A 242,676-nucleotide genomic window follows, 5' to 3' on the forward strand; every position below is an offset into this window, starting at 1 on the left:
AGCCTAGCAGCTGTTCATTGATAAGGATTCTCTGAAGTCTTCTCTTTCCAATAACAATATTTGTGTACCTCTTCGTGGTGTGAGACTGTGTGTGTGTGTGTGTGTGTGTGTGTGTGTGTGTGTGTGTGTGTTTATCTAAATATTTCAATGACACAGGAACCAGCCTTCAAGGAATTTTTTTTAATGTGCTTCCTGAGAAGGATATCTTTTTCTCAGACCTTCTCTCCAGCATCTATTTAAAATCAAAGGCTGCCATGCAGCCTGCAGTGTAACCTTTTTATTTAACCCTGTCTTGTGATGTTATAGGATACAAATGAACAGGAAGTGCTGAGATGGCAACTGTTTGGAAAGCAGCCTGGGGTTGAAGTAGAGACCTCCGTTACTCAGCCTAAAGATGGCCTTGGCCTCTATATGTTAAAAAACAAGACAAACAAACAACAACAAAAAGTCTAGAGATTATTCCAAAAGTAATTTGCCGTGTAAACGAGAAAGAGGTAGATTACAGAGATTTTAGAAAGACTTAAGATCATAGTGACATGTGCCCCCGATATAATTCCCGTGAGAGGGACACTTTGCCCTGTGTGATATTCTTCCCCAAGACCCAAAGCCCCAGTCTGGTCACGGGAAACATCAGACAAATCCAGGCTGAGGGACTTTCTACAAAATACCTGATCATATCAAGACAAACAAGACTGAGACACTGCCACAAATCAGAGAAGTGTAAGGAATCATGATGACTAAGCGTATTGTGGTGTCCTGAACTGGATCCTGGAACAGAAAGGGGGCATGAAGGGAAAAACTGGTGAAATCTGAATAAAGCCTGTAGATTAGTTCATAGTAATATCCCCATGTTAATCACTTAGTTTTGACAAATACACCATCGATACATAAGATATTAACATTAGGGGAAGTTGGGTGAAGGGTTCACAGAAATTCTCTGTACTATATTTGCAACTTTTTGGTGATTATAATTATTCCAAAATAAACCTTTTATTTTAAAAAGAGAGAAAGAAACATATCAACCAATCAAATTGTGGGACTTTATTTGAATCTGGATCAAAGAAACTATTTTTAAAAATGTGTTTATGAGACAACTGGAAATTTAAACCCTGGATATGTGATTATAGGAAAGAATAAATTATTAATTGCTTTTAGGTGTGCTAATGGGATTATGGTTATAGTTTTTTAAAGGAATCTTTATTTTTTAGAGCCACAAACCAAACTATTTATAGATGAAATAATACAATGCTTTGAATTTGCTTCAAAAATAACACAGGAAAGGGAAGTTGGGGGTGGGGGGTCAAAAAACATGAGTAAATAATTACTAAAAATGGGTGATGGGTATATGGGAGTTTATTATTTTAACTTCTTTGGTATGTTTGAAGTTTTTCAAAAATTTTTAAATTAACTTGAAAGATCCAACGGAGAAAGAAGACATACGGATGACCAAGAGGCACATGAAAAGCGGCTCAACATCACTAATTATTAGAGAAATGCAAATCAAAACTACAATGAGGTATCACCTCACACCGGTCAGAATGGGCATCATCAGAAAATCTACAAACAGTAAATGTTGGAGACGGTGTGGAGAAAAGGGAACACTCTTGCACTGTTGGTGGGAATGTAAATTGATACAGCCACTATGAAGAACAGTATGGAGGTTCCTTGCAAAATGAAAAATAGAGTTACCATATGACCCAGCAATCCCACTGCTGGGCATATACCCAGAGAACACTGTAATTCAAAAAGACACATGCACTCCAATGTTCATGGCAGCACTATTTACAATAGCCAGGACATGGAAGCAACCTAAATGTCCATCAACAGATGAATGGATAAAAAAGATGTGGTACATACATACAATGGAATATTACTCAGATGTAAAAACCAATGAAACTGGGACATTTGTGGATACATGGATGGGCCTAGAGACTGTCGTGCAGAGTGAGGTGAATCAGAAAGAGAAAAATAAATATCGTATATAAACATATATATGCGGAATATAGAAAAATGGTACAAATCAACGGGTTTGCAAGGCAGAAATAGAGACACAGATGTAGAGAACAAACATATGGACACCAAGTGAGGAAAGCGCGGAGGGTTGGGGGGGGAATGAATTGGGAGATTGGGATACCAAATTGTACGCTCTAAATATATACAGTTTATTGTATGTTAACTGTATATAAATAAAAGTTCTTAAAAAAAAAAAAAAGACCCAGTGGAGAAAAACCACAATCCCCTACATTTTGGTGACACAGCATTATCTCTGATGCTGTATTTGCCACCTCAGCAACCCCCCGGCTTTTTTCATGCAGCCTCCCATCCTTACCAAACCCAGAGGCCAGCTTTGGGATCAAAGTTCTCTCTGGATCTCCCACTCAACATGCGCCTCTGGAACCCACTCAAAGGTATAAGAATATCATCTGGTACCAAGGAGGACTCTCAGCTGGGAAACCAACCCCGGGAACCTGAAAAGGTTTTCCAGGACTCCAGCAGCCACAGGGGCCACCCGAGCCCAGCAGAGAGAGAAGAGGGTGTTTATCGTGAGTCAAAAGGCAGCCCCATCCTTCAGCCAACTCTAGGAGCAGAGAGGTCCCTCCTCTCTCTCTTAGCGATGGTTTTGACGTTTTAGTTCCTTTCAACCTCCAAACAAATTGGATCTGAACACAGATGAATGGGAAGAGAAGTGACGACAAGTCAGGGCTTAGTTTTAATGCCAAGGTTTTTCTCTTACCCAATGCAGAAGCTTATTAAAGAAACAGCAGGATGCTGACAGGAAACTGTTTGTAAGTAGAAATAACACTTATTATAACAAGTCAGAACAGCAGGCAGATAGGTTGGCTTGTTTGTTAATTATATCTGATTTTATTTTCTAATGAATGCCTTAAGAAAGAGGGGAATCATTCTGACAGCTGTTGGAAACCAAATTTTAAATCCTCTTAGAAAGATGATACGGAGCAGGAGCAATCAGATTCTATGAAGCAAGAGGAGGTCTCCTCTAGCCCCTTTCATCAATCAGATCTGTGAAGCTTCATGATCTATAATCCTGTGAATGAGGATCTAAATTCCTGCTTTAATTGATGCCTGTGTCAATTAACAAAGTCTTTTGCTCACTTATGGGGAAGGTACTGATCGAGACATACACAGAATGTATATGTAATTTGCCCACAGTTATAACAAGTAATCTATAGCCCTTTTCTAGGTATGATATTCCCTATATTTGCCTTAGAGGAAAGTGTTAATTTTAACCAGATTAACTAACTAAACGATTACACAGTCATGAATCAGGAAGAGAGATATAACTTTAAAAATGAGGACTTAAATGAGAAAGCAAAAAAACTATTTGGGGAGCAGGGTTGGGAATGAACTAACTGGCAAGAGTGTTTTCAGATTGCCATGGGGTGAATTAAGCTTCCTGCTTTTTTGTCAGAAATGAGTAATTACTAAGAGGAAGCAGCATAGTTCACATCTTGGCATTTTTATCCAGAATTAAGGTTTCACATTATACATTCCCACTCTGTGTGGCACTTTATAGTCTAACTACAAATACTTGCATATCCAATCAAGGATACCTTGGAGATCAGGTCTATGCAGACAGAGCATAGTCTGAATCATTTAGAACAGAGCAAAAATACATGTGATGGATAAAATACAATAATTAAGGGAAAAAGCAGATATGTCGTCGAGATAATCCAAAGCATCATCTCAGCTGGGATTGCCCTCCCTCCTTTTCCCTTGGCACTTCCCTTCACCCAGACCACCTTCAAAACTCTGCTTTGAATGGTGCCTCCTACAGGAAGCCCTCCCTGGTTCACTGACCTGATCCTTTCATTTTGCTCCTCACTGCCACAAGAAGCATGTCTGTTTTTTGCATTTGGTCCTTAGTAGCTTGTTTTATATCATTATTAAGGTGTTCCTTTGCCTTTGTGTCTTTATTTTATCTACCCCTTATAGAGAAGTTCCTTACAGACCTGACTGTGTCTTCCATTTGCTGGGTATTTCCCTAGGGTGCTCCCTGTCAGCAAGGAGGACTCTCAGGAATGCTGCCTATCAACCTTGCAGAGTCAGCATCAAATTGATGGCTTTGGCTTGGCTTTGAGTCCCATCTAAAAGTTTGGGGGTGGGAGGGAGGAATGTGAAATTATATAATTTTAATTAGATTCTTTTAAAACCTCCCTGAACTTGTTTCATTATCTGTTATGCAGAGATAATGTGAAATTCCCATCCCTCACTCTCCACCCTGGTTTTCTTTAACCTGGCTATTCTTTTTATTGAATCGAGGGTTTCTTCAGGCTCGCTTGAATTTTACTAATAAACTCAAAACCCAGCCTGTGGGCTAGATGCAAGGCTGTGTCAGCATAGATGCCAGCTCAGGGAAGCAGTGCTTCCTTCTCAAAGGGACTGGCTTGGCCACATTCCGAAGTTAATGCAACGTCTGCAGCCTGGGGGAGTTTGGCACAGTAAAGGGGTCTGAAAATTCCTACAGCCACTGACTGTACAGTCCCTCTGGGGAGAAAGAAGGAAATGAAATTCTTTATCACATTCTCAAGTCCATGGAATTCTGGCACAAAACAGACATGGTTAATTCAAGACAGGGCTGAATTAAGATAGAGCCAGAGATTGGGAATTGATTTCCCAGGGATTGACGTAAAATATTTTCTGTTTGAAACACTTACAAAATGGAATTTCTTACCCTCTCTTTATTAATGCCCAGCATATTCAGGAACCTATCCTGAGGCTGTTTTAGCCAAGACGCCTAGGCCTGCACTTCAGAATGAGTGTATGTTGGGATTTGGGAAGGGAGGAGAAACTTGTGAAGAAATGCCTCCCTTCTGCTTCAGAGAGCAATCCAAAATGTCTCTAATCAGCTGTTTTTCCACCAGCATCTCACACAATCCCTCGGCGTTTTCACGAAAACCGGAGGGAGAGGTCATGCTGACAACGAGGAGCAGCTGTGGGCAGTTCGGCTCAGGGGCGGGGTCAGGCAAGAGACCAGGCAGCTAAGGAAAGTGCTGAGAGCACAGCACCAGGGATGCACCCCCAGCTGTCCCACTGGGATGACGCTGGGTAGTGGCAGAAGCCCAAGAATGGGAAATCAAGCGGTGAGAGCAGTTACCAAATGTCCAGTGCCCGGGTGCTAACCACCTCTCCAGCACCCATCAGCTGGAGCCTGGCAGCGTCTCGCTATGCCTTTCTAGATCTAGGCCCCCCACCTGTAAAGTACGCAGGGCCGGCTCCATGGGCGTGCACTGGGTCTCGTGCTCTGCTGTCACCATCTTGAAATTCTTACTAGCAAGGGACCCCATATTTTCATCTTGCTCTGGGTCCCACGAATTATGCAGCTGGTCATGAAACTAAAAGTGGGATATTAAGTGGTTCTGGTTAAATGAATTGATTCATTGATATTATTTTGTTTTAAGCTATCGATAAAATTATCCTGTGAAATCAGGGTGATGAGAAGATGGAAAGTGGAAAGAAATCACACTTTAAACACGCTTTATTGGCAAATGGTGTGGTCTTGATCGAGCGGCTACTCCAATTAACTTATAAAAGTTAGCTGAACTGCTCCTTATAGATTAATTGTCATAACAATAAAATGCTGAGTTACATACTAAACATGAAAATTTTTACTTAAGGTATTTTAATCTCTTGGATCTTTCAATATTAGGAGATGCTCATTCTAAACTATAATTCTCATTGAAAAATACAACATAGAAAATGTATGGTGGTTTTAGTTTCTGGTGATTTTAGTTATGTCAAGAGCATAGTAATACTCATAATAAAAAGCAAATATGTATTAAAGACTATGAGTAGGGATCTTTGTCAGGCTCTGGGATTTGAGACTTAGGGTTAGGATCAATGTTAGGATTAAATTTAGGGGTTAGGATTAGGGTTAGGGGGTTGGAATCAGGATTAAGGCACAGTACCTGACCTGGAGACATATTATACACAGAAACCTAGACAGAATATTCATGTACATAAATAATATATACAAGCTTGCACACACATGCACACACAAAATAGAAATGAAGAAGGAAGTCTGGTGAAGGGCCAATGAGCCGCAGAATATTGCAGGAGTTCAGAGTAGGGTAATCTCAGGAAGGAGAAGCTAGTCTAAGCCATCATGGTTCCCTTGGTGACAACAGGGTAGACTTCATGGTACCCCCTGCAGCTGGTTCCTGTTCAAGTTTGGGAGTCACCATTGAGTCAATTAATGTGCTGTGACACCACTTCCCAGGAGGCTCTGACTAGTCCTATGGAGACCCAGAGGTGAACAAGCTGAGGTTCTGGCCTCCACTCAGCTCCAACCCAAGTGAGTGAGGAACACAGACGTGTGACTGACGCTTCCCCATGACCACCAGCCCCAACCCCTGCAGCTGAGTGACAGGAGGGCTCTCAGAGAAGATGCATCAATAGAATTCTCTCTGAGTTATTGATGGAGACAGTTGAAAAATGAGAAAAATATCAATCAGGGGAATCAAAAGAAGCAATCTTCCATCAGTAGGAGTGCACCAGGGAATGGTGAGGTGCGAATGTGATCTCAGAGCCTCAGGTTTTACTCATTAGCTGGCTGCCCGGCTGTCCCAAGATTTTCCAAACCTATTTGCTCAGAGTTACAGTCACAAAAAATAAGTTACCCAATGTTTCTAAAAGTAAAGAAATATGCAGCATCATTTTGCCTTGCTTTAAATAACTCTGATTTTTAAAATCCAAAGAGAGAAATCACTAAAGAAACCTTGACTTTATAAAATGTCTCACCACAAGATGGCCTTAAAAAGGAAATTTCCGCAGTAGTACATTTTAGGTAGAATTTGACTTCCAAAAAAAGAATTTATATGCAACATGGAAGCAGCCCATCTACTACATAAAGTCAGGTAGCCTTGTAGTTGATCCAAGTCATGAAAAAAATATGAAGCAGTCATTCTTCACCAAGATTATTCAATTGAGAAATCCGGAAGAGCAATCTAAACAACCATCTTCCTGTCAGTGACTATATTATTAGACTGCAGCTTTCCAGTTTCCTGTATGTTGACAGGAAGCTGACCTCCTGAAGTAGAAAGAATAAGACAATATATACCCGTGGGATCATTTCTTCAGCCCCATTAAATATTAGTCAGGGCCAGCTTGTGTACACACAGCCCCTTCCACTGCAGTGAAAAGTCTGAAGGAACAGATTGGCATGCAGGGATTTCCAGGAAAGTTTCAGAATGAAGTATTTAAATGATGATTTATGAGCACTTAGAAATTAAGAAATGATCACTGATTTGTATTTTCTTGAGCAGCCATACTAAATGATTGATGAAAAGACTCATGTGAACCCAAAGGGAGGACTCTAACAGAATATCACAGGGCTCTTTCCTGCTCAACATTTTATCAACATCCAGAATAAACATTTGGAAAGACCTGTTACCAAAATCATGCAGTACACAAAGCTGGAAGGCTAACATACTAGGTAGCAGACTCTAGATTCAAAGAGTTTCATTAGTGTGGAAGAAAGAATCAAAACAAACAAAATATAGTTTACAAGAGATAAACGTAAAATTTTACATTTCGGATTTTATGTAAAGAAAAAAATATCTGGCTTGATGGAAGGTCACGTGACTGAGAACTAGCAGTTTTGGCTGGCCACAGGTTTTATATGGGTGCTTCATGAAATATAGACATTAAAAACAACAACAAAAAGATTCTTGGCAGTTAACATTTATTTTCTCCTTAGTTATCAAGTATTCTTATTTTCTTTATACTCTTCTGAACTTTTCCAAATTTTCTACAATGAGCATATGTTATTTTTATGAACAGAAAAAAATTACTCTCAGTATTTGAAAATATTTGAATGACTGTCTGTGGAAGTTGGAGCAGGCTATTCTGTATAGTTTTAGAGGCTGGAATTAGGAAAAATGGCTAGTATCCAGTTCACGGTGGAGTGAATTCCTATTCCTGGAGGTGTCCACATAAATGTTGGCTAACTACAAAGGTAGCGTAGCATAGCATAGCACAGTGGCTAAAAGCCCTAGCTCTGCCAAATTGCCTGGGTTCAAATCTTGACTGTGCCAGTTATTACTCATACGACTTAGACAAGCATTCCACTGTTTCTCCATCTATGAAGGAGACATGATGGTAACTGTACCCATATGGTTACAAAGGATTCAGTGGGTTCATCCATCAATGTTCTTAAGACAGTAACTGGTCTATGCTCAATACACATTAGCGACTAGTATCTGTCAAAAGTGGTATAGAAAGGATGTCTGTTTCGCTTGAGAAATTAAACTAAATGAAAACCAAGGGTTCCCTTCAATTTCATGATCTTATTGTGCTAGGTGGGAGACTGCCCACCTCAGGTGGTACTCTCTTATTACCTAAGCCTGAAGTTCTGAACAGAATCTTGATAATAACAAAATTATTGCAGGAGAGGAAGTGTCCATAGGAGGACGCTATCCAAGGTCATACAGAATCTCATGAATGTCTTTACCAATAATAGAAAGGAGACCCAGCAGTGGCACTGGGACATGTAAAACAAATTCATGATTGAGTGTCCAATGACTAAACAAAGGATAGGGCACAGGTGAAATAGCCAGAGAAGGGGGAACCAAAGGAATTACAGAAAATAAAAGTCCATTTTCATTCATTCATTCTTTCATTCATTTATTTAACAAGTGCGTTTACCAAGCACCTTCTATGTATGTACTAGGCACTGTGCTGGTTCTAGGCACAGAAAACCAGGCACAATTCCTACCCTAATGGAATCTACAGTCAGTGGGAAATTTATTTGAACCAAGTAGTCATACCAATAAATATAAAATTATAGCCATGATCAGCATATGAAGGAGAAGTACCCAGGGTCATAGGGTAGAGATTTGCCCTGGATATAGAGGTGAGGGAAGATAGCCCTGAGGAAGCCATGACTGAGCTAAGATTTGAAGACGGGGGTAAGTTACAAGATGAAGATGGGGAAGAGCACTCTGGGCAAAAAGCAATCGGGGAGGGGAAGCATAGCAAGTAAAGGAAGTGAAAGAAGGCCAGAGTGGCCGGTGTGCAGGAAGTGTAGTAGGGCATGGTTTGAGATAAAGCTGGATAGGTGCAGGGCATGTTAAGAATATTGTATCCTAAAATAATGGAAAGGCATTCAAGTATTTTAACCATTTTCAGGCAGGGCAGGAGTGGATATGAAGATCAGATGAAGAAATCACTCTGGATACATTGTGAGAGGTGAAGGTCAAAACGGCTGCAGATAGACCAGTAAAGAGGCTTTTAGAGCAAACTAGGTAAGAGATGATGGTAGCTTAGGATAGTGGGAAAGGAAGAAGGGAGAAGAGTATGAATTCAGGAGAGGTTTAAAAGGCAAAATTGAATGTGAAGGGTAAAACAGAGGGAAGGGTCCAGGAGACTCTGAGTTCTGGCCTGCTTAATCCTTCAGTGAGAGAGGGAGCACTGAAGAGATTTGAAGTGGGGGTGGGGTGGGGGATTAAGAGTTTGGTTTTGGCCAAAGTGCCCATCAACAGATGAATGGATAAGGGAGATGTGGCACACATATACAATGGAGTATTACTCAGCCATAAAAAGGCATGAAATTGAACTATATGTAATGAGGTGGATAGACTTAGAGACTGTCATACAAAGGGAAGTAAGCCAGAAAGAGAAAAACAAATACTGTAGGCTAACTCAGATATATGGAATCTAAAAAAATGGTACTGATGAACCCAATGACAGGGCAAGAATAAAGATGCAGATGCAGAGAATGGACTTGAGGACACGGGGCTGGGGGGCAAAGGGGAAGCTGGGAAGAAGTGAGAGAGTAGCATAGACACAGAGATACTACCAAATGTAAAATAGATAGCTAGTGGAAAGTTGCTGTATAACAAAGGGAAATCAACTCGATGATGGGTGATGCCTTAGAGGGCCAGGACAGGGAGGGTGGGAGGGAGTCGCGGGAGGGAGGGGATATGGGGATATGTGTATAAATACAGCTAATTCACTTTGGTGTACCTCAAAAACTGGTACAAGGGTGTAAAGCAATTATATTCCAATAAAGAGCTTAAAAAAAAGAGAAATTAATTAACTAATTAATTAATTTTTAAAAAAAGAGTTTGGTTTTGGGACAAAACTATAATTCAAAAAGATACATACACCCCTATGTTCATAGCTGCTCTATTTACAATAGCCAAGATATGGAAACAATCTAAATGTCCATATACAGATGAATGGATAAAGAAGATATGGTACATATATACACTGGAATATTAGTCATAAAAAATGAAATAATGTCATTTGCAGCAACATGGATGGACCTAGAGATTATCATACTAAGTGAAGTAAGTTAGAAAGACAAATACTATATGATATCGCTTATATGTGGAAGCTAATATATGACACAAGGACTTCCCTGGTGGTCCAGTGGTTAAGACTCCACGCTTCCAGTGCAGGGGGCATGGCTTTGATCCCTAGTTGGGGAAGTTCCACATGCCATGAGATGCAACTGAAAAACAAACAAATAATAATAAAATATGACACAAATGAACCTATCTACGAAACAGAAACAGACTAACAGACACAGAGAACAGATTGGGGAGGGATGGATTGGGAGTCTGGGATTAGCAGATGCAAACTATTATATATAGAATGGATAAACAACAAGGTCCTACTGTATAGCACAGGGAACTATATTCAATATCCTGTGATAAACCAAAATGGAAAAGAACATAAAAAAAGAATGTATATATATGTATAACTGCGTCACTTTGCTGTACAGCCGAAATTAACATATTATAAATCAACTACACTTCAATTTTAAAAATTTAAATTGAAAAAAAAAAAAGAGTTTGGTTTTGGATGTGCTATATTTTAGACGTCTGTGAGACTTCCCAAGTTGAAATGTTAAGTAGGAAGTTGGTTACGTGGGTCTAGAGCTCAGAGGAGAGATCTAGGCTGGGGAAATATTTTCAGCATGAACAAAATATAGAATAAGAGAAGGGTGTCTAGGAGTGAGCCTTGGGTATTTTAATATTTACTGACTTGAGAAGAAAAGATAAGGCTACAAAAGAGATAGTAAATTAGCTGTCAGAGGGGATAGAGGAAACCAAAAAAGTCTTGTGTCATTGAAGCCAAGAAAAGTCAGTGGTTCCAGGAGGAGGGGTGGTGAACAGGCTAGACTACTGCTGGGAGGCCAGGGAAGAGGAAGGACCTCAGAACAAGCTGTTTAGTTGGGTGGATGAGTCAGGAGCCAACCTGACCATGACCTGAGGAGTGAGTGGGAAGTGAGCAAATAGAGTCCGCAAGTATAAATATTCTTTCTAGAAGTCTCTAGAAAGGGGAGAAGAGAATGTGATGGTTTGAGAAGAATGTATGGTTGGGATATGGATGGCTCCACTCATCCCAGTCCGCTCTCAATGGGAGTCTTGAGTATACTTCAAAGTTGACAAGAAGAATACAATTGAGAAGAGACTGAAAATAAAAGCATGATGAGAGAGTGGGCAGCACTGGAGAGGGATAGGGGGCTAAAAAGGATACACAGCCCGGGACATGCCTTTTGGCCAGAGAGATGAGGCAGGTAGAACTGCCTGGTCACGAGGTGGTCACAAACGGCAGGACTCTGTGGACGTTATGATGATGCTGGTGGAGCATGAAACATCTGGGATCAAAGCTCTGTGCTGCTCCCTGGTTTAGGCTTCCAAGCAAAATATCTGTGAGAAATTGGTACAGTACTACCAAGAAATCTTAGCTCAGGTATCCCAGAGACTGGGTCCTTGCCCCAAATAGAAATAGCAGTAGTCCCTGAAGGTGGGAGTTCTTAGGGTTCTCTTCTGAGTTGAAATCCAGACCAATTATTATCTGAGGAAATGATACCAGGTATGTTTCCTCATTCAGATCACAAGATTATGTCTCAGCACCATAATATTTTGCAGATGAAGAAACTGAGCTGCATCCCTAGCTATGGCTCATCTCAACCAGAATGGAAGAATTTAGAGTTTGCACGAGTCCAACTTCCCAGTGTTTTCTAAAGTGTAGAATACCAGCATGGCGTGAAGCCATCACCTGGGACACAATGTCTTCAGACACCCACTCCCAGGCCTTATGAAGTCACAGCTGGGAAGGAAATCCAGTTTGTCTTGAGCATGTGCTAGACGCCATCACCCTGGCAGGCATTATCTCATTTAACCCTCATAACACTCTCTGACTTCTGGATCTGAGCTTCTACCTAAGATAAGAGAAATCTGCTTTGCCGCCTTTCTGAGAGCTCCAGGCTGGTTCTTTACTTCCTGGTGGCCTTCATGCATGGCCCCAGGCTAACCTGGCCTGCCGGGCCCATGACAAAGTAGATTTTTGAGTTGATGGCAATGAATTTCCCTGAGCTTTTCCATATTTCTCCCAGCAAACCCAACTGCCAGGAAAGGTCTGTATTTTTATCTTCTCAACTTTCCTTTCTTTCAAGTTGTGTTCCAGACAAATATTTGTGGTCATTGCCCAATGAAACCAAAGTACACAAATGTCATGTGTTAATTAAAAAGAAAAGAAGAAAAAAAATGGCAGGAGAAAGGATTTTCTGAATACTTACCAGAGACATAATACATTATTTTTTAAAGCCAACAACCCAAGCTTAATTCCAACCCCTACCGTCAAAACCCTTTTCATCTCTCAACTGGCAGAACCAGCGCAAGCCACTGAGCAGGACTTCTAGGAGGAAGCGATATTTCCAAGAAATAGGAGGGAAATCTCCTCTCCATTTCACACTGACATATTTCGTCTGTCCTTGGCCACTAGGGATACTTAGGATCAACACTTTCCTTGTCACTAGTCATCCTACCATAATTGCAACACCTCCTATGAGAATATCTCACTGTTCAGCTTTTATGTTCTGAATTTCTATAAATTTTTCCTGATATCTTATTTTTCCCAGCTTTATAATCAGGTGATATAAGCATAAGTAGAATGCTGATGATTGATCCCAGACTCATAAAAGCAATCCCTAAACAGTCTGTTCCTAAGAAACAGCAGCTCTGATCCCAAAGGATACTCCTTCACAGGGCAAACACGATGTGTGTAATCCCAGAGTACCGTGAGGAGTGCTGAAGTGGGCCAGGGATTCAGAAGCCAGTTCCACCCCCATCTGGGAGGAATTCCTACTTCCTTCCCTCTCCAACCTTTGTCTGCCTGTCCCTGACTCCCCACCCTTTCCCTCTCCCCACACTTCCTCCATGTAAAAGTGAGGGAGGCTTTCCTCCTACAAGTTTGCACCCACCTGTCCCTAATTGAGCTCAGTAATGAATCAGTCAATAACAATGTACTGAATACCAGCTACATGTGAAACTGGATTACTTTTCATTACCCCTGTCTGCATAGCTCATTAAGAATGAAGAACATAACACTTTGAAAACACATACTGTAGAAATGCTGAATAATAATGATAACTATTAATAACACATCAGTCTAAGTGGAAATCGGGTTTTACTCAGGTGGATAAAATTACTTGTGGTGTACAGTGCATCTAGGGAATAAAGTGAGTTGGCACCCAGGCACTTGTGCTATTTGTAACAGTGATATTCTTTGTTCAGTTTGTAAATCACACCTGCCATTCAAAACCTGCTTCTCAAACACGAGACCCTTGAAAGTTTTTCCTTTTTAATATACATGCGGCATTGTCTTTTTCACTAGAATAATTCTGAGTTATGGGCTCTTTTACCAACAAGATCAGGTAGGAAAAAAATGTTGATGTGGATTTATCATGTGTTTGATTCCTTCCCCTCTCCCTCCCTTCCTTCCTTCCGTGAGCATACGTTGCAGGCCTGCTTTGCTTCAGGCACTAGGCCAGGCACTGAGCTACCTCAATGAGCAAGATACAGCCATGCCCACAAATAGCTCACAGTTTAGCAGGCACCTACCCAAATTATAGCATTTAAGTGTTACAGGTGCCATGACAGACACCTGTGAAGTCATTACAATAGGGGCCCAAAAAGCCATTGCAGTGGGTTCTACCTGTGAAAAGTCGTAAAAGACTTTACAGAAGAGATGGAAAATAATCACTTGGCCAAAAATGCATGACATTTCAGATTCACATTCAAGCATCGTGTTTCGATACATTTTATCACTAAGTGACTAATCTCTCTATATACAAAAGAATTTGTTATTTCTGGCAGCAATGAGAGTCAAGCTTAGGAACTGTGGTATTGGCTCGATCAATATGTGAGATATTTTTGAGGTTTGTGGTTTGTATATTCTTCTATAGAACAATCCACAATTGCCGCAAACTTTTCTATTCTCAGCTGGCTGATGTACAAACAAAATAAAGCAACAATTTCAACCCATTCTGCAAAAACCTCCCGGCCCAGTGTCTACTAAAGTGCACATCCTGGAGTAGTGACTTTGCTATTTAAAATATATCTGGTGAAATTTGAATAAGCTCTGTAGTTTAGTTTATAGTTTAGTACCAACGTTAATGTCTAAATTTTGAAATTTGTACCATGGTTGTACAGATGTTAAAATTGGGAAACTTGGGTGAGGGAATGTAAGAGAAAGCTCTGTACCAGTTGTGCAACTTTTCAGTGAATTTAAAATTAGTTCAAAATAAAAAGTAAATAAATACACGTGTGCATGTAAGGATATATTTACATTTTTTATAAGATCAATGCTACACAAAGGGTGTTCCACAAATTTTTTTTTTTTGGTGGGGGCCTCTGAGTCACCCATCCGTGGCATTTTTTTTGTTTTTTTCAAATTGAACATCATTTTAAAATATATATATATATATATTTATTGGTTGTTCCAGGTATTAGTTGCAGCAGGCGGGCCCTTAGTTGCAGCACATGGGGTCCTTAGTTGTGGCATACGAACTCTTAGTTGTGGCATATGGGATGTAGTTCCCTGACCAGGGATCAAACCCAAGCTCCCAGCATTGGGAGCGCAGAGTCTTAACCACTGTGCCACCAGGGAAGTCCCCCATGGGGTCTTTTCTACAAGCAGTTTCTTTTATCTCCATGAAGATTTTATTTGTAAAGTGCAGCTTATTTATAAAGTGCAGCTGTTAATATCCACCTTTTCTCACTTTACTTTTTTTTAAATGAAGTATAGTTCATTTACAATGTTGTGTTAGTTTCAGGCATACAGCAAAGTAATTCAGTTATATATGGAATATATTGAATATGTAGTATATATATAAGAATATATATATTTTCAGATTATTGTTACATTATAGGTCATAGCAAGATACTGAATATCATTCCCTGGCTATACAGTAGGACCTTGTTATTTATCTATTTTATATATAGTAGCGTGTATCTGTTAATCCCAAATTCCTAATTTATCCCTCCCCTCCTCAACATCAAAAAAAGAAAGCAACCCTATCAAAAAGCGGGCAGAAGCCCTAAACAGACATTTCTCCAAAGAAGACATACAGATGGCTAACAGGCACATGAAAAATGCTCAACATCACTAATTATTAGAGAAATGCAAATCAAAACTACAATAAGGTATCACCTCACAGTGGTCAGGATGGCCATCATCAAAAAGTCTATAATAATAAATGCTGGAGAGGGTGTGGACAAAAGGAAGCCTCCTACACTGTTGGTGGGAATATAAATTGGTACAGCCACTATAGAGAACAATATGGAGGGAGAGAGACTCCTGTATCTCATACTCGCTGCAGGATTGTCTCCTCTGGCAACAACAAGAAAGACCTTCTCTTTCTCTGTCTGTCTCTCTCTCCTCCTTTTTATGAAGATCCCCTACGTTCTTTTATCTACTGTTTATTACCACCTTCATATAGTTGATAGAGCCTACCTCTGATATTAAGCTAGTGTCTTGTAATGGAAACTACATTCCCTCTCCAAGGATAAATTCGAGCTTATCAGAACATATTTTTTAAAACCTCTTTCATAATAAACAGCACACAATTGTAGGCAGTGGCACAGGGCCACTGGGGCTCCAGAACAGGTAGGTATCTGATGCCCGGAATGCAGGAGAGCAGTGCCCTTCACTGCTGCTCCCATTTCACACAGCCTGATGCTGAACTCCCTGCTTCTTTCCTGCTGGAGATTTTCTATAAACCACATGTCAACAAATATATGGGATTCTTTATACGTTAATCTGTTTAACATTTCGAAAGTGTTGAAAGAGTTAGGCACATTATGCATTCAACGATAGCTACTTTCTGATCATCCGGGGAGGGGATTAGCAGGATACCTGTTTGAAGCAAGGCATCCCAGGAGCCACCTCACTGTGTTTAAAATCCAACTGGCAACAGTCGTCAGTGGGAAGCCTGATGGATGGTGCTCAGTAACAGTTAAATGCTTAGGAAAAGCACAGGCCCTCGGGCCAGAACAAAGCAATTGAATGATGGTTCTATCTGGGAGTCGAGGTGGGAGTGTTTTCTTACGCAGCTCCTGGGGACAAAAGTGAAGTCAAGACTTCTTTGCAACATGACTAATTCCTCGTTTGAGGGTCTTCTGCTTTTGCTGAGCTGATCTGGTGAGTGGTAAATGAAGCGCTTCTCAAAGAGAGCTGATAGAGAAGGAAACAGAAAAAGTACAACCGAATCCCCAAACCTTACCCGTACTGTAAAACAGGAGGAATTTTCAGAAGCAATGAGAGAGACCAGACCAACCCCAGCTCTCCCTCAGACACGTTTTCTTCCTTCCTGACTCATCGGGTTTCTTTAGGAAAGCCGGGTGAGAAGGGATTAGGAAGCAGGCAAGGGAGCCAGCCTTTTCTGGCAATGTGGGGCTTTGTGATTTCAGATTCTGCAAGTCTTCAAGAACAGACTCGGTGTGCTCATGTTCTAGGCTGGAGGCCAGCAACAGTTCAGCTACGATGAAGCACATCAGATGGTCGGTGCTGTCCGCCAGAGACCTGAGGACTGTCCTGGGGCTGCACCTCTCCGGAAGTTTGAAGCTATGGGGACAGGTTTGCCTTCTTGAAATGTGCAAATGTCACCAGCCGGGAGTGGCAGATGCCAAGAGGCGTCTGAAAACAGATCTCCATCTGGTAATGGGTTAGGCTTCCTGGGACACAGATTAGAATAGTTCGAAATAAAGCGACGGAAGCACCGGCTTGGCTTCTCACATATTGTTATGGTCTCTGGGTCATTTCCTGCCTTTGGAATTGATTTCCTTACCAGGTTCCGCAAAACCCGATGAATACATGAAAGAGATTGGGAATTTTCTTTGCCTCGGGGCCGGCGAAGGGGCAGCTCTGCCTCTGTGAACTTGTACCTCTGAGGCGGTTGCCTATCTGCTCACACTGAGCCCAGTAGGGGGGAAGCGTCAGGAATGGAACAATAAATTAGGGAAGGGAGCCATCTCCAGTTAAGTCAGATGAATCCTCTTGTTCCTAGAAAACAAAAAGAGAAAGAATAGATTGGAAAGGGTGCAAGGGATGCTTTACGGAGGGGCGCTCTTTACTACCAGTTTTTCATTCAGGGAGGGAAAGAGGCTGAAACCAGCTCCATACGGTTGGCCTGACCTCCAGTTAGGTACAGTTAGGTGCCGAGGACAGTGACATCTGCTGCACAACCATGATCTGTTTTATTTTACTAACATTTGTTTCCCACTCTGTGCCTCCAACAATATAAGGAACCAACAACTGTCTCCTGGCAGCATTTTTATGCTCATTTTAGGCACGTTGAAGCTGACGTGAATTCTTATTGCAAAATTTCTCAGCAGCTCCCAGTATGCCCTGAACAGCCACTGCAGTTCTGTGTGCAGGGACACCCCAGAGGTCAAGGTGCGTCCTCTGAGAGGGCTGTTAAGAGCTGGTCAAAACAATGCAGAGGCTGGTGCCACTGCTGTTTCTCTAAGTCTGAAAAAGGTTTGTCTCTCTGGGGAGTGAGCCACGGTCACAAGTTCCTTCTGAAAAGCCAGCTCACGCAGTCCTCGCTGTTAGGAGGAAGCTCGTGGAGTCTGTTCACATGTCCACAGCCCATCTCTCTCTAGACTGAGCGATCAGAGTTCATAGCTTTAGAGGAAGGGCTAATTTTCGTCCCAATCCTCAGTCTAAGCACAGCTACAAAGGCAGCAAGTGCCCTGTCAACACAAATGAAGTAGCAGCTGATGATCAGCCTTTATCCTGGTGGCCCCCTCCCCTATCCCCAGAAACCAGAACCAGAACTCCCTCCCTTCCCCCACTGCCTTGACAGGAGGCCAGGTTATCACTGTGGCTTAGGAGTGAATCAGATTGACAAGAGTCTCACATAGAGAAAAAAATGTATGGATACCCAGGAGGAAGGGGCGGGCAGTGGGAGGAATTAGATTGGGATTGACACATACATACTATGGATATTATGTATAAACTAGATAATTAATGAGAACATACTGTACAGCACAAGGAACTCTACTTAATGCACTGTGGTGACCTAAATGGAAAGGAAATCCAAAAAAGAGGGGATACATGTATATGTATAGCTGATTCATTTTGATATACAGTAGAAACTAACACAACATTGTAAAGCAACTATACACCAATAAAAATTAATTAAAAAAAAACCTGACATCGTCTCATCGGGTGCCCACAGAAATGGTCTGTGACCTTCACAGCGATGTTTCCTACGTTTAGGAAGTTCCAGGGGAAGTAAGTAAGTGGCTAGGAACCAAGTTGGCTCTATAAATAAGCAGGGTCAGAAACACCTGTAAGGTATGGTTTTGGAAGCAACAAGGAGTCTGCCCAAGGGCCCCAATTTTCCTCCACAAAAGCACACTCTGGAGGATTAAGGCATTATGTTTCCATGTAAAAGTATAACCTGGGACTGGTTAACTTTCTAAGCCCTTGCTTTTAAACTTTAGAGAGTCTGACTGGACGGTCTGGCAGGAGGCCAGAGATCTGCTTTTTTTATCAAGCCCACCTGCTGAGGCTGGTCTGTGGCCCATACTTCAGAAAACTGTGCTGAAAGAATTGTGAATCATTATCATATTAACATGGATTAACTGGTAATACATGAGAGCACTGCACCTGGATTCCAGGCCAGGCTTTGGTGCTCTGTGTGGTCGTGGGCAAGATAGTTTAATTCTCTAAGACTGAAGGCCCCAGGACCAGATGGTGACCTCTAAAAATTTAGTTGGAGGCTGGTTTCTAAATTATGGCTCAAAAGCCTGTAAAGTATGAGGACTGATCCAAAGGGTCAAAGAGGGCAGGACTTCTGCAGCATGCCCTGAATACTCACTGCAGTTTCTGCAGTGCAAAAAACCCCAGAGGCCAGGGAGGACCCTCTGACCCCAGCGCTGCAGTACTAGTATCCTACATCTGGGGGTACAAGAACCCAAGGAATAGATACATCTCCTTTCCTTGCCCTCAGCCATTTCCAAATAGGAAAAGGAAAAGGGAAAAGATTAGATTTATTCAGTGCCTTATACTATGCCTTTATACTTTTTAAATTCTCAAGTAGCCCTAGTATCATTAGTTCCGTTTTAAAGATGAGAGAATTGAGGATTAAAGATGTTAGATAACTTTCCTTAACTGCCAAGGTCATATGACTATTGAATGCTTGAACTGAAATTTGAACTTATGTCTACCAAGGTCCAAGTTCCATTTTCTTTTCACAAAACCATTCATAACTAAAAGTTATGCTGTGACCATTCTGAGGGCCTAGGTGTTTTGAGGCCCTCAAAATACCCTCACATCTCCCTGACTGTCATCCATACCTGTCACCCACTCTGTTTCAGAATCTCACCCCATCCTCGATCTTTATTCCATCCCTGGCCTGCAACCAATCCCTCAGTCCTGCTCATTTCTTATCACCACAAATTCTTTACCCCCAGGGGTGGTAAAGAATTCCTCATCTCACCTCTTCTGGGCCCAGGAGGACTTTTCTCATCCATAAGTACTCCAGCCAATGACTTTAAGACCAGTGGGTCCTAGAGAACCCAGGATGTCCCTAGAGGTTTCCATGGATTGATAATCCTCAAAGGCCTGAGAGGCATTAGTGTTCTTACTGATCTGAGACTCCTCCCCTCAACCCTTATCCCCACACTCTCCATCCCCCAGCCCCAGATCTCTTCTCAAATCAGGTCAGAGATGCAGGAAAGCTGAATCAGCTGGTCCCCTTCTAATATTAGGAGGAGATGCCCCCTCAAACCTCAGTTTCCTAGTAATAGTGATTATTCTGGAATGCTGGGCACCCCCTAGTGGGAGTAACAGAGAGAAAAGACAGACTTTTGATGCTGTTCTCAATAATCCATCCACCCCCAGCTTCCTGCCCCTCAGTTGCCTTTGCCTTTCCGCCCATCTCGCTGTTCTTGAAATGATTCATTCTTCCCACGATGACTGGGCCTTTTGCCCCATAAAGCCCTCCCTGTCTTTACAGACAGAATGAACTAAAATTAAGCAGAAGGCAACTCAGGGAGAACAGCAGGAAAAACTTCCTATAGTGAGAGCTCTTAAAACCCTTAAATTCCTTATAAGGCAAACTACGACCTAACTGCACTGGGAAAACAATAGAGAATATCTCGGAAAGGTATTTTTGGAAGTGAGGAGGAGGAGAGAAAGGTTGCTTTCCTGATTTCAAGATATATGTTAATACACACATCTGACCTCTCAGCCTGATTTCAAAACATATTAATGTCCTGTGCTATGTCTTACCTCTTCTAAGGCCAAGGGAATACTCATTTTGGAACAAATAGATGAAACCCTGTCCTAGCAGAGGGGCAGCCCATCTGTGGACTGGGCACTACAGACCATTGTGGGACATTCTGAGCATCTGTCACTATCACTAACTCTTTAAAGACCATGGCCACAATTCCCCATCACAGGGGATGAGCCCTATTACATTATAATCAATAAAACATTTTCTGAGTACCTACAATATACAAAAATCAGGTAGACCTGACCTTATGCATTTTAAAGATCTGCCCACATCTAGTTTAGTCCTTTGTCCAAAGAAGGGCTTTAATAAAAGAGAGAGAGAGCTAAAGTATTCAAGTGCATGCACTCAGAATTCTTCTGGGCATATTCACAGTCCACATTTTAGTTAAATACCTGATCATTTGCTCACTTGGCAGGGGTCAGTCAATCTCATCCTGCAGCCCAATGCATGTCCTGAGGGGATGTTATAATTATATAGCATCTCACCTCCCTATGCTTTTAGTTGTTATGGTCTTACTTGTTCCTGGATTTGAGTCATCAACTCATTAGTGCCCATTCAAGTTAACCTTTCCTAAGTCCCCTGAAACCTTGCTCCTAATGCTAGCAATTCCAGTGCAGAATTGTCTCTGCTCTGGCTCCTGCCTCATCCTGAGCCAAGTCACGTGGACAGTCTAATCTCCCAACTGCTTACAACGTTGCTCTCTTTCATCTTTTCTTTCCGAGCCAGTTGATGATGTTCATCTCTCTAACAACCAAGAACTTTGGAAGAATCTCTCCCCTCAGGCATTCATTTTTGTGTCTTTGCAAACTCAGCAGAGGCCTCACAGGGGGAACTTCCATAGCGGGATTAGAGGACACACTGGACCCCAGTTCACGGGATATCTGGAAACCAGAAAAAGGTCAAGGATGCTCATGCTCTTGGGCCCAACAGCAGGAGTTGGGACTCCTTCCTGCATAACCTGGGCTTGAATTAAAGGCATTTTTTAGTCTGGAGCCCTTTGACCTTCACTCCAATTGGAACACTCAAAGGATGAAGTAAGGTTCTCTGTTGGCAGGAAAGACATGCTGACCTCTGGCTCTGGTGGCTCCACCAACCTGGAAAGACCCCCAAACTGTGGTGAGTTAGCTGAGCCACCTGGAGTGCTTCCATCAGAGTCAACTGTTCTTCATTATGTAAGCTGGCCTTGACTTTGGAAGAAAGGGTGGTGATGTGTTTATGTGCTCAGAAGAGAAAACATTATGGAGAGAGGAGGAGAATTAAAAGGAATAAACCCAACTAGTGGCTGCTTTGCATGACTGGAAAAGAAATTATCCTCAGAGAAGATGCCCCAGCTCTGACAGAGATACAAGAACTTCCACTACGTCTGTCTCTATTTTAGAAGAAATAAAAAATAAATCATAAATCTAAAGATGAAGGTGCATTCATCTGGGGAGAGGACCAAACAAGCTGTTACATTTCAAACAGATGTTAGGGCTGCAAAAAATAAACACTTTTAACCTGCTAGTAGAAGTGTTTCTCCCCTGAAAGTCATCATTAGCGATTAGAATAGACACCACCACCAAAGAGAAGGTTACAAAAAATTCTTTTTCATGCAGGTGAAGAAGCATTAATCTGGGCTGTCTGTAGTGAGCTCTCCCCAAGAAAAAGAGAAAGGTGAGCAACCAGAGCAGTTATGGGAAATTCAGGTATGCGCTTTGTAGGTAAAAGTGAGGAGATGGTGGTTCACCTGGCCCAGAGCTGCACCAAACAGAAATCAATGGTTATGGAGCTTTGGGTGGGGGGGGAGTGCCCAGCTGGGATGGGACCCCTGAATCAGGCCTTGAGAGACCCAACACTGAGTCCCCAAGGCAGTGCTTGTGGGCAGGGGGAGAGGTCTAAGCTGCCTGCCAGTGCCTACAGCAAGTTAGATACACATGCATTATCTACGAATATCCCCAAGGGAACAGAGTTACGTGCCAGCTGGAAACCTCCCAGGGAAGACAGGTATGCAGCTCTTGGATGGCATTCAAGGAAACCAGGTGAGGGCGTGAACTCTGGCCAGAGAAGCAGGGTGTGTGACACCTGAGGGAGCTGGGTGGGAGTCATCAGGACTGTGTTCAGGCAGGGGAGAATGGGGTGTGGTGTGCTCATGAAGGGTGGGCGTGCACATTCCAGAGCCTAGATAATATTTACGGAAGAAGCTTTGGTAAATATAGACTATAAGTCACTCTGGCTGTCCTCAAACGTTTCCTCCAGCTGAGTTTCTGGTCCTTTTAAAGCGACATCATAAGGACGTTCTCAATAAAGTTGATGTGAAGACACTGCCACAGGGACTTCCCCGGCGGTCCAGGGGTTGAGACTCTGCCCTCCCACTGCAGGGGGCGCTGGTGCGACCCCCGGTTGGTGGGGGCTGCGCGGCCAAAACACAGTTAAAAGCAAACAACTGAGAAACAGCCACAGGTTGGACGAGATGATAGCTCTGTTTCGGAATCACAGTAGCTGAAGTTAAAGCAAGAGCTCCAGGTCCTCATCAACTTAACTTTCCTCCCCTCATTTCTGGGAAGGCTGTAAACCATTCTGTTTATCCTTTTGACCCTTCATTTCCCAGGGTGCGCTGGAGGCAGTTATTTCCGTGTTCGGTTATCGTCGTGGCAGCTCACAGTCAGCCGCGCTGGGGTATTTATACTACGGAAATTGGCCAGCACTACAAATCAGAGCTTTAGGTTTGTTTCTGGAGAGCCAGTTGTTAAACGTGTTAAACACCATGCCTGTTACTAAAAGTTCTTCCGTGAGCGGGGGGGGGGGGGGACAGTAAACGGAGGGGGAGGGACATCAGGGGGTGGGGGAGGGATGGTGAAGCCCAGAGTGTGCAGAGGGAAGGGGTAGATTGCCAGGACTGGGTCGGCCTACCTCACACACACCCTGACCGAACACACGCCTGCCAGTCACTATTTAACCTGCTGTGTGTCTACAACACATGGAGACATTGTTTTCTGTTCACTAGGGGGAGCGGGGGTGTTTTACCCTCCCATCGAATATTTTTTGAGGTTTATGGTGCAGGGTATAATAACCTAGGGACAGACTGTTTTCTCTACTATGAATTTTAAAGTGTTTTCACAGAGAGTCAATCCCACTTTTCCTCTCCCCCCCTCCCCCACCCCGTGTGGCTCCCCCACCCCACCCCCTTCCAACAATATGTGCTCTCTCTCCTTCCCCTATATGTGCTTCCTATTGACCTTTGGATACAATGTCTTATCTCTTATGAAAATATCCCTGAGCCAGATAATTATCACTCCCTGTAGAATAGAGGTTTTTTTTTATTGTGCATTCAAATCACCTGGGGAATCTTGTTAAAAAGCAGATTTGCATTCAGTAGGTCCAGCTGGGCCCTGAGATTCCTCATTTCTAACAAGCTCCCAGGTGTAGTGATGCTGCTGGTCAAAAGATCCTTCTCTCAAGTAGCAGAGCTGTAGGCTGGACACGTTAATCAAATTTGGCTCCAACAATTGTCTCTCCTCTTCTACTTTAAGAAGTTCCACCTACACTTCTGGAAGAGGCAGCCCCTCATAGGTGATTGGACCAGGAGTAGGACCATAACCCAGCAACCAAATCTGTACACCAGGTGGGTTAGATTCTCTTTCAAGACTTTGAGCTAGAATGCTGTCCTAGCCTGGGTTCCCCCACAAAGCAGAGCCTGAGACAGAAGTTTGCACACAGCAAATTATTTGGGAATCCCAGAGAACAAGAGTGCAGGATATAGAGAGGAAAAGCAAGAAGGAAGAAAAAGCAGTACTAGGATGTGTTTGTTCTTGAACTGATCCTGGCAAAGGGAAACAGGCACTCAGCCCCGTGGGACCTGCCAATGGGCCTCCTGCTATGCATCTTAGTACTATCTCAAGCATTTGTATGGCCTTTCCTTTATGAAATTACTGATAAGTACTTGATAACCTTTTATTTTCCAGTTTTCAAATAATTACTTGGCTCCCTAGCATGGTTGGTCACCAATAAATTCTATTTTAGTATGATTATGAACTCATGGATTTAAACATATCTAATGCACTTCAATCCACTGCAGTTATTATTCTAACTGGTGCTCAAATTATCCAATCTTTGGTCAATGGACAGTTATTCCTGCTGGTTCCTGAGTTTTTTGGTACAACCCCAGTAATCTTTTATGGCTTCCTTCTTTTCTGGTATGATAAGATATCCAATAGAACTTTCTGTGATGATGGTAATTTTCTGTATCTGCACTCTATGATGCTTTAGCCATTAGCCATATATAGCTATTAACTACTTGAAATATAGTTAATACAACTGAGGAACTGAATTTTAAACTTTTAACTGTTGATTGATTTTATTTTAAATAGCCACGTGTGGCCAATTGCCACCATATTGGCCAACACAATATTATTTTGTAATAAATGAAGAAACTTAGGTACAGAGAAGCAGCAGGATTTGTCTATGATCTAATTCAATCCTTATCATTAGAATAGTGCAGGCAATGACTGCATCTAAATAATCTGGGAGACCTTTAAAATACTGATTTCTGAGCCTCACCCTCAGATATTCTTATTCATTGTGTATGAGGTGGTGGTCAAGAATCTGTTGTTTTAGAAGCTGTTATTTTAATATTACCATGTGATTCTGACGAGCAGCTAGGTTCCAGAACCACTATATTAAATTGCTGGGATGTAGTATTTATGTCACAGCTATGGTTCACTGAAGAGCATTCCAATGAATCAACTGTACATCTTTAACTCCTTGTGATCAGTTTTAGAACTTCTTAGAGGACCATAGCACTGTGCTAGTCCTGTGATCAAGAGCTACAGGTGCTTACAGAGGCTTGTCTCTCTCTGGCTTCAGTACAGGTCTCTGGCCTTAGTCTGTTTTCCCTACTATGACACAAATACCATGGACTGAGTAACTTATAGACAACAGAAATTTATTTCTCACAATTCTGGAGGCTGAAAAGTACAAGATCAAGGCACTCGCTGATTCAGTGTCTAGTGAGAGTCCACTTCTTATACACCATCTTTTTGCTGAGGCCTCTTTTACAAGGGCACTAATCGCATTCGTGAGGGTTCTGCCCTCGTGACCTAACCCTAAACACCTCTCAAAGGCCCCCCATCTTCTAATACTATCACCCTGGGTAAGAGTTCAACGTATGGACTCGGGGGACAGAAACATTCAGATCATAGCATGGCCCACATTCATCCATAATTTTAAAAGGCACAAAGCCAAGCCAAGAGTGGACAGCCTTCACCCTTGGACCAGCCTTCATAACCCATTGTACCTCCTGTCTATGTCGAGAATTGTGAAAGATCTAAGAGTTTACACAATAAGTTAGCTGCCACAGATTCATGGGTACTGGTAGAAGACATGAGACTCCTGGGCTAAAGACAAAGGACTTCGCTATATTTCACGCACCAAGCAACATGAGATTTATGCGCATGTCGTTTCCCCTTGCCCCCAAAGTCCCCGGGGGTGACAGGGTAGCCCAGGTGGATACCACATGCATGGTGGGTTTCCAGCACAGCTGAAGAACCCCAATCTTTTATAATGGGCTGTAAGTGAACTTGCTCAACTTTGCCTTGGAGGGAGACATTGGCTTTATTATAAAGTACAGAAAACAAACCTTCCTTCTGCTCCAGAGGGAAGATACTACCTCCAGCCGCCAAGGCTGTTCAATATATAAATACGCTTGAAAAGACAGTCCTCAACAAAAGGCCGCCAATGCCTTTGCTTGAAGACATGCAGAAACATGAAAGGTCCATGAAGAATGGTCTCCCTGCAGTGTACACTCCAGGGCTCTATTCTTGGTCCATCCTCAGTGCAGTGAAACCCTAGAACCTGAACCAAGACTAAAGTACCTAGATGGAGACCCTTCTACTTTTTCCCAGCTATGATGATTTTGGGCATGGCTCTGTCTCCTAGCAGGAGGTCTGTAATGCATAGAAGAGTAGCCTCTAAAGTCACACTATCTGGGTTCACATCTCTAGCTATACCACCTACTAGCTGTATGTCATTGAGAAATTTATCTACCCTCTACATGCCTCAATCTCCTCATCTATAAAATGGGAATATAATAAACCCCCCTCAAGGTTATTATAACAATTACATGAGATTACCAAGTTATTATAAAGATTAAATGAGATTGTAAAGATGACATGTAAAGTATTTAACACAAGTTTCAGAGCAAGTTCTCTGTAAACATTAGCCATTGCTATTATCACTCTTTTATTATTCATGCATTCTCATGACTTCTCCTACCATAGCAGACCTACTTGCTCATATAGAGCTCCAACACTCATTGGCTTTTTGGGGTTTAGCTAAAATGTCCAATCCTGACCTGTGCCCTCCCGTTGAAACCTGAGAGCCTGTTTGACACCCTATTGGGTTTGCTCTTTTCTAGCAGTGGGCACAGTAGGGCCTAATAATCCATAAACAACCTGCCACCTGTTTATTTTAATAAATTTTTTTTGGAACCCAGTCACATCTGTTCATTTACATACTGTCTACAGCTGCTTTAGAGCAACAACACCAGAGTTGAATAGTAAAGACTAAAACATTTACTATTTGGTCCTTTAAAGAAAAAGTTTGCCAATCCTTGCCCTCTTCTACTCACAGACTGTATACCAACGCCATGCAACAATCTTGGGGTTATTGATCACCAAGGGGACCAGGTAAGGGTGGAGAAGAATCACTGCCAGCTCTTTTCTTTCGAAAAACAACTCCAAAGTACTGTTAGTAGAGAAGGCATCGATTTAACCTTTTAAGAGCAGTGCTTTATATTATCCTTCTCTAAATTGGACTGTTTACATATTCCATCATTTGGCTAATATCCATCCAGCAAGCAAAACATTAATAAGCTTTCTTTGTATAAAATTACTAGCTTATAAACAGAAGATTATTTCTAAAGGAAACTTCCTTTTATTAAAGGATTTTATTAAAGAGTACCCCAAAAATAAATTAGCCTTTCAAATAAGAGTAAATATAGATAGCATGTATCACTTTCATTCTCTCCACAAATATCTTTGACATGTTAATAACCGCCTAATGAAGACAGACACTAGATGAATATTTATGACGGCCATGGTTGATGAACACGATCCATGAACTATGCATTGAGTACTGGATTTCAGAACAAAGTCATAAGATACAGTAGTCAACATAATTGAATATGCACTGAATGACCACTTTCTATTAGGCCCTCAACCCACATAGAACTTTCAACTTCCTTCATGCAATACTTTTTCAGGGCAGAGAGACAGGAATTTATTTGAGAAGCCCAACTCTGACCAAATAACAACATAGATGCTTTTATCATGTTCAGTGGGCAGGCTTCCACAGCCTTCTGAAAGCAGCCCAAAACCCAAAAGTGCAAAAATGGTGAGTGGGGAGGGAGTGTTTGGTAATTAGTGTTTTTTTGTAATGAAAACAATATCATATTTTAGAAATTTTAAAGAAAAATTTCCCTTCTCCCTGTACCCTAGTACATTTGCTTTTTTTGTGTGTACATTTTTGTATACTCCCATTTAGACTTCACCCAAATGCATACACATGTTCACATACGGTTGACTCTAAATGAAAGTTAATCCTGATAAAAACAATTTTTAAAATGTGTACAAAGGTTTATCCACAAGATGTTCATCACAGAGGAATCAATAGCATCATGTATGAGAGCTGCAAGTGGCTCTCAAAACTGGTTACATATTGGCACCACTTGGGAAGTTTTTTTTTTTTAAATACTAACATTCTGGGCCCACCTGCCAAACACCCTGATTTAATTAGCCTGAGGTGGGATCAAGGGTTGGGTATTATTTTAAAGCTCCCCCAGGTAATTCTAAAATGCAGGCTGGCTGAGAGCCATTGATCGAGCCCAGTACCTTAATTTTACAGGTCAAATATTGAGTTCTGGAGGTGTGCTTCAAACCTGCTGCCCTTTCCTCAGCCATAAGCTTCCTGGATCCCTGGAAATCACAGCAAATAAACAGCCTCTATGAAAAGAAAAATACTCAAAGCCTTCCTTGGGTGGGCAGGGGGGATTTACTCCAGAGTTCTGTGAATAAGGATTTAGCCCTTGCAAAGCATAGCATAAAACTTTCTTGCAATATTTAAGATCTACAAATACAGGGTCTGGTATCATCCTTTAATTGGAGGTGTACCTTTGACCTAGTTTGAATATACTGTCCAAATGTTTGGGATTGTGTTCTCTCAGCCATCTACTCCTCAGCTGAATATTCAACAGAATGACCACCAATATTTAGAATTCTCAGGAGAGCGTAGGCTCCAAAACTGAAGATGTGACACGCTCCCTCTCTTCTCTTTTCCATGTGGTTGAAATTTAAAGTGCTTCTGTGTTGTCTCTCCCTTTGGGAATTTCCTCTGGAACTGGAGATTAATCACTACGCAAATATTAAATACTTTGAAAGTTAGAGAAAGGAAGGGAATTTGTTTAATTCTGTTATTGTAGTTTAAATGAGAGATAACAAACAGCTGTTGTGATTTGACCTGCATTCAAATTCTACTGTACAGTTTGTGTGATTCCAAATTATATTTAATTCTTCTTTGAGATTTATATGTACCTTTGCCAAAACTTCTGGATTCCCATAAATCTCCAAATATATTGCCTATTACCCAGCTCGTTTGCACTTCCTCCCAGACCTAAATGCTGTTCTGGGAAAAGACAGATTAAAACATTTCTCTCTTGGAATGTTAGTTTGACTGAGATGTTATTTAGATTTTTAAAATAGCCTAAATGCCTGGGATGATCTGAAAGGAAATGCTGCCAAGTCTAATGTTGCCTAATAAATAGGGCAAGTCATGCTTACCCAGGCACAGTCCAGAGGGAAAAACAAAGTCTTCACTCTTATCCTGAAGGTCAAAACTCCTTGGCTTCACTTGTCATATTTTCTCCCTCTGTGTCCTCACGGGTTTCCAACCCATAGACTGCTAGTTAATAATTCTTTATATTAAACTTCCCCTGTTGAAATCGCTGTGTGGTTTCTCTCTCTTGATCTGACCCATACTGATACCAGGTCCTTCCTAGGCACTTAGTTCCCCAAGAGCAAAGGAAGTGCTGCAGGGCTGGGACTGGTGTGAGGCAAGTAAGGCACGTAAGTTCATGGCCCTGCAGGGTTATTCCAGTGCAGGGGGGGCATCTGAGGGGGGGTGCCTCCTAGAATGCTGGGCCCTAGGTCACCTGTTTGCCTCTCCCTAGTCCAGGCCCTGCTGTGCTCTTTTCTTTCCTTTCCCTTTCTTTTTTCTTCCAGAGTTTAGTCTAACATATTCCAGAGAATTCTAGTTAGTACTTGTTATGGACTGAATGTGTGTCCCCTCTCCCCCCATACACATATTGAAGCCCTAACCTCCAGCATAATGGTTATTTGGAGATGGGGTCTTCAGGAGGTAATTAGGTTTAAATGAGGTCATGAGGGTGGGGCCCTCATTTGGGGATTAATGACCTTATAAGAAGAGGAAGACAGAGAGAGAGCTCTCTCTCCACATGCATTCACCAAGGAAAGGCCATGTGAGCACACAGAGAGGCCAGGAAGTGGGTCCTCACCAGGAACTGAATCTATTAGCACCCTGATCTTAGACTTCTCAGTCTCCAAAACTACGGGAAATAAATAAATGTTGGTTCAGCCACCCAGTAATGGTATTTTGCTATGGCATCCTGAGCTAAGACAGTGCTCAATTAGCATTTAGTGAAAGGCTGAATTACTTTCTCTTTCAGAATCATTTCTCTAATACAGCTTAAGAAAACAGTTGAATCTAGAAGCAGTATAGTGTGATGTTCAAAACTTAAGACTAAAGTCTTGTAGACCCAGCGTAAAACCTACCACAGCCCTGATCCAGTTATTCTCTGTGCCTCAGTTTCTTTAGCTGTAAAGAAGACATAATAATACCTACTTCATGGAATTGTGGAAAGGATTAAATAAAATTATACATGTAAATACTTAGCTCAGTGCCCTCAAATATCAGCTCATAGTGTTGATAGGAAGCTAAAGTTACTCCCTAGCAAATTAATCAAAATTCCCCCTACTCTGAGTCACAAAATGATGAAATTAAAAACCAAAAATTCAGTATGTCAGTAGTTAGTCTTTCAAAGGGGGTCTAAAATCACAAAAGTTGAACATTGCCTCTCTCTGTCCCAAGAGCCAAACAAAAGCCAAAGTAAACAAAGTTTAGGAAGGAATGTAAAAAAAAAGAGCAATGGCATCAATCACTTTTCCCATAAGAGAAGACTGGTTTACACTGAATATTCAATCTGTTTTTTTGTTTCCCTTTCAAAAAGTTGAAACTTTATTCAAATTCAATTTAGTGAGGATATTTAGTGCTTCTTCCATGTTCCAGGAATTATGCTAGTTAGTAAAGATTCAAAAATAAGATATCCTTGCTCTCCAGCAGCTGAAGGTCTTGAGGTACAGAGAAGCATGTAAACAAAGCAAAGGTTATTTTGAGTGATAGTTACTCTGAGCTGAAGTTCACTGGTTCTGCAGGACAGAAAGGGCAGGGACCTGGCAAGGTCAGAAAACCCTTCCCAGAGAAGAAGAAGGTAGTATTTGTATTGCTATTGCCCTGCAGAAGTGGAAGGGGAAAAATGGAAGGCATGACTTCATTTTTCAAGTGACTAGAGCAAGATGATGTTTTGTCTGCAATGTGATCAACAAGGGCTTAATTTCCAAAATATACAAATAGTTCATACAGCTCAACAACAAAAAAACCAAACAACCCAATCAAAAAAATGGGCAGAAGACCTAAATAGATATTTCTCCAAAGAAGACATACAGATGGCCAATAGGAACATGAAAAGATGCTCAACTTTGCTAATTATTAGAGAAATGCCAATCAAAACTACAATGAGGTATCACCTCACACTGGTCAGAATGGCCATCATCAAAAAGTCTACAGGACTTCCCTGGTGGCACAGTGGTTAAGAATCTGCCTCCCAATACAGGGGACACAGGTTCAATCCCTGGGCCAGGAAGATCCCACATGCTGCAGAGCAACTAAGCCCATGTACCACAACTACTGAGCCTGCATGCCACAACTACTGAAGCCCACGTGCCTATAGCCCATGCTCCGCAACAGGAGAAGCCACCACTATGAGAAGCCCATGCACTACAACAAAGAGTAGCCCCAGCTCGCCGCAACTAGAGAAAGCCCGCACATAGCAATGAAGACCCAATGCGGCCAATAAATTACACAAACAAAAAGTCTACAAATAATAAATGCTGGAAAGGGTGTGGAGAAAAGGGAACCCTCCTGCACTGTTGGTGGGAATGTAAATTGGTGCAGCCATTATGGAAAACAATATGGAGTTTCCTTAAAAAACTAAAAAATAGAGTTATCATACAATCCAGCAATCCCACTCCTGGGCATATGTAGAGAAAGCTCTAATTTGAAAAGACACATGCACCTCGATGTTCATAGCAGCACTAGTTACAACAGCCAAGATATGGAAGCAACCTAATTGTTCATCAACAGATGGATAAAGAAGATGTGATACACACACACACACAGGAATACTACTCAGCCTTAAAAAAAGAATGAAATAATGCCATTTGCAGCAACATGGATGGACCTAGAGATTACCACACTAAGTGAAATAAGTCAGGAAGAGAAAAACAAATATCATACAATATCGCTTATATGTGGAATCTTAAAAAAATGATACAAATGAACTTATTTACAAAACTGAAACAGACTCACAGACATAGAAAACAAACTTATGGTTACCAAAGCAGAAAAGGTGTGGGGAAGGGATAAATTAGGAGTTTGGGATTAGCAAATACAAAGTACTATAAATAAGATAGATAAATAATAAGGTCCTCCTATATAGTACAAGAAAATATATTTAATATTCTGTAATAAACCATAATGGAAAAGACACAAAAAAGCATATGTATACATAGATAACAATCATTTTGCTGTACACCAGAAACTAATACAACATTGTAAATCAACTATACTTCAATTTTAAAAAATGGTGTTTTGTCTGAAACTTGTTGTTAGAGTATTTGTTCATTCTGAACTAATGATATTGACAATGATAGCTACTGCTTATTAAGTACTTAGTATATACTAGGCATTTTGTATGACCTAATTCATTTCTATCCTTTCCCGAACACTGGAAGGTCAGAATTATTATCACCATTTTACAGATACAGGAACTGAGGCTCTGTGAGATTAGGTAACTTTCAGCCAGAGTATGAAGCAAAGACCACTACCTTCCCCAGCTCTACTTTTGACCTGCTGCTGTTGTCTTTGTCCAATTTCTAGGAATCTCTGCTTGAATACAAAATCACAGAGGGCCCATAGAGCATTTCTAAGTCTAAGCAAACCTGATCTAATGTCTTCATGAAACACTGGCTATCATACAGACCAGATTCAACCAGCTTTTATTTACAACTGAAAATTATATTTTAACAGAGAAGTAGATGTGCTGCCCAAACCCAATAGACTTATTTTACATATCTAAAACAGGTCTACCAGGTTATTAATTGCAGCCACAAAGAATTACACAAGCAAATGTTCTTGGATTTATACCATCCTTAGCCCAATGAGCAAGGCTCCCAGCAAAGAGCCTAACACACTGTTCTATCTTCTTCCCTTCCTCTGGTACAAGTTGTGGAAGTGAAACAGTGAGCTGGGCAGGCAGATCAGGAGAGAACAGCTGGAAAGCAGGCTATCCAAAGACAAGTGGATAGAGAGTTACAGGCTTATCACCTACAGTCACGGTTCACAGTCCTCTCCAAACCACCTCTTGAGAGACACAACTGCCAGTTATGGTTTCACCCAGGAACTGCCCTTGGCCCAGAGCCTTCCATTCACTTGGCCAGGGACATTGCACACCGAAGAGGTCATTACCAGCCAATAGATATAATCTCCATAGTCCCTTTAATAAAACCCTGTATTGATAAGCTCATTAACAGTAACCAAAGGACAGAATTGGGAACCATAGAACTAAGATAGGAAGAGTAAGGTATGGAAGCGCTTGGAAGAGCCCCCGGGAACGACTCTGAGGTGGAGGTTGGAGGGAAGCAGGACATGTATATTGTGACATGTCTACTTGGATTCTGGCACTCCAAAAAGAGAATTTATGACATTTGAACACACATTTCCTAATCTGGAAAGGAATAATAATGAGATGAAGAGATTACTATGTGCTGAGCACTCTGCCCAGTTGCATAGGAAGCCCTCAATAAAAAAGAGCTGCCACTGCTTTTATCATTAAAAATTTGCTCCTTAAGATTAAGACCAGTTAAGGATGTTATACAAGATATAGTGCATCTGTGTATACAAGAGGCTGCTGAGGTAGGTATTGTGGTAGGCTTAAAATGGCCCTCCATGTCGTAATCCCTGGAAACTGTAAACGTTACATTATTTGAAACAATCAGCTTTGCAGATGAGATTAATTTAAAGATCTTGAGATGGAGGAGTTTATTTTGGATTACCTGTGTGGGCCCTAAATGCAATCACAAGTGCCTTTATAAAAGAGAAGTTTACACACACACACACACACACAGAAAGAGAGAGAGAGAGGCAATGTGAAGATAGAGCAGAGAGAAATTTAAATACGCTGGCCTTGAACTGGCCTTGAATATTGGAGTGATGAAGCCACAAACCAAGATATGCTAGCAGCCACCAGGAGCTGGAAAACGCAGGGAACAGATTCTCTCCTGTATCCTCTGGAGGGAACACGATCCTGCCAACACCTTGAATTTGGCCCAGTGAAATTGAGTTTGGACTTCTGGCCTCCAGAACTGTGAGATAATAAATTTTGATTTTGTTAAGCCACCAGGTCTGTGGTACAGCAGCCATAGAAAACTAACACAGGTATTAACTGGCTTTTCAACCAGCAAAACTTATCAGTAAACTGTTGTCCAGCATGAGCCCTACTAATGGGTATTAATTGGATTATGCAGTTTCAAAGGTATAGACAATAGTGTGCTGATAAACCAGTACGCTGGAAAACAAAACAAAACAAAACAAAAAAACACCCTGATTTTTAGTAGCTGCCAATTCCTGTTCTATAAATACTCCCACCATGGCCCAATTCCAAAGATTTAACATCTGGCTCGAACAATTCTTTAGTATTTAACAATCAACTCTCACACAATCTGGTAGGAGGCAACTTCAGAACCTCCCTGTAGAGGTGCCCTAAACCACAAGCAAAATTGCTCTCCAACTGTACTGAGCATATTTTAATTTCTCCTTGATAATCCTGAAGGGTACTTCATGGTACTGTAGTTTCTGAGAGTCAACATGTGGAACATTAATTACTGCTGCTCTGTGTACGTGCAGAGTCACTAATCAACAGCATGGTGGTGGATAGCTTAAACACTGAAGGGCTGAGAAGGAAAAGGCAGAACAGAATGTCCCGTCGGTTGTCAGTTGTATGGTTTTATTCCTTGGGGAGCTCTGGAAGGAATCCAGCAGAGACTATCCCCTTCCTTAGGTAAATTTATTATGGTATAAATAGTGATAACTGTGACCGAAATCATAATCATTTTCTTCCAATGGAATAAGGCTTTACAATTTTCAAAGTGAATTGGACTTTCACCTTGAGGAAAATAGATAGAGGCTTTACCTCCAGGAACAAATGAAGTGTGTAGAATTCGGTCTCTCTCTTCAGCCCCATTCTACTGACTTCTCAATAGCATTCCAGTTGTACACATCTGGGGCTTGGGAAATTTTCCTAGTTCCTGAGAAGGAAATTAACTAAAACATATGACATCTCTGGCTAGAGTCACAATTTCACACAAAAACTTTCTTGCAATAACTTCACATAACTGCTTCCCCTGGTGGAATCACTGTCTCTAGGGAAAGCTTGGGTCTAAAACAACAACTCTGTTTTTAATGAAAGTGAGAGCTGAATGCTAAAACCAGCAGCCTTTATTTCTCAAGGAGAAGTCTCCATCTTAAAAATCACTTTTTACGGATGACATCACGACAGAGATAAGTTCTTCCAGAATTTTTTCTTTATGTTTTTAGAGCATAAAAATATTTTAAAACTTCTTGACTGAAAAAATAAACAAATGTGGTTACTACTCCTGCAGCTCAAGTGTTTCCTGTAGATAAAATATTCCAGCACATTTGCCATTTAAAAAAATTTTTTTTAAATTTATTTCTATTGGCTGCGTTGGATCTTTGTTGCTGTGCAAGGGCTTTCTCTAGTTGCAGTGAGCAGGGGCTACTCTTCGTTGTGGTGCATGGGCTTCTCATTGCCGTGGCTTCTTTTGTGGAGCACTGGGCTCTAGGCACGCGGGCTTCAGTAGCTGTGGTTCTCGGGCTCTAGAGCACAGGCTCAGTAGTTGTGGCACACAGCCTTAGCTGCTCCTCGGTATGTGAGATCTTCCCAGACCAGAGATAGAACCCATGTCCCCTGCATTGGGAGGCAGATTCTTAACCACTGTGCCACCAGGGAAGTCCCAGCATATTTGCTATCTATTGATAAATGAAATTGGAGGCAGGGGGTGGTCACTGGAGAAAGGGTTGACAGAGATTGGTAGTTATGCAATTTATTCCTCAATTAGGTTATGGGAGTCAATGCTTTCAGATTTCAAAATTGCTATATATGGCATATATGCATGCCATATATGATATATATTATATATGTAAATATGTTAATATTTATTATACATACTATATAAATATATTATATATATTTATGGACATAAAAGCAAGATAGTTAGCCATCCTTGCTATTAAAGGACAATAAAACTATTTCAATATTAAAGGATGAGGTTCCCACTTGTGTTTCAATATGGATGTAGCACATGCCCTTTATGTTCTCATATGTGCCAGGACCAGGATCTGAACCACAGGCCGTCTGATGCTGGTGGTTCATGGTGTACCCTAAAAGATTTTCAGAATGCCTTTGTTGATCATCACAGTGATGAGATGGCATTAAAATGTTTGACAAACTCCTACTCCAGGCAACATGTTCATTCCCTGTAGGAAAAGGAAGGTCAGAGCTAGGAGGGTGAAGGACTAGATTTATGAAGCTTCAGTCCCTTCACTGAAGAGTGATAGGGGGCCAGTTCAAGCTCTCTTGACTGTCCCATATGCTTTGTGGCACAAAAGTAGATAATTTGCTGTGACCTTAAAATAATAAAACTAGTAATTGTTCTTAACTTTGCTACTGGATTGACTAATTGTTTTGCTTGTGAAATTACGGATACCTTGCAGAAAATTTTAAGAAAATCTTCACAGTGTACATAAAGTGAATCCCCAAAGTCACTTCCTTCCCTCTATTGTAACACAAATGTCTGTCTGCAACAATTTTAACTAGCACTTTCCTACAAGTGTGTGTTCAAAACCCCCTAAAAAGATTCTAATAATCAGATACCAAATATAATGAGGTAGGAGGAGAAAGAGAGTATAAAGAAGTGACAATTCACAATAATCCAGTAATGCAACCTCTTAAATTAGAATCTATAATCTCAACTGCCACTCCAAGAATTTCATAGCATGTTCTTGCTCTTGGATAAAATCAGTCACAAAAAATGAGATAGTCAAAAGATAACAGCAAAAAGTGATCAGGAGAAATCATGATTTTGTAATATCCCCAAGCCAAAGGAACAATCCCCAAAGAGTGACAGGAATGTGTGTTTTGGATTAAGATATAGACCAATGTTTGAATCCTGGGTGTCCATTTACAAGCTATGTAATAACCTTAGGCAATTCACCTAATTCCTCTGAACCTAAATTTCCTCACTTCTTAAGTAAGATAAATACACCTACTTTATAAGGTTTTTAAGAAGAGGCAGAGTAGAAGCTCAATAATTTTAATTATCACCCAACAGATAGGAAAGCCTGCTGTGTGGTTTTCTTTGAGGCTGTGAGTGAGTGGATACAGATGTCTCTAGCTGATTTGTGCCAGGGGATATAACTGTTCTGACAGGCAGGAAGAGTTGGAGGTGGGTGAAGGCTCCCCCGCTCCTATACTTCATTTATATACTTTTGTCACCGGCGCAGGAGTCACCTGGCTGTGGTTAAGCCTTCACTGAGATGGTCTGCATCATTCACATTCCCATCTGGATGGAGGAAGCCCCAGAATTTTTGCCCTGCCTCTCAGCAAAGATTCACAGACTGCCCCCCTCCAGGAAGTCATCTGAGGGGTGGGTATCCCACGGTGCTAAGAGGACTTGCGGCTGACACCATAAATTCTTTGCCCATTCTACGCATCTTGTACTGAGAGGCAGAACAGCACAGTGATAAGGAGGACAGGTTTGATGTCAGACCTATTTTTCAAAGCCTACCTCTGCCATGTGCCACCTCTAAACCTCAATCTTCTAAAAAGTAAATGATGATCATAATAGCATTTACCCCATAGGGTCATTAGGAAAATGAATGGCCAACACATATTGAGTGCTGTCCCCATGCAAGTACTATCCTAAGGGCTTTGTTTAATGTAACTCATTTCTCACTTCAACTCTGTGAAGTATTAGCACTCCCATTTCACAGATGTAGAGACTGAAACACAGTTTCCACTGCTTGCCCAAGGAACCAGAGCCATGTTAGTCTGGCTCTGTGTCCGTGTTGTTAACTATTATGCAACCCAGCCTAAGGAGAATAAATGAAATAATGCACATACAGCTCTTAGCAGTGTCTGGCACTTAGAAACAATTCACATGTGGCAGAAGTGTGTTATATTTACCTACTGTGCATCTGATACTTCTTTATGAATTCCTGTTTGGGTTGCTACCTGAACCTCTGTTGAATCTGTTCACAGTACTTGTAGTCTGGCTCATCAATAAAGTCATGATGCAGATTTTGGGGGACCATTCTGGCTGAATTCTCCCAAGTCATTGGAAATATCAGTGAACGGCTGGACAGACTGATTAAAGGGAACTATAGCAATTGCTATTCATCCCCTGGGTAATTTGGCACTTGATCTCACCAAACCATTGAGAAATCGATTTTATGTGTAACAAACTTCAGAACTAGTGAGTCTTGCCAAAAACTATAGCCATCATTTAGGCTAATAAATTTTTCTATGTGATAATTCCCTGTGTGAGTTATAAACTTAGTAACATAATTTGGAAAGAAATTATTTTATGTTCATGGTATGTGGGAGCAGGAGGAGAGTAAGAAGAGAGGAAAAGTTAGAGGTTAATGGTACAATTCTGCAAATATCCCAAGTGGGGGAAAAAAACCCAAAGGGCACAAAAAGGAACTATTAAGGAAGATGCAATTGCATGCTTATTGGATATATTTTTTTATCAACATTTAATCCATGTCTTGTGGCTTTTCTGAAAATCAAGACTATCAAAGGGATCATCATCACTCTGCATTAGCTGTATTTTGTAGAGGAAGAACCAAGGTTCTCAGGCACCACCACCAGATGGGCTGGAATTTTATTATCAGCCTTTATACTTACCGGTTGTGCAAACCTGGGTTCATTACCTAACCCATCTGAGCAGAAATTTCCTGATATCTAAAATTCAAATATTATCACTCATCCAACAAGTTTGCAGTAACGATTACAGCATGTTAAAGTTTTGTCACATAGGAGATGCTCAATAAATGATAGTTAACGTTGCTATTATTATCTTTGATTGGCTTCTCTTTGAATAAATTTCTGTGACCTAAATGAGGAAGCTTATTCAAGGCATACATCCAGATATTTCTTAAAGGGATTTTTTTTCATCCAAATTATGTGCATCAATATTGTTTACTTGAGTGGAATAAATTCTAGAATGGAGAACTGACTTTCTAACGACTAGACAAAATTAGCTGAGTAAATTATCCACTCAGTTCAGGAGGAAAAAAAAAAACACAGGGTTCAAAGGTTTCTTTCCCCCCTCTGCCTATGGGTTCAGTTTATTGCTGCAACCCTCTAATTTGTTTTAGCTGTGGAGACATGGCCATTCCATTGCCAATTTTACCCAGGAACTGGAACTATATTTCGAAGTAGGACAATTGGATTTAGAAAATTACTTTTATACAATAGAACTCATTTATAACTAGTTATTCAAATATCCAGTGACAGCATAATAAAAATTTAGGGCCTTCGTTTAATTAAATGCTCTAGTTTACTGTTCTCTGGATGTAGTTACACATATTTGGGAACTGCTCTCTTTTGTGTATTAAAAATCACATCTAAAACTAAGACAGTAGTTTATTAAGAAGTAACCTGCTGATCTGAAAGTGCTGATGTGATTTCAAAATGTACTTAGGATGAATCCAACTCAATGAGGCTTACATGCACAGATTTGGTGAATAAGAAGCTTATTATAGGATTTTCACAGCTATCTCAAAATGGCAAATGAAGAAAAATTGCAGAGATCAGGACTACATGTTGTAATAAAAAAGGAACCTTCTCACAGACTGAAACAAACTTGGAAAACAAATGAACGGAAGATTAAACAATGAAGTGTGAGTAATATTACTTGTTCCCCTATGATTAAAGCCTGACAGGAACCATGAGTCAAAATGTAAACACATGCTACTTATAGCGGACCTCACTAGTTTATACTTTGGTAAACCACAGCTGCCTCAAACTTACCATTGAAGAGGTGTTTTGGGGAAATGAAACTAGCTACCACCTTTTTTTCATGCGTGATATATTATTCATAATAAGTACTTCTTATGATAGGAGTAAGCATACTTATAATATTCTAATGATTTTTCTAAATTCTGCAAAATATATTTATATATAATCCCCATCACCTGAAACTAATTAATATTATGAGTCAACTGTACTTCAATTTAAATATATATAATTCTCATATTTTTCATATCTAATTCACAAAATATTCAAGAATTTCCCATTATGTGCTTAATTTTAAGGTCTGAATTTTTAGATGTCTTCCTTTTTCTAAACTGGAAGCTTTACTAATGCACTGCTACAAACATATAGAGAGAAGCCCCCTCAAATACCATATACCAAGAAAATGTGTATAAATGAGAGGAATCTAAGTATGGAATCAGCTAATAATAGTAAAGCTAATGTTTATTCAGTACCTACTATTCGCCAAACACTGTGCTACACACTTTAGAAGATTTCATTTAACCAGCAATCCCAACATGATAAAATCCTGGTACTTCAAATTATAAAAATAAAGAGGTTTTTAAATCCTCATGGTTGACAAAGAATTAAATCCCTAAATGAAACTAGAAGTTATTTTTCAGGTGATATTTTGGCAATTTGTAAAATTAAAGTTTTCCTAAAATTAACTACATACATATAGTAATCATACACTGCCAGTGTCTACAGCCAAGTCTAAGTGATTTCTCTGCTTTGTTAGTAACTGTTATCAGATTTTACATGAAACTTCCTTTTTGTAGATCTAATTAAAGACCAAGGGACTTCCCTGGTGGCACAGTGGTTAAGAATCTGCCCGCCAGTGCAGGGGACACGGGTTCAAGCCCCGGTCCAGGAAGATCCCACATGCTGCGGAGCAGCTAAGCCCGTGCACCACAATTACTGAGCCTGTGCTCTAGAGCCTGTGAGCCACAACTATTGAGCCCTCGAGCCACAATTGCTGAAGCCTGAGCGCCTAGAGCCCGTGCTGCACAACAAGAGAAACCACTGCAATGAGAAGCCCGCGCACCACAACAAAGAGTAGCCCCCCCTCCCGACAACTAGTGAAAGCCTGTGGGCAGCAACGAAGACCCAATGAAGTCAATAAATTAAATTTAATTAATTAATTACTTTTTAAAAAAAGACCAAAAGATGAAACCTCCTTTTCTATACTTTAAGCTAATTTTCACTAAAGTATCCTATCATCAGAAACCAATTACTAAGTGTAAAAGATCTTCCATGATTTGGATTTCTCATTCATTCCTCGGACTATATTAACTACCATCCGTGCACCGTGCCCAGGGGATACAATATGACATGAACTCTGCTCTCAAACAACATTCAACCTATTAAGAGAGACATGTAAACAAACCTTAGCAAATACAATGTGCAACATATCACATGCTACAGGTAGACAGAATGGAGGCCCAAAGGAGGAAGTAGCCAATTTTCACAGAAAAAAAAAGTAAAGAAAATTCTAGAAGGCTTCATGGAGGCATTGACACAAAAGGTAGTATCTTAAATGTAGATGAAAATCTGTGGCTCTCAGTGATTGCTGAATTTACTTGCCTGCTCAACCTCCTTTTTTTGGTCAAAAGATGAATTATTAAAAAAAGAAAAAAGCATAGGATTCTACATCTATGTCACCTACTCTCTCATACTATTTTACTTTCTATTCCTGACATTCTGTTTCTTCCAGAATTTACCTTGACTTCATGTTCTCCTTTTAAGTAACTAATCAGTTTTGCTATCAACATGAAAATTCTCTTTAAAATAGTTATGAGACACCCCAGTGATGCCATCCCTAGGTACATGTAACTCTCACAAGGAGACGTGCAAGAATGTTTATTCCTGCATTGTTTGTGAAAGAAAAATAATGGGAACAACTCAAGGACCCATGAACAAGAGAATGGATAAAAGGTGGTCTTTTATACAATGGAATGCCATTTAGCAGTTTAAATGAATAGAAGATGTATATTAATCCCTGTGGAGTGAGAACTTGAGAAGAAAGTATAGCATATATTATCTAATAAAGACAGAAAACACGCAAATCAACACTATTGTTTATGGATGTATATATAAAAATTAAAAAACAAAAATTAAAACTGGAGATTCAGGATAGGTGTTACCTCTAGAGATGGCAGAAGAGGAATGGAACACATTAGTTACAGGGGTTTTAACTATACATGTAAGATTTTATTTTGGAGAGAAGGAAGAGAAAAGAAAGAAGGAAGAAATGGAGGGAGGGAAGAGAGGGGGAGGAAGAAGGAGATCTGGAGCAAATATGGCAAAATTTTATTATATGACTGAGTTGGATGGTTGATACATGACATTTTGTTATATTATCCTCTATACTCTTCTGTATGTTTGAAATAATCTACAATAAAACGAAAGATGTGCTAATCTTTGTGACATCAATCTTCAATGTTATTAACCAAATCTAATTGTCAGACAAAAATTTTAAAGTGAAAAATTAGCAAGCTGCACATACAATTTTCTAGTTCTACTAGTAAAGAAATGTATTTGCTTCTAGGGAAGATACCGTGTACAGTGTAACTTTCCCACTCCCCTTCTAGAGCATCCTTAAGGAAGAGGAAGTCGGTGTCTTGGTATTATAAAGGGATGTGCTGGTGCTTATTAACTACTCTGCTGTGAACCAATTTGTGAAAGAGCTCCTGAAAGACCAATGAAGGACTGACAATTTGCTCAACTTTTATTTACACCTTGTTTTTTCAAGTCCCCTCAGAATTTTTAAGAAGAGATTCACAGTTCAGCAGGCCTCCAAATGAAAGAGCTTAATGTTAATTCATTTGTAGTTTCAGAGGCAAAATTAAAGCCTCAACATGGTAAATCAAGGACCCAAGGTCATATCTATATTGGGTCTCTGACATCAAAATAGGATGAAGATCTGAAGAGTAGCCATTTGTACGGAAAAGAGCCCAGGGCTGGGAGGATGGAGACCTAGCTCCTGGGGCTAACTGCCACCCACTAGTAGGGTAGTTTTAGAGTGTTTGCTTAACCTCTCTCTGAACCTTCATGTCCTTGTCCCATACAGTAAAATATTCAATCTGATCATTCTGAAGTTCTTTGTAGGTCTAAAAGTCTGTAATGTGGTATCCTAAATCATAGCAAGATATGAACACTTAGATCAAACCATGAGTAATAAGAAATTCCCATCAGAGATTTTCACAAGTCTGATAAATGAGGTAGAAATATGTCTCTAGACCTAAGCTTAAGCAAATCTTTTCCCCTCATTCCCCAAAAGAGGAGGTAGAGATGGAGAATATATATGATGTAGAAATTAACATGGGCTCTTTGTAATCTGTGAGAAATCATGGAAAACTAAAGCCAGAAAATGGAAAATGCAAATGCAACCATTCCATAAACCTTTCTGAAGCTATTACATACAAGGGCACTGTTTAGCACTAAAGGATACAGTCCTAGCCCTCAAAAAGCTCAAGATTTTGTAGACAAAGATTTGGATGCTAACTATTTTACTAGAGGCATATAAAACATGTTCCAGGATCAGATAACAGCACTTAATCCTGCCTAGGGAAATCAAGGAAGGCTTCCTGGAGGAAATAAGGTTTAAACTAAATTCTAAAGGATAAATAGAAAACAGCTGAGAGAAGAAGCAAGCAGGAGCCCCATATGTAAATGCAGAGAAGGGGAATTCCCTGGAGGTCCAATGGCTAGGACTCCGAGCTCTCACTGCCAAGTACCCAGGTTTAATCCCTGGTTGGGGAACTAAAATCCCAAAAGCTGCAAGGCACGGCTGAAAAAAAAAGAAAAAAGAAAAAGAAAGAAAATTCAGAGAAGTAAAATAAGAGCATGGGTTATTTCAGTAAAGAGCAAGTAGCATGGTATGGCTGTAATTCAGAGTAGGGGAATATGGCAGTAGATGAGCATGGCAATTTAGGTAAATGTCAGGTCATGAAAGGTATAGAGTGCCAAAAAAAGGACGTTAGGTTTTTTCAACAGTAATGAGGAACCACTAAAAGCCAAGGACAGAGCTCAGATACAAGGTGAATTTTAGCTAAATCTCTCTGAAAGCTCTGTGGGTGATAGATTGGAGATGTGAGAGACTAGAATCAGGGAGACCATGTGTAATACACCAATACACTAATCCAGGTAACAACTGACAAGAGCCTAGGCTAAAACAAGTGTTCTGATTCTCTTGGTCTTTTTTTTTTTTTTTTTTTTTTTTTTGGCACATGGGCTTAGTTGCTCCGTGGCATGTGGGATCTTCCTGGAGCTGGGATCGAACCCGTGACCTCTGCATTGGCAGGCGGATTCTTAACCACTGCGCCACCTAGGAAGCCCCTAGTGTTCTGATTCTCAAAAGCGTTTTTTAGAAAAGGATAGATTCTGGAAACTATAGATCAGTAAACCACACTTTCCTCTCTAGACAACTGCAAAAGTCACCCGACAGGTCATTGGAGAGCTTTAGAAAATGTGTTCAATGGTTGATCACTAGGAATCACTAACAGTTCACCCAAACCAACCTCCTCTCCTTTGTGATGGGGCTGCCACGTTGAGAGACCAGAAAAGGAGGAGATGGACCATGTGCCTTGACTTCTCTGTTTTGGTGGCTTGTTCATCTTGGAGTGTGGGCACTGGCCCCGTCCCGTGCTTTGTTTTTGGCCTTGCCCTTCATCTCAATAACCTAGATGAAATTTTCTTTGTAAGAATTATTAGGACCTCAGTGAGACCCTCACAACTCAGAGATGGGCCTTTAAATCCAAAAAAAGGCCAAACAAAAGGTACTGGGCCTTGCCTAAAAATATTTTCCAATTCCAGAGGCTACGGCAGCCAAATCAGCCGTGTGCCTTGACACTGTGATATGTCAAGAATTCAACATCATACTCCAGATGAGAGTCGACCAACCTGTCAAAACCAATTGATTTTGTTTCATATCAGTTATTCTCAGCTTTAATCCTTATGTCAATTTGTACCCATTCCCAATGGACAGCTATGGATTCCCCAGATCCTGCCAGGCTCTCTCTTCCATACCATCCCCTTTCCCATCCTTAGGCTTTTGCACAGCTGTTTCTTGGCTAGAGTGCCCTTTCCAGTTGCCTAACTTCTCTGATTTTAGATCTCAGCTGAAGGCCTTCCTTGATCACCCTACTAAAGTAGGGTCCCCCTTGGTTTCACCATCTCTCACCCTTGTTTTCCTTTGACATTCATGACAGCCTACATTCATTTATTTGTCGGTTTGGTTTGGTTTGGTCTGGTCTTGTCAGTCTCCCCACAAGAACTAGAATTCCCTGAGGACAGGGACGTGTTCTGTCTTATTCATCACTGTATCGATAGCATGTAGCATGGTGCCTGGAACATGGTAGGTCATCGATTAATATTTATTGAATGAGTGAATGAGTGAATCTCCAGCTTCCTTGATTCAGAGTGGGCTCATCTATAAGACTCCATTAGGCCTCGGCCTCTCCACTCTGCTTTCTGCCCTGACCAGCCACCAACCTTCTCACCCACAGAGTATCCTATTTCGCCCCTCACCCCTGCCGGGCTCAGCCCTTCCAGCCTTGCTCTCTCCCCTCAGGCTACACAATGAACAGTGTTTGTCTTGGAGCTGTTCCTCTTGCTGCTTCAGTGATCAGCTAGAGCCCTTAACCTCAGCTGCTCTTTGCTACCTCTACTTGTCAAAAAACAAAAAAACAAAAACAGCCAAAACCACAGCTGCCTTGGGATCCTACAGCTAATCCTTGAGAACTGGCTCTAATTATCAAATGTACACAAGGCACAAAGTCTGTCAACTTATGGCTAATACAATAGTGAATCAATATCACAGTGATCTTTACTGGCTGGTTAATCATATCTCTGGAACACTGTTTTCAAGCTGGGTTCCATTCTTTAAGGGGGAAAGATTGAAAACTTAATGTCCAGAAGAGGGTAAGTTTGTAAACTATTGGAATAAGAATGGAGCTAAAGAGACAGACTCTGGAGCCAGACTGAGTTTGAATCCTGGCTCTAGTACTTACTATGTGATACTTGGTAAATTAAATAATCTTGTGCCTTGGTTTCCCCAGCTGTGAAGTGGGGCTAATAGTAGTGCCCATCTCATAGAATTATGAAGATTAAATAAGTCAATACATGCAAAGCACTTAAAATAGTGTCAGGCACATAGTAAGTACTATATGAGTGTCAGATATTATTATACGAAGAATGGTTAAGAAACTGGGGTACAGTATTTGCTTCATTATTCCTCAAGACCCTTGCTACTCACAGTGTGTTCTGAGGACCAACAGCATTGGCTTCACCTGGGAGCTTGTTAGAAATGCAGAGTCTCAGGCCATGCCCTTGACCTAAATCAGAGATGGCACAACAGAAGCCAAGACGGGAGCAGGGAGAGACATAGTAGGATATCAAGTCCATACAAGAATAAAATTAGGTTTTTCATTCTTCTGTCTGCCTCTTTTTCCCCCTCCTGCATCTCTATTTCAGTCTTTCTTTCCCCCCTCTCCTATTCTCCTTTTTTTCTTTTCCTGTATAATATACTTTAAAAGGGAAAGACATACTAGTCTGAGAATAACAGCAACAAGCTTGGAGGGTGTGTCCCCTACCAATGCAGCACCATCTGGGCTGCTGCCCCGCATCATCCCAGGCTAAAGGAGTCCCGGACTGAAGCAGCCAACAGGGTTATCTTTCTTCACCCACCAAAGAGCAAGTCAGAGTCAAGAGTGGGTCAAGAGCGGCTGGGGTGGGGGGAGGGGGCCAGGTCTCCTGCCGGGCAGGAGCAGTACGGACTCCTCACTCCTCTTACCTCTCCAGCTCCTGACAGCAAGAACTTCTCCAAAGGCAGAATCCCAGACTTGAGCAGCTAACTGTGCCCTGCCCAGCAGTCTAATGGAATGTCCTCACTCTGGACCCGCCCATCCACCTGGGAGGAGTAGGAGGAAGCAGCCCTGGGAAGAGAAAAGAACCTGGAGGTCCTCACATTGAAGTGGCCAGAGCAAGGGTGTGTTTGAGTCCCCACCAGGAGACTCACCCATGGGAACCCCGCCAACCATAGAGTCAGGTCTGGCTCAAAATGGCCCGTGAGGTCTCCTAATGAAAGCCTACTTTCTTCCTCATGAAGAGCTGTGGCATGCAAGGGAAACACAAAGAACCTGGTAAATGGACTGCAAAGACATGCCAAGGAAATGTGGGAGGAATGGGTTCTTGTTTGGTTCCACTTTGAAAGCAAAATATAGCTTATTTTGAGGTGTCATATTAAAAGAATCTTTGGTTGGAATGAGAATGCTGTGAAAAAGGCAAGACCATTAAAAAGGAAAACAGTTTCATCTCACTGAAGAGATAAAGGAAATATGGTGTAACATACAGTTTTTAAACGTCATTTTCTGTGCATTTGGCTTCCTAGCTAGATTATAAGATACTATATGTCAAGGGCTGTATCTTTTTCTTTCAGTCTCCCCAAATAGAACCTAACACACTGCATTACATGCAGTAGGTGCTCACTCAATGCACTGCATTTCAGGAGATGCTGATTTCACCAGAACGTAAATCGACTTGACAGTAGTCAGATGATTAATAGCATTAATATGAAGAAAGCACATGGCACTAAAAGACCAGAAGCTATCACAATCTTTTTCTTCCTGTGTTCACCAGGTATCGACATAGGAAGGCAGCAGGTGGGAATTGTCAGGGAAAAGTGTAAATGGATAAGAACTGAAAATCCTTGTTGCTCCTCTAATTTACTACATGAGTCCTGCTCTTAGTCACTTAACATTTATTAGGACTTCAATCTCCCTATGTGAAATAAAGGTGGCAGACAGTAGTCATCAAAGCAAATAAGATTGATAGAGATGGGCATCAAAGACATATCTGGGCAGAAATTCACTTCTGTTGAATTTCCTGGTGGAGAGATCCCTGGTCTCACTCTGGCAGTGTCACAGCTTCCCAGGTTGTCCCACATGAGGAATTTATCCTCAATTACCTGCTTCATTTGAAAAGTGAAGAAAATCAAGGTGGTCAGTGAAGCCTGATTGAATGTTTGGAAAAGACTCTCAATCCATCCTGGTTCACAGTCAAATCACCCTTAATTACAACTCCTAAGCAGCATTTTAATATAGATCATCTAACACAGAACTTGGGGGAGTGGGGGAGGAGGGGCCACATACTTGTTTTGGGGGGGGTAGGGGTGGAGCAAGATGTGGAATCAGTTGGTGCCCATTCGTATATGGCATTCAAGCAGCAAAGATCCCTCCCTGCCAGGTGAGGGAATGAGATGGGTAGTAGGGAAAAGAAGAGAATCGGAATTATCCTGATTCACTACACCCTAGAGATACCCAGACAAGATCGCTATATGTCTTAGTCCATTCAACTTGCTATAACAACATACCATAGATTGGGGGGATTATAAACAACAGAAATTTATTTCTCACAGTTCTGGAGGTTGGGAAGTCCAAGACAATGTGCCAGTACATTCAGTGTCTGGTGAGATCCCACTTCCTGTTTCATAGACGGCAGTCTTCTCACTGTGTCCTCACCTGGGGTAAGGGGCAAGAGAGCTCTCTGGGGTCTCTTTTTTTTTTTTTTAATTTTATTTATTTATTTATTATTTTTTGGGGGTACACCAAGTTCAATCATCTGTTTTTATACTGGGGTCTCTTTTATAAGGGCACTAAATCCATCTTCATGACCTAATCACCTCCCAAAGTCCCCCCCCCCAATACCATCACACTGGGGATTAGGTTTCAACATATGAATTTCGGGGGGACACACTAAGTCTATTGCAACATACTTGAAAAAGTAAAAGACGCTTACCTTCTTCCTAGGCTCCTCATTACTAAACCAAAGGTCAAAACCAGTCAGTACAGTACTTATTGTGTTAAGTAAGACTGCATTGTAGCTTAATCTTGGTTCAGAGAGAATGGAACAGGCTGATGTTTTAACGTCAGAATGGTAACAAGAAAATCTGGTGCCAAAGATGAGAGTTAATTACATCAGAAGTGGGATGGGAAGCAAAGAATTAACAGGAACATAAGTAACACATACGCCTCCAAATTTTCAGTTATCTCATGATAAGTATATTTGCTGAAAGCAGTATTTCAGGAGGGCTACACCATATTTCAGGGCTATGTTAAGTAACAGTGAAGAGGAAGAGAAGGGAAATAGAATCTTATCAAGAAGGAAACGAGTCAAACAAAAGCAAAAAAAAAAAAAATTCTCCAGAATACTTTTGAAGTAAATCTATTTAGAAACCTCAGAGTCCCTTAAGCCTTTGGGGAGGAGAACCATTAATCTAGGCCATTCCTGGTTTATCGTTTACAGTTCTGAAACTTGGCCAAGTTCAGTGAAAAACCACAGGACTATATTTTTGTAGTATTACTGGAACATCAACTTGTCATTGAAAAAAACAAGAAATTTCAATGGAACAAGAAAAAGATGATGTAAAATCGAATATTAAAACATTCAGAAATAGATTGATTTCTAAATCAAATGTTTCTAGTTCCAACTGGAGATTATTACCTGTTCTAAGAATATTATTTAGATAATGAAAGTTGAGCCCAAAGATATAACTCACTGTATTGGTAGGGGTTTGTGAAATGGCTTACAGAAATAAAATTAAACAAATATTCTACCTGTAGCAAGAGTAAGTTACACACACTAGATTCTGTTTAACTGGCAATTGTTATTGTTCTAATTTACTGCTTGATTCTTAACTCTGTATTTCAAAAACAATAGCAGCTTCTCTAACAAAATGCTATTCATTCCCTCATGCTATAATTGTAAAAGTTTTTCACTTTTAAATTCCACTAATTTCCATTAATTATCATTAAATTAGTAGATTAAACTTTGTGGAGACCTTCTTTATTGAAATGTTTGTTCATCTAATTCTGCCACTCTCATTAGGGGGTTGTTAACTCAAAATTATTTGTTCTTTTGTGTTTGTATTTCTGTTTGCTTTTTTCTCCCCTCTAAAGTTAATCATTGGGGACTTTATTTTTCCAACTTTAAAATGAGTACCCATCTCAAAGAAGCTTACTATAAAGAAAACTCATTCCAACATATATAATGAAAGTGACCTATTTGCAGAAAAAGACAACAAACTGGTAAAAAAGATTTTTGTTTGTTTTTACATATGAGTTATAAGGTTATTACTAAGAAGTAAAATTCAGTCATATTTCTTCACTAGTCTTACTACTATTGAAATCAAAACATTTACTGCTGGGACTTCCTTGGTGGTCCAGTGGTCAAGACTCTGCACTTCTATTGCAGGGGGCAAGGGTTCGATCCCTGGTGGAGGAAGTAAGATTCCAGATGCCACACAGTGTGGCCAAAAAAATCCAAACAAACAAACAAAAAACACATTTACTGTTTAGTGACACCAAATTCTCTGATAAAGAGACTCCTGTTGAAGTTTTACATTTTTAAAGTAAGAACAGTGTTTCAGGTTTCTTATATAACCATTTAAATGTCACGTGATACTGGGAACCTTATGTATTACATTACACTATCATGAATCATTGTCACTAAGCCAACAAGAAGTAACAAAAAAAGCCGAGAAACAATGTGATTTCTTCAAAGGTAACTGAATGCTAGATATCTTTTAATATAGCACTTTCTTTCTTTAGAATAGATAAGAATTCCAACATACATAGGCCCGTGTGTACTCTATATGTGCAATATATATCATATAATTATACTCAGACATTCATATGTAGATGCACAAATATGAATATGTGCATATGACAAATTTGATTATACATTCTTCTTTTTTCTCTTAGTTACAAACTATCTTAAAAATTCAAATTTTTGAATCATTATAAAAATAACCTTTACATATTATATCTAAAACTAGTATGTGGTTCTTTGAATGTCTAATTCTGCATCGAGTATGATTTTTCTCCCTAAAGTTAAATTTTCTACTAATTTTAACACATCACAAAGTTGATCACATCTATTTCCTGCATAAACCTATAAGAGACGGCTTCTCAGAACAAAAGACAAACAAAGAAACAAAGTAAATTAATTTAAAATTCTACAACCCTTACAATAAGCTCTTAACAATGAAACTTTTTAATCTTGGTAAATTACTATGTCATAATTGATCCTTTTGCACAGTGCTTATCAATGTAGAAATGTGTGACAACTTTAATCATTTTCAGTCCTGCAAGTTATTTGCAATACAATTAGAAACTCATTTGTTTTGCTTTGTTGCTTTTCCAAATCAAGAAAATTCCATTATCCTTATCTCCACCTCCCCTAATTCTAGTAGTATCTAATAGAGCCCTAACACTAGGCATGTGTTAGCTCAAGCTAACACATCCCATATAAAATTCATATAAAGGAGGGGACCTCCAGATCCTCTCTCCCTGTCTTACGTTATTTCAAAAATATGACTCAGGGCTCAGTGGTACACATTTATTAAGGCCACTAGCAATTTTTTTTTTTTAATTTTTAAAGAGATCATAGAACATTCGAGTTGATTATACTTAAACTGCAGAATCATGGCAACAGCCCTCTCTTTTTACCTCAGAGGTTAAACAACTTGCATCATACAGGTCAGTAACTAGAAGGCTTGCATCAGAATTCACGTCTCACTCCCAGGTGAGTAATCCTGAGTGTGTGTACTACAAGACAAACACAAGTAACAGTGTTGGGTTCTTTATTGAAGAGAAAAATGAGAATCAGCACTCTAAAATACCATTCAGCTCCACAGGTTTCCAGGCTATTCCAGTTCTGTTCTAAATGAGTAGGAATTTGTAGATTTTATAAACAGAGCCAAATAAGACAAATGCAGCCACATAGGAGGTATGTGTGCTAAAAAAAAGAATGTGCCTCTTCTTATCTCAGAAACACTTCATATACATTTTCTTAACTTGAGAAGTCAAGCTAAATTTGATTAAGCACATTTCTATGTATCACTTGAGCTTACCACTAGTACAGAAGAGAGTGGAAACCAAAAGAAATGCCACATATTTCATGGTGTGATTCAGTTTCTTTCCAAATGACACTTCCTTTGAAAGGCATAGTTTTGGAATCTGCCTTTTGGAAAATGCTTCTTTTCAATTTTCAAATATAATTGTGATGTAATTGATCTAATCTGCATTTCAAAGCTTCTAGAGCTGAGCTTACCACCAAAACTAAGCATGAGATCTTTTATGGACCAAAATAAAGAACAGTGTATTGAATTATTAGATAAGCTTTGGTTCTTTTCTTCAAATATTTGCATGAATTATTCAGGCCTTATGTGGATGGAGCTTTGAAATATTCAAATTCCTTGCAATATTTCATTATTTAAGGTTCGTACTTATTAAATCCTGTAGGATGTACTTTTCCTGTGAAAGTGCTGATTCAGTTCAATTATTATTTCTTCAATAGAGAATGTATACAGGTGGTGGAGGAGATACAAAATTAAGCAAGACAATCTTCAGAGATTCTACCCACAGGGGGAATACAGAACTATAAAATAGTTGTAAACCACAAGCTGTAGAGTTTACAAAGAGAAAGAGATACCTTCCAGCCAGGGGCTAAAGGAAAAACTTCAGAAAGAATCTGGCATGTCGGCCCTGAAAGACCAACAGGAATTTCACAAGTAGAGGAGCCATGAAATGAGGGGGCTGAGGTCTCCACTTGACTTCATGCTCTCAGTTTAATCTATGAAACCCCTTTTAGGTATGATAACCCACGCAGTCGTCTTCCCAGCCATGATGCTGGCTCCTCCGGTCTAAACCTTTATTTGGTCCCCCACCTGGCAAATACATGCTGACTATCCCAAGAGGCCCCTTTCTGAGGGCTGCTCCTGCATTCCTTCCCCACAGAGACTCCCCCGTTCAGCAATTCTGGCGGCAAGCAGCCCTAAAGAAGCAGTGCGGAGTAGCAATCATAATCTCATCAGAGCCCTTAATACATACCCACTCCTTTCCCTTGAGTCCTGCTTAGTGAAAGATGCAATCCAAATGGCTACAAATGTGGCCATATGACCCCACCCCCACTTCCAATGTGTCTATGATACCCCAAAGGGTAGTCCTTAACTTGGTATAGAAAGCTTTTCTGTCCAGCCTCATTTATCTCCGTTCTCCCTGGCTCATACTGACCCTTTGTAGACCCCAACACACATACACACACACATACACGCGCACACACACACACACACACTCTCACTCTCTCTCTCACTCACTCACAGGCACCATGTTGTATTTTGTTTCTGTTTTGCTTATGCTTCCTCTTCTCTTTGAAACACAAGCCTCTCTTCCCTGGGTTGTCAAAAAAGTTCTTACTCATCCTTTAAGTCTCAGCTCAAATGAATTCTTTCCTGTTTGATAGTGTCTTGCTCTTTCCAACAGAACAATTTAGCCTTTCAGGACTGAACCCGCAGTGTGTGTGATCAATACATCAGTCTTGATGTTGTGTCCATATGATAAAGGATTCTTCCTCCTTATTGGGGGTAAGGTGGCAGGGAAGAAAGTTACGAATACTTACATGTTGTCTTTTCTGGAAGGGAGTGTCCAGAATCATGAAGTTTGACACAAACTCATCAAAATTCTGCCACTTTGAACTATCCTGCTTTGCTAGGAAAACACTGAAATGGTCTAAAAGAGGAATGCTAGGGGATCACAGCAGGCGTGTAAACACCGTAATGGCAAGAAAGGGGATAGTCAAGGCAAGAGGAGCAAGAACTGCAATCAACTGGCTCTGGAGCAAACAGGAGGAAACAAGGATGGGTATGACTTTGACCCTTAGAAACCAGAAGAAAGATGGCATCTGTGATAGAATTTGGAAGGTTCAAAAGGGGAGGAAATTTGACGGAACAGTGGGACATCAGGTGGAACTACCTACCACAGGCTGATGGATGGCTACAGACCTCAGGTGGGAAAAAGTCCTGGGATAACCATTAGGACTCATTTTAGAGATTCCTGGAGATGTGAGCATATGTAGGGGTAAAGGAAAGAGAGAGTGAAACCAGAGGGCAAAGGCCTTGGGGACATCTACAGTTATAAAATGAGAGGAGGGAGTGAAAGCAATTTTTTAAAAAAAGGAAGTCAGAAGAGGTAGTGAAACAGGACAGTAGAGCATTGCATTAGCCAAAGGCAGAGAGGGGTAAAGGAAGAGTGATCAACGTTGCTGGATGCTGCAGAGGAATGAAGAAAAATGAGGACTGAAGGAAAACGCCACTTAACTTGGTGATTGAGTTATCACGGTGGTGACCTCAGAGAGGGCAGTTTCCCAGAGAAAGGTGGGAGGGGAGGAAGCTAGATCCCGAACAGTTGAGAGCAAATGGGAGTGGACTTACAGTGCTCTGAGGAGCTCTCTAATCCAAAATCACAGTGATTACAGATGAAATATAAAATGAGAGAGGTGTCAGGTGTGTTTACACTCCAAAACACCTCTGTTGCCCAGAAATGGAATGGGAATACTATAGTCAGTGCCTAGAGCTGTAAACCTACAGAATTCGGCCAAAAGCAGAGACATTCAGGAGCTGGATTTATACAGGGTATTAGGGGCTAAACATCTACCGTGTGAGGCACCTGAAAGCAAGGGCCGGATACGGGTACCCCCGTGAAAGCAGCTGCCTAGGGCTACAGGCTTGAACAAATCATACCTAGGGAGGGTGGAAGCATAAGATACAGTCTCTAGCCAGAATCTGGCTCTGGAGAAGGGACTGGATCTATAATACCATATAATAAGATCAAGGTCTGGCCTGGCAATCCCAGGAACTAGATGGAGAAACCACAAAACTACTAAACAGGGAAGGTTGAGTTTGGAGGGACACAGGAAGGAAGGGAAGCAGGAAGGAAGGGATGGAGGAAGGAAACTAATGCTAAGAAAGCAAGCCAAAAGTAGAAGCAACAACATGGAGAAGAATTCACACCAGACAAACAATGGAGGGGAATAAGGTTATAAGACCAAAGAAAAGAAATCAGAGATTTAAATATTGAAAATATTGAAAGAGGTTTAAACACAATAGTGGACAGCTCTTGTTTTCCCTCTACCCAGCATCTATTTCCCCTTCTTTTGGTAACAGCATTCCAATTTTCCTTAGAGAACCAGTCTTACTTTCTGTCTATATGCATATTTCAATCCACTGACTGAAATGATTGGTTCAGAGATGAGCATGTGACCAAATCAACGAATCAAAACCATCCTAGAATTTTTGCAGATAGCAACAGGTAAACACTAAAAAGGAAGTTCTGGCTGTTGCTGAGAGAATATAGGATGTAAGCTTGGGGCTTCTGGCAGCCATCCTGTCACCACAGGGAGATCCTGACTAGAAATGGAGCCAAGACAGAGGGAAGTACACTAGAGAGAAAGAGAAAGCAAGACCAAGATCTAATGATATGTTTTGATAACCTGGATCCAGACACATTGGGTTCTTATTAGTTAAGTGAGCCCATAAGTTTCTCTTTTTTGGTTAATTTGAATTAGGTTTCTATTATTCTTACCTAAAAGAGCTCTGACAAAACAGAAATGAAGAGACATAGTGGTTTCTATTTCCAGATAACATGATCGGCTACCTAGAAAATCCAAGAAAATCAGATGAAAAACTACAAGAACCAATGGTGCAAGGTCAATATGCAAAAAAAATGTCAATAAACCAATTATTTTAAAAATAAAAAGTGTGGACTTCCTAGGTGGTGCAGTGGTAAAGAATCCACCTGCCAATGCAGGGGACACGGGTTCGAGCCCTGCCCTGGGAAGATTCCACATGCCATGGAGCAACTAAGCCCATGTGCCACAACTATAAAAAAATAAAAATAAAAAAATAAAAAAAATAAAAAGTGTGACAAGGAGAAAAAAATAGGTTCCATTCACAACAGCAACAAAAACTAAAAAATAGACACCAAAAAAAACTAATATGTGCCAAAGCTACAAGAAAAAGCTATGAAACCTAGACAAAGACCTGAATAGGAGGACTTAATGTTGTCAAGATAACAACTGTCCCCAAATTATCCATAAATTCAATACATTTCCAACAGAACAAAAATTGATCAATAGCTCAATGGAAAAAAAAAGAAAGCCCAGAAATGAGCCCACATTTATAGGAATTTAGTATGTTATAAAGGTAGTATTTCAAAATAATAAGGGAAAGAATAAACTCTTCAATAAGTGATGTTACAATAATTGGCTATTATTAGGAAAAAAGTTAAGAGACTTTTTTTAACCTCACATTATTAAAATAAACTCTAGATAGATTTGGGTGAAAAAACAAAAATATAAACTATTAAAAGAAAATATATAGAAGACCATGTTTCTGATCTTTAGGGTAGGAAAGACCTCCTGAAACAATATACAAAATGCAAAAGCAAAGAAAGGGTTTGAAAAAGATTAAGAAATTTCACTTTATCAAAACTTTAAATCTGTGCAACAAAAGAAACCATAAATGAGATTAAAATTCCACTGATAGACTGGTGAGATCACTGCTACATACATACCAAAGGACTTGCTCTCATAGATCCTCAGAAAAAGACACACAAAATAGAAAATGGACCAAAAACATGAACAGGCAGTTCATGAAAGAGGAAACATGAATGGCAAACATTTGAGAAGAAGCCCATCTCACCATTTTAAGGGCAAATGCAAATAAAAGCATGAAGATAGCATTTCCCACATTTTATTGGCAATAAGCAAGAAAGATTGATATCAAGCATTGACAAGCATATTGGAATCAATGTGCTCTCTTAAACCACTGCTAGGAATATAAACTGGGCAAGCCTATTTGGAGAACAAATTGGGCAATATCCCTTCCAACTTTAGATGCATCAATCTTTTGCCTTCGCAATCTTGCACCTTGGTATCTACTCTAGAGAAATACTTGCATGGGTGCAAGAGGGAAACTGGTAAGAGGCTGTTCACTGAAGTACTATCTGTAGTAGTAAAAACCTAGAGCAACCTAAATGATCACCAAAAGTGGGACGGACAGTTAAATACATAGCCATACGTCCGAGTTATGTAAGGGTATGCAGCAGTCGAAAACAATTAGAGCACACTATCACAGAAGAATCTCCAAGAGACATGGCTAAATTAAAAAAAAAAGCAAGTTGGAGAACAATCCACATTGTATGATACCATTCAGATCAAAGCAAAATTCCCCCTCTCTCTAAATCTGTGTGTGTGTGTGTGTGTACACATATGTATAATATATAATATACAGATAAATAATAGATATTTAAATATTTCCAAAGTGAAATCTGTGTTGGTCCAAAATAGGAACCTGAAATGGAGGTGAGAGGAGGGGTAGAAATAAAAATTCTTTATTTACCTGCAGTGTGTGATTTTTCTTTTTTTAAGATCCCTTATAGCTCTATGAATGGGTCTTCACTCTGTTTAGGAAAAGACCCTCCCCTTTCTAAAGGCCTGCTCAGGCATCTGCACCCCTGCACTGCATTCCAGACTAGCTGCATTCCTGGTGAAGCCATGACTCAGCCCAGCATGCTCCAGGCCAGGCTGGGGTGCAGAGATTCTGGGCTTCAGTCTTGGGTCAACATTCACCCAGACGGACCATGGGCAAATCAGTTTCAGTTCCTTTCTCACCATGAGCTCAGTTTGGAAGCAGGTACCTCACAACGAGGTGAGAACAAGGGTGCAAGCAAATCACCGCTCTATAGGCTGCCTTCTCCCATGCCTCTGGTAACCAGCCAAACCCGCCTTGGCAGTGGGGAGGTGGAGATTTCAGGGGAAATGCTTGTGGACTTTGTGCACTGCTCACAGCAAAAGGGCAAGCGGAGAATACCATGGCTGGAAATCCTGTAGTGCAGTCAAGTGTTCCTTGCCCATCTGGTTGACTACACACGGTTTTTCTTGCACTCTTTTTGGTAATTGTAGGGGAGACAAAATAGCCCTTCATCATGAAGGAAGCCCTTGGAGAGTTGATTTATAGACCACAAAGACAGATCGAACTGGGAAGGGAGACCCAAATTCTGTGAACAATCTCCTTAGGAGAATGCCATAAATAAAAACCCTACTTAATGGTCAGGGGTGTCCTAAAAGGAAAGGAAGTCAGCATGTATAAAACAGCTATGTAAATTACACAGCTTCCAGGGTATGCTAACCACATCACGCTACTTCCTAAACTCTGGATTCCTTTCTCCCTTCTCCTCTTCTACCCCAAAATAATCTAAAACAATTTTATAACAATTACTAAACTAGGGGAAAGGCAAACCACTCTGGGAAGGAAAAAATAGCAGCTGCTCTAGATATCTTTTTCAGAGTTTGGCTAGGATTGTTGAAGTTATTTGTCATTTTCCTTTCTTCTTGGCTGCCTTGACAGCCCTTCAGGATTTCAGCTGGTTCCAAGCAAGGCTCAATAAAGATCATTCCAGAGAAGTTTCATATTCCTAAGATGCCTTACATTTCTCTTTAATTTAGGAAATGAGGTTGAAAAAGATGAAAAACAGCCCAGATTTCACCATTTTCTATGCAAGGTTCTTGCAAAGCAAGCTGTGCCTCCCTTTCCAACAAGAACAGAGAGGCAGTTCTGATTGGGAAGTGGGTGGTGGGGCCTTTGGAACAGCAGTAGGACTATTTGTCTTTTGAAAAGGGCCCAGCAGGGCCAAAGGCTGTTTGAAAACTTTTTGTAAAGGAGGGGAAGAAAAAAGCAAAAAAGCAGACGTTGGTGTGCTCAGCCATTGAAAAAGCCTGTGACTGCACCATGGACTTCATTCACTCACCAAATGTTTATCTTGCCCCTATGCGGTGCCAGGCTCTGTTCTAGATGCTGAGGGTAGAGCAGTGAAGACAACCAGGTGTCTGATCCCTGTAGGGAGCTTCTGTGAGGGTGGTGACGGGGCTGATCTATGAAGAGAGCTCCAGGAGCCCTTGCCCCTGTTTCCTCCCAGCTAGGTTCGTGCTTGTCCCTCCCTCCTTTGGGCTGTGAAGTCGCCTCCTTCTGCTGTGTCCTTGGTATATTATCCCCTTCACCTTTCCCCTTTATAATCACTTGTCCCTTTGTAAACATCAAAGCAGGACCAGGGAGCTGATGAAAATGAGGCCTGTGACTCATAGGAGGATGTTTTTCTCTTTTTCATTTATACAACTCTCTTCTCAGGACAACATTTTCATTATGAGACTAGCTTGACACCTCTTTTTCAGAGATTCCTCATTTCGGCTCTGTCAAAATCTACTCTCAACTTTCCACTGGTGTTACAACTCACCTACCACTCACCGAGGCCCTCAGAGTAGCCTGGCAATCATTTCTTGTTTCCCTATGCAGCCTTTTTGGTTGTCGTTTTTTCATCCTTCATTTAGACGATTCCCCGCAAATCTCCATACTCCTCAGAATTCCCTACCCACATCCCACCCCAACCTCCCTGCTCACCCAGTAAGCCTTGACAGATGACAGTGTCCATACTTCACAGAGAACACAGAACAGAAAAGAACTCCCTCCATTTCCAGTCACCTGCTATAGACTGAATATTTGTGTTCCCCCAAAACTGATACGCTGAAATCTAATCACCAAAGTGATGGTATCTGGAGGTGGGGTCTTTGGGAGGTGATTAGGTCGTGAGGGTGGAGCTGTCATGACCAGTGGCCTTCTAAAAGAGGCCCCAGAGAGCTCTCCTACCCCTCTCCCCATGTAAGGACACGGTGAGAACCAGGAAGTGGACTTTCACCGGACACCGAATGTGCTGGCACCTTGTTCTTGGACTTCCCAACCTCCAGAACTGTAAGAAATAAACTTCTGTTGTGTGGAATCCAACCAGTCTGTGGTAGTCTATTACAGCAGTCTGAAAGGACTAAGACAGCAACTATGACGTTATCTGCACCTGCATACGTTTTTTCCACCCCTGCACAAAGAAAGGGTGTCCTGCCATTGAAGGTGAGCCCCTGCACCAGAGCTTTGGACCATCCCATTTAACCTTCTCAGGGAGAGCACCCCCTCAGTTATCCCTTCTTCACCTCGCCCTCCATTCCTTCCCCTCTGCGGGATCCTTTCCTCCAGCCTAGCACAAAACCTCTAGCCTTTCCTTGTATGAACTAAAAGCAGGTCCAGAAACCTAGTCAAGGATAAATATTATTAATCAAAAGAACCAGGACCATTACTGTTAATTACTGGTAATTGACTGTTGGATCTTTTGAAATTATCCTTTAGGTCTCTCACATTCTACTTTCTGGGATATTTTATCAACTCTGTCTTCTAACTCCTCCAGTGAAATTTTTATTTTGGCAATCATATTTTTCATTTCCAAGACTTCCTCATATTTCTGATTATTCTTTTTTACCACATCCTTGCTCTTGTTTTAGGTAAGTAATATCTTCTCAAATTTCTGAAAACTCTAATTAGAGATTATTGGGTTTTCTAAAAATGAAATTACTTCTGTTCCCTAAATTATTTCTCTGTCAGCCGTGTGGGATCCTCATCATTACCAGGCATATGCTGATGAGTACACATGTTCTATTACTACTCCAGGTCACATTCCTGAAAGTCCAGATGTTTATCTTTAATTGCCTAATGAAAAACTCTACTTTGACATCCTAAAGGCACCTCAAACTGAATTCATATTTTCCTCCAAATGAATGTTTTTTCTTTTACCTCACTACATGGCACTACCATCCACTCAGTTGCCTGAGTAAGAAACCTAGGAGTAATTCTTGACGGGCCCTATGTTTCCTTATCTATTTCTAGTACAGTAATTCCTGGTGATTCTATCTCTTTAATATCACTAAAAGGTGTCCTAACAGTTTTTTACCGTGTTGAACACGCATAGGTGGTGTAACTCCTGGCATCTCTCCATGTGTTTAACCATTCTATCTCACGGAAGGTGGACTGACCCAGGATTTCTCTCAGTGTGTTACTTCTGAGCCACCCTTCGTCCTCTTGGCTGCCAGCCAGAGGGCACGGACATTCTAATCCTGCAGGTATAGCATTCCCCAGAGGTGTCACAGGTTGTGTTCATTGGGAAGCAGATTCTGAGATAGACATTAGTGTGCAGGAGGTTTATTAGGTAGCACTTTTGGAATCAATACTTGGGGAAGGAAAGGGAAGGGAAGAAAAAAAACAGGAAGGGAAAGAAAAGGATAGGATGGGAAGAACAGGAACAGGAAGGAAAGAGAAGGAAGCAAGATTGGGCAAATGGAGAAGTTCAGCTGAGATTCTGTCTCAATAGAGGCCTCAGCTGACCTTGGAGGAGCTCCAAAGTTGGGATGACCTTTAAAAGTTGTCTCAAATTGGTGGAGAGGGGACCAAAGCTTTATATTCCTCACTGATTAGTCATTGGATGCCGGCCACCCCAAGAAGGAAACATAACTTTGGGCTAGAGGGGTTTTTCAGCCAAGGCCCTCAAAGAGGGCTGCTAGCTGAGGGTAGTAGCAGCGCTCCAGGCAGCCGGAAGAATAAGTCCTTTATTTCTGAAGAGGGATCCAGGTCGCACATCTCAACATTCACCTCGAGAGGCCTGCCCTCACCCTAGGGGTTTACTTAGCATCTCATCTGGCTCTCACACTAAGCTAAGACCTCTATGGTAGCGTTTTTTCAGCACTAAATGGCATGTTTTAGAGTCCATCTGCCAATCTTTTGTTTTATTGCTTCATTTTCCCACAGACCTAGGCTGAAATAAGAGATGCTATTTAAACCTAAGACAATTCTCAGTATTCTTCCTGCCACTGGCCAGGATAAGGCCACTCTCATCGCCTTTCTAGACTGCAGCTGTTTGCTATCTGGCCATCCTATCTCGATTATCACCCCTCTCCAGTTTTTTCTCCACACGTTAGCCAAAGGGACATTCCAAAAGCACAAATCTGATCAGTTCACCCCTGCTTTTTCTTTGCCTTCAGAGATAAGGTCTACCCTTCTTAACGAGGCTGAGAAGGCCAACAAGATTTGATCTGAGCTCCCTTTTCTGGTCTGATTCTCTTAACACTCCCTTATCCCTCAGCTCTCTATATGATGTTCCAGCAGGAGAAAAGTACTTGCAGTATCCACCAGCAATCCAATGGTTTCTTGACTCTGTGCTTTTTAAATATTTCCTCAGATTAAAATGGATTGAACTGCTTCCTTGTCCATCTCTCTCACTTGAATGTGAGCATCTTAGGAGCAGAGATATTTCCCTGTTCTTACACTAGGCACTCCATAAATATTAAATGAAAGCACGAATATATCTGGAAAGGATTTATGGCCTGTTGCATGCTTATTTATTAGCAAGTGCCATTGAACATGGAAAAATGTTCAACCTTGCTATTAAAAAGGTGCTCTGAAACAAGGAGGTACGATTTTTCACTTAGAAACTGGCAGAGCTGCTAACAATAATATTTGAGGCTAGCAAGGGTATGGTGAAATGAGCACTCTGATACACTGCGAATATCAGAAAAGCATTTTGGCAATATACAACAAGTCTTAAGATGTGTAAGCCATGTACCCTAATAATTGCACATCTAGAAATCTATCCTATATAACCAAAGAGAGAAGTAAAATTTACGTGCAAAGGTATTCACCATTACATGTTTTTCTGTTATACTTGCACTCTTAAATTGTCCATATGTTTTAAATTGGGTCTGTTGCAATTTAAAAATCAGCAAAATGTTAGTAAAATGCTGATAGGGTGAGAGTTGGGAGCCAGCCTCCAGGGTATTCCAGTGATTCTTGCCTCCTGGTATTCACACGCTGTGTGGTTCCCTCTCACAATGTTCCAAAAGTGTCATCACTTCTGCCATGCAACTTTCATGGTAAGATTATAAAAGCAGCCAAGTTAGCCTTTCTCTCAGATTACACGCTCTTGGGGAAAGCCAGTTGTCATGTCTCTCTCTATGGAGAGACCCACATGGCAAGACATTGAGGCCCCTTGATAAAAGTACATAAGTAAGCTTGGAAGCAGACCCTCCAGCCCAAGTCAAGCCTTCAGGTGACTGCAGCCCTAACTGCCATCTTTTTTTTTTTATAAACTTATTTATTTATTTATTTTATTGGTTGTGTTGGGTCTTTTTTTGTTGTGCACGGGCTTTCCTTTTAGTTGCGGTGAGTGGAGGCTACTCTTCGCTGTGGTGCGCAGGCTCCTCATTGCAGTGGCTTCTCTTGTTGCAGAGTATGGGCTCTAGGCTCGTGGGCTTCAGTAGTTGCAGCACATGGGCTCAACAGTTGTGGCTCACGGGCTCTAAAGCTCAGGCTCTATAGTTGTGGCACACGGGCTTAGTTGTTCTGTGGCATATGGGATCTTCCGGGAGCAGGGATCAAACCTGTATCCCCTGCACTGGCAGGCAGATTCTCAACCACTACGCCACCAAGGAAGCCCCCTAACTGCCATCTTGACTACAACCTCACGAGAGACCCTGAGCCAAAACCACATGTTTCAACTCCACCTGGATTCTTGGTCTAGAGAAACTATGAGATAACAAATGTTTATCGTTTTAAGCTGCTAAATTTTGAATAGGATGATCAATTTTCCTGGTTTCACCAGGACTGAGGGGTTTCCTGGGATATGGGACTTTCAATGCTAAAACAAGGGCAGTCCTGGGCAAACCGGCATAGTTGGTTACACTAGTATTTTTAAATACAGCTTTATTCAGATATAATTCACATACCATAACAGCTGCCTATTAAAAGTTCAATAGTTTTAGCATATTTGGAGTTGTACAACCATCACTTGTAATCCAATTTTAGAACCTTATACAGAAATCATGAAAAAAAAGAAGAAAAAGAAATCTTGTATCTTTAGCTATCATCCCCCAGTCTCCACAACTCCCTCCAGTCCTAGGCAACCACTAATCTACTTTCTGCCTCTAGTCATCCTAGTTTTGAAGATAATTTATTATGCAGCAGTAGATAATTACTACAGGGTTATGGATAATGGGATAAAGGACGCTCGCTTTTTCATTAGTTTCTTACTTTACACTTTACTGCCTATTGCAAAGTTTTTACAATAAGCATATTTTCATTTAATATAAGAGAAGAAGTAGTAGTATTCTGATTTATTGAAAACATGATGTATGATTTCATGAAACTGTTGTTTTGGCTCACCCAGTATCCTTCTACTCCCTCTTCTTCTAGTACCAACACTACCCCTCTTCCTTAGGGAAGTGCCTTTTTCCAATTCCAGATTGTTCTGATTTGGTTGCCAATCAAAGGACATGGTGGATACTTGACTCAGGCCAGAATACTCAGATTTTCTCTCCTAATAATTTGAATCTTGAGTAGAGGCATACAAGGAAAGAAGGTATTTAAAACTAGTCATCAGGAGGCAGAATCCTAGAAAATTTGTTGGGGAACATCTGTTTCTGAAATCTCTGTAACCTTCCTGGTTCCTCTTCTTTCCTCTTGGATATTCAGTAATTCCTTTGATTCTGTAAGTTACTCCTATATGACTCCATAAATCTCTTTTTTATTTGTTAGTTTGTGTTGCTTGCAACAAAAGAACTCTAACTAATCCAAATAATAGAAAAAATATTCATGTTGCACTGCAGAGGGGGTGGGGGTGGGGTGGCGTGGGGGGTGGTTGCCCCCTCAAAAGAAAAAACCCATAAATCTATCGCTCCAACACAAAAGTTTTTTATTTTTTCATATTACCTATTGGTTCATTTTCCCTTAGTTAGAATCGTGGTGTACCTATCATCTTATATTTTTATTTTTCTACCTAACACTGTACCTGCAAAATTTTTTAGTGTTTCAAGTCTATTCATCATTTTAAATGTATGTTATTATCTTGAACTAGTGTATCATAATTTATTGTCTTGGTCCACTGGTTGGATATTTGGGTTAATTTTAGCTAGCAGACACAACGTTTAAAATGAACATTTTCACAGCAAGCTTTGTGCTTCTGTTGAATTATTTCTTTCCTCGGGATAAATTTACAAAATTGGAAAATGGATCTGCTACGGTGTTATCCTTGTTCCTTTCATGTATTTGATGTGTTGCTTTGTAAAGTGAAAGGTGCTTTTGTACTACAAGTAATTTTCTGTTTTGCATGTTCGGATTTCCACTTCTAAATTATTCTTAGATTGGGCACATTCAGATGAATAGAATTTACTTGGTTAAAAAATTACATTATGACCGTTATACAAGTTTTCATGTGATTGTAACTATTTAAACACACCTTTTACTGAATATAACATACATAAATAAAAACAGCACAAATCATAAGGGAGAATCTCAGTGAATTTTCACAAAGTGAACACACTCATATATAACCAGTAGGAAGATCAAAAAGGGCTGCTGGCCCTCTAGAAGCCCCCTTATGCTCCCACCCAATGATAACCTTCCGTCACATAAACACAATCCTGATGTCTTTTACCATAATTTAATCTCTTCTGTTTTGAACTTTAAATAAATGCAGCCTTTTGTGTATGGTTTGCTTCACTCAGCATTATATTTATAAGCTTCATCCATGTGTAGCAGTAGTTCATTCATTCTCATTCTGTGTAGTATTGCATTGTGCAGATACACATCATTTATTTATCTATTCTACTGTTGAATGGATATTTGGGTTGTTTGAAGATTTTGGTTACTACAAATAGGACTAAAATTGTTGGGTCCTAGGTTATGCACATATTCAGCCTTCTTAGAAACTGCCAAATAGTTTCCCAAAGTGATAACAATTTCCATGCTCACCAGCTGTGTAGGAGAGCTCCAGTTGCTTCACATCTTCTGATTTTGTGCCTTATCACATGTTTATTGGGCACTTGGATATTCTCTTTTTTGAAGTACCTGTTCAAATCTTTGACCCATTTTGCGTAGTCCCCACTCACCACAGCTAGAGAAAGCCCATGTGCAGCAATGAAGACCCAATGCAGCCAATAAATAAATTATATATATATAGCTTAAGTTGTACATGTTGGGGAATTTTGCAGTTGTTGAGCACAATATTCCATATATATCAGTCGTGTCAATTTTGTAAGTCATGTTGTTTAAATGTTGTATATCTTTACTAATTCTTGTCTCTTGTTCTATCAGTTTCTGAGAGACATGTTAAAAGCTCCTACTGTGATTGTAGATTTGTCTATTTCTCCTTGAAGTTTTTGGCAATTTTTTTTTTTTGGCTTTATGTATTTTGTAGTATATTGCTAGTTGTGTGCAAAATTAGAATTGTTATATCTTCCAGATGGGTTAATATTTTTATTATTGTGAAATATCACACTATGTCTAATAATGCTTTTTTTCCTTAAAGTCTACTTTATATGTTATTTATAGCTATACGAGCTTTCTTTGGGCTAGTATTTGCATAAAATGTCTTTCTATTCTTTTACTTTTAACTATTCTGTGTTATAATTTTAGATTATTACTCTTGTATCTTTTGTGAAAAGCACATATATTTTTAAAACCTGTATGACAACCTTTGTTCTTTAATAGAATATTGTGCCATTTATACTTATGATAATGATATATTGGAGTTAACAGCTAACATCTTAACTATTTTGGTTTCTATTTATTCCACTTGGTACCTGCTCCTTCCTTATCTTTCTTGCCTTCCTTTGGCTTAATTGTTTTCTTTATTATCATTATGTTTTCTCTTTTACTATTTATATAATATATTGTTTATACATACTTTTACTATTCTCTTAATAGTAACCCTAGAATCTAAAACATGTACCCTTGACTTGTTTCAGCTTAGTAATAAATTAATACTTTTACTATTTCTGAGACAGCATATCCTTTCTGGCATCCTCATGGAGGTCTATAACATCCTGATCTGTTATTTGGAAGTGGACATGGGTCTTCACCATTTACGGAAACTGACTCTTGTCTGGTTCTCTCCTCCTTCTGGGCTCAAGAGATCCAAATGCTCCCAAAGTCAAGCCATTCCCATTCCCTTCTCCTTCCAGAAATTGAGTCTTCTGTCTCCCAAAGACTTTAGAAAATCACCACATTTTAATCTTTCCTCTAGAGAAGAAAAAGGAAAAATACTTCTTATTTTTCTGTGGCAAGCCCAGAGATAAGAAAACAAGATGTGATTTCTTAATTAACTGCCATACCTACTAATATCATTTGGATTTTGTGGCCTTGACTTAGAATGTAACCATTACTAGGGATGTCCCTGGTGGCAAAGTGGTTAAGACTCCAAGCTCCCAATTCCAGGGTCCTGGGTTTGATCCCTGGTCAGGGAATTAGATCCCACATGCATGCTGCAACTAAGGAGACTGTGATCTGCAACTAAGGAGCCTGCTTGCCGCAACTAAGGAGCCCACCTGCTGCAACTAAAACTGGGTGCAACCAAAGAAAGAATGTAACCATAATTAATCACATTATTTCCACAAGAAATTAATTCCAAGTTATAAACACTTATCTTTTAGGATACCCAGTATATTCATTGGATATATTCTCTGTATAACAGCATTTTTCTTGCTTCCCTTTATTTAAGTAAAGGAAAAATTGTAGAGACCAATGATAAGATTCATCATTAATATAGAAACACTGTGGGCACTGCTTTAAGGCTTTGCTTCATCATTAATGCCACAAACGAGGTGAACATGAGGGACTATATCTCTTACCAAACTGCAAGATATTTTTGTATCTTTAGTTTTCTTCACCAGGACACAAATGACATAGAGATACAGGAGGTAATAATTTTAAAGCTATAACCTCCCTGAGGTACATTGTAGAGTTAAGAATACGGTCATAAACACCGATGTAGGTAAGGTTTAATTTAAGGAACTGTATTTTGGGTATTGTAGCACTTAAGCCAAAGAACCATGAGATAGTGGCCTGGTTTAATAAAACATTACAAAGGTCCATTAGCAAAACTCACCAGGGACAAAATGGTGGCAGTTTTGAAATAGACTGTAGCAGCTGCTGCTTTTGCTAAGAGTAACCACACCGATTCTTAACCTTATCTCATTCTGTGATAACTGACTTTTCACTCTGAGGAGAGACAACGTAGTCTAGACCTCTTGCTGTTTCCTGTGCCTGTCGGTTTTCATCCTGGACTAGTACCGACTAACCTTTTACTCTGAGGTGTCAGGTGACGGGGTTGTCTCAAATACCAAGCACTTTTTTACAAGATAGACAAAGGATAAATGAACTCAAAGTAATTTTTTTTTCTCCAAAATCCTTTCCTGATTCCACAGGAATCCATTCCTCTCCTGATTCCACCTTTTGTTTTTCAGTTTCACTGGACCACCGTGCTCAGGTCTAGTCCTATAAACACTGGAATGAAGGCAGAATGAGAACATGGTAGACCTGTGTGTGTTTATGTAGCATATCATGACAGGAAATGCTTTTCCAAATAATTTGTGAGTTTCCCCTAGGATTGTCTGAAAACTGGAAATAACTATAAAACAATTCATAAAATGAATTTTTGGGACTTTCCTGGTGGTGCAGTGGTTAAGAATCCCGCCTGCCAATGCAGGGTACATGGGTTTGAGCCCTGGTTCAGGAAGATCCCAGGTGCTGCAGAGCAACTAAGCCCTTGTGCCACAACTACTGAGCCTACGTGCTGCAACTATTGAAGCCCACACGCCTAGAGCCTGTGCTCCACAACAAGAGAAGCCACCGCAATGAGAAGCCTGTGCACTGCAATGAAAAGTAGCCCCCACTCGCCGCAACTAGAGAAAGCCTGCGCATGACAACGGTGACCCAGCACAGCCAAAAGTAAAAAAAAAGATAAATAAAATTAAATGAATTTTTAAAATCTGCTTTTCCCCATAAGAGATCATCCACACTTATTCAAGAGCTGATTATCCAGAATGTATAATATACAAACCCGTTATCTCTTCTTTTCCCTTCTGCTGCCTGATTTTTGGTCATTTCACAGCTCATTAGTATTCTCTTCCTTGGAAAATAAAAGCAAATGTAGCTCAAACTAGTAGTTTCAACTTTCTATGTAAAGGTTTTGTAGGAAGGGTTATGGTTTATGTATCACTTTTGTTTAATAAGTATCTGATTAGGCTCTACTGGGCACTGGGGAAGAATTAAAGACATTTAAGACATTGTCCCTGCTCTGAAGGCTCTTACAATATAATTGGAGAAACAAGATTTATGTAAAGTCAAATATTAATGCAAGACAATATATATATAAACAACAATATGAAAGAATCTGGTCATAAATACACAGTGTACAAGAGAGCTTTATAGATCTATCATGGTCTTGGAAAAGGAGAGCATAGTTTTAACTGACAAGATGGTCATAGAAATTCTCAATAAGGTAGTGAGACTTGAGCTAGACATCAAAGAATGGATAGAATTTTAGATGGAAAAAAGAAAAAAAGAGAGAGAGAAAATTCTGCACAAAGTTAAAAAACACAAGAAAATCCCAGAATTCCAGGGTTCAAGGCCCACAGATACTTTTAAATGGAATATTCCAAGCATACAGAATATAGAAAATAATATAACAAATTCTTTTGTCTTTCCCACCCAGCTTTGTCGCATATTTACTTTTTGCCACATTTGCTTTAGATCCACATTTCTTTTTTCTTTTTTCTTCTTTTTTTTTTTAAATACACATTTAGTGGCTAAAGGCTTCTACATACTCTATCATTATCCTGCTTTCTCAGCAGAGGTAACAACTACCCTGAATTTGGTAATTTATCATTACCATGAATATTTTAAAATGTGGGCTTCCTAGGTAGTGGAGTGGTTGAGAATCCGCCTGCCAGTACAGGGGACATGGGTTCGATCCCTGCTCCAGGAAGATCCCACATGCCGTGGAGCAAATAAGCCTGTGCGCCATAACTATTGAGCCTGAGCTTTAGAGCCCGTGAGCCACAACTATTGAGCCCATGTGCTGCAACTACTGAAGCCCACGCACCTAGAGCCTGTGCTCTGCAACAAGAGAAGCCACGGCAATGCGGAGCCCGTGCACCACAACGAAGACTAGCCCCCATTCACCGCAACTAAAAAGAAAGCCTGCGCACAGCAAAAAAGACCCAACACAGCCAATAAAATAAATAAATAAATAAATAAATAAATTTAAAAAAAATGTTATTACAAATGGAAATACACAGTATTGTTTGATGTGTTTAAAGTTAATGTAAACGGTAGCATACTTTATGTATCTTCTGCCACTTTGCTTTTTTCACTCAATATTCTATTAGTTGAGATTTATGCATATCCTAATGCCAGTTCTAGTTCATTTATTTTAACTATAATATCGTATTCCACTGTGTGATCATACACCAATTTACTTATCCATTCTCAGGTTGATGAACACTTAGATTTCCAATTATTTTCCTGTTATAGACAATGCTTCAATGAACATTCATTTACATGTCTCTTTATGCATTTGAGTGAGAGTTTCTTGTATACATAGAGAAGTGGAATTGTTAGATTGTAAGATTGTAAGGGCATCTTTAGCTTTGACAATGAAAAACTGCCTTCCAACATGGTTGTACCAATTTATTCTCCTCCCCGCAGTATATGAGATTTCCCATTTCTTCCTTACCTTTGCAACTCTGATGTCTACATCATAGGCATGGAACTGCCAGAGTACCCTGGAGTCAATTCTTGCTGTAAACTAGCACTCTGTGTAGGTGATGCTCTGCTTTGGATCACACCATGAACCAGCGCATCCCCAGCTAAGAGGGAATATCAAGACTCTGGGAGAGAACCGGAGAAGAGCAAAGAAAGGACTGGTTGAGCAGTTGAGATTGGGTGCACATTTTATTCATTTTTGCATCCCCAATATCTAATATAACCTGAAACAACAATCAAAGCTCAGTAGATGTTCAACTGACTGAAACATTATAAACCCTGATCTGTTTCTGATTTTCACTCCTCTAAGCTTCAATTTCCCCATCTGTAAACTAAGGATGATAATAAATGGAGTCATTCCAAAGATAAAATGAGATATAAATATGAAAACATTTATAAATGCTAAAAAGCAATGCAAATTAAGTTATAAAAGATTTGAAAGCTGCTTCTGTGTCGTGACTTCTTACATACAACCAGATAATATTTTAGCATTTCAAAAGTATTGGCAAATTTCTCATTGGCATTCTTCTTGTAACCTTAATTAATCCTTGGATCCCACCAACCTCAGACTCTGCTCAGGATCACATATAAAGATACACGGTAATCTTAAAAAGATATTCCAATCCTTGCTTGCACCTCTCAAAGAGCATCTATGAGGAACCCATCGTTACAGAGCCACACCTGAGTTCCATTCTATTCTCTCTAGTCCTCAAAACACAAACCCCCAAACACTTTCTCTAGGACCCCGTTTGTTGGGCTCTTGGTTATTTTCTCCCTTCTCTCTTTCTTCCAACACCTGAAAGTTTGATTTAGCTCCTTCCTGGCTAAATTATTCCCCTTGTCTTCCTACTTCCCCACTATCACGTCTCCACTATCCTTTCTTTAAATTCTACATCACAAATATATCAAGCAAAGACAGGCTGGAAAACACTGCCTGGGGAAGAATGGATACATATTCATATCTTAATAAATCATCCCACAGCATAAATTCTTGTTATGGAAGTAACATTATTTTTGCTTTAAATATTTAAAAAACGAAGTCCAGAAACATTTTCTGTTCCTTTTAAGTGGTCTTCATTTAAAAAAAAAAAAAGATTGCTCACCATTGCTTTACACGCTCAGACTCTCACTTAGGGACCTCATGATTCTACCGTCTTTATTTGTGTGACTCAAATTTACATGTGATGATCTAATTTTCCCTTACACTTTCTAAACCTGTCACTATCTTTGCAATGGCTTCTCCTTAATGCCCTTTCATCTGCTCAAACTTAATGTGCCTAAAAGTGAGCTCACATTCATTCCAAATTTAGCTTCCCCCCAGGACTTCCATACTTCCATTGTTGGCATTTTAAGAAGCATGCATCTTGGCCAGGTGTGGTATATCAGAGGAAGAGAATGGGGCCGGAGAGACTAATTAAGAGGCTTGCACCTCTCTGCAAAAAACAGACTGCACTCAGATTTGCAGACATGGTGTTTTGGATTCATTTGGAAGGACCAAAGACGGCTCTCTTTAGGTGAGAGGAAAGCCCTAAATATTGGCATCGTTAATACCAACATTTTCAGATATTGATGCCCAGTTAATGGTGTTGATGTTGAGACAGAGAGAGAATGCCTGTGCAGCTCCACACTTATGCTTGAAAAGGACTATTCACAAATTTCATATAAGAGCTTAGCCATTTGTAATTAAAATACAAAGCAGCAGGGAAATTTTCATGAGTTTCCTTCCTTTTGTTCCTTTTACGATGAGAACAATTGTTCCATCAACACATGTTTAAACTATTTCTGATGGTATCAGGTGCTCAGCTGGGAAAGTTTATACTACCAGATGAGTTCTAATTTAAACATAATTTTTTAAGGAAGGTATCCTTAAGTAACCCAGATGATCAGATTCCAGGCTGAAGCTTCGACTCTAATGCTGAGAAGAGGTCTTGATCCAGCTGAGCTTTGCCAGGAGCTCAGACCCAGGAGGATCTATTTCCTGGGGCAGAGATCTGGGTCAGTGTGAGACATGAGTTACAGTCACATCTGCCTTGAGCTATGAGCAGAGCCTAAGGAATAATGAAAAACTCCTGGCACATGTTATTTGAATTACCTGGGCTTTTATTTCTGTTTTTTGGGTTGTTTTTGTTTTTATGTCAGTTTTGATCAAGAAAAACTCCAGTCCAGGTTTAAACCAAATTCATGGATTTTTTTTCTCCAAAGGGATGAACTTTTTAGATCTATGAGCAGATTGCTTTGCTAGAGGTTTTGTCGAGAGCAGGGGTTGGAGTCCTCCTAAGGGAGTAGTAGCAACTAGAATAAAGCTTCTAAAGAAAAGGCCGTCAGGATAGCGCTCTGAGCAGTAATCTACCCTGGAAACACATTGCATGTAACTGCATTTGTTCTGGGTCAACTTGATCAGGCCCAATGGTGGCCTCACTCTGTATTTGGGAACTAGAGGACAGGGCAATATCCTTTAACTGAGGGCATCTAAGGGGAATTTTAGGCTAGATGTTATAGGAAAGGGAAGCTAGGAAACGGTGCTCCAATGTATCAGAGGATAAAAGGTTAATATAATTAGGATTTTTATCGACAGATTATCTCAGCATCTCTCTGTCTCTCACCCAGCCTGTATTCAGCCTGCCCTTCCATACAATCCTTCAATATTTTGTTGTCTATTTTTCACAGAGCCTGCACCCATCGAGGATTAGTTGAGTCTAAAAAGGTATCAATTGGGACTTCCCTGGTGGCGCAGTGGTTAAGACTCCATGCTCCCAATGCAGGGGGCCCAGGTTTGATCCCTGGCCAGGAAATGAGATCTCACATGCATGCTGCAACTAAGAGTTTGCATGCCACAACTAAGGAGACCATGTGCCACAACTAAGACTTACTGCAACCAAATAAATAAAGTAAATAAAAACATATCAATTGCCTACAGTGCAGGCCCAAGAACACCCCCATGAAATCCCGGCTTCTCAAGAAGATAGGAGGTTCCTGTCTATTGAGACAGGGTTCTTGTCTAACTTGTTTGTCTTTGCAAGAGCTCACCTGGTAGCAACATTGGGTAGAGGTACTGTGCCCTGTTTTGTTGGTGTGTTTTAACTGCTTGGTGATGAGATGCTATCTGATCTGATAAACTGTTGGCAGGGACTTTACAGTAGGATCCATGAGATCAGGTTTCTTATCCCTGGTGCTTTATGGCAATGCAGGTTCAAGAACACCTCTGATGATCTGATTCAGAGAGGAGCAAATATGTTTTTTGGAGGTGTTTCTTGATCGGGACCCAGGGGCCAGTTGGAGTTGAGGATTATATAATAATAGGTTATAATCTGATCCCCTGGAGTTGGGCAGTACAGTGGTCCTGAGTTTGTTGCAACTACAAAAAATTGAATCAAAGTTTAGGCTACGATACAGTGTTGAGATAATAGGTAGTTATAGTCTTCCTGTAGTCAATACTGACCAGACTGCATGTGGAATACTGAGCTCGATGCTTAGTGCCACAGTTTAGAAAGATATTAATACATTACATGTGTCCACATGAGGGGGGCCAGATGAAATGTATGAAGATCATGATGTATGAGAAAGGCTGAAGGGGATCTGGGAGAATATAACTAAGAGGAGACACACTAGCAGGGCAGGAACTGTGAACGTTAATAGTTAGGTCAGCACTGACCTCCATGATGACAAATCTAATGATACCCCCTCCTCAGTCTCTCTTTGGCATTTACTGCGGTTGATCATTCTCTTCTTAAAATTCCGTCCTTCTTTGCTTCATTGATACTAATTGTACTAGTTCCACAGATGGTAAAATTGAATTAGAAGTGCAAGAGAGGGCTTCCTAGGTGGCGCAGTAGTTGAGAATCCACCTGCCAGTGCAGGGGACACGGGTTCGATCCCTGCTCCAGGAAGATCCCACATGCCGCAGAGCAACTAAGCCCGTGCGCCACAACAATTAAGCCTGCACTTTAGAGCCCATGAGCCACAACTATTGAGCCCACGTGCTGCAACTACTGAAGCCCATGTGCCTAGAGCCCCTGCTCTGCAACAAGAGAAGCCATGGCAATGAGGAGCCCACACACCGCAACGAAGAGGAGCCCCCACTCACTGCAACTAAAAAGAAAGCCCGCGCACAGCACAAAAAGACCAAACACAGCCAATAAAAAAAAAAAAAAAAAAAAAGAAGTGCAAGAGATTTGGGGACTTCCCTGGCGGTCCAGTGGTTAAGACTCTGAGCTTCCAGTGCAAGGGATACAGGTTGGAGCCCTCATCGGGGAACTAAGATCCCACGTGCTGCACAGTGCAGCCAAAAAAGAAAGAATGAAAAAAAAAGTGCAAGAGACTTATTTGTGGAAATATGTGTGAAGGATAAAGAGGAATGTGAGCAGGAGTAAGAGGGACGAGTCTCAGACTGCAGTGCAGCTCTGAGAAAGGCTCAGTGAGGCCAGTGAGGAGCTCAGAGCAAAGCCTGCTGGTTAGAGGATACTGCATCGAGTGTTCTGCATTCTCCTGTCTCATCTGCAGTCTTGCCACCTGCCTTCAATTCATTCACCACCTGCAGATAATGGGATGTTTCTACAGCACAAATGAAATCATGCCACTCCTGTGCTGATAACCCAGCAATAGCTCCCTGTGTTCTCAATAAAAATCGAAATTATTCATCACAATTTACATGCTCCTTAATGGACTGGTCCCTGTTTTCCACTCTAGCTCCAAACAGAACTACTTTTATTTCTTTGAATGTAACCTTTCTATCCTCGGTATGGAGTACACCTTCTCACCTGGTTAATTCTCTACTCACCTTTTAAATCTCAGCTTAAATGTTCCTTCCTATGTGAAGACTTCCATAACCTACAAAGACTAGTTTCGATATCCTCTTATGTGATCCTGGGAACTACGTAATAAAGGGCAGGTGGAATCTTGGTTGCGCATTTACAGAGGGCGGTGAAACATCACTTGGGAGCTAAATATTGGAAATGTAATAAGAGAGACAATATTTTACATATCAGAGCTTCTCTCAGGGAATATACTCTATAAAATAGAAAGGAATTTTATGATATATAGTTGGTGTGGGTGATAGTTCTCCAAAGGGACATGATAGGCAAACATTTTCAATCTAGTCACTACCCACACCGCCCAGGCCAACCCTAGGCATTTGGAAATGAGGTTGATGTCAGTATGGCTGGGAGCAGTACTGATGGGGGGCAGGGATGTTATAGTGCTTGGGGACAGTCCCACAGAAAGAAGAACTGTCCTACCCAAAATGCAAATGAAACCTCCATTGAGAAACACTGTGCTAGGAGGTATGCAAATCTGGGAGCGGAGCTGAATTGCTTAGGATAACAGAGTGGAAGCTGAGAGCTGACACCAGAGGACTTCCATCTCCACCTGCTCCCCATGCAGGGCTCCACTTCGCAAGTAAATAAATGTTGAGGACATGCTTTTAAAAATATTCATTTACCATCTTAGAAAAAACAAAAAAATAAAAATATTCATTTAAAGAAATTAAAAATATATACAGGTTGAAAAAGAACCAAATTATTAGCCTGATTGGTATCTAATATCTCCTTCTTGCTTTGCTTCCCTGCACCCCAGTATTTACCTCATTGTCAAGCAATTGTCTGAGAACTCGTCTGTAGCCCCAGCTACAGGGACCTATCGTATTGCCAGAGCCTAATATACATTTGGCACCTAACAGATGCTCAATAAATATTTCTGAACTATGGCTCCCGATATTTAAAAATTAGCCCTGAAATTTTTTCTGTTTCAACCCAAATTTTTATTAGTGATAAAAGTAAAATTTATCACTTATTTTACATTTCTATTTGAGCACCTCAAACTTAAGAGATACAAAACAGAATCATCTACTTTGATCCAGTGTTAAAATACTTCCCCAAATAACTCCAGTTCCTCTTATTATGGCAAATGCTATCACCTTTCAGGGATCTTCCCAGTTGTCTAAACCAGAAACCTGCTTGTCATCCATGTCTCTGATTGCTTCCTCACCTTCCCAAACCTGTCAGTTCCATCTTCCAATTATTTCCCAGTTTCCTTTCCTTTTCTCCATTTTAGACATCACTGGCCTTAAATCACTGTCTCTTATGTTATTGCATTTGCTTCCTAAATCATATCTCTAAAATGTACTCAAAATAACAGAAATTAATACTTTGTGGGATTACTGTGGTGCCAGGTACTACTGACTTTTACACATATTTTCTTTTTGACTCTTCACAATAGCCCCAGTTTGAAATAACTTTCCAAGGTGGTTCAGTAAGGAGACAGAGATGAGATTTGAACCCAGGTAACCAGGCTCAGAGCTGTGCTAGGCTAGGCTATATAACCTCCTAGAATTTTTTTCCCATATTTTTTCAGAGACATGTCTAAGTCTGATTCTCCTCCCTTGGCAGATGGCCAAGTTGTACTGAGTCTCTTCTGAGCTAAGGTTGGCTCAGTATTCCTTTCCCAGAGCTGGTGGTGTACTGAAAATGTGAATGGTGGCTATAAGGTCAATAAGTCAAAGAAGTGGATCCAATGGGTTATTAGACAAGAGGTCCTGAGGATGAAATTGAAAGCTGGTAAGGACAAGGAATTTCTAAGCCACAGACACACGAGGGATGGGCTAACAGAAGGGTGGTCTGGATATGGTGGCAACTGCTACTGTCCATCTTAGCTTTTATGTGCTCCCTACTGTGTGATGCTTACATGGCTGGGTGCTTTAAGAGCCTGGGGCTAAGTGACCAGCCTGGAATGTACCACCTCCCCCTTGTTTGTCTGGCAAACTCTGACATATTTTTCAAAATTTACTTTAGCATTATTCTTACATCTTCCTGTCTATATTTATGTCCCTCCTCTGTGCTTCTCACACTGTTTTGTGAGATTGCAAATTCCTTGAGGGCAGGCACACTGGCTTTTCTTCTTTGTACTCTACACCACTAGAATCTAATAATCACTGACTCCAAATGCATAACAGGGATGCAGATTTTGGCTTAGCGTAAGAGAAAATTTTAAAAGTATACTTTAACTACAGACTAGTGGCTAAGAGCTTAGCCTTTGTGTCTTACTACCTCTATTTAAATTTCAGCTGTGTTACCTTGAGCAGCTTAATCTGTGCCTCAAAAAATGGAGATAATAATATTTATGTCACCAAGTTGTTGTGAGAATTAAGTGAGATAATACATGGAAAGTCCTTGGCTCAGTTCCTGGCACACTGTACGCACTTGGTAATGTTAGATATTATTTTTTCTATTAGTTATTATTATTCACTAGCACTATCTCATAATAAACCAGTGAGTTCCCTTTCACTGAAGGTATTCAAGCAGCAGTAAATCCAGGAGAGATGCTGTAGAAGCAGTTTATGACTTCTAAGGATGCTTCTAATCATAGAAGAGAGAAGCTATTTCTCTGATTCAAAGAAAGTGTGATCATTAGTGTTACTTCTAGTGAAGCTGAGGAGTGTTAGAATAGAAGAAAAAAAGACATCAGATTTGGCTGTATGTATCACAAAGAACAAAATATTTTATTCTTTGTTAATTGCAAAAGCCCTTTTATTTATATTGTAACCCATATGGCAAATCAGGCCCTTACATGCAAATCCGTGTCTTTTCAAAAGGACTAGCTTGGCCCTGCCAAAATGGAACAAACAAAACTTTAAAGACTGTTTCAGCCCTACTGAAATGTCTTCTCCCTTTGAAAGAAGTCTATTAGTGATGCAAATGCAAAGTTATCTGCACAGATGATAATCCTTGCAAACAAAACAGTGAAACCATTAGAACGTTCTTGTGCAGCATTCAATCCTGAGAATTTGGCTTTCCAGCATTAAAAAGGCAGAGAAGGATAGCTGAACTGGTTCCTATTTGGAATAGTTTATTAGGTCTGCTTATCTGAACCCAGGGCTAATCATCCTCATGTTTGGCTTAAGGAGGCCAAACAATTCCCTAAAAGTGGACAGGCTGAAGGAAGGCTTGCCTCTGGGCAAGTGCCTTAGGCAAAAAACAGGGTCCTTAGCCAAGGAATAATATTTATGGTCAGGAGTTTAATTCTCAAGACACCAGAGCCTTAAGGTAGATCCATCTGGAAGAAACCCAATGATAAGCATTCACAGGGCAGCAATTTAAGTAAGATGCTCCTGGTACTGATGCTTTAAAATAATTAAAAACTATGCAATTGAAAGTCTACTTGTACAGGTGAAGAGATGGTCATTTTCCAACATTTTAGTCAACAGATAGAGCAAACAACTTCTTTGAGAATTCAGTAAACATGCAATCTTACTGTAAGCAAAGGGACTGAAAAGATAAAAATGTATCAGGCAGTTAACTGTAAGTAGTTCACTTGTCTATTATTTGAATATACTTATTTTATCCTTCACAGGTTTGATAAGACCTAGTTTCTCAGGGAGCCACAAGATCTTAGGCAATATTAATGGTCAGAAGGTGTGGTGCCTAAAGGTATTAGGAAAGCGTTTCTGAGGCAAAACTCCAAAGTGGAATTGCCAAAGTGGCCATCACCTACTTTTTTTTTTAATTAATGAATTAATTTACTTATTGGCTGCATTGGGTTTTCCTCGCTGCACACAGGCTTTCTCTAGTTGCCCCAAGAGTCCAGGTTCCTCATTGCGTGGCTTCTCCTTGAAGAGCACGGGCTCTAGGTGCTTGAGCTTCAGTAGTTGTGGCACATGTGCTCAACAGTTGTGGCTGATGGGCTCTAGAGTGCAGGCTCAATAGCTGTGGTACGCGGTCTTGGCTGCTTTGCGGCATGTGGGATCTTCCTGGAGCAGGGAATCGAACCGCGTCCCCTGCACTGGCAGGCGGATTCTTAACCACCACACCACCCAGGAAGTCCCACCATCACCTACTTCTTGATTAAAGCTTTTGGAAATGCCTAGTGGGCAGTTTATTGAAAATAGAAAATTAACCCTCCATACGCACATGCTTTCTTGGACAGATATTAAGACTTGGAGCCGGTGTCCACATACATGAGATGCAATGCTTGCAATCTGGGTCTGAAGCAGGGTGGGGCTTTGGGCAAACTATAGGGCTTCCGGATCATCACGTGTTGACATTTCAGGTGTGGGAATGGAACTCGTGCATCCACCCTTCACCCTTCACCCCCACCCCACCTCTCCTTTGCAAGGTCACTTGACAGCTTGCTGGTCCCCCTCCTCTGTCCCCGTCTTTGATAACCCAGATGCCTCCGGTGAAGGTCAAGCTCTGCTTTAGTTCTGGACTCTGCCTGCCTCCCACGCCCCTCCACGCCGGAAGGTGGCGGCGGTCCGGCGTGTTTTCCCCTCAGAGCTTCCCACGGCCTAGCCACTTCACAACGCCTCCTTGGCCGCCCTCCTAACCTGTCCTTTTCTGCACCCTGTCAGGTCAACTCCAAGGCCCCGAGTGTCGGGGGTCGGAGCAAGCACAGCTCACTTTTTTTCAGGGGCTTTCCGCAGGACGACCCCCTCCCCGCAATCCCAGAAAGTCTGCGGTACTCGGCTGTGTCCTGAGTGTAGCTGCCTCCATCAAATAAAAGTTTGGGACACTGGCCGTCTGGCAAATGAAAACTATACTACCTGCTTAGGATGGGGACCTGAGGCGGCGACGTCAAACTCTGTCGTCGGGGAAATGAGAGGCGAAGCGAACGGGAGCTCCTTTCTGCCTGTTCCCCCACCCCGCCCCCCGCGGTCCCGGGGGCAGGCGAGCCTCTTCTCGCCCAGCGCGGCGGCGGTCGCGCGCGGGTCGGCCGCCCGGGAAGCCGCGGCCGCTCGGACCGAATAGGGCCGGGCCGCGCGCCCTCGCTGGGCCGGCGCGCGGAGCCGGAGCGCGCACGGGGCGGGCCGCGCGCGGGGCCGGGGAGCGCGCCCTCCGGGATCGCGGCTGCGCAGTCGGGCGGGAGCCGGGAAAAGGGGAGGAGGGTGGAGGAGCCGGAGTAAGGGGAGGGGGAGGAGCGGCGAAGGCGGAAGCCATGTTGGAGTTTCACCCCGAGCGAGGGGCTGCGAGCGTCCTCGGCTCCGTGTGGGTGTGACCCGGGTTCGGCGCCGCGGCGGGCTGCCGGGGGCGGGGACGGTTAGGCCGGTCGTCGTCGTCGTCGTCGTCCGCGGCGGCGGCGGCCGCAGCGTGGAGCCGGGCGATTGTGACCGGCGGGGGAGCAGGGGGCCGGCCGCGGCTGCCGCTCTCCGTGTGGCCCCCTGAGCGCCCCCCCTCCCCTGCCCGGGAGGGAGGCGGGGGGCACCCGGGGCCCGCCATGAACCCCGGCTTCGATCTGTCCCGCCGGAACCCGCAGGAGGACTTTGAGCTGATTCAGCGCATCGGCAGCGGCACCTACGGCGACGTCTACAAGGTGAGGGCGAGGGGCGGCGCGCCGCCGAGGCCGCGGGGAGGGCGGGGGGCGCCGGCGGGCCGGGGCGCCCGAGTCCGCGCTGCCTGCCGGCGGGAGACGCTGGCGCCCGGGAGCGGGGAGGCGGGGGAGGAGGAGCGGCGGGCGCCCGGGGCTCCGCGGCCGTGCGGCGAACAAAGGGCCAGACGTTGAACCCCGAGCCCCCCGAGTCCTTACCTGCGCCTCCGCCGGACGCGCGTTTGCCGGGAAGCCCTGCACGGCGGCGGCAGCTCTGGTGCGCGCGGCGCGGAGAGGGTCTGCGCGTTGGTTGCGTTGGCAGGGTCGGGGCGACGAGCCGGACGGCCGGGGGTTGCCGTGTGTCAGACCTGCGTGCTGCGCACGGACCTTGCATTGTCCGCGGTGGGTTGGCGACTGCTGCCCGTCAGAGCCGGCGGTGGTCATTACGCTGGGCAGCCTGCATCGACAGCCCCTCAACCTTTAGCTTAGCCTCCGCATGCCAGTTTCCTTTAACTTTCCAAGTAATGACTTTCTTTTGTAAAAAGAGATCTGGTTAGTATTTCTTTCTTCGCTTCTTTTTCTTTCTTTCTCTCTTTCTTTCTCTTCCTTCCTTCCTTTCTTTCTTTCTTTCGAAAGAGCAACTCTGTCTCCAACTCGAATTGGACTGTGATGCCTTATTAAACTTGTTTTTGTCAGTGACACATAGGATTAAGCTTTTTTTTTTTTTATTAAAGTGAGTTGTGTACTTAGGAAAGGTACTGGTTTGACAAGGTTAGAATTCAAAGTCCATTAGTAGCACAGCATTCCTCTTGTAGAGGGACCACTTCTAAATGTGGGAGATAAATCATGCTTCCCTGGCCAGCTCAACTCTTGGCCTCAGCAGAGACTGCCAAGAAGAGGAGGGCTCGTGCCAAATGTGGCAGCAGTCTTGATTTGGTTGTGTATCTTCTTACTGGTAACTGAAGTGGAACGCCTCCTGTTTCACATAACACCTGAAGATTCGCAGAGAAACTTAATTTTACTCTGGGAAGTTGAGTCTTAACTTTATTTTGCCCACGTTTAAGCAGTAGGTTTTTTACTTTTACTTCACTTGTAATGCGTATGGTAACTTAGATATTTAATACAGTGCAGGCAGTATTCTGCACTAGTCTTGTTTTGTGGATAGTTTGCTTTCCATCATCAGTTGTCTCACCACCTTTTTCCATAAACAACACAGGTGTCTTGTGCACACCTCCTGTGTATAAGGTATTGTGCATCTATCTAAGCACTTGGGTAGTAGCACTAAAAGAGAAACATGTTCCCAAGTCTTACTTATTTATATTTTTTGGACAAGAACAACATTAAACAACCATTTAAATAACTATTTTATTGCAGTTTTCCTGCGTGCTGCAGAGAAGAGAGGATTAGGATTAGGGTTAGGAGAGCATGTAACAGGAGAACCTCATCTCCTCTGGGGAGTCAGAGGCGATGGGGAGAGGGGATTATGGCAGATAGAAGGCTTGGAGGCCCCAAGGAACAGGGTGAGGATTTGAAAGAAGGCCTGTATGGCCTGAGTAGCCAGAGAGGGAGGAGTGCCCTAGATCATGCAGGCCTCTTAGGTCTCATAAGGAGGTGGGACTTCTCTTCAGGACAATAAGGAGCCATTGCAGGGTTTTAAGTAGGAAGGTGAAATCAGACTTGGATTTTTATAAGTTTTACCCACTGCAGTGTAGAGAGTGGAGATAGGGGGGCAGAGGTAAAGAGCAGTTAGGAGGCTACTATAAGAATAACCGTTAGGTATTGTTTGGAATTTGTAGTGATTGTGAAAGTTGAAGTGGGTGAAGCCGGGTAGCTTAGAGTTGGTTAAGGGAGTCTGGTTATATTGAGATGAATAGTTAATTGAAACTTTGCTAATGTGCCAGACTTAGGTGGCAGTGTGGACAGTAAGTTCTTTTTCAGTTCTTTATAAGAATAATTGGCCATGTATTTACTATATTTAGAAAAAGCAGCTGGTAGTTAAGCCACGTGATTAAAAAGTAAAAAAATTAAGGCCTATAATTTCCAAAGGACATCTAAGTGCAATACAGGTATAAGTTGATTAATCTTGTCATCTGTTTAAAATAATGATAATAGAAGCTAACATTTAAAGAGTGCTTATTACTTGCCAGGCACTGCTTTAAGACTTCTCCATGTATTTAATCCTTATAACAACCCAGTGAAATAGATACTGTTATTAACTGCATTTTGCAGCAGAAGAAACTAAGGCACAGGGAAGTTACAGTAACTTGCCAAAGTTCCTAGGTGGCAAAGCTAAAAGGTGAACCAGTTTGTGCACTTAGTTCAGCATTTGAGTTGCAGCCACACTCTGAGTTAGAGTGGATCTTTAAGTAGTAGTTAGAATACCTAACTCCTGCTGTGCAGCCAGGCCTCACTGTTTTTATAGTCTGCCAAGTGGACATCAGATAATAGATGCTTGATCCCTGCCTGCCAGACTCTTCTAGTACCAGGGGCCCAGAGCAGAGAAACTGTATGTGGTTTTTGGCATCATATCCCCTGCTTGCTGAATAACCCAAAGCTTAAACTATTAGTATTCTTGTCTGTACATAGTCATGTTCATGCTATAAAGATGATAGTTTTCTTTTTTTGTATTTGTTTTGCTCTTTCAGTGTTCTTTATTTATACAAATTGTGTTGATTAGAGAGTAGTGCATTAAAGGATTTTTTTCAAAAGCCAGTATATATAATTTACTCCTTAATTTGTCAGTGTTTAGGTGCTAAAAATGGAATGATCCAGTTAAGTAAATGAATTAGAGACCCAGTTATTTATAGTCATTCTTAGAAGGTTGGTGTTTTAAGCGATTTTTTATTTTGAAAACTATATCCTATGCAATGTAATAATATGCTTGTTATATTTAAGGGGGCATGGTTTAGTTAAAAAGTATTGAGCTAGGATGAGGAAGCTCTGGAATTTATTAGCTCTGTGGCCTTGTAAAATCATTTAACCTCACAGAGCTGTTTTGTTGCAAAGATATTATTACCATCATATGCCCTTCTGTTTATGGTGTTAAATAAATGACTTGTTTCACTCAACAAATAAGTTCTAATTTTTTGAGGCCAAAAATGCAAATGTACATTTCCTCTGCACTGTCTTAAAGTACATGAAAATATAGTTTAAAAAGAAAAATCTTACATACTTTTAAATGTCCTGTAACTTGGGGCTTTATCCGTCAGATGAAGTATCTGTAGCAGGAGTTACCTAGGGACCTGAGAGTTGACTGCTAGAAAGGGCTCTTTGGTTGGGCCTCAGGAGGCCCATGAAAACGGTCTGAAATTGATAGACTTAATGTTATATGTGTGTGTGTTTCTGGAGAGATGGCTTTTGGTAGTCATTACATTCTCAAAGAGGTCCATGATCGCAAAAAAGAAGAGAATGAATGATCTATGGGTTTGTCACTTGAAAGCGATTTCTTGGAGAAGTTAGGTAGTTGTATTGCGTATCACATTACCAACGTGTATCAACATTAATGATTTGCACGTGCATTATGCTGTTTTTTTCTCAGCCTATTTTCCAATTTAATTTGTATTATTCCTACCCTTGGAGTATTCATTTCCAGATTTTTTTTAGATTTATTGCTAGAGAGAAGATACTAAAATGGGAGATAGGATAAGGCAGGGTTATGGACCAGTCTTCATGTGTTTCTAAGGGAGTATCTCATCTGGTCTCATGGCTTTGCCTGGTCCCTGCGAACGATTCCCAGAAGCCTCCAGCTTGTGCCGTCTCCTGAATTCTCCATTTGTCTCCAGCTGACAAATGGAGGCAATGTCAAATGCCCCAATAGTGATAGTTTGCTAAGACTTGAAGCCTTGGAATCATCTTTTACTTCTAGACTGGACTTCATAGGCATTTTCCAAACTGACCAGGAGACTTCCCCGGCAGTCCAGTGGTTAGGACTCTGAGTTTCCACTGCAGGGGGCTCAGGTTCAATCCCTGGTCAGGGAACTAAGAAGATCCTGCGTGCTGTGGGATGCAGCCAGACAAACAAAAAAACTGTGACCAGGATGCTCCAGGGAAAGCAGTACAATGAGCATATCAAAGACAGAGAAGTCATATGATAAAGAAACCTGGTAAACTTTGCTTAATCCAGCAAATTCCAAATTTACTTGATGATGGGATTCTTCTCTGTAATACGATTGTTTGTCCTCAGAACTGGTGTCCTGTAGAACATGCTTTGGAAATGTTGATATTGATTTTATCTGCAGGTGTTTGGAAGCCATTCCCTTTGAAGCAGAGGCTGCAATGTGGCTAAGCTCCAAGGTAGCATTCACATGGTGATCTATGTAAAGAGAGACTCTGAAAGCTGACAGGGGAAAGATTGAAAATTAGACAGTGAAATCAGGAAATTAATTTCTATTTAGTGAATTGTGTGTTGACTTGTTTGTAACTCCACATCTTTCATGGTATTCCAGATTAATATCATCAAACACTAATTCTTTCGTTATAGTCAGGATTTATAAGAACTTTTTTGGAAAACTCAATTCTGAAACCTTGCCTCTTATGAGGGATATGAAGACTGTAAGCATTTAGAAAAGAACAGCTGAGGGAAAATAAAACATGGGTATCTGCAGTTATGCCCATTTTTACTTTCGTGGAGGACAAAGTCTAGAGGGTGTGGTCCTAAGCTTAAGAAAGATTGAGTATTTAAGGTAAAAATTAAGGTAGAGTTTTCCTGCATCAATGGTTATTTGAGGTGGAAAGTGGCAGTGGGACAGATTGTGGGATAATTTTTGTAGATAGAGACAGATTATCTGACTTTGATACTACTCAGATTCCCTAAAGGAGGTACTTATCTCCAAGATTTGCCTTGTATATATATTTGTGAAAGAACATCTGATTATTTTGTATTGAGAATGAATAGTCATTTTCTCATGAAAGTCCATTTAACATTCATCCTACCTTGAATAGCTGTACTGTGAAAGGAAAGGTTCTAGGGACTGTGTGTGGAGTAGCAAAAAATGACAAGACTTGGTACTTTATTTACAGGGACATAAAATGTGAACCTATCGTAGTTTGAGAGCAAAACTGTGTTGATTTCCTCTTTTCTAGCACATTAAATCTCTTACTGGCTGAGAGATTGTCTTGACACTGCCTAATCTGGACAACCGACCTCTCTGTAGCACAGCATAGTGATTTAAGAGTGGGCTCTGGAGTCATACTGCCTAGTTTCACCAAATACCAATCTTAGACAATTACCTAATCTTTCTCTTTGCGCCTCATTTTCCTCAGTTGTAAAATGGAGATGCTTAGAAAAGTACTTGGGATAGTGCCTGTCACATAATACTCAGTAATTGTTAGTTGTTGATAATATTATTTATTATTATGTATTTCTCCTGCTACTGTCTTCCTAACCTACTCCTCATGCTGCTGCCTCAGTGGTTTTGCTCTTGCTGTCTGTGCTTGAAAATCCACCCCTCCTCCCTGTATCTATATGATTTGCCCCTTTGTTTCCCTCAGGCCTTAGCTCAAATGTCACCTTTTAATGTGCCTGTTCCTTATCATCCTATAAAAAATAGCTCCTCCCCACTTCTGTCTTTACCAAGGATGGGTCCAGATCTTGTGGGGCTTGAACTTTATACAGTAATTTGGGTACCCTCATTGAGAAAACAAATAGAATAAAAAGTTTGGTGTGAAAGTGAATATTTATTTAGAATTAGAAAACATGTCTCAACAAAATGCTGTAACCTTAGAGTCAGGTCCCTCTCTTTTGAGATCTCTTCAGGCATTTAATCAAAAAACTGTCGCGTAGTGTCTCCTGATAGCCACCTGGCTTCTCTTCCCCACCACCAGCACTCTACATCGCTCACAGAGGCCCATGCAAGTGAGGAGGCCTGAACTTTTAAGTTTTATTAGCTTTATAAAAAATTCGACTCTGCCCTTTCCTCTCTCTGGTTTTCGTTGTGGCATGTGTGACCTTATATTTATTTGTTTATTGCCTTTCTCTCCCCACTGGAGTATTAAGTCCAGGAAGCTGGTGGTTTTGTTTTGTTCATGGCTGTGTCCCCACAACATAGAATAGTGCCTAACGCATATCAGACTCTCAGTAAACATTTGTGAAATGAGTGAATGAACTGGCCTGAGAGGAACAAACCAGGTGCTGCTATGTAAGTTTAGCGGATGGAGATCATTATTTCTGGTTGGGAGAAATCACAGTAGGTTTTAAAGTGGAGATGGCCTTGGGCTTGACCTAGAGCTCTGGCCGTTGTGGGTACAGAATGAATTAAACATTGCAGATTTTTATTAGGCCTAAATGAAATTAGTAGGCTTAATGTATCTTCTACATAATAAGCAGTGTTCATAACTTACACGCATATGAGAATACTCATTTTATTTTTAAATTTATTTATTTATTGGCTGTGTTGGGTCTTCGTTGCTGCGCATGGGCTTTTTCTGCTTGTAGTGAATGGGGGCTACTCTTCATTGCATAGCCCAGGCTTCTCATTGTGGTGGCTTCTCTTGTTGCAGAGCATGGCCTCTAGGCCTGTGAGCTTCAGTAGTTGTGGCACAAGGGCTCAATAGTTGTGGCTTGAGGGCTCTAGATCACAGGCTCAGTACTTGTGGCACACGGGCTTAGTTGCTCTGCGACATGTGGGATCTTCCTGGACCAGGGATCAAAGTCATGTGCCCTACATTGGCAGGTGGATTCTTAACCATTGCACCACCAAGGAAGTCCCTCAGTCGTTTTAAATTAAAGACATTTAATGACTTAGTGAATATATGTGGCTATTACATGCTGGTTTTTGTTTTTTGAAAATATGATTAAATTGGACTTCTAATCAAGAAGAGGAGTTTGTTCACCAATACCAAAAGGTCTTAGAATTGAGAGATGAGATCATGTTTGTTTTCTACTTTAGCTTTGTTTTTTATAGTATTTTTGGTTCTGGAAGATGCCATGTTTCAGAGTTCCAGCCGCCTTGACCTGAGATTATAGGTTTGGATTCCTGATGTGACAATGTATTGCCTCCCTTAGTCCTTAAAATCTGTTGGAAAAGTTTTAGATTTGACCATAAATTTAGGTATGTCCAAATAAGACATTTATTTGGTTTATTTAAACTCTTCTTAGAAACTTGAGTTGGTATGGAAGTTCTTTCTGTATAAATCATTCACCTTCTGCTCAAAGAATCTTCTCTTCATTGCCTATGAAGTACAAACTTTTTTTTAATTGAAGTATAGTTGCTGTACACTATTATATGTTACAGGTGTGCAGTATAGTGAATCACAATTTTTAAAGGTGATACTCCATTGATAGTTTAAGCCTAACATTCAAGGCATTGTCCTTTTTGCTCTCTGGCCCCTTAGGATGAGAAAGTTTAGATTGGAGGAGGCAGGGAGAGAGGAGGGAATGCAGGCTTGGGGGTTGGGATGGGGATTGCCTTCCAGGTGAGTGTTTAACTATAGGAGTAGAGGTTTAGAGACTAAAAGGGAGGATTAACTAACATGGAAGACTTGTGCTGGGGAGCATGGAGAAGTAAAATTTGCTAGATTAAGGCAGGGCCAATTTATAAACTTCTTGAAAGCCTGGCAAAATCATGTAGATAGGAAGTTTCAGGATGTTGGGAGCACTATAGGCTTTTTGTACACGAAGTAATAATGTTGAAAGTGCCCAGGATTATTCTGGCAGTCGTAATGAGAATGAATCAGAGAGGAAGGACAGAAATACCTGTTAAATAGAATCTGTTTCAGAATCCTTTTGTACTCTTAAAAATTGTTGAGAACACCAAAATTGTTTATGTTAATTATATCTATTGCTATTGACTATATTAACAATTATATCTGAGAAATTTTTTTAAATATTAATGTATTAAAGAGAATAATAAGCCTAGTAGATGTTAACATAAACAACATTTTCATGAAAAAATAACTAAACAAAAAATTTAGTGAAGGGAATGGCATTGTTGTACATTTTGCACATCTCTTTAATATTTGGTTAAATAGAAGACAAAGGATTCTCAGTTCTGTTCCTACATTCAACCTATTGGGATTATTTTGTTTTGGTTGACATATGTGAAGAAAATCTGGTCTCTCACGTGTATTCACTTGGAAAAGGTTATTTTAATAGCCTTTTCAGTTAATTGTGGGTATTTTCCTTTCATACTTCTCCACAACTTGGTAGCTTCTTAAAAGTTAGTTGCAATGTGGAATCCAAGACCTACCATTATGTTAAAATGCTTATTATTGGTCTCTCTTGGACTTAGAATGGATCGTTTTCACACGTGTGATTTTTTTTTTTTTTTAACACCATGCATTGGTCATTTGAAAAGTATGGATTCACAGTATTATCCACATCGTCCCAAAGTTGCCATGTTTCATTACACAGTGTCACAAATCATCACTCATCTCATCAGAAGAGACTTGAGTATTGATGGTAGATACAAGTCTTCCAAGGGTCAAATTTCTCTTGTAAAGTACTAAATGCTTCACATGCCACAAATACTGATAGTTTTTTTTTGTTTAACTGACAGGTGCATTTAGTTCCTTTTTAAGAAAATGTCAGATATCTAAACATGAATAATCACAGTTTATCAGTTGTTCTCTCAAGTGAAAATAGTGTTCTGAGGAAAAAGTGGCTAGTTCAGTTTGCAGCCCAATCCCTGGTGCTGTTCTTTGAGATAACCAGTGTACTTGGTATGCAGAAGTGTTATATGCATTTCATCAAATAGAATATTAAAATGATAAGTATTTAAGGGTCAAGATTTAATAAAATTAATAATGTTTATGTTTCAACAAGGGCATTCTTAAGTGAAACTGGCTTTTTTTCCCGGTGAGTGCATATGTGAAGGCTGCAGTTGACTGCTAGACATTTTGGGCCGCTGCCTTGATTTGTTCGAAGACGCTAGCCTTTTTACCACCATTGCTTTTGTACTGTTAGTACAAATGTCAACACAGTGAAAGGAGGCCAATAACATTGCAGTATTATTATGAAAATAGTTTTGACTTTTCAGACCCTCAGAAGGGAATCCCAGGGACCTCCAGGGATTCACAGAACTGTGCTGTGGAGTAAGCTAAGGGTAAGGTAAGCGGTGATGGGTCAGTCAAGGCAAATAGTAGTGAAGAACAGAAAGGAAGAACAGAGAGATGAGAAGCATCTTGGAGAGAAATTTGACAGGCCTTTGTGGAAAAATACAGGGATGGAAAGAGATGATTCGGAGAGGACTTAATTTTAAGCCTGATTGAAGAGCACGTAGTAGGTGCTTTATAAATACTTCTTTAGATCAGTTAATGGTGGGAGAATGGCATCAGTTACAAAGATAGTAAAGTCGAGAAGGGGGAGCTATGATAGAGTTTGGATTTTCTATTAGAAAATAGATACGTAAATTGTTTTTTTTCCCCATTATTTCCTCGATGTGGTTACTATAAAGAAACAGTAATAATAACAACTTCCCTTCATTTTTCTGTGGAGAATAACAATTCTTTAGCAGTGTCTTTAGGACTGATAGGGCTGATAAGGGCCAGAACCTTTCTCCCAGCTCTTACTGAGGGCTTACCAGATCGTGCAAAATACGTCCTCCTGTTGAAGAAAAATGCTACAGATTTGGAGGGTGATTGATATAGGGGATTAGTGAACGAAACAGTAGAATATGAGCTAGATATTTTTATTCTGGCATAAATTTGAAAAGTGTTTTATATTCTGATTATAACATGTACATTTTTAAAAGAAAAAATAGATAAGAAAAGTATAAGAAGATTAAAATGATGAATAATCTTACTCCCAAGAGATGTATATATACTCTTAGTATTTTGATGTTTCTTTGTAGACAGATACTTTACAAAACTTGTATGCTGTTGCATATTTTCAAAATTAAATTATGTGTTACTTAAGAGTGAAATGCACAGATCTTAAATGTTTCAGTTAGAGAAGTTTTGACATATATACAGCTGTGCAACCCTTGCCTTTATTGAGATAGAACATTCCCTTAACCTCAGAAAGTTCTCTTATGTCCCTTCCCAGTCATGCTGTCCCCCACCCCAAGCCACTGCAATCACTGTTCTGATTTCTGTCACTATGAAAGCTCTTCTAGAACATGATATAAACGAATCACAAATGGATTACTTTGGCTCCTTTGACAAAAATCAGTTGACAGTACATGTGTGGGTACATTCTGCACTCTATCTTGTCCTGTTGAACTCTGTGACTATATTTTCAGCAGTAACCTCAGTCTTGCTTACTGTAGCTTTATAGAAGGAAAGCCTTGAAATCAGGTAGTGAGTCCTATAACTTTATTCTGTTTTTTCAAAAGTGTTTTATCTATTCTAGGTCCTTTATTTATACCATACAAATTTTAGAATCAGCATTTCAATTATATGAAAAAGCCTTCCAAGATTTTAACTTTTTATTTTAAAGTAATTAAAAACTCATAGAAAGTTGCAAAAAAAAGTACAAAGAGGTTACATGGACCCAGCACCCAGCTTTCCCCCAGTGGTGATATTTTTGCCTAACTGTAGTGCATTACGAAAACCAGGAGATTGACTGACAAAATGCAGTTAACTAGACCTTGCATGCACTCATTTTTTCATGTCTGTGTATAATTTTATGACATTTTATCACATATATAACCTACTGTGATTTTATTGGGATTACGTGGGCCCTGTAGCTCAATTTGTGGAAAATTGAGATTTTAACAGTATTGAGTCCTTTAATCTGTGAATACAGTATCTCTGTTTAGCTCTCCTTTAACTTATTAATGTTTTGCCTTTTTTTCTTTTTAATTTATAAATTTCATCCTTCTCCTTTTCTGCTAATATTGTAGTAAAAGGTAACTATTGTGTAATACTTCTTCACAGTGGTACAGTAATTGTAATGTGAGCCACATTTTCAGTTTTTGTTAAAATCTTCACTGTACTAGGGTGTCTGACTTCCTTTGATTTAACCTTGAACACTTTTAGCCCTGAGCATATGGACTCTTGTTAAAATTAGCAAAATGGAAACAGGGGAAATGACTATTTAAAAAGGTATCCACTTCAACTATATTATCTAAAGATTAAAGTCCTTAGAACCTGATTTATTTTTATGTATGAGATGTATCATGAGACGTGTCTGTTTACTGGTTCATGTTTTGCAAAATTAATATTTTTTGTGCTTGTTAAAGGAAAATAACTTAAAGTTTGCTTTCTCCTTAAGTGAAAAATAAACAACACCATGCTTGACTGTTTAGGAGATCTTAAAGAATTTCTCTCTGATCTTGAGGAGCTTATGATCTGATTGAGGAAATAAAATATACCTAAATGGAACATCTAAAGAATATTTCTGAGGCAGTATTTTAACAATTAAAAGAGCAATAACATGTTTTAAATACTATAGAAATTCAATTTAAGGGAAAGGTGAGTTGGTGTTAATTTGATAAAGACTTCTGAAAGAGTGAATCTGACCTGGGAGTCAAAGAAATAATTGGGTTTTCATTTGCAGAGAACCTTTCATTTGTAGAGAACCTTTCATTTGTGAAGGAAGCCTTTCCAAAAGAGTAGATAGGGATAAAAATACAGCTATGGGACTGAAGTGGGCAAAGAGATAATAGACATTCTGACTAAAGCAAGGGTCCGTATTTTGAGATGTGATAAGGTTTCAAATATCCAAGATACAGACAAATAAATACTTGGAGAACGTGCAACTCATTTGATTTACGGTATAATATTTTCCACATTCATTAGGGCCAGTCTTTTCTTTCTCATCTTCTTGGGTCATTATTTGGATGGTATCAGTAAGTTTTAATTCCCTCTTTTTCCCCCGTTGGGTTAAAAATTATACATTTCATTTTTATACTTTTGGTGTAAAATTTCAACATGCATAATAAACTAATACATGTCTTTCTATTCTCTTTCTGGTCAGTACATGGACTTGAATATGATTCAGTTCAGTTGCCACCTTCCTATTTTGTGGTGCTGTTATTTTGGCTCTACATTGCTTCTTTGTCTCCTGTTTATTATCGTTGTTTTATACATACAGTGCTACGTTCACCCATGTGTGTTTTCAGCTTCTTTGCTAACCATTGTTTCTTGGCATCTTACTCCGTCATTCTGGCTTCAATTTTCTTCTTCCTGGTGAGCATTATTTGGTAAGGTTCTTCCTTCCTCCCTCCCTCCTATGACTGTGTAAAGGTAAAATCAGTCTCTTTTTTTTTTCAAAAATGTCTCTATTTTGTCTTAACCTTTAAATCATAGTTTAGTGTAATGTAACTAGGTTGACAGTTACTTCTCTCAGAACTTTGAAGATTCTCTGTTGTTGATGCTAAGAAGTCTGTTGTCAGTTTAATTGTTATTCCTTGTAGCTAGCTAATAAGTGTTCTCTTTCTAGTTGACTTTTAAGATTTTTTTCGTTGACTAGTGTCCTGCAGTTTTTCATTGATGTTTCTAGATGTGGATTTAAATAAAAATATTTGTTGTTTTTCTTTAATCTAAAAAGGAACTTGTTTCATCAGTCCTGGAAAATACTAAGCTGGCATATCTTTGACTATTATTTCTTTCCTATCTCTCTGTTGTTTTTTCTTAAGAACTCCTATTGTATACTTTTCCTTCTATTTCTTCATATCTCATAACATCATAATTTTTTCAGTTCTGTATTCTGTCTTGTATTATGGTTCATATCTTCGATTTTATCTTTGATTGTATCTGTCTCATCTGCTATGCAAAATATCCATTGCTTGAAAAAAATTGAGCTCACAGGAAAATTAGAAGAATAATACAAAGGATTCTTGTATACCCTTATTTATGTTCACCAGTGATAGCACTTTACCACATTTGCTTTATCATTTTTTTCCTCTCTCTCTCTCTACATATGTACACGTGTTATTTTTCTCTGAAACATTTGTGAGTAAATTACAGACATCACACTCCTTTACCCATACACAACTCAGTGTATATTTCTCAAAATAAACATTTTCACTTAAAACCACAGTACAGTTATCAATGTCAGAAACTTTTAGTATTAATATAATACTATTATCTGATCTATAGGCCTTATTCAGATTTCGACCAATGGTCTTAATAATGTCCATAAGAGCATTTTTTCCTCCTAGTTCAGAAACTAATCCAGGATCACACATTGCTTTTAGTTTTCAAGACATTTCAGTCTCCTTTCATCTAGAGTAGTTTCTCAGCCTTTCTTTGTTTTTCTAGACAGTGACATTTCTGAAGAGTATGTGTCATTTATTTTGTAGACTGTCCTTCATTTTTGGAGTGTCTGGTGTTTCCTTTTGGTTAAATTCAGGTTACACATTTTGGGCAGAGAAGTAGGTAAATGATGTGTACTCAGTGAATCATATCAGGAGGCACGTGATTGATTTGTCCTGTTATTAATGTTAGTTTTGATCACTTCATTAACTTGGATCTGCCAGATTTCTTCACTACAAAGTGACTGTTTTTTTCCTTTTGTAGTTATTATAAGTCACTTGTGGGGAGATACTCTTGAGACTATGTAATACCTCCTTCCTCATGTAACTTATACCCACTAGTTTTAGCATCTATTGATGATTCTTACTTGAATTGTTAACTATGATGGTTGCAAAATAGTGGTTTTCTAACTCCATTAATTTCTTCTGTACTTATTGGTTGACATTCTGTTGTGGTGAAGAGCTTTTACTTCCCTATTTATTTATTTTTGGACTTAAGGATTCTTATTTTATTCATTGGGTTCTAATTAATCACTGTCACTTGTTTTGATGGTCAAACTATTTAAGCTTTGGTTAGTTGAATTCTGTCTTAGCTCAGGCTGCCAAAACAAAATACCATAGACTGGGTGGCTTAAACAACAGAAATTTACTTTCTCACAGTTCTGGAGACTAGAAGTCTAGGATCAGGGTGTGCCAGCGCGATTGGTTTCTGGTGAGGGCTCTCTTCCTGATTTGTAGATGGCCCTCATCTGCCTTCTTACTGTGTGCTCACATGGCAGAGAGGGAGTGAAGCTCTCTTGTGTCTCTTCTTCTAAGGGCACTAAGGTTGTTTTTAAGGGCGCCTACCCTCATGACCTCATCTAAGCCTAATTATCTCCCCAAGGCCCTATCTCCAAACACCATCACTTAGGGATTAGGGTTTCTACATATGAATTGGGGGGTGGGGAGATGCAGTTCAGTCCATAGCAGATTCAGTTGCTTTTTAAATTTTAGTAATTATGTTTCGAGAAGCCCCGTCTTATTCTTTTTCAAGTCTGCGTATTCTTTTTGCATAGTTTCTTGTTCTTAGGGTTTTGACCCTTTTTTTAAATAACTGATTATTTTAACATACCTATTAACATTCTCTTTCAAATTACTATTCTATCTTTTCAAACTTGGGGGGACTGTTAATCTTTCTGCATGTTGGTTTATTGTGTTTGCTGACTCTCACTTGTGGATTTTTATTTTAATTTTGAATTCATCTGAAATTTCTGTAAGAATCTTTTGTGGCTCAAATTATGGGGGTGTCCTTCCAAAACAGTTTTGCATTCACTTCTGTCCAGAACCTCATGAGTCTCATTGGTCTGGGACTAATCTTTAAGCTAAGTGCTCAGTTTGGAATTTCCCACACCTTATGGGTAATGCAGATTTGAATCCCAGACCCAAATGAGTAGCAGGCTCTTGGTTTTGAATTCTTAAGGGGCTTTTTTCTTTCCTCCCTTCTATAAATGTCTGTGTACAGAGGTTTTTATATGAACATAACTTTTCAACTCTTTTGGGTAAATACCAGGGAGTACAATTGCTGGATTGTGTGCTAAGACTGTGTTTAACTTTGTAAAAAACTGCCGAACTTTTTACCAGAGTGGTTGTACTATTTTACTTTCCCACCAGCAATGAATCCTGTTCCTGTTGCTCCACAACCTTGTCAGCATTTGGTGTTGTCTGTCTTTTGGATTTTGGCCATTTTAATAGATGTATAGTGGCTATCTTGTTGTTTAATTTGCAATTCCCTAGTGAAGTTAATCATCATTTCATGTGCTTATTTGCCATCTGTATATCTCATTTGGTGAAGTGTCTGTTCAGATCTTTTGTCCTTTTTTAAAGTTGGATTGCTTGTCTGCTTATAGTTGAGCTTTAAGAGTTCTTTGTATATTTTAGATACAATTCCTATGTCAGATATGTGTTTTGCAGTTATTTTCTCCCATCTGTGGCTTGTCTTTTCCTTCTCTTAAGTGAAGAAGTTTTAGCAGAGCAGAAGTTTTTAATCTAGTGAAGTCCAGTTTATTGATTCTTTCTTTCTTTGATCATGCCTTTGGTGTTATCTAAAAACCCATTGCCAAACCCAAACCAAGGTCACCTAGGTATTCTCTTTTGTTAAAAATTAATTAATTAATATATGTATGTATTTATTTATGGCTGCATTGGGTCTTCCTTGTTATGTGCGGGCTTTCTCTAGATGCGATGAGCATACTCTGGTTTCTTTTCAGATTGTATAAATCTTTCACCTTTTCTAGTGGGGGCTACTCTTCGTAGCAGTGCATGGGCTCTAGGCGTGAGGGCTTCAGTAGTTGTGGCACACAGGCTTAATTGCTCTGAGGCATGTGGGATCTTCCTGGACGAGGGATTGAACCTGTGTCCCCTGCATTGGCAGGTGGATTCTTAAGCACTGCGCCACCAGGGAAAGTCCCTAGGTATTCTCTTCTAGATCTTTTTTAGTTTTGCATTTGACATTTAGATTTATGATCTGAGTTAATTTTTGTGAGAGGTGGTAAGATCTGTGTCTAGTTTTTTCTGGAGGTGGTTGTTTTGTTTTTTTACACGTGGCTATCCAGTTGTTCCAGTACCATTTGTTGAAAAGATCATCCCTTTTCCATCTAATTGCCTTTGCTCCTTTGTCAAAGATTACTTGACTGTATTTGTATGGGTCTATTCCTGGGGTCTTGTATTAGTTTGCTAAGGCTACCAAAATAAAGTATCACAGACTGGATGGCTTAAACAACAGAAACTTATTTTCTGGTAGTTCCTAGTTCTGAAGGCTAGAAGTCTGAGATCAAGGTGTCAGAAGGGTTAGTTTCTTCTTAGGTCTTTCTCCTTGTCTCATAAATGGCTGTCTTCTCCTGCTGTCTTTACATGGTCTTCCCTCTGGAACTGTCTGTGTTCAAACAGGGGTAGTTTGAGATGATTAAAGGCTGGTAATTTGGAATCAGATATAACATAGAACTAGGGGAAGTAAGGACTGGGAGTCCATTGAGTCTAGTTAGGAGGATGTACTTGCTGTCTATAGAGTTGTTTTCTGGAGTGCTAGGAATAGTTGGTAAAGTTTCCTGTTTACAAGTGATTCAGAAGGTAAGAGGAGATGGTGACATCTTCTATAGTCTCTTGTTGAGGAGTTTGATCCTGTTACTTCCTCCTAGTACCATATCTTTTTTATCCTTCTCTTAGTGTTCTCCAGGGGTACTTATTAAGCATCTCTGCTGAGCTTTGTACTGTGGCTGACGCAGGTGTTGTGAGCCCTCTTCCCAAGGAGGTGGCAGACTAGGTATGGGCATAGTACTAAGTAATTTAATTACAGCATTAACATGGAGCAGTCTTTGATTATATATTGAATTATGTGATCCTTGATAGAAGTTCAGTAGATCAGAAAATGTTTGCAGTCCATGGCCAAATAGAAAAGGCTTTTTAGAAGAAACAGAATGAAAGTTGGGCTTTAAAATGTGATTTAGATTTAAATAGGCAAAGTGGAACAACATTGTAGTTGAGGTGAATATTGGAAAATGAAAACCTGATGCGGGAGGAATAAGTAAGAAGGGATCATGCAAGAAACAGGTCACACTGCGTCAAACGATGGGTATTGGAGAATAATGGAGAATATTGGATATTAAGAACAATAATTATAATAATAGCAAATAGCATTTATGGAGTACTTACTATCTACTAGGCATGGTTCTGTGTAAACAATCCAAGAATTGAATGGTAGTGATGTGAATTAGATTAATGACAGTGGACGTATTGGGCATAGGTGGCTTGAAGAGATGGGAAATTTGAGTAAAAGCAAGATGTAGAGTTAGATTTTGGACAGATTGAGATAATAGATTTAAGTAGAAGGGTGTCATCCCATCCCCCTCCTCCTCCCCACTCCCACCCCCTGCAGTGGTAGACTAGCAGATTTGAAGGAACAATGGGGACATATGGTAAAGAAAGAAAGAGTGCACATGAGAACAAGAATTCTCCCATGATGGGAGCCAAGAGAAGGGACATCTTTTGCCCAGAGTTTTCAAATGAAGAACTTCCTCCTCACTTTTAATGTCCAAGGGATTAAAAAAAATTCAAGATTCATGGTTTTAGTCTTTCTTTTGAAGTGTCATATTTGAGTGAGTGGATGAAATATGCCATAAAAGACCTATGCTCTGAATACACATGTATGTGAAAATTATGGTCTTTAGGAAAAAGTTTGGTATTACAAGTTACAGGATATGTTCTAGTTGAAACAGGTAAGAGTAATGGAGAGATAGTGAGAGATGACCCACCATTGTTGTTACCAGAGTTTTCTTTCAATGCCTGTGCATCCTTAAAATCCTTTTTTTGGGGCTTCCTAGGTGGCGCAGTGGTTAAGAATCCGCCTGCCAATGCAGAGGACACGGGTTTGATCCCTGCTCCAGGAAGATCCCACATGCTGCGGAGCAACTAAGCCCATGTGCCAAAAAAAAAAAAAAAAAAAGAAAATCCTTTTTTTGGTTCCTGTATTCCTTTCAGTGCCTCAGAAGTTGGTGACTTATGATCTACCACTGTCTCTACGCAGGAGGGTTCCCACTCCTCTCCCTCCATGTCATTCTTAGGAGGTGACAGAGTCGATGGAAAGAAGAGACAATTGAAGGTGCCAAGTGATAGGAAACCCAGATGGACAATGTCATTATTAAAACGTGCTCATCTTTCCCTTCTCTGTCGTTTGCTGCATCTGTCCCCACCCCCTGCTCCTCCACCCTTTCTCCCTTTAATAAAAACTCAAACCCCAAACCTTTAAAGAGGGTTGAGTAGAGACTATAAAGGTTTTTGCAGAAACAGCCCACACACACAGTTATGTTTACTTTTTGTGTGTCACTCAGCTTCAACAGTAATAGGTCAGTCATTGTCTTTTTATTTCATAATCATTATGTTGACATTTTTCTTTGGGGTCTCATGTTTCTAGTTAGTGCTCTGATGTTCTTTTGCTAACACTACTGGAGTCTGCTAATTGTGTAAGATGTTTTGATATGGGATGTTGACTTTTTTCTTTTTCCTTCAGTAAACTGTGGTTACATGATGAGGCTTGACGAACTTTTTTCTTTCAAAAACCAAAATTGAAGGTTACTGTTAATTACTGGGCAGAGTTGCTATTTTTACAGTAGGTTGGTATTGTTTGTGTTGAAATTTCCTTTGCTGTTTCTGTTATGTTATAATATAGTATTTGAATTAAAATTTAAAGAACATTTCTATAACATAACCTATATTGTTTTATAATAAATGATCATATGAAAGGTGTGAAATTTAAATCTACGTTTTATAAGATTTTAGACAAAGTATTTTAAAAAATATAATTTAACTTATTTTGGTGGGTTTTAGAAAAGCCTGGAAACCAACTGTATTTTATATAGCAGTACAGGGATCTAGTTTTTCTAGCAGCATTGTTTGCAGAAATTATTCACTTACCTAATATGATAAGCTGTTTTAGGAGACAAATGCCTTTTTGTTTATCTGGCCAAGGTTTAAATTCACCTTTTTAAACTCATACCATTTTAAAATATATTTAGTCTATATTTTAATTCTTTGATTTAACTGAGATTTTTAAAAAAAAAGTTATTTTAGAATATTTTTAGATTTATGAAAAGTCAAAATAGTAGAGAGTTTCTGTAAACTCCTTACCCAGTTTCCCCTTTTGTTAACATTTCATATGACCATTGGTACATTTGTCACAACTAGGGAACCAACTGTGGTACATCATTATTAACTGAATGCCACCTTTTATTTGGATTTCATTGTTTTTCCCTAACTCCTCTTCTCTGTGCCAGGGTCCCATTCAAGATACCACATTCCATTTTGTCATCGTGTTTTACAGACTTTGTTTGTGATGACCTTAGCTGTTTTGAGGAGCGCTGATCAGATATTTTGTGGTGTGTTTCTCCATTTAGGTATGTCTAATGTTTTTCTCATGGTTAGACTAGGATATGAATTTTGAGGAGGATGACGTATCCAAGCTATTAATTTGACTTGTCACTGGTGATGTTAACCTGGCTTCCGTGGTGTTTTCTAGGTTTCTCCATTATAAACTTACTTTTTCCCACCTTTTCATGTTGTGCTCTATGAAAGCAAATCATTAAACACAGCCCCACACTTATGGGATGACGAATTAAGCTTCATCTTTTTGAGAAAAGGAGTAGCTACATAAATTACTTAGAGCTTTTCTGTATAGAGATTTGTATCTGCCCCTCAGTTATTTTACCAGTATGGATTTATCAGTATTTATATTCTGGGTTATAATCCAGTACTAAAATTGCTCAGTTTGTTCCAGCTTGGCCATTGGGAGCTCTTTCAGGCTGGCTCTTGTGTCCTTTTGATATGTCCCCATCATTTTGTTTTTAACACTTCCTTAGTCTCTGGCAATATAAGATGTCTCAGGCTCATCATGTATATTCCCTGCCCCAGTCTTATGATTAGCCATTTCTCCAAGACCCCATGTTCCTTTTATTAGAGAGTAGTGTAAGAAACCAAGATTTGGCTCTGGATGTGCTTGTTCTTAATGGTATGTGATTTCTTCTAGGCCCCCTCAGTAGATGGATCTAGGAAATATGCATATTTATATATAATATATAGTTAATATATAAAATAGGTATTATATAATCTATATTTATAACATGTATGTTGTATATAAGTATATGTATTATTGGTTCATGTACACATACATATCTGTAGTTTTTTCTGTATCTATAGAACTGTATCCATTTTAAGCTAAACATGAATTTATACTGATGTCTTTGAATCTAATCTAGTCCCACATGGTTCATTCTAGCCGTCCCCCATTGCTTATCTGTTGCCTTTTTCTCTAGTAGTCAGAAACCTGGCTCCCACCATCCGCCATCCATTTATGTCTTTGTTCAATTTTAGTATATCTGTACAGCTTTTTAGGAATTCTGATTTACACGTTTTCAAACCAAACTGTTCTCATACTTTTAAGTTGCTCATTTACTCTTTGAAATAATAATAATAATTATATATCATGTGCTAAGCATTTTTCTGTGACCTTTTACCTATAATAACCAGTCCTAATCTTAATCCATACTATGATGTAGGATCTGTAATTATCCCTATTTTACAGGTGAGAGTAGAGAGGCACAGAGAGCTTTAGTGATCTGCCCTAGGGTTCCCAGCTAGTAGGTGGCTGAGCAGCAGTTGAACCCACAGTCTGCCTGTGGAGTCCATGCCCTCAGCTACATTGCCAAAATTAGGTGTGTGAAAACACAGGCTATGTATCCGTTGTGTTGGTTTCTACTTTTTCTTAAAATAATATATATTTTTTGCCAAAGAAGGAAGACTGGAAGTGATTCAGTGATACTGGAAAACCCCCCAAAGTATCTCCCTGGACATGAGAGGCACAGTGGTTAAAAAAAAGAGTAAATTCCCTTAAAAAGGCAACCATGCAGTGGAACTGTATACTTACTAAAGTAGAAGATTTGTTATCTTCTGGTTAGTTGAGATTCAGCTTGTGAGGAAAGTAGTTTATGCTTTTGAAAATGTTCTGGCATAAAACAGGGGTAGCTCCCCCCTCTCTGCCCAAAACCTTCCACCACTGTTGCCAGAATATTATTTTTTCCTTCTGGTAGAAGCATGTGGTTCTCACCCTCTTCAAATATGTCCCTTGCACAGAGGGGAAAGGAGTGGGTCAGAACTCCAGTTAGCAGAGGCGTCTAGCTGGCTGCTGATCAAGTCCAGAACCCAATCAGCTGAAGGGATTTCTTTATTAACAGGCCAGAAACATCAGATCTATTCTATTTCACCAGAGCCTGTTGAGCTTTTGGTTTCATTGGTCAGCTTACATAGAAGAGCTTACTTTTACTGGAGCTTTATTTTCAAACGCTGCAATCTACTCCTCCCCTCCCTTTCTCCCAACCCCAGCTTTTGACTTAAATTTTTTTAATGGCTTTGAAATAAAATTCACATACCATACAACTCACCTATTTAAAGTGTACAGTTCAGTGAGTTGTACAAAGATCTGATTTAAATTTAAGTTTTAAATCAGAGACAAGACAGTGAGAGATGGAATTTATTCTTTCAAATTTATATATTTTATATAATATTTTATATAATTCATAATTCTGTTTTTACATTAACTGCTGTTAAGGGACACCAAAGGTGACTATTATTGCCTAACTTTGTTAACTTACAAAGATTGGAGAGACATAAAAGCCATTAGAAACTATCAGGATGTGGCTTAGTTTGTTTAGTCCTCTTTGAAATAATGTACATAATTGCCTTGTTTTCACCATAATTCAATTTTCCTTTCTTTACTGGCTGTCTCCTTTTCTCCCACTCAGTTTTAAAGGGCATTCAATCGTGTAAATGCGTTTCAGCTAAGTCATAATTAAGCTGAAGCTAGATTCTGTTTATTGCTTGTCTACCAGTAGATGCAAAGGGAAGAGATCTCTTTTGTATGCTGAAAATTCCCATTTCTTTAAAAGTCCCACTGGAACATGTTAACTTTCCCCTGTTGCTTAAGCAGAGTCAAATCAGCATGGAAAATCTGAAGGAAACTTTAATCATTAATTCTGAGGCTTGTTCAGGTGGGCAACATGCTTTTAAAATGATGACCATACATTTGGAACTGCTTGAGAACTGTATCTTTTTAAAAGCCACCTTACTTCCTAGAAAGGAGTTTGGACTTTGCAAGTACAGGCTGTCATTTCACAGAAAAGAGAACCTGATTGTGAACCACACCCAAGTTTTGGGCTGTTGTCCCTGGCTCGTAGAATTGCTTGTAGCCTCTTGAACTTCATAGTTCTTCCCAAAATTGTTGGTGACAGTAGTTAGGATTCCCTGTGATTTTGATGGTTTCATTTTGAATAAATGAATTACCATTTATGTAATGAATTACCATTTACATAATATTTGGTTTTCATACAACACTCAAAGCATTGATTGGTACATACTCTTAAAAGAATTGAGGCACAGTAGGCGGAGTAGGAAGTAGAGATCTGCAAGCAGGTGGCAGTGGAGGTGGGATGTGGGGGCAATTTCTCAAAAGCATTACTGACAGCTTTTCTTAAGAAAATGTATTCTTCTAAAAAGTTTGCCTAATATTACTGTAAGTAGCAATTTTGAATTACTACTTGCCTCTCATTTCCCCCAGAATATCTAAAAACTATTTAATAGATTTTAATGTAAAATCCTAAAATTCTCATACACAGGGATTTGACAGGAAGATATTAATGTTAAGAGCAGGATTTTCTTTACCTGCATCTGGACACCACTAATGTTTAGAGAAGATTGGTGCCTCTCTTTGCTTCTTGTTTCTGGCCTTTGATGGAGAGATTGGGGGGTATTATGTATCTGGTTTCCAGACTTGTCTATTTCTGTAAAGATTAGGAACACATTGATTATTGCAAAAGTATCAAGACAGAGAGGAACAAAATCATATTTAACTGTGGCAGAATGTTTTAATGCTGACTGTGATAGTCACGTTGTTCGGCTTGCAGATACTTCTTGAGCCACTTTTCTTTTGGGGTCACCTTGAAAAAGTGTACTGAGAAAGTGAATAACTGTGTGTGCTGTTAATTTAAAGATGCAGAAACTGATATGAAGGGAAAAGGAATGATGTGCTTTGGGTGTGTATCAGAGTCTTGTATATTCTCTGTAAGAAGCAGAAGATTAAGGCCCACGTGAGTGGCAAAGTGGTCCAAAGCTGGACTTTCCCAGGAGCTTTTCAGTCAGCATGCATGTGGTGCAGCCTGGACGTCTTACTCCAAGAACTCTCCAGGTAGTTCTGGGAAAGACAGTTGCAAGCAAACTCCTTTGTCTGGTGGCACAGTGTGGTCTTGCCTTTCTTATGACTTTTTCTGATTGTGTTCTCTTCTGTTGAGTCCCTGTTCCTGACACCTGCACTTCTACCATGTTTGCTGTTCCATGTGCAGCAAGTGGATTCTCGCCGTCTTTGTAGTCACTGGCTATGACGCGTTTGGGCTGTTAGTCTTTGGTTTCACGTATTTTGTGCTTGTGCTTGTTTTTGTCACCAATGCCAGTATCTGACTGCTGACTCTGTACCCAGTACATCCTCCAGGCTGCTCTGAAGTTTTCAGATTTCTTACCTCGATCTGAGCCCTGTCCCCTAGGCGTGAGGATAATGGTGGAGAGACATTGAGGAGAACCTTGGCTCTGCTCTTGCTTCCTCAATACTTAGGTAAATGACTATGGTTCAGTTACTTCACTACTAAGGGCTGTCTTCTCATCTCTTGCTAAGTCCTCTTTAGTGTGTGTTGGAACTTGCTCGTTCCCGTCATTCATTGTCTTCTGGTCCAAGGACATTAGCTTGGCTCTTTCGCTGCCACTGTGTGCTCTTTGATGAATTTCTTTATATCCTGGGTAAAACTGAACATCGGGATGCAGTTTCTGCTTTTGTTTAGGGAAAAAAAGCATATAATCCTTTGTTGGATCTCTCTGCTGGTAACTTCAGGGAGTTAGACAGGAGTTAGTTACATGTAATAGACGATGAGAAGATGCAGGAAATCTTTGGCCATGTGGTGCAGCTTGCGGAATCTCAGTTCCCTGACCAGGGATCAAACCTTAGCCACGACAGTGACAGCGCTGAAGCCTAACCACTAGGCCACCAGAGACCTAGGTTAGGTGACCAAATAGGAAGTTAGCCTCTTGAACTGGAGAGCTGGATTTGAATTTAAGCTCTACTAGTTTTTTAGTTTTGTGACCTTGGACACTTAATTTATCTTCTCTATGCTTCAGTTTCATTTGTTAGATGAAAATGTTGAAATAGCACTTACCTCAAAAGGTTATCGTGAGGTTTAAGTAAAGCATTTAAATCTTAGTACATCACCCTGCACTTACTAAGTACTCCACAGATGTTAAGTATTATTTTAAGACTATTTGTTCCTGTTATTATTTTTTTTAATTAATTAATTAATTAATTAATTTGGCTGCATTGGGTCTTTGTTGCTGCACACGGGCTTTCTCTAGTTGCGGTGAGCGGGGCCTACTTTTTGTGTGGTGTGTGGGCTTCTCAGTGCAGTAGCTTCTCTTGTTGTGAAGCATGGGCTCTAGGCTTGTGGGCTTCAGGAGTTGCGGCACACGGGCTCAGTAGTTGTGGCTCTTGGGCCTAATTGCTCCACCGGCATGTGGGATCTTCCTGGACCAGAGCTCGAACCTGTGTCCCCTGCATGGGCAGGCGGATTCTTAACCACTGTGTCACCAGGGAAGTCCCTTATTGCTGTTATTTATTATGTAAATTTGAGCCTGTATTCATGGCTCTGTTTAGGAAAGCCCTTCTTAGTATTTCCAGGGATTTTTTTGGTTTGTTTTTATTTTAATATCAGCCTGTCTCAATCATACTCTCTCTGTCACATCATCCAGGTTTTGTTTGTTTGCTTTTCCTCCTACATAGCATTAATCAATCTGATATTTTTGCTTTGTTTCCCACTGAAATGTAAGCTCTGTGGGATCAGGGACCTCCTCTGTCCTATTCATTGTTGTAGCTCCAACTGCTAGTGTAGTCCCTGGAACAGGTAGAAGCTCAGTGAATATTTTGGAGGAAGATATTAATTGCTGCAGTTACCTGTTCAGTGTACAGCTGTGGGGAGATGGAAGTGACTGCAGCTCAAAATTGTAGACATTTTGCTCTCCTCTAGAGCTATTTTGTCATCTCTTTTCCAGGTCCCTGACCTTCTGGCTTTCAGGTGACTTTGCCTCTGGAAGTGTGTTCTCCTCTGACATGATTCTTATTTCATTTGGTACATTAGTGTAGTTTCCCAAAGTTTGTTTTCTGAAACATTAGATTCTTAAAGTGATCCTTAATTAAAGGATTAATGATTCTGTTATCAAATGAGTTTGGGAGACACTGCTATTCCCTTCTTCCACATGGAGATTCACATTATATGTTAGCATATTGAAGACTCTGAAAAGTCCTAAAATAGATGTACTTTTAAACTTTGATCAATTATTTTCCTAAATTAATTGATCATAAATCTAAACACTTTTTTTTTTAACCTAATGACTATAATATCCCAATTCCTCAGAATACACTTTGGGAAATACAGAACTAGTCTACTGCTAAAGGCCTGGTTTACCCTCTCTCAGTTCCTTCCTGTGTAAAACTATAAGGTCAGGAAAATTAAAAAGAAATAATGAGTTTTTTTGATGTTGGCCATTCTGACTGGTGTGAGGTGATAACTCATTGTAGTTTTGATTTGCAATTCTCTAATAATTAGTGATGTTGAGCATCTTTTCATGTGCCTCTTGGCCATCTGTATGTCTCCTTTGGTGAAATGTCTAGGTCTTCTGCCCATTTTTTAATCGGGGTTTGTTTGTTTTTTTTGATATTAAGCTGCATGAGCTGTTTGTATGTTTTGGAGATTAATCCTTTGTCCATTGCTTTACTGGAGAAGGTGTGGAGAAAAGGGAACCCTCTTGCACTGTTGGTAGGAATGTAAATTAATATAGCCACTGTGGAGAACAGTATGGAGGTTCCTTAAAAAACTGAAAATAGAATTAACATATGACTTAGCAGTCCCACTACTGGCCATATACCCTGAGAAAACCCATAATTCAAAAAGACAAATGTACCCTAATGTTCATTGTAGCTCAGTTTGCAGTAGCCAGGACATGGAAACAACCTACATGTCCATCAACAAATGAATGGATAAAGAAGATGTGGTGTGTGTATATATATATATATAAAATGGATTATTACTCAACCATAAAAAGAAGTGAAAATTGAGTCATTTGTAGAGATGTGAATGAACCTAGAGTCTGTCATGTCTGAGTCTGTCAGAGTGAATTAAGTCACGAGGAAAAAAACAAATATCGTAAATTAATGTATATATGTGGAATCTAGAAAAATGGTACAGATGAACGTATTTGCAGGGCAGGAATATAAATACAGACATAGAGAATGGACGTGTGGACATGGGGTGGAAGGGGAGGGTGGAATGAATTAGAAGATTAGGTTTGACGTGAATACACTACCAAGTGTAAAATAGATAGCTAGTGGGAACCTGCTGTATAGCACAGGGAGCTCAGCTCTGTGATAACCTGGATGAGTGGGATGGGGGGGTGAGGGAGGTCCAAGAGGGAGGGGATATATGTATACATATATGTCTTACAGCAGAAACACAACATTGTAAAGCAATTATGCTCCAATAAAAAAAAATGAAATAGTGAGAAAGTACTTGATTAACTCTAAAGTGCCTTAAGGAATTCATTGTTGTCAAGCATTTAAACCTCCTTTAGCCACCATGTGAATGTGGTAACCAATATCCTTGCATTCTGAAGGCGTTATGTCTCGCTATCTGCAGACCTTCAGATTTTTTCAATGCTAGTAGTTCCAGTTGTTCTTTCCTTTAGGTGTGTTTTTTCAACTCGAGAAGACTTCTGTGCCCATATGTAGAACAGAGATACTTGACATACCTAGAACTAAATGAATGATAAAGCCCTGACAGATAAAAGTTCACTGGTTCCATCTACTTTCTCACCAATCTCATATGGTCATCCAGGGGAATGGACTTTCAGAATTTTAATATCATAGTTTTACCATTTAATGAAGACATTAAGCATATGCTGACGGTAGCTTTGTGTCCCAATACCTAGCACCATACCTGGCATGTGTCTGGCTCCCAATAAATATTCAGTAACTGAACCAGGCACTGACATCATACACCACTCTTCCCTCATTCTCAGTAGTGAAATGGAGACACTGGTTAGAGAGGGAATATAAATTGGTGTACTCAATCTGGAATATGCATCACAACTATATAGTATAATTTAAGAAGGAAAAATATAAGCAAAACACCTGCACTTATACCAGAAGTAAGAGAGCCAAACTTACTATCTCTCTGTACTCTGCTTTCAGATTGCATCTCAAATAACAGCTTTAGCTGAAAATAGAGGACAAGAAGACTTTCTTCTCAGATGCAGTTGTCCGTTTATTTCCTAGTCCTCTTAGGAAATCCACTCTCAATTTAAGGCATAAAGTTATATGGAGTATATCTTGCTTTAAACAATTACTGTTTAATTACTATCTTATGTTTAAGAGGATGTTGGGTTCTGTCCATTTATGTATAACTTCAAGTAAAACAGGATAATGACATAAAAAATCTTCTGTTCCTTTTAACACATCATTTTTTTAAAAAAGCTTATATTGAGATACAGTTGGCATACAATAAACTGCATGTATTTAAAGTGTACAGTTAGATTATTTTTTTCTTATTAGTAATGTATATATGGCAATCCCAATCTCCCAATTCATTCCCCCCAACCCTCCCCACTTTCCCCACTTGGTGTCCATATGTTTGTTCTCTACATCTGTGTCTCTGTTTCTGCCTTGGAAACTGGTTGATTTGTACCATTTTTCTATATTCCGCATATATGTGTTAAAATACGATATTTGTTTTTCTCTTTCTGACTCTTCACTCTGTATGACAGTCTCTAGGGCCATCCATGTCTCTACAAATGTTCCAGTTTCGTTCCTTTTTACCATTTTATTATTTCTAAAAGGTTTACTTAATGCCTATGTTAATTATATGGTGTGGTCATATTTCATTTGAATGAAAAAATAATATATAAAAGCAATGCTAGGACATCAGTATCATGTATGATATATATATATCTTTAATGTCATTATTTCACACAGCCTTTTATGTATTTCAAATAGATATTCCATGCATTTTGATTTAATTGCTAGAATAAGAAAGTTTCATTTTCAAGAAGCTAGAAATATTTTGAAAAGTTAGAAAAATGTTTTTGTATTTTACATTATTAAAAGCACTAGTTTATGATATTTACCCAGTCAGAAGTCTTTTTTAAAAAATCCTTTAAATATTATGTTCATTATGAGTAAATTAGTGTTTGCCTCTTAAAGACAAATTCTGGTTTTCTGCACACATTGTCTGTTCCAAAATCATGTAATAAGATTTTTGGCTATTAAACAACCATAATGGTTTTCAGTAGAGTTTGTTATTACATTGTGTGGGCATAGAATCAAAATTTATATAGACAGCAAAGCTTGACAAACACTTCCAAGATTTTTTTTAATAATACCACTTGGCTTTGTTATGATTATATTACTCTTCATTTTCTAGAACTGTGAAATTCTGTTATTAAAATGAGTGCAGGTTGTTGCTTGAATGATTCCAGCTATTTGTGGTATATCCTGCCAATCCAGCAAGGATTCTTTTGCCTCTTTTACCTTAAAACAGTGGCCTGTCCCTGAACTGGACATCAGCCTTCTTGTTAAGACAGACCAGCAGTGCCTCCTCCACTATTCTAAATGACTGTCCTCCCACCCGGATCTAGGTGTAATAGAAACCAAAAAGAGATCAGCCAAAGTTATTTCTCTTGATGTAATCAGGGGAAAAAAAGGGGGCAGATGTTGGACATAAATAGCATTTTGTGGAGAGAAGTTTTTCAAAGTACCTTTAACAGTTGGAATCCCTTTCTGCTATTTTCAGTGCGTTGTTGAAATTGGCACTTAGAAACTGTCCGCTTAAGCACTATTGACCCTCATAAAGCTATTTCTTCCCTTAACTCCACTGTCCTTATCTTAGGGCCTGTGAATTAGAGGTCCATCTTTACATTTATTATAGTACTAGGTAAATAGTCATTTAAACAGACCTATTTGTTTCTTCTGCCCACAATGTTAAATTATTGTGTCTTCCTTAGTTCTCAGTGTCTACTATATTTTATTTTTTTCTCCTGATTTCTGCTCTCTGCATACTAAATTTTTCTGGAGAAATTTACAAACTGGCTAACTTTATACTGAGGTACTGACGACAACTTCAAGTAGATTTTTGTTGAGATTCCACATCCTGTAGCTATTTTCATGCCTTCAATTCTATTTACTCAAGAGTCTGCATTTAGTTTTTAAAAATTAAATAGAAATTCAACTAATTGTATATGTATTGTGCACTTATTATGTATAAGCACTACTCTACTAGGTCCTGGGTATAAACATATGAATAAGACAGTCCAAGAGCTCATAGCCTTACCAGGGAAGACAGACATACAAATAAGCATAACAACAGTATGATTTTACTTTAGAAGTAAATTTTAAGTTCTGCGGTGTGATAAGAATACAAATTCTGCATGAGGATACCAAGAAAAGTTACAGTGTGGAAATGGTCTTTGAGTTTCTTTTCCCCTTTTTAAACAATGCTTTATGGAGGTATAATTGACATACAGTAGCTTGCACATATTTAAATTGTATGATTTGGTAGGTTTTGATATATGTATATACCCATGAAGCCATGAGAGCAATCAGAATATTTAATAAACATATCCATAACCCTCAAAAGTTTCTTTGTGCCCCCATGTAATCTTTCTTGCCCCTAACCTTTCTTGCCCCTAACCTTTCTCACCCCTAACTAGTCCCCAGGCAACCACTGATCTGCTCTCGGTTTAGGTTAGTTTGCAGTTTCTAGAATTTTATATACATGGAATCATAGAGTATGTACTATTTTGTCCACCTTCTTTTACTTACCTTAATTATTGTGACATTTATCCATGTTGCTGAGTGTGTCATTATTCCTTTTTGTTGCTGAGTAGTGTTTCACTGTAGGGATACGAGGCAGTTTGTTTATTCATTCCTGGTTCTTATTCATGCTCTTTTTATTTTATTTAAGAAATATTTGCCAAACTCAAGGTTACTAAGGTTATCTCTTGTGATTTCTTCCAAAGTATTTTTTTTTAAATAAATTTATTTATTTATTTATTTATTTATTTAATTGGCTGTGTTGGGTCTTCGTTGCTGCACATGGGCTCTCTCTAGCTGCGGCGAGTGGGGGCTGCTTTTCCTTGTGATGCGCGGGCTTCTCATTGTGGTGGCCTGTCTTGTTGCAGAGCATGGGCTCCAGGTGCATGGGCTTCAGTAGTTGCGGCACATGGGCTCCATAGTTATGGCTCATGGGCTCTAGAGCACAGGCTCAATAGCTGTGGCGCACGGGCCCAGATGCTCCGCGACATGTGCTATCCTCCTGGGGCAGGGATTGAACCCGTGTCCCCTGCATTGGCAGGCGGATTCTTACCCACTGCGCCACCTAGGAAGTCCCCAAAGTATTTTTTGAAATCATTTTTCAGCTTTGTTGAGGTATAGCATACAGACCATAAAGATTACCCAGCGCTGTGTCACAGTCTGATTTCTAGTAAATTTATGCAGTTGTGCAGCCACCTCTACAATCTAATTTAGAAGGCTCCCCTCACCCCTGAAGGTTTCTTTATGTGTCTTTGATCTCAGTTCAATTTGATTATGATGTGCTTGACTGTTTTTCTGCATGTTTCTTGTGCTGGGAGTTAATTAAGTTTTCTTGGATCTGTGGATTTATAGTTTTCATCAAATTTGGGGAAAATTTGACCATTATTAAAAAAATTTTTTCTGATAACCTATTATTAGTTTGCTTGAAGTTGTCTCACAACTAACTGATACTCTGAATATTTTATTCCAGTCTTTTTTCACTCTGTATTTCATTTTGCGTAGTTTATATTTGCTATTTTTTCAAGTTCATTAATCTTTTCATCCATGGTGTCTAATCTGCTGTTACTCTAGGCAGTATATATTTTACCTCAGTTATTTTAGTTTTCATCTTTTAGCATCATTTGCATCTTTTTCATATTCCATGTTTGTAGTTACTTGCTAGATCTTTGCTTTCTTTTACATATGGAATTTAGTTATACTATTTTATTATTTTTTTGTCCTTTACTATCCTAATAAAGTGTTTATTATCTTAATGTCCTTGTCTACTAATTGTTTTCTTGACTGTTTTTTATCGATTTTCCTTCTCATTTCATGGGCTGTACTTTCCTACTTCTTTATGTGCTTAGTAATTTTTACTGGATTCTAGACGTGAGTTTTGCCTCAAGAGTGTAGGATGTTTTTGTGTTCTTATTTGTGTTCTTGAGCTTTATTCTGTGGTGCAGTGAAGTTACTTTGGAAACAGATCCTTTTGAGGTTTGTTTTCAAGCTGTTAGGTGGGAACAGAGTAGCCTGTAGCTTAGGGCTAATTTTTCCCAATACTGAGGTAATATCTTTCTGAGTACTTTTACCCATTGCCTCTTAATGTAAATTATCAGGTTTTCTACTAGTGGGAACATGAACTATTCCTGGCCCTTAATGAGCTTTGGGAGTTTTTCTCTCTTCTCCTTTCTGGTAGTTCTGTTTTAGGCCTCATGTACTGGGGATCAGTACTGAGATGAAGATGAACTTTCTACAGATCTCTGAAGCTGTTTCTCTGTGCAGTTCTCTCTCGGGTACTTGTGCTATGAATTCTGGCTGCCTTGGTTTTCCTGAGTTCCCAGCTCAGGAATACCTCAACTCAGGAATACCATCTCCTCAACTCAAGAATACCATAAGACTCCATCTGGGTTTCCCTTCCCTGCAGTGAGGCCTGAAAATTAGGCTAGAAGCTGGGACAGTTGTAGAGCTCTGTAGGGTTTTGTTTTTCTCTTTTTAGGAATCACTGTAGTTTTCTGTTCTGATGTTCAATGTCTAAAATCGTTGTTTAAGATTTTACTTTTTTAGTTTTTTTCAGAGGGAAGTGTAAAACTGGTCCTGGCTGCTCTGTCTTGGCCAGGTACCATACTTTTGGAAGCTAGAAAACTGCTTTGTTACTCATTAGTTAAAGGAGAAACCACAATGAGAATTACACAGTAATCTTGTCAGTGAAAAATTATCAAAACTGTGGGTAGATAAAGCAGGATAGATAGATAATGTACAGTTGCTAATTTATTTATTAAAAAAAAAGAACAAAAAATAAGCATTCACCCCAAGAATTAGAAAAAGAACAGAGTCGTAGGCACTGGAAGACGTGTAAACAAAAAGGAGGGACAGAAATTAAATAGAAAAAGGAGAGAGAGAGAACTGATCAGTAAAACCTAAAGCTGGATATTTGAAAAGACATGTAAAAAAGACTAGTTTCTGATAAGATCACCTGAGAAATGAAAGAGTAGGCATACATAGTATTTATTGATGATTATTATTAAGGAAAAAAAGAGGTCATACCTGCCACTATAGCAGAAATTTTAAAACTCATAAGGGAATATTATGAGCAATTTATGCTAATAAAAGTGAAAGCCTGCTAGATGCATGGATTGTAAAAGTCAAGACAGAGTCCAGGTTGGGGATAGTCACAGCATTCTAGAGAAGAGGTGATGGTGGCCAGAACCCCAGAGTACAAGGAGTGGAAACGGAGCAGTAAAAGATTCAGCAGACATTTATAATCCTTTGAGTGGAGAGGTAGAGTGTGTCAGAGGAGGGTTAAGGTGTTGGGTTGTAGGACCCTGGCTTGGATGATATTGTACAGTATCATTACACCTGAGGAATAGCAGAATTTGGGGAGAGGGGAGGTGTTGAATTTGAGGTCTGTGGGGGACAAGTGGCATTGTCTAATTGGTTATATGGGTTTTGAACTTTGAAGACGGGTCTGGATAAATTGTCTGCTTGTGTTGTCACAGGATTGAGTTCTTGTTTCTAAACTCACCAGCTTGTTTTTGTTTTTGTGAACATGCCTTTAAAAGTTCCCAGAAATATAAAATACCTTTTTTATCAGATTAAACCCTCCTCCATATAAATATTATTTGCCCAGTTAGATCTTAGATACAAGAACAAAGATCCTACTTAGAGCAGTCTCTTCTAATAAACACTAAAACGTATGCTTGTAACAGGAGCCCTTAGATTTTTGGTACAGTTCTATGCACGTACTCAGATTACTCTAAGTGATGTGGCTGCGACTTAGATTCTGATTCTCTGGAAGTCATTGCCAGGCTTATCTGACCCTGATCCTAGGCAGCTGGGGCAGCCTTTACTAGACGATAGCCCTTTCATCTGACCTTTCGTTTCACTCATTAGTCCCTAAAATAGTTTTAAAGTGAACCGCTTTCACTGATGCTAGTGAGGTGCTAAATGCAGACTTTTCTTTCCTCTCTTTCTGGTCCTAAACAAAACTCCCAAGCACCCCAAAGACGGAAGCAAGATGGTTTCCATGTCCTTTTTTTGTTCTCTTTGGGAGAAGAGACTGGCAGATACTGGAAGTGGCCTTTCCGCATGCTTTCATTCCTTCACTGGACTGGATGCTGCCGCTTACCACCTCCACCCTGCCAGTTTTAGCATAATCCCAGCCCGACCTGCACTGCGCTGGCTGTTACTAAAACCTGAAGACCTAGAGGGGTGGGATGGGGAAGGGGGGGAGGGAGGCTCAAGAAGGAGGAGATATGGGGATAAATGTATACATATAGCTGATTCACTTTATTGTGTAGCAGAAACTAACACAACATTGTAAAGCAATTATACTCCGATAACTGTATAAAAAATAAATAAAACCTTTGTCTCTGTCTTCAGAACTATTTACTGCCTGTCCCAAGGGTTTGCTGTTATACTTCTTATTGACATGTAAAGTGCAGCTGTGTCTCAGCATGAGTTTTCAAAGTGCAAGATGTCCTCTGGATTTAATAGATTGCTTTGAAATTTGGTATGAGCATACAGACAAGTGTGGGTATGTTTGTGATATTGATGTTTCACACAGTGACTAGTATTAATGCCATTTTAGTTATTCCTTTAAATATCATGCAGGGGGAGTTCCCTGGTTGCGCAGTGGTTGAGAATCTGCCTGCCAGTGCAGGGGACATGAGTTCTATCCCTGGTCTATGAAGATCCCACATACTGTGGAACAACTAAGCCCGTGTGTCACAACTACTGAGCCCACGTGCCACAACTACTAAAGCCCACGCGCCTAGAGCCCGTGCTCTGCAACAAGAGAAGCCACCGCAACGAAGAGTAACCCCTGTTCACTGCAGCTAGAGAAAGCCCACACACAGCAATGAAGACCCAGTGCAGCCAATAAATAAATTAATTTTAAAAAATTGAATAAATAAACATCACTCAGAAGAAAGGCTTACACCATGGTCCAGTAAATTTTTTTGACATTAACCAGGTCACCAATTTTTTTTTCTTTTTTTTCCCCCGATTTTTATTGGAGTGTAATAGCTTTACACTGTTGTGCCACTTCCACTGTACAACAGAGTGAATCAGCTATATTCATACATATATCCCCATATCCCCTCCTTCTTGAGCCTCCCTCCCGAGCCTCCCTCCCACTCTTCCTATCCCACCCCTCTAGGTCATCAGCAATCATCAAAGTGATCTCCCTGTGTTAGGCAGTTGCTCCGCACTAGCTGTCTGTTTTACATTTGGTAGTGTATAAATGTCAATACTCCTCTTTCACTTTGTTCCAGCTTCTCCTTCCCTACCTCCCCATGTCCTCAAGTCTGTTCTCTACCTCTGTGTCTTTATTCTTCCTCTACCACTGAGTTCATCAATACCATTTTTCTAGATTCCATGTATGGGTTAGCATATGGTATTTATTCTTCTCTGACTTACTTCACTCTGTATGACAGACTCTGGATCCACCCACCTCACTACAAATAACTCAACTTCATTCTGTTTTATTGCTGAGTAATATTCCATTGTATATACACGCCACATCTTCTTTATCCATTCATCTGTCAGTGGATATTTAGGTTGCTTCCGTGTCCTGGCTATTGTAAATAATGCTACAGTGAACGTTGTGGTACATGTATCTTTTTGAATTAACCAGGTCACCAATTTCTTTTTATCTCTTTATTTCAAGTGTAATTGTTAACTTATAGTATTTTGAATAGGGAATTTTTAATTTACACGGTTCAAAATCAAAATGCTGTTTTAAAAAATGTACATACCCTGAGAAGTCTTGCTCCTACCCATCCCTATCTACTGGTTCTCCCTAGCCAATTACATATAACTATCTTTACAAATTTCTGTTTATTCTTTCAGACTTTCTTTATGCAAACAGCTAATTCAAATATATATATTCTTGTTTTCCTCCTCCTTTTACTCAAAAGGTAACATACTGATATTTTTCACTTTATTGTTTTGTTTTTCATTTTATACCTTGGAGCTCCCTCCATATTCATACAATAAGATCTTCCTTTTTTTTTTATTTTAAATTTTTGACTGCATTAGTATTCAGTTGTGTGTATGTGCCATAGTTTATTCAGCCTGTCCTCTGTTGCTGAGCACTTGAATGTGTTCCATCTTTTTATTACAATTTGGTAGTGAATAACCTTGTTCCTCTATTATTTCATATGTGTGTGGGTGTCTTGTTTAGATTCCTAGAAATGTGTTTGCTAGGTGAAAGGGTAAATGCATTGGTAATTTTGATAAGTATTATCCTAGTCTCTTCACATAAGGGTTGTACATTTTGCATTTCCACCAGCAGTGCCTGAGGATCCTTGGAGCACCTGATTTTCCACAGCTTGATGAGAGAGCGTTTGGACTTAGATCAGCTTTTGCCTCTGATAAGAAATGCTGTCTCATTTCTGTTTTCATGAATTAGGTTAAGGATTTTATGTGTTTGTTACCTTATTTATATTTTTTTTAATGTAATCTTTCCATTTTTCTATCAGATTGTTTCTCTGTTTCTGGAAACTATATCACTGTTTCTGGACTTTTTATTTTGTCCCTTTGGTCTGTCCATTCATTTGCCACTTCTACACTGTTTTAACTCTTGAGGCTTTATAAAATATGCCTTAATATCTATTAGAGTTGTTTGCTCATCTTTTTCAGAGTTTTCTTGGTAATTATTGCTCATTCATTTTTCAATGGTTAGTGAAAACGTGACGGTTGACTGTATTGATTGACAAAGTAAACCAAAGCCAGTATCATTAGGTAATGGAAAAAGCTACTTACACTACAGCCTGGTTAAAACAATTATGAGTTAAAAATGTGTGTGTGTGACAGGGGAGTGGGAGGAGTTGTTTGGTAAAATCCACTTTTTAGGTACTTGTTTTAGATTTTTCAACATCAAGTTATTAGTTTCTACTCTTAATTTCTGCATATTTTTCACACATTGAGAGCCCCGTGCAGGTGACTTTATTGCATGTTATGATAGTAGTACTTCTTTATGAGTTGGTATTATTTCTTGAATGGAAACAATGGCATCAGCTTTTTTTTTTTTTTAATGAGTGTCAGAATGCTAGAAAGTTGATTAATTTCATCAGTGTGTGGCTGAACTACTAGTATCATGTCTGCTCTTAACACTGACTCAGTGGGACTTCCCTGGCGGTCCAGCGGTTAAGACTCTGCTTCCCATGCAGGGGGTGTGTGTTTGATCCCTGGTTAGGGAACTAAGATCCCACATGCCATTCGGTGCAGCCAAAAAATTTAAAACAAAAACAAAAAACCCCCCACTCAACTGGTTTGCAAGACAGAAACAGAGACGCAGATGTAGAGAATAAACATATGGACACCAAGGGGGTGGGGGGGGGTTGGGGTGGGATGGATTGGGATTGCCATATATACATTGCTAATAAGAAAAAAATATCAAATTGTACACTTTATATGCAGTTTATTGTATGTCAGTTATATCTCAATAAAAGTTCTTAAAAAATAAATAAAAATGAACACTGAAACAAACACACAGAGGCATGCGTGCACGTGCGCGCACACACACACACACACACATACACACACACACAGAACCAACTAGCTCAAATGATAGATTCTGGTTGCTGTCACAGTGGAATCAATGCTCTGCTTTTTGCTTCAGGCTGTTAAGAATTAGGAAATAAAAGTGTTTTTTATTTTTATGTGTTTGTACTTTAAAGGTACAAAATCTTGGTCAAAAAACGTGTTTTACACGTAATATCAGATCACAATTGTATCACTGGAGAATCCCTCCTCAACTTCTTTAGTATCTAATGATGATTCTCTCCCATTTATTCTCACAGCACACATCATGATTCCCAGTCCTGCATTTGTTTTTCTTCCATGTTAGACTATCTTCCTCCAAGAGCTCATTATAAAGAACATCCTGCACAGAGCTTGGCATTCAGTATTTGTTAAGTGAAGCAATTGATGCATTTTTTAAGCTTTCTTCTAATGTTTTCCTCAAAAATGAAATCTAGGCACAAGTGAAATTCATAGTTGAGTATTTAATTTTACATCAGGCAATTGAAAGTGTATATGGTGTCTGCATAAATTTTTTTTAGCTCTTTATTGGAATATAATTGCTTTACACTGTTGTGCCAGTTTCTGCTCTACAAGTGAATCAGCTGTATTTATACATACATTAAAGAATCTTTTTTGAGTAACATTCCTGGTTATGGGTAACTTGGTGATTAAGAGCTTAACTTTTCAGAATCAAGACAACCTGAGTTCAGTTTTGTTAACTTATCTGAGTGCCAGTTATGTCATTTATGAAATAGATTTAATAACGGTGACTACCTCATAGGGTCATTGTGGAATAAGTGAGCTTCCTGATTCATACTGAGTACTAGGTAAGAGGCTGTTCTGTAGTGTTTATTGCTGGTGTGGTATCATCATCATGCTCTGAGCAGCACTACCATGGTTCATATGTTGAATCAGACACAAAACATTTCCAGGTAGGAAAACTGTAAAATTACATAAAACAAACATTCTGCTGTATTAGGATGCTAAAAATATACCATTGGTATAAGTTAATATTTTATTAAAGATACCCCCTGCCCCCCCAAAAAACCCACCTTGTTCAGGCATCATTAGCTTATTCTCAGCAGATGTACTTTTTGAAGGCTGTAAGATATTTTGTAGTCATCAAAGATTGATTATCCTTTTTGAGCCCCTCTCATATTATTAACACATAAAGGAAGTTGCTGGTTTTCATCTGCTTCACACTAGGAATTGTTACTAGAGTGGAAGTTGGCAAAAATCACTGAAAGAGCCTAGTATCTGCGTTGCAAGATTGTTGAAAATAGACCATGATCTGAAGTGAATGCGTTGAAAAAGTAATATAATCCTTCTGTCAGTCTCATGAGTTGTTTTTTTGCCTTATAATATTTAAACTTTAAATATGCTTACTTTGAAATGCCAAGATTAGTAACTGGAAAATACACATGGTTTAGCAACGTTGCATTTCTACATATAAATCTGTGCCTTTTCAATTAGAAGCCTTAGGGACATTCTCTTATGTTTTCATGGAAAACCATAAAACTAAAATCTTTGTGCTTTTATTTGGCTCTGTGCATGATATGGTACCACTTAAAGCTTTCAGAGATTGACAGTCTGCCAGTACTTTGAATAATTTGGCTTAAATTGTAGATGAATTGCATCCTCAGTTTCTAATGTGCAGTTCTTTATGTTGTATATAGATTGTCGTCGTGCTTTTAAAAGTTGTACAACTTTTTTACACTTCTGCTTTTCTTTTTTTTGTTCTTAATAATGAATGTTTAAAAAAAATTTTAAAGTGAAAAACCTGAGAGTCCTTTCCTATCACCACCTTCTTCCTGTTACCTGTATGTAATCTCTCTTTCCTGGTATGTATACATTTCTAGAGCTTTTCTGTATGTGTGTGAACTGTGTGTGTGTGTGTGTGTGTGTGTGTGTGTATTCTTTTTTACTTTTAATAGTGTATCATCTTGCAACTTGCTCTTCTAATTCAACACCATGTAATGGAAATCTCATTATGTCAGTGCATAAGGCTCTGCTTCCTGTGGTGTTTCATAGTATGAATTTATTATAATTTTATTTGATCATTTTCCTAATAATGGACATTTAGGTTATTTTTAGTTTTATTATAAATATTGCTTCAGCATACATTTATATACACATAAATATACACATATGTACATTTTTTAGAATATTTGTGGAACAAGTTGTTAGAAATGAAATTATCAGGTCAAAGGGTATATGTTTCTAAATGGTGATACTAAAGATTGTTCCTTTAAAAATTATTGTTTCAATATATACCGCCATCCTGAATATGTGGGGATGTCTGTTTTCCTCATATTTTTTCCATCCTTTCATGTCATTCATTCATTTGAATTTTGCCGAACTGATATGCCAAAATATGTATTAAAGTGTTAATTTACATTCTTTGATTTTTACTGAGGTTGGTAATTTTTTAATAATATGTATTATTTAGATTTCATCTATCAATTGCTGTTTAGTATCTTCTCTTATCCATTTTCTGTTAATTATTTTGCCGTGTAGAATTCTTAATTTGTATGTGGTCAAATATATTGCTGTTTTTTCTCTGTGGCATCTGGGTTCATGTTATGTTTGAGAGACCCTCACTCCCCATTTATCAAAATGCACTATTTTTTCTTCCAGTATTTCAGTAATTTTGCTTTTTACATTTAAGTCTTAAAACATCTGAATTTATTTCTGAGTATAGCATGAGAAAGGAGTCTAACTTGTTTTCCCCAACTGAATAGACAGTTGTTCTAAAAATGTTTTTTCATCACTGATTTAAATTGCTATCTTTATCTTATTCTAAATTTGTTCCATTAATCTATTTGCTTATTCCTGTGCCAGAAACACACTTTTTAGATACTGTATCTTTTTAGTGTGTTTTAATACTTAGTACAGCAGCTTATCCTCTTAAGTAATCTTTGAAAAATTTTCCTTGGTTAATCACACATTTTCACTTCCAGGTGTATTTAGAATTTGTGTAATGGGATGCCACACCCTTAGGCTGTTTGTGAATGTAAGACTTTTAGGCTCAGGCACTCTGCACTTTATACAGCAAGGCTTTGATCATATTTATTCTCTGACTTATTTCCTATGTCTGTTATCACTGGCTGTTACTGCCTCTTACCTTTTCTGTATGGCATTCTGTTCTCCCTTAGCTGCTTCCCAATACACCCACTCGATCGGGTTCTTTGCTTCTGATCAGCAAACAAACCATCATAGCACATCTGGTTATGATCTTAGGTTTCTTAATTCTTAGCCCTTTCATTATTGCTGACTACTTAGAGTGCACTTCACAAACTCTAAACAAACCTTTTTTTTTTTTTTTAAAAATCATGCTTTTGGAGTTATTTTGTTTGCTCAGAATTGCAGGAAGTCTATTCGAATAACTGAGATATTATTGGGTAGTCATTATGGTACTATGTTTCTGTCATGCACAATTTGAGATAACATACTTACTTGTTTTCCTACCCTTGTCCTAACTTTTCAGCTAAGTTCTTAAATGTTGTATTAGGATATAACAGGCCAATGTAATCAGACCAAGTTTGGAATTAACTGGTACGATTAACTGCAGAATCTGTACTGTTGGATAACAGCGTCAGGTAAATTTGTTTTTACAAACCACATAATTTGAAAAGATCCTTAAAATTTTATCTAATGAGTCTGGAAAATATCTGGAAAATTTTCAGCCACTGTCTCTTGAAATATCACTTCTCTCCAATTTTTTTCCATTCTTTTCTTCTTTAATTAGATGTATGTTCATCTCTCTTTCATGAGATGTCGTTCTGAGATAAAATGACTTCAAAAATGTACATTAATCTCTCATATCTTCTGTCTCTTTTTGCTGTTTCATATCTGTCATTTGGTTTATTCTGTCTTTATGTCTGCTCCAATTAGGTTTTTAATTTCAAGAATTATATTTTTTATTTCCAAAATTTCTATTAGGTTCTTTTTTCCTGTCTTTCAAGTCATTTTTGTTAGCCTCATACTGAATTGTAATTTTATATTATGTATCTGTTAATTCCAAAATTTGAACTTCCTACAAGTTTGTCTATGGTTTATAACTTTTGCTGCTCTTGTAATTTGTTTCCTTTAGGTTTGATGATTTTCTTTTAATTTCGTATTTGGCTAATACTAATACTTAGGAGTCTCTTGGAACGTGGATTTAAGGCGTGTTTCTCTACAGAAAATTTGCTTCTCTTTCTGACAGGTGCCTTGCATTATCACTAACCCAGAAACAGCTTAAATTGATGTCTTGGCTTGAGGTTCCTGGTCCTTGCAAGAAGTATAAATTTATACTCAACTGAGAATAGGTTGTAATTATGAATTTGAATTTTCAGAGAACCCCATTCCAGTGATTCCAACACTTGTTTTTTTAATTCAGTCTCTTTGTCAATGGACAGACACCCCTTCCTCCCCTCCATTCACTGAGAGGTGTGGCATTTCAGGGGCCTTGTTGGTTTTATGCAGTGGTCTCAATTCTAGCTTTCACTACCTCCAATAAAAATCAAAATTTACTCCTAGATTCCAAGTTTAAGCTAAGGTCAGGGATTTAGCTCTTGCCTACCACTCTGATTTCCTTCAGGATATGCATTCAACAGATAACTTTTTCAGTGAAAATTTTCAGTGAAAACAGTGAATTACTGTTTTCTCTTTGTTTTTGCCTCCTGTGGATTTCTTTCCTTGTGAGTCCAGCAGTGCATTTAAAAGAGTACTTGTTCTCTCTTATCTGCCATATTTAGGTATTTGTAATGGGAAGTCTTACGTATTTCTGAAAGCAAAACCTTAGGTGATTTTTGTGCACACTGGAGTTTGAGCACCTTTGGGTTAGAGATACTGCTTTCACTTCTGTAGTGGGAAGTGGTAATGTGGTTACCTGGTCCCTTATGCTTTCCCAAACTTAACGCCACTAGTAAGTTTTATCCATATTATTAGTTCATTTGACATTCGTGGTCTGCTAATTACCATTTAAAAGTGTTATTGATATGGAACAAGTCCAATTTGAACTCCAAACAACTTAAAAAATAAACCTTGAAATATAACTTGTTGCTGTTTGTCTTTTATCAGCCATAGATTATTTTCCATGTCTGTATACAATCATTAGCTGTTAAGTGCATCTTTTTAAAAAGTTAGTATGATATCTCAATCTGTTTTTTTCTTTTTTGAAATTAGCATCATATAGTCCTAGAAATTTAGATCTTTAATCATCTAGTTTTAAGAAACAAAGAGCCATTCAAGTTAATTCAAGAAAAGAGAGGCCATTGTAAAGATACATGTGATAGGGAACTGGAAAGTTGTCAGGAACTCAAGGCAGCTTTGGAGATATGTTTTTTTCTCATGATCCTTATTTTTTTTCTGTGCATTTGTTCTGTTCTCTGTTCTTTATTGTCTGTCTCCTTGTTGAAGAAACATCTTTGCTGTTTCTTCAAATCTTTATTTTGCCCAAGGTCCTACTTGCTAAAACACTGGCACAACTTTATGGCATCGTTTTCACACTGGGTTATATTGCATGGTGGTTCAAACTTCTTAGAGCTGTGATGTCTAATACAGTTGTCATTGGCCACATGTGGCTTTTAAAATCAAAATTAAAATATGTACGATCTATATGCTGAAAGTACATAATGTGTAGGATCTATAAGCTGATAATGTTTTTATAAAACGTTAATGAAAGATGTCAAAGAAAACCTAAATAGAGAGTAGTGTTCGTGGATTGAAAGATTCTGAATAGTAAAGATGTCAGCTGTCCACAAATTGATCTATAATTATAATCAGAATCTCAGGATTTTTAAAAAATAAATATAGACAAGGTGATTCTAAAATTTCTATCAAAAAAGGCAAAGGACCTAAAATAGCTAAAGGAACTTTGAAAAAGAAAAATAAATTTGGAGGAATCACAGTATCTCATTTTTAAGACAACTGTAAAGCTGTAGTAATCAAGATTGTGTGTGGTGTAGGTAAGGAATAGACACAAGAGCAATAGATCAATATAGAATCAAGAAGAAGACCCACACAAATATAGCCAATTGATTTTAGCAAAGATGAAAGGCAATTCAGTGGAAGAAAAGATGGTCTTTTGAACAAATGATATTGGAAGAGTTGGACATATGCATGCAAAAAACAAACAAAAAAAGGAACATTGATCTAAACTTCACAAAATTAACTTAAACAAAAATTAACTCAAAATATATCATAAATCTAAATGTAAAACTTGTGCTTTTAGAAGAAAACATAGGAGAAAATCTTTATGATGTGAGGTTAAGTAAGGTCTTGCACATGATACCAAAAGCATAATTCATAAAAGAAAACAGTTGATAACTGGACTTCATCAAAAGTAAAAACTTTTGTTCAGTGTGTTAGTTTGCTAGGTCTACCATAGCAAAATATCACAGACTGGGTGGCGTAAACAATTGAAATTTTATTTTCTCACAGTTCTGGAGACTGGAAGTCCAAGATCAAGGTGTTGTTAGGATTGGCGTCTCCTGAGGCCTCTCCTTGGGTTGTAGGTGGCTGCCTTCTTGCTGTGTTCTCGCGTGGCCTTTTCTCTGTGCACGCACATCTCTGCTCCCTTCTTCGTCTTATGAGAACATTGTTCCTGTTGGATTAGAGCCTATCCATGTGGCTTCATTTAATCTTAATTACCTCTTTTATTAAAGGCCCTGTTTCCAAATACAGTTACATTCTAAGATACTGGGGCTTAGGACTTCAGGATATGAATTCTAGGGGCACATAGTTCAGTCCATGATGCTCTGCAAAAGACACTGTTAAGAGAATGAAAAGACAAGCTATAGACTGGGAGAAACTATTTGCAAATCATATACCTGAAAAAGACTTTGTATCTAGAATATATAAAGAACTCCAAAAACTCAACAATAAGAAAATAAACATCCCAATTAAAACATGGACAAAAGATAGAAGACACTTCACGAAAGGGTGGTGAATAAGCACATATGAATAAATGTTCACCGCCATTAGCCATTAGGGAAATGCAGACCAAAACCACCATGAGCTCTTATTTACATACCTGTTAGAAGTGGCTAAAAAGTACAATCTCAACTTCTCGCAGGGAAGCTCTGGAAGAACTGGAGCTATCATACATTGCTGCTGGAAATGTACAGTGGTACAGCCACTCTAGAAAGGAACTTGATAGTTTCTTTAAAAATTAAACATATACACACTGTATGCCCCGGTCTGTCTCCAAGGTATTTTTATAACCTGTACACAGATGTTTATAGCAACTAAATTCACATTTACCTAAAACTGAAAACAGCCAGTATGTCCTTCCACTGGAAGTGAATAAACTGTGGTATATCCATACAATGGAATACTACTTAACAATAAAAAGGAACAAAGTAATGATACATGCAACAACTTGGTGAAAGAAGATGTTCTCAAAAAGTTATATGATGATTTAATTTACATGAAATTCTTGAAAAGACAAAACTGTAGTGGCAAAGAACAAATCAATGGTTGCCAGAGGTCATGGTGAGGGGAGAATGTAACTTTAAAGGGAATTTTTGTAGTGATGGAACTTTACTGTTTCCAGATGGTGGTTAACTCATTTTATGCAAATCTATGCATGTGTTAAAACTACTAGAATGATATTTTTAAAAGTTGATTTTTTTTTCCAGTTTAAACAAATCCTGGGGATGTAATGTACAGCATGGTGACTATAGTTAACAATACTGTATTGTATATTTGAAAGATGTTAAAAGAATAGATCTTAAAAGTTGTCATCACAAGAAAAATTTGTAACTGTGGTAATGGATGTTAACTTATCGTGGTAATCATTTAGTAATATACACATATATAAAATTATGTTGTACGTCTAAAACTAATACAATATTATATGTCAATTATATCTCAAATTTTTAAATATTTAAATATCTCAAAAAAATTTAAAGCCTTTCAAATTTAAATATCTTATTGCATACACAATTAAATACAATTTAGTTCTTCAGTGGTACGAGTCACGTTTTAGTTGACCAGTAGCTCATGTGGCATGGGGCTGCAGTAGTGGACAGTGCAGGTATAGAGCATTTATTTCCATCAATGCAGAAGGTTCTATTGGACAGTGCTGTTTTAGAATGGGCATCAGCCAATTTTTTCTGTAAAGGGCCAGATAGTAAATACTTCAGGTTTTGTGGGCCATATGGTCTCTATCTCAACTGCTCAGCTCTACTGTTGTATTGTGAAAGCAGCCATAGACAATACTTAACCAAATGAACATGGCTGTGTTTTGGTAAAACTTCATTTACAAAAACAGGCATGTTTGCTGACCCCTGCTTTTGAGAATCTGATCGGCCTATTTCCTTTTTCATGTCAGCTCAAGGTTTATTGGTAGAGTGACCTTATAATTTACCATCCAAGTTAAATAAAATTTTAATTATAAATTTGAGAGTGAAAGTGGGCATTATTAATAATTCTGCTAGGATGATAGGCATAACCCGAGAGTGCCCTGGGCAAATCAGGAATGTGTGCCACCCTGGCTGTCAGTCTTCTATGAAGTGGTTGCCCTTGTAGTAGGCTCATACCTAGTCCAAGTAACTGTGGAAAAGCAAACAAAACTATTCCTTCAGCAGGGGCTGTGGGTTAGCCATTTTCCTCTGAAAGGGAGTATTTATATGGGAGGCACCCTGAGGTTTGGCCTGTCCAGTACACTCAAAATAGCCTTTATTTTCTGTCACCGTGCCTTTGCTCACACTTTTCTTTCTGTGCCTTCTTTCCCATCCCTCTTCTGTGTTTATTGTAATCCAGTCCATCTCCAACCTCTGTGTAAGTGGTATCTCCTTCATAAAGCCATCCACGTTACACCCATTTCAGACTTAGAAGCTGGTATTTATATTTTATAAAAAATTCACATGGCACAGTGCCTTAGACCAGCTCTCCAGACCTGGCTGAGCACCAGAAGCAGCACCTCAGTAGCTTTAAATACACATTCCTGTGTCTCATCCTAAAGCTGTTGATTCAGAAATCAGTGGCAGTGTTTTTATTGTTTTGGTTTTAAACTCATATGATTCTTATATAACCAGCCAGCTGGTTCAGTATTTGGAATCTGTTAATTTAGACTTACATTATTTGATGTAAACATTGACTTTTAGAATTAGAAGAAACCTAAGAAATAATCTTTTTTCACTTTTTTATTTTTAGATTGAGAGGAGAAGACTCGGGAAAGTTACTTACTCAGATCTCATTGCTTATTACTGGCACAGCCAGCACTAAACTTTGCATTTCTTCACTCCCATTTCAGAACCTTTCTTCACATTCACGTTGGACATCCCTTCTGAATAGTAAGCTTTAAATACCAGAAGATGCTGGTACATAGTAGCTGATCAGACTTGTTACTGACAGTTACTTAACTCACTTTATGTAGTACATAGCACCTTTTTTTTTTTTTTTTTTGCTGCTTTATGATTCATTCTTGATTATGTTATTTCCTCCCATTCTCACATTCAAGGAATACTTTTCTGACAGTTGGAGATAACTCAGCAGTTTGCATGAAATCACCTCAGGAAAACCTCTTCCTAAACTAATGCTAATATGAATGGCTTCTAAAAGGCTGACTGAACCAAACTGAATTCTGGGACAGCTTTGAAATGTAATAGTTTCCAAGAGCAGCTCTAGATCTGCAGGATTTTCCTCACCAGGTCCACTCCTGTTTGAGAAAGTTTACCCAGGATCTATGGGAGTGTGTGTGTGGAGGTGCCTAAACTTGAATGGGGTTCAGGAAAAGGCTTATGGGAAATTATAATAAACCTAAGCTGAGCTTTAAAAGATGTCTAGGAGTTAGGACAGAGGAGGGAGTTAGGGAAAGCATTTGTCTAGGCAGTAAGTGCCAAAGGGCAAAAAAGTGTGGATAGCATTGGGGAAGGCCAGTTGTTTAGTTTGGCTAGAGCATAAAGTGCAAATTAAGAAATGACTGGAAATATAGACAGGAGTCAGGTAGTAAAATGTTGTATTTATTGTTAAAATGTTTTATTTCACAACTGGCTACCCACATGCAAAGGAGTGAAATTTGAGCCCTGCCTGACACCATGTAAAAAGTCACTCAAAATGGATCATAGACCTAAATGGATCATAGATCTAAATGGAAGAGCTAAACTATAAAACTCTTAGACAAAAACATAGGGGAAAAAAAAATCTTTGTGACCTTGGATTCCAGGAAATGGTTTTTCAGCTGTAATATCCAAAGCACAAGCAACTAAAAATAGATATGTTGGACTTCATCAAAATTTTAAAATTTTGTGCTTCAAAGTGCACCATCAAGAAAATGAAAACAACTCAGAGTGGGATTAAATATTTACAAGTCATGTAACCAATGAGAGATGTATCAAGATCTATAAAGAACACTTACAAGTCAACAATAAAAATGACACAATTAAAAATGAGCAAAGAATTGGATACACATTTTTCCAAAGAAGATACTCAGGTGACAAACAAGCATATGAAAAGATGCTCAAGATTGTTAGTCATTAGTGAGTTTGAAGTTAAACCACAAAGAGATACCACTTCACATTCGCTAAGAAAACTAAAGTTAGAAAGCCAGGTAATAATAAATATTGGCATAGATGTAGAGAAATGGGAACCCTCATACGATGCTGGTAATAATATAAAATGGTTCAGCCTCTTTGGAAAAAAGTTTGAGAGTTCTTCAAAAAGCTCACCATGGAGTTACCATGTGATTCAGCAGTTCCACTCTTAGGTATGTACCCAAGAAAATTGAAAACATAGGTCCACACAGTGTTCATAATAGCATTGTTTGTAATAGCCCAAAATGGAAACAACCCAAATATCCTTCACTGATAAAAGGATAAACAAATGTGGAATTTCCATATGACAAAATATTGTTCAGCAACAAAAGGAATTAAAGTACTGATATATGCTACAACATGAATGAACTTGAAAACTTTATGCTCAGTGAAAAGCCAGTCACAAGGGACTGCATTTTGTATGATCGTATTATATGAAATATTCAGAACAGTCACATCCGTAGAGACAGAAAGTAGACCAGTACTAGTTGTCAGGGTCTGGGACAGGGAGGAATAGGGAGTGACTGCTGATGGGTCTGGGGTTTCTTTCTGGGATGATGAAAATGTTTCAAATTTAGATAGGAATGATGATTACATAATTACATGAATATACTAAAACCCACTGCATTGTACACATTAAAAGGGTGAACTTTATGGTACATGAATTATATCCCAATAAAGCTGTTATAAAAAGTGCTGTATTTAGTAAATAATTTAAGTTCTCTGATGGGAATTTGAATTTGTGTCTTTAAAGCAATGGTTGTACTCCTGAAGAGTTTTAAACTCAAGAACGACATAATCTGAACATCACTTTCAGAGCATGTGAGAATGGTGGTCAAGTCAATGATGGTGGCAGTAGACTGGATCTAGAAGCTGAGAATATGTATCCTCAGCTTTCTGCAGTGGGCAGATCCGTAAATTTTACGTTACTGATATTGAATTAGACATTTTTAATTTTATACATGGTAATGTTTTATAATATTTACCTTGCTCTCATTTTTTTCTAATCAATTTCTCTACATTATTGGAAAAAGAATAGCAGGTGCAGAGCATTAGAGTTAATATGAATTTTTAAATTTACTTGTGTGTAACCTTGGCTGCTGTGAATTTAGAGACAGCAAACTATAACTTATTTTAGCCAGAGGACCAAGATTCTTAATGCTTTTAAACACCTTCCAGTAATAAACATAAGGATTGTGATGTGAAAAAGCTCAGAAATTCAGGTTTCCTGAGAGTTTTTTGTTATTCTTCTTCCCTTTTTGTGAATTATCTTGTCTGTCAAATAAGTTACATATTGGAAAATGCCAATATTTTAAAACTTGTTATCCTTTAGAAAATTCTAGACTGATTTAAATTTTGAAAAATTGTATTCATTGTCAAGCCTATAGTAAATAACTGACTTTATTAAACTACTTATCACTAGTTTACTGTCATAGTTTTTCTGTTACATATGTGCTGGTGTTAACTATTAAATCTATTTTTAGAAGAGTACATTGTGTACAGCAGCCATTTTGGACACTTTGTGTAACTTGTGTTGTCAATAGAGAGTGTGCCCTCTTGTGGTCAAATGGGAACAGAATTTCATTTGTACAAGCAATCTCCCTAGCTTTCTTTGAGTTCATGTGTTTTTTTGCTCGTCCATGCTATTCTCAACATATAAAAAACAAAACTATAGCAAGATTTTTAAATGGAGAGTTGAGAATTGGTGAGAGTAGTGTCTTGTCTTATTTTATTTGAAGAAGTGCTAAAAAAGATGCGGGTTAAAGGACAGAGTATCAAGGAGGAGCCTAACAGAGAAAAGATACCACACCGTGAGGAAAGGCAAAGAGTTCTGATAGTGTTTGAGAAGATTTATGACTAATGTTGATGTGATGTACTGAGTATTTTACAGGTACACTCTGCCCTATCCTCCTTACAAAATGCTCCCAGAATGACACTGATTTTATTTCTATTCCATATACACATATATATAATATTTATTTGTATATATATAAATATTATATTTATGTCTATTCCATATATTTATTTTTTTCTCATCCTAGGGAATGGAATGAATACTTATGTGGCACTATCTGAAATATCTGTCTCATATAATGAAAATTAAGTTTGAGATAAATGTTTGAATCTGTTTTGAACTGCCTGTGATAAGTTGGCATCCTAAGTGTTTATTAGTCATGGGGATTTTTTTCAAAAGGAATGAAATTTTCCCTGAAATTTTTATTCTGATGTTCTCTTAATTTATATTTTTTAATACCTTTGTTCTGCTTTGAGTTTATAGGTTGAATGTTATATTTCAGCAGTGGCTGTGTCCTATATATATCTTCTTAGAAACTGATTTTTTTTTAATGCCACAGTATTCTTAGAAGTATTCCACTGTTAATGCTGTTATCACCCCTTGTGGGTGATTCACTGATCTTTACCAATCTATTAATAAGAAGTGCTACAACTAAGAATAATTCTCGTCACATGAATGAATTTTTCTTTGAGCAGAGAGTTGCATATATTGGTCTTCATTCGTTGATATGAAAAGCAATTTATTGTTTCGGTTCATAGTTTAAAATATTTTGAAAATTCTGATTCATTTATAAAACATTTTAGGTTGACAAAAATAACTGCCATTTTTATACAAATTGAAAAGAAAATTTCTGCTATTTATACATAATTACAGTTGTAAACACCAGCAATCTAATATTATGGATTGATTTTTAAAATGATTTTAATTTTTAACATGTGGCTTGTAATAATATATTTGATTTGTATTAACTGTCCTTATTTCATTATACTATCAGGTGTGTTTAAACAGATGCAGGGAGGTTGTTTTGACAGTTATAAAAAATTGCTTTTCGTATTCTAAAGTTTTTAAATTTAAAGGCTTAAAGCTAGTTAATTCAAAATTTTAATGAGCCTTTAAATGAACTGCAAGAGAATGTAACGCTTTAAAAAGCTCAAACTCTGGAGTCAGACTGCCTGGGTTAGAATCCCAGCACTGTCACTTATTAGTTATATGGCCTTGGCAAGTTCTTTAACTCCTTGGTGCTTTAAAGTCCTCGTCTGCAACACAGGAATAATATCAGTACCTGCCTCATAAGATTGTTGTAAAGAGTGAATAAATTAATATAAAACCACTTAGCGCTTGACATATACTAAGGTCTGTGTTTCTGCTGTTATTATTATCACCATTATTAAATTTAACATAGATTAATGTTGCGATTCACTGTGAAGGATATACTGTTTGTTTTGTAAATATAAATCACTTTTGCAATTCTTGCTTTAAAAAACTTTTCTGAATAATTGAAAATAAATAGTAAGCTAAAATGACATTCTATAAAGTTTTTATGAAAGCTTTTTTCACAGTTATCTTTTCTTCTTTTTTAGGCACGGAATGTTAACACCGGTGAATTGGCAGCAATTAAAGTAATAAAATTGGAACCAGGTAAATTAGTTGAAATTTGGTGTTTCTTATTGCCGTCAGCCACTGGATATCTTTCAGGCTTGTTTTAATGATGTTTGGTTGACCTTCTGTTGTTGTTCCCAACATCTGGCAAATGGGACTGCTCTTTCCTCCACCTCCTTGAGACCTGTAGACACCTTGCCCATTTCTTCCCTGAAAAATAATAATTGTGGGAAGGAAGGGAGGTCCTGAGGAAACTTTGCTCCTTCTGGACTCAGTTGAGCTCACTTGTTACACATCGTCTGTGGTGTGTTTCCAGGTTAACACTGTCCAGTGACGAGGGGCAGTGTGACGTGTTGGAAAGAACCGAACTGAGATCTGGCGGTTGTAGTCCAGCTGTTTGTGTCCCACTCTCTTGCTCTGTGAACTTGGGCAAGTAGCTTCCTTGATAACCTAGCCTCTCACATTTTATGAGTCGTTAATATTGTAATAGCCACCTTCCACTGTGAGTGGCTTGTCAAGCCCCTGGGACTACTCCGTATTTTTCATCTGCTTCAACTGTATTCTGTCCCCAAATCCCTACCCCCCCGCAAAACCCATGTCTTTCTGAGCTACATACTCCTAAAAACCACTTCTCTCTTTATCTCCCTCCCAGCATAAGTAAGTAAGTGTACTAGTGTCTAGACGGAGTTCCAGGGTGATAATAGTGCCTTTCTGAAGCTGCCTTTCAGTATGGGCACAAATACATCCAGTAATTTTCTTTTTAAGTGTAGGTAACTTTTTCTATGAAAGTCGAGGTAGTAAAATATTTTAGGCTTTTTGTACCATGTGTAGTCTCTGTATACAGTTCTCTCTCTCTTCCTCCCTCTCTCCTTTCATCCTCCTAAAATATAAAAACCGTTCTTCCCAAAATATAAAAATTATTCTGTGCTGAAAAACCATTCTTAGCACACCAGGCTGCCTGCGCCTGTAGTTTGCCCACCCCGGGTTTAGATCATCAGTAGACTTTTTAGAAGTGCTTAAGATGAAGTTTGAAGGATATGTCAACTGATTGTGATCAAACGACACTCAAATATAATGAATTAAAAAAATACTTTCTAAATTATAGGTATTTACAGATTTTTTATACGCTAATTATATTCTAGCATCACAAGACAAAGCTTTTTCTATTCTCTGAATCTCCTATTCTTTAGTGAATATTTGAAATTGACAGAATCTAAGGTTTAAAAAAATTAAAGGTTTGACATTTGAAGCAGGGCCTCCATTTTTAATTATTTAGAAGTGGCTATGAAGTAGTCTCTAATTAGAGGTTGTGTGTACATACATCATTCCCTCAAATCAGTTTAGTGCCTTCTCTTTCAGGAAGCCTTCCTCCCCCGACCCCTGCCTTGATTAAGATGACTCCTGCAGGATTAGCTCTGTTATAGCACTTACCATAGCTGTGATTCTAGAGTTGCCTTTCTTTGTTCCTAAGTCTTAATCAAATTTATATCCATAGGACTCAACTTAGGGTTGGTACATAGTACTCATTCAGCACATCTTAAAATTTCCTTTAAAAAATTAGGAACTTAAGAATCTTATTGTTCATCAAGTCATTTGTTTTCTGATTAGTGAATTGTTTTATGTTAATCTTGAACACTGGCTTGTGTATATAGGTCATCGTAATAAAAGAAAATACAATTAAATAAAGAGAAAAAAAGCTTATTTCTGTCTGCCACTCAGAGATAAAAAGAGTTACTACCATATATATGTTATTAGATATACACTTAAATTAGGTAACATTGGATTCCCTACTTATTTGTTCATAGAAGCCACCTGAATTTTTATATTTAATTTCTTTTAATTTGTTTATATCCTGTGAGAAATGTTTAACTTGTTGGTGAGCTTGAAGTATATGGTCCAGTGGTTAGGAGCACAGACTATAAAGCCAGGCTACTTTGATTCTAGTCTGTCTTGACCACATTGCTTAAGCTTTTTCGATGGACCTCTGTTTCCTCATCCCTAAAATGAGGATAATAATAGTAGCTTCCTCTTAAGGTTGTTGTAAGGATTATATAAGCTAATATATCTAAAGTACTTTAAAAGTTTCTTTAAAAGTTTATAAATTTGCCTGCATGACCTAGCAATTCCACTCTTGTGTATCTACCTACACAGCAACTTTCACACACAAATATTCACAGCAGTGTTATTCATAATAGACAGAAGTTGGAAACAGCCTAACTGCCCATCAACTGGTAAATGGATAGACAAAATATGTCTGTACAATAAAAAGAAGCAAACTGTTGGTACATGCTGTGACATAAATGAACCTTAAAAATGTGTAAAGTGATTTTTTCTTTCTGACTTACTTCACTTTGTATGACACTCTTAAGTCAGAAAGAGAAAAGCAAATATCGTATAATAATGCATATATGTGGAGTCTAGAAAAATGGTACAGATGAACCTGTTTGCAGGGCAGGAATAGAGGTGCAGATGTAAAGAACAGACGTGTGGACCCAGTGGGACAGGAGAGGGGTGGGTGGGATGAATTGGGAGATTGGGATTGACATATTTACACTACCATGTGTAAAACAGTTAGCTAGTGGGAACCTGCTGTATAGCACAGGGAGCAGAGAAATGGGGCATTAGCTGGAGTGGGATCTGGAGTTTATGGGAGGTTTTTCTAGAATACATGACACAGTTATGTTTTGTGCCAGTGCAGTGAGAATAAACCAGTAGAGAAGAAGAGATTGATGTTGCAGAAGCTAATGCAGATAACTCTAGGAATAAAGTCTGAGAAAATGAAAAGAGACAGGATCCAAGGCAAAAGTCTAAGAGCAAGGAGTCTTGATTCATTTCAACAGGAGATAAGGCAGGGGATGAGTATATAAGCAAGTAGGAGGAAGGAATTGATAGTGGTAAGATTGGTCATTATTCGATTTGTCCACTTTCCTTTTAAACTATAAGACACGGTTATCAAAGCTTTATGCTTTCAAAGGCTTGCCAGTCTCACTATTTACTTATACGTATGTTTGTATTTTATATACATATACAGACTTTTGACTTTTGTTGTACTTTTTCTTTAACATTTAGATCTTAGATCCATGTGGAATTAGTTTGATGTATGAAGTGAAGTAGAAATCAAACAATTTTTTTTTCCTCAAATAGTTAAATCTAGTATTTTGGTGTAATTGGTTCTGTTCTGAGCTTCCAATGCTGATTTAAGGAATTGCCTATTTATTTTGTTGCCAATACCACACTGAAACTAGGTTTTAAAATAATACTTGTTCTTGAGGTAGGTTGTTTCAAAGAGTATTTTTTTTAGATTTTGATGAAGATTAACATAATGATTAATAATAGCCTTTGCATATCAGAGATAGATTTTTATAATAATGTAAGATACTCAATGACATTGGACAATAAAGGATTCCATAAAGGTAAATTTTCTGAAATCCTCTTTAAAATTGCAAAAATTGTTTTAACTGTTATGTTTGTAAATATTTCTCAAGTGCACATCGTCTCAAGTAGCATACTGAGAGTAGTGTAGTTATAATGTAACTAATAGTTGTAAGTTGTCCTCTGCAGCTCATGACAAACAGAAAAATGTTGCAGTGCCTATCAGAAAAAGGCTCTAAATGACAATGAATTTCCCCCTTGCTTGGCATCACTAGTTGCTTCTCTCTCTCTCTCTTTTCTTTTTTTGGCCATGTTGAGCAGCTTGTGGAGTCCTAACCACTGGACCACCAGGGAATTCCCTAGTTGCTTCTGTTTAGGTCCGTAAACATTTACTGGCATGTATTAAGATAAATGATAAAACACATTTCTTGATTTTGAAGTCTAGCCCTTTATATTCTGCCTCCTCTGCTGGCTGTCTGTGTTGGGTTATTGGCCAGGAGATTGGACAATCGCATTTGTTAGAACTGCATCTACTGAAAAAGTGAATATGCTATGAGTTTATCAGAACTGTCCTTTCAACTTGGAGTCATCTCTCTTGCCTTCTCAAGGTACTTTTTGCCCATGCCTGGTTCTCATTCATGTTCTGAAAAGTTAAAATTACTAAATAAGTACTTATTTTGAAGCCTAGTTATTTCTGTGATGGGTAGTGGAAATCGAAGCGAGAGCATATGATATAGTGGTTAAGAATGTGGACTTAGAATTATTTTTCTTAAATTCACGTATTCATGTAACAACACCACCACTAATGGGGATAAATGTCACAGCAGCCACTTTTTGGATGCTTGCTTAGGACAGTGTGCCAGACCCTGTACTGAGTTCTTCACATGCATTGTCTCAGTTACTCCTCACAGTAACGAGCACTGTGCGGTATGCATGGTATTACCATCCCCATCTCACAGAGTAGAGGCACAGAAAGATGCAGTAATTTGCCTAGGGCTGTGTAACAGAGGAGCAAATCAGATCCAGGTTTAGGTTTCCCTGGAGTCTGTGCTATTATGTATGATGCCTTACAGATGCTTCCTGGAATTTTTAGAATAACTCCCAGTTCTCCAGCAAATTTTTTGCAAGTTTGCCTCTTTACTGTAGAGCTCGTTGTTCATTTGTTTTGAACGTTAAATTAAATGTTAAGTTTTTATAGTTTTTATTTAACATAATTTCAGACTTTAGAGAACAGTTGAAAGAATAGTAAAAAGAATTTCAATATTTCACTCAGATGTCTCAATTTTAATATTTACTACATTTGCTTTATCTTTTTCTACACTTAAAGATACCCTCTTCCCCTGAATACTTTAGTGTGTATTTCCTTAAAACAATGAAATGGCATTCATTGCCTTACATAACAGTGCAGTGATCAAAATCGGGAAATTAATGCTGCTACAGGGCTGTTATTTAATCCACAGACCTTATTCAGATTTTGTCAGTTGCCCCAGTAATACCTTTTTAGGAAAAAGAAAATCTAGGATAATGTGTTGCATTCGGTTGCCAGGTGTCTTCAGTTTTTTGTTTGTTTGTTTTTTAATCTGAAAGAGTTCCTGAGCCTTTGTTTTGAATGCTAGGTCTGTTTATTGCTATTGGTGCATAGTGTCTACTAGGTTGTCCTAAGGGATAGAGCCAGGAAATAGATGTATGTATGAACATGTAAATATGTATATACCCACACACCTTTCCCCTCCCCCACCCCAGCTAACTTTATTGAAAACCCATGATTTCATGCTTATGCCTCTAATACCAATCTAACACACTGTAAGCTTCGTTCTCTCTTTCATTTCCATATATGTAGCTTCCTTCTCCAACAGGGAGAAACCTGGTTTCTGTTATCGGCAGTATATTTACTTATTTGCTTAATCCTTGAACATGAAAGTAATTACAGAATTGTTAATCTATGCCTCTGTGAGAACTCAGCTACTAACTGGAGGTCATGGTTTGTTTAGAATAGTTATCTCTAGGCCGAGGGCATATAGTGTTCTAAAATCTGGTTCTTCTCCTCTCTCTCCCTTTCAGAATTGCTTATGTTATTTTTTGAAGTCTGTGTGGTGTATTAGTTTCCAGGCTGCCATAACAAAGTAACAGAAACTAGGTGGCTTGAAACAACAGAAATTCATTCTCTAACAGTTATAGAGGCTAGAAGTTGGAAATGAAGGTGTCAGCAGAGTTAGTTCCTTCCGAGAACCCTGAAAAATAAGTTCCATGCCTCTCTAGCTTCTGGTGGTGGCCGGTAGTCCTTGGTGTTCCTTGCCTTGTAGATGGTTCCAGTCTCTGCCGCCATCATCACAGAGCGAACAGCCTGTGTCCAGATTTCCCCTTCATGTGAGGACACCAATCGTAGAGACCGCCATATAGGCCTCATCTTAACTTGATTACAGCAGAGACCCTATTTCCAAGTAGGGTCACATTCACAAGTACTGGAGGTTGACTTCATATCTTTTGGGAGGACATATTTCAGCCTGTGATACACAGCCAGTTCATTTGTTTCTGTTTGTTTTCATTTGGGGGATGCCTGCCTCATTTTTTATTTTATTTCTTTTAGAGTGTTTTTCAGGTATGTGAAACTTGAACATGCTTCAGGGAAATGTCATTCTTCTGTCTTTTTTATCCCATTCCCACTCATCCCCTGTTGATAACCACTATTTTTGGTCCCAGGTTTATCCTTTCCATGTTTTGTTGTTTTGTTTACCCAAATGAGCAGATTCATGAATATTTTCTTATTTTTTCTTCTTTTCTTTCACAAAAGGTCGCGTACTATAGCTATCCCTTTGGATTTTGCCCTTTTCACTTAACAGTATGTCTGGGAAATCACTCCACATTAATTCTCATTCTGCATAGTACTCCACCATATGAATCAGTCACCATTATGTGTGTGAGCCTCTAGGTTGGTTCCGATATGTTGCATTTACAAATAATGCTGCTTGTAAAATTCATGTCATCCATATTGATAAATGCTATAAAAAGGGTGAACCTCAGAAACATTGTGCTAAATGAAAGAAGCCAAACACAATAGGTCACATATTGTATATTTCCATTTATGTGAAAGATACAGCATAAGTAAATCCATAGAGACAGAAAGCAGGTTTGTTGTTGCCGGGGGCTGTGTGGAGAGGGAAATAGGAAGTGATTGCTTAGTGGGTATGGGGTCACCTTTGGAGTTGGTAAAATGTTTTGGAACTAGACAGAGGTAGTGGTGGCACAACATTGTGAATGTACTAAATGCCACTGAACTGTATACTTTGTTATATGGATTTCATCTCAATAAAAAGTATGTATTATCCATATAATTTAAATAGCCTCTAATTTTATTTTTCTTGTTGGTGTTGGTGCTGTTGACGTTTTAGCCACTGGATAGTCAATGCATCTTTAAATGCTTCCCACAAAGAACAAACCCTGAAGTTTATCATTTTAGTGGCGATGTATGTAAAGTATACACTGTCTGTTCACACCTTTGTTTGCTTGTTCCATCAGAGTTAGTTTTCTTGACCTCCTCTGTCTTTCACTTGACACAGTTATGTTTTGTTTTTCTGTCACACTGGAGGACGTTGAAGTCTAATGCTGCTGGAGCTGCAGTATCTGTGTGGGAAGATGGGGGGCATGATCCAGGATGGGAGTGGGTCATAAAAGATGGAAGCCAGAAAGATACTTAGGGCCAGGTTGTGTATCATGATACCTTCTATTCCGTGCCAGGATGTCTAGAGCTGTGCGTCACAGAAGGGTATCAGGGAGAAGACTAATGTTTAGTCTGTGTTTTAAACAACTGGCAGTAATATGGCAAATGTACTGAAATGTAAGTTAGTACTGGAAACAGGGAGACCAGTGAAGAGGTATATTGAGAAGGGTATTAGGAAAAGAATATATATATATATATATGTATATATATGTATAACTGAGTCACTTTGCTGTAGAACAGATTGACACAACATTGTAAATCAACTGTACTTCCATAAAAAACTTTTTTAAGAAGGGTATTAGGGTTCAGGTTAACTGCTGTAACAAACCGAAAAATACAGTGACCTAGACAAGATAGATATTTATTTTTCTCTCATGTAACAGTTCAGAGGTGAGTCCAAGTTGGTAGTTCAGTTCTGTTCTATGAGGTCATTCAGGGATGCATGTCCCTACCATTTTTATGCCATCACCCAGTAGAGCACTCATTCATCTGCTTGTGTGACGTTACGTCTGTCTTCAGCTTGCTGAAAGAGAGGTGTTTTAAGGCAACCAACTTTTCTTTTAAGAAAGTGAGGTTGGAAGTCACACACCAGTTCTGCTCATTTTTGTGCTAGAACTTAACTTCCATGGCCACACAAATGCAGGAGAGGCTGGGAAACGTGGTCTTTAGCTAGGCAGCTACGTGTCTAGGAAGAAGGAGAGAATGTCTATTGAAGGCACAAATAATAGTCTACTCCAGAAGGCAATTTGAATTATGAGGATTTAAACCAGGATAGTTATAGTAGGGCTGGAATTGAGAGGTGTTTAGGAAGTAGACTGAAGAGAGAGAATATATTTCCATTCATTGGAGACATCTTGATTACGAAATATTTAGAGATTGTGTCGTTATGTACACTTGTTAATTTGATCTACAGGTCTGGGGCTCAGGAGAGAGGTCTTGGCTAAAGGGGTGGATTTGGAAATCATTGGTGTTTGATAGTAGTTGCAGTTGGAGAACTTCAGAAAGAAAGAGGGGGTTGCTAGTACCAAATGCTGCTGATACATCAGGTAGAATGAGAATTGATAAGAGACCTTGGATTTGGCTCTTAGAATGACATGGACCTTTGCAAGAGTAATTTCAGCAGAGTCATTGGGTGAAAAATAGATTGTAGTGGGCTGAGGAATGAATGGAAGTCATGAAAAGGAAACAAAACTCAGACTTTTTTGAAGAAATTTGACTGTGAAAGCGGGGAGGAGCAAGGTTTAATGTGGGAGGTTTAATATGGAAGGAGGAAGGTTGAGGGGAGGTTTTTCACTTTGAAGTAAGTGCATGTTTGTAGGCTGAAAGGAAGATGTGAGTGGTGATGGAGAGAATAAAGGTGCCAAAGACAATATAAATGAGGGAGCAAGGTTTTGAGAGGGCTTGAAAGGAGATGGGATCAGGAGGTACCTCTTTTTTGAAAAGAAAGCACCTCTTTTGGGATCACAGCTTTGTAAAAGGGCCAGTAATAGGCACAAATCAAGATCAGCTTTAAGGTTGAGGAGACAGTAGCTAAAGAAGATCTTTACAGCAGGGCCTCCATTTTCTCAGATGTGGGAAGCTGGGTCCTTAGCTGTGAGTGAAGACGAGGTGGGTAGGTATGATATCTGAGGAATAATGGACATGACTTTTCATTGTGAAGAGTCATTGTAGGAAATGGAAGAAACTGACCAGTTAACAGTGATGGGACTGTTGTACAGAGTTATATACCTAATTCAAGTTAGAATCAACCATTTTTATTATGCCCATTGACATAGCTATGCTAACTGTTCAAGAGCTGTCACTAGAACATTACCTAAAAACAATATGCCATCAATTTTCACCTGTTAAAAGATCCTTTCTCTAGAAACTAGAGTTATGGGGAAATTAGTATTAAGTTTTTTATCATAAGTACCTTAGACAAGGTACTACCCCAGGGCAGGTAAACGTGTCTCTATTTTAAAACATGCTTATTAGTGTATTTCCTGCCCTGTTACCTGAATTATCCATCCATGTTACCTTTTCTCCAAAGTCTCAAAGGATAACAAAAGGATACTTTATGAGTAATCTTCAGGCTTACTCATAAAGTGGGTAAAAAAAACAAACCTGAGAAATACTAAGACAAATGTTTAATGAGAGAGAGAAATACTTTTATAGAAAAGAGAAAAGCAGTACCCAGATGTGTCACTTCATGATCCCATCCTCCTGCAGAAAGTCTTGAGTCCCAGTGTGTAATGCAAACCAGTGACTTATGGCGTTTTACTTGAAATGTTGCTAATGTAAATTTAATATTTATTGCACTTCCATAATATACAGGTATAGAAGAAAATCCAGTTTCCATTTAAGAGTATTGCTTCTAACAAAGCTTACATGTTCATGATGTTTTATAAATTACATTGTAGTCCTAGAGATCTTCACACTAAAATATTAACACGTTATCCCTTGTATTTTTTATGATAGGCATTCTAACAGGCATGAGGTGATATCTCATTGTGGGTTGATTTGTATTTCTCTGGTAGTTAATGATGTTGAGCACCTTTTCATATACTTGTTGACCACTTTTGTATCTTCCTTGGAAAAATGTCTATTTAGTTCCTCTGCCCATTTTTAAATCAGGTTGTTTGGGGGTTTTTTTGCCATTAACTTCTGTGAGTTTTTTTTATATTTTTGGATGTTAACCTCTTATCAGAGATATGATTTTCAGATATTTTCTCCCATTCTGTAGGTTACCTTTTCATTTTCTTGATGGTTCCCTTTGCTGTGCAGAAGCTTTTTAGTTTTTTATCATAAAAAAGGCAAGAGAGAAGTGTTGGTGAGGATATGGAGAACAGGAAACCCTTGTGTGCACCGTTGGTGGGAATGTAAATTGGTGTAGCCACAGTGGAAAACACTGTAAAGATTCCTTAAAAAATTAAAAATAGAACTGCCAGATGATCCAGCAGTCCCACTTCTTTGTATATATCCACAGGATATGAAAGGATATCAAAGAGATATCTGCACTCTTGTGCTCATTATTCACAATAGCCAAGACATATAAACAGCCTGAGTGTCTGTGGATGAATGGATAAAGATGTGGTATATATATATACACAATGGAATATTATTTAGCTGAGAGAAAGAAGAAAATCCTGCCATTTGCAGCAACATGGATGGACCTTGAGGGCATTATACTAATTTAAAGAAGCCAGCACATTAAATGAGTACATGAACTTCACTGAGGTAAGATATGTTTCTTCAAAACCAGTGTATCTGCCCAAATTGGATATCTCCCATGGAAAAATTGTCACATAATAAACAAACCAAAAGATAAATCAGCAAGTAGCCTCTTTTCTGAAGAGCATAATGTAATCAGTTTAATTAGCAAGCTGTTCTTTACACTCTGACATAAAATGGAGACAGGAATCTCAAATAACTAAAGTAAGAATCTGTCTGGCCATTTATCAGGCTGGAATAGCAGACACAGATAAAACCTCAAACTTAACAGGAAATGATATTTCTCCCAAGAATGATAGAACTGTAAAGTGTCATAACAGACCTTGTCTTTGAGTGAGTATGGCTTGCCTACTCACTGAAAAACTTTGTTCTGGAAAATCAGACTATCAGAAACTTGACTTGTGTGTAATTATATCAGCAAGAGTAAAACATCCCACTCTTGTCTGGAGAATCTAAGTCTTTCTGACATAGAGTAGCAGTCTTGATTTACAGCCAAGACACACAGCTTCAGATAAGGGGTTTCTGGACAGAGCATCCACATCTATCTCAACTTTGTAGTTCCCAAGGGAAGAGAACCTTGGTTCACTTTGCAGTGCAGTCCTGAAGTAGACCCCTTTACACACTGCTCTGCTTTGCTCTAAGCCTGTCAAAACACTGCTTCATGTAAATTTTTTTTGTACTCTACTCTTCCCCAAATCTTATAACTATTTTTTCCTGTGCTTTGTGAGATGGCCCAAGAGTCCCCTGGTGTGCAGTTGTCTTTATTACAGTAGGTCAGTAAACCTGCTCTTGTCAGACTGCAGGCTTGTTCCTGTGATTTTTAGGCTGATGGGGCTAGCACATTGCCAACTCTTGAAGACTTTATTTTTTTTATACATCTTTATTGGAGTATAATTGCTTTACATTGTTTCTGCTATACGACAAAGTGAATTAGCTGTAGTTATATATATTTCCCCATATCCCCCTCCCTCTTGAGCCTCCCTCCCACGCTCCTGAAGACTTACTTTTAAAAGAAAATTAAAAAGGGATCCAGATGTGCACTTGTGGCAGAGCTTGCCAGTAGGCTAGAACTCACAGATCGGTACTTTCAGGCTTCACTTTCAAGTTCTTATGTTATCTTTTTTTTTTTTCTTTGTGTGTTTTAAAGTCAAGAATTTTAGAGCTGTAAGGTACTTTTTAGATCATCTATATGGTCATCAGATTTTTACAACTTCCAAAATTTGGGGCATCAAAAAATACCTGGTGGCGGGGAAGTATTATTTGAAAAATGTCTTCAGCCCAGTGCTCACATTTCCTCTTTAAGGAAAGTAGGCACAGCATTTGTAATTTACTGGAGGCCACACATCTCATTAGGGGGTCTGATTCCTCTGACTCTTGACCTGTTGTTTTTTAGTTTTTCATGCTAAAGAAATAGTATTTAAAGTTACTTGCAATCACTCATTTGTGGTATTGTTTACAGCTCTAGTTATTAAAGTAGAATATAAATGCAGACAGATAACACTGGTTAATTAGGTAGCAGCTCATGGGAGCAGCTCTTCTAAAAGGGGAAACTCATTCCTCTTCCAACACAATGAAAAATACTGAGATTGATGAGCAGGGAAATTCATAGTGAGAAAATAAGGTATTACATTTTGTTTCCATGAGAGCAACGTTTATTAAATTGTAGAGCAAAATGTTTAGTGTGAATAGGTACCAGTAAGACCCCATTCCACAATTTTTTCATGGATCTCTGAAGTTAAATGTTATGAATCTTCTTTCGTGTCAGCCTTTGACATTAGTTTTTTCTGTCCTGAGAGGTAGGAGGGTGCTTTCTGTCCCTTCATCTTGCATCATAGACTGGCAAGGCATCCAGGAAATGAGTTATCTGCTCCTTTTCCTGTCCCCCTGAGAGCGTTACTAAGTCCCTTGCCACCAGTTGTTTATTCAGTACTGCCATATGTTTAGTGCCATGATGAAGAGAGTTGTTGTTGCATCATTTATGATAATTACTTTTCAAAGGTAAATCATGGATTGTTTAGCCACTCTTTAACATACTAGCGCCATATTATGTCATAGTCAGCTTGAGGCTGACTGTACTGCACAGATCAGATACTTACACGTTGCAAGGGAATAGTGCTCAGAAATTTAAAAAAGGCTTTTTACTTAGTATATCTGCAATTTCTTCCTCCTTCCCAACCCTGTGTCACTTCAGTGAGTCAGCTTCGTGAGTATGTATTTAGTACTCAATTTACATAGGATAGGAGATACGAAGACCTGGTTCCTGCCATCAAGGAGATTGTTACCCAATGTGAAACCTAACCAGAGTGCTTGTATAAGTAGCCTAACTGCAGGATTCACCTGTTGAGCACAGTGTGTGTATATGAGTAGTGGTGCTGGCAATAAGAAATGGTGGTGGCTGCGACTAGAAAAACTTCATTAATTCACAGGTCTCTGAATAGCTGGCTTTGGCTGTTTACATGTGAAATACTTTAGTTAGGGACTATGTAGTCAGGATGCTATGTGAAAGAACACTAATAGGACAGAGGAGCTAATATCTCCTGTTTCACTTGGTAAGTCTCATGGAGGTTGTGAGGTTCATTTCACTTGGGGTAATTAAGAAAGGAACAGTTCAGCTGAGTCTTTAAGGCTGGCTGGGATTTAGCTGACAGTATAAGAGAATAGAGAGCATTTCATATGAGGATAATGTGAAAGCAGAGATGGTATTGACTTACTAGGCCTGTTTGGGAAATGGTCATTTAATTTAACTACAGTGGTATGCTCTGTTTGGACATAGTAGGAAATAAGATGTGAAAAGCAGATTGATTGTAGTTTATGGAGAACCATAAATGTTATAGCCCAAAGATTTAGACTCTACCCTGTGAATGATGGGATTTTTAAAAATAGGTTAGTAATGTGGTCAGTGTACACAGGACAAATTGGAGAAGAGAGACCCTCGTGGGTTCTCTCCTATTACAACATTCACACTTGAGTAGCATGGAAGGCAGAGATGGACAGGATTTTAGGTTGAAAGAATAGGACTAAAAATGTGACTGATAGGTGACAAGGGGTAAAGAAGAGCTACAGTCTGTGTTAGTGTATGTCAAAATTGAGTTTGTGGGGAGAATAGTTTTGCCATACTGTTTCGATTTTAGGGAATGATAGCTTCATGAGTTTTATTCGGTTGTGGTTTATGCCTACATGACCTCAAGAACAGATCAAGAGCCATTTAAAACTTTATTTTAAAAACAAGTCTGGTGAGAGAGAATCAGAATGTCCAAGAGCCTAAAGCATCTCAAAATTAGAACTAACTCTGAATGATAGACTGTGGTTCTCATTGGTAAGCCTGGTAAAGATAGAAGTTTTACTGTGTGTTCTTCACTTGGTTTAAAATCTGTGCCATGCTTTATTTTTCCTTTTTCTGTTGTTACTCCAGAAACATTTTTGAGCCTACTACAGACCTACTTTACATAGAGAGACTCTAGCTATGTTGTCGTAATTTTACTTCTGAGTTATGAGTACCTGCCTTATTTTGGATTTTCCGTCAGAGCTACATAGGCAAACCTGGCTCTCAAAAAGAAGAGCTGGATGAAGGTAGAGAAAGGGAGACCTAGCAGGCCAGTTAGGAATCTCAGGTTAAGTCATTCTTACCTCACTACCTGGAGACTGTCTGTTCCCATTGGGTAATGATTTCTCAAATATACCTTTAACATGAGAAGGCAGTGGAATTTGGTTCTTTGAGAATGAAAAATAATCTTAATGTTTGAAACACAGATATAAAAACACAGAACATAAGGTACATATCTGTTTATACAGTACATCAACAGATACATCTGTGACATTAAACTTTCATGGGGGTCTTCCCTGGTAGTCCAGTGGCTAAGATGCCCTACTCCCAATGTGGGGGACCCGGGTTCAATCCCTGGTCAGGGAACTAGATCCCATATGCATGCCACAACTAAGAGTTTACATGCCACAACTAAAGATCCCGCATACTGCAACTGAAAAGATCCCGAGTGATGCAACCAAAAAGATCCCACGTGCTGCAATTAAGACCCAGCGCAAAGTACGTACATACATACATACGTACATGATGTACTTTCATGGGGAGAGGTCATTAGGAAAACAAGGTTTATAAACACTGCATTAGAGTAGGACTTTTTTTGAGAGTGGGGATCATGTTTTCTTTAAACCAAAAACTTAACCTAATCATCCAATAGAAACTATTTTGGGTATACCATGCTGGATATTTTGATCTTTTACTGTTTAGTTTCAGTAAGGGAATTTCTTCTTGATCCTGTTGAACCCAAGTTCAAGGTTGATTCATAACAATTTATGCAAATATAAGTGGTACTTATTTGAAGCATCGTTAGTCATGAACACTTACTAAAAGACATCCAAATAAATAGGCTGTAATTTACATTAAAAAACGAAATTCAGCTGAGTAAATGTGTAGATCTAATTGGCTGTATTCAGTGATTCATTAATCAGGCAGCATTCTGTCTAGCAACTGACACGGCCCTCCTAGGGGTTGTACAAAATGGAAGGTTTTTATAGGAAGAAGGGTGGGGCAGGGGACCTTTGGTAAAAGAAAAGGATTATTTTTAGACCAGGACATCTTTTTGGGGGGGGCGGGAATAACAAGGGTTTTATCATACAGACTGCCTTTTCTTCCTCGGGGAGGATGGAGAAGGCCCATGTGACAGATTACCTCATTGATGCTGACCAGAAAATTCCAAACTGGTTGATTAAGATTACATTTCTGGTGAAGGTCAAAACTGCATTTAGGTTAGGTATTAGATCTAGGTTTGGTGTCATGGGCTTTTAGCACAGGTGATGCCATTTTGGGCCTATGGTTTTTCTCTTTATCAGTTATTTTCATCAGATGAAATATTTGAAGAGTCATTGTCTTCATTCTCAATCTTTAAAATTACAAATATTGCATTATATTTTTCTGTATGTTGAAATATCAAGAAGTCAGTAGGATTATTAGATACTTCCTTTATATTTCTGGGTGGTATTAATTATAGTTTTAGTATTTCTCTAAAAACTAATATTAGGTGCTGGTTCTGTGGTTTTACAAAAAATGTTTTGTAATTGTATGTTGTAAAAAGTCAGTTTTATCTGTTTAAAACCAACCATTGGATCTCATGGTACTCTTAATTTAAGATAGTAGTTGGATTTCCTGGTATTCTGGTAGTTTGAGATAATCATTGACAGCTTGTTTAAGAGAATCACAGCTCTGGGTAGTGAGCCATGGTTTTATTGAAATATATTATTTCCATTTATTGTTTCTGTAGTATGAAATGGAGTTTATAAATTGTGTATTTTGAGTGGTACCACATATATTAAAAGGTAAATTTAAACTGGTCTTATCATTAAAATATCTTTACTTATAGCATAGATGGACATTCCCATTTCTCTGTGTTTAAAATAGAAGGAAGGTTTGTGAGTGAGTACCCATAACTTGGGCGTGAGAAACCTTATTTGTTCCCATAGTTTAAATTTAAATTTTTTCCTCTGGCCATAGGACATTGTGTGATTGTGTGTGTGTTAAAAAACATTAGATTTACCCTCTTAATAAATGTTTGTGTACAGTACAGTATTGTTAACTATAAGCTTAATGTTGTACAGAAGATTTCCAACATGTGAAATTCTAGACCTGTTAAACAGCAGCTCCTCAACCCTCCCCACCCGCCCCCAGCTCCTGGCAACCACCATTCTACTTTCCATTTCGTGAGTTTGACTATTTTAGATATCTCATAAGTGGAATTGTGTGGTACTTATCCTTCTGTGACTGGTTTATTTCACTCAGCATAATGTCCTCAAGGTTCATCCAAGTTGTTGCATATGCTAAGATTTCCTTCTTTTATATTTATACACACGCACGCGCACACACACACACACACATTTTCTTTGTCCATTCATGCGTCAGTGGACCTCTTGGCCATTGTGAATAATGTTGCAGTGAACACGGGAGTGTAAATATATCTTCAAAATCCTGATTTTAATTCTTTTGGTTAATTACCCACAAGTGATATTGCTGGATCATATGATGGTTCTATTTTTAAATTTTTGAGCAACCTCCATTCTGTTTTCCATAGCAGCTACATCATTTTACATTTCCACCAAGAGTGTACTAGTGGTCCAGTTTCTTCACATCCTTGTGAACGCTTGTTATTTTCAATATTTTTTATAGCAGCCATCCTAAGAGGTGTGAGTTGATACCCCATTGTGGCTTTGATATGCGTTTCCCTTCTAATTAGTGATGTTGAACAGCTTTTCATATACCTGTGGGCCATTTATAATGTCTCCCTTGGAGAATTATCTGTTCAAGCCCTTTGTCCATTTTTTAATCAGGTTTGTTGTTGTTGTTGTTGTGTGTGGTGTTTTTTTGTTTGGTTTGGTTTGGTTTTTTGTTTGTTTTGCTGTTGAGTTGTAGGAGTTATTTACATATTTTGGGTATTATCCTCTTATCAGATACATGGTTTGCAAATATTTTCTCTCATTCTTTAGGTTGCTTTTTTGCTGTGCAGCAGCTTTCTAGTTTAATGTAGTTCCACTTGTCTATTTTTGCTTTTGTTCCTTGTTCTTTTCATATCATATCCAAGAAGTCATAGCCAAGACCAATATTAAAGACGTTTTCCCCATATGTTTTCTTTTAGGAGTTTTATTGTTTCTGTCTTGGGTTTAAGTCCTTAATCCATTTTGAGTTAATTTTTGTATATGGTGTAAGAGATGGATCCAATTTCATTTTTTCTGCATGTGGATATCCAGTGTTCCCATCACCAGTTGTTGAAGAGATTATTCTTTCCTCATTCTGTCGTCTTGGCACCTGTGTTGAAAATCCATTGACCATATGTGTGTAGGTTTATTTCTGGGCCCTCCATTCTCTTCCATTGGTCTATATGTCTGTATTTATGCCAGTACCATCAGGTTTTGATTACTGTAACTTTGTAATATGCTTTGAAACCAAAAAGTGTGAGGCTTCCAGTTTTGTTCTTTCTCAAGATTGTTTTGGATATTCAGGGTCCTTCATAATGGTTCCATGTGACTTTCAGGGTTGTATTTTCTATTTCTGTAAAAAATGCCATTGGGATTTTCATAGGGATTGCATTGAATCTGTAGATCACTTTGGGTAGTATGGACACTTTAACAATATTAAGTCTTCTAGTCCGTGAATATGGGGTTTCTTTCCATTTATTTATGTCTTCTTTATTTCAGCAATATTTTGCGTTTTTTTTTTGTTTTGTTTTGTTTTTGCCACACTGTGCAGCATGTGGGATCTTAGTTCCCTGACCAGGGGTCGAGCCCGTGTCTCCTGCTTTTGGAAGTGTGGAATCTTAACCACTGGACCACTAGGGAAGTCCCAGTATTTTGTAATTTTAAGCGTACAAGTCTTCACCTTCTTGGTTAAGTTTATTCCTAAGTATTTTATTCTTTTTTATGAGATTGTAATTGTGGTTTTCTTAATTTCCTTTTCTGATTTTCATTGCTTGGGTATATAAACACAACTGATTTTTGTATGTTGATTTTGTATCCTGCAACTTCGCTGAATTCATTTATTCTAATAGTTTTCTTGTGGAATTATTAGGATTTTCTACATATAAGATCATGTCATCTGCAAGCAGAGATGATTTCACTTCTTCCTTTCTAATTTGAATGCTTTTTATTTCTTTTCTTTGTCTCTCTGGCTACAGGACATTTAACATGATCCAAAATAGACAAAGAATCAAAAAGATGAGAATTCTTCTGGGTATATCAATTCTTAAATAAGAGCTACTTATTTTAAAATAATACCCATTACAAAACTGTTCCCTCATGTTTATTTTTTCCAGATGAATTTAATTGTAATTTTTTTATGTTCAAAAAAATATTCAGTTGGTATTTTGATTGGAATTACATTAATTCAGAGATTAATTCATGAGACAATTGCCATCTTTACCATAGTAAATTCTTCTGTTCTTAAGTGAAGTGTCTTTCCATTTTTTTTCAGGTCTTTTAAGTCCCAAAATACTTATAAATAAAGTATCTTATTAAAATGTAGCCTACACATTTTAAAGCTTATCCTTAGACACACAATTTAATTTTATGTATGTATTCTAATTTGTTAACTTGAGGATTTTTTTTTAATTGTTTCTGGTTGTTTTTTCAGTTGATTTTTGTTTGTTTGCTTTCCAGGAACACAATCATATATATTGCAAATAGTGAGAAAGTGACAATTTTGTATTTCTACTATTCATACCACCTTATTTTTTTTTCACTTGCAGGGTTCAATTGCTTAGTACCTCTAGAATAATTAATTAACTCCTTCAGATTGAATTCCCCTATTATATGTTGGGAGACAGTGAATAAACAAACATATAGTATATTAGATGTGATAAGTGCTGTGGAGAAAAGTAAAGCAGAGTAGGGGTGTCATGGAGTTGTATTAATAGTTGTGGTTTGCTATTTTATATAGGGATTTCAGGGAAGGTCTCATCTTAAAGCAGCAGTTGAGGAGAGCCCTAGAGGAAGTGAAAAAGGAAGGCAGCTGGGAGAAAAGAACACTGCAGGTAGCTGAATAGAAAGTGCAAAGGTTCTGAGTCAGGAGCTATATATGATATTCAAGGAAGAGCAAGGAGGCCAGTGTGGCTGAAGCAGAGTAAGAGGGAAGATAGTAGGAGAAATGATGTAGGATTACAAATAACAAATCATACTGGATGATAATAATAGAGGTAATAGTTATTAAATGTGTGTGAGGCCTTATTCTGAGTACTTGAATAAGTATTCGTTCATTTGATCCGTACAGTGACCTTAAGGGAAAGCCACTTACCTCCATTTCATAATGAGGAACCTGAACTCAGAGGGAGAGAATATGAATATGAATGACTTTACCCAAGATCATACAACCAGAAAGTTGTGAAAGCAACTTATTTGTGTTTTGGCTGCACCACGCACCATGAGGGATCTTAGTTCCCTGACCAGGAATCGAACCAGGGCCCCCTGCAGTGGAAGCTTGGAATCGTAACCACTGGACCTCCAGAGAATTCCGCATAGTTTCGTATTTTGATTCCAAAGTACATGTTTTTAATCATGACCCTGTGCTAGACATGGTGAGTCCAGAGCAAAGTATAGATTTAGTGTTACAGAAATAAGGGAGTTATCCATTTCAGTGAATGACAGCTCCATCTTTCCAGTTGCTCAGACCATAAATTTGAAAGTCGTATTTAACTCATCTCATTTTCTCATACTCTACTTCCAGCCAGACTGAACTGGTTGGTTCTGTCTTCCAAATAGATCCAGTTGCTGATCACATTTTATCATCATTATTGCTCCCACCCTGGTGCAAGCTACTGCACATCTCCAGGGATTAAGACATAATCTTCTAGGGACTTCCTTGGCTGTGCAGTGGTTAGGACTCCGAGCTTCCACTGTAGGAGGCACAAGTTCGATCCCTGGTTGAGGAACTAAGATCCTGCAAGTCGGACAGCGCGGCCAAAAAAAATCTTCTAAATGATTTATTTCCTTGCTTCCACTGTTGCTGCACGCAGCCATCAGAGTGATACTGTTAAATCAGATTAGCATGTCAGGTCTTTGCTGAAAGCATTCCAACAGGTTCCTGTCTCAGGGTAAAAGCCAAAGTCCTCAGATATGATATTCCCCCTCCTCATCCTCATCTTCTACACTCCCTCCCTGCTTACTCCTCTGCAGTCACAGCAACCTGCTTACTGTTCCTAGAAAAAGCCAAGCAGCTTGAGCCTTTTCAGTGGCTTCCTTTCCCTCCTTTGTATCTTCAGGCAAATCTCATCTTCCTTTGCTTTATTTTTCACCGTATTACTCATCGCCTTCTCATGTACTATATAATTTTACTGATTTATTTTTTCTCTTGCCTGTCTACTTACATTAGAATGTAAGCTCTATCTACAAAGTCAGGAATTTTTGTTTGTATTATTTTTTACTGATGCAGTCCCATTGCTGGCATATAGTAGTGGTTCAGTAACGATCTGTTGAATAAATTAAAAAGAAAAAGAAAGAAGGAAGTTATTTAAGGTTTGACTTTAAGCTATTATAGTTATGATTGTACATGTTTTACATCCCCTGTAAGTTTCTTAAAGTCAACGAAAGCCTTGTTCATTTCTGGAACTCTATCCCTGGTCTCTAGTATGTTCTCCTTTATATCATATTAGCTGCTCAGTGTAGGGTGGTTATTGAATGTCTTCTCAACAGAGAGCATCCTAAGAATAACTCTTCATCTTTACCCAAAATGGAAGCATTAGATATTTTCACAAATAATTTATATATATGAATATGCACACACCTTCATATTTCTTTATATACTTATATGCTAAAAGGTAAATCAGATCTATAACAAGTTAAGGTAACTTGCTTTTAAACTCTTTAAAAATTATAAAGTATTTTAAATTCTAATCTATTCTATTGTTAGTTACCATGTTAATTAACTTTCAATGCTGCAAATAATTTCATTTATCATGACATTGTTAAGACACTTCTGAAAAACCATGTCAGCTTCTGAGAGTCCTGAACATGTTAAACATTTAGAAGAGAAACATAAAGGTGACTAAAGGAAAATAAAAAAAAACAGAGAATCAAAATAAGAAACAAAAAAAAAAGGTAATTGAGGGTGACATGTAAACTTGTTTACTTCATAGGGGAAATAATTGCGGAAACAGAAGATACACAGGATACACAGTTTACAAATAGACCAAGGCTTGGTTTCCTAAAGACTTGTCTGTTGGTTTACCTCCCAATACAGATAATCCTTACATTTCCCTTGTTTGTTTTTCATAAAACCTCTGCTTCCAACTCAGTGTGCAGATACACATCAGTTGCCTTCATTACAATTACTTGGACTTAGGTACATAAACTGTTAAAAAGACCTAAATGGTAGTGCTACCTCCCAGTAGTTCTGTTTTGACAGCTTCACCATATTTATCTAACAAGAGTGTTAGTGTAATTATTTGCTTTATTGAATTTTTTGCTTATTTTTTTAAAATGTGAGTGGATAGTTTATTAAGTCAAAGTGCCTATGTTAATGATAAGAATAGGTCTCATAAACTTAATATAGTTGATGCCAGTGAAAATAATAGGCATACCAAAAACGCAGTTAGTTGGTTACCAGTTTGATCTAAGAGTATGTATTATTTTGTCAAAGAAAAAGTAAAGAATTGTATGAAATGTTGGAAATACCGTGATTGTCAGTTTGTATCTAAAAGGCAAGGAAGTATTAGGGAGTCTGTATGTTTTATTGTAGTTTTCAGGGAGAGACCCACCCCCATTAACATTCAGGTGTCCTTTTGCTCTCTCATATTTGACTGAATACAGCTTTTTACAGGAAAGCATTGTATTAAAAAATAAATTGTAAAAAAAAATGAAAAGCAGAAATGCCTATAGTCTTGTTCATTATATCTGTGCTCTATTAGAGGGACAGAGTCTCGTGTTTGTTTATCCACTAAAACATTTGTGAAGCAGCTCCCACGGTTTGGACAACCTTTTTCGTAAATGGATGGTAACAATTATATCAGTTTAGGATGATGCTAACTACTGTAATAACTAACTTAGAACATAATAAAATTTTATTTCAAGTTTATGTAATAGTTTGGAGCAGATATTCAAGTTGTTGGATGACTTTCTTATGATGACTCAGGGATCCAGACTTCTTGCATTTTCTGGGACCTCACAGTGTCATGTAGCGTGCTAATAGGAAAAGAAAGAGTAGGAAAAGGGCATATTATTTTTGCTCACATTCCATTGGCATGAACTGGTCTCTTGGGGACATCATGTTGACTGGGATGTGTTGTCTTTTGACGGGATAATTGCCTCCCACCAGTAACTTCCACACTGTGGAAGAGAGAGCACAGATTACTTGTAAGTGGCTAGCCAGCTCTGCCACAGTAATAATGTTAATAGTAATCATGTATTAGTTTCCTATGGCTGTGTTAACAAATTCCACAAACTTGGTGGCTTGAAACAGCACAAATTTATTCTCTTAAAGTTCTGGAATTTCGAAGTCCGAAATGTGTTTCATGGGGTCAAGATCAGAGCGTTAGCAGGGCTGCACGTCCTCCAAATACTCTAAGGGAGAATCAGTTGCCTTGCCTTTTCTAGCTTCTAGAGCTGCATTCCTTTCATTCGTTCATTCTTGGCCTCTTCCTCCATCCTCAAAGCCAGCAGCATAGCATCTTGCTCCCTGCCTTCTTATAGTCAAGTCTCCCTTAGCCTCCTCTTATAAGGACACTTGTGATTACATTTAGGGCCCACCCGGAGAATTCAGGATAATCTCCCCATCACAAGATCCTTAATTTAATCACACTTGCAAACCCCTTTTTGCCATATGTGGTAACATTCACAGGTTTCAGAGGTTAGGATCTGGCTGTCTTTGGGGCCATTATTCAGCCTACTACAGATAGTTAACATTTATTGAACACTCAGTATGTGTCATGTTTATTTTGAGAACTTTGCATGTATTAGTTTGTATTTTTCTGCCTGTCTACTTGATTTATTCATAATCTGCTCTACTTGTAGGCTTGCCTGTTTTTCTCAGTCAGGTTTTGTTTTTATTTTTGCCATCCTCTGGAAGATATATTTGTCACTTTAATGTCTCAGAATTTTATTAAAAACTAGACTCTCAGAATTGGAAAGAATTTTTTAAGATTACCTTGTCTAATCATCCTGCTCTGTAGTATCCAATTAGGTGTGCTAGGATTTTGCGGTGGCGGGGGGGGGGGTGTGCTGTTAATTTATCCTTTGGAATATATTTCTCTTGAAATTTGAAGAAAGTGCTTTAAATCTATTAGGCTTCTTTGGATTAATTAATGTATTAAATTGCTTTCTTTTTTCCTACCCCAATCTACCTTTTTCAGTTACATTTAAAAATCAAGTTGTGGATTTTTTCTTTGGGTTTTTTCCCCACAAAAGTATTGAATTTAATTTGGCCATTGTCATAATCACATGGAGATGACTTAATAGGATAAAAAGGATGCACTTGGATCAATAACATTTCCTGGGAAAGAGGTAGTTGAAGACTTAAAGCCACTCATAGGTTTTAGTAAAAGCACAGGAGTAGCAAACAGTTGTGTAAAACATGCTGGTAACTGGATGAAATTAAACCAAGAGTAGATGCTCCTGATTTAGAGTCATCATGTAGAGGAGTTATGTGCTATCGTAGATTCATTCAGTCAACAGCTGTTTTGATTGCATATTAGGTACTAGGGATACAAAAATGATGAAGGCATTATCCTGTCCTAGAGGATGTAACATTCCAGTGAGAGCATAGACATTGCAGACATTGATACAGTGATGTTTACAGGTTTAACAGAAAACCACAACTCAAGGTGGCTTAAACAGTACAAGGATTTTATTGGTCATGAACAGGTATATCTGAAAATTACCAAGGCAGATGAGGCTTCCTGCAGTAGCTCAATTACATGGTCATGTGCCTTCCTCCTTTCCCCTTTTCCTATTTCTTCTCAGTGTTTTCTGCAGATCAGTGTTATTCTGTAATTTTGTTTTTTTATTTATTTGTTTGTTTATTTATTTATTTTATTGGCTGTGTTGGGTCTTCGTTGCTGCACACGGGCTTTCTCTAGTTGCGGCGAGCGGGGGCTACTCTTCGTTGTGCACGGGCTTCTCATTGCGGTGGCTTCTCTTGTTGCAGAGCATGGGCTCTAGGCGCATGGGCTTCAGTAGTTGTGGCACATGGGCTCAATAGTTGTGACTCACGGGCTCTAGAGCGCAGGCTCAATAGTTGTGGCTCATGGGCTTAGTTGCTCCGCGGCATGTGGTATCTTCCTGGGGCAGGGATTGAACCCGTGTCCCCTGCATTGGCAGGCGGATTCTTACCCACTGCGCCACCTAGGAAGTCTGATCAGTGTTATTCTAAAGGTGGCTCCCTTGGAGGTTGTATGATGACTAACAACTTCAGGGCTGCCCCCAAAAAGAGAGCTGCTGTCCCCTAACCATTAAACTAAAGTCCTGGAGTTCACTCTGACTGTCAGCTTTGATCGCATGTAACCCAGTCACTGGATTGGGGAAAAGTATAATTGAGAGGCAGATGAGAAAGCAAAATTTAGAACTTTCATAGTATTTAGTATATCCCTGAAAATTGGAATTAGTCTCATTATTTTAATCTTGGATTTTTCTTAATATCCTGAATCAGGAATTCTTACTGGTAGGATGTAAACCTGGAAGAAGATCCTAGTTCAGTGATATTCTTTTGAAAATTTCTTTCTTTCTTTCCTTCTTTCTTTCTTTCTTTCTTTCTTTCTTTCTTTCTTTCTTTCTTTCTTTCTTTTTCTTTCTTTCTTTCTTTTGAAAAAAAAATTGATTTTTTTTTTTTGAAATTTTCTTAAAACTTTTCTGTTCTCCCTTTGGAGACCTTTGATTTTGTAATTTCATTGCAGAAATTACGAATCTGACATACTGTCTCCTCTTTACTACTTCTTCCCTTGTAACTGGGGCAGTAACGTGGGTTTTGATATTGCATTCAAATGGTTCATGGTTAGGCTATTTTCAAGTCTCAGTTACATTTACAGTAGGAAAATGCCAAGGCCAGAAATGTCAGGGCTTTGTAACAACCTCATATTTATGATTTAAGCTTTAGTTTGGGAAACCTATTTTTGATTTTTCCACTAATTTACATTTAATCAGGCTATTCATAGTATATAATGCTTTAAAAGCTGAGTTAGTAATACAGAGCTGCTTTGATTTAAATGTAGGCACTTCCAAGTGTTCTCCTTCTGCTTAGTCTCTGGTTTACCACATTTGCATTCATGGCAGTTCTGTTTCTCTCCATGACAAGTGTTCATTCAAGAGCTGTAGCGTGTGACACTGTTACAGGATTGTCAGATCTTATTTTGAAGAATTTTGGCAGGGTGGGAATAGAAGGAGAGAGTCTGACGAGGCTTAAATATAATCCCATTCTACATCCCAGCACAGCTGGAACAAGGCACTGGAATACAGGATAGGCATGCATGGGTCGGGGTGGGGCAATCTGGTAAGCCAGTACTGCTAGTGGAAGGCCTCTCAGCTCTACAAAGAGAGCTGTGGAGGTACATTTGATAGTCTCGGTATATAAGGCTTCCTGCCCTAACTTAGGAAAGAATTGCTCCTTTGTGCAAAATTATATTAAATGTTATTTGCTAATAAAGGCAAAAAATAATGTATTTCTAGTGAATTATATGATAATTATATCCAAAGCCTAATTGTAGTAATAACAAATGTTTATCTAGTGCTTACTCTATGTCAGATACTGTTCTAAGCATTTTACATACATTAGCCCACTTAACCCTTCCAATAGCCCTATGAGATAGGTTATTATTATTTTTATCCCCATTTTACAGAGGAAGAAATTGGCACAGAGAGGTCAAGTAACTTGCCCAAGTTCTCACAGCTTAGTAAGGGACAGAGTTAGGATCCACAGAGTCTGGGACCAGAGTTCATACTTTTAGTCATTGTACTTTACTTTCTGTCAAGAAAAGACTGAAATTGTCATTAAAAATAGTATCAATAACATTTTTTTATTATGTTTTGAAACAAATCGACACTTTGAAGTTTACATACTAAATATTCAACATACTTATTTTTTATTCTAGGAGAAGACTTTGCAGTTGTGCAGCAAGAAATTATTATGATGAAAGACTGTAAGCACCCAAATATTGTTGCTTATTTTGGAAGCTATCTCAGGTACATTGTTTGTTTCCCTTATGAAAACCAGTAATGATTTCCATCACCTAATACATTTAACAAAATAAATTTAGCTCTAATACCATGTTTTGTAGTTTTCTTCATGCTTCAAAGATAGGATTTTTTCATATGAATGAAATTTTTATTTATGACCTCTTTATGTTAATCATGTAACCAATACTATAGTCTGTGATTTGTCTGTTATACTCTTGGGATTTCTGGGTGTATTTTCAGTGAGGCAGCTGGCAAGTAAAAGCTGACTTTTATGGTTAGTCTTCCTGCGGTAGACTAGAGATCTAAATACGCCATTCTGTTGCCCCTTTCTTCTAGTTTTGGGTGAATTTAGGAAGTATATCTGCTGTTTTCATTAGAACCTTTTTTTTTTTCTGTTGTACTTCTAGCCTCAAAGTATTGCATCATCCCTTCCCTTCATTTTATCCAAAGGACTAGGAATTATAATTATTTTACTAACTTCTTATTTTCCCAGGTCCTAAAGTGAACTTAGAAAGACTGAACTTGCCACCCCTTGTTTTGGTTTGGTAGGACCAAGCCAGGTTCCCCAGGTCTTATTCCATAGGGGATGAGCTCAAGGTCAAATCTTTGTGTTTCCATTTATTTCTGTATGCAGTTATGAGTTGACCTAGTTGTTTTCAAGTTTCCTTCCAAAGAGGAAGGATTGGAGAATGTTTTCGTAGATATTTTTTAAAAACTCTTCTGTTTGGTTCCCATATACGGTAGGGTACGATAAGGATGTAACGTATTACAGCTCCCATTCTATCTGTGAGCCAAGTACAAAACACTTCTCCTCTTCTGATGCAGGCACAGCATATGGAAAAGACTGGGCAATTCTGCCCTCTCTTCTTTCCAGCTTGTGAAAAGCCAGCCGGACCAACTCTTCTTGATTCTAACCACTCTTGGACAGCTTTGATTGCCCACCTTCATTGAGGTCGAAGGGTGGGTTTAATGGAGACTTTAGTTCACATAGGGACAGGTACTACCCCCAGGTCAGTGACTGTTAAACATTTTGAGTGGGTTCTTTAACAGCCAGTTTAAAACTGCTATAATGGTGAGTGGTTCAAGCAACAACCTAACGACAGTTTCTGCATCAGTTTTTATTTTATGGACAGACCCAGCACAGGCAGTTACTCTATCAGCTTAAAGAATTCTCTTAAAGTCATTTAAGCTCATGATATAAATAATTGATTGCTGCCAATACATTAAGATAGTTACTTCAAAACAATTTGTTTTGCTCTTATTGGTCCTAACAAAATGATCGTACTTAGACTCATTTGGGAGAAGCATTGCAAAGTTTTCTTTCTCCAGGGGCAAACAGATCTTTTTTAAAGAGTTTTTGTGTTTCCCTAGGGACATTGAAATGAGTATTTCTCAAACATGGTCTAAGTCTTCTAGAAGTATGGGACCATCCAAAGCCTCACCTGTTATTCCAGAATAGCCCCAGCAGTTTACATGGCAAGCTTGGTGTGGTAAAATGAGCGTGAGCTTTCTGCCCCGGAGACAGTAGTATAGTCGGTAGTTCAGAGCTTCAGTTCCGGAGCCAGGCTGGTCAGGCTGATTGAATCCTGACTCCGTCACTATTAACTTTGTGACTTACGGCAGATCACTTCACCACTCTGTGCCTCCGTTTCCTCACCTGTGGAGTGAGGATAATAATAATAATAATAGATGCATGATGTGATAGCTGACAGTAGATACGTGATGTGATGTGACTGGTAAACACAAGTAAAGTGTTAAGAACAGTGATGAGAACATAATAAATGCTCAGTAACTGTTAACTGCTATTACTACTACTATTGCTACAATCACTATTACTGTTAACTATTTTTTACATACCATCCGGTTAGTGGCTTATTTGATCGCTTCAACAGCACTGTTAGCAATATTACTATGTGGTAAATATTGTTTCCATTTTACAAATAACTCTCATTTGAGAGAGTTTCACATCGAGTATTTAGTTCACAGTTTCATTTCAAGCTATTGACAGAGGAGGGTCCTGGTTATTTCTGTGATATTGTGCTCATGGATCACATGACTTTTGACTTGGCCTTTCTACTTCGTTGCCAAAAGAGCTGACCCAGTAAACTTCAAGACTTCACACCCACCCCCCAAAACCCCAGAACTAACACTAAACTAAACTGGACTTTTGACTTTCTGGGTTAGTTAGGACAGAGTCTTCCCACACAAGTTAGGCAGCAAAACATTTTATCTTGTTACCAGAATGCAGAATTCCTTTTGGATTTGTATCCGTTTCTGTTGAGGCTTGGGGCCAAATAGCACAACTCTGTAATAACACACTTTTAACCTTAACTGTAAGACATGCTACAAGAGAGCCAATTTGAGGTTATGCCTAAGAAAAATTGTCCTGACTTTTAGATTTCAGGAGCCATGTATTCTGACTATATTTTGAGTATCCTTTTTTTTTTAAAGTAAACTTTTTAAGTTGAAGCGTAGTGTACATACAGAACAATGTACAAATTTCTGTTTCGTGGATAACTAGATGGATTTTTTTAAGAGGGTACTTTTAATCTGAATATAAGAATACAAAGAGCAAAACTGCCCAGAAACCACAGTGAAGCAGATAAAATTAGGGGTTTGTTTGTTTGTTTGTTTTTGACAAGCTGTGTTTGTTTGGAGTTGTATGATCTGACATAGGAATACTGGTTTAAATAGATGATTTTATTCTGTAACTGGTGTAGTTGATGAAGGTGATACAAAAGCAAATGGTAGTATAGTATAGAACAGCAATTTATCCTCTCTTTCTCTAGCTCTTTTCTGCTATAGAAATTCTTCCTACTTCCCCAATTAAAGTCTAGACTCAGGCAGATTTGGACTATCAGATAATGATTAGTCTTGTGGGGTGATAGAGGTAGAAGGAACTAAGAGTCTTGCCACTTAGCCCACTCTTTTTTACTGATGAGAAGATGGAGTGCTAGATAAATGACTTTTAGGTTATCCAGCTACTCATTGTTGGCGCTGGGATTTAAACCTGGCTCTGCAGGTATACAGCCAGCATTCTTTTTGGTATCATATTACTTAGTCTGGAAATGGCAGATTTAGTCTCAAAGGGAACATGGTTTCTTGGATTCTTTCTCATTACTGAATGATTTTACAGAAGGCAAGGAGCTTCTTTGTTTGAACTTGATACAAACCCCTAAAATATATACTGTTTTTAGTGACCTTCTTCATTGCATCTTTTTGCCATTATAGCCTATTATAACAAATTTAGACCAAAAAAATGAGTAAATTGAACTAATGTGGCCTGACCATTAATCAGTTTCCTCACCAGGATATCAGACTTAACCCTGTGAATTTACTGAATAGATGACCAGCATATAATTAAGTTCATAAGCCTATGTTATAACAGCATTATAGTGAGCTATGCTCACTTCTCGAAGAAATATTGAGACTGAGCTCCTGTAAAACAGAAGCCTAATATTCTCGACGAGGCCTTTCTTACTTGCCTTTTTTTTTGTTTTTTTTTTTTGTTTTGGAAAAAAATGGGCCTGTGGAAAAAATATTTTGGGAGATGTAGCAAACTAAACAAAATTAGAGAAGTTGTATTTCTTCTTTCTCTTCATCTTCCCTCTCCCTTCTGCTCTGTTATCTCTTCCCCTTCTTCCTCCTCCCCCTTCTCCCCTTCCCAACTTTCTGCATCCCCTTTCTTCCCCTCTTTCTACTCTTCCTCCTCCTCCTTTCCCCACCTTTTCTTCCCTCTCCACACCTCCTCCTTCCCTTTCTCCTTCTGTTCTGTGCCCCACCCCCACCCCACAGGAATCCTCAAAGCCTTTAAAATACCATTGACGTTAATTTCCAAGAGAAGACTATAATATATGACATTTGTAAAACTGATTTAACTGTACAGTGGTTTCTTTTGGGGAGCAAACGTCACATAGGACTGCTGTCCAGTGACCTGTTCTTTGTCAAATAATATGCTAAACTGGGGGTTGTTAGGTATAATTATGGAGAAATAGGTCACCTTGTATCCCCTGAATACATAGCTACCCCTCACTGTTAAAGTGGAAGCAGATGGATGGGTTATATATAACATTTTGGAATGCAGCCATTTTTGCATATCTTTAAAAATGAACCAAAACATTTTAAATTCAACTCACATTAAAATAAGCTATCCTAAATTAAAATATCTAACAGTTACTGAACTTTTTGTTTTTCGCATTGATGGTTGAGGTTACAGTTGAATTATTTTGCTGAATGTGGTAGAGTAGCCATCGGCAAGTGCTTTGGTCAACAAGATAACCAATAGTAAAGTACTGGAATCAGGGAGCTGCAGTGTGGGGCGTGGCTGGACATCCTGTCCCAGGAGGAATGACTTGGCATGCCATTTTTCTAGCAGACATTTGAGAACTGTTTATCCTTGGTGATCATGCTCATAGTTTATTTTTCTTTTTAAGTCATGTTATATTTGGTCTAAATATATAAATAATTATACTTAGTTCAGTCATTGTGTTTTAGAAATAAGCTCTTTAATTTAATGAAATAGTTATTAGAATGCCGGTTTCCTATATGCTCCAGTAAACATTGAACTAGAAGATGAAAACAGTGAACTTTCCCCTCTCTACTTCTTTCTCTATTCCTTGTCAGATAGAAAGATAATTTTACAGAATAAGAATGAAGAATTCTAAGGATTTGTTGAGTCAGGGAATTAATAGTGATACATTGTGTATTTACCTCCGTGATTAATTTTATTTCAGTTCAGGTACTCAGGGACAAAGATTTTATAATTTATTGGCCTGCATAAAATGGACTGATTGGATTCAAGTCCTTTCCTGTTAGGCACATGGCTTGGTGAATGACCAAAAGCAAATGCAGATTTACCTTCACAAGAGAGACATTCATGAAACAGATGGAAGTCATTTTTCTAAGAGGCTCTGAATATGCAAGCATTTTTGATAATAGCCAACTTAACTAAATAGAATATTGTAAAGGTAAGGTGTTAAATATGTAATTATGATTTTTTTTTTCTCAGTCTGTAAGTTGGAAAGTCATTTTACATAGAGTGAACAGAAAATTGTGTTTTTAAGCAGGGTGGTAAAGGGAGTAGACCAGCTTCAGGTAGAGGATAGTGTAGTATTGAAGTATGTAAGAAAGCAGAGAACTCATTTCCTGCATCCATTTTCTTTACAAAGGAGAATTGTTTTCAAATTGGAAAGGGTAGGATAAGCATTATTAAGAAGGAATTGAAGCACAGATAGGTGAGTAGATAATTACAGAGCACTAGACACTTTAAATGAATCTAAGCCTTTAGATTTACATAAATTATATCTCATTGCTATACTGAAAATATAGCAGACATGATTGTCATACACTGTCAGTGAGTGTCTTTTGACAGATAGGAGAGGTGTGAAAAGATTAGTGATCAGCATTGACCAATTTGCAAAAGAAAGGAAAAGGTGATTTCTAGAAAATATAGACTATAAAACTCTATATTGGTCATCTGTCCCCAGCAAACATCTAAGATAAATTATTAATCACATAATTAGTGAGCATTTATAAGAAGGAAGTGGTGATTAGCATAACTTAGAATTTATGTCAAATTAATCCCATCTCTCTTTTTTTTTTCTTAAAAAAGAAAAAGGCAGTTTTCTTTATTTACACCTTCACTGAGTTCCAGGAGCAATTTAAGGTGCCTCACGTAAATACAGAAGACAAAATATAACAAAAGGAGTAGAAAACAGCTTATAGTGGGCATATAGTCCAGGTCCTTTGCTAAGCAGTTTTTGTGTTGTTTCATTTTATCCTAAGCAGACCCCAAAACAACCATTCAGCCAGTTTTTGTAAGATGTGAGAAGTCCCTGCTGACTGTCGCTTAAGCACTTGAGACAGGAATTTTACATGAAAGATCATGTGCTGCAGATGTGAAAATATTTTAGAACAGTAGTTCTCAAGAATTTTGATCTTAGAACCCCTTTTATTTTACACTCTTAAAAATTATTGAGTACCCCAAAGAGCTTTAGTTTGTGTGGGTTATATCTGTTGATATTTACTATATTAGATGTTAAAATTGAGAAGCATTTGAAACAAGAATACATAAGCACATATTCCAGTAGCTGTCAGAGGGGTGACATCATCATCACACTTCCTGTAGCCTCTGGAAAACTCCACTGTATTCTCAAGAGAGAGTGCAAAGGACAAATAGTTTTTAGTGTTATTATGAAAATGAGTTTCACCTTGCTGACCCCTGAAAGGATCTTCAGGACTCTCGGAGGCCCCCAGACCACTCCTTGAGAACCATTGTTCTAGAGGAGGGGTTCAGTCTAGAGAGATCAGGCTATGAAATCCTGCATTGGAGTCTAAGCATCATTTCAAAGAACACTGGTTGATGGACTTGGCCGAGTCTTATACCTCAGTTTAAGCAAAGGCACAGAGAGGTACCAAATGGTGATTCTGAGCAATCTACATAGTTAGAGTGCCATTCATGTCACCAGTGGAAAAATTACTCCTAACGTTCCTTAAGCTCATTTGTAAACTCAAAGTTATTTTTACCTCTGGTTTCTCACAGAACTTTATACATGCCTGGATTGTGCATTAATCAAACTCTAATCCAGTCCAAGGGTCAGCAAACCTTTTCTGTAAATGACCATACAGTAAATATTTTAGGCTTAGTGGACTTTATGTGTTTCTCTGTCACAGTTGCTCATCTCTGCTGTTTTAGCACAAAAACAGCCATAGATAGCATGTAAATGAATGTGACCATATTTGAATAAAACTTTACATGGACACCAAAATTTGAATTTCATAAAATTGTCACGTCAAGAAATACTATTCTTCTTTTGGCAACCCACCCGCAACCATTTAAAAATATGAAAACCCTTGATAGTCCCTGAGCTATACAGAATCAGGCAGCAAGCTAGAATTGGCCCACTGGCCATAGTTTGCTGACCCTGAATCTAATTGATTTGTTTATTCTTTCAGTTACTCATGCATTCACTCATTTATGGAATAAATATTCATTTGTTGGATATCCTTCTAGGCACGGTGAATGCAGTGGTAAGAGAGACCAACATATTATTAAGGCAGAATCTTTCTTCTGTGTTAGACTGAGTTTGCTGAGTCAGAGACTTTCTATTCCATCTCTGCCCCCCAAGAATAGTACATTTCCTGGTACATTTTGAGATGATAATGAATGATTCAACAGAGGAATGAACAAAGGAATAAGCAGTTATTTCTTTGCTAATTATTTCTCCTGTGATTATATGATTATGCTGTCTTATAATGTGAATGTGAAAGAGAAGTGCTACTAAAGACAAATGAGTGAGAAATTTTTAATGAAAGTTATTTTGGAAAGATCTTCGTTGAGTCTAGATATGAGGGTAAAGTTTACATTTTGTCTTTATCGATTAGAGCGCTATCAAAGTGATATGCTTTGAAATGTACTGCTATTCTCTGATAAATCCTCTATATAATTTCTGGTATGAACCTTTTAATTAACATTTAACTTTTATAATACAGCCATAGAGTAGATGGATAAACTGTGAGAGAGGGAAAGTTTTTAACTAAAGGGACATTTTCTCTCATTTGGATATGCCGGATGACATCTTTATATCCTACAAATCGTGTATTTTAAGGATTAAAACCTTGGGTTGAGTTACAGTAACACATTATATTAAGTAGCTCGTTTACTCATAGAGATTAGCTTTTCTCTCAGCACATTGCATTTATGTGGTTTTTCAAGATATTGGCATACAACTTTAAAATACTTGTTACTTCAAATAGTTTTAATCATGAAAATGTGATAATGCATGTTTTCTCTTTATAGGCGAGATAAACTTTGGATTTGCATGGAGTTTTGTGGAGGTGGTTCTTTACAGGATATTTATCATGGTAAGACCAAAGTTATATGTTAAAGAGATTAAGTAGAATTTCTTAAAATATAGTTATTTACTATGTTAAACACTAATGTTGTTTTGAGGAAAGTATGTTTTATCATTATGCTATTTGGATACATAAGGAAATTTAAAATATATGCAGACGAAAGGAGCTTTCCCTTTATAAGCTGGGAAATTACACACAGTTGAATTATTTGCAAATTCTAAAGAAGGCATATTACATATAGCTAGTTCAGTTGAAACAGGAGACAGGAAATGATAGATTTTCCAAAATTGTTTTAGAAGGCTTAATGAAGAAAGTGGGCTTTATATTGATCTTTAAAAGATAGGTAAACCATGGGCAAAGAAGAGATAGAAGTGTGCTCCAGGAGGTGAAACAGCAGCACAGTGATATGAAGTTGTGACATGTTAAATCACTCTCACTGGTCTGTCTGGGGTATATTTGGGGAGTGGGGTCAGATCCAGAGAGCCTTGAAAGCCAGAAGAGGGGACTTTCCTGATGGTCCAGTGGTTAGGACTCCACGCTTCCACTGCTGGGGCACAGATTTGATCCCTGATTGGGGAACTAGGATCCTGCATGCTACGTGGTCAAAAAACAAAAACAAAACAAAAAGAAAGCCAGAAGGAGAAACATGAGAAAATTTCTGCTTTATGAAAAACTGTTTCTTTTCTGAAAATGTTTTTTATTAGGTGTGGCTGTTCTTTATATTTGAGAAAATTTTCCTTGTTATTAACGACATTTTTTATTTCAAAGGTTCAGTGAAAATTGAGAGATATTTGGCATCATTTTGCATTGCAGAACATACATGGTATTTCTGGAAGCTTGTTATAAATTCATAAAGCTATTTTCTTTTTTTGTGTGTGTTCATTTGGACTAATTTCTCTACTGTTTCCACACATTGATTTAATTTCTTTTTTTTCTGAGGTTTTTTTCAGCTAGATCTCCTAGTGGTAAACTCTCATTCTTTGTTCCTTATTCTTAAATGATAGTTTAAGTGGACATAGGCACATTTTCTCCATTGACAGGTATTTTCTGTCAGCATTTTGAAGATACTGGACCATTGTGTTCTAGTTTCTATAGTTGTTGGTACCTTCTGCTAGCTATTGATCCTTTGCAGGTAATCTTCCTTTCTTTCTGGTTGTTTTTAAGGTTTTTCTCTTCATTTCTGATGTTTCTAGTATCTAAGTGTAGATTTACTTTTCCTGCTTGGGACTTAAAGTGCTTATCTCTGGGATTTTAGTTCTTTTATCAAATCTGACAGTGATCAATTATTATCTCTTCAAATATTTTCTCCTTCAGTTCCTCTGATCTCTCCTAGAATTCCAGTTCGATGCACATTATATCTTCATGTCTCTTGAAGTCAGCTTCACGGTTTCCACTTTTTAGTCCCTCAGAGAGCAGAGGGTGCTCCTAACCATCATCCAGTTCACTGATTGTACACCTGTGATGAGTACGTCAGGTTTTCATTTTTGGTGACCGTGTTTTTTATTTCTAGAAATTGTTTAGTTCTATTTCAGATCTCTTTCCATTTTTTGTCTTATTCTTTTTTTGTAATTCTTCATTCCTTCTTTTACATCTTTAGTTTTTATAAGCATACTTATTTTTTAGTCTTAGATTGTTTAATAATCCCATCAGATATACATAATTGGTCTTAGGTGTCTAATTCTGTTTTCTTCATTAAGAAGCAGGAAAGCCAATTTAGTTACAAAAATGGATTGTCTTCATGATTGTGACCATTCCATTTGAGCCCTCTGATACAAGTAACAGTGATATGAATTCATTAGTGCTGATTTGTTTATACATCAACTGAGTCAATGGAAAAAATAATTTTGTATTAACTTGGATGCTGTCACACATGCATGCTGAGAATACACATGCTGAAACACAGCCCCAAACCCTATCTTTCTTTCCATTTACTCCTTTGATTGCACCCAGGTTTCTACCAGACAACCTCCTCATGGCAATGTATACTCCTCTTTGGCTGCAGTCTACACTGCCGTCTACTTACATCACCATATGGAACACATACCTCCATTTCTCTGTGTGTGTGTGTCTGTTTCCTCCACTCCTCTCTCTTTTTCATCATATTGTTATTCTATAGGGAGCAGTATAAATATCCTAGATTACCTTATTTGGTGAAAGAGAAGTTCTACTTCTCTAATAACCACAGTGCTTACTGGGTGTTTGTTTGTTTCTTTGCTGGTGTATTCAAACCATATTTTGATCCAAAATTTTTTGGATCAAAAGATGCAGAATTTTTTTGATTAAAGCCTCCTTTTCAAATTATTTCCACTTATTTCTAAAATACCGTTAAGCCAATTTTTGTATTTTGTGTTACTGTCCTCAATTCCATCATTTACTCCATATGATTTTTTAAAATTTAAATCTTCTTAAAAGGGGAACTATATTAGTTACCCAGTGCTGTATAAAATGATCTTAAAATTTGTCACCTTAAAACAAACATTTATTATCTCACAGTTACTAAGGGTCAGGAATTCAAGAATGGCTTAATTGGGTGATTTCCCTTTTAGGACAGGCCAAAACATGCATAAGACATTTGGTCCATGCCAAAGTCCTTGAAATTTGGTCCTGTCCAAAACATCCCTGAGCATATTTGGTTCGTGCCACATGGTTTTAGACGGGACCAGATATCAAGGATCTTTTGGCATGGACCAAATGTCTTATGGACATTTTTGGCAGGACCAAATATGAACAAATATGAAAAGCCTTTTGGTGTGGACCAAAAGTCTTATGGAGGTTTGGGGCAGCACCAGATGTCTGCTAACTGGGTGCTTCTAGCTCATGGTCACTCATGAGGGTGCAGTCAAGCTCTTGGCTGGAACTGTAGTCATCTGAAGGCTTGACTATGGTTGGAGGATTTACTTTCAAGATGATTCACTTACATGGCTATTGGCAGGAGGTCTCAGTTCCTTGCCACATGGATCTTGACATAGGATAGCTTGAGTGTCCTCACAGGATGGCATCTGGCTCCTCCCAGAGGAAGTGATCCCAGAGAGCAAGGAGGAAGCCACAAAACCTTTTATGATGTAGTCTCTGAATTTGCATTCTGTCACCACCACAATTTGTTCTTTAGAAGCAAGTCATTTCTGTCCAGCCCACACTCAGGAAGGGAATTAAGTTTCACCTCTTCGGGGGAATTCATCAGAGAATTCATGGACGTATTTTGACCACAAGGGTGGGAGACAGCAGGGCAAATTTTGAATTTACATTTTTTCATGAATTCCTTCTTCTCTCTTTGTTCGCTTTTTCTTTGAAGAACGAACATTAGAACCTTTTATTGTTCCAACACAATAGATTTCTTTGTCTCTACTTTTCATTGAACATTTTTCTTTCTGTTTAATATTGTCCTTCAGCAACTTTCTACATTCTGTTATATCATTTATGGTGAATTTTTTTCTCATTTATTTCATAATTTTGAGGTCATCTTCAGTGGGAATTACATATAGCTTTTGAGAGTGTGTCCTTCTGAGAGTGTTGGATTTTTTTTCCTGGGACCCCATTGACCTCTTTGTTTTCAATATATATTTGAACCCTAAAACATGAGTGAAGAAGGGGCCTTTTAAATTCTAAGAGGAGACATTTTTTTCTCCTGTTCAGATCCCAGACCCTGACATACAAATCCCTAATCATCTCCTGGTGCTCTTCTACTATTTTAGTGAGGATGTAGCCCTTCAAGAATTCTGGTTTTATGTGGGTGTTTGTTTTAACTCTTCCTCTGCAGACCTATAACCTTTTCTTTTGTGCCCATATAGGGGATAAACTAAAGCCCTAGCTTACTAAGATTGGCCTTCCCCTAAGAGACAACTAGAATATTTTACATTTTTACCATTCTGTTTTTCATTTCCCTTTTTGCTTTTGGCTTCTGGGCAAGTCTCTTACTGTTTATGAGCTTAGCTAGGCATTTAAAAGATGATTTAAAATTTTTTTCCTGGTGTTATTTTCAGGGTTTTCAGGTTATCTTGTGTGCCTTACTGTGGGAACAGACATCTCAAGAAGGCCTATCATACTGGATGAGACCAGGCTTACAAACCACAGAAATTAGTTACTGTATGGTTTGTTCTCAGACATTTAAACTTAGCCTTGTCCCCAAAAGAATCGAAGTAAAACAGATTTCTCTCTTCCACAGTTATGAAGTACAAGTACTTTGAACTACGCATTTTTACATTGAACTACCCATTTATTGATGTTGTTGATTATTGAGTGATACTGGTTTGAATAAGGGAGAGATCTGTCTCTGTTGATTGGAATTTTTTATACTGAATATGTATTAATTTATACCTATAAAGCTAATAATTTTAGGGAAAAAGTATTAATTTTTAACCTAGCCAGTAATACATGTTTTATGTCAAATTTAAAAAAAAAAAAAGCTTTAATAAAAAGTAGTTAAACTGCTTGGCCATGCTTTCTTAATTTTAACATTTAAGAGGTAACATGATCAGGTGTAAAAATGAAAACGTAATTAATTTCAGTGACTATTTCCATGTTTTATTCATTCCACAGATATTTACAGAGTTTCCACACCCGGCACTGTTCTAAACACTGGGGATACAATGAGTAAATGAGAGTTTTAAAAATTCCTGCCCTCATGGAGCTTATGTTTTAGTAGAATTTAAGTATATTAAGTCTAAATTGCTTAGTGGAACTTGTACAACTTTGTCTCTTATTGAACAAACATACTTTGACTAATTTTATTGACATTAATTTTCTCCTTTTATAGTAACAGGACCTCTGTCAGAACTGCAAATTGCATATGTTAGCAGAGAAACACTACAGGTAAATTCAATGCTAATTAAAAAGTAGTGTTCTGTATTAAACTAAATGTTTAATTATTGTGCATTACCTGTTAAGTAGAGTAAGAATGAAATATTCTAAAGTTGTGTAATAAATTATATTTGCAAATAAATACTTTAAAGCTTCAGTATGATAACATACCTCCTAAAATTTAAGCACTATGGATTTGTTACTTATTTATTTTTGTATTCCTCTTAATACCAAAGAAAGGCTTGAAAATTAAGCACTCTTATGGGATTGAAACTCATTCTGATACTAATTGTATATTTACTTCTAAAAAGTTATTTCAAACTACTTTCAGAGTTTAATGAAAATTATTTGTCTTAGGAAAATTAGTGGTTCAAACTGAGCTCTGCTTCTTTGATTTTCTTGATTCTTTTATCTTTTCATATATTATGGTAAAATAAAGTGATTATCAGTAGAACTTTCTGTAATGAGTAAATAAATAAGAAAGAATACTACTCGGTTGATCACTTTAAATCCCAAATTGTGCTGTGTAGTAAAGTCTTGTTAATTTTTCTTTTTTTGAAACTCCAGGGATTGTACTATCTTCACAGTAAAGGAAAAATGCACAGAGATATAAAGGTATATATCATATGTTTACCTAATGGCCCTCTCTTCATTTCTAAATATTCTGATCAAACTGATGAGCAGAATTGCCTCAGTTATTCTATTTGATGAATTAGTGATCTTACTATGTTACTCCAATAAAATTGAGTGATACTTGGAAGGGTTTTATTAATTTTTTTATAGCAGCTCTATTGAGATACAGTTCACATACCGTAAAATTCATCCTTTCAAAGTGTACGATTGTGGATTCATGCTTTAGTAACATATTTTAGCTTATTTATGGTTATTTATTTATAAAATCCAAATTAGCTTCATAACTTCCATTAAGTTACAGTCTTTAGGAAGTTTCATGCTTTGAGCATTGTGGTAAACTTTGGCGGTCTTAAGGAACCGTAGTTAATAATGTATCAAAATGGATAAATTAAGCCTTGTCCTTTGCTGCTGGTCTTTCACTGGCAGAGGAGAGCAGGTGCAATGGGCATGCTGTGGTAAACCACCCCTGTGGTAGAACTCTGAGGTTATTTCCAAAGATACTGCTGTCTCCCCAGCTTGGATATTTTCTCCATTTCTTCGTTCTTCCTCATTCATCTTACCTTCTGCTTTTTCTCCCCTCCTTTCGTTTTCTGAGGTTTTCTCTAACATAAAGGTTCTGACCCTTTTTTGTGGGGTGAGAGTGGGGTGAGGGGGAAGGAGGACGTGGATCATGTGCGCTTTGAGCCTCTGATGAAAGCCATGGACTCTCTCCTCAGAAAATGCCCTTATGCACATGCCTTCACATTTTGCATGAAATTTCAATGGACTCTCACATCACCTGCTGAGATCCTCTGCTTTAAGTATTGTTCATAAGCCACTTAAAAGACATGAGCAAAGAGCCTTGGATTCAAAGGTAGGAGAGATCCTAAGAAGATAAGTAAATCAAGAAAGATTCTCTGTCATTGGTACTTAAATGATCCAGAAGGATTGATAGATTTTTGTCAGAAATGGAGGTTGGAATGCCTCTAAGCAGAGGGAACCGTGTGAGCTAAGATATGGAGGTCAGAAAGTGTGGGGTCATTTTAGGGAGTAGAAAGGCTGCACCATAGAATTGAAGAGAAGAGAATGTAGGAGAGTGATAAGAGATGGGGTTGGCCAGGAGGTTTGGTGGTCCATTATGCAAGAACTTATGTGCTGGACTTCAGAGTTTGGGCCTAATTGGGTGGATTCTGGCCATCGCCACTATTTTTACCCTGTCTAAGCCACCGTTATATTATATCTCACCTAGCCTTCTGGAATAGCCTCTGACTTCTCCTTCTAATAGAGCAGGTATCCACCTGCTCCCATTTTTGAGTAATCCTAGTTAGTTCTCTACCTCACACCACAGTGACCTTTTTAAATCAGATCTTGTCACTCCTGCTTATAAACCACTGTTGGCTTCCCATCATACCTGGTATAATATTGAGATGTTTTTACCGTGGCCGTTAAGGTTATGCATGATCTGGCCCCTGCTTTCCTGATCTCACACATCTCTCCATTTTACTCATTCTGTTCTAACCACACTAAAGAGTTCCTGGAGTATGTAGGTCCTTCTGGTCCCAGGACTTTGTATTTGCTATTACGTCTTTCTAGAATATTCTTCTAGATTTTGGCACAACTCTGCACCCTCTCTTCATCTAGATCTTTGCTTAAATATCCCTGCCTTAGAGAGGCCTTCCCTTCCTGCTTTATCTTCAGAGCACTTATCTCTACCTGGCTTTGAATCATATGTTGGTTCATTGATTCGTGTATGTGTGTCTGTGTGTATTCACTTTTAGATTTTCTTTCTCTCCTACTTGGGTGTAAACTCCATGAGAGCTGGAACTTTTTCATTACTATAACCCCAGAGCTTAAAATAGAATCTGGTTCCTAGTAGTCTCTCAGGGAGAGAGCGATGAATGGATGCACAGATGGATAGATGAAAGGAAGCATCATAAGTGCTGGTGACATGATGTAAGATGTAATTTAGAAAAATTAATCTGGAGCTGGGGAAAGACCAAACTGAAGACTCTGGCACAAATCTAGATAGCTAGGGCCTAATTCAAGTTAAAATCCTTACTCTAATTTCTTTTTCCTTTTTCTCATTTCTCCCATTTACTCCTTAGAGCTGCAGTAATATCAAGGGGTGCAGGTTTTAGTTATTTCTTCCTCTCTTGGGGGCTGGAAGAGGTGGGAGGAGCCTGTAATACTACCTTTGAGAGATGAAAGTGTTTGATCAGTAAGAAAATAACATTCAGATTAAAACTAATATGTCACTTTCATAATAACATTCATATTATGTTAATAGCAGCTTTTTGCAAGGCAGAACATTTTATAAGGATAGTCGAATTGCCTAAAAAGTGGACAGTAAGTTTTCCTATGAATGTTGTAATGATTTAACATTTTAATTTGGAATAGTTTAAATTGTAAGTATATCTAGGTCTAAGGCTGCCACTTGTGATTACTTTAAATATATATGTTTAATCTGTTATATGTGCTGTCTGATAAAATGTTTCCTACTTTAACTAAAATGTTCTCACTTTGAAGGGAGCTAACATTCTATTAACGGATAATGGTCATGTGAAATTAGGTAAGTAAATTTGAATTTCGTCACTTGCACAAATATATTCCAAAACATAATAAGTTTATGTTTTCCTTTGCAGGACTAGGTTTCTCTCCCTCAGCAACATCTGTATATTTTTAAGTGGAAATCTCATTGCAGGACATGACATGTATAATCCCTCTGTATCTGTTTCCTCTTCTCTTAAATGGGGATAAAGTCTGTCCTTCACACATGACGGATTTGTTATAAAGATACAGTGAAATAATATCCCTTGAAAATTCTTTCACCTCTAATCCTAGGAATGGGACTTCTAGTAAGAAATCTGTACAAAATTACCTTTTAACCGAAAAACAACAAAAGCCAATAAATCTATAATGCCAAAAATCCTACCTACTCACACAAACTTTTAAAATAAAACACAGTATTAGGTATATAAGAATGTAATTTAGATGCTAAATGGTGCTTTATTTGAAACTGTAACTTTTGGTTGTCAAATTATGATTAAAACGGTTGCAACCTAAATAATAATTTGAAAGTTTAAAACAGAGAACTTGTACATATAGTAACTTTATAAACAAAGTTATATCTGTTAGGTATTATATGAAGTTTTTATTAATAAATATGAAACAATTATTTTGCACTACATACCACGATAAAACATCAAAATTCAAATATTTATCTTCTAAAAATGTGATTATACTGTTTTGACCTACAGCCTGTAATAGGACTAGTCAGTTTAAAAGTACAGTAATTTACATATAATAAATTTTTCCTAAGCCGCCTCTAAATATGAGAAAAGCAGTTATCTAATTGTTGATGGCTTAGTGAACAGTTTCCATCTACAATTTAATATTTTGTGTCAGTATTGTGTGCCTTACTCAGAGACATCCTATATATATCTAGTTTATAAAGATTTAGAAATCATCATAAAAAACTAGAAGATATTAGAACTCAACATACTTAAAAAACAGCAACATGAAAATAAACTGACATAAAAATAAATTTCTTGATAGAGATTAGTATTGGTATTAGAATGTATTGCTAAGGTAAGATTTTGGGGACTATTCTGTTTGAATGTCTTTTCAAGGTAGATAGATTCACCAATAGAAATTTATTGGTTTTTGGTTTTTGTTCATTTGTTTGTTTGTTTTTTATGTCAGTTGTCATGTTTATGGCAGGAGATGAATGGAATATATTCCTACTTAAGGTCCCTTCCAGTGATTTTCCTTGAATTGCAGTTAAAAATTTTAATGTGATGTTTGAAAATATCTAATTTCTGTGAAATTAATTTAATGAAAAAAATTATTAAAAATTTCTTCTCATGTACTTTAAATAATTTTACTTTCAGTTTTATTTTCTAAATGTTTCTTTTTTTTTTTAATAGCTGATTTTGGAGTATCTGCTCAGATAACAGCTACAATTGCCAAACGGAAATCTTTCATTGGTACACCATATTGGTAATTATATTTTAATTGATAATTTAACTTTTTGTTTTTCTATCATTATTGTATGCAGTGTTTATTAAAAAATAGACCAAATGGTCAAAATTATTAGAACTAAAGCAGATAAGGAGGTCATCAACAGGCTCAGTAATTTAGGCATGTACCCTTGTGGATGAATTACATAGCCGTAGAATATTCTACCATGTTGTTTTTCATTAAGTGGAAAAGGCTTTAAAGATTAAAGTGGCTCTTAGAAACCTTGATATAGTTCCAGTTTTGCCAAAAAAGCCAACTCTTCGTCCTACACATATTACACGTATTTTCACAGATAAGTCCATATTCTGACAAATTTTTCAACATTATATTATTCACAGTATTCTCTTGCTCAAAACTTTTTGACATATCTTGGTTGCACATAAGATCAGATACATATTGCTTAGCATTTGGAGTCTTCCATTGTCTGGCCTCTATCTGCCTCATTAACTTTAAGTCCTACTAGTTGCCTCCGCAGACCTTCCTCTCTTAGCCATGTTTGTTGGCTGGGTATTCTTTGATCGTTTTATAAAAACTGTCTTATTCATTTATTTGTTCAACAAGTGTTTTTGACCACTTACTGTTTGCTAGATATGCTATTAGTCATTGTGAACATAGTGGTGGACAGGTATAGAGCTTTTTTGTTCACACTGTTAAAACCTTGAAGTAACGGCACTCTGGAAATCTAAACAGTCCTTCAGCGTAAGTGCTACCGTCCCTCCCCCAGTGCCCTCCTGACCTGCCTCCTCAGCAGTGGGATTGCACTGATCTGGGTGACGTGTTTTCATGTTTAAGATATGATATATACCATTTTTTATATGGATTCATCTTTTTATCAGATACATACTTTGAAAGTCAAATAGTGCTAAAGAGACTTATAAAATCTCTTCTAGTTGTGTCTTCTGCCATCTCTACCATTATCCGTTATTATTTATAGGCTTTATGTTACAACAGGTGAAGATTTCAGTTCTCTTCGTTCATCATTCAATCTTCTTATCCTTTCAATGTACTTGCTGAGTCAATTATACTACTAATACATTTACTATCTTGAAAATTTTTTTTCTTGTCTCTAATAATTTCTTCATTTTTTATTTGCTTCATTTATATTTTTAATCCCTGGCCAAGATTTTCATACCTTTCCACATTATGCAGTCTGTAAAATGCCTCTATATAATTTTCCGTACCATAAATAAAGCCTATCGAATTATTTGTCAATCCTGATTTTGGGGGGGGGGGGTTGGCTTTGTTTTAATTTTTTTTTAATTAAATTTAATTCTTCCTGGGGTCCTCCTCCCTCCTACTCCAATCTGAATTGTTTGTTTTCTAGGTCTTTTCTGTAGCTTCTCCTTGGGGATTCATTTCATGGAAGCCAAGTCTTCCTCTTTCACGAATTTCTCCCTCACATGTTTTGATAACTTCCTGAGAAATTCGAGGAGTAAAATTTTTGAGCCTCTGCATGTGTAGCTTCACACACACATGGTTTATACCTTGGATATGTATAGAATTCTAGGTTGGAATTTTTGAAGCATCGCTCTCATGTCTTTTCTCTGATGATGATGGGAAGTGTGATGCCATAAGGACACATGATATTTGAATGTAACCCCTCCCCACTAGAATCTTTTGGTGGTTTGGTATCCCGTGGTGGTGTACCTCAGAATGTTTTTTTTGTTCTTTTGTCATTTTTACTTTTGTTCATTGTACTTGGCATTTGTGCTTTTCAATCAGGATTCATGTCTTTCAGTTCTGGGAAATACTCTTATATTACTTTTTTTATTTCTTTGCTGTACTTTTTCCTGCTCTCTCTTTCTGGAACTCGTTAATTATATCTTGGACCACTTGGATTAATCCATTAATTATCTTTAAATTTTCTCTCACTTTTGTTCTACTTTTAATAAGATTTCCAAAGCTTTTGAGACTCACGCTTTCATGATGGAGGCTTCCCTCAAATGTCTAGTAATCCTAATCTTCTGGTTTACATTGCACAGCAAGGCACTTAAAGCTGATGGATAGCTCTGTGCACGTAGGAGGTAGCTTGTAAACCCAGTTTTTAGTGTCCCTGCACTGAGCAAGTGAAGGAAGCTAAGGGATTCACTGTTCCACACAGACTTCTGCTGCTCCCAGTCCCTGGTCTCCTTTGTTCCTGAAATCTCTGGGTCTGAAGCCCCTCGTCCAGTTTCTCTTGGTCTTTATCCAGTAGGAGTGGGGAAGGAGTAATTGCTGGGCCTTAGTGGATGAGAAGGGAAATCTGGGGGACTGACTATTTGTTGTTGAGACATGACATTTGCAAATATACCTGTTTTCAACCTCAGCCTTAACTCTACTTTTGTTAGTTTGTAACCCTAATTTGTCAGCCTTTCTGGGATCCTTAGGGGCTAAGAACCAGCTAGTTGGAACCTAGGCATCAATAAAGTAGTAACTGTTGTACATTAAATTTTACTTATTTCTGGGGTTCTTGGCTTGCTAGTTGGTCTTTTCCTCTACACACACTTAGGTTTGTCCTTCCTCCTATTTGCCACATCATTGACTAGTATTTTATTTGCAGTCCGAATATGTCTGCTGGATTTTTCAAAGGTGATATGTTTATATTTCTCTTTTTTGTCCTCCTTATTGTTTGGAGTTGATTTCTGAGAGGAATAAGAGCTTAAAGAGCTATCTGGTATTATTTTTAGGTACACTGTCTCCTCAGTTTGATTTTAAACATCTGGAGGAACTCTCATTGAATCTCCAGGGTCTAGCATGATTCTCTACACATAATTAATAAATGTTTATTGATGATAACTGATCTCCAACAAAAGCTTCTGAGGTTAAAAACTAATGTCCTTCTTCTGGTGAGAGTAGGTACTACCTTGGGAGCATGTGAAATTGTGAATTAGACAAAGTAAATTTTGGAACACTCCAACTCGTCAACTCTCTTTCTAGTACCATATCTTTCCCACCTAAACTCTAGGGATGTAGAGTAGAATGGAATCTCTCATTCATTGTGACTAAGCTTGGTAGTTTTTCAGTTAATCAAAAAAGTCTGTGAAATTGGCAGATCTCAAAATTAATACACTATACATGTACCTTAAACATTTTATTTCAATTTAAAACGTGAGTGGTTTTTTGTTTTGTTTTGTTTTTTTTTTTGCCAGTCTTTTGGTACAGGGCCAAGGCCTTTTCTTTGCGTGGATAAATAGTTAGATGTAAATCAACCACATTTCCTAGTTCATGTTTCTCTAAAGTGCAGTGAGAACCTAGACAATACAAAGCATGTGACTGTTTTCCAGTCAGGTTTATTGGGGTATAAATTTAGCCTTATTAGGTGTACAGTTCTATAAGCGTTGAGAAACTCTGTGGTAGTGAAAAATGCCACCACAATCAGTGTAAAACATAGGTTTCCATCACCCAGGAAAGTTTCCTTTTGTCCCCTTTTCAAAAATTCTTTTCACCCACCTGTAGCCTCTGGCAACACCTGATCTGATTTCTGTTTCTGTAGTTTTGCCTTTTCCCCCAATGTCATACAAATGGAATTATGCAGTATGTAGCCTTCCTAATCTTTTACAGCTGTCCGGTTTTAACCTAGTTTGCCAGATTTTTTTGTTTTTTTGTCTTTAGAAACTTGTCTTTAACTAAAGTTTTTCTAAAGCATACACTTTAATTTTCATAACAACTTACTCTTTTTACCTTCGTAATAAATTAGTTTTTATAATATTTAAATTCTGTGTTTATAATAACAAATATAACACATAAACAGGTTCAGAGATGACTTGGTTGACTGGGTACGCATACAATTTAACTGGCAGGAGTAGAAGTGCACAGGGTGGAATCATCTTTCACTCATATTTTTGTAGAGGACGGGAGAACATCAGCTGCCATGGTGAGCTAGTTAAGAATATGTCACCTGTGTGCACTTTCTTCCTCTACAAGGGGGCATTTCCAGAGCTGGCTGGAATCTAGCCATCAATAAAATTACAACTGACATCCTTTAAAATTCACTTTTCTTATGATAATTTGAATATTCATGAGAGCTACTTTAAGATTAAAAACATCTTAAGATCAAGCGTTTAGAAAATTAGAGGGATTTTTTTTTTTTTTTTTTTTTTTTTGGTTAACTTTACTGACTTGTTGACTGTCCTGAAATCGTACCAGGAAGACAAACATACTTGTAAGGCTGCCTACTTAAATCAGCTTTTGATATGTTAGAGATGAAATGTTTATCTCAAATAGTTCTTTTCAAAAGTACTGCTTAGGATTTGAAATTTTTTTATATTTGAAAATCAGTATAACCATTTAATAAGGTACAAGTTTATAGAGGTATAATTAGAATAAGACTACAGTAAAGTTGAAAAAACAAAAAAACTGAATTTTGGTAACTTTCCGCTGAATAAATACATTTTTTTAAAAGCAGACACTAATTTTTGTAACTTTCTACTAACCAATTAAATATGAATTAAGTACTAAATGAAGGTTCTTGGTGCCCCAGTAAATAGTTCTAGTCAAGTGAAAACAGTCAGAGGCCAAACTGCGTTTTATTGACGTAAGAAGGAAGAGCTAAAAATGATATATTGTTTATTACAACATGTTATTTCTTTATAGAATTTTGCATGTACAGAGGAAGAAACATTGGAATGTGGACCAATTTGGTATATGTTGCTCTGTTACAGTTGTAAATTTTTATAAACCCTTTAGTAAGTAGCTTAGCAAAGTAATAAATGAGAAACCAGTAAGGGCTTCCGATGGAGGGTCTTATGAGATGTCGAGATCTTGGGAAGTATGGGCCTTTTAAGTAGTACATACTTATTTTTCAGATGGCAAGGCCTAAATAGGCCTCAGCTTACACAGTGATGGTTCCATGTGCCTCTGGTGGGAATATGAGGGAAAATACAATAAACAGGTTTTTCTTTTCTTCAGGATGGCTCCAGAAGTCGCAGCTGTTGAGAGGAAGGGGGGCTACAATCAGCTCTGTGATCTCTGGGCCGTGGGGATCACTGCCATAGAACTTGCTGAGCTTCAGCCTCCTATGTTTGACTTACACCCGATGAGGTCAGTGTGTCATAGTTGGAGAATCCTGTGCTTAAATGAAGGTCCTCCCCCCCCCGCCCCCCCAGTATTATGTATCATGTCACGAACAAATAATATTCTTAGTCTGGCTTTACCTTATTTGGCAATAGTAGAAATAGAATTAATATTATATATTAAAATACACAATCTTAAAATGCTGTGTAATGATTGTTGATTTTTCAGAGCATTATTTCTAATGACAAAAAGCAATTTTCAGCCTCCTAAACTAAAGGATAAGATGAAATGGTAAGTATTTTTGTGTTATTTACTTTTATAGTCATGAGCAAAAAAAAAAATTGAAATTTTAAAATCTGATATTCAAAATTTCTTAGGTCAAATAGTTTTCATCATTTTGTGAAAATGGCACTCACCAAAAATCCAAAAAAAAGACCTACTGCTGAAAAGTTACTACAGGTATTATTTTTGCCCTGAAGCATGTCTTTTTTTCAAAAGATGAACTGTCACTCAATCAGACTTCTAATGAGTGTTCTATACCATGTTCTTTTATTTTATAGCACCCGTTTGTCACACAGCCATTGACACGGTCCTTGGCAATTGAACTGCTGGATAAAGTGAATAATCCAGACCATTCCACTTACCATGATTTTGATGATGATGATCCTGAGGTAGGAACAGTTTTTACCAAGTGGTGTACATAACATACATGCACATCTCAAAATCAGTTCTTTTAGGTTCTGGGTTTCGTTTAAAGAGACTCTTGAGGGAAGAGTTAACTCCTTAACTTTGCCTGTGCTAGGGAAGTCGTGAGCTGCATTTTTCCTGTTGACTACTTATAGAGACCGTTTTCTGAAAATGACAAAGGCAGAATCATCTGATCCACTTCTTGAAATTACTGTAGTTATTTTAAAATAGTCATTTTAGATGAAGTTGCCAAATAAATATTCCATTGTAAAAGAGAACGCAAATGGGAAGCACTTACACAGGATGTTAGAATACACTCAAAATTTCTATTCCATTTTCTTCTCAGAAAGAATCCTTGTACAATACTTCATGAGTTATTAGTGGTCATTAGAAATTATAGGGTTGACTTTGTTGGTGACTAATACCCTAATTGTCTGCTATGGACACGTTTAAAAATGAGCCAGTGTAGTTAGAGAGTTAGAGAAATAACGCTACCATGATGGGACCATTGATAGTAATGGAAACTTCACTTCAGCTGGCATATGTAACATTCCTAAGTCAGCTAATAATTGTGGCACCTAAGATAAACTCACTATATGTGACATTTCAGAATTCTGTCATTGGGTCTGTAACTGAGCTGCATAGCCTTGAACTTGACTGGCTTTTGGAAGGTACTTAAAATGTGGTAAATTTCATTGATGATACTGAAGAAACAGTAGCTTTCAGTGGTCAGAAAGATGGTCTCAGATTGTCTTAGGTCAGAGGGAACCTTTCTGTCAATTCACCATTGTTCTGGCTTGTCATCTTTATACAACTGTAAATAAGCTGCTGTCCTTTTGTTTAAAAGTCTGGAAAGGCATTTGGAAACAAAAAATTTAAGAATTGTAAAGTATTATTGATTTTTTTACTAGGGGAGAAATTGGGCTTTGTTCTTTTGCTATATAAGTTCTTCTATAATTTAATATACAGATGTTCCTTGATTTGCATGGTAGTAAAGGATTGTAAAAATGACCAAGTGAGCTGAAATCCTGCAAAGCGATCTTAATAGTCAATAAGGAAAATTGTAATTGTTCTGTGACCTTGAACATTTTTTGTCAGAAGATTAAAAACTCTCTTACTATCAGTTTTAAAGGTATACGGAATTAAAAAAAATAGTAAAACTAGTATTTTATTTAGTACACTGTAAAAGAACCTGTGAGAATTAACATGTTTCTTTTCTTTGTTTAAAAAAAACTTCTGTGGATTGTTTCATTATCAGGTAGTCTGTTTATTGAGTAGATTGCACAGCATTTGCCTTCTTGTTATATAACTTTTTGACACAGAGCAAGTATCTTTTTTATGCTTTGGTCAATGTCTTCCTTTCTAAGTTCAGATCAGCTTCCATCATTTTATCCTTTGAACTTTTAATACATGAAATAATCTCAGTATTGCTGTGATGTGAATTTTTGCCAGTGCCCCTTCTTCTGGGGCATCTTCATCCTTTTTGTCAGAACTTCTTTCTTCACTTATGTCAGGTTCACTTTCACTAAGTTATCCTGGCTGTGTGTCTGCAGTCTCTTGAATGGCAGCAGTGTAAGCATTCTCACAGTCAGCTGTTTTCTCCTGTAACTTCATTTATGTTTGATTCAAACTACATTTCCAACATTATCCAGGACTATTACTTTCTGTTTCTTTGCAGCAGTTTTATCTTTGTCGGCTAGTTCCTTTCAGTTATCAATCTTTGTAAAAATGTCACATGAATATATTCTCACTGGGAGACAAGGAGGCAGTAATACACTACACACTTTGCTGTCTGCTCATGGACTGGATGACAGATGCTCAGTGACCAGTCAGAGACAGACTTTGAAAGTAGTGATGTGATTAGTCACTGATCATGATGGGTATCTGTTATTCTCATAGTGATTTGTGGACTGAAGAGCTAGCAGTGAAGTTTGTGTTTTATGCAGTTATAATTAATTATACTGAATGTTGATAAGATATTGATATACTGAATAATATACAATTAATGTTATATAATATACAATTAATATTACTGGCAACTGAAATTTGAACCATGTTATAGAGGACTAGTATAATTTAACTATATTACAGTAACTGAAATTCGTGCATATCAAGACCACAGGACAAGGACTGCCTGCACTCTTTCAGTGCACTAGATGCTGCATTGTTGTCTCTTACTTCATCCTGTTTACTTGTTGTGATGAATTATAAAGTCCTTTAAAATGTGTTTAAAGAGGAGAAATAATAAACTAAATATAGAAGCAACCTGTGGAATAAAGATTCTTCTGAAATTTCCTCATATAGCAGAGAAAGGAATTTCTCCTTCCTATCAAGACTGTTGTTAATATTATAATTGTTGACTGGGGTGGGTAACTTCTTCTCACCATAGTTTAAGATCATAATAATACTTTCCCCAGAGAAATTGGTAGTAATTTATACATATATAATACTACAATATATGTTATACATAATATGTAGTATCTAACAGTCTCATTATTTGCAAATGATCTGTAATTGTAATTGCTAAGTGCTGTGCTGTCACTCAGAATTTGAATGTATCTAACTAGCATTTCAGCACTTGCTGTGATACTATACATATTGTGTGGAAGCTGAACTCTCTTGAAAATATTTAGGACACATACTAGTTCTACTTTAGTCTTTAGTTTTTTTAAATTTATTATCCATTATTCACAGTGGAAGAAAGTAGACTTTTCATGTAGGGTTCCCATGTAGTTTCTGTTTTAGAAGTACTGCACGTCGAAGTAATTGTGATTCTGATTTTTACTTGATAGTATTTTCTTCTCCTGTATGTTAACCCATTTAACAAGTACAGCATTATAAGATTTAATAGTTGAAGCTGGGAAAGTAAAACCGTTTTCATAGAAAGCATAGGTTTCATCCATATTCACTGATAACAGCAATATGTATGACTAATCTAACATGATACCTATTTTTGCCTGTTTGTTTTTGCTCCAGATATTGTGATCAAAAGTTCAGGGTTTTTCTTGTTCTGCAGCTAACTAGCTGAATGTCCTCATCTATAAAATGGAGATTAATACTTGTTTCACAGTTTATTTTGAGGACAGAATGAGCTAAATAAGTATATGAAAGCGCTTTGTAAACTACAAATCACTGTGTACATGTAAAGTTTAAATACTTAATTTTTTAAAATTATTTTTGCTACTGTTTTACTACCATTGGTGTTTTAATATTTGGATCTTTTAGATTCATATATCCTTATTTCCTGAGAGGTACCTACACTGAGAATAGTTAACTTGAGTCCTGTTCTTGATTTGCCTTATAGAGCCTTAAGAATTTGAGTTCAAGTGTTTGTGAATTACATTTTCCAAAAAGATAAGTGTAAGAGTTTATCTCCTTCAAAGGTAATAACTTCAAAGATAGTGTTTCACACACAGAAAAAAAAAACCTGTTTGGTACATGAAATAGATGCTGGCATCACCTCTTAGGTTGAAGCCTTAGAGTGTATAGAATGGAGTTGCAGAAGCTTTTCAAATAGCGCCTTTTTTGCTCCATAACTTTGGAGGAATGTCTATGAGTTAATAGTAAGAAGAGCTCATCCCCCCTTCACCTGTCCACCAGGATATTTCTCTCTGAAAGTGACAGTACACATAGAGAAATTTTAATAAAGTAAAAGGAAAGAAAATAGAGTGCTGCTTCTACAAGAAAAAACATAAGGTGGGGGAAGTGTTGTGTTTACTAGGTAAGAAGACCTTTTAAATCATTAATACCTTTAGCATTATTTTATTTCATTTATCTCATCCTTCTTGATATAAGAAGTTGAGGCAGATTTTTTTTTTCATTTACAGTTTTCCTCTTCTGCAACAGGGCAAGCTAGCTGCAGCTTTTGAATAGCTATTCTATTGTTGAAATCTTCAGTTTTGAATATTTATTTATATTCAACTCATAGAGCATGTGTGGGGAAACTGCTGTGAATAAAGTGTGTCCCTAATCTTAAGAAACTCCCAGTTTGAGGAGTAAGAAGCTTTCAGTTTGTGGTTGCCATTTAAAAAAAAAAAGAAATATTAACAAAGTAGTATTTTGTTCCCATTTTTATATGAAGTGGAGTATTTCTTTCGTATTTGGGTAATTCTCTGGGCCAGACTGTGACTTGTCATTGATTTTGTTCTTTCTCAGCCTCTTGTTGCTGTCCCACATAGAATTCACTCAACAAGTAGAAATGTGAGAGAAGAAAAAACACGCTCGGAGATAAATTGTAAGTGTATACTGTACACAGTTGATAATTCAACAATGAAAAATAAGATTTCAAATTGTAACTTAGTTGCCATTATTTTTGCTTCATTTTCTTCCAAATGATTTTTCTTATTAGATGTTTTGAAAGGTAGAGTTTAATTAAGGTAGTACGAATTTCATTTTCTTTATTTCTGGGGACTTTCTGGTGGTGGCTGGGGGCATGTGTTTATGTTATGATTGGAAAGAGGAATAAAATTCCTAGAACAGGCAGCAGTCCCTAAACATCCATGTGGGTAGAACTCACTTAGAGAGTTTGCTAAAATGCAGTTTCTGATTCAGTAGATCTGGGGTGAGACCTGAGGTTCTTTACTTCTAACAAGCTCCCAGGTTAGATAGAAGCTGATGGTCCAGGACAGGGGGAGGTCTGCTAACTTAAAAGCTTAGTAAGGTATGTAGGGACAGGCACTATCACCATTTAATGGAAAACAAAAAAGAAATGCAGAGGTGAATAGATCTGCCTGTGGGAGGGAGTCATACACCCGGTTAACAGCAAGCCCGAGATCTCTCGGCTTCCAGCCCAGTGGTCTTTCACAATCACAGCTCCCCTTCAGAAACTACCTCAGCACCCCTGTGTGGCCTTCACACTGGAAGTTCTCTGTGAACCTTCCTTCGGAATTTTGGCTGGACCATACACTTTGTATTAAGTTCTTGGCAGAGTTTGGTGCTACTGCTTATGTGGAAATGCTCTGAAAAGAAGGAAATTCTTCAACCCTCAGAATGGGAGAAAATACTTGCCAGCAAAGCAGTGGACAAAGGATTAATCTCCAAAATATACAAGCAGCTCATGCAGCTTAATACCAAAAAAGCAAATAACCCAATCCACAAACGAGCAGAAGACCTAAATAGACATTTCTCCGAAGAAGACATACAGATGGCCAACACACACATGAAAAGATGCTCAGCATCACTACTCATTAGAGAAATGCAAGTCAAAGCCACAATGAGGTATCACCTCACACCAGTCAGAACGGCCATCATCAAAAAATCTAGAAACAGTAAATGTTGGAGAGGGTGTGGAGAAAAGGAAACTCTCCTGCACTGTTGGTGGGAATGTAAGTTGGTACAGCCACTATGGAAAACAGTTTGGAGGTTCCTTAAAAAAGTAAAAATAGAGCTACCATATGACCCAGTAATCCCACTATACTGGGCATATACCCAGAGAAAACCATAATCCAAAAAGAAACATGTACCATAATGTTCATTGCAGCACTGTTTACAATAGCCAGGACATGGAAGCAACCTAAATGCCCATCAACAGATGAATGGATAAAGAAGATGTGGCACATATATACAATGGACTATTACTCAGCCATAAGAAGGAATGAAATGGAGCTATATGTCATGAGGTGGATAGACCTAGAGTCTGTCATACAGAGTGAAGTAAGCCAGAAAGAGAAAAACAAATACTGTATGCTAACTCATATATACAGAATCTAAAAAAAAAAAAATGGTACTGATGAACCCAGTGACAGGGCAAGAATAAGCATGCAGATGCAGAGAATGGACTGGAGGACACGGGGTTGAGGGGAGCAGGGGGGCGAAGGGGAAGCTGGGACGAAGTGAGAGGGTAGCATAGACAAATATACACTACCACCTGTAAAATAGATAGCTAGTGGGAAGTTGCTGTATAACAGGGAGATCAACTCGATGATGGATAATGCCTTAGAGGGCCAGGACAGGGAGAGCAGAAGGGAGTTGCGGGAGGGAGGGGTTATGGGGATATATGTATAAATACAGCTGATTCATTTTGGTGTACCTCAAAAGCTGGTACAAGAGTGTAAAGCAATTATATTCCAATAAAGAGCTTAAAAAAAAAAAAAAAAAAGGAAATTCTTGAAAGAAAGCACAGTCTGCTCTACAAAAAGCCCAGGACTGGAATTTGTACTTTGCCTATAGTTAGGTGTATGACTATATAAAATTATCTTTATAGCTCCCTCTGAAGCCACGTGATTTAAATTAGCTAATTTCCCCCCAAAAGTATTTTTCTGAAAATGACAATCTTAGCATGTGAGCATTTCCCATTATTTTTTAATACACAAAAAGTAATTACAATATGTCTTGGTCATTTCTTTAATAATACAAAAGGTGATTAGAGATGCCTTTGTAGTTGATTTAGAAAACCTTATGTGTTCAGTACTATTGAAAATCTAAAGTACATTCTATCTTGTTACCTAATTCTATTCTTAAATTGTATTGTCAGGCCCTTTACTGCAAAGTGCAGTTATCTCTGGGTCATTCTTTACTAGTTTATATCAGTGATCCTCAGCTCCTAACTGCATATGTGTGTGTATGCTATTTGAAACTAGATGCCTTTACCCTAATTTTTATGAGATTCTGATATGCCCTCCTTTCAGTGGGAGCAGGTGATACATGATGGACATCTTCCCTTATCCCCTGTTGGGCAGTAAGAAAGGTGTCATATCCCTCTAGGATATTGAGATAGCAACAGGATTAAAACCACCACTTCTTATAATTTGTGGATTTGATATTTGAAGCTTTAAAATCTTATGCAATGTTCTAGTATCTGCTTTCTTAGGATGTTTTATGATTTTATGTGAAATGTGATGTATAGAATAGTTAGTCATGCTCCTGATGATAAAGACAGGCTTTGGAAAAAATAATTTATTTTAGTAGTTGTATATATTTGTTCCTCTTGATAATGTTTTATGTTTACAATTACCTAGTGTCTCTCCATGCAACCAAGGTTTTCTCTTTATTAAACTAAATGGTGTTTAGGTAACATACATGTAAAAACTGACTTACTTGTGGAAAGGTTGTTACTCTTTCCCTTTTAGGAAGTCCCTTCTGCCTTCAGTTAAATACGATAAGCAAAGACTTGCTTTAAGAAGAAATAATTCTGGGGCTTTTCTTGTCTGCCATAGTAGGATCAGTTTTGACCCCTAATGGCTAGTGATGGGACAGCAAGTGATCATGTCAGAGCTGTTTCAAAGAAGCTAAGGAGGAGTTTTCATCTGGATAGTAAAATATAAATTTATGGTGTGTGGCTTGACATATGTTCAAGGAGATGGTAGCAGAAGCAGAGATCAAGACCAATAGACAATTACAGATCAGTAAGAATTTTTGACATTATTAAGACCATCATAAACAGCACTGCAGCCTGGGATGATTGCCTAGCAATTATTTGAACAGTAGCTGGAAGGTCCTGGGGCAGAAACTTGTCATAACTTTAAGGAATTTGGAGAGAGCAGAAGAGCAATACCAGTGTAAGGCAGGAAGAATGAATCTCCATGGGACTTTGCTGTATGGGCGTCTCTCTCTGGGAATGGGTTCCCGCAGAGTACAAGGGTATTGAATACCTGCTGGGGTTCTGTCATTGCTGTGAAAATTAGTCTAAGACAGCATCCCTGCACCCCTGTACTCCGTGATTATGCAGCCCAGTGGAAACAGGCATGTTCACGTGTGATGATAACACAAGGCAGATAATGCATAAAACTGTCCTTGTATAACTTTGTTACAGATTTAGTTTTGCCATTTGATGACAGGTGTAAGAGTTGTGCATTATGCCTCTATCAAGGGGATAGAGATAGATACATACATACATACATACGTTTTAATAACTTACTAAAAACTATTTTGTAATCTTTGACGTATGATCACATGTGAACAGGTACGAGGAACCCATTACTAAAGAGCCTACTTATCTCTAAAGGCCAGAATTTGATATCTAGTGCATAACAACTATAAAACATATACATACTTCACACACAACTGGAGATCTTGTAGGGCTGTGTTTCTCGACTTTTTTTACTTGTGCTTCCTGTTGCTAAATATTCAAATCTCATGATCTCCTTTAATTGGCATTAACATTCACAGTAAATCATACATGCTAAGCTAAAATCAAAACAGTTATAAAATGATTGTACTTTGAAATCTCACTCATTTTCTTGCCTTAATTGAGAATTGCTGTTTTGGCTGATGCTCTTACTAGTTGAGCTGTGATATTATTTGTGATTGTCTGTTTTTCTTCTTTTTAATGTTTCATATTTGTGCCTCTGCTTTTATCTCGGTGATCTTGAATGCTGTTCTCAGGTTATAAAAGCAGATAATGACAGTGATAATGAGATACAGAAATTAAAGGTAGTGAAACATTCATTCAATTAAAATAGCATGGGGAAAGGTGAATATAGTACAATCAGTTTATGTCGGCTCTGGTATTTAGTTTATGCTTTAGCTGCAGAAGTATAGTTATTTATTGTTGTATAACACATTACCCCCAAATTTTAGCAGCTTAAAACAATGAACATTTATCATCTCACACATATTCTGAGGCTCAGGAATCCAAGACAGCTTAGCTGGGTGGTTCTGGCTCAGGGTCTGTCATGAAGTTACAATAAGGATGTCAGCTAGGGCTGCAGTCTTCCGAAAGCCTGACTAAGGTGGAGGATTTGCTTCCAAGGTTCCTCACATAACTGTTAGCCCAAGGCTAACAGTTCCTTGCAGTGTAGCCTCTGCTTAGGGCTGCTCACAACATAACTTCCTCCAGAGCAAGTGATCCAGTAGAGAGGGCCCAAGACAGAAGCCTTGTCTCGGACGTTATATGCCATGACTCTGCCGTTTTCGTCTGGTCGCATAGACCACCCCAGGGATATGGGAAGGAACCAAGTTTATGAGTCTGTACACCAGGAGGCAGGACTCATTACAGACCATCTTGCAGGCTGGCTTTGAGGAATACTCTGCCTAAATTGCTGTCTGTATACTGAAGTCCCAAGTTAAGATTGACTCTATTTTATGCTGGGTCACAATGAGGTAGAAACTTAGATCCTGAGTGTAACATACACATAATTTTGCTAATCATCTTTTTTACTGTGGAAAAGGCCTAGGATTCTTAGATTAAACTTTCACAGCTTAGACTTTCTTGAGTTTTTTCCAGCTAACAGATTCTTTATTTAAATCTTTGGATTCTGATCAGTCTGTGATAGATGGTAAAATTAAATGTGTTTTACTATGGAGTGACTTTTTAAATTATTATATCATTAAGAATATAGAAACAGATCAAGGCTTTACTTTTTTTTCTTTTTTAGTTGGCCAAGTAAAATTTGATCCACCCTTAAGGAAAGAAACAGAACCACATCATGAACTTGTAAGTAGTATAGTCTTAGGATCTTAACACTGAAAGTAATGTTTTAATTAGTCTTTGTAATGTGTTGGTACTGACTACAAAAGCTAGTTGTTAATATTTTCAACACATTTGGGGAAATAAAAAGGTAAGTAATTCTAAAATTCAGAATAAATAAATCTGTGTTGCTGATCGAATATTTTCAAAATTATTTTGGGAGAAACTTACTAGTTTTACCACTCTCTGATTAAATGTTTTTAATGCTAGCCCTTCCCCACCCCCACCCCCATTTTTGCTTTGCAGTTATTGAGGGTTTTTTTTGCATATATATTTATTAGGGTAAATGCCACGGTTTTAAACTAAAACATTGGACCAGTAATAGCACATCTTCTCATTAAATTTAGAGGCAGCTTTTTAAGAGTGTAAGCCACTTTTCTAAGCATCAGGGCAGAATAGAATCTCTTTAGAGTTAACTGAAACTCAGGAGAGACTAGGTGTACATAGCAGATTAAGTTTATCATTTATTTAAAGATCGCTAAAACATTCTTTTCATGATTCTTTTTTGTTAATTTTTTATATACTCCTTTCCAGATATATGATAAAATATTAGGTGCAGTCTCAGAAGCAAAATGCTGTTCAAACATTTGAGATGTGCAAACATTCGAGATGTTAATATTCTATGGAAGAATAAAAAGAGACTTAACAAACAAAATTAATCCTAATGAAATTGCTTAACCAAAGCTCCAGATTATATGTTTCATTTTTTTCCCTTTTCTGCTTAATGAGAAGAAAATAACTGTTAATGAGCACTCAGGATTGAAGTGGGAACTTTCTTCTTAAATTTAATGCTTATTTTAACCCACTTGGCTAAAGGCATACAAAGGGAGTCGTTAGCTTTTAACTTAAGGATTTGCTCTAATTCAGTATACCAGCATGGAGGAAAGGAATTTTAAAGAAAAATTCTTATAATGATCATGGTATAATACTTAAGCCTGACCTTTATGTAGATGATGGAGAAGGTTTAGAAGAAAAAGTAATCATGAAGTTTATAAATAAATAAACTGGTTGTTATTTTCTGCTTCTCTTTTTAAGTTAACATTGCATGTATTAATTTAGTGACTGTATTATAGAGCAAAGTTGTTGCACTGTTGCTTTTTTAGAAGCTCCGTAATCTGATTTGACTTTGCATTTACCTTAATAAAATTATGTTAGCAGGACTTACTTCACTTGTGAAAATTTCCCTTTGTGAATTTGTGGCTTTTAGTGTAAGTGTAAATAACCTGGGTTTCTTGGTCTCTGCTAAACAGCCCGACAGTGATGATTTTTTGGACAGTTCAGAAGAAATATACTACACTGCAAGATCTAATCTGGTATTTCTTATCTTCTGATTTTCTTTGTCAGCATTGTTTTAGTGTTAATTGTTTTTAGGTTTTTTTATCAAACATTTTGTCGAGTTTTAGTGAACCAATTTAAGCATTGTTTTATAAGTTCCTGCCAATTAGCAACTACCACATATGAAGGTTTATATCAGTTTTTTCCTGCAAGTTAAATAAACATATTTACTCAAATATATTATAATGTTGCAAGAAAAAAATTAAAGTTTTTTCTTTTTTATAAAAACATTTTATTTTCTCACTCAGATATGGATTTTTTTTCCTTTAGAAATTACATTTCCCTGTAAAAATGTCCAGTTTGAATAATGTGACTTGTTTTAGTGACTAGAAATCATCCATATATGTACCTATCCATATATTACAAAAATGAAATATATATGATTTTAAAAAGTAATTTACCCCTGACTAACAATGAAATCAGTCTCAGATGAAATTTTAACTTTGTAGTATTATGTAATATCCAGTTTTCTCAGGCCAAAATTTGTGTTATAGAGACTCCCTGAAGTTATAAATATTAAGGCTATCTTACCATTAAGTAAGTAAAGGTGGGAAGTTAATGCTAGTAAATATTAAATAAATAGTACTTTTAATAGTTGCTATTAAATATTTTTTCCTACTTCTGTAGCTGGCCAGGGCCCCAAGTTGCCTCTATATTTACTCCTAGATTCCACTTTTCTGCCTTTTCAATGGAATTTACCTTCTCTTTCCTTCCTCTCTGCCTTAATAACATAGCTCTTTCAATTCTGGTTAGTTTAGATGATTCTTTATATAAATTCCTAAATCCCAGTAACATTTGTAGAACGTAAAAGAGATTTTAGACATAGTTTGTCTTTTAGGAAAGTTGCAGTCTTGATGGGTGGAAAGTATTTATATATATAAACTCTTAGCCATGCAACAAAATGTACAGTGCATTGCCAAAATTTTTTCCGGTACTGAATGTTGGTGAGGAGAGGCTAACATATAATAGGTACTATGGAAATCAAAGAAGGAGAAAAGCTTTTGGGTTATTGTGGTTCATCTGGCCTGTGGGAGGGACTAAAAGACTGATGTCAGTATTGTGTAGGAACCATTATGTATTTTTCAGGAAGAGAATGGACAAATGACTCCTATGTTTCATGGGAATTAACGTTGGAACAGTCATTGGCACAGTTTTGAGAGATGGCAGATAAAGAGCTGAAATTATGGAATGATTACACTGCTACTAGAATTATGGGATTAGCTCAGAAAAGGAAGGTTGACATCATCAAAGAGGAAATGATAGATGAAACCATGAGATTGCATGTGTTCCCCATTTAGGTCTGAAGAAAGAAAGTGCAGAAAACTGGTCACCACAGGGGTAGAAACAGTAGGGAAGAAACAGTTGAAACACTAGAGGAGTCGGTAAATGGCCCAGAGAGGCCAGAAAGCATGAGGCCAGAATTAACCATCTGAGGGAACAGCACTGCCAGTGATTTCTGGATTGAAAATTTCTTCAGAATTAGGCATATGTAGGCTAGAATGACAGTTAGTGACATTTTTTGTTGTGGAAATAAAAGACCACGAATCAGAAGTTTAAATTGACTTTTATGTATTAATATTCTCCAGCAAAAAAACGACAAAACCAGAAACATACTACTCTTAGAGTTACAAATATTCTTTTCTCTACCCTGTGTGTAACTTAGCCTAGTAACTTGAGTGAGTTATCATGCTTCTGTTCTCTAGAATTACCTCCCCCCCCCCCAAACTCCTTAAATAATCAGGATTTTCTTATGATAGAGCAGTTGACAAGGGAGTCTTGTGACAAAGGAGGGCTTTAGGGACAGTTAACTTGTGGATAGTTCTGGCAGAAGAGGGATGAGTGAAATATTTGTCAGATCCTACCATTTATAAAATCAACCTTAAAAAGCCCATTTTTAATGATAAATAAAAGCTAACCCTTATCTAGAAGTTTTTATAAACCAGGCTTTATATTCTGAACACTTTAAGTATATTAAATTATAATCCTGTTTTACAGTAAGGGGCTTTAAGGTGCAAAGACGCTGAAATTGACTTTAACCAGCCAACTCAGCAAAAGCACAGCTGGGATTTGCAGCAGCTGAGCACCCTCGCTCAACAATACCAACCTAAACCACTACCCAGCATTGTCAGTATTTTCTTTCTGATAATACTGGTCATGTGCTCATGCTCTCTCTCTTTTTGATCAACATATATGTTCCATAATTATTTTTTATTGTAATAAAAGTATTCATAACAAAATTTACCATTGTAACCATTTTTAAGTGTACAGTCCACTGGCGTTCAGTGCATTCATATTGTTGTGCAACCATCACCACTGTCTATCTCCAGAATGTTTTCATCTTCCTGTGCTGCACCTCCTTACCCATTAAACAATAACTCTCATTCCTTCATCCCTTGCCCCTGGCAGCCGCCATTTCTATTTTCTGTCTCTTTGAATTTTTCTGTATTACCTCATGTAAGTAGAATCATGCATTATTTGTCCTTTTGTGATAAATAATGTGAGTCAGGTGACTGGCTCCCTTCACTTGGCATAATGTCATAACATCTTCAAGATTCATCCGTGTTGTAGCATGTGTCAGAATTTCTTAAGTCTGAGTAGTATTTTATTGTATGTATAACCGCATGTTTATCCATTCATCCATCAGTGGACACTGTTGTGAATAATGCTGCTCTGAACCTGGATATACAAATATCTATCACATTTCTGCTCTTAGTTCTTTTGGGTATATAAGTAGAAAGGGAATTGCTGGATCATATGATAATTCTATGCTTGATTTTGGGGGGAATTACCATACTGTTTTCCATAGCAGCTGCATCATTTTACAATTTGTGTTCCAATTTCTCCACATCCTCTTCAACACTTGTTATTTTCTGGTGTGTGCGTATGTGTGTGTGTATTGTTTTATTAAAGTACAGTTGATTTACAGTATTCCATTAGTTTCAGGTGTATAGCATAGTGATTCAGGGGTTTTTTTTAAGATTATATTCCATTATAGGTTATTATAAGATATTGGGTATAATTTCCTGTGTTATATAGCAAATTCTTTTTGCTTATCTATTTTATGTATAGTAGTTTGTATCTGTTAATCCCATACTCCTAACTTTTCTCTCCCTCTTCCTCTCCCTTTTGGTAACCATAAGTTTATTTTCTGTGTCTGTGAGTCTGTTTCTGTTCTGTAAATAGATTCATTTGTATTATTTTTTAGATTCTACATATAAGTGATGTCATATAGTATCTGGGTTTGACTGCCTTACTTCACCAAGCATAATATTCTCTGGGCCCATCCACGTTGCTGCAGATGGCAACATTTCATTCTTTCTTATGGCTGAGTAATATTCCATTGTATGTATGTACCACATCTTCTGTTGATGGGCACTTGGGTTGCTTCCGTGTCTTGGCTATTGTAAATAGTGCTGCTATGAACACTGAGGTGCCTGTGTCTTTTCAAATTAGTGCTTTTGTTTTTTGGTGTGAAGTGACCATAATTATTTCAGTCTCCTACTTTCATAGTTCTAAAACCTTAGCACTGTGAACAAGATTTCAGTTCTTAACAAATACTTACTGCTGGCCACTAGAAACCCAATGAACCCAATCTTATACAGTTGGCACCAAGATGACAGCCCTAAATATTTTGGGACCCAAAAGAAACATTTACCCCCTTAAAGACCTAGAAGTTCCATGTCATCAGTGATTTATGGTTGTTTTAAGTGCTAAGTGTATTCATCTTATGATTTTTGTGAAATGAATTTAGAATGTTATACCTCAATTTTCATTACCATAGTAAAGGGTTTTTTTTTTTTTTTTAAATCAGACAGTCATAATACATGAAGCCAGAAGAACAGAGCTTGATTTTTAGCATCGTTAGTGAGTAAAAAAGGTCTTTAAATTTTGAAAGATGCCTGAGTTAAAAAAGCAAAGAAAAAACTCAGCACAATTTGGTAATTAAATAGTATGAGTTTTGCCCATAACCATAAGAATGGATATAGCCGATCTACAAGATGCTGTCTTTATGTTAAAAGATCATATTACACATCTGTTCAGCTGCTGCTAATTTTTTCTAATTTTCCTAGTTCTCGGCATTTTGGCTCATCTATCAATGAAAAATATATTGAAAGATAATTACAGTTGACCCTTGAACAACAAGGGGATTAGGGACACCAGCAGTCGAAAATCTGAGTATAACTTTATTTTATTTTATTTAAAAAATTTTTTTAAAATTATTTTGTCTGTGTTGCGTCTTTGTTGCTGCGCGTGGCCTTTCTCTAGTTGTGGCGAGCAGGGGCTACTCTTCTTTGTGGTGCACAGGCTTCTCAGTGCGGTGGCTTCTCTTGTTGTGGAGCATAGGCTTTAAGCATGCGGGCTTCAGTAGTTATGGCGCACAGGCTTAGTTGCTCCGAGACATGTGGAATCTTCCCAGACCAGGGATCAAACCCTTGTCTCCTGCATTGGCAGGCAGATTCTTAATTAACCACTGCGCCACCAGGGAAGCCCAGAGTATAACTTTATAGTCGATCTTCCTGTGATTCTGCATCTTCAGATTCAGCCACCAGCAGATCATGTGAGATTGTAGTATGTATTTATGGAAAAAAATTGGCATGTAAATGGACTTATACAGTTTACACTCATGTTGTTCAAGGGTCAACTGTATATGTAAAACACTGTGTTAATTGTTAATTGCTATGGAGGAACATAAGTAATCACATAATCCTTGCTCTGAAGAAACTTATACCTGAAAAAATAAGAATAAAATATTTAGGTTATAATTAAAAACGTATACCCAAAAGATATACCCAATTTATCAGTATCAGTAAACATAACAGAAGTACTCTAAGATTACCCCTGAATTAGATCAAAATTGAATGACGTCTATAAATAAAGTTAAATTTGTTCTGGAAAAGAAACAGATCAGCTTTCTTAATTTTAAATCTGTTAAACTATTTCTTACTATAAAATCTGTGCTGTGTGGTCACTTTTCGTACCTATTATATATGAAGACAATTTCTAGGGAGAACTCACTTTATAACTGTGCAATGATGGGACATTTTCTAGAATATCAAACCTAACCTGCTTCAACTGTACTTCAATAAAGTTAAAAAAGAAAAATTAACCTGCTGATATTCATTTCCACACTTGCTAAACAAGTCATGTTTATTCACTTTGAGCCCCCTTAAGTCTTCTGCTTTTATTAATCGGAATACTGCTAGGTCCTTTAGTGTTCTGACCCTACTTGCTTTTCTTTTTTTTCTTTTTTTTAATTTATTTATTTTATTGGCTGTGTTGGGTCTTTTTTGCTGTGCATAGGCTTTCTTTAGTTGCGGTGAATGGGGGGCTACTCTTCATCGTGGTGCGTGGGCTCCTTATTGCCGTGGCTTCTCTTGTTGCGGAGCCTGGGCTCTAGGCATGTGGGCTTCAGTAGTTGCAGTACATGGGCTCAGTAGTTGTGGCACACGGGCTTAGTTGCACCATGGCATGTGGGATCTTCCTGGAGCAGGGATCGAACCCGTGTCCCCTGCATTGGCAGGTGGATTCTTAACCACTGCGCCACATAGGAAACCCGCTTTTCTTTTTAAGAAATAAGAATTATTGAGGATTCAGTCCTTTTTTACTTCTGTAAATTACCTACTACATTAAAAGGTATCTCCTAACACCTTACTCGTGAGCCATGTTTTCTCATTTTTTTGATGAGAAAAAAAATCTGCTCTTCTCTTTTTTTCTTGGTTAAAACATTGTTAAAGTATTTTTTCTTTTGTGTTTTTGTAGCCAACTGTAACAGTTCTTTTGAATTCCTGCTGTTTTCTCACCAGGTATAGATAGACTTTGTAGTCTCCGGAGGGATTTAAACAACAATAAGATTTTCTTGGTGATATATTTTCCTTTTTCAGTGTTCTGCATCACATCCTCTGTTCTTTTTCAGTTTTTGCTGGGACCATGTTTTCTTAGAGACTCTATCCTAGTTCAGAAGTACTCCCCTATTCGTTAAAACACTGCAGTTAGGACTTTCTGACCCCAAAAGATATTTTAATTGGGCTTACGCTGACCATCTTAAATTTTTTGCTGAGTGTTCAGTTTGAATCTGTAGTGGGCTATTGCATGTTTTCAGTCCATGTTGTTACTTCTTTGACTTTGTATACTTAAACACTGTCATTCATTAATAAATTGATGCTTGATTTATGTACTAAATTTTTTATGTCTATCCTGGCATGTTCAAATGTATTCTTATTTAGCTTATAAAGAGTGGCCATGTTTTAGCCTCATTTTATAGGGTTATTTTGAGTGCTTTTTCAAGCGTAATTTTGGTAGCATTTTTCTATTACAAAATAGCTCCAAGTCTCTTTGGAAAACATTTTAGATCAGTCTTTCTTAGACTGCCCTAAAGATACATAAATGACTACTAATGCTGCCCAAGTTTCACTTTTCTTCCTTTCCTTTTTATTTTGTCTCATTTTTTTTGTCTGATTTGCTGTCTGAATTCCTGCCATATAATAAGTGCTTGGTAAATAAAAGTTGAATTAAATGAGATTAACTACTTACTAGAAGGATTTAGTGTAATCCTGTTCCTTGATGACATGCCTAGCACCTTGTTTTGTTTTGTTTCCTATGGATGCTGAAACATAACTTGATTTACAGAGAAAGAATTAATAAAGAATGAAACCCTTTCAATTTTAGCTTTCCTGGTAGGGCTTAAGACGTGGCATATTTAATCATCAGACTTGGATCTGTCTGCAACTTCGCCCCAGCCTGAATGTTATTCTGTATGTGAACTTACACTCCATTTTCTATTAAAATATTTCATTAGTTATTTTACATTCTTCTCTTCTTAAATATCTCAGTTGATTTTTTTTAATTATTGTCATCAATCTGATAATTATCATGTAGCAGATGAGCTAGCTATTCTTAGGACATATTTATATTTATATAGCACAAGCCATGGCCACTCTACACAAATGTATGCTTTTGAAAGCTGTCATTTGATTAAAGGCTTAAGAGATTATATTGGCTAAAGAGGTTGCTGATCTGGAAGAAGGGCCCAGTTATGTGTAGCTGAAGAAAATGAACTTGAATTCAGAAAAGTATGCGTTGAGATTAGTACTTTTCTTTACTAAATACCAAAGCTTAAAGATTCCTGTATAAAGTCATGGCCACTTAAATAGTGCAGCATAATAATTGTGTGGCAGTCTTATGATAATAGCGATTTCATCCTATTAAAATATATCATAAATTAAAGAGAACAGGTGTCCTTTTTCATTAGAATTTCAGGTGATACTGGTGTGACAGTTCACTAATCTTTTTTGTTTATGATGTATATTATCTTTTCTGTCACTGGTGAGAACATATATTATTATGCATGGAAGGACACAATTATTGAAGCAGACAAAATTTGAGCCTTGTCTAAACCAGGCTTTTGACTTTTATTTTCGTCAGATATTTTTTGACAGGTCTTGGAGTATTTAAATGTTAAAATGCTTTTCACTTAAATGTGATATATTGCTTAGAAGTCTCATGTTTCTAGGCTTAGTATTTGTGTGATCTAGAATTAGCTGCATGTATCTTAACGAGGCTGAAGTGTTATCTATTTACAGGAAAATAAACAAATGGCATTTGAACAAGCATTTATTTAGGGCCTGATTGCATGCCAGGTACAGTGCTAGACCCTAGGCTGTAGGGAAAGAAAGATGGATTTAACAATTTTCCTTTGTTTGAGGAGCTTACGGCCTGGCTACTATTTTTATAAACTTGTAAATAAATTAACTAAAAGGCAGCGTAAATGCTAGAGGAGAACTCTGTGTTAAATGCAGAGTCACATGAGAAGGTGGCACCTGTCTTCCTGGGAAGTCTTGGAAGGCTGCTCCAGGAAAGTAGCTTTTGCCTGAAGTCCTCATTGTGCATCTGGCAATAGCTTGTAAAATTAGAAAGCACTTTACACTATATTCTAATGAAAATAAAATTCATTTAAAATGTTAAATATTCCCCCTTAGTCATTAGAACAGTGCCTGAAATACAGTGGGAGAAAAGGAAACTACTTCGTACTTTTTCGTGGTTGTTGGAAAGCATTTTTTTTTCCTTAAGAAGGCGTTTGAGTCGAGCACATATATTGTTCGTCCCTTTAAATTTCAATTTTTAACTCTGCAACCTGCAGTGTTCAGTGGTAATGTTTAAATAGTTGAAGAACTGCCTTAATAACATTCATTTGAGGTTTTGCTCCTTAACTCTTTAAAAAAGTATCAAAAGTCCTTAAATGCAATTTATCTCGTATTGCACATGTATAATTTACTTAAAAAGAACACCTTCTTTTTTAATCTTTAAAAAATTATTACCTGCATGAAGCAGTAGTAGAAATATGTGAATGTGTATATATACATAATTATCGCAGATCTTACATACAAAGTCAAACCAAGATTTTTGTTGCTTGTTCTCTTCTGTGATCATTTTTGCTTCCTTATAGCTTGAGCATAAATACCTCATTTAACCTTTTGTCTTTCTAAAAGCTGATTTTTACAGATGTTAATTACAGTAGCAATAACCATAAATGAAACTTGCATATATTGTTCAAACAAGTTCCCAGAAAAATTTTGGTATCTTAAATAATAAAATACGTAAATCAGGACTGCAAACTTCTAAAATCTTTTATTGTTGGAAGTTCTACCTTGCCTTCTTTTTAAGAACATAGAGCAATACAGATTTATTTGAAGTCTGGGGTTTCTCTTTTAAAGACAATATGTATTAGTGCATCATGATTTGTGATATACTACTATTTTGCTAAATATTTTATTTTGTACTGTTAGGATCTACAACTAGAATACGGACAAGGACACCAAAGCAGTTACTTTTTAGGTGCAAACAAGTAAGTAAAATTCTTTTAAAATTAAATTTAAATTTAAGAATAATTAAATTGCCTAAAATGTGTTATACATTAATTGTATTTTAAATATTTATGATAGCAAATTGTACTAGTCTAGTAGATATATTTTATAATATGCTTTTAACTTTTTTTTATTACTACCTTGCTAATCATCTACTCAATAATTGTCATAATGGGGACAGTCACCTTAAATTTTTTATATCAAGCTATTTTGTAGACCTTACTTGTTTGAGAAAAGTAAAGTACATTCCAGCTAAAGATGAATATATGTTTCAGTAATTTATTTCTTTAATTTGCAAAGTTGACCTGTTTATTCCTTACAAAACTTGCTTTGATACATCTCCCAGATGCGTTGGCCCATGAAAACAGGTTGAAATATTCACACTGTTTAGAAATCTTCGTCTTAACTTTTTAGCTGTTAAGAGTCTTTTAAAAAGTAGATAGCAGTTAAAATGTGTCTGAAGTTTTAAAAATTACCATTTATTTTGTGCAAGAAATAAATCCAACAGTTATTCAAGGTCTGCTCTGGACCAGGCACTGTCTAGGTGGCGCAGCACAGTTGTGAAAAGGCAGCTTACAAGGTGTAACAATTTAAGTTGTTTGTAGGCCTGAATTAGCAAGATATGGGCCCAAGACTTTGCTATTCCCCATAGAGTCTCATTTCCTGGGTTCATGGATAAATTACCATTGTAAAAGCTAATTTATAGGGCAATATTTAAATTGCCAAAATCTCCCAGCTATGTAGATATTATTTCAATAATCAGAACTACTTAAAATTTCAAAATATAATTTCAGTGACATTAGAGGGTTGAGACATATTATATAGCCATATTTTAAGTTAAGCAGGTGACTAAAAGACAAGCATCTCAGATTTAGATATAATAGTGCAAAATCATGTCTCTCTCTTTTTTAAATGTTTAATTTAAATACTCTTAACCGAGAAAAGGCTTTGAATGACAAGCTAGAAAAATGCAATTAGTTTTGATTTAGCTAAACTTCAGTTAAATAATATGAAGTGTTGGTATTTTTTTTAAAAAACTTTTATTTCCTAAAATGGAAAATAAGTCTAAAATTTTCCTGGTAGAAAAATGAAATTTTATCAAAATAATAACTACTTGCTGTTTATAGTTTGTTCCAATTTGTTGATGGGCAGCAAAGGAAAATTTGCCTCATAATGGGTTAACAAATAAAAAATTCTGATGTGTTTTTGTGTTATTTTGTCTAAATTTCAGGTCACTAGTTTTAAGGATCTTATTAGCAAATTTTGATGTATTTTAAGAGATTGGATACTTTGGAAAAATATTTCATTTACCTTAGTTTATTTTAAATATATTTTTATATTGTATACTTGCAAAAGTACCCAGTAAATGGCCTATCACTAAATGCTTTTCCAGATTCCTTAGTTCCCATTGTCTGATTTTTTGATTGTTAGACATTTTCATCTTATATAGTTACTTTGGCTAGGTAAAAATGTTAATAATTTGCCCAACCTTCATTTTTTGATGAATTGGATCCCTGCTTAAGGAACTGTATTCTGTATAACGAATCACTGGCAAGGTAGGTTGGCCAAAAGTTTGCCCTTCAGCTGTGTTTCATGTACAGGTACATACATACATGTGACATGAGCATGGATGTAGCACTTCTCTTACTGTACTGATATGTCTGCTTTATTCTTGTGACTAGGCAGTGTTTTAAAACTCACAGGATTTCCTGCTTTCTCCATAGGTGATCAGGCACACAGATTTCCAGTTATGGGTTTCTACCTATTCCAGACCATGCAGGAACTAAGATAGTTTGGTTTTTTTTTTTTTTTTTTTAATAGAATGCATTTGTATTTTGACTTCTTGGGCTGTTTTCTTTTGAACTGTTATTATTGGGGTCACCTTTTCTGACTTTAAAACCAACAAGATACTATTTTTAAAAGAAAACTAAATTATTTCTGGTTTTTTTTTTAATGTAGAGCAAAAGTTCTAAAAATAAATTATCTTCTAAAGACTTAAATAATAGTGAGAAGAAATTCCTGGCATAATTAAGTATATAGTAATAAATGCCAGATGCAGGGTCAGAACTGTCTCTTGCTATAAACTGTGTAACTTTGAGAAATTTACCTCAATTTTCTCTATTAAATGGGGATTATAATAGTACCTGCCTCATAATATGCCAAGAGTGAGATAGAATAATTGTTGTAAAGCATTTAGCACATTTAGGATTTAGTAAACTCACATTAGTTGCCCTTATTTGTAGTATTCACTCAGTAAATGTTGATTGTAAGAGCAAGTGAATATGGATGAATAAAATTGCTTTTTGGTTTTAAAGAAATAGGGAAGTTTTTTGGTTCATCAGTTAAATCTGTGATCTGTGTTTGCATACTGTTCCATGTTTAACCTCTTCATCCAGATTTTCTAGTCATTTTCCTTTGACTTAGGAATTCAATATGTAAGGGCATCATTTTTGTTTTGTTTTATTCATTACTTTCTCAAAATTCCATTATAGAGGAATCCAAGGAAACCAGCGGATAGTGCCATTATTTATTATATCGCATCCCGTCATGGTAATTAAATCAGTATCATATTTTTCTCCAGTGCTCTCAAGATACAGTATTTAGTATAAATGAAACTTTATGCAAATTTAGCCATATTTCATTTTCTCTTTTATAAAGGCTGAAAAGCAAATAATATTTTCTACTTTTCATTAAGACTTCATGAATTCTGTAACTTTATTAACATCTTAACACATAGTAGGAGGTTTACAATTAAATGAATGAAAATATATATATATGAGTCACTAGCCATAGGATATCTGCTTCTTCCTGTTCTCTTATTCTTACAGAACCTATATTGCCAGGAAGATAATGTTTTAAAAAGAAGAATGCCATAAAAGTCCAATTAAATATGGTAAACTGGAAATAAACTACATTTTAAATTCCCCTCTTAATTATTTTCAAATGCCAGTATTCTCTCCTGGAAAAAGAAATGGCTCAAAAAATATCGTCATATGCTTAAGAAAAAAAGTTTTTTTCATATCTTTTAAGATGATGTGAAAGCCCACTGTACAGTTCAGAGATATTATATTTAATTTGGTAAAATAATTTAAAGCAGTGCTTCTGAAATTTTTAGTCTCAAGATACCTTCGAGGACTGCAATGATTTTTTGTTTATATGGGTTTTTATAAATATCAGTATTTGTAGTACTGGAAATTTAAACTGAAAACTTTTCAAAATATTTATTTCAAATAGTAATATATTCATTCCATGTTATAATAAAAAAGTTTTTTGTGTGTATTAAAAAATTTCTCATCATTAACAACCTATTCAGGGAGACTTCCCTGGTGGTCCAGTGGTAAAGAATCCACCTTCCAACGTAGGGGATGCAGGTTCAATCCCTGGTCAGGGAGCTAAGATTCCGCGGGGCAACTAAGCCTGTGTGCCACAGTTACAGAGCTTGCACACCTCAGCTAGAGAATCCACGTGCCACAGACTACAGAGCCCGTACACTCTGGAGCCTGCACACCACAACTAGAGAGAAATAGGAGCTCCATAACAGAGCCCATGCACTGCAACGAAAGATCCCGCATGCCTCAACAAAGATCCTGCATACCGCAACTAAGACCCGAAGCAGCCAAAAAGAAATGAAGTAAAGAATCTTTAAAAAAAAAAAAAAAAAAAGAACCAATTCAGGGACTTCCCTGGTGGTCCAGTGGTTAAGACTTTGCCTTCCAGTGCAAGGGGTGCAGGTTTGATCCCTGGTTGGAGAGCTAAAATCCCACATGCCTGGTGGCTAAAAAACCAAAATATAAAACAAAAGCAATGAAGGCTTTAAAAATGGTCCACATAAAAAAAAAAAAATCTTAAAAAGAAAAAGAACCGATTCAAATGCCACTTCTTAATGGTACCTTCTTTGTAACACCGCTGGGTTCCTCTCATTGAGACTTAGAAGCAGCTTTAGATGTGTCTGTATAATACGGCAAACTTTTTGCTAAGGCTCACAAATAACATTTTTTTATGAAGGATAGCTGCTTTTTCTGAAACAAAATAATATTAGTAAGAAAGGTGGCGTTTTATATTTTTTGCAGATCTTAATATCTGGCTTAATAGAAGACAGCTGGATTCTCATGTCTGTTACAAATCTATGATATCGTACATCTCATAGTCTCCAGAAAACTCCAAAGTTTCATTCTCAAAAGAATGAGTGGAAAAAGAGTGAATAAGAGTGGAAAAAGAGTGAATAAGAGTAAAAAAAAAAAAAGCGCTTTAGATTATGAAAATAGTTTTTACCTTGCAGAACCGCTTACAGGAGCCTAAAGGATCCCCAGACCACACTTTGAGAATTGCTAGTTTACAGAAATGTCACTTAGTTGATAATAATAAAGAAAACACTAATTGAATACTTACTGTACTCTAAATTACTACTCAGAGCATTTTATCTATATTAATTCATTATATCTTCAGATAAACATTTTGGCATAGGTACTATTCTAATTCCCATTTTAGAGATATGGAAACTGAAGCTTAGGAAAATCATAGTAACTTATGGAAAGCCGCATAGCTTAACAGTGGCAGAGAGAATTCAGATTCAGGCTCTCTTTGCTTCACAACCCGTCATCATTGTGCTATACTGCCTCTAGGTAGAAGTCGTATCTTCTTAGAGCTAGCCCTTGAAGAGCTTTGTGAATAGGTAATACATTTGACTGAAGTACCTCAATTTTTTTATCTGCAAAATAGGATTTGCAATTAGTTTATGGTTTTCCTATGTCATTTACAACTCCAGATTGAAAACTTTGTCATTTTTTAAGACTTAAATTGTTATTTAAACTATCCTAATTAAAACATTTGATGGCTAAAATCCATTCTATTAATTGTTTATACCAGCTAAACATACCTTTCATTTTCCCTGGTTTTATGCTTTGATAATTCTGAGGGCAGTTTTTTCCACTTTATATAGGAAGGGGAAATGATTAGAAGGTACTACCTTACAACTTTTGAGGAAGATAAATTTTCTGCTGAGTCACTTTTACAGTAATCTGTCAGTAACCATATTCTCTCCATCTCTTTAGCTTTAAGAAGGCTATTGAGTTTTTATGCTCGAAGAGTATAATTTAGGAGGTATGCTCCATGATCTTGCAGTGAAAAGAATAAGGGAACTTCAGGAATGCTGTGAGTTCTCTCTTACATTCCTGAATATCAAAGTTTTACAAATTGCTCCTAATGATAAAATCCTCACACCTGGTCTGATACAGGCTTAGTCTCCCAAAAGTGTAAATGTGTTTGCCAGTACACCACTGGAGAACAGATACTTCAGGTAAGTGAGTGTCTGTGAAAGCAAAGTGCTACTACATTCATGTATTCACATCACATGCATGCCTGCTTTTGCAGAGATCCAACATGTTGAGTTTCATTTTGTAGGATTGCCTGAGAGCATGATGTTTTTTTAAAGTGTGTCACCTTTCTTATCTTAAGAAAAAGAAAATATAATTTCAGGTGTCAGGTAAAATATTCCAGGTAAAATTTAAGTCCTGGAAACCCCTATGACCCTGCAATTATTGTTTTGTGAGTCCTATTGTGACATTTCATGGTGGGTTGTCCTTTGTTTGAATTGGTATTTTTCAATAAACACTAGGATTTATTTTGTTGATTTAAAATACATATATAAAGACATTAGCAACAGAAAATAGAGATACCTCATTAACTATAACCTGATGTTTTATGGTATAGAGATGATTGTTATAGCAAGCTTTTAGTGAATAGCAAAAAAGTATTTTAAAAATTTATAGATAAGGTTAAAGTTATGAAAATTTGTACTTCGTATTTCTTTGCTTTATTCACATTATTTTTAATTCTTATTTTTCTCCTAAGGAGTCTTCTGAAGTCTGTTGAAGAAGAATTACATCAGCGGTAACTTTAATTTTTAATTAAGCTTAAAATACTTCATGTCACAGATGAGTAAAGCCTGTTTGCCCCTTTCTCTATCACATAGCCTAAGATTGTTTTGTTGTTGTTTTAATATTCTGAATCCTTTGAAGACGTAGAAGTAAAATTCTTTCCTGCAGTAGCCCTTCCTGCATTTTCTGAAATGTCTTCTTAAGCTGTTTTGGTGAAGTCCATTTAGTAACAATAGAATTATCCTTTATCCTTAGAGGGCACGTGGCACATTTAGAAGATGATGAAGGGGAGGATGATGAATCTAAACAGTAAGTTCTGTTTCCATTTTTGGTAGAAGAAAAGGTGTCATTTGACCTGATTTAGTAAATCTGACAGCTTAATATTGAAGTAATTTTAATATCATTAATAATACAGTATCATGGGGTGTACCACAGTTTCTTTCCTTTTCTCTGTTCTAGTTGTATTAGTCGGTTTAGGCATTGTTAACAAAATACCATAGACTGGTATTTATTTCTCATGGTTCTGGAGGCTGGGCTGCTGGCCAGATTAGTTCCTGGTGAGAGCGCTCTTCCAGGCTTGCAGATGGCTGCCTTCTCAGTATGTCCTCAGATGGACTTTCCTCAGTGTGAGCATGCAGAGAGAGAAATCTCTCTCTTTTTACGAGGCCACCAGTCCTATCTGATTAGGACCTCATTCTTATGACCTCAGTTAAGCTTAATTACCTCCCCAGAGCACTGTCTCCAAATACAATCACATTGGAGTTGGGACTTTAACATATAAATTTTGGGGGGACACAGTTCAGTGCATAACATTATGCCTCTGATACCCCCAGATTCCTGTCCTTAACACCCAACAGCCCTGAAAGTCTTAACTCATTCTAGCATCAACTCTAAAGTCCAAAGACTCATCTAAATTTCATCTGAGTCGATCTGATTTAGATCTAATGAACCCTGGATCACCTTCAGGATTGTTTTTCCCTCTTTTTTGAAGAGTAGTGCATGTTTGGATAGCTCTGTCATCCTGTCCTGTCAAATCCAAGGAATCCCACAGCCTTCCTTCATTTTGTCTTGTCTCCATCTCCTTCAGTTCAAACTGCCAGTGTTTGTTCTGGTATAATCGCGTGAATTCTTCATTGAGTGATAGTTCAGGCATACCCTTTGGTGTTCTTTCCAGAACATGCTTTCTGATGCCATCCATTTCTGAGCTAATATGGATAGGCTGAGAATTTTTCAGATTTCAGGTTCTGGTTCCTTTTCACTTAGCAGTTCCTTATTCAGTTCATCTCTCCTCTCTCATTTCACTGTAAGCAATTAGAAAGAACCAAGCTCCTTCAGCACTTCACTTAGAAATCGCCTCAGCTAACTCTCCAGCTTCATCCCTTACAGGTTTTCCTTCCACAAAACACTAGAACATGAACATGATTCAGCCAAGTTCTCTGCCACTTTATAACAAGGATTACCTTTCCTCCAGTTTTCAATAACACATTCATCATTTCCATCTTGAGACCTCACCAGAATGGCCTTTAATATCCATGTTTCTACTGACATTCTGTTAATGACTATCTGTGTATTCTCTAAGAAGATGGAAGCTTTCTCACCAGCTCTCCTCTTTTCTCACTGACCTCTCGCTCTTAACAGCCATGCTTCTAGCATGCACCCCAGAACTCTTCCAGCCTTTACCTATTGCCCATTTCCATAACTGCTGCCACGTTTTTAGGTATTTGTTACAGTAGCACCCCACTTCTTCGTACCAGAATATGTCTTAGCTCAGGCTGCCATAGCAAAATACCATAGACTGTAGTGACTTAAACAACAAAGATTTGTCGCAGTTCTGGAGGCTGGGATGTGCAAGATAAGGTGCCTGCAGATTCATTTCCCAGTGAGGGCCCTGTTCCTGGCTTGTAAGCAGCTGCCTTCTTGCTGTGTGTTCACATGGTCTTTTCTCAGTCTGTGTGCAGAGAGCGAGCAAGCGATCTCTTCCTCTTCCTATAAACCTACCAGTGCTATCGGATTAGCTCCCCTCCATATGATCTCATTTAACCTCAGTTACCTCCTAGAAGCGCTGTGTCCAAGTACAAGCATATTGGAGGTTAGAGTTTCAACCTATGAATTTTTTGAGTGGACACAATTCAGTCCATAGCATGAGTTGATAAAAAAGAACTTTAAAAAAAATTTTTGAACAGTAAACATATCCTATTGTTTAATGTTATAAATTAGTCAATAATTGGTAGCTGCTGTAATTTTACTGTAACTACAGAGTCTTATTGTATAGCTGATTAAATTTCATCTGATATGTTTCAGATAAATAATTTGAATATAAATGTATTTTAAAGGGGGAATATTTTCACTTACATAATTATTAATATTTAGTCCTTTTAGTTTTGGGTGTTTTGTTGTTGTTTGCTGTTTTTTGTTTTGTTTTGTTTTTTTAAAGAAAGATGTTCATGGTAGATGAAAAAAATACCTGAGAATCAGTTGGGGCATTGATTTTCCTTTCTACTTCCCCACTCTGTGAACTTGGATCAGGTCACTTAACCTCTCTGGGCCTCAGTCTTCTAATCTGAGAGCTTATGCCCCATAATCTTTTAATTTTTAGTACTTCTAAAACTGCAGTCCTGAACTGTAATGAATCTTAGCTTTAACCAAATAAATTCAGCCAATAATTTCATAGAGCATGTATATAGCTTTTAATGAGCTTCATCGGAGATATTTCATATCTAACAGTAGTAAAAATAAAGCTTACGTTGTGTAATATATTTTTGTATCATTTTGCTCTTTTTCCTTAAGCCAGTTGTTGCTTTTGTTTTTATATTAATTAACTTTCAATTGCTATAAATTGGAATTGTAGCTATCTTTTCCAGTTTTAATTACTAAATATTTGAAAACAAGAAAGCATATCTACTCAGTTACTTTTGAATAATAATTCATTCAGCATAACTTGAGCATTTCACAAAGTATTTTGAAAAGCAGTCATATTCTTAGAAAAAGAAACTTGTTTATAAAGAATTTTCTTCCATATCTTTAAAAAATTAGTTATGTTTTAGAAATGATTTGTTTGTAAAATGATGAGTTCTGATTCTGAGCTTTTATGTTTTTATAGTTCAACCATGAAAGCAAAAGTTCCACCTCCTTTGCCACCAAAGGTAGGCAGATTTGTTATTCCGTTTGAATTGCATATTTGTGTGTTATTGTTCTGCCACTTTAATATTGTATTAATACTTATTCTATAGCTTATTTTCACTTGGAATCCACAAAAAAAAATCATAAAGAAGTTATTAATCATGATATAAGTAGATGATTGTGATTGTTTTTGTTTGTCTTTTTTAAATAATCCAACTTGTCATTTTGTATTCTAAATAGTAAATTCTAGAAATTTGTACATGAAAGTGATTAAATTAATGGATTAGTATTTCACTTGGGTTAGAAAACTCATATTTTTAGTAAGATTTTCTTCCTCAAAATCTGTAGTCTACTAGTAACTGATTTCCTGAGAATAGGTAAAGGATAGTGATTTATCATCACAGATATTCAGTTTTTAGAAGGTACTTTTAAATTAAAAATACAAAATAGGACAGTAATTTTCAGAAATTTTCCTAGCAGCAAAATCCTTTTGTCAAACAAAAAAAGCATCATAAAATAATCCCAACTGATGGGATTTTTTTTTTAAGTAAAATCAGTTGATAGGTATGGTAATTTAAATTTATTTTATAAGTTCATATTCATAGCAAATTTTAATTATAAAATGAACTTTTATAAAATGAGTTGTTACAAAGTTTGAAATAAGGAGTTATAATTGAGAATTGGCATCTGACCAGTCTAGATATCCAGTGTATTACTAGATTTTATTTTCATTTTATACTTCTAAGAAAATCATGATTCACATAGGTAAATTCTTGCTTGTTTAGTTTTACATTAGCAGAAATATAGAGATCTGAATTTCAAAGAGAGAAGTGCTGAGCAGTCTTCCTAATAAGGGACACATTATAAGAATTTATAAATTCTCCAAACCTTTAGCTGACTGGAGGTTTTTCCATTGTCTGCACAGAAAGTTTCTCAGGTATCCCATATTGCTGAGTTAGTATTCTCTCATTTGATAAAATTTTAATTGGCATCTTCTCCTGCCCCCAGTCTGAAAGATTAAACATTAACATAAAAGACATTGAGTCACCTGAAAGAGACAGTTTAGATTAGCTTTGTAAGGAGCTGAACTTTGATGAGCCTGAATGTTTAAAAGGAGACATTTAAATTGGAGATCATAAAGACCAGAGTGTTTTTATTTGGCAAGTCTAAGTGGGTAGGCCTGTGAGGAATTATTAGAAACAGGTCTTTTTTGTTGTTTTTTTTCTCTGAGGAAATATTTTAGTGTACATTTTTAGGATACATACTAAGATTATCTGAATCAGATACTTGACCTTGAAACTCAACTAGTTAACACAGTTTGAAAGCCTCTGATATGTAATAATATTCACTTCATGGAAGATATTCAGTATTTTTCATGTTTAATGAAACACAGATAATTTCCTATTCAATCATTGGTCTCCTTTTCTGTATTATTTCAGCCTAAGTCCATATTCACACCACAGGAAACTCGTCCTACTGAGGATGACAGTCAAGGAACAGTCAAGAGGTGTCCCACGTCAGAGAGCCCAGCAAAGCCATCCCAAGTTCCACCCCGGCCACCGCCTCCCCGGTTACCTCCACAGAAGCCTGTTGCTTTAGGTAATGGCGGAAGGCAAGGTAAAATAAGAATGTTGCCAGGTTTTCATAATGTGTGGAAAAAATGGAGGGACTCCTTTTAAGAGATTGTTTGAAATTCCTTTGAGAGGGGGAGAAGGAAGGCCAGTGGCTCTAGAGATGTTTTCTGCTTTTTGCCTCATAGTTTGAAGTGTTTTTATGACAGGATTACCTGTGACCCAGTCTGGGATATTTTGCCCCTTGTTTCTCATTTCATATCTAGCCTTCCCTCTTTTGGAGGATTGTTTGTACCCAGTCTGTCATTTATCTAGAGTGTGGCAACAAAAGAAATTAAACTCTGAACAAATGAGGAAAATGTGTTTTGGTCCTAGGCTACTTCTGTTTTAGAAAAAGAAGAGGATACCTTGTCTAACTCCTTTATTTTATTTCATTTAATCATTTTTAGAAAAATGATTGTCAGTATTTGCTAGGTATTTGCCTTCAAATTAATTCTAGAAGGTACTGTCTTAATATTGTAAAGTATCTTGTGTGTTATGCAAAAAAAGCAATTAAAAAAAGAACAACTAATATTTTTTGGATAACAGACTATAAATTACCCCTCTCCTGAAAGCAGTTATGAATTCAATATTTCCTTTCTTTTTAACACAAATATATGCACTTAGATACAACCTGAATTTTAATTTGCCTACGTGAAAGAAATAGAGATAAACGTAGAAGAACATATATATTTAGACTTGTTACAGTACTAAAAATTCGATTGGGTAATCCCAAATGAAGGCTGAAACTTTCAGAGATAATATTTTTTGTTTCCTACTTGATCATTTTCTAAATGAAAATTTTCATGAAATTAATCCTTTTTTAATATATTTAAACGTATCTATTGAAGGAAATGGAGTGAACTCCTTCCAGTTAAATGGTGAACGAGATGGTTCATTATATCAACAACAGAATGAACATAGAGGCACAAACCTTTCAAGGAAAGAAAAGAAAGATGTACCAGTAGGTATTTACATTCATAAGCTCTACTTGTATTTGTTTCCTTTTTCGCTATTAAATTAGTTTTGCAATTATAATAAATGAAGCTGTAGCAATTGTATATTTTATAATTAGTATATTTTTACTTTAGTATATTAATTATAGTGAAAATAGATTGTTGAAATCTTGAAAAAAAATGACTGCTGTGGTAGATGTGAATGAAGGCTTTCTACTGTTCAAATTATTTAGGCCAATTTGTTATATTGCATGTTATAAAATGTGACCTCTGCATACAGCTAAACACTTAGTATTCTTGTGATTGTTGAGAAAATATTATTCTCATTGATTAGAATGATTCAGTCTAATGAACTTACAGAAGGAAGGACATGGACAGATAAGAAAAGCCATAGCTTCTACCTCAGGACAAATTTCTGTTACAGAGTTTGTGGTATTACTACTCTTACTCAAATTAAATAGCAAGGAAGCAAAATTAAGGTTATTTTCTAGTAGATAAAAGATATCACTTTAGGAAAGGTGAAATTAGCCTTAGCAGCTATTGCTGTTACAAATGTTAGATAAAACACTATGACATAACTTCTAACACATAAGTAGAACTTATTAGGGATATGAAAATTTTTTAACATTTGTGAAGAATTTACTTTTAATCATCAGATGACATTTGTCCATCATCATATAACTTAACAAAACAATCCTTAAAATTCCTAATTCAGCAGATGCCAACAAGATCATAAGACAGTATTTTGGGGGAAGTTTTTGTGTATACTAATATTTCTTATTTTTCTAGAAATTTATAGAACATACGGTTACGTGCATATAGCTTAGACTTCGTGCATTAAGCACATCGCGAGAGGTTTTTGTACGATATCTGTTTAACTGCTTTGTAAGATTTTGCTATAGATATGATATACTGTTTTTTATAATTCAGTTAAAGCATTTGACTGGGGTTATGCATTGTAATTTGTGAAACTTAGGACATTTTTAACAAAAATGAAATGTCCTTTAGGAGTAATAGGGTTTATGAAGTCCGTCCAACTGAGTAGTGCCATTTTGCTTTCATCAGTTTAAATTTTAGCAGCCCTGCTAGTGTAGTAGTATAAAAATGCAACTTACTGACTCTACAACACAGTATAATAACCTTTGAGAGATGAATACATTTTTTAATTTATGCATTTTTAATTCACTTTTTCCACTATCTTAGGATAAGGTATTAGTAGTTTAACAGTCTCAACAATTCTGAAATAAATGTCATGACTATCACAGGATAAACAGTATCCCTGATATATTAAAACATGATTACAGTTTGTACAGCTTCTTGAAATTATTTACAACCAATTCTGTCAGTACTTAAATTAAATCTGATAGTTATAACATTCAGCGCTCCCTAATTAAAAATGATGTTTTGCTTAAATGGATGATATGTGATAATTTAAGGACATCAATATAAAAATAAGTACATAAATTATTTGCAAAATGGAAAAAAATTATGAGAAATTGATGGCAGTATTAGGCTGTACTTCCTCATAAACATATCAAAGTAAAATTTCATAGTCTTAATTTTAGAAATGTCTAAAATTTACTCATATAAGTAGTACTGCACAGAATATTTCATTTGTATCATGTATATGAAATCAACTAACAGTAGGTTTTCAATTTTTGTCTCATTTAAACAATTCTGAGTTATATTAGATTGAGAAAAAATTATAATGTCATTCCTTAAAACGCTGTTAGTATTAACTTCAAAAGAAACGTAGACTTTGATTAAATTTATGTTTAAATTATAATCTCTCCCAAGGAGATTTCTTCTCCTGGGATAAATCATATACCCCAGGAATGTAGCCCCTTGGAAAAATATCTGGTACTCTTGAGAATGTTATAGTAGATGATTGATATGTTATTTTTGCTCTCCTTAAATTGTAAGTATACTGTGACCACAGTTCATGCATTTGAGTCATTAAAACTTCAATTGACAAAACGCTTTGTAAACATGGTTAACATAATCTGCAGACTAGGAGAATACATGTGTAACATATACAACAGATAAAGTGTTTAAGTCTGGATTATATAAAGAGCTCCAAAAAATAGATAAGAAAAAGATAGCTCAGTAAAAAAAAAATTTTTTTAATTAGAAAAAAACAAAAAAGGTGGGAATGGGGAGAATTCACAGAAGACGAAAAACATTTTTTTTAAAAGATTCTCAATCTTCCTAGCAATCAGAGGCATGCAAGTTAATGAGAAACACAGGAGAAAACATTTTTTACTCCTGTAAAAACTGTTATCAGTTTAATGACTTTAAGTTGTCTGTGAGACCATAAGGAACCAGGACTCTTGTACATTGCTGGTGGAAGTGATGTGAAATGGGCACTTGGAAAGGCAGTTTGGCAGTCAGTATCCACTAAACTATAAAAGCTACATGGTGCTTCCCTGGTGGTCCAGTGGTTAAGACTTTTCCTTCCAATGCAGGAGGTGCGGGTTCGATCCCTGGTTGGGGAGCTAAGATCCCACATGCCTTGGGGCCAAAAAAAAAAATGAAACATATAACAGAAGCAGTATTGTAACAAATGCAATAAAGACTTTAAGAATGGGCCACATCAAAAAAAAAATCTTTAAAAAAAGAAAAAGCTGTAGACCCCATGTTCCAGAAGTTTCACTTTTCACAGCATACCCTTAAAAAAAAAACCATTCACATTATGTAGTAAGGTATGTGCAAGGGTGATCATTTCCAGATTGTTGTAGTCCAAAATTGAAAATAATCTAAATATCCAATAACAATTAGGGAATAGCTAAATAAAGTATATTATATTCATACTGTACTGCCGTTAAAACAAATGAATCATTGTACTTATGCTGTCCAAGACCAATGTTAAGGCACCTTAGAACAAGTTGCAAAACAGTGAATAAATATTTATGTTCTAAAACATACACAAAAACAGTATTTCTATGGGGACATGCATGTAAATATATGCAGAAAAGTCTGGAAAGATACACAAATACATGAGTACATATAATTGCCTTGAGATAGGTTTGGAAGGATACACAGTAAACCATTTTTGCGGGGGGCAGGTACTAGGAATAAGTGGACTGTGAAAGGATTATAGAGGACTTCAGTTTTACCTATAATGTTTTGTTTGACAGAGAATTATTCATGTATTTTATTCTGATACATGTGTTTGAAATACAGTACTGATATACCAAACAACAGGAAGTATAATTGTGCATGTGTTCTTTTTCTAGAAGCCTATTAGTAATGGCCTACCCCCAACACCTAAAGTGCACGTAAGTATAAATATCAAATAGGTTACACTTTCAAGCTAAATACAATGACAAATAATTGCTTGAATGTGTACCTTTGGCTGGATTTTTTTGCCTGTTTGAAAGAACCTCCATTATTACTGAAAAAATTTAAAAGAGTGCTAATTTAAACATTAATTGATAATATTGAAAAGTAGCTTTTCAAAAGAAAATTATGATAAATTATACATTTTAAAGCTGCTTTATTCAAAAATTAATATTTTCTTTGCACATATATTTTTGAAGGAATATGAAAAATGCACAATTATCAAAAACATGGAATTTTAGAACTAGAAGGAACATAGAAGGAGCATCTGGCCCAAACTCTGTTTTGCCCATGAATAAAACTGAGACCCAAAGATCTCAGTCACCAAGATAACAAAACAACACCCAGCTCTAACCAGACCTAGAACTAGAACATAGATGTCCTATATTATAGTCCTTGTAGGTTTTTCATATCTGTATATACCATGCTGTCTTTTTTAGGATTAAAATTATTTTAACTCAGTGTAATTTTGGGTTAGTATGAATAGAACTACATTTTCACTGATACAAATCTGTAATCTGAAACTTTATGTAACACTAGTTTAGACCATGTCCATAGTTTTTCTATTTTGTAACCTCCCAACTCTACTTTTATAGCCTTTTTACTTTTTAACTCTACTTTTTAATTAGTATAAAGATCTAAATAATTATACCTCATTTTACAAAAAGAAGCTTTGAGTGTGAAGGGCTCCCAAGTCTAGAGACTTATATATACAGTAGGGATGAGATTTCCCATTGGGATACAAGATGAAATTCCTTTATCGGGTATACAGTTGACAGTGAAGAGCTGATAACTATAGAGCAACTGTACAGATTAGCTTTAGGTTGGGACTGGTTTGATTGTTTTGTACCTCATTTTTTCATTTGGATTTTTAGGGGTTTAGCAGTACCTTAATATGTGAATTTTGGTTCCTATTTTGAAGGATGATTATCAGGATTAATTGTGTGGTATAGTTTCTGCCCCACACCATACAAACATTTTTTTATTGGTCTCCTACCACCTGATGGTATTGCCAGGCTGTTGTTCTTTTTGGTAACTAAAATCTTAAAAATACTGGTTGGTAGGTTTCTGTGAGTAAAAAGGAAATGTTAAAGATTTAATGTTTTGATTATTTTGTGTTAATACTTTTAATCCACTATAGTCAACAATAATCACTCACAGTATTATCTTCCAGTTTGTGAAGAAAACATTCCTGCTCTAAAATGATGCCCAGTGCTGTTCTTACCAAGTATTTCTGTATTCTCTTTTTCCCCAAGTTTTTGTTAGTAAAAGTAATTAACTGGGTAAGCTTTCTTGTATTTACTCATTCTAACCAGAACAGTAATTTCAAAATTAAGATCTTACTCTTTGAAGATCAAAAAACATTCAAATGAGTGATATTATTTTTCACTATAAGGTATTTATTATCTGAAAGGTTTGTAAATGAGCTTGATAAATACTAACATCAAAAATAAAGCTTTTTGTTGAATCCTTCCAGGGAAAATAATCAGATTGCTCAATTTTTTTTTAAAAGTACATCTCTATGTTGTGAGATTAAAGTCCATACATGAATTTCAAATCAACCATACCTCTTCCACTTTGTAATAGTAAATTCTGTGCTTAGTGCTATTTTTAGGCTCATGAAACCAAGTAAGATAATTTTCACCTTTATAGAGATTATGATTTCCTTCTTACCAGAGAATATTGTATTACTCTTAATGTGGGACATGTTAAGTAATTCTTCTGTAAGCAAATTATTGTGCAGAATTAGTTGCTGTTACTGCTTTGTTTGTTTGAGAAGATAGGGAGAATAAAATAACTCTCTTAATAAAATCTTATATCATCTGACAATTGTGCCTGGAACCTCTGTGATACCACTGTGAGGCAAATGACTAGGACTGGATAGATTTATTTGGTTATTTTTTTGTTCTTCTAGATGGGTGCATGTTTTTCAAAGGTTTTTAATGGATGTCCCTTGAAAATTCACTGTGCAACATCATGGATAAATCCAGACACAAGAGGTAGTACTATATGTTTTTATCTATCTTTCTGATTGTTTAGTATTTTCATGAGACTAGGAAAGCACTCAGTTTTAATCACTTTCTGCATATCTTTCTGAAAAAAATTGTTACAATTTAAAAAAAAAAAGTTTTAAGATTCTCTGTGTTATTAGCAGTTTGAGGTGACACATGGTATTAAAATTTTACTGTATAGTCACTGAAACGATATACTCTGTGCCATCTATCTGTATAAAGATGTACATAGAGATATATACAAACATATGCTGTTGTCTTCTCTCTGTCTGTCTGTCTGTCTCTCTCACCACACACACACACACACACACACACACACACACACACACACACAGGTATTCTTACTAAATCTTTCAAAAATCCAAGGTGTAGGTGCTTTTATTTCACAGGTAAAAAAATGACACTCAGAGAGGTTTATCGTTTCACAGCCAATCGATAGTAAGAGCTGCAGTTTGAACCCAGTTTAGTCCTGTCTGACCACAAAGCTTATGCCTTTAATCTCCTAGTACTAGTCCTAAATACTGGGCAGTATAGGAATGTTCTTGGCATTCTAAGTTGTTCTCAGGATAGTTCACTTTAGTCTGGAGAAATTCTTCACCTGCTGTTTTATACTATCATAAAAACCAATCATACAGAACCATGGCCAAAACACTGATATCTTCTAGAAGATATTGAGTACCCAAGCAAGCATCCAAGTTTTAGTTAACTTTCTAAATAGGCAGTAGTCAGATCTTGATTTTTTGATGTTATACTTATATATATATATATATATATATATATATATATATATATATAATAGCCCATCTGCAAAAATACTTGGAGTCTGTATCAGCTGTTCTTGTTTTACTTCTCTGTATGTCAGTTGCACATGATCCTCTCCAAGAAGGAATTTACAAAAGGAGCTTGGGATTCTCCCTCTAATGAGTGAGAAGGCTTCACTGCTTTGAGGCTATTTGCATGTAACTCAGTTCCTTGAGCTAGAGTTTTTAACTACTTATTTGCATTAAAATAAAAAATACTGCTTACAGACCACAGTAATTCTTTTTTTGTATGTTAATGCATATATACTTGATTTTAGATTATATAAATCCTTGTAAAAAAATCAGTGGATTACTTTTGTCATTTCAGATCAATACTTGATATTTGGTGCCGAAGAAGGGATTTATACCTTGAATCTCAATGAACTTCATGAAACATCAATGGAACAGGTATATTACTTTGTATTTTTCCTTTTTTTAAAATTCTTAAGTTATACATAGACACTGAACAAGAAGTACGTTTCAGTGCTATGATTTGCTGCCTCTTTTGTTCAGAAAACCTTCCTAGAGCATGTTCTATTTACCAGGTACTAAAGACACTCATAAGATTAGTCCTCACCTTTAAGTAGCTCATGATCTAATAGATGAAACAGGCATGTAAACCAGTAACTGCAACACACTTCGAGCTAAATGTCACACTAGGAGTGAGTACAAAATATAAGCCACAGAGGTGGATATCACTAGCACCTCCTGTGAGGAGATGAGAAGGAGAGAGAGACATTTAAGATGGGCCATAAATGATGATGAGTAGAAGGTTAGAGGGTAAACATGAATCAGCATGGCAATCATGGGGAACGCTAGACAGTTCTATTGGAGTATAGAGTGAGTGTAGAATAGTAACAATAATAGGTTGTTGGATAGGCAGGTGCCAAACCCAGAGCTTTGTGTACCATGCTGATGATCAGATCTGTGTTTTAGAAGTATCTATTTGCGTTGTGGTGAGAGATGAGACTAGAGATTATAGTTAAAGGGTAAAGAAGTATTTAGTCAGAGCAAAAGTGGAGAGGACAGGGAGGGGAAGATGGGGTTTGAAATTGTTTGAGGACATTTTTGATTGTCACAGTGACTTAGAGGAAGCTTTTGGCATTTACTACCCAGAGGCCAGGACTGCTAAACAACCTGCCTACAAAAATAATGAGAATTAGGATATTAAATACATGTATAAATCTGATTATGTGCCAGGCACTATTTTTAAATGCCTTACTTATATTAACTTATTGAATCTTCAGTGACTCTTGAAGTAGATACCATTATTATTCTCATTTCAGATGAGAAATCTGAGGCTCAGAAAGTAGCTTTTCAAGGATCCCACAGCTGTTAAATGGCTGAACTGGGATGTGGACCCAGGCAAGCTGGCTCCAGAGTCCATGTCCTTAAATACTTCACCATACTGCCTCTCCCACTTGTATCACTTCTGTAGAGAAACAGTGGACTTAGTAAGATTAAAGAGCTAGAACTGGCCAAATTGAATGACCCATTCAATATGAAGGTTAAGACTTCAGGTTTCCCACTTGAGTGACTGGGTAAGTGACGGTACCACGTGGCAGGGTGTGGTAGACAGAAGGAGAGGTCAGTTTGAAGGGAGTGATGATGCATTCCATTTGGTCATATTGAGTTTTGGGTGCCTGTGGGATGTATAACTAATTCTCCATTATCAATATAAATTGATTACAAATAAAATAGCGAGAAAAATTCCTAAGTAATGATAATTCCTTCAAAATCAAACAGTTCAGTCTTGTCTTATCACAACATTTTTCAAATCAGATATTCTAACAAGATCCTTAACTGATATACTTACTCTAAATCTTTTAATCTGGAAGGAGGTATACAGTGAAGTGGCTGAAAAATACATATGAACTAGGGAAAAAAGAAAAGGATCTTGTTATTTATAATAATTAGTAAATAACTAAGTCAAAGGTGGTAATATTTTTTGGATATAATATGATATCTAAAAATCATTAGTACTGGTAACAATATTAATTGTAAGGAACAAGACCAGTGTCATGCTTGGGTGGGGTAAGCATTTATCTACCTAATTTAAGGGACTGTTAAGTGAAGGTACCATCAACCCCACCCAGCCCCACTCTGCAGTAATTCCCCTTCTTAAGTGCTTCAGTGTTTGAAATTGTATTATTAGGGTAATATTTTCTGAGCTAAACATGCCCATCAGAGTGAAATATTTTCCCTTGCAGAAGAAGCCTGTAAGAGTAGAGAATGAATATATGTGAGAACTTGAGTTTTTCTATCTTCCTGTGAAATTGATTGTTAGGTTGGTTTTCTCTGTACTCTAAGGAAAGAAACTGGGTGGCGTGAGTCTGCTAGATAGGGGAAGATGCTGAAAGGTGAGAAAATGACAGAAAACAGGGTCTTGATTTGCACATTTGTATCTGCTGTTATTATTTATAGCTAATATTTATGGAGTGCTCAGTGTACACCAGTCTTCTGAGCACCTTACACCTACAACGAAGATCGCCTTCACTCACCACAACTGCGTTAGGATAGGAGCTCCATTTTACGAATAAGAGACGCAGAAATAGGTCCTTACCCAAGAGTCAGTGAGAAAGCGGCTGTCTGAATCTAGGCAATATGCAGAACCTACTCTTCTTGAGTGCTATATACCTTTATTAAACTGATTATTTCACCCAGAGCCTATTTTGCTAAAAGAAGTCTAGAAAAGCTTTAGAGTTTTATTAAACATGGCTAAAAATGAAAATCCGAAGTGAAATCCAACACTTAATAAAACTTTGCATAAACACTTTTCCATTGTCCCTATGTTGATATTACCAAAGGAGTCTGTCTTACCCTTGTACTTTATATATGCTTGTATTAAATAAACAATAAACTTACCTATATTTACAAATATATATTCCCATGATAAATTTGGTTTGGTACTTGCAGTACTTTTTAAGTATGTATTTTTATGAAAATAAATTCACTTCAACACTGAATTAAATAAAAAATCAGTTTCTTGCTACTTTGCTAACATGTACTGGTATGTGACTTGGAATGTCATTGCCCCCTTTTTTTTAATCTGCCTAATTTTCTCAGTATAGCCAATGAATTCTCAGTTCTATTGTGAAATTTTTATGAGAGCATAAAGCAGGAAATGTTTGTTTATGTTCTTTCAGTCTGAGACACTGTTACAGACAAGTGTTCCAAAATTGAAAACCACATAATAGGAATTCCCTGGCGGTCCAGTGGTTAGCACTCTGCACTTCCACTGCAGGGGCACAGTTTCAGCCCCTGGTGGGGGAACTAAGATTTTGCAAGCCACGCAGCACAGCCAAAAGCCAAATAGTTAAAAAATAGTAGCAATGCCACATTTTACTCGCTTGGAGAAATTAGATATTTTGTTTTATGTGGGTACATTTCACAAATAAAGGAAACAATCAGGTTGTATTAAAAATAGATTTTACTTTGTTTCTCACCCTTTTATTATTACTTTTCCCATTTTAATTATTCCGGACCATGATTGTGACGTTGTGCTTTTTTAAAGTAATGTCCTTAGAGGCCTTGATATGTTTCATCATTTGTCTCTTCCTTCTCTCCATTCCCTACCCTCATCCCAGTCTGTTTTGGAGTAATCTGGTAGTAATTGCCAGGGCAAACCCAGCAACCATGCTTGTTAAATCAGAATGCTTAATTACATTCATCGGTGGTTCTCAAGCTTCAGTGTGCATCAGAATCACCTGGAGGGCTGGTTAAGCCATAGATTGCTGTACCCACCTTCAGAACTTCTACTTCATTAAGTCTGAGATGCGGTCCAAGAATTTGCTTGTCTCATTTCTAACAGGGCCGGGTGATGCTGAGGCTGCTGGTGCAAGGACCATTTTGAGAACCACTGATATACATATGAAATGTTGAAATGCAGTTGTTTTTTTTCCTTCAAAGTGTGTAAACTATGTTCCATGAAATCCCTTTCTTTATCCTAAATACTGTTCACCTTAAAGGTTCCAGAGAGGCATTTCTGAGTTCTTATGTGCTAGATTTCAGTAATGAATTCCATGTATATGTCCTTTATGATTTATAAGTTTTCATGATATTCTCTCAGCCTTTTTTTCCTCCATACCTTGTGTTTCCATATCCTGTGTCTCACTATACCCTGATCCTTTTTTCTCTCTTCTGCTCCAGAAGCCATGCATGTCCATATGCCTAGATAAGAACGTTTTTTGGAAGTACACAGGAGTGTTAATTTTTTAAAACCCCAGAACCAAAATAAAGGAATAGATATTGTTTGAAAATGTCCTTTTCCCTGTGTAGTTTGGCATTACGTAGTCCTTACCATAAGGAGAGTGGAGCTAATTGTATCATGTTGGAACTTGGATACTGAAATTATGCTGCTAATTTATTTCTTTTTCTTCCATATAAATATGTATGTGTAGCATCTTGTTTTAAATGCCTTATAAAATGAATTTCTCTTAAAAATGTTTCATTTTTAAGAACTGGCCTAATGATATGACAGCTGCCTGGTTAATTTACACTGCTGTTACCTATTATTATCCTTTGTAAACTTTGTGTTGTTTTTTTTAATCAGCTATTCCCCCGAAGGTGTACATGGTTGTATGTAATGAACAATTGCTTACTATCAATATCTGGTAAGTCTTTCAGTTCTTAAATACCTTACAGTTGTTCCTATTTATGTTATCAACTTTTATGACATATTTATTTTTCTCTACAGGTAAAGCCTCTCAGCTTTATTCCCATAATTTACCAGGGCTTTTTGATTATGCACGACAAATGCAAAAGTTACCCGTTTCTATTCCAGCACACAAACTCCCTGACAGAATACTGCCAAGGTAACTGTACGTAACTGTACGTTTAATTGTTTTCATCCTTAGAGATAATATGTTAATTCATTCTTAAAAAATAGATGTACTGCAGAAATTTAAAAAGCACTCAGCTTGGGTTTGTAGAAATCACGTATAATAAAAAAACTGTGAGAAGTAATATATTTTTACAAGTGTTTATCACATTCTTCTAAAATTTTCTACTTTATAAACTTTCCACTTATATCAAACATTTTCTTACTGAATTTTTAATTATTTTTCTACAAGGTTAAAACTAATTTTTTTTCTGTAATTTGCTGGTAGTTTTATGTCACATATAGTGCTTTTGACTTATTGTGTCAATTTCAATAAAATGAATTTTTCTCCAGGTAGTTTCTAAACTTAGAAAATTTAAGTGACTTACTAAGCAAGGATTTTTGTTAGAAGGTAACTGCTACTTAGAAATTGAGGTGTTTTGCTTTTCTGCTTTCAGGGGTTTTTAATTATGTTCTTCTTTTTGGTCATTATATTGGACCTCATTTGTTGAGTAAAAGTCTTCTAAGTCTGGTATAAATTGTATTTTACAAAACCTTTATAATGTAACCATTCTTCCTTTACAATATTAGTTGTAAAGCAACTAATATAGAACCTTAACTTTTAAGTACCTTGAAAATCTGTTAACTGCTGAGTTTACAGTATAGCTAAGATTTGCCCCTTTGTGCACAAAAACTTTTAAAAAATTAACTTTTTGATGAAAATCATTTCAAAATATACTGCAAGCTTTTCTGTCTTTTTGAAATAGATTACGCTGAATTTAACTGGCTCTTTCCATGGTGGCTTAGTTATGATTATGAACTTGATTTATTGTATTTGTACTATAATATCCGTAGTTAGACTTAGGGATATTTTTCCTATAACTAGTCGGGAAGTTTCTTCCTGTTTCTCCCAGCTGCCACTTTGTGCTGTTGTTTTTCTGCCTACTTAAAACATGACTCCATTCAGCTTTCTAACTTGATAATCCTAAATTCCTATGGGCATAGAAACTTACCTCCAAGCTTTAAAAGTAGAGAGTCCCCAAAGAATGTAAGGCACACAAACTTTAATGCACTAACTTTTTGATGATGTTTTGTCAGAATAGAGACCTATCCTTTTCCCAGCTTGTGGCTCATTTTTTTGCTTTCTCAGTGGTATCTTTGGGTAAACCAAAGTTAATAATGTATTAAACAACTTCATTCAACAAATTGAATGCCACACATAGTTTGAGGTGCTAGAAATACAGCAGTGAAAAAAAAATCAATTTATCAGTATTTTCCTGTATGATTTATTTTTTACATTTTTATAAGAAATCCCAGGACTTCCCTGGCAGTCCAGTGGTAAAGACTTTGCCTTCCAGTGCAGGGGGTGCAGGTTCGAGTCCTGGTGGGGGTGTACATGCCTTGTGGCCAAAAAAAAGCAAAACATAAAACAGAAGCAATATTGTAACAAATTCAATAAAAAGACTTTAAAATAAGAAAAAGGAAGTCCCAAGGTCGTATTCTTCTAAAGTGTAAATATTTTATAGTTTTGTTTTTCATATTTAAATTCTTAATCCATCTGCAATTGATTGGAGGGGGGCTAAGAAAGGTATCCAATTTATACTTATTTTTAATAGATGACCTGTTATGTCAGGACTGGTTTTTAAACAACTCATCTTTTCTCTACTGATCTGTAACAGTACTATTTTCATATACTAACCTTGTCTGCATGTATTACATATTCATTTTCATTTCCATTTAGGAAATTTGCTGTATCAGCAAAAATCCCTGAAACCAAATGGTGTCAGAAGTGTTGTGTTGGTAAGTAAACTGTCCAAAAGCATGTAGCTCTCCTGCTTTACAGAGTGGATAAGAAGATGCTGTGAGGCTCATTTTTAAATATAGTGTAAAACAGTACTACTCCAAGACATTCTGCCAGTAATAGTTTATTTTCCCCCCTCAAGTAAAATAAATGTCTTGGCCATTCTGTCTTCATGTAAACTAAACCTCATGTAGTACCTTGCACATATAGTTGTTTTGCAAATAATTTATTGACTGGATAAATGGAGAATGACTTTATTACAGTACTTTATCACACCCTGTTCTCTAAGGAGCCTGTTACTGATCATTCACCATTCTGCTTAGTAATGGCTTATGAGACTGCATTTATTCACTCAACATACTTATTATTTATTCTCATACCTTTAATGTATGAAACCTTATGCTTGTGATGTGAAGATTATAGTCTCCCTGATCACATACCACTAGCCTAAAGTCCTCCCCAACCCCCATAACAGCTAGATGGTTGATTTGCATCTAGGAAAAACAAAGAACAGTTTCCTTTCCTCCTTTAAAAAAACTCTGAGGCAGTTCAGTTTTATTATTTGTAAACCTGTGTCTTGCGACTTGATTAAGGTCTTCATGTAGTGAGGACCAAAGCATTACTGCCTCTGAACATTACTACCCTGCATCACCTGCCCCTAAATGTGCTGCAACTATCAATTTGGGAACTTCTCCCCAAATTTACTTTGACCCTTTCTTCAGGATCTTGCTGCCTCAGCTAATCTCTCTGCTATGCAGGACCTAAAGTTCTTCTTCCTGCCCCTAGGCCCCATAACGACCAGCATTTTCATTTGGGCATACAAATAAAAATCTTGCAAGTGATAAGGAGTTTCCCCGCTACTACCTGAAGCAGTATTTCTTTTTCACTCTGTAGTCTAATTAAGAAATTGAACTGGCAGCCAACTTTTGTTTTTGAAGTATGCAACTATTACTGTAAAAACTGTATTATAAGGAAACTTACATACACTTTTTTGCCTTGACAGTGAGAAATCCTTACACAGGCCATAAATACCTATGTGGTGCACTTCAAACTAGCATTGTTCTGTTAGAATGGGTTGAACCAATGCAGAAATTTATGTTAATTAAGGTAAGCATGAATGTCACCTAAGTCATTTTTAGTATAAACGTTTGTCAGTTTTCTTGTTCTTTCAGAAAACTTTTTTTTTCAACTTAATTCTTAAGATTTAATGTAATGATTTTGGATTATATGGCAGAATGGTGAAAATCTGCCCAATTACAAAAATGTCACATGGCCTGATAGAAGTTTTGAAAGAGACTAGATAAATAGTTCAAGGGTATGGCAGTGGGAGCTGGAAATACTGAATCACATACACAGTCTGATGTCAAGCACAGGAGGTACTAAGAGAACAGTGAAATATTGTTTGAATATGTTGTCTGGTTGACCTGCTCCATCACAGCAGAGGGACAACCTACAGGTTGGCATTTGGCCCCAAAAGTCAAGGGCTAACCTTGATGAAGGGGAATTATCTGTTTTGGATACCTGCCTAACTACTGATTTGCCCAGTCCTTTCTGTGGATGGTTTTTTGTGCCTTAGTTTCTCTAGAATGTTTAATTTAAAAAAAAAGGTTTTTTGGCCACACTGCACCACATATGGGATTTTAGTTCTGTGACCAGGGATCAAACCTGTGCCACCTACAGTGGAAGTGCAGAGTCTTAGCATTGGACCACCAGGGAGGTCCCTTTAATGAATATTTTTAAAACATTTAATATTACTCAGCTATAACTTACATTTAGAGGGAAAACTAACTTAAAATGTGTGAAGTGCTGGCTCAGTCACCCCAAGGAAATACTAAATGAGTTTTTTAAGCTATTTTTTTTGCTGTTTTATATAGGTTAAGTAGTCTTATTTCATGAGCATTTGATATCTCCATAGAAATTGGGATCAGAATATAACTGGAGTGCATTCTTCCTAAATTATATAACATAGAATTGGGATGTTTAAAGTATTGCCTTCCTGTTATGTAAAATTTTATGGGTGACTGGGGAATCTAGTTTTAATTTTCACCTCAGTGTTTATTAACCTCAAAATTAACTAGGGCTAAAGAAATGAAAAAAAGAGTTTTAATAATTTACAGCCCATTGAGGTAATATTTCCACAAATAAATTCACTAAACAAAAATTTTTTAAACCAAAAGCTGAAAGGGAAAATAGCCTTATAAATTATCCAAGGCAGAGCTTCTGAACCCAGCCCATTGCTGGCCACATGGTTTTGTTCTCAGTTCCTCTTTGTTCTTGCCTATTTGACAAAAAAGCATGGCATATCCTAGATGGAGTGGTAACGTGTATGTAGTTATTCTTCTGCCGGCCTTTCCTTCCCCGTCTTTCTCCTTAGTGTGTTTTAGTGTGTCCTCCCTATTCCTTTCATTCCTAACCTCTATCAGAATGAAGAACAGCTTCATTGCATCAGTTGTTCATGGATACTAATAGTCTGATTAAACCTTAGTATGAATGAATTCTGTGTTACCTGATATGTTAAACTACTTATCCTAATATGTAATGAAAGACCCTTTTCTCTGTTAGAGGAATTTTATGTATTAAGAGCATGCAAAAGAGAATATGTACATTGAAGACATGGGAAACTTAAAAATTACCCATCCAGTTCCGGGTAGATGTTATCAGGGAGCTTAGCCCTGACTGAGGCCTATTGCCAGTATTCTAGGATTTTAGACTTACAGTACAGTTCTACTTTCAGGCCTCCTTCAAGACTTCTCGTTCTTTCCACTTTCCTTAAACTCCATGAGTTACAGGCTCTTATTTATTTCCCTCCATCTTAACTCAACTCTCCTTTTTCTGTCTCTCTGCTTCGAGACTTCTATATGTATATTTTGTTTCTGTATTTGACATTATCTCAATATTTATGATGTTTCTATACTACAATTCTTACCGGATGTGTTCAAAAATATTCTTGTGCTTTCTATGGTCTTTCTCTTCAATGACAGTTCTGAGGAAGTGTTTGATTCACTAGACTACATTTTCATCATAAATAAAAGCTATAAATGGAAGCAGACAGTCATGTACTTATTACAAACCACACACAATGCTATTTAACTAGAGAGACAAAGATGAGTAAGATATAGTCACTGCCCTCAAGGACCCTCACCAATAGCGACTGGGTTTAAAGCTATTATATGGGAATCCTCTTCTGTCAGTGACTTAATATACATATTGTTTAGTTATTGTTGGAAGCTAAGTAGAAGTATTTACAATGTGTTGGTTTTTCTTATTTGCTAAGGAAAAAATACAGAAGCATCATTTTCTTCCTGTCTTACTGCTCTTTCCACATTTCAAAGAGAATTATTTAAAATGTTTTACCTTATTAAAAATAGGACAGATTTTATCCAAAGCATATCCCCAGGTGGGAATGCTCCCAGAGAGAGTGTTTGGAGAGTGTTCGTGAAGGAGTGGCCAGATCTCTGGGATGGGGGCACTCGGGGAGTCCCGGGAAAGGAAAGATGTGGGAACAACAGGGGTGCACAGAGCTGCATGTTCCAGCCACGAGGACCATGCTGCATCTTCTGACACTTGAAGACCAGTAGTTATGGTAGCCCCATTTCACATGTTTGTTTTCTCTATAATTTATTTTCTTTAGAATTTACAGAGAGCTGCCAGATTAAAAAAATAAATCAATTTTAGTACCTTTTAAAGATACTAACAATAGCCATTTGGGAAATACAGTGAAAACATTTATCAGAGCAACAAAAATATAAAATATATCGAGTAGACTTAACAGAATATGTGTAAGACCAATATATTTGTTGAAAACCTTTTTATTGTGAAGAACATTGCTAGCACCTCAGACCTCCCCGTGGCACCCCCTACAGATCAGCTGCCTTATTTTCCATTTTTACCATGTAAGCATATGTCCCTAAATGTTAGCATTAATTTTACCTGATTTTTCAATGGTATGTAAATGGAATCATAAAGTATATGTTGGGTCTGACTTCTTTTGTGTGCAGCATTTGTGTACTTGTTGGATATAGCCATAGTTTATAGTGTGTTCATTTTCATTGTGCTCTAATTTTCCATTGTGTGAATGTGTCATCATTTTATCCATTCTACTGTTTATAGGCATTTGGGTTACTTCCAGTTTTTTGTTATTCTGAGCAGTGCAGCATGTGAATATTTTTGCATATGTCTCCTGTGTGTGTGTGTGTAGTCATGTGCTCTAGAATGTATAACCAGGAGTGTTATCTCAGGGTTCTGAGAGATGTATATCTTGGCATTAATAGGTAATGTAATTAACCATTGTGGTTGTACCAGTTTATACTCCCACCATCAGTGTTATGAGCATTTGTTTGTTCTTCTCTGAGTAACCCTTGTTATTGTTGTTCTTCTGGTGGGTGTGTATAGTTATCTTGGTTTCATTCCCTGATTACTAATGAAGTTAATACTTTCCATCTATTTTTACAAGCTTTCAGAATATGAATGTATTTAGTCTCTTTGTAGCAAAATAAAAATAATTTTAAACTTATGTAAAATTAAAATCAGTTGCATTATAACTAATTATTATTAATGTATTAAATCGAATCACTTGAAATACAGGGCTAAATTTCTCTTATTTGTGGTTTTTTTTTTTCTGTCCACACTTATAAGAGGAGTGTCTCTTGCTAATTATAATTAGCATTTCAGTTTTCTCATCCCTCTTTGCTCAGTTGGAAAAGAAGGCAGAGGAGTATTCCATAAACAGCATCAAATTGGGAGACAGAAGACTCTGCCACAAAGGGTGGGGGTGGAGGGGACGCTGGACCAGCCGCCCAGTTGCTGGGTCTCAGTTTCCAACTCTGAAAAAAGAGGATTGGACAGGTGGTTTATAAGTTTCTGTCCAACTCTAATGTGCTAAAAGTGTGTGGTTTTTGACTTAAAAAAATTTACAGTGTTTAACCTAAAATCTTTATCAAGATACTTCATAATTTGAATTTTTCTGCATACCCTGAGTTTCTCTGAGAAGCAGTCTTTAGAGAGTACCATTTTACATATTATCATAAAACTAAGAATTCTTAATAGTGTTCTCATGAAATTATTTGGCTTTTGTTTTCCTTTGTTTAATATATTTTGTCTTTTTTCTAGCACATAGATTTTCCTATACCATGTCCACTTAGAATGTTTGAAATGCTGGTCGTTCCTGAACAGGAGTACCCTTTAGTTTGTGTTGGTGTCAGTAAAGGAAGAGACTTCAACCAGGTGGTTCGATTTGAAACAGTCAATCCAAATTCTACCTCTTCGTGGTTTACAGAGTCAGGTTTGTGATTTTCATTGAATTATTAAGTCCAGTGCATAGACTGGTTTTATAAGTAATAAATTTACTATATCTTTCACTAGGCAAAAACAGTGCATAAAAATCCAATCTCGAATAACTTATTAAACTGGAAAGAGAGAAGATGACTTGCTTTGAAATAGCTAATTCGTTTGACACATTTAAACATACTAGTGGTTCCCAAACTTGAGTATGTGTGGGAATCACCTGGCGGGGTCCCACCCCCAGAGTTTTTCATTCAGTAGATCTGAAGTGGGGCCTGAATTTTCATTCTGTAAGTTCCCAGGTGATGCTGATGATGTTAATACAGGGACCACACTTGGACAGCCACACATATGTATACAAACCTAGGCTAATAGAAAAGCTGATTTATATAAAAGGAAAAGCTACGTTAAGTATAGTTTATTTTCCAGTATATTTTTGTAATTGATACACAGGTGCAAATATTTAATAAATATTTGTAATGATATATAATCAGGGTACAAATTATAAGTAAATAGTAAAATACCTCCCAAGTATTTGAGAGTGCTTGAAAACAAATATTTTATATAATTTATTTTCTTAAATTTTGGTCTGTGTTGCCCAATTGTGGCAGATCCTTCTTTCATAGTCTGTATCTTAGGAAATATTATCTCCAATTAATGAGATTTTTACAGAAATTTGATCATAGTTTGAAACCTTCAGTTGTGTTGTTGCAGTCCGTACACATTAGCAAAACTTGGGTTTCATGGTAAATAAATCTGATTAAACTTTTACACTTAAAAAAACATGACCTTAAAGACCTTTTTATCTTTATTTTTAAAGCACTGTGTTTGTTGTGAAGATTCTTTTGCATTTTTCTCTTTAAAAAATGACATTGTGCGATGTTTTGCTGTAAAATAGACAGTGGCCAGTTTAGAAGGTAATTTTTAAAGATCTTGCAAAGGCCCTTTTTTCAGAGTCTTGGCAACTTAGGGAAATGTTAAAGAACCCATTTGCCAATAAATATTGATTAGTCAGGAGTTTGTTGGAAGCCTGAAAGAGTGTTGACAAAAGGAAAAAAACTAAGAAACTGAGTTTTTTTGGCATTGGAAAAAAAAAAAAAAGATCACAGACACATTCACAAAAGTCTGTTGACAATTTTGTGGCTTGCTGAAGCCCAGGGAACTTGAAAGAGCTTTCCTTTGAGGACACATTATTAAAGGAAAACATGGCCTCCTCCTAGACAACAGTATGTGGCTTCTCTTTGGCGCCCCCAAGTTCTCTGTTAAAGTGTCCCTTTAGACACCATCTTCCCTTTCAGACACGGGGTGAACTCCTGCTTTCTAATCTCTTCCTCCCCATTTAACAGGAAGGGATTGTTGGTTAATTAATATTTTATTTAGTGAATTTCAGTTGCCTTATTTCTACCAAGCATTTTAATTTTAAATCCTTTTCTACTAATTGTTGAACAAAGGGCCTCACTTACTGACAAAAGAATTTTGTACCTTCCTTCCCAGGAACTTTTGATTACTTCTCCTACCGTAATGAAATCCCTTTATTAGAAGTTAAACATGACAAATATAGTTCATCTCTGGTCTTGAGATAATGAGACAGGGTAAGAGAAAGTATGTTTAGGGTTTTGAATCAGCTGAAATTATAAGCTAGTGGTTTCCTAAACTCTGGTGTGCATTAGAATCCACCTGAGAAACTTCTAGCACTCTTGATACCTCAAGTCACCCACACCCCTGATTAAATAAGAGTATCGGGGGATGGCAGCTGGGCATCAGTAGATCTCCAGATGATTCCAGTGTTCTTGAATTAATTGTTATAAGCAATTTATAAATCTCATTTTCCTGGCTTTCTATCTAGTAATGCTAGACTGGCTTCTTGACTAATTTTCACCAAGTGTGTAAGAGTTACAAAGATCCAGTTGGCTGATTTACAGGAGGCCTATTCCATAGCCTTCCAACTCTGGTTAGTTACAGAAGTACCAGATGTAAAATACATGTGAAAGTCTGAAATACAGCAGTCCTTGGATTTATTAAGATTCTAAGTACTGTGGGAAGTAGAAAACAGGCACTCTAGACTTTGGATCAGACCCACTCTCCATAAACAAAGGCCTATAGCTCAGCAATTTCAGTTTTAATATTCATACAAAGCTTGGGATATCCTACTTTTTGCTTCGTAGAAAACTAAGTCATTTAAACATTTTCAGTTTGTAAAAACCTTGTTGAATCATTATTATAAAAATAATGCCTCTATGCATTTTTATGGTGCTTCATACTTCTCAAAATACTTGTGTTTTTCTAACTCATTTGTATTCAAAGTTACTTGTTTGACTCTCTGGTTCATTCATTCAGTAAATATTTATTGCATGTGGTAGGCACCATGTATAATGATGTACAAAGCACAGCCCCTGGCCTTCTAAGCTTAAAATCAGAAATTAATCATTGCCATAACACAGGAGATTAGATTCCTGATTTCACATATGAATAAAATCCTGAATGGCAATAGCTAAACCTCCAGTAAGCACTCACTTTGTTTAGCTCTTGCATCAGATTTTAAATCTGAGCCACCTGGCTTAACCACTACATGTATACAGTTAAAAATATACATCCATGTCAAATTCAGTGATGTTCAGAATTCTTTTTTTTTATATCTCTATGCTTTAAATATTACTGTTTTCTGTAAGTTTTACCAAGTTTGTTTGTGTTGTAGATACCCCACAGACAAGTGTTACTCACGTAACCCAACTGGAAAGAGATACCATTCTTGTATGCTTGGACTGTAAGTTTTTGTTTATGAATATCTTATCTTAATGAGTTTTTTTTAATCTTAGCTTCTGAGGGACTTTTTTGTCTTTCTTTCTAGGTTGTATAAAAATAGTAAATCTCCAAGGAAGATTAAAATCTAGCAGAAAATTATCATCAGAACTCACCTTTGATTTCCAGATTGAATCAATAGGTAAGCCAGAGTTTTATGTTTCTTTTTGATTGTATTATGAACTGCTTAAAATAATTTATCTGGTAAGTATTTGAAATTATAAAAATACATTACTAAGGGCTCATTTTTTTAAAATATAGTATACAGTGAATATGAGGTGAATATCAGTCTTTGCTTTTACACATTCTCTAAAATAGTTTAACAACTGTGACATAATCTGTAAATAATGTTATCTTCCCTACAGATCTGGCACTTTCAGAATAAATAAATATCATTATTCCCAACCTAGTTATAAATTTCCATTTTCTCCAGACTCCTATAGAGTTTCCCTATAAGTAGCAAAATTTAGTACTCAGTGTAGCCTAGTATTTTTGCTGTTGCATCTACTGATCAGAGGTCTGTAAGTGTATGGAATTTCCTTCATGCCATCATTTTGCTTAGTAAGTTTTTTTCTGAAAAAGGATTTCTTACAGAATCAGTATTCTAAAATGATTATATTTAGGAAAAATAAGGTAAAATGATCATAATAGAGATAATGCTAAAGAAAATGAATGACAGTTAATTTAGCTGTACACAGTTTTTCTGGTGTCCTTTATCAGGAAAAATACTTGCATGTATATGCATTGGCAGAAGGTGTGGCCAAGGGCAGATGGTCCATTTGTCTTATTCTTGGTGCTATTTTTACTCTTTCTCCCAATTAGAATGCCTCTCTCCCAACAAGCAAACACTAATGATAAGAAGTCAGTTTTGAGGGACGTCTACTCAAGATGTTAAAATGGAATCCATACTTAAAAACACGTAGCCAGGTCAAAAAAGAAGACAAAGAACAGAAATTTAAACTTGCGTGCGTTCCTCAGTGGGAAAGAAGACTAACAGTATCCCATAGGAGATGGGGAACCAGAGTCAGGCCTGTTGTTTGACGTGCCTACTCATCAAGACTCTCCCCACGTGAGGCCTCGTGGTTTTATAGGAGATTTTTACCCTCCCTTAAAAGAAGGAATATAGTCCCTGTCCTATACAAACTACTTCAGATTGTAGAAAAAGGAGGAATGCAGAGTAAGTCAATGTTTAACACTACTGATACTAAAATCAATTAAAATATACGGAAAACAAAATTACCCAATCTTATGAAAATAGATTTTGGAAAATCTATATAAAATACTAGCAAATAGAATTCCATATCATCAACTAGTAGACTTTACTTCAGAAAAGTAAAGATAGTTCAGCATCAGAAAATTTATTTATGTAATATAGCACATTAAAGATCAAAAGCAAAAAGTTATGTAACTCTTCAGTCAATGCGCAAAAAGCATTAAGTGAAATCTAAGTCATTCATGATTTTTAAAAATAACTTTTTAGAAATTAGGAGTAGAAGGAAATGTCCTTCATCTAGCAAAGCCTATTAAAAATATCGTGTTTAATGGTTAAACTCATTCCCATGAAGTTGGAGAATGAGATAAGGATGTTTGCTGTCATCACGTTTCAACATAGTCTTATTAGACTATGAAAAGGAAACTATGAGGATTAGAAAGAAATAAGTAGAAAATCCTTTTTTACTGGTGGTATGATTATCTACTGGAATATACAACTCTACACTATTAGAACCAATAAGAAAATTCAGAGTTGCCAGGTATGAGTAACACAGATGGATAGCTTTCTGATATGCCAGTGAGACATGTAGGAATAAATGTAATGAGACGTATTTAAGACCATTGTCTAGGAAATCCCAAATTATTGTTTAAAAGCATAAAAGAAGATTTGAGCAAATGAACTACACTGTGTCCATGGATAGAAAGACTGAATATGGGAAAGATGTCAGTTCTTCACAAAGTAATCCACACCTTCAGTGCATTTGCAATAAAAATCCCAGTATGGTATTTTGTGCCACTTGATAAGCTGATCTTAAAATTCATATGGAAAAGCTAAAGGCCAAGAACAGTAAAATAAATTTTGACGAATACTTGCCCTACTTGATATTGAAATTTTCTGTGAAGCCATAGTGACTAAGACAGTGTGGGGTCAACACAGATAAATAGAAGAGTGGAACAGAAGAGAAGGCTCAGGAGTAGACCTACATGTAATTGGAAATTTATATCATATGTCAGTGGGGAAATGATGTCCTTTTCAACAAATGATGCTAGTACAATTGGTCATCTGCAGGAAACAAAAATCAGATTTTTTCCTCACTGAGTACACACAAAAATATGTATTAAATATGGAAATATGGAAAGCAAAACTAGAATTTTTACAAGGCACATATGTCTGTATCTCAGTAATTCTATTTCTAGGTGTCCACCCCAGAGAAAATTTTGCACATGTATTTAAGAAGAGGTACAAGAAAGTTAATTGCAGCATTGTTTGTAACAAAAAAATTAGAAACATCATTTGGTTCAGCATACCAAACGTATGAAAGTTGGAAACATCCAATATAAAGTTTACACTGATAATGTGAACTTACTGTGTTGTAATAGTAAAAACATGCATGAGAGCAACAAATACCAAATACATAACAGTGGTTATCTCAGGGAGGAAGGAAAGGTTGGAATGCCACTAGAGTAGGAGTTTATAGGGATGCTGGCTGTATTCATTTTTATTTAAAACAGAAAGCAGGACTTCCATGGTGGCACAGTGGTTAAGAATCCACCTGCCAGTGCAGGGGACACAGATTGGACATGCCATGGAGCATCTAAGCCCATGCACCACAACTACTGAGCCCACGTGCTGCAACTACTGAAGCTCTCCACAACCAGAGAAAGCCCGTGTGCAGCAGCAAAGACCCAACACAGCCTCCCCCCCACCCCCCAAAAAAAAACACAGACAGCAAATATGGCAAAATGTTAGGATTTAAGAGTTGAATGGTAGATACATGTGTTTTTAGGCTATTCTCATATTTTTCTATATGTTTGAAATATTTTATCAAAACAAATTTCTATAGCAAAAAATATTTTCAGTGAATTTTCTTTTTCTTGTCAAAAAGATGAGTCAGTTCTGTATAGTATTTATGCTGTATAGTTTATACTGTGTAGTTCTTTGTGGTATGGTAAAGATGCCATTATAAATATGGAATGACTGACATTAGTTATTAATTGAAATATTGCTATGCAAGGTAGAAAGAGGGATGAAACGATGCTTATCAGTTGAACTTTTGTACTATTAACAGTAACTGAGCTGTTCTTGCCTGCTAGTTTGCCTACAAGACAGTGTGCTAGCTTTCTGGAAACATGGAATGCAAGGTAGAAGTTTTAGATCTAATGAGGTAAGTAATCTTTTAAAAAGTTATGTCCATTAAATAGGCATGAGTCATTATCAAATTCTACATCACACAATTTTCTTTAACTTTGGAAAATTCCTGATTGATGCAAGTAATGCTTGATTTGCTAATTTTATTGATATTTTCTGTATTCAGTCTAGTGATAAAATTAATAGTGCATACTTTACAGCCACCTCTCTCTGTCCATTCGGTCAAACAACTTCAGTGCATATTTTATGTCCTTCCAGATAATCACCCTTATATTCAGAACAAGAACTTCCTAAATACTGCTAAAAGTGAGCCAACTCTGATTTTCTTTCAACTTTCCCAGACTGTCACCTGGAACAAGAGTGCTGATGCGGGCTCTCTCTGTCTTGAAGCACCTCTTCTACTTTGTATTTCAGAAATAATGACCATGCAGGCTATAAGTAAAGGGTTCCACATTTCTCTTGAAGCCACCTTGCCTCCTATTTCTCGTATCCTTATCTCCTTAGTCCTTTCTACCTTAATTTAACTCCAGGAATAATTTAACTCCAAGTCATATGACATATTCAATTCAGTTCATCATTTACTCCAGAAAGTGCTGAGGTTATAAACATGAACAAGACTTGGTACTTTAAAAAAAAAATAATAATAAGACTTGGTACTTGCCCACTAGAATATTCCAGGCGAGTAAAATCATCCTAAGTTCTTTTAGTAAACCCGGGCCAGTCTCAATAGTATAACTTTCACTTGAGCATTGGAGGGAAGGGAAAATGTTAGGTGCCTCAAGCAAGAAAATAGCTCACTTGTGTTTTCAACTATCCTTCATTAAGATCAGAGCATTTCTTCTAACCAGTAAACAGTACAGCAGAGTGATCATGAGCATGGGCTCCAGAGGAGACACCTGGGTTCAATCTCAACTCTGCTCTTCAGTAACTATGTGACCTTGACATATCACTTAACTTCTCTTTTCCTGTGTTTTTTCATCTGCAAATTGAGGATAACAGCATAGTACTCACTTCATAGGGTTGCTAATATTAAACAAAAGGAAATATATAATGTGCTTGGCATAATGCCTGGCCTATAGTAAGTATTCAAGAAAGGTAGTTGCCACTGTGTTTCTAGGAGTAATTCCCATAAGAAGGCTCATCTCTCAGAAAGATTTTTTTTAAATCACCTGAGGGAGTGGAGCCTGGAGGTAGGAATAGTCAATAGGTAATAAACACCAGGCGGAGAAAGACAGGCATCATAGGCAGGATACAAGAGAATGGTTTTAAAAAAGATAGTTTGCCCAAACAATTACCTGAGGGGCTTTTTCAAACTACATAGGCGGCCCTTACGAAAATACAGCCCCTCCAAACATGGTGTGTCCCTCAAGTAGGCAAATGCCCAAATACTGAATACATTGAAGACCATGATGATGAACCATGACTATTGAAGTGAGCATGTTGTATCCTTCAGGTGCGCTGAGTTACAAAAGAAGTCAAGAGTCACTGACTGTTGTTTGTAGAATAATTTCAGTTTCAAAATCAAATTGTTTTTTCAGCCTACCAAATTTGGGGGAGAAGCTACTGCCATTATAATTGGGAATGTTTTGCATTCAGTAAGCAATAAACAATGGATTTCTTTCTCCTATAGACTTAGTCTTAACTCCCCAACTGGTAATTGGTCAAACTGAGGACTTCTTAAAGGACATATGCCATTAGAAAATATTATTTCAGGAGACTGGGAAAGAAATGGGAAAGAAAATTATCTACTGAGCATTCATGTCCTTAGCTAGGCATTATACCCAGTAATACTTATAAGAATATTGAAAGATACCACTGCAAGGTAGACACTGTCTGTCCCATTTTGTAGAAGGTAAAACCATTTCCAACAAATTACATATCTTGGCACAATTGTCATAGCTACTAAGTGGGAGAACTGGGATTTAAACTGGAGCCATGAGTTTGTCCCATCATACTACACTGCAGCCTTTTAAGTGAAAGGACCAGACCTAAGTGGCTTACTGCTGTAAGAGCCTGGCTATTAGCATTAAGGTAACTGACAAGAGATTTCTGATAAATACAATGGACTTAGGTGCTTTGCTTTTAATTTTAAATTTTTCCCTTGAAGTCTATATACCAAACAAATGGTTTACTACTCTCATGTTTTATGATTAATTCAAAATTAGCCACATTTTTCCTAGACTAACAAAATGGATGTCTCTATGTACTGACTTAAGTTAACAGTCATACAGGGATCTATTTCCATCTTAGGAATTATGTTTCTTTTCTGTAGAGTTATAAGTTAAATGTCCATATAAAATTCTGTGCCTTTCATTTCAGAAATTAAATTGGTATTTTAATTGAACAGGTAACACAAGAAATTTCAGATAGCACAAGAATTTTCAGACTGCTTGGATCTGACAGGTATGAAAAGGGGTTGTATTAAATACACAGTTCCAAACATGTTTTATAAATCCAACATGAAACTGGTTTCTTTTTCAAGAGAATTGAAATTTCTACAGTAATATATTCAACATTATATTTTTAGTAATATAGGAATTCACAGGTCAGAAAGTTATGAAGCCTTTGAGAATGTGCCTGATCTTCCAAGCACCAGGAATATATAGATCTGTCAGTACTACTTTTGCATTAAACATAACATCTAAAGTATAATTTACAGCACAAGAAAGAGGAGATACCATATTGCTAACAAACAAAAAAGTTTCCAGTTTCAGTACCAAACAGAATTTGGAGTTCTAGTTTGATTTACTTTCTGATTCTTGAACTACAGATTGCTTTTAGAATTCATAATAAGAACTAAGTTCCCCCAACTTACTCCTAGTACAGGTTTTCACCCCTCTGACTCTTAGAACAACACTGGCTTAGAGGTGGGAGGTGGGAGGCAGCAAAATTACTTCCCAGAGCTGGAACTGACTCTTTAATCATAGTGATTTGCAAATGATTTCTGCCCACATATCAAATAAGCAGTACTTATTAGAGGCATATAATGAAGAAGCAGTGAAAGAATTTTCTGCTAACATTAGTTTTCAAGAATAACTTTGTTTTGTTATATGTTTTTTGTTTGTTTCTTATTTTAGGGTCGTGGTTTTGGAAAGTAGGCCAACCGATAACCCCACAGCAAATAGCAATTTATACATCCTGGCGGGTCATGAAAACAGTTACTGAGAAATGTTGTGCTTTGACAGTTAACTATAGAAAGAAAGAACACTACCACTGCAACATTAACGGATGCTTGAAGCTGTACAAAAGCTGCAGTTACCTGGCTTCAGTTACTTGTAATTTATTGTGGCATGAGACAAGATGGGAAAATTTTTTGTTTTAAGTGGTATGGATATATTTAGCATATTGAACCACACAAGTGCTTAATTCATTGTTATGTAATCTTTGTACATATAGGCAGTATTTTTCTGTGAAACTTCATATTGCTGAAGACATACACTAAGAATTTATGTAGATAATGTACCTTTATGAGATGTACAAGTAAGTGTCTTATCTGTACAGATGTAAATGTTGATGAAAATGCAGTTGGGATTAATATTTTAAGAATCCTTTAGTATATCCTTGGGTGTGGCTATATTACAAAATGGGATGCTGGCAATGAAACCGTACATTTAACACTATTGTATTTTTATTATATGTAATTTAGTAATATGAAGATAAATCTTGTAACTTTCAAAATTGTAATGGAGGCTGTAATCATTTTATAATCTTGTTTTTAATTTTAATGCAAGTACACTGGTGTGTTTATATTTGCACAGAGTATTGATATGTGATGTATTAAGTCACAAAAGTAAGCTGTGACATTGTTGATATGCATTTGGCTCCACAACATCTTTTTTAAATGTGTTTGGATTGTTTTCTGTGTGAAACAAACCAATTAACCCCCTGTTGTAGTAACTGGTCTTTTTATATTTCAGCAGAATCCTGTAAGATTGCTTGTCTGTGCTGAAAAACAATACCTTTGAAAAACTTTTTGAATCACAGAATAGCGGTACCGTGATGTAGCACTGCAGTTGTCTGAATTACAGTATGCACAAAGTATAAGTTAGCATTATTAAAGAGTCCACACTAAACATTTCATATAATCACTTTGAAGAAATATATAACATTCCATAGAGTGAAGTGGTTCAAATTTCTAGTGGAATTTTTACTTTTGTTGGCCTTATTGTATGATCATTTCCCTGTTTCTTTTGATGTAGAGTTTTAACACTTGGCCAAAATAATTTAGTTACTACCTCATATAAACAGTATAATGGTTACTACACATCACAGGAACTTAGTTTTGGTTAAAGTCATTTTTGATTGCTTTTTTCCAGTGTAATATGTATATACCAAGTTTTAGAAAAATGCACACTTTTGGCTCTTTTTTGGTATATGTTCTTTATATTTTAATGTGAGTATATACACAAAGAACAAACTAAATTGTGATTTATGGTCTTCATTTATTTTAATTGACAGTGCTTTTAAATATGTTCCTGATTGTACATAGTGTAAAATAAACATGTTTTTTAACATGCTGTTGCATAGTAGCTTGTCATCTGGCTTAATCTGTATATAGTAAGACTAAAACATATTAAGGAGGAAAAGTTTTTTTAATTATTCTACATTAAATCCTTAAGTAACCATTCTGATCCTTCAGATCTTGATATTTTTATTTGATCTGTCATCTCAGTTTCATAAAGGAGTAATATTCCCACACTTGTGAAAAGGGCATCTTTTGTAGAATCTTCAACTTCCTGATCAGGAAAAGCAATGAAACATTCATAATCTTTTGGTTAGAGCAGGGGCCGGCAAACTGCATTCCTCAGCCCAATCCTGCTTATTAATGCCTATTTTTATAAATGAATTTTTTTGGAACAAATTCATTTACATGTTGTCTATAGCTGCTTTTGCAAAAAAATACAGTTTTCCAAAACTATTTTACTGCCAGAGCCTAAACTATTTACTATCTGACACGTTATAGAAAGAGTTTACCTACTCCTGGGTTAGAGAGAGGAAGGGAGAATGCAACTCTGGAGGCAAGGAGGGGAAGATTATATGTGGGAAGAATTGGGTTGGGATCAGGAGGTGACATTTCCACTCTTGTTAATGCTCCTGCCTGTTGTTGTGACCTCGGGTAATTTACTCCAGAACAGTTTCCTTATCTAAAAGTGTGACTTCTGAATCATACAGATGTTAATAATCATAGCAGTTGTGTACATTTGTCATTCTGCCCAAATACATTGTGACTGATCTTAGCCTTAGTAACTGAATAATAACTGTTTAAAAAACACATCGTTATCAGTGTAACGTTATCATCAGTTTGTTGAAAAACAGACTCATGGGAAAGGTGTTCAAGAAATCAATATTCTGTCCTTGGCATGTGTTGACAAGGTTGTTGATCCTTTTTCTGGGCCACAGTTTTTTCTAGTTTCCAAGTCATAAATTATATAAAGGGTCACATCTCAAAAAATTTTAACCTTCACCTTTAACTGTCAAGCATTTTAGAATATTTCCAGAAGATAAGGTATACAACTGGTTGTATGTTACACATGGGCTTTTTAAAACTACAGACCCCTGGAATCAGTCTTTGAGCAGACTGATGTTTATAAAGTTGTACAAATGATTCTGATATGCAGCTCTTCATGAGAACCACTGGCCCGACATTGAATTTAAATCGGTGTTTCTGAGTGTGATCCAAGTATCACTTGCCTCAGAAAGAATAATCTTTGATGACACTTATGAATGCAAATTTGGGGGCTCCACCCACTAACTTTTGATGGAGGGTCTTTATTCACTCAAAAGGAAGAGAGCCATTAACTGAAATGTTGAAAAAGATCTGTTTCATCTTCATTGAAGTCCAAAGCCGTCTATCTTGTTAGCTAGTTTCTTAGACGTTGGTGTTGAGAAGAATGAGATCAGTTGTTTCTGGGCCTTATTGGCATCATTCATCTTGCTAGTATGTCCCCAATTTCAGCAGAGACTGGGAAATAAAAGACAGGTATCACTCTTCACCATTTCTAGAAGAAAGACAAAAGTGTGCTATGCAAAATAATGGGTAAACACCTAGGAGTATTACATGAGGGAATACTATAATAGTAATGCCCGATGCAGGTGTTTGTGCTGTTCCATATGCTTTAATGTGGATTCTCCCACTGAAGCCCCCGAACAGCCCAATGAGGTAGGTATGATTAACGCCACTTTACAGATGAAGAAACTAAGGCACAGAAAGATTAAATAGCTTGCCCAAGAATATAGCTGGGAAGTAGTTGAGCTAGGATTTGAACCTAGGCACTTAGTTCAACGTGTATACTTTTGGGACTTGCCTGGCAGTCCAGTGGTTAAGACTTTGCCTTCCAGTATAGGGGCTGTGGGTTTGATCCCTGGTCGGGGAGCTAAGATCCCAGATGCCTCGGCCAAAAAACCAAAAAAACATAAAACAGAAGCACTATTGTAACAAATTCAATAAGGACTTTAAAAATGGCCCACATCAAAAAAAAATTTTTTAAGTGTATACTCTTTACTATGCTAAACTATGTACTACACAGAATATATGCAGTATATCCACTACCCTCTAAGATATACTTCAGCATTTCTGCCCTGAAGTTAGACTTATTTTATCCAGGAATTGGATTTTAAATTCAGATTTTCACTGTCTCTTTGCAGCAAGAGAAATTAACTTTCTGTCTTAATTTTGCACTTTATCAAAAAAGATTTTCCTTATTCAAAGTGTTTTATATAAAAATAAAAGGATTTGCATATAATTAATTTTACAGTTAAAGCTTATGAAATACATCTAGTCAAAACTCATTACAAAGACTTTCTTTTAGTTTACTCTTGAGAGATAATTAACCAACATACATTGATCATTTACAGTGGATTCAGGTGCTTTACTGGCACTTGGGGAAAAGATGGAAAATCATCGTTCCCCAGTATTCCAGGAGCACACTTAGATGAATAAAGATAGATCTAAAGAACGATGAAAAGGTTGTGCCTAATTCTGCTTTGGGAAAAGGAAAGCCTTTGTGTAGAACGTTATATATAAACCAAGTTTTTGATAGATGAGAGTTTATCAAGTGCAGAAAAAAATCAGGGAGCTGTAGGCCGGACCAAGGCATATGCAACAATGCTGCTTGTTCAAGGAATCGTGGCATTAAATGCAGCTGAGCTTAGCGTGTGTGGAGCAGAGTAACAAGGCATGAAGCTAGAAAACGGG

General features: G+C 37.5%; 1 protein-coding gene, 1 long non-coding RNA gene and 1 other non-coding gene across 13 annotated transcripts; 2 read left to right on the forward strand and 1 right to left on the reverse strand.

Annotated features, from left to right (window-relative positions):
- Positions 1–7,697: 7,697 nt before the first annotated feature.
- LOC130857037 (uncharacterized) lies at positions 7,698–81,365 on the reverse strand. Of its 2 annotated transcripts, none has more exons than XR_009054747.1 (3): positions 80,878–81,365; positions 16,171–17,316; positions 7,698–10,474 (listed from the first exon to the last, which is right to left on the reverse strand). It is a non-coding gene; the product is annotated as an uncharacterized LOC130857037 (long non-coding RNA). The 2 variants fall into 2 exon arrangements; XR_009054746.1 differs by lacking the exon at positions 7,698–10,474 and adding an exon at positions 14,725–14,781 and having other exon boundaries at positions 14,859–17,316.
- Positions 80,241–240,106, forward strand: MAP4K3 (mitogen-activated protein kinase kinase kinase kinase 3). 10 transcript variants are annotated; one of them, XR_009054745.1, is made up of 35 exons: positions 80,241–80,664; positions 131,172–131,229; positions 157,060–157,150; positions 164,943–165,007; positions 169,752–169,807; positions 170,363–170,410; positions 172,934–172,976; positions 174,334–174,406; positions 179,315–179,446; positions 179,648–179,710; positions 179,797–179,878; positions 179,980–180,090; positions 184,262–184,340; positions 189,421–189,479; positions 190,763–190,825; positions 199,631–199,689; positions 205,559–205,597; positions 205,840–205,893; positions 208,685–208,727; positions 210,144–210,321; positions 211,166–211,278; positions 214,507–214,548; positions 216,525–216,609; positions 217,750–217,829; positions 221,974–222,034; positions 222,118–222,235; positions 223,982–224,040; positions 225,045–225,148; positions 229,151–229,322; positions 232,017–232,085; positions 232,170–232,262; positions 235,402–235,497; positions 235,740–235,787; positions 237,829–237,884; positions 238,559–238,590. XR_009054745.1 is itself a non-coding variant. In XM_057742254.1 (34 exons), the coding sequence occupies exons 1-34, from the start codon at positions 80,569–80,571 to the stop codon at positions 238,644–238,646; spliced, it is 2,703 nt and encodes a 900-aa protein (XP_057598237.1). In that variant the 5' UTR covers positions 80,242–80,568; the 3' UTR covers positions 238,647–240,106. The 10 variants fall into 10 exon arrangements, 7 of the variants coding, with proteins under 7 accessions (XP_057598237.1, XP_057598238.1, XP_057598239.1 ...); XR_009054743.1 differs by having other exon boundaries at positions 80,242–80,664; positions 235,427–235,497; positions 238,559–238,639; XR_009054744.1 differs by lacking the exon at positions 235,740–235,787 and having other exon boundaries at positions 238,559–238,639.
- Positions 213,061–213,198, forward strand: LOC130857915 (small nucleolar RNA SNORA67). The gene has a single exon (XR_009054910.1). It is a non-coding gene; the product is annotated as a small nucleolar RNA SNORA67 (small nucleolar RNA).
- Positions 240,107–242,676: the final 2,570 nt, after the last annotated feature.

Source organism: Hippopotamus amphibius, chromosome 7, assembly GCF_030028045.1.
Source record: "Hippopotamus amphibius kiboko isolate mHipAmp2 chromosome 7, mHipAmp2.hap2, whole genome shotgun sequence".
NCBI lineage: Eukaryota > Metazoa > Chordata > Mammalia > Artiodactyla > Hippopotamidae > Hippopotamus > Hippopotamus amphibius.

Coding starts and splice junctions, on each gene's coding strand:
- MAP4K3 (XM_057742254.1), top strand. CDS start 80,569: ATGAACCCCGGCTTCGATCTGTCCCGCCGGAACCCGCAGGAGGACTTT. Junction 208,728..210,143: donor CACCTCCTTTGCCACCAAAG/GTAGGCAGATTT, acceptor GTATTATTTCAG/CCTAAGTCCATATTCACACC. Junction 217,830..221,973: donor ATGAAACATCAATGGAACAG/GTATATTACTTT, acceptor TTTTTTAATCAG/CTATTCCCCCGAAGGTGTAC.